This window comes from Choristoneura fumiferana, chromosome 25, assembly GCF_025370935.1.
Source record: "Choristoneura fumiferana chromosome 25, NRCan_CFum_1, whole genome shotgun sequence".
Classification (NCBI taxonomy): Eukaryota; Metazoa; Arthropoda; class Insecta; order Lepidoptera; family Tortricidae; genus Choristoneura; species Choristoneura fumiferana.
In genome coordinates this window covers 10,450,146-10,734,909 of record NC_133496.1, presented here as the reverse complement: position 1 = coordinate 10,734,909, position 284,764 = coordinate 10,450,146, and the positions used below count along the sequence as shown (strand labels likewise).

Here is a 284,764-nt window from a genome sequence, read left to right as displayed (position 1 = left end):
GATCATGTAACTAATGCCATTTGTTAAAAAAAGTCAACTATACTTACTGCACAAGCGACATCCGATTTCAAGGATGTACGTTCTTTGGTCAATCGTCAAACAACAGTTTTTATATGTGTGCTAATAGTGATGTACATATTTTCATTGTCGGTTTCAGCTTACTTTGGTGATACATTTATCCTCGAATTCAATTACCGTTTGAGCAGAACCAGACGAACAGTAAAAAATGCATTTGGAATCATGTCTGCTGTATTTCGCATATTAAGAAAACCTATTCTACTAGTACCAAAAAAAGCCCAAATATAAGTGAAAAACTTAAGCAAATGACCTGTTGTATGTAGTAGTGCACATCATTAATGGAACTTAAGTCATTTTTTGATAGTTTGGCAATTTTTATTTATTTAGTTTACTGCTTGGCTGAATGTACCTATAAGACATTTATATTTGTATTTGTATGCCCATGGGCGCAGCATAGTGATACAAGTTTATGATTAATAATAATAATAATAACAACCTACCAAATAACCAACCAACCACCAAACCACCAACCAACCAACCTATGTTTGATAAAAAAATTATTTGTATATGTAAAAATGAAATTTATTTATTTGCAAAACATCATGTTCATGTTGAGATGTTAAAAGTATATAAGATTGATAGTCTCAATGATGACAATTACCTTATAAGAGTAGGCATGCAAAAAATGTTGAATATAAATAAGACGAAACAAGGATAATAATAATTAAATTCAATGTCAACAACACAATTATTTAAGTATGAATACAATCCAAATTGTCAATTTAAACGAAAACATCATTAATAACGTAAGATACAATTTTATTTAAGTTTAATTATGACGTGTAACGCAATTTGTTACTGAAATACTTACTTAAATTAATTACAGAACTAAAGACAAAATTAAAGGGAATAAGTAATAACTTGATTCACTGTCAAGTTTACAGAAATTTAAATTATCTAATTGAAAGAAACTATAAAATATATGGAGAAAATTAGTAAATTAAATAAATATATAATCAAAGTGAATTTCAATTCTATTCTGGTTACCATAATGATTCGCCTCGCAAACTTTTATCGAAATACTAATTTAAATTATAAAAATTATGCAGAGCAAGCCAATGTAATATGCCCCCTTAAATTTATTTCGCGGCAGTGACAAAAGCGTTAGCGGAAGCTTATTATAATTTTTTATAGCCATGCTGTACACATTGCTGCGGCACAGAGCTAGTCTATCTTTGGGAACAAGCAATTTGTGTTTGCGCGAACTCCTAGCCTCAGGATTGAATTCTGAGACTGAAGTGAAATACTCATTGTGGTTTTCAACAAAGATGCACATTTCCGGCTATGTATATGCAACTTACTGGGAGAACTTTAAGCCGTTTAAACATAGGTCGGCATGATTCTCTAGTCCCAATACCACACAATGCCCTGATGCATTTCTTTTGCGCCTTAAACTCTTTCAATGTCTGTGCAGTTGCCCTAGATATGATGCCGTAGCGCAAGACCGAGGCAACATATCCATGGTACGCATTGAGTGCGGTCTGCAATGACGCAATTCTTCTCAAACGACGAAGAGCAAAAACAAAGCGGTTAACTTTTAGGCAAACCAGATCTGCGTGTTTTTCTAATTGCAGTTTTCATCAAGAGTTATACAATACACATTTGTGATTCGTAACATTTGGAAGATCATTTATGTAAAGAAGGAATAGCAGTGGCCCAAGTATGCTTCCCTGCGGCACGCCACATTTGTTTTCCTTGAAAGATGACCTAGCAGTGATTAGATTGCCTTTATGCAATTTTGTTATTTCAACACACTGTTGACGGTTACTTAAATAGCTAGACAGCCAGTCTTGCGCTAATCCTCTAAATCCATAATCGTGAAGTTTATTTAGAAGCTTTTTATGGTTTACACAGTCAAACGCTTTAGACATATCCAGGAACACCGCCACAATAGGCATATTTTCATTAATGGATTCTGTTACATATTTCATCAACGAAAAACAAGCCAGAGACGTAGATTTCCCCGGTTGAAAACCGAACTGATCACGATGCAAAATATTGTTTTTAGTTATAAAAGTCCGCATTCTCACAGCCATCACCCTTTCATATATCTTTGAGATTATAGAAATTAAAGTGATAGGCCTGTGGTTGCCTACATCAGCCACATCACCACTTTTATGGATCGGTTTGACCACTGAAAATTTAAGTCTGTCGGGAAACACTCCATGTTCCAATGACAAATTTATAAGATGAGCCAGAGGTACAGCTAGAGCACTTGAACACAGTTTTAAAACTCTGGTTGTAATTCCGTCGTATCCGACTGAATTTGTGTTATTTAGCGACATTATAATTCGCTGTACTTCGTTTTCTGACACTGGTTTTAAGAAAATAGAGTTAGATTGTAAAAAAATGTTTGTATTGGATTTGCTTGTATTCATTGTATTTTTTGTCTGGTTTATAAAATAATTATTAAATGTTTCCGCTATGTCATGAATATTATCAATAATATGTCCATTGTAATTAATTTTTTCTATTCGTTTTTTAGATAATCTTGTACCAACATTTCGACCAATGACGTTCCATGTGGCCCTACATTTATTTTTAGCGTTGTTAATAGTAATTTTGTTGCTAATTCTGTGTGCTTTATTTATACATTTTTGTAATGTCTTTGAATATTTAGAATATATATTTTTACTTAAAGACTTATCCGAAGAATTACTTCTCCTTATACCTCTAGTCATCCACGGGGAGATTTTGCCTTTATTACTCATTTTAATGTGAATTATCATGAAATTCATCATGAAACTCATCAAACGCACCATTAGGATCCGAACCATTAAGAACACTTTGAAAAGATAACGAGGAAAGACATTCTCTGAATTTATAGTATGTTCATTAATCGTGATAATTCAGAAATCATTGTTTATTTATAAATTAAAGTATGTAGGGTACCGTTACCATTTTGCAAAATTATTGCTCCCGGACTTAGTGCCGTGCGGCCGACATACATCGCGTTGCGCACCCGACTGTTTTCCTGCAATCTGCGCTTGAGGGGTGGGGTAACTCGAATCGGTGCGGGGCGGAGCGTGGCCATTCTGTACGTTAGTACTATTATATATTCTGTGCTTTGAACAGCAGTGTGGAGGACATGCGATTAAATCGTGGCATGGCACGTCGCTGTAATTCTGTACAGTCTCCGTATTTTGAGCAGCGGTGTGGTCGCCCCATAATTTCATGTCTTGAGTTTCTGATCGACCCATCACAATTATAACGTTGTTTATTAATGTATAGCGTATTTTTAGTTTTGCCCTATTTTCTCCCTCCCACCCTCTTAATAATGTTGTTTATTAATGTACTTAAAGTGCTTCAAGTGCCCTATTTCGTCCCTCGCACCCTCTTAATAATGCTGTTTATTAATGTATAGCGTATTGTTTAGTTTTGACCTAGTTCCTTCCTTTCACCCTCTTAATAACGTTGTTTATTGTATAGCGTATTTTTTAGTTTTGCCCTATTTTCTCCCTCCCACCCTCTAAATAACGTTGTTATTAATGGTTAGGGTATTTTTTAGTTTTGCCCTATTTCCTCCCTCTCACCATTTTAATAATGTTGTTTGTTAATGTGTAGCGTATTTTTTAGTTTTGCCCTATTTCCTTCCTCCCACCCTCTTAATAACTTTGTTTATTAATGTATAGCGTATTTTTTAGTTTTGCCCTATTTCGTCCCTCGCACCCTCTTACCTCTTATTAAATAATCACTGACTTTTTACAGAATTTCTGCAAGTTTTAAACGTTATTTGTTTTTTTGTTATACTTAGTAAAAAATCCCTTAAAAATCTTAACAGCTTTATAAAAAAGTGGTCCAGTTCCGTTAATTATATCTTTGTCGGTGCCCAACTGATTGCTCTTCTCACCCACTCAAAGGTTGACTGGTAGAGATCCCTTAAAGGGATCAGTCCGCCTTTGTACAAGTATCCCATAATTTGTCAATTGTATTGGTTATCAATTCGGTTGTATTTTTTAAATGTTTGTTATCTCAGAACTCCGTCATTTATGAACCAATTTGAAAAATTTTTTTGGTTCATCTAGGAATGCTTTCAATTAGGTCCCATATGCACCAATACAGGATCTGATGATTGGATCCTAAGGAAATCGAGGGAAATTTCAAATATTGTGGGAACGCCTATAGTAATTTCGATATATTTAGGAGTAACACGTGCATTTACTCTTGAAAATCATCATTTGGTGAAGTGGAACTGATGATGAAGACCAAATTTGACCAATGGAGGACTACTCAATAACAAATACTTCACGGGTTGAATTTCAATTACTCTAACGCAGTTGCTAGGCAATTTAAGCTCGTCGTAATTCATATGGTGAAATGGAACGGGTGATGAAGCACCAGGACTCCTCAATAATGAACGTCTCTGCATCGGAAAAAGCATTTTTTCGTAAATGGTGACGAGCAGTTGACATTAAACTATTGTATGTTAGATCTTTTACACTAAAAAGCGTGAAAAAAATTATAACAAAAAATAGAACCGACTACAAAAAAACCATGAAAATAATTTTCTTCGAGTAAAGTCGGTGCCTCAGCACGAGCCAGCAGGAGTGATTGAAGCCCAATATACTCGTATATTTGTAGGTGAGGTAGACGATTATAGGTCCACTCCTGCTGGCTCGTGCTGAGGCACCTACTTTAGACTCGTAGAAAATTATTTTTATGGTTTTTTGTAGTCGGTTATATTTTTTGTTATATATATATTTTTTTCTTTTGTACAATAAAGAGTTTACATACATACATTATCAAGAGAATGAATTCTTTAATGGACCAACATAACCATCAGGTGAACCCTTTGCTCTTGTTTCCCTTTATATTTCTACTAGCGGACCCAGCAGACGTCCTGCCCGGAAAAACAATACATTCAAATTATAATAACACACCAACAAAACGTTCTTTAATTTGAGAGGAGAGTCTACTGTCTCGACGGGATGAACATTCAATATTTGACAGTTACGAAACCCATGAAAATTTTGTATGGGAAAATGTTTTTTCTTTTATTTTATTTTTGTGTCAGTTTCCCAATGTTTTTAAAACTTATTATCTTATTTCTGACGAAGACAAATCCAGACACACAAGAATCATAAAAATTGGTCCAGCCGTTCTTGAGTTATAAATGGTGTAACTAACATGACTTTGCTTTATATATTATACATAGATATAAATAAATCATAAAATGTGTTGCTAAGCGCAAAACTCGGGAACGGCTGGACCGATTTCGCAAATTCTTTTTTGTTTTGTTCGTTATAATCAGGAGAAGGTTTTTATGGAAGAAAAATTACAACGGGGGCGAAACTGCGGGAAACAGCTAGTATCTAAATAAAAAAGACCCACGAATATTCTAGTCAGCTGCAAAAGATATGAACTAATGATTTTGTTACTGACTAATTTGTCTGTCACGCTTAATAATAGGTATATATTCAGCAGTAGAAGTGGATGACGGAAGGACGGTTCAAAATTTAAATTCAAATTCAAAATTCAAATCATTTATTCAGTAAATAGGCCGCAATGGGCACTTTTACACGTCATTTTATAAACTACCAGCGCTTTCGGAAAGACCATCATTGCCAAGAAGAATGCGCCGCAAGAAACTTGGCAGAAAGTCATTTTTTCAAAATAAAATAATTACAAATAAAATACTTAAAAACTACAGTATAAAATTAAAGAACAAATTACCAAAAATAATAATAATACAGGGGTCTATGGGGTCCCTTAGTTACAAAACTAAACACTAACTATATCTACGTTCAGTGGAAGTGTAGAATGCTTCCACCGTCATAAAAATAATAATAATAATAATTTGATCCTGAAATATACATTTCAGGTTAAGTAACCATTCAGCTTTTGGATTCCGAAGGCAAGCTCACGCCTGCCGCACCCAAAGCTCACACGCACTCATGTCATGCTCTGAAAGCAGAGCGGTACCGCAGGCATGGTATTGCTTCCGTTCCCATCAGCCCTATAGGATCGTCTTGGGAACATCGATATCGCGGGCCTGTGACTAGAAATTAAACTAAAAATATACAAGTTTAAAATCCATAAGCTTAACCATCAGCCTTAAATATAGCAAGGGGATGTATAAAGTTCCTGAGTTAATAATAAAATTCCTAATCTAAATAATTCAACGATGTATAACTCTAAATGTCAAAGAAAACTTATTAAATTATACAATCTTCAGAGGCGTTAAAAGCCTCTAAGGTCAAAATTAATAACAAATATTAAAATAAAGAGATTGAGATGTACAAGTGGAGATGGAGGTGCTGCAAATGATCTACACAATTTCTAATTACCTTGGGAGTGGAGTCGTGTGTCGATCATTTTGAGTACAGTAACCGCTCATCCACTTCTGCAGTTGACTGTATAGTGCTACGAATTATCCATCAATTAGTTTCTTTACCGACCTTTTATTACCGTTACATTTTGACCCCTATGTGTACCATCATGTGATCCCCTTGGCTTACCATTAAGTGGCCCCTTTGCCTACCACTATGTGACCTCTTTGTTACCATCATGTGACCCCTTGCCTTACATCATAATGACCGCTTTGCCTACTATCATGTGCCCCTTTGTTTCCATCATGTGACTACTTATCTACCATCATGTGACCCCTTTGCCTGCCATCGTGTGACCCCTCTATTACCTTCATTCGACCCCCATGCTTACCATCATGTGACTCCCTTATCACCATCATGTGATCCCCTTGCCTACCATCATTGTGAACCCTTTGTTACTTGTGTCAACCATTATGTGACCCTTTTGTTACCATCATGTGAACCCCTTGCTTACCATCATGTAACTCCCTTATTACCATCACGTGACACTTTTGTTACTATCATGTGACCCGCTTGCTAATCATCATGTAACCCTCTCATTGCCATTATGTGACCTCTACCATCATTGATTAATTTATTTGAAAATATTTATAATGGCCGTCCCTGTTTGTTTTGTACGAATAAACAGAGGCGACTTCACAAACATAATGTTCTATGTTAACAGTTTTTTGTGTATGAAAAGAATCCAGCAATATCCCAGATATAAAACTGCATTTACACCAGAAATATGCGAGGATGCGTTGCGAGGAATGTGTTACTCATGAACAACAAATAAAAACACTATTAACCAATCTTCGCTCTGCTCAAATGTTTCCACTAGAGCTGTGCTGTGAGAGGATATTTAAATGGAGCGATTCTATTGATCCATTGCAAACAAATTCCTCGCAACACATCCTTGTACATTTCTGATGCAAATGCAGCATAATGCATAGAAGTTTTAAGCCATTAGAATACCTAAATATATACTACGTGATGTTACTTAAAGGAGCCACCACACCACTTCTCAAAAACGCTGATGGTGCGGAGTCGTAGTGACGTGCAGTAAACCTTGCAACTTTACCGCATGCTTTCCACGCAAAGTCATGACGTTTACGGCAAGTCACTGCGTTTCTGCACCGTCAGCGTAATTTAAACAGGGTTGTAGAGGGCATGCGATTAAATCTTGGCGTGGCACGTCACTGCGATTCCGTACCGTGTCCGTATTTTGAGCAGCGTTGCCGTTGCCCAAAAATTTCATATCTTGCGGTTCTGATCGACCCATCACAATTATTGAGTTGTTTATTAATGTATAGCGTATTTTTTAGTTTTTCCCTATTTCCTCCCTCCCACCCTCTTAATAAAGTTGTTTATTAATGTATAGCGTATTGTTTAGTTTGACCAATTCCCTTCCTCCAACCCTCTTAATAACGTTGTTTGTTAATGTATAGCGCATTTTTTAGTTTTTCCCTAATTTTTCCCCACCAAATAACGTTGTTATTAATATATAGTGTAGTTTTGCCATATTTTCTCCTTCCCTCCATCTTAATTATGTTGCTTGTTGTTGTTGTTAATGTCTAGCATATTATTTTATAGTTATGCCCTATTTCCTCCCTTCCACCCAAGCAAACAAGCAAGCAATTCTGCAAGTTCTAATTTGTTCTTTTCTTATGGTAAAAAAATCCTTAATAAATCATATCAATTTTATTATAAGTGGTGCTAATCAGTTATTTATCTACAGAAATAATTCTTTAATGGACCAACTTAACCATCAGGTGAACCTTTTGCTCTGTTTCCCTTCTTATATCTAAATAAAAAAGACCCAGGAATATTCTAGTCAACTGCTAATGATATGAACTAATGATTTTGTTACTGACTAATTTGTCTGTCACGCGCTTAGTAATAGGTATTTATTTCAACAATTTACATAAAGTTATAGGTACAGTGAGCAGTAGAAGTGGATCAGCGGTTACGGTGCTCCAAATGATATACACAATTTCTTATTACCTTGGTAGTGAAGTCGTGTGTCGATCATTTTGAGCACAGTAACCGCTCAATGACTTCTGCAGTTGACTGTACAGTGCTACGAATTATCCATCAATTAGTTTCTTTACCAACCTTTGATTACCATTACATTTTGACCCCTTTTTTAACCATTATGTGATCCCGTTGGCTTACCATTATGTGACCACTTTGCCTACCACTATGCGATCTCTTTGGTACCATCATGTGACCCCTTTCCTACCATCATAATGACCCCTTTGCCTACTATCATGTGAACCCTTTGTTACCATCATGTGACCACTTGTCTACCATCATGTGACCCCTTTGCCTGCCATCGTGTGACCCCTCTTTTACCTTCATTCGAACCCCTTGCTTACCATCATGTGACTCCCTTATCACCATCATGTAGTCCCCTTGCTTACCATCATTGTGAACCCTTTGTTACCATCATTTGTTACCATCATATGACCCCTTTGTCAACCATTATGTGACCCCTTTATCACCATCATGTAGTACCATCATTGTGAACCCTCCATCATATGACTTATCCCATCCCTTTGTTACCACCCCTTTAACCCCTTATTACCATCACGTGACTACTTTGTTACCATCATGTGACCCGCTTGCTAACCATCATGTAACCCTCTCATTGCCATCATGTGACTTCTACCATCCTTGATTACTTTATGTGACCCTTTTGTGACCATCAGGTGACCCACTTTTTACCATCATGTGACCTCTTGCTTACCATCATAGTGACCCTTTTGCTTCGGTGGAGCATTATGGGATAATAATATGTCATTGGACTGGTACGGACCTCGATCGATGCTTTATCAACTTAGAGGACTAAAATGGAATGCCTCTTGTGTCATTAATAGAACCGGTAGTCTAACCCTCCACGTCGGAACGCAACAGTGCAAGTACTGCTGCTTAACGGCGGGATTGGCGGGTAAGATGGTGGTAGCGATCCGGACGGACCTTGCACGGGGTCCTCCCACCCGCAAACTTATATTAAGCTAACTTGTACCTATTTTTTTTGCTGGATTTCATGCTATTTCGTTCTGTTTTGTACTTATTGTCTCCGATTCGGTCTTGACGCTGCAGAAACTGCCAAGCCATAATGGAGCGCACCACAAGCTACAACAGTCATCGTGGGTCTTGCACTGCAATAAACATACAATACAATATAATACAATACTAGACATTATTTACTATACCTAGACTATGCTCTTCATTGTGTTGCTGACACAAGTTTAATGGTTTTACATTTTCTCTCTTTTTTCCGGTCCGCAGATATTAGGTTAGGGTGCCGTTCAATCGTCATACAAACTTTTCGTATAATTTCATTTTCAACCACCGACGAAAAAAGAGCGGTGTTATGCAGGGCTATGTGCAAAAAACCTATGTAAAAAATAATGTCAAATAAATACTTTTTCATTCATTCATTCATAAGTCTGACCGCTATGTGTGTCTGTGTGTGTCTGTGGCACCGTAGTTCTTAAACGGGTGGACGGATTTTAATGCGTTTTTTTTTCAATTGAAAGCAGGTTTTCTATCAATGGTTCTTAGATATGTTTCATCAAAATCGGTTCAGCCGTTTTTGAGATATTAAACTTTGAAGTGACAAAGTCGGGGTTTTCCAACTTTTTGTTAGTTAGGTTATAGTTTCTTAAACCTAACCTATCTGAGTAGCTTCTGCTCCGAACCGACACACACATACACACACACACACACACACACATACTTAGTATGTTTACTCTTTAATTTTAAAAAATGTTTTTTTTTTATATTCTTAACACAGCATAGAAAGAACTATTTTGTACCACGATTTAAATTCCGCACGGTACAATAATGAATTATAATAATCAAACAATAATTATTTGTAATAAAATAATTGCTATAATTATCTAAACTTACCTCGCCAAGCAGTTTTGCATCCCTCCACGGAACTGTGTATACCAGCAACAGTCAGAATCACGACGATTAGGAGCAGTAACTTCGATATCCTGCATTTTGTTTTTTTTTTAGGTTAATTCTGTAACAATAAAATTACGTAATATAAAAATAATCACAATTAAAATATATATAATACGATTAAACAAAAAGACAGAAAAATAACTTATAATACCTTAACTAAATATTTAAGTTACTATAACAATGAAAGTTATAAATAAACACATATACGGTTCACTAATTTTAAGCTGATTTTTTCCCAACTGTTACATAATATGCACGAATATTTTCTTTAACTTTATTTCAGGATTATTATTAAACTAACTCAACATAACTTATAGGGTACTACAAACACCCGTAATATAATCCTGAATAAGTTAACAGTTAAAAAAAAAACGATCGTCGATAGGAAACAGTTGGAGAAACAATAATGTGGAAAAAATATTATCGGCGAAAAGTCAAAATCCTACATTCATATTAGACGTAAACACAAATAAAAATACACAACATTATGAAACATATTATAATTTTGAGAAAAAAAAGAAATTTTGAAAAATAAAACCTATTCAAAAGTATTTAAAAAAAATTGTGAAGTGATCAGTCGATGAAACAATAAGTAGTTAGAACTAATTATATTATAACACGCAAATACAAAAGAAACTTACGTTTTGGTAGACTGGTGTTTCTCGTCGAAGTTGGGACAGGTGTGATATCTGGACATGAAAATTTGCTATTTATACGGTTCGAAATCGTTTTGAATTAATTAATTAATTACTCAACCCATTATAGTAATGAATTTCTTCATTAACTTTACGTACTCACGACATTTTTGTTTAGAGACTCAGACAGTAGTATCATTAACATATCCGCCTCACTTTTAAATTAAAGTGTGACAATTAAGACAAAAAATTTAACAGTGCAATTTTTTTAGCAATGTCAAAGTGACTTACCTACAGCTGAGCAACAATTTTGTATGAGCATTTTTTTAATTTTTAATTTTCTGCTTATTTTATTAAATATGATGCTGGTTAGGGCAAGCTAAATAAAAGATTGTAAACAGTCGTTTCGTCTTTCAATAGGTATACTCGTACTTATTTTTTGTCGGACTGTAGTTGTAATACGGGAAAAATACGGTTATTAATAAATATTTTATATGATGAAATTGGTTGTGATAGTTGTTCTAGGTATTTAAATAGTCATTATACTAACGACGTTCGTGATCACGTGACGTCATGCTTTTGAATGCCAACGCAAAATAATGTTAAGTTTAACATAAGCATTCTTTGCTGCTGTGCTTTTTGTTGACTGTATTTGCACTATCATCTTACTATATTTTCGTACAAAATTTTAAGTTAATTTGACCACTACTAGATTAAGTATGTCAAATTTAATTTGTATGATTTGACCCGCACATACGTATACACATACAGGGTGGAGCGTCTATGTATGGAGAAAAAAAAAGTTGTTTAATCAGTCTCGAATACCTCTAAATTTGCATATGGACTAGTTTCTTACATAGATATTTTTAAATTATTTTTTCGACATATGTTTTAACCCTCTACCTTACTTGTATGAAAACTTCCTGTATTCACATAAAAATAAATAAATAAATATTATTTATGCTGAAAAGTGACGGGACATCAGCTTCAATCAAAAATTGTATCAATACATACAGTTTCGTGTTACAAGTCACATAAACATACTTAAACGAAAATTGGTGGTTTTGGTAGTTTTTGCAGTCTATTTAATTTATAATTTTGCTACATTTAGTGCGTTACAAAGGCATTTTACTTAAACTAAGGTATATTTTGTGTAAGATGACAACATAATTTTAGGTAAAAACACAATATTTAACGAAATGTAACATAACAGTTTTTTCAAATCTTTGAATGACAGTAGAGGGCTCAAAGTTGGTTTGAATATTTATATTTTTATATTTCTCATAAACCTTTGAACAAATCGCAACTTTTTAGCACTATACAGCATTCAAAATCCAAAAAAAAAATTTGTCCACCTTGTTCCAACATAAACAGTCATGTTAAATAAACATTGCGAGTTAAATAAAAGCTTGTACTTAATGAAAAAAATCCAACCGACCGACGGCTCAGGGAGAAGACGGATGCTGGACAGAAGAGGGTGAGAAAGAATAAGAAAATAGACACTAGTTATTTATTTATTTTATTTTATTTGGGGCATCAATATCATCATCTTATATAGTAGATACTAAATAATAATTTTAATAATTTGCGTAGTTTGGGGTTTCTTCCAATGTTTACTGGCTATTTCTTTTATTTGGCAACGGATGTTTACTCTGTTTAAGATAAGATAAGATAAGATTAAGACAATGATTTATTTACCAAAATTAAGATTACACAGTCATAGAGATATACAATACAATATTAAATCGCCATGCTACTTATGGGTCGAGCCTGTATCGTGTGAGCCCAACAAATTACCAGAGGAGTAGTAACAAACAATGTTCGATTTCACAGAGCAGAGCCCAATGTCAAGCACAAAAAATCGCGATATAGCCTATTAACAATAGAAATATATAAAAGTGCTAACTAACTAAAGTTTGATAATCAACTAGTATATAGTTCGAAACAACTCAGTGTTAAAAGAGGTGTTGTGAAGGGTGGGCTCCGCACGTTTTAACATATACGTGTCGCACATACGTAGCTGTCATCATCATCAGCTTACAGCAGTCCACTGATGGATATAGGTCTCTTCCATGGCGCGCCACCACATTGTCTTCAGCCCCTCGCATCCATCCGCCGCCAGCAACCCTCTTAAGCTACAACAACGTAGCTCTGTAGTGCATGGTTTTAGCAGAAGTTTAGTCTAGTCATTAGTTGCAGATGGCCGTTGGAGCCGAAAAGTTTTCGAGTGGAGACCGCGCGGCAAGCGCAGTGTAGTACGTCCACCAAGGAAATGGACGGATGGGGTTCCCTTTATCTTGCATAATATGGATTCTCCAAAATACACTTCGCATAACAGGTATCTCATAATTTTTTTTAGCCGAATGATACTTTTGCATAATTATCAGTTCGAATAATAGTCATTTATCAGAACACTCTTATCGCCGAACATACTTCAGCAGAATATTGAATAGCAGAACACTAGTGTAGGTATCGCCGATTTTTATATGGCATAATGGTATAGATAAATACTAGTTTGGACTATTGTATTTTCACGGAATTTTGATAGCGCTGACTTTAGCATGGCGTAATGACATAATTAAAGGAACTAACAGCTACCAAATTAATGGGTTAAGGTTAAAGTAAGGCCAGAAAATTAAGCGTGCTGTAACAGCAGCAGACAAAGCGCCAGAACAGAACAGCAGCTACATAGTAGGTTGGGTTAGGTTAGAACTGCGACCACAACAGCGCGCGAGTCGAGCGAGCGAAGCGAGCTTGCCGCGGCAGCAGCTGGTGAAGCGCCAGAATCTTACTGCTGCCTAAATAATAACCGTAATTTAATTGCAAGAAATGTTTAGTAAATTTTATTCTGCTTTTTATTATCCTTATGCAAAGTAATATTATGAGATATGTCTTTCTGCGTAGCAACTATTCGAACATGTAAGTATTATTCTCATCGATATTATGTGATGGTAATATTCTGCTTTACAAAATTATGAGAAATGATAGTACGAGAAAAAATATATGCGAAAAGTAATTCGGTGATATGATGATTCTGCTAAAGGTTGTTATGAGAAACGAAGTTAATCATGAGATTCGATTTTATGCAACATATTAGTTAACCGGACGGATGACCTGGTTAAAGTCGCGGGTTCACGGTGGATGCAGGCGCTTCCAACCGAAGCAACTGAAGATCTGTTTTTTTTCCATATTTATTAAGTATGTACGAGAGTATTGCTGTGTTAACGATACTCGTGCTTTCGAATGGTATTCTCATCTCGGTTCTATCTATATACATGGCTTGGTAGCCATGCAACTTTGCTAGTTGATCTTTATCAGTTTAAAAAGATTCAGTACTTACGATTACTTGCAATGTTTGTGAGTAAGCGTTTTCTGCTCTCCGTACTAGTCAAAACTGTATCATGGTGGAACAGGATACATTCACCTTATTATTGGTTCGGCACTTAATTTCAATCAGTGGGGGGACAGTGGCATGCAGTAAGTTATTTCTACGGTAGGCAGGTGCTAAGTAGTTTTCGCCTGCAGCAGCGCGCCAGTCCATCGCAGTAGGATAAACATTACCTAGAGCTGTATACCCTCCATATACATCCCAGTGGGGAGGCCTATGTCCTACGGCTGATCATCATCATTACCCGGAAGACTCCACTGTTGAACAAAGGTCTCCCCTACTAGCTGTTTAGGCTGCAGTGTATGTAGGCGAGTGGACGCCGGTTCGCACTGATTCTAGTGTTAAATTTAAGGGAAAACTTAGAGACAAAAACAGCCATGAGGTGAACAGTAAAGGAAGTATATTGTGAAAAAGAACGACCGGAAAAAGACCGGACTTTATGTACATATCACCAACACGATAGCATTAATCTTGTTGGTAATGCCAACAGTGAGGACCAAAGAAACATACATTGCGGTCAAAAAACAAAACCCTTCTTCGTAGTGTTAGGTTAGTTTGAATATTCTGTAGTTTTGATTGTGATTAAGAAATGACACAGTTATAAAAAATATTCAAAATTTAAGTCTGGGATCAATAAAAGTAAGAAATTTGATATATGTTAATTTTTATTATAATTATAACATTTCACACAAACACGCCTGTATTCCCAAATGGGGTAGGCAGAGCACACGAAACGTTACCGCTTCAGAACCACTTTTAGCAATTTTAGGTTACATATTTTACTTATTAACTATTAAACAGTATGGCATCATTATGAATTAATTAAAATAAAAAATATCTTAAGTACTTGCTATGACAAATTATTATGTTTAATCATTAATATTTATTTGAGCAAAAAACGGTACAATAAAAAAAACTTAAGAATTAAAACTTAAATTAAACATTGACCAGCAAATATGTCACTATTATACAGAGAGTAACAAACAAAAAAAATGAGTAAGTAAACAATAATTATGTTAACAATTAACTGGACTATTAATTTATAAACATTTACAACAAACCACGTTTATATAATTTTTCGACACAATTTGGCTTCTGCATAGGTCGGTTCTCTACCTGAATAATTTTATCTTATTCCCAGAAATAACCTTACTTCAAACTAAAAACATATTTCCGAATTGGCACAGTGTATTGCAGAACATACATTAAACACAATCATAATAAGGGTGAAGCCACACGAGCGTAATTTTTTGAGTTTTGAGTTGCTTATTTTCGGTCGCGCAATTTCTGCTGCATTTGTTTTATACAAAAGTTATCAGCCTATACTACTTCAGTGCTGGACATAGGAATCTCCCAATGAGCTGTTCTCGGCTAGACGCATCCAGCATCTACCAGCAGCCTTTCGCAGATCGTCACTCCACCTGGCCGGAGGGCGACCTACACTCCGTTTGCCAAGACGCAGTCAGTACTCAAGAACTCGTTCACTCCAGCAGCTATCGGTTCTTTGACAGATACGACCAGCCTACTGCCACTAGTCTCGTTGCGGATTCTATCTTTCAAAGAAACTCCGAGCATAGCTCGTCTCATTGCTCGCTGAGCGACCATAAACTGTTGGATTAGTCGTACTATGAGTTTCAGTCCACGTTTCAGCTCTGTACGACAGGTAGAACGTTCTGGTTAAAAGCTTTCATTTTCAGACATTGCGTCCAGTTTGTGCCACATGGCAACGTAACCATTGTATGAAACCGAATACGCGACCGAAAATACGAGAATCACAACTCAAAAAGTTACGCTCATCTGGCTTCACCCTAAAGAATTTTTTTTGAAGCTATTGGACTTTATTACACAACAAACACTTAATTTGAATTTCTAGGGTTCCATAATACTAAAAAGAAGCCGTGGTTTCATGATGTCCGTCAGTCTCTTTGTTTCTGCCATATTGCAACGCCTTATTGCATTTTTAAAAACAAAAAAAGACGAAAGAAACAAACAAGAAGGAATAATGTGAGATGTCGGTATAAGCCGCTCAAAATGTAGGCATCGTTTAAGAATACCAAAATGAACTGCAGGGCTACTACGAAACTCGAAGTTCGTGTCGTGCGGTCTTATACTATTTAATACGAGAGCGAGAGGGACGGTACGACACGAACTTCGAGTTTTGAGTTTCGTAGTAGCCTTGCTGACACATCCACTGATCTTAAAATCTATCGCAGTCCTACTTAATAATGCTGTTATTAGTCTTTGATTTGTAAACTAGACTGACACATTAAGCTTCAGGGATTTGGGGACGTGCATCTGGATTTTCAGCCGGTCAGAGTCCAGCACTGTCTGGGCTCTTCCTTATGGATTTTTCCCGATCGCACGCCGCCATATCCTATAAAGCACCTCATATAAAGTTTAAAAACAAAAGTCAAGTAAATAAAAGCATTGTCTTTGCCCTTTAGGCTTCGAATCCAAAAAAACTAGTGATACCTATTTGACACGGTTATCTAGACGTTAAAGTTTCAAGCCATCAGGATACTTTGGATTGTTTCCCATTTAACTCCTCACAAAACTTCCCACAGAAAAATAATTAACTTTCGCCCCACGAGCGCCGTTCAAAGTACTTTAGAAACACATGGAAGGCCTCGAAACATCTTTGGCGGACGACGGACCGAGCCGGGAGACCGACGGCCCGAAGAATTTATCGTAAAAAATATTTCGCTAAATTGCAAAACAATTTGTTGGTGAACCAAACACTAATTTTGAGTGTTTGGTTCCCAACAAATTGTTATGGAATTTGGTGAAATATTTCTTACGATAAATGTTTAATTATAATAATTAATAATAAAAATAATGACATCCGGCAGCAAGCCGGCATTAACTAGATGAAGGTTTCAGGGGACAGACAGACGTGGAAACGTGAAGAGGAGGCCTACGTTCGAAGTCGGACGCAACAAGGGCTGCTATAGATAGATAGAATAAAAATAATAATAAAAAAACTATTACGGACTAAAGCCCCATGCTGTATCCTCCCTCAGTCCGTTTAGGTAGGGGCTACGGAAACTTTACAGAATACGCGGCATCCTACCGGCGGTTTACCCTTGTGGGCCTGCCTCTGTTGGGTTTTCGCCCCACGAGCGCCGTTCAAGGTACTTTGGAAACACATGGAATGCCTTGAAACATCTTTGGCGGATGACGGACCGAGCCGGAAGACCGACAGCCGACGGATTTATCGTTAGAAATATTTCGTTTAATTGAAACACAATTTGTTGGCGAACCAAAGACTTATTTGAAAAGATTTTGTGTGCAATTATTTCAAATGAGTGTTTGGTTGACTTAAAATTGTTTTGCAATTTGGCGAATTATTTCTTACGGTAAATGTTTAATATAATAAATAATAATTATAATTAAAAAAAACTTACTGACTAAAGCCCCATGCTGTATCCTCAGTCCGTTGAGGTAGGGACTACGGAAACCTTACAAAATACGTGGCATCCTACCGGCGGTTTACCCTTGTGGGCCTGCCTCTGTTGAGCTTTCGCCCCACGAGCGCCGTTCAAGGTACTTCGGAAACACATGGAATGCCTTGGAACATCTTTGGCGGACGACAGACCGAGCCGGAAGACCGACGGCCGACGGACTTATCGTTAGAAATGTTTCGCTAAATTGAAACAATTTGTTGGCGACCCAAAGACTTATTTTAAAAGATTTTGTGTGCAATTATTTCAAATGAGTGTTTGGTTGACTAAAAATTGTTTTGCAATTTGGCGAATTATTTCTTACGGTAAATGTTTAATATAATAAATAATAATTATAATAAAAAAACTTACTGACTAAAGCCCCATGCTGTATCCTCAGTCCGTTTAGGTAGGGACTACGGAAACTTTACAGAATACGCGGCATCCTACCGGCGGTTTACCCTTGTGGGCCTGCCTCTGTTGAGCTTTCGCCCCACGAGCGCCGTTCAAGGTACTTCGGAAACACATGGAATGCCTTGGAACATCTTTGGCGGACGACGGACCGAGCCGGAAGACCGACGGCCGACGGATTTATCGTTAGAAATATTTCGCTAAATTGAAACACAATTTGTTGGCGAACCAAAGACTTATTTTAAAAGATTTTGTGTGCAATTATTTCAAATGAGTGTTTGGTTGACTAAAAATTGTTTTGCAATTTGGCGAATTATTTCTTACGGTAAATGTTTAATATAATAAATAATAATTATAATAAAAAAACTTACTGACTAAAGCCCCATGCTGTATCCTCAGTCCGTTTAGGTAGGGACTACGGAAACTTTACAGAATACGCGGCATCCTACCGGCGGTTTACCCTTGTGGGCCTGCCTCTGTTGAGCTTTCGCCCCACGAGCGCCGTTCAAGGTACTTCGGAAACACATGGAATGCCTTGGAACATCTTTGGCGGACGACAGACCGAGCCGGAAGACCGACGGCCGACGGATTTATCGTTAGAAATATTTCGCTAAATTGAAACAATTTGTTGGCGAACCAAAGACTTATTTTAAAAGATTTTGTGTGCAATTATTTCAAATGAGTGTTTGGTTGACTAAAAATTGTTTTGCAATTTGGCGAATTATTTCTTACGGTAAATGTTTAATATAATAAATAATAATTATAATAAAAAAACTTACTGACTAAAGCCCCATGCTGTATCCTCAGTCCGTTTAGGTAGGGACTACGGAAACTTTACAGAATACGCGGCATCCTACCGGCGGTTTACCCTTGTGGGCCTGCCTCTGTTGAGCTTTCGCCCCACGAGCGCCGTTCAAGGTACTTCGGAAACACATGGAATGCCTTGGAACATCTTTGGCGGACGACGGACCGAGCCGGAAGACCGACGGCCGACGGATTTATCGTTAGAAATATTTCGCTAAATTGAAACAATTTGTTGGCGAACCAAAGACTTATTTTAAAGATTTTGTGTGCAATTATTTCAAATGAGTGTTTGGTTGACTAAAAATTGTTTTGCAATTTGGCGAATTATTTCTTACGGTAAATGTTTAATATAATAAATAATAATTATAATAAAAAAACTTACTGACTAAAGCCCCATGCTGTATCCTCAGTCCGTTTAGGTAGGGACTACGGAAACTTTACAGAATACGCGGCATCCTACCGGCGGTTTACCCTTGTGGGCCTGCCTCTGTTGAGCTTTCGCTCCACGAGCGCCGTTCAAGGTACTTCGGAAACACATGGAATGCCTTGGAACGTCTTTGGCGGACGACAGACCGAGCCGGAAGACCGACGGCCGACGGATTTATCGTTAGAAATATTTCGCTAAATTGAAACAATTTGTTGGCGAACCAAAGACTTATTTTAAAAGATTTTGTGTGCAATTATTTCAAATGAGTGTTTGGTTGACTAAAAATTGTTTCGCAAATTGGCGAATTATTTCTTACGGTAAATGTTTAATATAAAAAATAATAATTATAATAAAAAAACTTACTGACTAAAGCCCCATGCTGTATCCTCAGTCCGTTTAGGTAGGGACTACGGAAACTTTACAGAATACGCGGCATCCTACCCGGCGGTTTACCCTTGTGGGCCTGCCTCTGTTGAGCTTTCGCCCCACGAGCGCCGTTCAAGGTACTTCGGAAACACATGGAATGCCTTGGAACATCTTTGGCGGACGACAGACCGAGCCGGAAGACCGACGGCCGACGGATTTATCGTTAGAAATATTTCGCTAAATTGAAACAATTTGTTGGCGAACCAAAGACTTATTTTAAAAGATTTTGTGTGCAATTATTTCAAATGAGTGTTTGGTTGACTAAAAATTGTTTTGCAATTTGGCGAATTATTTCTTACGGTAAATGTTTAATATAATAAATAATAATTATAATAAAAAAACTTACTGACTAAAGCCCCATGCTGTATCCTCAGTCCGTTTAGGTAGGGACTACGGAAACTTTACAGAATACGCGGCATCCTACCGGCGGTTTACCCTTGTGGGCCTGCCTCTGTTGAGCTTTCGCCCCACGAGCGCCGTTCAAGGTACTTCGGAAACACATGGAATGCCTTGGAACATCTTTGGCCGACGACGGACCGAGCCGGAAGACCGACGGCCGACGGATTTATCGTTAGAAATATTTCGCTAAATTGAAACAATTTGTTGGCGAACCAAAGACTTATTTTAAAAGATTTTGTGTGCAATTATTTCAAATGAGTGTTTGGTTGACTAAAAATTGTTTTGCAATTTGGCGAATTATTTCTTACGGTAAATGTTTAATATAATAAATAATAATTATAATAAAAAAACTTACTGACTAAAGCCCCATGCTGTATCCTCAGTCCGTTTAGGTAGGGACTACGGAAACTTTACAGAATACGCGGCATCCTACCGGCGGTTTACCCTTGTGGGCCTGCCTCTGTTGAGCTTTCGCCCCACGAGCGCCGTTCAAGGTACTTCGGAAACACATGGAATGCCTTGGAACATCTTTGGCGGACGACGGACCGAGCCGGAAGACCGACGGCCGACGGATTTATCGTTAGAAATATTTCGCTAAATTGAAACAATTTGTTGGCGAACCAAAGACTTATTTTAAAAGATTTTGTGTGCAATTATTTCAAATGAGTGTTTGGTTGACTAAAAATTGTTTTGCAATTTGGCGAATTATTTCTTACGGTAAATGTTTAATATAATAAATAATAATTATAATAAAAAAACTTACTGACTAAAGCCCCATGCTGTATCCTCAGTCCGTTTAGGTAGGGACTACGGAAACTTTACAGAATACGCGGCATCCTACCGGCGGTTTACCCTTGTGGGCCTGCCTCTGTTGAGCTTTCGCCCCACGAGCGCCGTTCAAGGTACTTCGGAAACACATGGAATGCCTTGGAACATCTTTGGCGGACGACGGACCGAGCCGGAAGACCGACGGCCGACGGATTTATCGTTAGAAATATTTCGCTAAATTGAAACAATTTGTTGGCGAACCAAAGACTTATTTTAAAAGATTTTGTGTGCAATTATTTCAAATGAGTGTTTGGTTGACTAAAAATTGTTTTGCAATTTGGCGAATTATTTCTTACGGTAAATGTTTAATATAATAAATAATAATTATAATAAAAAAACTTACTGACTAAAGCCCCATGCTGTATCCTCAGTCCGTTTAGGTAGGGACTACGGAAACTTTACAGAATACGCGGCATCCTACCGGCGGTTTACCCTTGTGGGCCTGCCTCTGTTGAGCTTTCGCCCCACGAGCGCCGTTCAAGGTACTTCGGAAACACATGGAATGCCTTGGAACATCTTTGGCCGACGACGGACCGAGCCGGAAGACCGACGGCCGACGGATTTATCGTTAGAAATATTTCGCTAAATTGAAACAATTTGTTGGCGAACCAAAGACTTATTTTAAAAGATTTTGTGTGCAATTATTTCAAATGAGTGTTTGGTTGACTAAAAATTGTTTTGCAATTTGGCGAATTATTTCTTACGGTAAATGTTTAATATAATAAATAATAATTATAATAAAAAAACTTACTGACTAAAGCCCCATGCTGTATCCTCAGTCCGTTTAGGTAGGGACTACGGAAACTTTACAGAATACGCGGCATCCTACCGGCGGTTTACCCTTGTGGGCCTGCCTCTGTTGAGCTTTCGCCCCACGAGCGCCGTTCAAGGTACTTCGGAAACACATGGAATGCCTTGGAACATCTTTGGCGGACGACGGACCGAGCCGGAAGACCGACGGCCGACGGATTTATCGTTAGAAATATTTCGCTAAATTGAAACAATTTGTTGGCGAACCAAAGACTTATTTTAAAAGATTTTGTGTGCAATTATTTCAAATGAGTGTTTGGTTGACTAAAAATTGTTTTGCAATTTGGCGAATTATTTCTTACGGTAAATGTTTAATATAATAAATAATAATTATAATAAAAAACTTACTGACTAAAGCCCCATGCTGTATCCTCAGTCCGTTTAGGTAGGGACTACGGAAACTTTACAGAATACGCGGCATCCTACCGGCGGTTTACCCTTGTGGGCCTGCCTCTGTTGAGCTTTCGCCCCACGAGCGCCGTTCAAGGTACTTCGGAAACACATGGAATGCCTTGGAACATCTTTGGCGGACGACGGACCGAGCCGGAAGACCGACGGCCGACGGATTTATCGTTAGAAATATTTCGCTAAATTGAAACAATTTGTTGGCGAACCAAAGACTTATTTTAAAAGATTTTGTGTGCAATTATTTCAAATGAGTGTTTGGTTGACTAAAAATTGTTTTGCAATTTGGCGAATTATTTCTTACGGTAAATGTTTAATATAATAAATAATAATTATAATAAAAAAACTTACTGACTAAAGCCCCATGCTGTATCCTCAGTCCGTTTAGGTAGGGACTACGGAAACTTTACAGAATACGCGGCATCCTACCGGCGGTTTACCCTTGTGGGCCTGCCTCTGTTGAGCTTTCGCCCCACGAGCGCCGTTCAAGGTACTTCGGAAACACATGGAATGCCTTGGAACATCTTTGGCGGACGACGGACCGAGCCGGAAGACCGACGGCCGACGGATTTATCGTTAGAAATATTTCGCTAAATTGAAACAATTTGTTGGCGAACCAAAGACTTATTTTAAAAGATTTTGTGTGCAATTATTTCAAATGAGTGTTTGGTTGACTAAAAATTGTTTTGCAATTTGGCGAATTATTTCTTACGGTAAATGTTTAATATAATAAATAATAATTATAATAAAAAAACTTACTGACTAAAGCCCCATGCTGTATCCTCAGTCCGTTTAGGTAGGGACTACGGAAACTTTACAGAATACGCGGCATCCTACCGGCGGTTTACCCTTGTGGGCCTGCCTCTGTTGAGCTTTCGCCCCACGAGCGCCGTTCAAGGTACTTCGGAAACACATGGAATGCCTTGGAACATCTTTGGCGGACGACGGACCGAGCCGGAAGACCGACGGCCGACGGATTTATCGTTAGAAATATTTCGCTAAATTGAAACAATTTGTTGGCGAACCAAAGACTTATTTTAAAAGATTTTGTGTGCAATTATTTCAAATGAGTGTTTGGTTGACTAAAAATTGTTTTGCAATTTGGCGAATTATTTCTTACGGTAAATGTTTAATATAATAAATAATAATTATAATAAAAAAACTTACTGACTAAAGCCCCATGCTGTATCCTCAGTCCGTTTAGGTAGGGACTACGGAAACTTTACAGAATACGCGGCATCCTACCGGCGGTTTACCCTTGTGGGCCTGCCTCTGTTGAGCTTTCGCCCCACGAGCGCCGTTCAAGGTACTTCGGAAACACATGGAATGCCTTGGAACATCTTTGGCGGACGACGGACCGAGCCGGAAGACCGACGGCCGACGGATTTATCGTTAGAAATATTTCGCTAAATTGAAACAATTTGTTGGCGAACCAAAGACTTATTTTAAAAGATTTTGTGTGCAATTATTTCAAATGAGTGTTTGGTTGACTAAAAATTGTTTTGCAATTTGGCGAATTATTTCTTACGGTAAATGTTTAATATAATAAATAATAATTATAATAAAAAAACTTACTGACTAAAGCCCCATGCTGTATCCTCAGTCCGTTTAGGTAGGGACTACGGAAACTTTACAGAATACGCGGCATCCTACCGGCGGTTTACCCTTGTGGGCCTGCCTCTGTTGAGCTTTCGCCCCACGAGCGCCGTTCAAGGTACTTCGGAAACACATGGAATGCCTTGGAACATCTTTGGCGGACGACAGACCGAGCCGGAAGACCGACGGCCGACGGATTTATCGTTAGAAATATTTCGCTAAATTGAAACAATTTGTTGGCGAACCAAAGACTTATTTTAAAAGATTTTGTGTGCAATTATTTCAAATGAGTGTTTGGTTGACTAAAAATTGTTTTGCAATTTGGCGAATTATTTCTTACGGTAAATGTTTAATATAATAAATAATAATTATAATAAAAAAACTTACTGACTAAAGCCCCATGCTGTATCCTCAGTCCGTTTAGGTAGGGACTACGGAAACTTTACAGAATACGCGGCATCCTACCGGCGGTTTACCCTTGTGGGCCTGCCTCTGTTGAGCTTTCGCCCCACGAGCGCCGTTCAAGGTACTTCGGAAACACATGGAATGCCTTGGAACATCTTTGGCGGACGACGGACCGAGCCGGAAGACCGACGGCCGACGGATTTATCGTTAGAAATATTTCGCTAAATTGAAACACAATTTGTTGGCGAACCAAAGACTTATTTTAAAAGATTTTGTGTGCAATTATTTCAAATGAGTGTTTGGTTGACTAAAAATTGTTTTGCAATTTGGCGAATTATTTCTTACGGTAAATGTTTAATATAATAAATAATAATTATAATAAAAAAACTTACTGACTAAAGCCCCATGCTGTATCCTCAGTCCGTTTAGGTAGGGACTACGGAAACTTTACAGAATACGCGGCATCCTACCGGCGGTTTACCCTTGTGGGCCTGCCTCTGTTGAGCTTTCGCCCCACGAGCGCCGTTCAAGGTACTTCGGAAACACATGGAATGCCTTGGAACATCTTTGGCGGACGACGGACCGAGCCGGAAGACCGACGGCCGACGGATTTATCGTTAGAAATATTTCGCTAAATTGAAACAATTTGTTGGCGAACCAAAGACTTATTTTAAAAGATTTTGTGTGCAATTATTTCAAATGAGTGTTTGGTTGACTAAAAATTGTTTTGCAATTTGGCGAATTATTTCTTACGGTAAATGTTTAATATAATAAATAATAATTATAATAAAAAAACTTACTGACTAAAGCCCCATGCTGTATCCTCAGTCCGTTTAGGTAGGGACTACGGAAACTTTACAGAATACGCGGCATCCTACCGGCGGTTTACCCTTGTGGGCCTGCCTCTGTTGAGCTTTCGCCCCACGAGCGCCGTTCAAGGTACTTCGGAAACACATGGAATGCCTTGGAACATCTTTGGCGGACGACAGACCGAGCCGGAAGACCGACGGCCGACGGATTTATCGTTAGAAATATTTCGCTAAATTGAAACAATTTGTTGGCGAACCAAAGACTTATTTTAAAAGATTTTGTGTGCAATTATTTCAAATGAGTGTTTGGTTGACTAAAAATTGTTTTGCAATTTGGCGAATTATTTCTTACGGTAAATGTTTAATATAATAAATAATAATTATAATAAAAAAACTTACTGACTAAAGCCCCATGCTGTATCCTCAGTCCGTTTAGGTAGGGACTACGGAAACTTTACAGAATACGCGGCATCCTACCGGCGGTTTACCCTTGTGGGCCTGCCTCTGTTGAGCTTTCGCCCCACGAGCGCCGTTCAAGGTACTTCGGAAACACATGGAATGCCTTGGAACATCTTTGGCGGACGACGGACCGAGCCGGAAGACCGACGGCCGACGGATTTATCGTTAGAAATATTTCGCTAAATTGAAACAATTTGTTGGCGAACCAAAGACTTATTTTAAAAGATTTTGTGTGCAATTATTTCAAATGAGTGTTTGGTTGACTAAAAATTGTTTTGCAATTTGGCGAATTATTTCTTACGGTAAATGTTTAATATAATAAATAATAATTATAATAAAAAAACTTACTGACTAAAGCCCCATGCTGTATCCTCAGTCCGTTTAGGTAGGGACTACGGAAACTTTACAGAATACGCGGCATCCTACCGGCGGTTTACCCTTGTGGGCCTGCCTCTGTTGAGCTTTCGCCCCACGAGCGCCGTTCAAGGTACTTCGGAAACACATGGAATGCCTTGGAACATCTTTGGCGGACGACAGACCGAGCCGGAAGACCGACGGCCGACGGATTTATCGTTAGAAATATTTCGCTAAATTGAAACAATTTGTTGGCGAACCAAAGACTTATTTTAAAAGATTTTGTGTGCAATTATTTCAAATGAGTGTTTGGTTGACTAAAAATTGTTTTGCAATTTGGCGAATTATTTCTTACGGTAAATGTTTAATATAATAAATAATAATTATAATAAAAAAACTTACTGACTAAAGCCCCATGCTGTATCCTCAGTCCGTTTAGGTAGGGACTACGGAAACTTTACAGAATACGCGGCATCCTACCGGCGGTTTACCCTTGTGGGCCTGCCTCTGTTGAGCTTTCGCCCCACGAGCGCCGTTCAAGGTACTTCGGAAACACATGGAATGCCTTGGAACATCTTTGGCCGACGACGGACCGAGCCGGAAGACCGACGGCCGACGGATTTATCGTTAGAAATATTTCGCTAAATTGAAAAACAATTTGTTGGCGAACCAAAGACTTATTTTAAAAGATTTTGTGTGCAATTATTTCAAATGAGTGTTTGGTTGACTAAAAATTGTTTTGCAATTTGGCGAATTATTTCTTACGGTAAATGTTTAATATAATAAATAATAATTATAATAAAAAAACTTACTGACTAAAGCCCCATGCTGTATCCTCAGTCCGTTTAGGTAGGGACTACGGAAACTTTACAGAATACGCGGCATCCTACCCGACGGTTTACCCTTGTGGGCCTGCCTCTGTTGAGCTTTCGCCCCACGAGCGCCGTTCAAGGTACTTCGGAAACACATGGAATGCCTTGGAACATCTTTGGCGGACGACAGACCGAGCCGGAAGACCGACGGCCGACGGATTTATCGTTAGAAATATTTCGCTAAATTGAAACAATTTGTTGGAGAACCAGACTTATTTTAAAAAAAATTGTGTGCAATTATTTCAAATGAGTGTTTGGTTGACTAAAAATTGTTTTGCAATTTGGCGAATTATTTCTTACGGTAAATGTTTAATATAATAAATAATAATTATAATAAAAAAACTTACTGACTAAAGCCCCATGCTGTATCCTCAGTCCGTTTAGGTAGGGACTACGGAAACTTTACAGAATACGCGGCATCCTACCGGCGGTTTACCCTTGTGGGCCTGCCTCTGTTGAGCTTTCGCCCCACGAGTGCCGTTCAAGGTACTTCGGAAACACATGGAATGCCTTGGAACATCTTTGGCGGACGTCAGACCGAGCCGGAAGACCGACGGCCGACGGATTTATCGTTAGAAATATTTCGCTAAATTGAAACAATTTGTTGGCGAACCAGACTTATTTTAAAAAATTTGTGTGCAATTATTTCAAATGAGTGTTTGGTTGACTAAAAATTGTTTTGCAATTTGGCGAATTATTTCTTACGGTAAATGTTTAATATAATAAATAATAATTATAATAAAAAAACTTACTGACTAAAGCCCCATGCTGTATCCTCAGTCCGTTTAGGTAGGGACTACGGAAACTTTACAGAATACGCGGCATCCTACCGGCGGTTTACCCTTGTGGGCCTGCCTCTGTTGAGCTTTCGCCCCACGAGCGCCGTTCAAGGTACTTCGGAAACACATGGAATGCCTTGGAACATCTTTGGCCGACGACGGACCGAGCATGAAGACCGACGCCCGACGGATTTATCGTAAGAAATATTTCACCAAATTGAAAAACAATTTGTTGGCGAACCAAAGACTTATTTTAAAAGATTTTGTGCGCAATTATTTCAAATGAGTGTTTGGTTGACTAAAAATTGTTTTGCAATTTGGCGAATTATTTCTTACGGTAAATGTTTAATATAATAAATAATAATTATAATAAAAAAACTTACTGACTAAAGCCCCATGCTGTATCCTCAGTCCGTTTAGGTAGGGACTACGGAAACTTTACAGAATACGCGGCATCCTACCGGCGGTTTACCCTTGTGGGCCTGCCTCTGTTGAGCTTTCGCCCCACGAGAGCCGTTCAAGGTACTTCGGAAACACATGGAATGCCTTGGAACATCTTTGGCGGACGACAGACCGAGCCGGAAGACCGACGGCTGACGGATTTATCGTTAGAAATATTTCGCTAAATTGAAACAATTTGTTGGCGAACCAAAGACTTATTTTAAAAGATTTTGTGTGCAATTATTTCAAATGAGTGTTTGGTTGACGAAAAATTGTTTTGCAATTTGGCGAATTATTTCTTACGGTAAATGTTTAATATAAAAAATAATAATTATAATAAAAAAACTTACTGACTAAAGCCCCATGCTGTATCCTCAGTCCGTTTAGGTAGGGACTACGGAAACTTTACAGAATACGCGGCATGCCTCCGTTGAGCTTTCGCCCCACGAGCGCCGTTCAAGGTACTTTGGAAACACACGGAATGCCTCAAAACATCTTTGGTGGATGACGGACCCCCGTCACACTGTGGAAAGTGCGGTAAGCTCGCCTCTCTGCGTCCAGGAAAAACCCAAGGATATCAATCCTTGGGCCACCCGGGAAACTCAATCTCCGGGATAATTTTCCTCTAGGAAGCGTGAGAGCAATACCACTGTAACGAGGGGTACCTTGCACCGTCCGCCGCAGCCTGAGCTCAAGGCAAAGGCAATTCAGCGACGGAGTTCAGAGACCTTTCGCTCTCTACACTATGTGCCTGCGCGCTCTTCCTCCTAGGGGTTTGTGTTCGAGAGCGGCTAGCAGTTTTTCTGTTTTTGCACCTCCCCCTTGGAGTACAAATGGGCAGCCACCTTTTTAGAATTAAAATAATGGCTTAAAAATAAAAATTACAGACTAATTAAAATAAATAAAACTTAATGATAAGTAACTTCTAAAATATTTTCTTTGGTATAATTTGATAGCTGGATTTAGTACTCTTTGGTTACCATCACTTTTCTATTGCTTGACTATTCCTCATTTTAAATTTAAAAAAATCCAATGACTTACTTTAAACAGAATTTAGTGAACAATTATATTCAAATTAGGGTTTGTTTGACTCTGTTTGTTTTGTAATGTAAAAAATAATTTCTTACCGTCTCTGTTTAATATAAAAAAATAATAATAATAATAAAACTTACTGACTAAAGCTAGATGCTGTATCAAGCCAGGTAGGGCGGAAACTTCTGATACGCGGCATGGCGGTTTACTCCTGCCACCGAGCTTGGGCCCTGGCCCGTTACCGGTACGGCAAACTGGTTAGGCCTTTAAATCTTTGGTGGTGTATACCCTGTATTTTACTTTTTAGAATTATTATAAACTATTATAAAATGAACCAAGAATGAACAAAGAACATAATAATAATAATAGTAAATTCGATTATGTCGCTTATTCATTTATAATACTACGTTTACACCAGAGATGTGTGAGGATGCGTTGCAAGGAATGTGTTTCTCATGAACTACTAATAAAAACACTTTATTTACCTGTCTTCGCTCTGCTCAACTGTTTCCACTAGAGCTGTGCTGTGCGAGGATATTTAAATGGAGCGATTCTATTGGTCCATTGCAAATAAATTCCTCGCAACACGTCGTCGTACATTTCTAATGGAAACGCAGCATAATGCGCAAAAGTATTAAGCCAGTAGAATACCTATATTATACTACGTGATACTACTTAAAGGAGCAACCACACCGCTTCTCAAAATACGCTGCTGGTGCGGAATCGTTGTGGGGTCAATCAACTATTTTACCAATACTTTGGGTGTCTCCTGCGTTACCAAAATTAACTCTGGCGTTACAAAAAAATCGTACTTCCAACAAAATATTTCACAGGTAAATAGGTTGAACTTACGTAGGATGGCATGTATTCATGTACACCATCTATTAAATTACAGAAAAAACATGTTTACTTACAAACATCTGCAATTGTTTGAAAAATGTCGCGGACAGATTAGTGTCGGTAAAAAAGTTGATTGGCCAAGTGACATGCATTAAACCTTAAAACTGTACCGCATGCTCTCCACGCAAATTCATGACGTTTACGGAAAGTTACTGCGTTTCTGCTTCATTAGCGAACTTTGTTCGGTACGTACGTACTACTGTTCGGTGTGGAGGGCATGCGATTGAATCGTGGCGAGGCACGTCGCTGTGATTCTGTACCGTCTCCGTATTTTGAGCAGCGGTGTGGTCGCCCCATAATTTCACGTTTTGCGTTTTTGATCGAACAATCGCAATTAAAAAGTCGTTAAATAATGAAAAGAGTATTTTTTTAGTTTTGCCCCATTTCCTCCCTCCCACCCTCTTAATAACGTTGCTTATTAATGTATAGCGTGTTTTTCAGTTTTTACCTATTTCCTCCCTCCCACCCTCTTAATAATGCTGCTTATTAATGTATAGCGTATTTTTCAGTTTTTACCAATTTCCTCCCTCCCACCCTCTTAATTACGTTGCTCATTAAGTATAGCGTATTTTTCAGTTTTTACCTATTTCCTCCCTCCCACCCTCTTAATAACGCTGCTTATTAATGTATAGCGTATTTTTCAGTTTTTACCTATTTCCTCCCTCCCACCCTCTTAATAATGCTGCTTATTAATGTATAGCGTATTTTTCAGTTTTTACCAATTTCCTCCCTCCCACCCTCTTAATTACGTTGCTCATTAAGTATAGCGTATTTTTCAGCTTTTACCTATTTCCTCCCTCCCACCCTCTTAATAACGCTGCTTATTAATGTATAGCGTATTTTTCAGTTTTTACCTATTTCCTCCCTCCCACCCTCTTAATAACGTGACTTATTAAGTATAGCGTATTTTTCAGTTTTTACCTATTTCCTCCCTCCCACCCTCTTAATTACGTTGCTCATTAAGTATAGCGTATTTTTCAGTTTTTACCTATTTCCTCCCTCCCACCCTCATAATAATACTGCTTATTAATGTATAGCGTATTTTTCAGCTTTTACCTATTTCCTCCCTCCCACCCTCTTAATAACGTTGCTTATTAAGTATAGCGTATTTTTCAGTTTTTACCTATTTCCTCCCTCCCACCCTCTTAATAACGTTGCTTATTAATGTATAGCGTACTTTTCAGTTTTTACCTATTTCCTCCCTCCCACCCTCTTAATTACGTTGCTCATTAAGTATAGCGTATTTTTCAGTTTTTACCTATTTCCTCCCTCCCACCCTCTTAATAACGTTGCTTATTAATGTATAGCGTACTTTTCAGTTTTTACCTATTTCCTCCCTCCCACCCTCTTAATTACGTTGCTCATTAAGTATAGCGTATTTTTCAGTTTTTACCTCTTTCCTCCCTCCCACCCTCTTAATAACGCTGCTTATTAATGTATAGCGTATTTATCAGTTTTTACCTATTTCCTCCCTCCCACCCTCTTAATAACGTTGCTTATTAATGTAGTACTAGCGTATTTTTCAGATTTTACCTATTTCCTCCCTCCCACCCTCTTCATAACGATGTTATTAATGTATAGCGTATTTTTCATTTTTGCCCTATTTCCTCCATCCCATCCTCTTATCTCTTATTACATGATCACTTACTTATTTTTACAGAGATTCTGCCAGTTCCAATTTGTTTTTCTTCCTCATCCATTAATGCACCAGTTTAACCATCAGGTGAACTCTTTGCTCGTGTTTTCCTTCTTATATCTAAATAAAAGAGACCCAGAAAGATTCTAGTCAACCACAGAAGATAAATGAAATAATGATTTTAATACTGACTTATTTGTCTGTCACGCGCTTAATAATAGGTATCTATTCCAACAATTAACAAAATGCTATAGGTGCAGTGAGCAGTAGAAGTGGATCAGCGGTTACGGTGCTCCAAATGATCTACACAATTTCTTATTACCTTGTTAGTGGAGTCGTGTGTCGATCATTTTGAGCACCGTTACCACTCATCCACTTCTGCAGTTGACTGTACAGTCCTACGAATGATCCATCTATTAGTTTCTTCACTGACCTTTGATTACCATTACAATTGTGACCCCTTTGTTTACCATCATGTGATCCCCTTGGCTTACCATCATGTGATTATTTTGCTTATCATTATGCGCCCTCTTTGTTACCATCCCCTTGGCTTACCATCATGTGATTCCTTTGCTTATCATTATGCGACCTCTTTGTTGACCCCTTGCCGACCATCATAATGACCCTTTTGCCCTCTATGATGTGACCCCTTTGTTGCCATCATGTGACCTCTTGCCCACCATTGTAATGCCCCTTAACCTTTTATCTTGTGACCTCTTTGTTACCATCATGTGACCCCCTTGCTTACCATCATATAACTTCCTTATAGCCATCATGTGAACGCTATGTTAGTATTATGTGACCACTTTTCCAATTGCTATTTGATTCCTTTATGTGACCCTTTTGTGACCATCATGTAACCCCCTTTTTACCCCCTTGCTTACCATCATAGTGACCCTTTCGCTTCGGTAGAACATAACTGGAATATTACAAGTCATTGGACTGGTACGACACTGGTGGTGGTGAAAACTACCTCGTTGAGTACGATCGAAGCTTTATTCACTTAACGGACTTAAACGGAATGCCTCTTGTGCCATTAATAGAACCGGTAGTCTTACCCTCCACGTCGGAACGCAACAGTGCAAGCACTGCTGCTTAGCGGCGGGGTTAGCAGGTAAGATGGTGGTAGCGATCCGGACGGACCTTGCACGGGGTCCTCCCACCAGCGAACTTGTGTTAAAGCTAACTTACACCTATTTCTTGCTAGTGTTCTACCATGACGTTTTTGCGAAGCATAAATGACAATGGAGTAAATGGATCATAGAGCAAAAGAGCGCCGCTGCTCATAGACACCCGAAACTCCAGAGGCATTGCCATCGCGTTGCCAACATAGAAGACTAATAAGAGCTTATAATTAAACCGGCTGTCCTACCCTCCACGTCGGAACGTAACAGTGCAAGCACTGCTGCTTAGCGGCGTGATTAGCAGGTAAGATGGTGGTAGCAATCCGGACGGACCTTGCACGGGGTCCTCCCACCAGCGAACCTATGTTAAAGCTAACTTACACCTATTTCTTGCTAGTGTTCTACCATGACGTTTTTGCGAAGCATAAATGACAATGGAGTAAATGGATCATAGAGCAAAAGAGCGCCGCTGCTCATAGACACCCGAAACTCCAGAGGCATTGCCATCGCGTTGCCAACAGAGAAGACTAGCATGAGCTTATAACTAAACCGGCTGTCCTACCCTCCACGTCGGAACGTAACAGTGCAAGCACTGCTGCTTAGCGGCGTGATTAGCGGGTAAGATGGTGGTAGCAATCCGGACGGACCTTGCACGGGGTCCTCCCACCAGCGAACTTGTGTTAAAGCTAACTTACACCTATTTCTTGCTAGTGTTCTACGATGACGTTTTTGCGAAGCATAAATGACAATGGAGTAAATGGATCATAGAGCAAAAGAGCGCCGCTGCTCATAGACACCCGAAACTCCATAGGCATTGCCATCGCGTTGCCAACATAGAAGACTAATAAGAGCTTATAATTAAACCGGCTGTCTTACCCTCCACGTCGGAACGTAACAGTCCAAGCACTGCTGCTTAGCGGCGTGATTAGCAGGAAGGATGGTGGTAGCGATCCGGACGGACCTTGCACGGGGTCCTCCCACCAGCGAACTTGTGTTAAAGCTAACTTACACCTATTTCTTGCTAGTGTTCTACCATGACGTTTTTGCGAAGCATAAATGACAATGGAGTAAATGGATCATAGAGCAAAAGAGCGCCGCTGCTCATAGACACCCGAAACTCCAGAGGCATTGCCATCGCGTTGCCAACATAGAAGACTAACATGAGCTTATAATTAAACCGGCTGTCCTACCCTCCACGTCGGAACGCGACAGTGCAAGCACTGCTGCTTAGCGGCGTGATTAGCGGGTAAGATGGTGGTAGCGATCCGGACGGACCTTGCACGGGGTCCTCCCACCAGCGAACTTGTGTTAAAGCTAACTTACACCTATTTCTTGCTAGTGTTCTACCATGACGTTTTTGCGAAGCATAAATGACAATGGAGTAAATGGATCATAGAGCAAAAGAGCGCCGCTGCTCATAGACACCCGAAACTCCAGAGGCATTGCCATCGCGTTGCCAACATAGAAGACTAATAAGAGCTTATAATTAAACCGGCTGTCCTACCCTCCACGTCGGAACGTAACAGTGCAAGCACTGCTGCTTAGCGGCGTGATTAGCGGGTAAGATGGTGGTAGCGATCCGGACGGACCTTGCACGGGGTCCTCCCACCAGCGAACTTGTGTTAAAGCTAACTTACACCTATTTCTTGCTAGTGTTCTACCATGACGTTTTTGCGAAGCATAAATGACAATGGAGTAAATGGATCATAGAGCAAAAGAGCGCCGCTGCTCATAGACACCCGAAACTCCAGAGGCATTGCCATCGCGTTGCCAACATAGAAAACTAATAAGAGCTTATAATTAAACCGGCTGTCCTACCCTCCACGTCGGAACGTAACAGTGCAAGCACTGCTGCTTAGCGGCTCGATTAGCGGGTAAGATGGTGGTAGCGATCCGAACGGACCTTGCACGGGGTCCTTCCACCAGCGAACTTGTGTTAAAGCTAACTTACACCTATTTCTTGCTAGTGTTCTACGATGACGTTTTTGCGAAGCATAAATGACAATGGAGTGAATGGATCATAGAGCAAAAGAGCGCCGCTGCTCATAGACACCCGAAACTCCAGAGGCATTGCCATCGCGTTGCCAAAATAGAAGACTAATAAGAGCTTATAATTAAACCGGCTGTCCTACCCTCCACGTCGGCACGAAACAGTGCAAGCACTGCTGCTTAGCGGCGTGATTAGCGGGTAAGATGGTGGTAGCAATCCGGACGGACCTTGCACGGGGTCCTCCCACCAGCGAACTTGTGTTAAAGCTAACTTACACCTATTTCTTGCTAGTGTTCTACCATGACGTTTTTGCGAAGCATAAATGACAATGGAGTAAATGGATCATAGAGCAAAAGAGCGCCGCTGCTCATAGACACCCAAAACTCCAGAGGCATTGCCATCGCGTTGCCAAAATAGAAGACTAATAAGACCTTATAATTAAACCGGCTGTCCTACCCTCCACGTCGGAACGCGACAGTGCAAGCACTGCTGCTTAGCGGCGTGATTAGCAGGTAAGATGGTGGTAGCAATCCGGACGGACCTTGCACGGGGTCCTACCACCCGCGAACTTGTGTTAAAGCTAACTTACACCTATTTCTTGCTAGTGTTCTACGATGACGTTTTTGCGAAGCATAAATGAAAATGGAGTAAATGGATCATAGAGCAAAAGAGCGCCGCTGCTCATAGACACCCAAAACTCCAGAGGCATTGCCATCGCGTTGCCAAAATAGAAGACTAATAAGAGCTTATAATTAAACCGGCTGTCTTACCCTCCACGTCGGAACGTAACAGTGCAAGCACTGCTGCTTAGCGGCGTGATTAGCAGGTAAGATGGTGGTAGCAATCCGGACGGACCTTGCACGGGGTCCTCCCACCAGCGAACTTGTGTTAAAGCTAACTTACACCTATTTCTTGCTAGTGTTCTACGATGACGTTTTTGCGAAGCATAAATGAAAATGGAGTAAATGGATCATAGAGCAAAAGAGCGCCGCTGCTCATAGACACCCAAAACTCCAGAGGCATTGCCATCGCGTTGCCAAAATAGAAGACTAATAAGACTTATAATTAAACCGGCTGTCCTACCCTCCACGTCGGAACGTAACAGTGCAAGCACTGCTGCTTAGCGGCGTGATTAGCGGGTAAGATGGTGGTAGCGATCCGGACGGACCTTGCACGGGGTCCTCCCACCAGCGAACTTGTGTTAAAGCTAACTTACACCTATTTCTTGCTAGTGTTCTACCATGACGTTTTTGCGAAGCATAAATGACAATGGAGTAAATGGATCATAGAGCAAAAGAGCGCCGCTGCTCATAGACACCCAAAACTCCAGAGGCATTGCCATCGCGTTGCCAAAATAGAAGACTAATAAGACCTTATAATTAAACCGGCTGTCCTACCCTCCACGTCGGAACGTAACAGTGCAAGCACTGCTGCGTAGCGGCTCGATTAGCGGGTAAGATGGTGGTAGCGATCCGGACGGACCTTGCACGGGGTCCTCCCACCAGCGAACTTGTGTTAAAGCTAACTTACACCTATTTCTTGCTAGTGTTCTACCATGACGTTTTTGCGAAGCATAAAAGACAATGGAGTAAATGGATCATAGAGCAAAAGAGCGCCGCTGCTCATAGACACCCGAAACTCCAGAGGCATTGCCATCGCGTTGCCAACATAGAAGACTAACATGAACTTATAATTAAACCGGCTGTCCTACCCTCCACGTCGGAACGCGACAGTGCAAGCACTGCTGCTTAGCGGCGGGATTAAAGGGTAAGATGGTGGTAGCGATCCGGACGGACCTTGCACGGGGTCCTACCACCCGCGAACTTATGTCCAAGCTAACTTTTACCTATGTTTTTTGCTGGATTTCATGCTTTCGTTCTGTTTTGTACTTATTGTCTCCGATTCGGTCTTCACGCTGCAGAAACTGCCAAGCCATGATGGAGCGCACCACAAGCTGCAGCAGTCATCGTGGGTCTTGCACTGTAATAAACGTACAATACAATATAATACAATAGATTGCTATATTATGCTCTTCATTGTGTTGCTAATACAAGTGTTATGGTTTCACATTTTCTTTCTTTTTTCGGTCCGCAAATATTAGGTAAAAGTGAACATAAAAATTCTATGTTTACTCATTAATTTTAACATCTGGGCGACCGAGCTCTGCTCGGGCTAAAAGTTGGTACCAAGCGTTTTCCCAGAGATTAGACCAAGCTAAATCGATTTCGCATCCCCGAAAACCCCTACATACCAAAATTCATTGAAATCGTTGGAGCCGTTTCCGAGATCTCCGATATAAATTAATAAATATATGTATATATTATTATTATTAATAACTTTTATATATAAAATAATATGATTAAACAAAAAGACAAAAAAATAGCTTAAGATAACTAAATATTTAAGTTAGGTCCTTAACAATGAAAATTATAAAATAAATAAAATTTAATTCTATTCAACTCTAAAAAAACACAAAAATAAGCACAAACACGGTTAAATAATTTATTTCCCAACTGTTACATTGCACGAATATTTTCTTTAATTGTATTTCAGGATTATTATAAAAGTAACCCAACTTAACTTATAGAGTACCTACTACAAAACCCCGAAATACATCCTGAATAAGTTAAGTTTAAAAAAAAAACTTTCGTCGATATGAAGCAGTTGGGGAATCGATCATGTAGGAAAAATACTATCGGCGAAAAGTCAAAATTCCATTCACATTAGACATAAACACAAATAAAAATACCGAACAATATAAAACATAATTATTTTTTTAAAATAATACCCTGTTCCAAATTATTTAAAAAAAAAATTGTGAAATGATCTTTCGATGAAACAATAAAAGTAACAAATTCTAATACAAAATAATAAAAAAAAAAAAAAACTAATAAAAAATATTCACGCAAATACAAAAGAAACTTACGATTTGGTAGACTGTTTCTCGTCGAAGTTGAGACAGCTGTGATATCTGGACATGAAAATTTGCTATTTATACGGTTCAAAAACGTTTTGAAGTAATTAATTAATTACTTAGCCCATTAAAGTAATGAAATTCATCATTAACTTTACTTACTCACGACATTTTTGCTTAGATACTGAGACAGTAATATCATTAACATATCCGCCTTACTTTTAAATAAAAGTGTGACAATTAAGACAAAAAATTTAACGTTGGATTTTTTTTTGCAACTGTCAAAGTGACGTACAGCTGACCATCAATTTTCTATGAGCATTTTCAGTTAATTTCTGCTTATTTTATTAAATAGGGTTGCAAATGGGTAACCCGATGGCTAGGGGAAGCTAAATAAAAGATTGTAGACAGTCGTTTCGTCTTACAATAGGTATATTTATTTTTTGTCGGACTGTACCTAGTTGTCTTACGGGAAAAATACGGTTATTAATAAATATTATGAAATTGATTGTAATAGTTCTTCTAAGTATTTAAATAGCCATTATACTAACGACAATTCATTTATACTTAATTCATTAACTAATAACGTTCGTGATCACGTGTCATGCTTTCGTGTGACACTATTTACCGGCACGGATAAAGGTCCGTTTATACCTACAGACATTGAGCGTGCCAGACACGTGCCGTGGCAGACAAAATAATATTAATTATTTTAAGTGTCTGTCGGCGTCTGCGTGACCGTGTAACCATAGATATAAATACGTTAATAGACAATGTATAGAAGAGTATTATTTTGTCTGCCACGGCACGTGTCTGGCACGCTCAATGTCTGTAGGTATAAACGTACCTTAATACCGACCCGATATTTCGTGTACACGCCCATACAAACTGGTGTCAAACTGACAAGAGTTTCTATGGGTGTGTCACAAAATATCATGTCGGTATTTCCATGTTGGTATTGTATTGGCCGTGTGGTTTGACCTATGATGGCCTCTCAAGCAGAGGATCGTGGGTTCAAACCCCGGCTCGCACCTCTGAGTTTTTCGAAATTCATGTGCGGAATTACATTTGAAATTTACCACGAGCTTTACGGTGAAGGAAAACATCGTGAGGAAACCTGCACAACAAACCTGCGAAGCAGTTCAACGGTGTGTGTGAAGTTCCCAATCCGCAATGGGCCCGCGTGGGAACTACTGCCCAAGCCCTCTCATTCCGAGAGGAGGCCTGTGCCCTGCAGTGGGACGTATATAGGCTGGGATGATTGTACGTCCGGTAAATAGTGTTACCCATGCTTTCGAATGCCAACTCGAAGTTAAGTTTTTAAGTTAAGTTTTTGTTAAGAATTATATTTTGACATAAGCATTTATTGCTGACTGTATTTGCACTATCATCTATTACTATAATTTCCGTACCAAATTTTAAGTCAATTTGACCACTTTTAGATTAAGTAGGTCAAATCGAATTTGTATGATTTGACCCGCACATACACACACATACGAGTACATTGCAAGTAAATAAAAGCTTGTGTTGTGACTCAGGGAGAAGACGGAAGCTGGACAGAAGAGGGTGAGAAAGAATAAGAAAATAAACACTAGTTATTTATTTATTTTATTTTATTTGGGGCATCAATTATCAATATCATCATGGTATAAATAGTAGATACTAAATAATAATTTAAATAATTTGGGTAGTTTGGGGTTTCTTCCAATGTTTACTGGTTAATAATGGCATTCGTTTTGTTTGGCAACGGATGTTTACTCAGTGATGTTTAACTAACTAAAGTTTGATAATGAACTAGTGTATAGTTCGAAACACGTCAGTGTTAAACGAGGTGTTGTGAAGGGTGGGCTCTGCATGTTTTAACATATAGTACCTAATACAATAGCGATTGGGTGTGGCTCGATTGTCCCGTGTTGTGACTGCACGTCCAACAGTATTATTATTATTATTATTTTTATCAACTATCATTATTATATATATTTTTTCATTTATGCTTTCAACATTAGCACCCATCGATTGACAACGGGGTTGTATTAAAGGGGTGTACTGAAAATCAGCGCTGTGCCAGTCAGGGCTGCCTATGGAACCCTAACTCACAGCGTACGCTGAGTACATCTCCTATGCCACAGCAAATGTTAGTGTTTAAGTCTAGTTTTTTATATTAATTAAGTCTTCGTTGTACTATGTGTTGTGGCAATAAATGATATCTTATCTTATCTTATATACGTGTCGCACAGACGTAGCTGTCATAATCATCATCATCATCATCATCAGCCTACAGCAGTCCACTGCTGGATATAGGTCTCTTCCATGGCGCGCCACAACACTGTCTTCAGCCCCTCGCATCCATCCGCCGCCAGCGACCCTCTTAAGCTACAACAACGTAGCTGTAGTCGCATGGTTTTAGCAGAAAAGCAAGGTAAATTCGTCTAGTCATTAGTTACAGATGGCCGTTGGAGCCAAGTAGTTTTCGCCTGCAGTAGCGCGCTATCCAGTCCATCGCAGCAGAGTAGGCAACATCTAGCGCTGTATACCCTCCATATACGTCCCAGGCCTATGTCCAACAGTGGACGTCCTACGGCTGATCATCATCATTACCCGGAAGACTCCACTGTTGAACAAAGGTCTCCCCGTTAGAATGCCACAATAAACGACAATTCGCGACTTGCATCCACCGATTGCCCGGAACTCTTACAATGTTGTCAGTTCATCGAGTGGGAGGCCTGCCAACGTTTCGTCTTCCGATTCGTGGTCGCCAATCGAGGTCTTTTCTCCGCCAATGTGTAGTGTATGTACATTAGCCCTTATTATAATGCTCAGCTGCTCTAGAGATGTTTTGTCTCGCTCTCTTACAATATGGCGTCAGAAATTTTGGAAAAACAGGCCAGAGCGTCTTCGGGTATAAGACTAGTCAATTTCAGAGTGGGAGAAAAAGTGATGTTGAGAGACTATAGGAATTATTTAAATATCATAAACCCTGGATTCTCGGAACAATTATCGAGGGATTAATTTCTGATACAACATACATAATAGATGTGGAGGGCAGTAAGTGGAAACGACATGTTAACCAAATGATGTCTTGTAGCGATGGTTTGTTAGAATAATAATACATTTTAAAATAGCTCGTAGGCCATCCCTAGGATGTGTATTCTTGTAAATATGATGCCAAGAGTTTTAACTTTAGTTTCTTAATTTTAGGTGTAATTCTAGGAATTACCAATTTGCATGCTCAATTTTGAGAAAGACAATACATCTTCAAAAGGAGCTGCTTATCTTCAGGCGGTGGGGAGTGTAGTGTATGTACATTAACCCTTATTATAATGCTCAGCTGCTCTAGAGATGTTTTGTCTCGCTCTCTTACAATATAGCGTCAGCCTAGTAAAAGCATTGTAATTGTGTCTCTCGTAAATAAAACCAGATTAATTAATTCAGAGTTTAATTTGAGATACAACACAATGGGTATCTGTTCTACGGCTGATGTGATGATGATAATGATGATGATGATGGTCCGTGATGATGGTTATTGCTTTATTTTGATGAATCAACGTCCTGTCAATCAAAATAAAAAACCCGCAGATCCACCGTGGGAAAGAATCAAGTGTTTTAAAAAATATTAAACAGAGCAATATAAGTTACTAGGCGTCCGTTCTCTCCAAATGTATTTTTTTCTAAACACTCAAAATTTAGTGATGTGCCATCATCACTTGGTTTCAAACAGGTTTTAATGTGTAAAATGTGAAACTATTTATTCCGGCTTCAAAAGGGGATCGATAGTAACGAAAAACCACTTAATTTTAAAACTGTTGTGTTTATAATTTAGATTTTTGGTTTATTATAACGTGGCTCCGAGTTTTAGGCCGAGAGATTCTCGGTCGCTCAGCTAAACTTAAATAGCATTGCAAATTACGAAAGGTGGATGTGCGTTGTCTGTCAATCATAACACGTTTAGTAGGTTTTGTAAAGTATCAGGCACTTTAGTTTAATATAACTAACTATGAACTATTGCCCTAGTCCTCCCATTCTGAAAGGACGCCTGTGCCTATCAGTGGGACGAATATAAGCTGGGATGATGATGAACGTCTACACACCGTAACATCTTCAAAAGATTATTTAAATCCAGTTCCACAGTCTAAGCAAGTGACATGTCTACCAAGTGATATGTTCTACCCTTTTTATTTATATCTATAGTTTTGTTATAACCACGAAAAATATAAGCATCCATAAAAATTATCGATAAAAGATCTACTCAGATGAATTCTACAATTAGGTACCATCAGCCAAATAAGTGGTCTATATATTTTTAAACAAGTTCCTATCAAATGAATATGTCGTTAAAGTCGAACTTTCAAGTAGACAGACAACGTCTAATGGCATTATTGTTTTGGTCATGCAAACGATTATCAACTTTAGGGTGGTAGACCACATATTTGGCTGATAGTACCAGAGACCAGAAAATCGGTATCAACCTTGTCCCATCCCTAAATCTCTAGCATGCAGCGTACTTTGGGAGAACAATGGTGTTTTGGTTTGAACAGCTATAAACGGTCTATCATAGTTAATAAAAAGGCTAGTAACTACTTTGTTAACGTCAATCTTGCCACCGAAATGGACCTGCTGTTGTTCTTGGGGTTATTTATACATTTTTCATCAGCGGATTTTACATTGGTATGTACAATTCATAAAATAAGCACCTCCCTATTCTGTTCGCGAAATTTAGTACGTAGCACATATAGCATATAGTAATATCGATGATCCAAACCTCTTTTTTAACCCTCGACGCAAAAAGAGGGGTGTTATAAGTTTGACCGCTGTGTGTATGTGTGTCTGTCTGTGTCACCATAGCTTTTAAACGAGTGAACCGATTTGAATGCCGTTATTTTTAATTTGAAAGCAAGGTTTCTAGCCATGGTTCTTAGACATATTTTTATTAAAATCGGTTCAGCCGTTTTTGAGATATTGAACTTTGAAGTGACAATGTCGGGGATTTTCCAACTTTTTGTTAAAGTTATTGAAGTACCTAATTGTTTGCTTTTCATAACATTATAACTAGTGCCATCCACGAAGACGCGTGTTTATGTCAAAATTAGACATTAATGACATTGTAATAAGAACCACGACACGCATCGTGAATGACTACCTATATAACCTAATTGATTATAAGTAGTAAAAATAAAACTTAAATTATTAACTAAATACAACCTAAGGCTCTTTTAGGCTAGAGTAAATAGGCTGTTTGTTATTGAACCAGTGAGATCCTTTGGCATCATGTGTACTTTTCACCAGGTGAGATAGGGGATGATCAATGCTCAATTTAACGTAAAAAAAAACTAGATAGTGTCTAACTTCTGGTAGCATGGTGAACGCGTGTTACTCTGAAGATGAGCTCAGGTTGAGTTCGAAACGCAGTGGTGGTAGGTGATAGATTGTTTTGTGTGTGTTCTTCCAGTGTGGAGGTGGAGGAACTGCATGAACACATATTTCTTGCACAAACGTAGCTATCAGTAGGTCGCGGGTGAACAAAGTAATTGTTTCAGTTCTAAATAGGTACTTAATTACAAGCTTTTATTAAGTTTCACCTGTCCCGTTGTCTGTCTGTCTTTCTGTCTGTCTGTAATCAAATCTTGCAAGTTAAATTTGACCAACTTCCAGTTCAAATGTACTTGAAATTTGGAATACTTACGTAAATCGCGTGACAATACAATAATCTGGTAGTGACACCCTGGTAGTCCAGCCAGGATCGTCTCCGCAAGACAAAACTCTTCAACGGTTAATAGCATCGACTTGAAATTTGGTACGCAAACGTGGTTTGTGTGACAATGCCAGTACAGTCACCAACAAAAATTAAATTTTTATGGTTAGGTTATTTTATCTAAACCCCCCCCCCCTGGCGTGGTGACCAACAGGCTGGCAGCATTCCCTCGTTCAATAGCGATGGCAATTCGCTGATAGAGATAGTTGCTATAGCAGTCTCGACCAGGCGCTTTTGCACTTCTTTTGACGATCAGATAGCCCAGAAGTTAGAGAACCTGACTACCAAGCTCGAGGTCCCGGGTTCCATCCCCGGTCGGGACAGATATTTGTATGAATAATAAAAATGTTTGTGCTCGAGTCTTGGATGTTTGATTTGTATTTAAGTATTGTATTCTATCTATTTATGTAAGTTTATCAAAGGCAACCCCGGCTCGCACCTCTGAGTTTTCGAAATTCATGTGCGGAATTACATTTGAAATTTACCACGAGCTTTGCGGTGAAGGAAAACATCGTGAGGAAACCTGCACAAACCAGCGAAGCGATTCCATGGTGCGTGCGAAGTTCCCAATCCGCACTAGGCCCGCGTGGGAACTATGGCCCAAGCCCTCTTGTTCTGAGAGGAGGCCTGTGCCCAGCAGTGGGACGTATATAGGCTGGAATTATTATTATTATAATTATATATTATTATTATATATATATTCAATTTAGGCTATAACAAGCACTTATGAATGTCAAAAAAAATCTACCACCGTTCTACCCGTTTCCTAGTTCCCATAATGCAACCTTTGCTTAGTTTGGGACTAGGTAAATTGGTGTCAGGTGTCCCGTGATATTTTATTTTAATATTTTGTGTGCCCCGTGACCCTATGGACCCAGGGTCTCAAAACCAGCAGCAACGAAATTCTATGCTAAAAAATATTGTGTGTGTGTTTGAATTCGTTATTAATACAAGACTTTACCCGTTGCTTCGCACGCGTAAGCCGTTAAATAAACCATTAGTTCTGGCACTGAAATTAAAGTTTTTTTTTAAATCTTTATTTAATTAAAAGGGCTTTTGTCACATAAAACTACAAACTACTATAAATTCGAATGCGAATACCCAAAATTTACATTTAAGTACTTTGTACAAAATTTCTGGCCTAATCCCAACCAGTGGTTGAAATTTAGGGGCTCTTTTAAAGAAACAAACACACTAAACATGAAAACACAAAATTGCATTCAAAATAGTCCAGGCTGTTTTAGTGTGATGAAGTAATGTACCCACACATACTCGTAAATTTTGTGTGTGTGTGTGTGTGTGTGTGTGTGTATTGTGTATAAGTGTGTATCCTACTGATATTACAAATGCAAAAGTTTGTAAGTGTTTGTTTGTTTGTTACCTCTTCTCGTCTAAACCGCCGAACCGATTTTGATGTAATTCGGTATACAGATAGTTTGAGTCCCAGGGAAGGACATAGGATTGTCTATATCACGGAAAATTGAATAGTTATCGTGGATAGCGATAAACAAATTCTACGAGGACAAAGTCGTGGGAAACAGAGGGCTTAATCCGAAATTCGAAAAACGAAGTGCGTATCGTACCGTCTCTCTCACTCTCGTATTAAATAGTATAAGTGTGAGAGGGACGGAACGACACGAACTTCGATTTTAGAATTTCGTAGTAGCCCCGCAGGTTATTTATGAACTGAAAGTAACAAGCGTAGTTACAAAAGACTTCAATCACCTAACTTTACAAATTAGAGCCACTTGCTCGTTTGCCATCCAGTCGAATAAAAAAAAAAAAAAAAATTAAATTTCTGGTTCCTCAGCATCGTGTAGGAACGGTATTTTTGCCATCTTTAGCTAAAAATAGATTGAATCCGCACAAATTGCTTTCATTATTAATGGTAAGCCATTTCGGTGGCACGATGGGGAATTTGTTTTCTCTTTAATTAGTTATCTTGCGGAATTTGCGGCAACCGCTAATTGAATCAAAAGCAAATTTTCTGAAGATATTTATATGGTCGTTTATGGTATTTTAATGATTTTCTCAAACTATAATACTATTTTTATTTAGGAAAGTTTCGAATCATAACCATCAAAAAGTTGGAAAACCCCCAACTTTGTCACTTCAAAGTTCAATATCTCAAAAACGGCTGAACTGATTTTGACGAAACATGTCTAAGAACCATCGCTAGGAAACCAGCTTTCAAATAAAAAAAACCGCATTCAAATCGGTATTTTTGCGTCGGGGGTTAACAAAGAGATCACATCAGAAATGAGGAGATACGTAAAAATAACGAAGGTCACCTGTCATAGCCAAGCGATTTAGCTTCTTGTAACCGACTCAATGTAACTAAATTTATATTTTTTCCCATTTATCATTACGGTTGCCTGAATACAGGAAAGACTACGAAATTCGAAAATCGAAGTTCGTTTCGTACCTGTCTACTACCCACCATCCCCCTCACTATCGTATTAAATAACATTATTATTATATAGACGACCAGATGGCCTAGTGGTTAGAGAACCTGACTACGAAGCTTGAGGTCCCGGGTTCGATTCCCGTGTCGGGGCAGATATTTGTATGAAAAATACGAATGTTTGTTCTCGGGTCTTGGGTGTTTAATATGTATTTAAGTATGTATCTATATCTATATAATTATATTCATCCGTTGCTTAGTACCCATAACACAAGCTTTGCTAAGCTTACTTTGGGACTAGGTAAATTGGTGTGAATTGTCCCGTGATATTTATTTATTTATTTATTAGCGTTAGCGGGATAGCAAGATACGATAAACAAATAAACAAACATACCCACTTTAGGTCTACAGCAGGATAATTTTATTCAATCAGTGACAATAGTCCAAAGTAGTTATGGAATAAATACACACTATCCATTGATTAGTCTTAACTGACGGTTAAATGTGATGCCGGCTCCGTCTATTCGAACACAACAAATAGAGACGGCATCACATTTAAGCACCAGTTAAGACTAATCAATGGATGGTGAAACAGCCCCTAAATCTCATATTATGTGTAGATATGGGTACCTTCTAATGTGCAAAAAATGTTCACGTTTTTGCACTTTATTCTTCACGGTATCGTTCCATCGTTCAGTTCAATGAACTCTATAAGCATTTTTGTATTAAATGACAAGAATCTTCATAATATTACCGTCATAATAATGATACGTGTCATAAATGCAAAGGAGCTCTCAATATTCACACTGGTACGATACGAGTAAGGTTATTTTAGTGGTAAAAGAAAAGCAAGCAAAATTAGAACGGCCAAGATTGCTTGGGAATTATTAGTAGTTTTAAAGTGAATAGCAGCCTAAGGTATAAAATATACCTAAACTTGGAAGATCCCGTACACCATACGAAATCCTAGGAGAAATATTACTTTATTTTTTCGTAATGGCTACGGAACCCTATCTTGGGCGTGTTCGACACGCTCTTGGCCGGTTTTTATGATGATCTAACTGATGATAGGCTAATTATATTATTAGGAAAGTAGGTAGAGTGGCTTTGTAAGCTGTTATACCTTTGTAAGCTATATATAATTATACCTTACGCGTCTGTTATTTTTCGTTTTCAATCTCCATTGCTTCAACGTAAAAAAAATATAATCCACTTACATGCGAATAATAAAGAAATAAAGATCGCAATAATTAATTAATTCATTAGGGAACTACAAGGCAATTTTAATGCGCTTACGGGACCTCTACGTCTTTTTTGAAATATAAATGAGCGTGAAAGCATATAAAGCATAAAATATTAAAAATTCAACTCAATTATTCTCGATGTTCAAGACATGATATTACGAAGATCAAACACTGAGAATTTTATAAAAATCAACGGAACCGAGTCTATACTCTTCAAAAACATCTTGAATTTTATCAATGAACTGAAAGAATTACTTTGCTCACCCGCGACCTTATGATAGCTACGTTAATGTAAGAATGTGTGTTCATGCAGTTCTTCCACCTCCACACCTTAAGAGCACACACAAATCACCCCCATAACCCATCTATCACCACCACCACACTACACTGATGCGTTTTGAACTCAACCAGAGCTCATCTTCAGATTAACACCATCGTTTAAATCTTTTTATTTCTACACCTAGCCGAGTAACCCACTGTTATTTTCATTTCTAAGAATCAAACTGTTGATTTACAGGAAAACTCAAAATATGTCTTCAACCGCGGACGGGGTCTAGTAAAATCAAATGGTAACCAAGTAAGTAAAATCAAATTATAATCTAACAGTGCTCTAAGCTTTGCTTGTGTTTGGAGTAACCGTCGAGTCGAATCTGTTTTTACTCTCTGAGCACACTTAGATAAAACACCCGTTATATGATTAAAACTAGTGACTTTTAGACGTGTGATAGGGACTTATTTATAACGGCAATAATAAGTTATAAGCTGGTATAAAGAAAATAATAAGACTTGAAAGACAAACAAAAGAAGAAAGAAAGAAAGTACCATCAGCCAAATAAGTAGTTGACTATCAATTTTTAACCAAGTTCCTATCAAATTAATATGTCGCTAAAGTCGAACTTTCAATCTCTATTGGCATTATTGTTTTATGACATGCAAGCGATTATCAACTTTAGGGTGGTAGACCACATATTTGGCTGATGGTACGAAGTGCGTCCCCTGCTGGTATAATAAGATCGTCAGCGTATGAAGTATTCAATTTGGTTTTGTATTGTTTGCCCGAATATAAAATTCAATAAAAAAAAATCCAATAATATTCGTTGATCATCACAATTTGTTTCGGAAAAGGATTATTTCAAAATTGTTAAAGTACCATTTCAGAAAATCGTGTAACAGTACGTTTTCCTGTATTTTGTATGAAAAAATGTTGTTATGACAAAATCGAATTATGGGAAATAAAGAAATCATTTTCAAATTATATTATTATTCATAAATAAATAAATTAGTGTATGCAAGTGGCGAGTTGTCGTTTATTGTGGCATTTTAAGGGGGAGGCCTTTGGTCAGCAGTGGCCGTGTGGCTGATGATGATGAAATAAATTAGGATGCTTTTAAACTTCACTAGATTTTGAACGTCGATATCTTACATACAAGACGTAAAACACGTATCGTTTCAATTTCAGATGACCTATTACAACAACACGTACTATGAAAAACCCGAGAACATGATGCGCGTCCCAGTTTCAAATTACAACGAGGAGCTCCAAACAAAAAAGCGTTTCTTAAAGAAATCACCGAAAAGAACAATCCAGAAGATAATCAAGAAGAACAGGAAAAACAAAAAGGTTTTTTTTAGTCAAATCACAAGTAAACCCACACAAGCGTCAGAACATATTGATCTTATTGATGATGGTTTCGTACCTGATGAAGTTGATCCCAGAGAAGAGAGTCAAGCTACCACGCAAGTTAGCCAGAAGAAGAAAGGTAGAAGATGGAATTCGAAAATGCCGCGAAACCCGATGCCTTTCCATAGACTCCAACAAAGACACGACGGAAACTACAAACGAGCCAGGAGAGAAACCGACAGGGACAATACGATGATAATACAAGATTTTGATGAAGCGGAGTTTGTAGGTCACAAAAAAGATTATGATGTAGTTAAGTTACATTCAAAAAAATACTGGTGATGATAAATTTGTAACACGAATGTTAATAGGATCTGTATATTATGTAAGTAGATGTAGAATTATACAAGATGACATTTTAAAAAGTTTTATTTACAAAATAATAAATAACAAACAGTTAAAACTATGACTAAATTGAAAAAGAGTATTTTATAAAAATATTACAATTTAGGCTTAAGCTAAGTCAACAGAAATAAATTATAAGGAGATACAAAGTCAACTACATCGTCTCCTAAAATTAAATGGTTTCATTGATTATGGCCACTCCAACTTGTCAATTTTATGACAAATAAAATAGCACCATTTTCGTAATATTTACTTATTTAAATGCCTACTGTGACAGATTTACTAGAAATACGGCCATAATTGAAAATTGTGTTACAACACACATTAACTGCTGCATAATGTCGCTTATTGTTTATCTTACTGGGGCTCACAGATGCTACGAAAAATCCTAACGATCAGACTGCTACGTTCGATCGGTATCGTTTATCGTATTGTGTGGGCCTGAGAAAACTGTACAGTCCTGTACAATTTTTCAATACTGTACCGTCGAACGGAACAGAAATCGGAACGGATGATACAACCGTTATTGCCATCGGAACTGAAATGAAGATCGCTAAGATAAACTGTAGCGTGTGTGTGGCGTAAAGATGCAATTCCACCAAAGTTTTATGCAGCCCATTTCTTTACGAACATTTTGTGCAGAACACAAAAACAGTGTACGCACTGAGTTGTGCATGCGTTTCCACCAATGAAGCAGATATGTAAAGTTTTGTTAACATACAGTGGAACACATTTGTACGCGACCATGTTCACCTTGAACATGTTAACCCGCGTGGGTCCATCAAATCAAGTGTACCATATAATGTGCAGCACAGTGCTGCCACACTGGTGGAATTGCACCTGAAGAATTCACGATGATAAATTGGACCAGTTGAATTGTGCATTTAATCGTAAGATTGTTCGTAGCGTCTGTGGGCCCTTTTAGATATCTGCGATCCATCATTTTGATGTGACACTTTTACCGAGTGGCTCGGCAGACTTCTTTACTATTACTAAAGCGGCTCGTAGACGGGGCATATTTTCACTGCAATTTGCGGCCGGCAACTATTGGTGTCCCATTCTTACTCACATGTTAGACAGGGACACCAATAGTGGCCGGCCACATATTGCAGTGAAAATATGGCCCGTCTAGGAGCCCCTTAACATCAGTCTTATGCGTCTCCAGCTTTAATGTCTTCTGTCCCCTTCTTGTTCCTGTACTCCCACCCGTTGTAGGCGAGGTTTTGAGCGTTGGACTCGTGGTCTCTGAAGGAGACGCCGCCGTTGCCGTAGCCACCGGAGCCATATTTGTGGCCAGTCTGAAACAAAATATTTATTTATTTATTCATTTACTCGTACGTCATGTTCATTTGCTTAATATGATATGATGCTGAGCCAGCGTCCGATTCACAGCCGCAATGACACATACTATGCTTCGTGTTGTCTATTTGTACTTTTAATACTATTGTTGTGTCTTGTGTTGTGAATAAATGTATTTTCTTTCTTTTAATAATATGTAGTTAGCTGTTGCATAATTAGTTTGTAGGTGCAGGATACCCTGATAGGATATTTAATCTATCTTATAATAATAACAATAATTCATAGCACACTAAATTCATTAAAGTAATTTGATAATGTATGTTTATATAATAGTTAAATAGCATTCATTGTCAATTTTCCAAAATGTTCCAAATTTATTTTAATAATAATAATTTTACATAAGTATATTATGGTTTTACAATAAAATTAGCTGTAGGTCGCGATTTTATCTGCAAAGAATTAATTTATTGCAGAAACTAAAAAAAAATCCCCACAATTCAGAAACTGCGACCCTTTGTTTGAGAGATCACAGGTCAAACCACTAGTCAATTACTGCATGCAAAATCCTTTAATGAATTGACAAAACAAAAATTTTACGGATTATTTAAGTACCCCTTTAGAAGGTTTTCGACGTTTCTGAAAATTATGTTTGTTGTGTTCAGCCGTAGCGAAAAATAAAGGCTTACAATTTTAATTTTTGAGACGGTGGCTTAGAAGGTGAGGACACTATTATTTTCTGCGAAAAACGTCTCCTATCTTCATTTAAAATTTGTCATTTCTTGTAAATATAATAATTTCCAAAAATCAGTTCTTGTTCCTTATTTACATCAAAAGGAAAATCTTAACGAATTTGGGGCGTTTATGAGTGCGTCAGACATTTTTTTAAATATATAATTAATAATAGAAATTCCGCGAAGATGACAAATTAATATTTTTCCTTAGCAGCAGTTAATTATTCATGTTTATTAGTAAGCGATGAAACGATTTAATATTTTACTACTTATACCGTCTTGATGTCACAGAGAAATTTCTTTGAGTGGTCCAGTTAATTAAACGAGGATAAGGAAAATGTGTATTAATAAAATAAAACGTCGCTTTGTTATCTGGATTAACAAAAATTCTGACAAACAATTGCCTAATTGACAAGAAATCTTTAAAGATCGGGGTTAATCTTTGATTACTATAGAGTGTAATGACACTGTTATTAAATAAAAAAACTGGTCAAGTGCGAAAGGTCTAATCTACCGAAAAAAAAACGGTTCTTCTGCTCCTTTCATTTGTTAATTTATTTTTGTTTTGTTATTGTAATATGAGTCATGGTATTAAATTTATATCTTATCTCGGCCTGTATTCTCCTGAGGACCCACATAAAATTTATATTTTCACAATTTGAACCAAACGTCAACCAAGTATGGTTCATATTTTTTTATGTCATGTAATAGCTTTTGCCCGCGGCTTCGCTCACGTGTAATTTGGCTATCGCGCGCTGTTCCCTCGGGAACTGTGCATTTTTCCGAGATAAAAAGTAACCTATGTCACTCTCTAGCCCATTAACTATCTCAATGCAATGCCTTAAATCAAGTCGATCCGTCGCTCCGTTTCAACTAGAAAGACGGACAAACATACAAACATTCAAACACGTCATCATACAAACACACACACACACTTTCGCATTTGTAATATTAAGTATGGATATGGATATATATTACGCCAGGCCCCACGAAGGAGTCGAAGTAACTAAATCGCGTACCAGAGTGGAACCTTTTCACAATCAATTTCGCTATGATTTGTTTGGCAAATATATGAAATGTCAATATGACAGCAGTGGCACAAAGGTTCCAGGGTGGTAGGTAATAACGCTTTTCAGGTTCTGCACATTTTCAGTTTAAATAGCGCTAAAAAAAAAAAAAAATTAGGTAATTTTCGGTTCTCCTTACTCAGAATCACGAGCATTATTGATTTTGAGGAAGAAAAAAAGTTTCCTTATTTTTTTTCAGTTTTTTGACAATACAATACAATAACTCTTTATTGTACACCAACACATAGCAAGCAGTACATAAAATACAGGTATATACACAGGCAGGGACTTTCTGAGGTAGGTAAGTTATTTTTTTAATACAATTTATAAGGATCGTTACAAAATAGACACATAATTTTTTTTTGGAAAATTAGTAAGTTTTTTTCTTCGTCAAAATCAAAAATGCTCGTGATTCTGAGTAAGGAGCACCCCGGATTACCTAATTCTAAAAATCAAATATGTTGCGCCATTAAAAGTGAAAATGTCCTTCTTTGACTGTACGTTCCACATGAGGGGGGCTGGGCTGCAGCTGCAGTTCCCACACGGGACCAGTGCGAAATGGGAACTTACACACCCCGTAATCACTCTTTTCAATGAGGGCTATCGCTTTTTGTCTCACTAGATGGCGCACTGTTGCGTGAGGTTTTTAAGTATGGCTTTCAAAGTCTGTAATTACGGGCGTGAAAACAAAGTTTAGATTAAAATCATATTTAATACACCTTAAAACCGTACCATAAAAATATCGACCGCCACAGTGTTGCATAGTCCCCGTTTTGTTCGGAAAAAAGGAAAGACAAAGGTTTCCGAAAGGCAAAACTGTCTCAAAACACAGACATGCATTGCCCCGGAACGCATATTTGCCATAATTAATTTCAGATATCGCAAAATATTCACAAAATTATTCTAATTATAAATAAACCCGCGTAGCTCACCCAAAAACTATGAGATTTGACATTTCGGAGACCTCACGCTACACTAGCGCCTCTCTCTAGTGGCGAATTCATACGCGATAGCCCTCATTGAGTGACACATTTCGCGCATTACTAGTGAGAACGCTTGACAACCTCCAGCATACTTCTTATTTAATTCAGTATTTTTTTATTCGGTTCATTAAAAGCGAATCAACGACTCTTCAAATACTTGAAACATCTCAAAGTAGAGATCAAATACTTAATTACATTCATATGTGATTGAAACTAGACATTAGAATAGACTAACAAACTTTCGCATTTACAGTATTAGTATTAAAAAAGTTGTTACCATATCATGTCCAAACCGAGCAAGGACATACGTAGGATAGTTTTTATCCCAGAAAATACGGTACTTGACTATTTTGTATATGTTTTATAAATTAAAACTACACAATTTTTAAGCTACCTTTACAAATAACAAAGTTATAAAGCTTTGAAATTCAAGATTAGACAGAGAAAGACATACTGGCATGTGACGTCACACGCCAGTACCGTCATACTTGCTGCATAGAGAAAAGCGTTTGAGAAAGAGACAGGTATATAGATTTTTCAAAAAAATCACTATTAATCCAATTTTCAACCGATTTAAATTTTCTCATCGCTAAACACTATCTGTATATCTATATTTTCATAAAAATATTAAGATATGGCAAAATCAGGAGTTGTCAAATACCGTATTGCAAAGTTCCCGCGGGATAGCGATAAACGAATACTACGCGGACGGAGTCGCGGGCAACAGCTAGCTAAAATATATCTGGGTCGAAATTCTTTTCATTGTCATGCTTTTGTGCCCGAAAAAATGGCACGGAGTTTTTTTTTATGGAACCTAGTGGCATTTTTAATTTTTCTCTAGTTAAATATTAGTTAACCCGAAAAAAACAAACATTGGCTCCACTTTTTTTTATTTTTTAGTTAGAAGACATAAATAATATCGTGACAGAGTGGTCAGAAACAAAGCAAACGAAAATAATTTTGACCCATTTGCCAACGACGCTGAGGCAGACCGAGAAGGAGAGAACGGGAGATCATCAACGAAGGTTCGTGGGTTCAAACCCAGGCTCGCGGTTCCGATTTTTTCGAAAATCATGTACTTATGAAATTACATTTGAAATTCACCACGAGCTTTACGGTGAATGAAAACTTCGTAAGGAAACCTTTCGAAGCAATTCAATGGCGTATGTGAAGTTTGACGTATACAATATTAAGCTGGTATGATGATTGTGATGATGATGATGATGATGATGATGATGATGATGATAAGCTTATTCCTGCATGTGGGATTTCAAATAATACTTACAGGGTATTCGTACTGTTCATAGTGGCTCTCCCTGTATGGTCCACCAAGGCCAATACCAGCAGGCGAGTACTGAGGAGTGTTGTAATGGCTGCTGGAGAAAGGCGAGCTGTTGGGCTTGCAGAACTTAAAGTACCCGATGACACCTGTAAAAAAGTTAATAGTTTAATAATACGAATAAAACAATTTAATGATAAACTTTATGGTTCGACAAACGTGGTGTAGGACGCCCTCCGGCCGGAAAGTGACATTCTGCAAAAGGCTGCTGGTGGAAGCTGGATGCGTTGAGCCGAGGTCAGGAAGCGAAGGCGCTCATTGGGGGAAGCCTATGTCCAACAGTGGACGTCCTACAGCCGACATGATGTTGATAATGATGAATCGAGAGTTACGGCTGCTCACTCTTACCTCAAGTCCCTTTTATGACACCAACGGGAAGAAATGGGTCAGTCATATTCTAAAACCGGCAATGACACGGTACGAACACTTAAAAGGTTTAATAATGATTCGATTTGTAGCATTCGAACATGGCGGATGTAGACAATATCTAATTTTGCTATTTCTGTTTCTTTGGCTAGTTGAAGTATCATTTTGATAGTGTTTTATGCGGCAATTAACCTTAACAGTGAACAGTGATCACAAAATTCTCTATTGCTCTCGTGTCTGACATTTTTTTAATGCGCAAGTGGTCTCCACGTGGTTTCTGGAATTTTACTATCCAGTCGCAAAAACTACAAGTACGAGTTTACTTTGACACTGGCGAAATTGTCCTATTAACTAGGGCAGAAAAGCCATATTTTAAAAGAGAAGAAGAAGAAGGTTTAATAATGTTTCTTACCTGGAATGACGAGAGCCATAAATCCGAGGAATTTCTTGAAGCTGGCGAGACCAAGGATGAGGGGAAGGAAGAGGAGCAGCTTCAACTTGAACAGTTTCAGGATCAGCAGCATGGGAATGATCAGCTTCTTCAACTTATGGCGACCTGGTTGGGAGGAAATTGTGTAAAAATTACGTTTATGGAAAACGGAAAATATTCACTGTTTTATTTAAATAATATTGACTGATTGGATCTTATACATGGGGCTTTGTATGAATCTTTACCGACGACATAACGGAAAAAGGTATCCATTGGTATGCCCATTTTAAGATCTTGCTACATAATGTCACAGTCGATTTCGAATGGGTTATGCATTTTTCTTACATGATAGTCGAGCAGGCGGAAAATAAAATAAATAGAAAATAGAAATAGTAGGTCTAGCTAAACATTGATGATTTATCAGAATCCGCTTAAAATTGGAAGAAATAGGTACAAAGTATTTAATTCTTCTACGTGTTTTACCTTAGTTTTACTGCGGATATTATCATTTCTAATTCTATCCCGCAGGGAAACCCCGAGCATAGCCCTCTCCATAGCCCTCTGAGTGACTTTGAGTTTTCTCATGAGGCCCATCGTTAGCGCCCACTTCTCAGATCCGTATGTCATCACTGGCAACACACACTGCCCATTGCTCGCAGGACTGATGGCCGATGGGGCCAGAAGGTTCTCGAATGGCGTCCGCGGACCGGGAGACGAGCTGTCAGTAGGCCTCCAACAAGATGGAGCGACGACTTGGTTAAGATCGCGGGATCGCGGTGGATGCGGAAAGCACAAGACCGGTCTGAGTGGAGAGCCTTGGGGGAGGCCTATGTCCAGCAGTGGACGTCTTTCGGCTGACATGATGATGATGATGACGTGTTTTATGGAGAATTTTAATCTTAACAAACTGTAAACTCATAATTATCCTGCTTTATATTGTCTTTCTTTAAATAAATATATAATCTTAACAATGTTAAACAATTTATTGAATGAGGCGTTGATTTTGAATTGCTTTGCTTTTCTTTCTTTGTGTGAGCAAAGAAATTCTTTTAGTTCATTCAATGTTAAACACCTAACTATTTAATCATTCAAGGAATCATAGAAGGATAACACTTGGACAAACTTAAAGCTTCTTCAGAATTTTATTAATACGAATTTAGCTTTATCTCGCTTCAAATTAATCTACCTAATTTAAGGTAATCCTTACGGAAAGGTGGTGCCTTCTTATCTTCGATGACGTCCACTTCGTCTGCGATTTCATCCAAAAATCTTGGGGCAATAACTCCGCCGGATGTGACTTCATCGTCTAAGGCCATCTCCAGTGCAGTAGATCTTAAGAATCTGGGAATAAAAGAAGTATTTAAAGATAAAACTAAATAAAAACATAAAGAAAAAGTTTAGGAGATATTATGGTTTTATCGTTAATATCTTCCGTGATAAAGGAATGGTGTTGTAAGCTACTCGAACTCGGAATTACTGTTGACTTAGATAAAATCTACATAACAAAGATTTTTTTTACGGTCTCAAAAGTACCACCACCCCATAGAAGAAAAAACACCTAAAATAATTTACAAGTTTCTGAATCGTAACGGTGGTGGCGCCAATTGTCTCCTAAAAGAGTGTCCACTCAAACCTAGAATGGTTTCTAATTTTTGGATAAAATATATTTTCTAAATTATTAATTTCCCAAAAACAAACAAACGATTATTTTAAAAATGTAAGTACTTCAGGATTGAAAATACAAACTGAGACATGGATGCACAGAAAAACCAGAAAAAGAGACAAGCGCTCAACAAGCAAGCTCAAAAAGCAAGGTCCTCAACAATCCGTGCTGCGTTCTATAACCCCTACACTACCGCTGGACAGGAATCTAGACACTAATTTTTCCTATGTATACATATTTTATCTCAGGTTGCTTTCTTTCTACTACACTACTTAAGCAGTAGCACTAGCGACATCTATGTTTCGCTCTCATCGAGAGACGTCACATTCTTTCGGAACTAACCGCTCACCCAGACAAGAGATGCCGCTACTATGCAATCAAATTATGATTGTTTTTTTTGGAGTCTTTTTGTATTTTTTATTTCAACTCCATGTTACTTTTACGGGTATCCCGTGAAACCATATCGAAAACCAATCATACTTCAGAATTGTTATAAAACTAATCTAACTTAACCTATGGGATTCTACAGGATAGTCCTGAAATATATCCTGAATAATTAATAGCTTCAGAATAAAAAATCGTTTCTCCATATGAACAGTTGGGAAATAAATCAATTGCGAAAAATATTTTATGCGAAAAGCCAGGGTAACTTAAAAATACCTTGTTGAAGAAATGACTTGATGAGATTTTATGACAGTTATAAGCGCGCAAATAAACTTATCCGTTTATTCATCTAGACTTAATCAACGAAATCACTCAAAAATTACTTTAAATTGTTAGGGAAGTTCAAATTGAATCTTGCACTTCGCTGGAGGTGTTAAAACTTGTAATTAATCTTCACCAGGTGGCTTTACGAAGTCATTATAAGTTCACTCCCCCTTCTTCCTTAATTGGAGGGACTGTGCTCAAGGACCTGATCTTGTAACATGATAAATTTATATTAAATAAACAATAACCATTGTGCATAAGGCTTTGTCGAGAATTTGAACGCGGAAATGAAAATAACAGTCATCAAAGTTAGTTGGTAAATTGATTACGGTAGCCTAGCTTAAACATTGTTTTTTTGTTCTATAACATTGGGGTCACAATCCTGCGTGGAAATGCAGAACTCTTTCGCCAGGGACAAGACTTAGGCGAATTGTATATATATTTATTTTTAGGATAGTTTTTACTTCGGAATGATGCGTTTGTTTAGCTTTAATTTGTAAAATAAAAAAAATTAAGTGTTCGGCTAACACCGTATTTAGAGAGCTAAAATATGCTGTAACCAATGGGTGGCCAAGCTTCTGTATAAGTTAATAAATATCTTCTATATTTTTTCTTTCTTTTATTTTAGAAGTGGCATTAAAATTAGAACTAAAAACACGTCAAACCTGAAAAATAAAATTTGCTATTTCAAAAATTTATTGGCTATTTCCAGCAGTCACATTATTGCCCAATTCGATCAGTTAATACGAGTCCAAGTTTAGATAATAAAAATAATACTATCCAACTTTCCATGTGAACCTGAGATGCACTAAAATGTTTATTACGGGATTCTAAATCCTTTAACACGAACTTCAATAAATCTAAAAATCTTGTCAAATATTATTGAACGTAAAAGTACTTTAAACTTAAAGTATATAGGAGAAGTCCTTTTTACACCAACGTGTTTAAAAGAATTGTCTAGTAAAACCGAAGAGTAATATTTTCATACAAACAGTGATAACGGTCCGCAATTCCTAAATTTAAACTGACTTTGACGAATTTTTGATATGTAGGAAATCATAACAAAATCTATGTTAGTAAGTATTACTTAAAAAAAAGAGTAATTAGACTTTATTGATTGATTGATTGATATTATAACATCTAAAAAATTAGGTAGCCCGGTGGGAATCAAGTTGTTGTGGTGTCACGCCACTGCCACATAACTTAATCCTCTTAATCAACACGCGATTTCACTCAAATTATAAGACGGAATTCATCAAAGCGACCAAGAAATTTAAATAAGAGAACATCAATACAACAGTCCAATAGGGTTGTCACTACGACAATAATATTTAGGCACAACTAGTTTTCAGCCGCCGCATCACTCACATAATAGGATAGTGTTCTTTGCTATATTGTTTGAAATATTGGACACGTATTTATTATTTTGTCAATTAATCAAAAAATTACACAGATAAAACGTGTCAAAGTAAGAACACGGGGCACAAAACGTTAAGTCTTAGTAAAAAGTGTATTACGTCGTGATTTCAAATATAACTTTAACGGTCTATAACTTCATAGTTTTTTGTTCATTGACTAAAGAAACAATACGAGCAAGATATTTTTTGACTCTAACTGACATATCTATTTTTATACAGCATGATTTTAATCGGTGATCCGAGTTAAAGAGTATTAAATAAACAGCTAAAATTAAATTCAATTGTTTAATTAACTTAAATTACTTATTTGAACCCATAGGCACTAAATAGAGAATCATCTATACATTTTACATGAATTTTATTTGAAGATATTAACATTTTGTTATTTAAATAAAGTTTTAGTACGATTATTTGAAGTGAAATTATAGTTATTTATTGAAAATTTCCCATTAGTCTTAGATCTTACGTCAATATTCACTACGAATAAGTTTTCTATTTGGCAATGGCTTTATTACGCATAACTTAAATATCAAGCTTTAAAAAGAGGTTGTAAGGTCATAAACTAAACCATTAGTACAAAGAGTAACTAAGAATTTCTATTACATGTATATTCACAAAAGATATCGATGAAAAAGTTTAGGTAAGTGCGACTTAAACGTGACCACTATCAATTACTGAAGTTGTTTTGTTATAAAGGATAAACAAAAATGAATAGATCAGTTTCAAATTCATTCAATTTGACAAATATTTATTCTCAGTCTAAGAGCTAGGCAGTATACATTACTGAATTAGAAAAATCGATACCTGGTCACCAATAAAAAAATATTATTAGATTTGAAATTCAGGTGTCAACCCTAATATCCTTGTTTACTTATCCAGAATCCGGATTTCCGGCCTTACTTAGCATGCAAATTAAATGCTATGTTGGCGGCACTGTGCCCTTGCCTTGCTAAGTTCAGTTGGCAGCTGACACCAATAGCCCTATTCTATTATCTATGTGAGAATGAAGTTGACATTGAGTTGAGCGAGGACAGGGCGTAATAGCACTTATTGGGGAGATCTATTTCCAACAGTGTATCGCTATACGCTGATGATGATGAGAATAAATTAAAGTTATTAATACAGGATGTCATTAAGATCTTCCGAAATACTATTTCAGAAGTTTATAGGATTTGAATGAACGCTCTTGTAAAGATTTTACATTGGATTTTTTTGACTTGTGAGTGCAGTGACGCTTTTGATGTTATTCTTTGAACATCGATCAATGCATGGAAATATTTTTGTTTACCAGTCCCAAAATACCTTTACAGTGTTCGGTCAAACAAACTAAACCACTTGCTGCTTGCTGTATAATACAAATTATAAATATGCCTGGTATTGTTATTGTTACACAAGATGTCTTCGAATCCTTGGCACCAGTGCTGCTTCCAGTGTTTGATTTTTTTTCGAGAGCATTTTTTCGACTGTTGTATAAAATAAACCTAAACTAACCTAGTACACTTCAAGATGAATAAACAATAATCCTGTAAAGTTTATTTCTTGAGTAACAAGAAATGAAGCAATATTTTAAATGTTACAGTTAATTATAGAGGTTGTCTTATCTTTTGAGCCGCAACCAAAACTAAGTACTTTATTTTTCAATCAGTTTCTATAATAGTATCGCAACTTCTTCAATATCGCTTGAAGTTAACTCGAATAGCGGCATATGTTACGGTTAGTATTGCCAAAATGAATTATTGATAGGTACCCGATCTCATCATTGCATGCCGTTTGTCTTTGATTCTGGCAAGTTTTAAAGCGACATTTTGATTACAGATGGATTTTGTATTATGTATGATACGTGCACAAAGCATAGTGGAGAAGGTTGAACGTATGCTTAATAAATAAATAAATATCATGGGACACTTGACACCAATTGACCTAGTCCCAAACTTAGCAAAGCTTGTACTATGGATACCTACTAGGCAACGTATAAACATACTTACATAGATAAATACATATTAAACATCCAAGACAAATATAATATAAATAATGTAATATTCATACAAATATCTGCCCCGGCCGGGAATTGAACCCAGACCGCAAGCTTCGTAGTCAGGTTCTCTAACCACTTGGCCATCCCGACGTCTTACAAATAAATACAGCTAGCATCTCAAGTTAGCTTAGATAGACGCTTACCGTGCTGGGTTTATCGTAATTTGGCAAGAAATTATGCTTTATTCGGCATTTAATTTGTTATAAATATTTTGGTTATTAAAACGAGCATGCACTAAGCTAATGACGAGTTGATGCTAATGAAATGTATTGTTTTTTGTACCTAAAGAGTTAGCGCAGGAAAGGGGTGGCCTTTGCCCAGCCGTGTTCATCAGTTCAGGCAAAATTTTATTCAAAATAAAAACTAAAAACTGCAATAGTATTTTTTTTTATCTAGATCCACAAGTATCACAAATTTTCAAGATTGATTTGCAATAAAAACAAATAAGAGAAGGTAAATAAGTTCGAATTCTGCAACTCAAACATTTAGTGCAGGTGCACGTTTTTCAAAAATCGGAAAATTAAAATATGTTGGTTACTTACATTTGAATTAAAATATTTCGAAATTTGATAAATGACCTGCCCACCTACCTCTCCCCTTTAAGTTTGTTGTGCAACTTACGGGATATCCTAAAGTGCGGAGTCCTAGTCTGCGGCGCAAGTTGACTTAGCGTATGTACAGGAGACATTTAAATCTCAATACAAAACTGTTTAGAAATGACTTGGCAAAAGCACTTATCTTGGAAAATAAAATAGCAGAATAGCGCTATGTAGTTGCGATGCGATAAGCTTGCTGCAAACTAAACAAGTTGCATGCATTTCTGACGGCAAAGCGACTAAGCTTCACATTTAAGTAGCTAAGTATAGCCAACAGGGGTGGGGGGATTCCACTAAATAATGTACTAAACGGCACGAAAGTAAGACCCAAAATCATTGTTGATCTCTTGCTCACATTCGTCTCAAAGGAGCGAGAGAGAAATAATATATAATGATAATATATTTGTATGAATAATACGAATGTTTGATCTCGGGTCTTGGATGTTTAACATGTATTTAAATATGTATTTATCTATATAAGTATGTTTATCCGTTGCCCAGTATCCATAGTACAAGCTTTGCTTAGTTTGGGACTAGGTAATTGGTGTCAAGTGTCCCATGATATTATTTTTTATTTATTTTAATATTATTTTACGTTCTACTTCCATGACATCTACCTACTACGAGTATACTCGTGGTTTCTTCCTGTATAAAAATAATAAAAGGCTGTTGTTTGCTACAAACTAGTTCATTCTAAAATATACCTATCTTAAAACCGTTTTTAGTTTATAAAGCTATTATGTGAGCGTGTAATTCGTTGCCTTAATTTTTTTACCAGGCGTCAAAATTTTTTTTGATTAGAAATCGGAAGCACGGCAGCAAGGTCTCACCTTTCAATCTTCCTCATTCCAAACTTGACGAGGGCATCCCAGTCAGAATCTTCGCTGCGAGGTTGCGAGCTGAGCTGGGGCGGCTCCCTGGCCAACGCCCTGGCTTGAGATTCCACCTTCACCAGAACGGCATTTTCAGATAGTCTGTAATAAAAAAACAGCGCGCCGTTGTAAGAAATTGCTGGACGAGGTGGATTGAAAACCGAGCATCGCGACGCGAGGCTGCAAAGATACGAATCAAACAGTTTATATTTTTTGTCGAGGAATATACAGTGTGTGGCCCAGAACCGGGGATAATATTAAAAACAGAGGTTAAAACTTAAATTTTCGTTTTTTTCTAACAAATTTAATCGTTAATTCAATGTGGCGTACATTCCTAGAACCAAACTGACGTCACCTGACACACTACAAATATCAAACATTTTGCTTTACATTGCTTCTTCGAATAAACTTTAAAGTGTAATAAAAATAAAAAATGAATTATTTTTAAAAATCGCTGAACTCATAAGTTTGACGAGCTCGATCTATGTTTTAATTATTTGCCCGTATTACAGGCCAAACCCGGTATTATCGTCCACAAAAGAACAAGTAAGTCATTTTGTAGAAAAACAATGAAATACGTTGCAGAGCATCACAACCGTTCGCCATCCGTTTCTGACCGTTTCCGATGATAAACATTGACTAAGTTCCAAATGCATCAGCGTGGTGTAGTGGTGATGATAGTTGGGTTTAAATGATTTGTGTGTTTTTACAGCTTAGAGATGGAGCAGCTTCATGAATACACATTTGTTGATTTGTTGTTTGTTGTAAGTCTATACATAGACATAGCTTTAGTAAAGTCGCGGTTGAGGAAATTCTTTATAGTTAACGAGTCTAAATATCTGGTAGTCTGGTGTACGGTTGTGTTGCTCTGAAGATGAGTTCTGGTTGAGTTCTAAACGCGTCAGTGTATTGTGGTTGTGATAGATTGGTTTGTGTGATTTGTGTGTGTTCTTACAGTGTGGAGGTGGAGGAACGGCATGAACACGTATATTTTGCATAAACGTAGCTATCATAAAGTCTATTTGTCCATTAGTTTATACACGTGCAGTTAAATAAAAGTACAACACTCACTGGTAAGCGGGTTTGTCGAAGAAGTCATCAAAGGAGCGCAGCGCCTGCGCCTTGAAGCAGTCCCCGAGGTCCCCGTTCACGCACTGCTGGGTGGCTTGCTGGATGTAAGGGTCCTGGTCTTCGCCGAAGCCGAGCCAGTCCAGGAAACCCCGGCCTTGAGCTTCGGGCTGCAAAAGAACATGGAAATCTATTGAGTTTGTGGCCATTTTCCCCTTACTTGTTTAGCAACATTTTTTTTTGTCTGAAAAACTATGTTGGACGTATGTTACGACAATACCCGAATCACTATTTTGTTTACAACTTTGTATGTTTTTTACCCCCGAAAAAAAGGAAGGGTGTTATAAGTTTGACGTTAATATCTGTGCGTCTGTCTGTCTGTGGCGTCTTAGCTCTCAAATGCACGGGCCGATTTGGATGTAGTTTTTTTATATGAAAATGAGTTTCCTTATGGTGGTTTTTAGGTAAAAAATTTAGATTTAAATCGGTTTAGCTGTTTTTGAGACAACAATCAAATAATGACAATTACGAGGGTTTTTCTACTTTTTTAAATTGATTAGGTTAGGTTAGGCCTGATTCAATAAATTATTTAGGTTAGGTTATTATTTTGTCACTGGCCGTTTTCTCTCAGTTTTGATTTTCTTCTAAAAATAGCAAAGCGCAACTGACAAGTTCAAATTTCAAGTAGAGTCAGAAATCAAATAGAATTACGGACTTAGAAAAACTTATATCGATGGTGGAAGTCTCAATTGGCGTAAGGGACAAAATACCGAAAATGACTTTTTAACATAGAAAATTAGAGTTTTTTTTCCTCTGTCGATTGGTAGTATTCAAGTTACGATACGCCCCTTACTTTTGCTGTTATCAACATTTATTATTTTAAAATAAAATAGCTTAAGGGACATGATATAAAATATTTGAGCTGAAAAATGGCGTAAATGTATTATTTTTTTAATATTTGGGTCGTAAGGGGCTGTGGCAGTCTCATATGTCCTTTACGACTCGGCTCATGTCGTTAAAAAAAAACCCAACAAATATAATAAAAGGGCGTATGGGTCAATTATTGTTTCATTGCCCTTTACACCCCAACATTTTATAACGAATAAGATAAAAAAGCAAGAAGTTGTTGGGCGTAACCTTACCGCCTGTACCTATTTCTTGTACCTAACATCAAAATACTAACGCGTCTACCTACTTTCCACGCGCCGAGCGTTTGCGCATTGCACATTCGGTCAGTCGTGTCAGACACGTCAAACACGGAGGACGTATTTGATTGCCTACGTTTGTTCTTTGTCAACACGCGTATTTTTTATAAGATGCCAAAAGCAAAACAAAAAAAGAAGATTAAGTTGATGGATCCCCTAATGGCTTGACGTCGAGCTAACATTTCCGTAATGGAATTTCAGTCAAGGATGTTGAGGTAAATTTCTCTTAGCTACTTTGTTTATTTTAAGCTGTCCTGACAGATCCTAATAAAGGAAGCCTGTGCCCAGCAGTGGGACGTATATAGGCCAAGATGATGATGCAAACATAATAATAATTGGCCTGTATAATTAATTATGTATGTTGAGGGTTAAAAATTGTATAATCGGAACGTCGTAAGGGACATTAAAAAACAGCATTTTATAAAATAATAAATACTTTTATGGGCGTAAGGGGTATAAAAAGCAAGAGCTAGAGTAAATTGTCGGTCGTAAGGGGCAGTAGCAAACAGACATTTAAAAAAAAGGTGTAATTTGGTACGTCGTAAGGGGCATTAAACAACAGCAACTTATAAAATAAGGAATACTCTTATGGGCGTAAGGGACATCAAAAGCTAAAACTAGAGTAAATTGTTAGTCGTAAGGGACAGTAACAAACAGACATTTTAAAAATTGAGGTTACTTTATGGGTGTAAGGGGCACTTAAAGTAAAATACCTTGCTTGCTTCTTTTAGTTCATTAAAATACCTTGTTAATGTTAGGTCGTAGGAGGCATCAAAACAAATGGTTTTTAGAACTTGTAGTGGTTGAAACAACAACTCAAGCAAGCATACTCCCAAATGTGCAAGAAATAGTGCAAGCAAGCGTGCAAGAAAGCATGCAAGCAAGCATGTAAGCAACCACCTAAGCAAGCTTGCAAGTGAGCATGTAATTTTGTCAATCAAATCAACAAACATTCAATTTTATCGGACTGGGTTAGATGAACATCGCGGGTTACCCCGATCCCGCGATGACCGGTCTATGGTATCTCCTCCAGCGCTCATGAAGCGGGCTGGCGTCCCACTCCCTCACAGCTGCAATCAGTGTGTTAGAGGAAGCATAAATAGTGCAAGCATGCATGCAAACAAGCGTGAAGCCAGAAGGCAAGCATGCATGCAAACAACAAATCAAACAAGAATACTCCCAAATGTGCAAGAAATAGTGCAAGCAAGCATGCAATCAAACATGCAAGCAAGCATGCAAGCAAGCAAGCAAGCATGTAAGCAATAATGCAAGCAAGCAGAGTTAGTACGCCAGTGGTGGTAGTGAAAATCATTTCATCATCATCGTCATCAACAACATCATCAGTTCGTTTATCGCTACCCCCCGGAACTATGCTATTTTCCGGGATAAAAACTTATTTACTTGGCGATTTTTAACAGCTGCAATATCTTCCTTAACCCTCTCAGCTATAAACAAACAAGTCAGCCATAGCCGAGCATTTGTTGGAATCAGGACCAAACCACTGGATTGAGCTTCACAATCCCAAAATTCTGTCCACGGAACGTCATTTCTACTCAAGAATGGTACGTGAAGCAGTTGAAATAAAAAAGCATAAAAATGACAACCGGGACGATGGATATAAGCTTTCATCTTCATGGAATCCTGTTATTAATAAGTGTCGACGTCGGGATGAGTGTTGTGAGTCGGTGTGATGGGGTGACAAATAAAAATCACCAATTGCGAGTAGGTCGTGATACGAGTGCTGGTACTATTAGTGATCAAGTGCGGGTAGTTCGAAGGACTCGCGCTGCTAGGCAGACTTGACACCCCACACTTCAGTTCACTCGTAACCACGGCCACTGCAATGTTGCCGAAACGTCGAGGTAAATATTACTCGTGTGTGTTAGCGTGATAAGTCCCGTTGGTGGTATTTTGACTATGAGTGAGAATCACGAAGGTTTAAAACGTTATAAAATTTATTTGAGTTTTATTTAACTTTTAACTTATAATGTCCATTTAAAGAAAATGTTACAAATTACATATTTTTTAAGGGGTCGTGCAAAATTATGGCTTTTGGGCGTTATTTTAAATAATTAAAGTGGTACTTTGAGTTAATTCACTATTTTTTTTAATTTGTCTACAGGAACTTACGTCCAAATATGTAGCAAATAAAATATAAAATGTCCTTTAAGACCAAAAATCGGTTACTACATTATTTATTTATTTACGGTTTATGGATGTAAGGGGCTATGACACCCGTATGTCACGGGCGTAAGGGACAGCTATTTTTCTTATTAAGCTTTTTACGAAAATGTCTATAGTTTAACGTTGAAAAGCAAGAAAATTCAAGATTTTACGTAATTATAACGTCCTGCTAAGTTAAACATTAACAATGCTGTGAGGGTTTGAAAATTACCAAAAACTTCTTTTCGCTCTCCTGAAAAGTAGCATTTTGTCCCTTACGTCAATTGAGACTTCCACCATCGATATGTTTTTTTTTTATAAAGTTAAGGTATTTGTAAATTGCATTAAACTAACTTAATTGGGTTCAGTTAATTAATTAACACATTTCATTAACTTAATTCAGATAAAATACATTTATTTGACAGAGACAAGGTTGAAATTTGGTTGGGATCAGCTTTTACTTGCGCACCTCTTGTAATTTTAAACGTCAAAGTTATGAATTAACCCGATTTCGAGTTACAAATTGAATAACTTACTAATTACTCAGCCTTAGTTATTATTACAATGTAATGGTACGAGGGTGTAGCTAAATACAGATTGCTTGATATAAAATTCATTGTGTTCAGTAAATGAGATATTCAGACCGTGTTTCTATTAGATCGGAAAGGAATTATATTCAAAACGTGCTATAATAAAAGTAACAGAGCTTCTTCTATTACGTATTGAATTACTCGTATCTAAATTGTGACTCACTGTGTAACGGAATGTAAACTTTTCACTTCGAGATATTGTGAGATTGAATTGCTTGACATAAACAATTGCTTGTACGAAAACTATGTAGGTAACTAAAAACCTTTTACAATGTAACAAGTTTCAAGTCTAAGTAATATAATATGTATGTCGGCAGCCGATCGTAAAATCCGCCAGATCACAAAATTCAAAGGTGTGCCTAAAAGTTGGCCGGGCGTTTGTGCCTGAGAAACAAATTTCATGATCTACCTAAACTAGCTAAATCGTAAAATGGCGGCGTTTCATGATATGCCTAGGAATTTCATGATCTGCCTAAACGTCACTAGGCAAATTGTTAAGCGGTGAGTTTTTAACGATATGTCGGATGTCCCTTAGCTAATTCATCAAATATACTTCCATATATTTAGACCACAGCAACTTTTTTTGAGAAAAATGAAACGCGCATCAAGTGTCACTCGCACCATGCTAGAATGAAACTACTGTAGTTGTCTAGTTGAGTGTACAATCAAAATAACTTACGGATCTTCCTCGGTCCCCGGTAAAGTGCAGTGACCTTCCCTCCTCTCTAGCCTCCTCTTTTGGTGGCTGGTCGGGCAGCCGGAAGCCCCCATCCGCTCGCGTCTGCAGCGCGAGCAGACCCAACATCACCAGGGTCCACCAAGTCGCCATATTAGATCGTGTATCTGGAAAGATAAAGAGTTACTTTAAGGATTTGAACTGACTGATTTTATGTGGAACATTTTCTACAAATCATCGACGGACTTGAGTTTTAATGATTGAATTTTACAAGTATTACCAATTGCTTAACGAAATTTAAGATGATTTAAAAAAACGAAAGTGATAGCCGGGCGGGGTCCGAATTCGCACTTTTTGGCTTTTTGCCGTGAAGCAGCAATGCTTGCACTGTTGTGTTTCGGCGTGGAGAGTAAGACAGCAGGAGAAATTACTGGCACTTGAGGTATCCCATCTTAGGCCTCTAGGTTGGCAACGCATCTGCAATACCCCTGGTGTTGCAGATGTTTATGGGCGGTGATGATCTCTTACCATCAGGAGACCACTTGCTCGTTTGCCATCCAGTCGAATAAAAAAAATATATCCTACCAACTGGATCACCGGAGCTCCCGAAAATATTATAAAACACGCAAACTGTACGGTGGCTAAATAAATAACAGAACACGCGTGCGTACAGGCTAATCATTGGAGTAAAACATTTTAGCACTCAGCACAAATATCACAGCGGTCAGTTGCAAAAAGAGTTTTCGTTATTTCGGTGGAACACGTCTGTTGATGGTTAATCATCAAAGTGAATGAGGCTTCGAGAATAAACAAATCTACGTATTTATTTATTTAGGTTCAGTCGTTGAATTAAAAGAATTGTAAGCCGTGGTGGCCTAGTGGTTTGACCTATCGCCTCTCAAACAGAGGGTCGTGGGTTCAAACCCCGGCTCGCACCTTTGAGTTTTTCGAAATTCATGTGCGGAATTACATTTGAAATTTACTACGAGGTTTGCGGTGAAGGAAAACATCGTAAGGAAACCTGCACAAACCTGCGAAGCAATTCAATGGTGCGTGTGAAGTTCCCAATCCGCACTGGGCCCGCGTGGGAACTATGGCCCAAGCCCTCTTGCTCTGAGAGGAGGCCTGTGCCCAGCAGTGGGACGTATATAGGCTGGGATGATGATGATGAGTCGTTGAATTTAACTTCTATAATTGTATTTTAATATTTGATAATATATAATACTACTTGGGCGACCGAGCTATGCTCGGCCTAAAGACTCGATAATAAGCGTTTTCCCAGAAATAAAACCAAGCTAGATCGATTTGATAGTCCCGAAAACATTCAAATACCAAATTTCATCGAAATCGTTGGAGTTGTTTCCGAGATTCTGATTATATATAAATATATAAGAATTGCCCATTTAAAGGTATTAGATAGATAGATTTTAATAATAATAAGTCAGTTTAAATGTAAATAAAAAAAACACTTGATCGTGAATCTACGCAGCGGCCAGATAACTAAGCCAATTCCGTCTCCCTTCTTTAGTCCTACGCAGGGACCGATATAAAAAAGTAAATTGAGATCAAAGCAACATAGGAAGCATTAAAATAGATCAAAGAGTTATAAATAAGTAGTAACTGCCATGTCCTTTCAGAAAAAGTAAATAGGACACGAATAAGTTGTTGTGATAAAAAAATGGTTAATGCTCGACATTAGTTAATTTTTACATAGTTTACTTAAATAACTTCAAATTTGTTTGAAAACATATGAATTCTATGTATCTTTTTTTTGTAACAAGCCCTTCTTTGATATGCCAAAAGGATTTTGCAAAAGATTTTTCTTTTTAATTTTTTAATTTACCCTACAAAAGTCCTGCCATTTTAAAAAATATTATTCTTTAATTGAGACAATTAATTATTTCCTTGCCTATTTTGTTTGTCTTTTATTCCGGTATTTTTATTTATAGATTAAGTTCTGACGACAATTTCTATAAAAGTAAATGTACATTTCATTCTTAAAATAAAAATGGGTCAGTGTATTTTGATAATACGATTGAAATGGGATTTTTTTCATGACTTATATACATACAAAAGCGTTTCGCGAGTAATAAAAAAAAAATTTTAGGACGGATTTTTAGGTTTTTTTTTTTTTTGAAATGTACGTAATAATTTCTGTCGACGATTTTAATGTAGAAAAAGTATTTAAAATAACAAAACAAAGCATTCGTGAAAAAACAAATACGTCAGGATTTTCAAAATGATATAATCTAAAAAGTACGTTTTGTCTGACAAATGCTATTATGGTGATAGACAAATATAAAATAATATTTAGTTAACGTTACCCTAGTAAGCATACAAGTAAGAGTAGAGGAAGTAAAAGCAGATACAATCAATTTTCCGCTTAAGAATATTATAATTAGCTCATTATTTGTAACTAAAATTTAAGTAAACAATAAACTCACAGCATTTTTCACAGTTCAAATCATTTTATAACTGATAAAATGATAACACTACTGCCCCAACTAAGTATAACTTTCTAAACACTAACATTCTTAAATTCCAACAGAAAGTTGCGAGCACACCAAATCTTCTCTATCCTTAACACTTTAAAGTCCATAACTCTTTACGAAACCATCTCAAAACGACAACTCAAAATGCGTTTAACGTGAACTCAGTTTCCGTATTAAATGAACTTGTAACACACTTTGAATTTTACCGGTAAAACATATACGACAATGGGCCGAATTTTGTAGGCGACAAGATTGTATCATTGCCCAAGCTTTCCTACTGCATACACTGTGCTTGACATGCGTGACAGCTTCAACGACCAATCAGAGTGAAGCAGCCGACATAGCTAACGGGAAAATTTAAACAAAAGTAGAACGCTCTTCGAGCTGGACATAGAATACAAACTAACAAGAACTCAAGCACTACTTTCCGTTGAGTTTGATTTCGGCTGATGATTTGAACTGTGGAAGGCATTGGAGTGTAAACTTAACGGCACGTACACCAAGTTATGGACGCAATTTTATAATTAAATGAAAGTGAACTCTAATTGTTATTAAAAAGGGTTTAATTGAGATGCCTACAGAATATGGGAAACGGAAGCAAATGACTCAATAATTCAGACCAAAAATGGCGCGAAACAGTTGAAATAGGAAAAGAACTTGGACACAATGCATGTTTGCAGATAATAAATACGAAAATAACGTATTGAAATGGTTACCTATTTGTGTAGAGTATAAGATTAATATGATTTTTTTTTCTTATATTAGAAGCTTAAGGACTTGCACGTCACTGTTTTTTTTTTAATTTAATACTTATGCGGCAGGCTACTGCAGCAGCTGCTGATTGAAGTTTAATTAATAAGCCACGTAAATATTTATATTTGGGGAATCACTAGACGGATTGCAACAGATTAAAAAAAACCTAGAAGCCAAAATAATGCGCTTCAAGTAAATTGTAAGTCATAGACCTACCTTTTATGCATTTTACTTACCACATTTCCTAACTAACTATGCATTGATTTTTTTTCAAATATTTTTGTCACATGATGATTAAAGACAGAAATGTATCAACAGTCACCAGCACCAATATCTGACAGTAAAGCGAGCATTATAATATCTGATACGACTCTAAATACTTCTAAGGCCAGTAAGACATGTCAGATATTTTTTCACACTCCGCTGTGGCAGATTCAGGTGACTCTACTATTAATATTTCCTACCTACAATAGGCATCGAATTAATCTTCCTTCACCAAATTGAAGCCATATCAAGGATATAAAACAAATAGACAAGCCATTACGAAGCCTTTTCTGATAATTTATTCTCAAAACCCACAGACCTACATCCCCGCAAATTGTGATTAAGTGCGATTCTGTCGGCATTATCGATTTTCTATTTATCGCGTTTATTGCTCGAACACGCTCTATTGTGTAAGTGTCGATCTAGATAAAATACGGAGACGTGAAGAAATAAGTTGAAAGGACCATCTTTATTATAGGCACGTGTGTCTGTATAATGAGGATAGAATTCTTGGACTTAGAGATCATCATCATTATCATTATATGGGGCGTAGGACGTCAGCTGTTGGACATAGGCCTCCCCCATAAAGAAATAACTAGCATTTAGCCGTATTATTGATTTGACCTTTGACTTCTCAAGTAGAGGATCATGAGTTCGAATTCAGGCTTGAAGTTACGAGTCGGAATTCATGTGTGAGATTTAATTTGAAATTTACTACGAGCTTTCGATAAAGGAAAACATCTTGAGGAACTGCACTCGTTTTCAAAGTAATTCCTTGGCGCGTGTAAAGTTCCCAATCTGCGCTGGGCCCGCGAGGGAATGACAACCCAAGCTCTCCCAATAACATCCCTCTTTATTTCAAGTAAAAACTATGGGTCAGCTAAAAAAAATATGTAACTAGAAATTGTGCGACTGATTTTAGAAGTTCGGGAAACAGATTTCCAATTATAATAATTTATTATCATTCATCTCAGAACCAAAATTAATTATTCCTTTTTCACCGGGATAATGTGAAAGGCCTAAAGTTTCCAATTAATTCTGAACCATCACAAAAGCTTTTGAGTCACGATCGTCCGTAATGGCGGTATAAACAACTTTTTCTAAAATGCTTAAAAAATTAATCACCCGTTCCATTTTATGCGTCAAAGCGCTGCGCGTGATTTGACTGCTCTATTAGTGTCATTCATGTGTGAAGAAAGCCTTGGATTCGGTATTTTGAAATCCCTTTTTTGTATAAAATGAATAAATGAATGGGCCTGCGTGGGAACTATGGCCCAAGCCCTCTTGTTCTGAGAGGAGCATCTATTTATTTATCCGTTGCCTAGTACAGTCAACGTCATAAATAAGTGATCACTTTTGTACCTTGTCACTTTAATGTCATGTTTGAGAAGTCATACGAAATTGTGTAACGACTGAAAGCGAAAAGGTACTGAAGTGATCACTTATTTATGACGTTGACTGTACACATAACACAAGTTTACTTACTTTGGGGCTAGGTCAATTGGTGTCATGTGTCCCTTTATATTCATTTATTCATCATCATCATCATCCCAGCCTATACATGTCCCACTGCTGGGCACAGGCTTCCTCTAACAATGAGAGGGCTTGGGCCGTAGTTCCCACGCGGGCCCAGTGCGGATTGGGAAACAACAAACTGCGGTTTGTTGGGATTACAACAACTTAAACGTAATAAAAGAATATAAATGTGCGGTCATTCATACATCCTATTCATTATAACGCATAACGTCAAATTAGAAGTATAAATACATTGCACTCGTGACGTAAGAATTCAGTTACATAACAATGCCTCATCCATTGCGTAATTAGTACGTGCATGATCTTGACCTAAAAAGTTAGTGCTCTTTATACAAAACAGGGCGATGACTTTCTCTTTAACAGCCATAAAATAATTTGAATAGGTAAATACATTTGCTATTTAGTCAGCTGAACTGAATTAGAATAAATACCTAATATTTGATTTAAACAAAAGGCTTGATGTTATTTTTTAATTTTTTCTAGAATATTTCCTGTTGTGGTATATAGTTATTACCAATAATTGAAATATTTAAATCCTATTAGAAGCTAAATCTTGAATATTCAGATTAATGTAAAATTATGTCACCATTAAATAAACATATTGTTCATCATCATCATCCCAGAATATAAGTCTCATTGCTGGGGACAGGCCTCCTCTGAGAATGAGAGGGCTTTGGCCGTAGTTCCCTGCGGGTCCAGTGTAGATTGGGAATTTCATACACCATTGAATTGCGAGACAAGTTTATGCAGGTTTCCTCGTGATCGATGTTTTCCTTAACCGTAACACACATGACTTTCCAAAAACTTGGAGCAACTTTCAAAAAACTCACTTTGTTAATCACTTAAAAATTATGTTAAAAATCAATTTGTCATAAAATCACTTTCAAGCACTCACCTGGTATACTTATTATAACTTAATTTAGTCCACGTTCAGTGTTCTGAAAGATGCAAGCAAGAGTGAACAGTCCAACCTCAAACAAGCTTATATAATAACAACATAAGAATTGCATAAACTTCTTGGATCCGTATTGTATCAACCCAACCGTAATACAAATATTATTCTATAACCAACTCTCTCAGTACCGCACAGAACACAATTTAGTTTGGAATAATTTGCTTGCACTAAAACAACTTGCGGTTTGGGTTTATTGTGAATTTTAGAGGATTTTGAGCTTTAGGTGGTAGTGGTAAGGTTGCGGTTATTCGTTGAACCTTCACGTTTGAACGAAGTTAGCGCAACATGGTCTGGGATATCCCAGTGAGCATTTTGTGAATTTTGAACGAAACGGTATGGAGGCAGACTCTTTATATATTTTCCATTAAAAACTAACTTATGTTTGTTGTTTTCGGCATTTAGTCATAAATCTCATCACAAGATATTAAAAAGATCTTTCCATTATTAAGACAATTGTTAAGAAATTCACTTCATTTTTTATAATTAAGTAAAATAAATGCAAATGGGCTAAAAAAAACATTTTATTTTAAATGAAAAACATAATCTACTTTTATTAAATAATAATTTTTAAGCAAAAATTTAGTATTTTTTTCAGTTTTATAGTATCTTTTTGTCCTTAGTTATAAATTCTCATAAAATCTTTGCATCGCGGTTTAATTTGCTGTTTAATTTTAAAGTTGTTCTTAAAATGTAAGAGATGTGTGATGTAGTTATTATTTAATTTCGTGTCTATAATATGTCTGTTTATATTATTTTTATAAATTATCCTTTTTGTTGGATAACTCTCCGACGTGCTTTAATTTGTTCCTTTCTTCCTTCACAGTAAGACCACTCAATGCTTACCTTATAAATATTCTCAATGTACTATTTTGTAGCTGATAGAATCACGATGCATCAAGCCAAGGACGGAACGCAATGGCACTCATTGGGGGAACTCTATGTTCAGAAGTGGTGGTGTGGGGGTAATAGGCTCATGATGAAAAATAAAAAAATGAAGATTTTTTTTCTGATTTGTTCATTGTCTTACTTACTTAATTGCAAAGAATATAGTGAATAACAATCAAACGCTTCAATTCATATTTTAATTTGCGTTCGCAACAGAAGCCGTCTCTATGTTACTCGAGCGTCTCCTACTCCCCGGTTGGATCCTGGTTGCATAATCCAGTTCATGGTATCCCTCAAACCTTCATAGTGTCGAAATTATCTTGATCCGCCATTGCCTAAGACTGGCAACACTGGGGAATCCCCGAGACCTCTGTTAATCAGATTAGCTTGTGGTTCTGGTACGGGTGGAGTTCAAAAAGTTGGACATTTTAACGAGAGTAAAAAAAAAAGTATGGAAATTTTCGTGTCACAACGGAACTTTTTCTAGTCCATTGTTTTGTATGGTTAATTGCGATTTAATGAGCCAACTTCTTGTACTCTACCCGTCCGGATTATTTAGGTCGGATGACAATGAAACTACAGTCATTAATAACGATTTTTTTTAAACATAATAATTTTGACTCTTCTGAGTTCAACGAAAAACAGCCGCAATGCCGAATGTTTAAAATCAGTTTTTTTTTTCTATCCAAGTTGATTTTATTTAAAAAAGAGAACGGTTTAAAATTAATATTAATCATTGCGGAAAAAAGTGACTTAAAAAGCTTTTCCACGTCGTGCTCTCAATTCCATTGTGAAGTGCTTCGTTAATTAATAATTTTAATAAATAAAAATTGACTTCAAAGAACTTCCTTATGATATTCTTTTCTTTACATTTGAATAAACTTAAACGGAAAGCAGCCCCTTAATTTTTTTTTCTGATCATAAAATTACGTAAGTACTTTTAAAAATAATAAACATGAAAATACACACTTTGAAAAACCCCTTCCTCTTTTAAAGTCTGTCAAAATGTATTACTGACAACCAAACCTACGAGTACTACTTCACAGTAAAAAAAGTGTAAATTTTTGGGTCAAAGGTGATTCTTTATCACCCGGAGTTCGATGATCTTGATCATCATGGCGTTGATGACTCATATATATTTACAAACCACAACACTGACCGACAAACATAGAAAAATATTATGCAATAAACTAGTGGAATGACCCCAAATATTGTTTTGTAAATGCCACTCTATCTTAAAAGAATAGAGTTCAGTTTAGTCTGAAGTAAGCAATGACTTTCCCCAAAGAAAGAGGGGGTAGCGCTTGTCGGATCCGTTTCGCGTTTTATAGTAGAACTAAAAGGTTTTGATATTTTACTATCCCACTAATATTATAAATTCAAAAGTTTGCAAGTCTTTTTGTTCTTCGCGTTTAAAACGCTGAACCGATTTAGATGAAATTTCGTACCTTCGGTAGTTTGAGTCCCGGGAAAGGACATAGAATAGTTTTATCCCGGAAACTTGCATAGTTCCCACGGGAATAAACGGATTCTACGCGGACGAGTCGGGCAACAGCTAATAAATAATTTGAACTAAACTTAACTTAAACTAAACTAAACTTAAACTTTCAATAGACACACATAATTTTATTATAAAACTACACATAATTAATAAAATTATTAAAAATGATTCCTACTAATATTTAAAGTACATTAAACCGTTTAATTTACACGAATTTTGGTGTGGAGGGAGATGAAAGTTATTTAATGTTTGCTTCATTAATATCCGTAATGTCTTCTTCTTTGTAATGTATTTTGTAATATTTTCTTTTTTGTTATTTAATGTTACATTTTTGATCTCAATTTAATTGTTACTTAATAATATAATATAATTAAGTTATCCCGCGGCTTTATTGTCGTTGCATTATAAACAACAGTAGGTACCAAATTTAATGACTATAGAGTAGCGTATATTTTCAGAACCAGTGAATGAGATTTTGAGATTATACCCCGATCCCGTAGGAATATCAAGATAAAAAGTAGCCTCTGTGTTATTCTAGATGTCCAGCTATCTGCATACCAAATTTCATCTAATTCCGTCCAGCCGTTATAGCGTGAAGGAGTAACAAACAAACACACACACTAACTAGGATTAACTTTAAAAATGTATCAATTATCAATACTCCTCGGTTCCTCTCTTTCCGAACATGTAACAGCTTAACGCGGTAAAGATTAGTCACTGCTGTGTCTTTCGTCTTTGTCAGTTGAATGCATTTGTTATGCCTTTTTTGCAAAGTGGCACACGAGTTGATTACAATCATGGTGAAATGAGGCTCAATCATAGAATTTTGTAAGAAAACCGTATATTTTTTACCCGACTGACCGAAGGAGGGTTTTGTTTTTCGAGCGTATGCAGTACTAGTTGTTGCCCGCGACTCCGTCCGCGTAGAATTCTGTTTTTGAGTATCCCGCGGGAACTATGGAATTTTTTGGGATAAAAACTATCCTATGGCCTTCCCCGGGTTGCTAACTATCTGTTTACCGAATTTCATCCAAATCGGTTCAGCGGTTTATGAGTGATGAAGTAACAAACAAACAGACTTACAAACTTTCGCATTTATTATATTAAGTTGGATGTCTGTATGTCTATTTATAATTATTGCGTTTAATAATTATGAGGTATCATTCAATTTGGTATACATAACTGTGGGCGTGGCATAGGGTATTACGCGCAATATTTCAATAGGGCGTCCGCGAAACAAAATATGGAAATTCAAATTCATTCAAATCCGCCCAGTCGTTTATGCATGAAGGAGTTACAAACAGACATACATACAAACGCACATACCCACAGACTTAAGTATTTATACTAGACCCCGGATTTTTGTGGCAATGACGTCACAATAGGGTAGTTTGGGGAGTAAATGGAACGGTGTTAATTAATACGGCTGTGTAAATGACAATGATGATGATGATGATGATGTGTGTGTATGAGAATGGTCCCAAAGACCATCTCACTGTCCAAAAACATCTACGTGCAAAAAACACCAATAGCAAGCGAGCGGACACAAAAACCAAAACAGGTTTAACTTAAACCTAACGATATTTTTGATTTGTTGTTATTACTTGTACCTAATATATTTTTTATATATGTATTAAATTTTAATTTAAAGAAAGAAAGAAAATCATTTATTCATGACAACATGGGAAGGTCCCAAATCAACAATCTGCCGGTCTTCCCTTGGGACCATCTTCACACGCATCATCATCATCATCATCATTTACACAGCCGTATTAATTAACACCGTTCCATTTACTCCCAAAACTACCCTATTGTGACACCATTGCCACAAAAATCCGGGGTATATTTATAACATTACTTTACCCCGTGCCATTGCTCGTCTAAACTAGCATTTATAATATTGTTAGAATTCTTAACAGTCCCAGGTCTCAAGCGGGCTTATATAAGCGTAACACTTTTAAATGGTTTTCATTGTAATGCAAAGTACTTAAAGTTTTCTCTCTGAAACTTATTTACAGCCTACATTTCTTTAACCCGTCGAGCGCCAGGCTCTGACAAAATATACCTATGTAACCCTCTACATTTTTCTCCAATCAATTTTTTTCTGGGACGCACAGGGCGCTGTGGTCAAAACACCGTTGTGTGCACAGGTGTGGTTTCTACACCATGTTTTTCTTGATGGCCGTTAACTTTGACAGAAGGTTCAGTTCTATGATAGAAACTACCTGCCCCCTATTTAATAAAAAAATATATATATTTTTATTACAAGAAACAACACATACTATAGGGTTACAAATATCTGTTGGTCCCACCGGATTCGGTACTTAATTAATTAAATTACGTGTTTGTGTTGTGTGTGTGTGTGTGTGTGTGTGTGTGTGTGTGTGTGTGTGTGTTTATAAATGTTACAAGTGCTACAATTCTACATAATTGCCACTTTTTACCACCATCTTGCTCGCTAATTCTGCTGTGAAGCAGCAGTGCTTGCACTGTTGTGTTTCCGCGTGGAGAGTAAGACAGCCGGTGAAATTACTGGCACTTGAGGTATCCCATCTTAGGCCTCTAGGTTGGCAACGCATCTGCAATACCAGGGGTATTACTGATTTTTATGGGCGGTGGTGATCTCTTACCATCAGGAGACCCACTTGCTCGTTTGCCAACTAGTCGAATAAAAAAAAACTTTTTTGTAAATGACTTCATTTGAATTTTTGAATGTTTCCTTAAAGTTAGCGGAAATTATAAATAACTTTTTGTGTGATCTGGTGGGAATAAGAAACAATAAATTCTTGAAATTTTTTCATGAGATCACACTTTTTCAAAAGAAAAAAAAACAACAGTGATATTGTTTAAACATTTTATAAAATCTTTATAACATTTAGTCATAATGTACTGTTAAACATAATGAAGTGCATTTTTACATTTTAAGAGTACAAGTGGTAAAATATAAAATTAAATAAAACACATATTAAATTTTAAATTCGATACGAAACATTATTTTCATTTTTAGATAACGATAAACTTAGAAAGTGAAATAAACTTTAAAAAATCAATACCATTTGAAATAAAAAAAGTTTAAGAAGTACCTATTACCTAACATAATATTATACTTAATAAAAATATTTTATCTGTCCATACAATCATTCTTTAAATTACATTCACTCACCCAATAAATAACAAATAAAACTCAAGTACATCCATAACTAAGTACAATGCCATAAATAATAAACTGACTAAATAAATCTTTTTTTTTAAAGTCACCCAACAACTAAAACACAGGCTCTGTAATTAAAATAAACCATCTACAATTTACTTAAGTATATACAATTAATTCTTAACCAATACAAGGCCATTTCTTCACAGATTGAAAACAAAAACAATCCAGAAACATTTTAAATTTTAACTAGAACTTTAAAAAAATGCACTGGCTGGTTAGCATCTGTCAAGCTGTCAGGACCATGAGCTGTCAAATTGACAGCTCAACGCGCGGTTCTCGCGTTCGAATTTTAAATAAGATACGTTCAGTTGATACCATTAGGCTTCAACGAAGTAAGAATTAGTGGATTTAAAATATAACCTAACTGGAAGGCGTGGCCAAAGTTATATGAATAAATTAATGAAGAAATTATAATTCAAGCGTCAATTTTCGGAGGTCTAGAAATATATATATTTTTTAATATATATTTCTCCACTACTTCGCGTAGCGGAGGAACAAGATTAAAAATATTGTATTATATAAATATTTTAGAAGTATTTGACCAGGATTTTACCAGTTAAATATGTAATTGATTTCTTCAGGTATCTTAAGTATAAGCAAAGAGCTAAAGAAAACCATGGAACTTCTCGCAACCCGAAATATAACAATATATAACTGGTGAATAGCGATGAAATTTGTTCCCAAATTAAGTACAAGGCTAGGCAAAAAGAACCTGCGATTAGCTTAATGCTCTAAGGTATAACGCCATGTTCAGACTGTTGCGTATACACCAACGATATCAACCTTGTGAACTGGGTTTTATATATTGGAATCGCATTTGCTGGAGGCAGGCCGCATGAATAATCTATGGTTGCGAAACACATTTGCTCGAAGACAATGTAAAGCTTAAGTGAGGCTCCCTTTTGATGTATATTATAACTGTACAAACAATTTGACGTTCCATATTCGAAAAATGATTTAAACTTTTTCATTGTGTACTACCTACAACTTACAAGAAGCCATATCTTAAGTTTATTACCTAAGTATGTATTAAGTAGCTACATTTACAACACATACGCCGTCATATTTTCTTTTCACGATTTCTCCTTTTTAATTATCATTTAGTCCCAAATAAAATATACAGGGTGTTGTGTCAGAAAAAGGAAGTAGTGTCAGAAAAAGCACCATGATAAGCGTCCGAATGTAATGCGGGCTGAAATTTTGAACGTTAATAAAATTAGCGTTTAAGCTCAGTTTAATGTTGGACAGTTATGCATCAATCCATTTGTTAAAATTGGTCTAATACCGATGGATGGACACGATTCATACTTTGTTGAAATTAAATCACGAACTGGATGTACGGAAACTGCAAAGTTAATCAGAATAATTTTAACAAATTCGATAATTCATTAAAATTTCCAGCAAAAACTGAGCACTAACACAAATTTTGAGTCACGTTCATAATTTTATCCTGTATAAAAAAAGAAAACTTGTATTTTTTTAAAGCATTTTTATAAAGTTCCTTAATAATTAACTTTCTACCTTATTAATAGGGCACATATCGAGGTGATCCGAAAGCACTTTGAGTGTAAGAACTGTTTTAAAATATCGTAAAGTACTTCGCAGGTGAAGGTGACGGCAGATGCCAGAGGTAACCAAAGTTTAACAGGGTGTTCAAAAATAGGCTTCCAATTAAAAGTTTTTCGTTATCATACTCAGACGCAACATCGAATGAAAAGAGTTAGAAAAGTACTAAACCTTCTCGCATATAATTTTCCGCTCGAATAAATTTATACTTTCACAAAAGAGTTGTTTGTGTATCAACTTTTTATATGTTGTTATCGGGTCATATATTATGTATGAAATACAGTATCAGAACGAAAGGCAAAGAAAGAGACCCATTAATATTTAGACCACAAATATGCTTATGGTGCCTGGCTTATGGAAATTTAACATCTTTTTGTGGTAGTGAAAAAAAAAAGCTTTATTTTATAACCTCTTGTATTATTTATTTATAATCTTATCAATGACAACTAATAAAATGACAAATGTTAGCTGATAATGTTATGCCTAAAATGCGTCCTGCACGTCTCTAGAACCCGGTTGGTTGTGAAAATGGTCCAATAACTGCTCTTTCTCTCTCACGTGATGTCGTTGAGGCCCTTCTCGGTTAATCACATTGACGATCACACAGGCGTTTATGAGTTGCCTTCGTGCTGGAAACCTCTCCGCGTACAGACGAAGAGCGGCATTCCCGTTACTCCTACACTCTCCGTAAACGAGGATTTTGTAATTAAATTCTATGTAGATTTTATCTGACACACGAACGTCAAACTTCGACTTGAAGTTTCATTTTAATGTTTCTCTATAGATACTAATACTCTTTGATTTAAAGAAAAAAGTCCAAATAAGTGATTGAACCTTACCTCTTTCAAAATAACAATAACAAGGCTTTAACAAGGTGACAAATCTAAAATGTCAAAGTGAACCACAATGTTATGCGAAATTCATGTAATGAATAATAATGTAAACATACCAGATAATGAAGTGGTTAGTGTTTCGTATTGTAGGCAGTAGTGGGTAGTGCGGTCTTAGTTGAAATTGCAATAATCTGATATGTGGATTGGTTTTGATTAGTTTGTTTACGTTAATAAACTGCGTCCTACTGTTTCTAGAGGATATTACAACTAGAATCTTTAACCGACTGAAAATAAGAGGACCTAAAGTCATGTTGAGATTGAGAAAATAAAAAAGCAACTAAAAGTTAATAAAAAGTATGTTATAACAACATACTACAATTTACCATCAACCACGTATCAGCTTTGCCTTTCGTTCTGTTACATACTGTATGTTGATTTATAGAAAAGTTTACTTGGTTACATTCAACATTATAAAAAGGTTTTATTTTTACAGTTCCAAATTACGAGTGTATAGCTGTCACCACATTTGTACGGATTTAGCCACGTTTTGCGATTAAGTATTTTGTTATTTTATTTTATGATCTTATAAGTATAGTCAAACATTGTTCAGAAGCTTAAAAAACAGTCAAAAATTCAATATTTTATGACAAGTCTACCTAATGACAAAACATTTCTATCTTTACACATAAAAAGTACTAAAAGATTGCACTGACTGACTGACAAACAACGTACTTCTTAAATGACCGGAGCCAGAAACTTAAAATTTGGCAAACATTATACTCTAATAAAATTATTATAACGCTGCAACGTTTGCTGATTTGGGACCATTTCGTGTCATGCTGTGACCTTTTACTTTATTCTTCTTTTATTTTATAAGTTTTGTTCCACGTTGTTACAATTAAATGTTTTTTTTTCTTTATTTCTATAACAAGGGATTTTCAAAAATCATAGTGGTTTGACCTATGGCCTCTCAAGCAGAGGATCGTGGGTTCAAACCCCGGCTCGCACCTCTGAGTTTTTCGGAATTCATGTGCGAAATTACATTTGAAATTTACCACGAGCTTTACGGTGAAGGAAAACATCGTAAGGAAACCTGCACAAACCTGCGAAGCAATTCAATGGTGTGTGTGAAGTTCCCAATCCGCACTGGGCCCGCGTGGGAACTACTGCCCAAGCCCTCTCATTCTGAGAGGAGGCCTGTGCCCAGCAGTGGGACGTATATAGGCTGGGATTATTAGGCAACTGAGTTATTTTTATTCTTCCACGAGGAAGAAGCCGTAGCCCCAAGCTTGTCCCGGTACAAAATAATTATTAATCACCGAATACGCTTCACAAGATATCAAAACACAGTGTCACGTACAAGAAACGTGGTAGAAAATGAAATTATTTCTGGAGAATACAGTTAATTAATGCTACCAGAACATAATTATTACGTATCCAATGAAAGTTATTTGCTATAATTAGTTACAGACGAATCAAACATTTAATTTTCAAGTCTACGGTACAGTCACCTTTATTTTATTACACCATTTCGTGCAACTTAACAAGTGTTAGTCGAAAATATTGGTGGATGTATGTACTTTAAAAAAGGTGTGTAGACGACACATGTACAAAGTTCATTAAAAAGTTTGCATACCAACGCTGCCAGTCCAGCAACTGGCCACCAATAAAATAAGAAAGCAAGCAGCGTGGAAAAAATAAATAAAAAAATAACGTTAGTCCTGTCATCTCGTCCGCGCTGCGTGCTAATTTTACGTATAAATAAAAAACAATTGACACTCTAAAGATCAGATTACAATCTACAACGTTTAAAATCTATATTATATGGAATTACTTTAATTGGATCAGATATGAAACACCCTGTAACTGTTATTTTTATACTGATTAATAAATTCGAATTTATGTGCCAAGTTTATGATTGTGTTGATTCTAAATAATAAATTCTTCTTCTATTGATTATAATATCGTGCTAAGTCGATCGGCTTGCGTTATTGGACCTCCGAACTGCTCGCCTCATCTGTAATAAAAAAAATAATGTAACACCCTTTATTATTACCAGTACCTCTTCAAATCTAGCACTAGGCCGTGCGGTTCATCTTGGTCCAGATCTTCGTTTACCATCAGGCGTGATTGTGATCCAGCGTAAGCCTATTTTGGTAAAAAAAGGACATCGCAAAATTCAGGAGTTGTCAAGTAGTATGGTATCAAAGAGAGTAGCATCACTTGTCAAGGATAGAAGTGAGGAACAGTGGCGAGTCGCCTTACCTAATAACTCGCTTCCCACTGTGTTGCCTACCTTGACTTAACTGACGTCAGTGATTATATTATTATGTCTAGACTAGACTAATCTTTATCCTTACTAATTATTATATTATGCGAAAGTAAATCTGTCTTTCGGTCTATCTGAATGTTATCTCAGGCTTAATACCGCTGAACCGATTTAGAAGAAATTCTTTTTTTTTTGGTAAGGACATGGAATACCTAGTTTATATTCGGGAAAAGTTTATAGTTCATTGCGAAGGCGGTAGATAAATTCTTGATAAACAAAATCATAGGCGAAATTAATTAAACGTTATTCCAAAAATTTTCAAAACGCTCGTTTATTTCAATACTTGCAACTTTAAATAAAATTCGGGCTATTCCTGTTAATTTTCTTTCTCCGCCATTTTGGAACTTCAAAGACAAAAAAGGTTTAATAGCCCTCGCTTTATGTTAGGCGGTTCTGTGATCTCGCAGGAAATAAACCTTTTTTTCTAACCCAGGAACTGCAGGGTTCTGACTACGATTTATATAAGGCTCCCTGGTTATATATACACAAGTCCGTATTACATTACATTTCAGGTAACACTGAAACGATCTCAATTAGTAGGTACCTACGCCAGTATTTATTTCATCATACTTGTTCCTTCTTAAAAGGCGCCATAACAAGCTCGCTAACTTGTATTCAACGCTCTAAAACTTAGAGCCTAAATAAAACATGCGCGCCTTTTCGATCCTATCAATACAGCCCAAGAACTGAAAATATTTTTATTTTATTTGTGACACCGCATAGATCTTAAAATAAAACAAATTTTTAGTTAAAGCAAAGAGGTAGGTATACTTACTTACAGCATAACTAACCAGCTTAATTTGATAAAATGGATACTATTATTATTTTTACATTTCACTGTCCAATATTTTGTCATTTTTTTATTTTAAATGATCAGCCAGATGTTGTCGTAAAGTATTTATGCTCCTGAGCGAACTTTTATAGACTGGTTCTATCCAATACGACTGCGTGTGAAATTAAAAAATCCGTTCTACACTCTGAATAAATTATGTAAATAAATAAGGTTTTAGAAAAAACGGATATCGCGATACTAACACCATATATGATCCCTGTGATTGAAATAAAATAAATGATTTCATTTGATACTAGCATCATCTAATCTGTCACAGAAACACTCTTTGTTGTCCAATCTATGTATCTATGGACACTTTTAGACACCAGACAATTTAAAGACAATTCGATAACTGGAACTGGGCTAAATTCGACTTCAAGATTTGACTCACGTTGAGAAGGGAAGGATAAAATGTCAAGTTGATTACCGCAATTCTGTTCTTGATCAATTATAAAAATTGTTTGCGAAAGTAAGGTCACTATTTCCCAAAGAAAGTCGTCATGAAGTTTCACTACTTATTTTAAACTGACGATCTTGACTACTCCGTCAAGAGTGATCTAGGACAACATTACGAATTTGATTGATTTACAGACTTATTCAAACAGCAGTCGCATTGATTCGAACAGTGTTTTATATTTTTAGAGTCCATACTGAAACCCAGTACATGTGATGTCCATTTATTTCCTATAAACTATTCAGGTCTAAGTTGGATCGTATCCTAGACTATATAATATTATTATTGTTCGACTAGCTGTTGCCCGCGACTCCGTCCGCGTAGTATTCGTTTATCGCTATCACGCGGGAACTATGCAATTTTCCGGGATAAAAACTATCCTATGTCCTTCCTCGGGACTGAAACTATCTGTATACCAAATTTCATTTAAATTAGTTCAGCGGTTTAGACGTGATTGAGTAACAAACATTCAAACATCCTACATCCTCCAACATATTATAATTAAATAAAAAATAAAAAATGCTTACTACTGTTCAATAAAGATTTATTGTATTGTATACCGTATCGAGTAATTTTATAAGAATAACAGTGGTTTATTAGCTGATAAAATAGATACACATATATAAAAAAACTGGCTTAATATATGATTATACATACATGCCTATTCTATCAGCCAAAATGATTGCCACTCAACTACGAGTTCCATTTCCATTTTCGGCCTATATACGTCCCACTGCTGGGCACAGGCCTCCTCTCAGAACAAGAGGGCTTGGGCCATAGTTCCCACGCGGGCCCAGTGCGGATTGGGAACTTCACACGCACCATTGAATTGCTTCGCAGGTTTGTACAGGTTTCCTCACGATGTTTTTCCTTCACCGCAAAGCTCGTGACAAATGTAATTCCGCACATGAATTTCGAAAAACTCAGGGTGCGAGCCGGGGTTTGAACCCACGACCCTCTGCTTGAGAGGCGATAGGTCAAACCACTAGGCCACCACGGCTTCTACGAGCAACTACGAGTATGTGTCACGAAAAGATTTGGATATCATTTTGAAAATGGTTATTTTGAAGTTAATGAATGACGAATTGTACCTAGTTCCGCAGCTTCCTAGCAGTAACCAGCTTATTGATGTCGTGGTACGCAGCTATCATGGTGTGCGCGGGCGCAGCGGCCGCGCAGCCGGGGTGAGCGCGCGCGCAGTCCGCGCCCTCCTGCCCGCGCCGCGCCGCGCGCATGTAGCGGAAGAAGCGCAGGATCTCGGGGTTGTCGGACACTGGACGGCGGAGTTCGTTGAGCTCCCTGGAAACCAGTGAACACTGTTATCAAAGAACTTAAGCCCGGTTTTCCTAGGATTAGCGGTGCCGTCACGCAGCGGCCCCAAGAAAGCGGTAAATGACGTCACCGGAACGTTGTCCATGTAAACAAAATAGCGCGGTTTCCTAGAAAGCGGTAATTGACACCACTCTAGGAAACCGCGCCATTCCGGCCACATTAGACAACGTCCTAGTGACGTCAATCACCGCCCCGTCACGGCCGCTACATCACGGCACCGCTGATCATAGGAAACCAAAGCGTTATGGTTAAATAATACGCGTAGGTACAGTCTTCTTCTCTTTTAAAATAATTATGGCGTTTCTGTCCTAATTAATAGGACTATTTTGCCAGTGTCGAGGTAAACTTTCTTTGAGAGGCACGTTGTACAGTGATTGTAGTTTTTGCAACTTAATAGTCAAATTCCAGAAACCACGTGGAGACCACTTGCGCATTAAAAAAATGTTAGACACGAGAGCAATAAAGAATTTTGGGATCACTGTTCACTGTTTAGGTTAATCGCCGAATATAACACTATGAAAATTATACTTCAACTAGCCAAAGAAACAGAACTAGCAAAATTAGATATTGTCTACATCCGCCATCTTCGAATGCTACAAATCGAACCGTAGGTACAGTCACGAGCGTTAATTTGGTACCCACTTAAGTTCGAATAAGTATCTGTCATTGTGTTCTTTCTCTCTCTCTGTCATATAGTATATTTATGGTTGTTATCAATAAACTAACTTAGGGTTAACTAACTCAGTTCACGTTTTTCATGTTACCTACCATCGTGAATCTACACAACAAAGTATTGTCAAGGAAAAATCAACAGTAGTATAGAAAATAAAAATAAAACCATCGATTATTTGATATTTACTAATAAAAAATGTTTGGAGGATTTTTTATTTTTTTCAGCATGGTGTACGGTTGTATTGCTTGAAGATGAGCTCTGGTTGAGTTCGGAACGCGTCAGTGTAGTCTGTTGGTGGTGACAGATGGGTTTGTGTGATTTGTGTGTGTTTCTTACAGTGTGGAGGTGGAGGAACTGCATGAACACGCATATCTTGAATAATAAGGTTGCGGGTGAGCAAAGAAATTCTTTTAGTTCATTGATATGGACCTCCGCAAAGTAACGCCTGATTCAATAAATTATTTAGTAGCTAGACTCAGACTCAAATGCGTTTCGTCTAACAACATCTTTAATAACTCATATCTTTGTCGCTTGAGATAGTGAAAAGAATTTCCTCTAAGTAACATTATTCGAGATTTTTTTACACTTTCATTTAAATTTACAGAGCAGAGACATAATCTGTCTTCATTTATAACTCTGTTATCTGACTTAAGTAAATGAAACTTAGACGCCGAGTGGAAAGCATGACAAATGAATTATGTTCAAACACTATATCTAGCTTTAGTCGGTATAAAATTTATTCAAAGTGTCGAAAAAATCTGATTACTCGTAATTTCAATGTCTATTTTATTTACGATAGCGTCTAATTTTATTTAAAAGATAGTTTGTATTTTTTTTTAGACGACGGCTGTTTAGTTAGTATTATTGTACATTTTTGATACCGGCGTCATCTCGGGTGGTATTTTAAAAGATATTTTTTTTGTTTGTATTTTTTTAGCTTTAGGTACATTTATAATGTACATTAGTAATATTTTTAATGAATTATTGTAATAATATTGCTGTTTCGTCGTATTATTGTACATTTTTGATACCGGCGTCATCTCGTCCTATAAAATACAGTACATAAGTTTACTTAAATAATAAGCCGTCGCTCTCTTTCGACGTGAAAGACGGAAACATACAAACATACAAACACACACACACACTTTCGCATTTATAATATTAAATAAGTATGGATTTGCATGCCAATGTTTTTGGTTAGTCATGTCACCGCTCATTATAACTAAGTACCTATACTTATTGTCAAAAAAGCCTATATACTATCATCATCATCCCAGCCTATAATATTTAAAAGATGGCATCTGACATGCAAAAAAAAATAGATTGGAACATAGACCTCCTCCTTTTTTGAAGTCGGTTAAAAATAATGAGTCACTGAGCATTAAACTTCCCATTATTTTGTTCGTCAATGTAAGAGTACTAGATCCACGGTATTTCTCCGCTTAATTCCCAAAATCCGTGAACATAATGGTTTTGCTAGATCCCATTTCTTTCCTAAAGAACTTTTGAAAGTTGGAGCGATTGGTTCCCGAATTTGACGAATCGGATGAGTCGGCGGAAAGTGACTGAAACGTCGAAACTAGCGCCGGCAAAATTAATGGGACGACTAAAAATTGTTGGTGCAACGGAAACAAGTCTGTATTTCCGGATAAAAACAATCTAAGGCTCTTCACTGCTAGAATGAATATAATTCTCCCCATCGATTACGATGGCGGCGACCCTAAAAAAACTATTCTATAGACGATGTCTATTATGGGGGCTACTACGAAACTCGAAACTCGAAGTTCGTGTCGTGCGGTCCCTCTCGCTCTCGTATTAAATAGTATAAGTGTCAGAGGGACCGCACGAAACGAATTTCGAGTTTCGAGTTTCGTAGTAGCCCTGCTGATATGGCTGACTAGATTGAATTTACTTTTAAATACTCTCCTACACGCGTTCTAGCGTATGTGTATGCATAGCGTATGCGCGTTCTATGTGTATGAAGGAGGACTAAAGTCATTATTTACGTAATTGGTGTTTAACATCGTTGTGAGACATTCTTACTCAAATAATGCGCTGCCTTAGAGTGAATAAATAAGTGTACCTATGTGGACCATTCTTATTTTTAATTTTTATGTAGGTATTTTCACATATTGGCAAGCGCAGCTTAGGACGTCCGCTAATGAGATGGACGGATGACCTGGTTAAAGCCGCGGGTTTACAGTGGAAGCAGGCTGCCTCCAATCGAAGCAACTGGAGGTCTATGGGGGAGGCCTATGTCCAACAGTGGACGTCCTATGATGATGATGAAGGTGACGAGTAAAACCTCTGTATTTACTCTGTATCCCGGTGATTGAATCCGCCGCGTCACTACGAGAACATTTAAAACCCAGCCGGTGTATTTTTGGAAGTCCTGATTAAAGCCATCTCTCAACCGAGTTTACTTAAGTATTTTCCATTAGGATCAAACAGACCAATATTGGGTGTCTGGCAGGCTTTGTATTTTATTTTACCTACTCTAGTAAAGTGCTATTAATTTTAACTGGAATAGATAGGTGGGATAATTCAAGCATCATCATCAACAGACGGAAGTCGTCCACTGCTAAACAAAGGCCTGCCCTTTTAGAACGCCACAGTGAACGACAACCCGCCACTTGCATCAACTTGCAATATTTGTTTGTATGATTACAAATAGTAGGCACTATTGTTTTGGATTATGTTTATTAATTAAATATAGGTATCATAAAAATAAAAGGTATGCCTGAATAGAGCAATTACAACTAGGCAGGTTCATTCTGTTTTTTTACTGTACCTGTTTAGTTGGTTCAATTTGTTTCTAAAACGAACGCTGAAATTTCTCTTTACACGTCAGCAAAAATAGTTGTTACAATAAATCTAAAAACAAACAAATAAAAATTATGATAACCTGAACACGAAACTTACGTCGACGGAGACAGTGGAATATGAACTCATTCAAACTTTCAGAGTTATTTCTCTACCCGCATGAAATTATTTCCCAACAGTAAAAAGTGTCTTATGACAAGATACCAGAGAACGTTGGTTGCTAGTTTCAAGGCAGTTCAGCAGTGATGGTCGCTCATCTACACGAATCGCCAGTACAAGAAAATAACTTTCAACACCCATTTCCTTTATAGGATAAAAGTTGTTTGTTTCCTCTTATTTTCCTTCCAAGAACTGATTTGTTTTAGATTACACATATCGAGGCGTTTAAAATAAATTAACATATTTTATCCTGAATAGATAAGAAACTTCCACTTTGAATATTAATTGTTTTAAATAGCCACCAAGTTGCAGTCGAGAATCCCCGCAATAACTCTCACCGAGTTGCCTGGTCCTATACTACGATGTGCAAAATTCGAACTTCGTATCTTGCCGTCCCGCTGACGCTTATATTATTTACCATGAGAGTGAGCGGGACGGTACATAGAATAATAATATAAAGACAATACATAGAAACTAGACGCATGTCTTCAGTTCTTGGATAGTATGTCTTTTGAGCCGCCTCTGATAGTCAACTATAGTTAGCTGCCGGGCCAGGACGTTCGGATGGTATTCAAGTCGCGTTTGATATCTCTTAGCTGTCGTGCTTATTTCCTCCTTTATTGTAGGGATGCTTAGATGCTGATGTATCTCTTTGTTTGTTGTGTACCATGGCACATTAGCAATTGATCTCAGGATCGTGTTCTGCAAACGCTGCATTATGTTGGATTCCTCAATGCCATACATCCACACTGGCTTGAGAGTGGCCTTATAGATAAGGAGTTTATTGTCTATAGACAGCTTCGAGTTTCTTCCGAGCATCCAATGTAGGTCTCTGTGTTTGAGAGCTATTTCATCCCTTTTAGCGTTGATGTGTGTCTTCCAGGTCAGTCTTCTGTCCAGATGAATGCTAAGGTATTTCACATGATTGTCATGTGGTAGAGTTGTGTTGCGCAGTTTTAATGGTGGGCAGTTGCCTTGTCTGAGTGAGAATGTCACTTGCACAGGTTTGCTAACGCTTGCTGTTATCCTCCATTTATCAAGCCATTCCTGTATCAACTCTAAGCCCCTCTGGAGCATAGTCGATGCAATGTATGTCATCTGCATAGGTTGCAGTGACAACTCCAGGGACGTCTGGGAGATCCGCTGTGTACAGGTTATATAGAACAGGGCCCAAAACAGATCCTTGAGGCACCCCGGCTTTAATTGGATACAACTTGGATGTAGCATCATTACAAAGGTATTTAGATTTAATGTACAGTCGACTAATTTGATTGCTAGGCTATCACAGAACCTTGTCATTGTGACATTTTACGTCAGCCAATAAGCATTGCTATAGGCAAACCAAAACTATTTACTATGGCAAGGATGTATAATGGCCAAAATCAATTTCGTTGACTGTACATTAGCTGCGTGGTGTTTCTCATGTTTCTCTATTAGCCTTTTCCACATCCGCCACTTACCTTGTCTTTTTATGCTTCCAGTTATCTAACTAATACTTTATCTTTTGCTATGTTGTCGTATATCCCGATTAACATATCAATACATAAGGGAACTTAATCTTTAAACATTCAAAATCCCTCGTTATAAACAGGCTCTATTACTAACCATCTTCACCTTCAGATTACAAATTCAATCCCTGAAAGCATACGATATCAAAGATCTCAATTTATCGGAATTTCTATAGCGACTGTCATTGGCAGCACGTACATATTATAACAATCCAGGCGTCTAGACGGTAAGACTTAGGTCGCCTGGAGGTATATTTAGATGACTCTATTGTACTTCGATGGGTCCTATGTATAATAAGGGCCAAAGTGATTTTTTTCAATTTTGAGTTTTGTGCGTAGGTATCTATAAACTATATAATATTTAGATAGTGGATTAAAAAAACACTGTTATTGAGTTTTCATTGACGTAAAACCGAACTAGATGCAATTTTAACGTAAAAGCGCTAAACGTACGTTTGATACTTTTACGCGGTAAATCCCGGGGAGGCTTTTTTTAATCTGTGGGCATAACTGCCATTTAGGTCCTTGTACGTCAAGCGGAACGCCGCTACCCCGATACTACAACGTAATGTGATTGTATTACTTTTTTTAAATGTCTCCAAGTATCTTGGGTAACGTATTTTTTATCAAAGATTTTAAAGTTTAACGCTTATATGAGCCAAAGTACCACATAGATCTTTTTAGGGGGGGAGGGTTATGTATTTCGAGCGTATGTATGTATGTATGTATGTATGTATGTATGTGGGTATGTATGTCCATTTCTTTTGTCCTCGCTGCAGCCTAAACGGCTGGACGGATTGTAACATATGAGGTATCATTGGATTCGTCATAACTGTTGGAGTGACATAAAGTATATAATATTTCAATATGGCGGCGAAAAAAAATATGGTGAAGGAATAAAAAAAAATTGTATAGTAACAATATGGGATTCAAATGAAAGCTAATAATTAGCCCATTCTAAATATATGGTTTATAATACTTTTAATCTACTATTTTCACAGAAATATCAAAAAAGTATAAAATAAAAACTTAAAAATTCAAATCGTAACCAGCTCATAAAATCTTGGAAATGGGTCCCAACTGTTGAACCTTAAATGAGCTTCTTGACAGAAATCTAGACCACTAGACTTATTTTCTTCCTTTTAGTTTTTAAGGCAGTCGGGTTTTTTGATTTTTAAATTTAATGTTTTTACTGTATTTTTGAACACAAGTTTATTTCCCGGAAATTCACGTATATGGGCGTATGTACAATAACTTTAATTGAAAAAATATTTTATTAAAATTTATTCGTTGTGGTTAAAGGACAGAGTACTATTAGCTAGTGTACCAAATTTTAAAAGTCTTGGATACACAATCTCTGAGTTACGACAGTTTATGACTTTGAAAGCCCGTCCTGTAAAGAAGGGATTTTACACTTAAGCCCTTATACGTAGGACCCATCGACTCGATAATGGGAATGTGTTATGTAAAATCATCTCAAGACTAAACTAAATCGTCAAAATGGCGAACAAATATTAAAAAAGCGAAAGTAGGCAGTTATAGCAATTGAACTGTTTAATTTTACTAAACTAATATTTAAGTTTTTGCGGAACTTTAAAAATGTTATCGTGCCAAGACCTGGCACATGGGTTGCTATGGATTGTGTCGACCTATAAAGAAAACGCACTGCCGATAGGCCACTGTAGCCTTAATAGTAATTAAAAAAAAATGTAACATTAAAATTAATTTAAAGATCGTCCGTAAAAGTATCTTTTAAAGGTCATACCTGCTTAATTGGGCGGAGACGAGGTTGCTGTAAGGAGCATACTTCGCTGGGCTGGCGTACATGAGACAGATCAGCTGTTCCCTGCAAGACTCCAGCTTCACATCGCTGAGGCTCTGTCCACCAATCTGAGTGCCAGCTTCTCCGTTCTCAGTTGGGGCTAAGCCTGGAATACGAGAAAAGGTTAATGACAAACTGATCACAAATCTGATATAGTTAGTGTAAATAAAGTAGTTCTTAAAGTTTTGTTCTTCTTTATCGCTGAAAAGTGCAGGAATTTGTAATTGCCTTCCCTAAAAAAATGCTGTTAACTTTTACAGCTGTGGCCAAAGGTATATTTTTCTCTTTCTCTCTACACCCCATACTATTCTTTATACCTACATATACTTGTAAATTTGACACGTAGTGATGCTATTTTGTTTCGCAGTTTGTGTAAGCACACAATGGGTTGGTACTTCTTATTATAACATGATGATCACTTGTTGAATCAATCTGTATTTCATCATCTTGTTATGCACACATAGACATTATCATTCAGTCATTCAGTTCATTCATGCCAGCACTTATGAATCGACCTGTAACATGATTTGAGAAAATGTATATACTTATTCAAATCGAGATCAGCTAGTAAATTTAGTCCGAAATTACCTCAATTTATTTGAGTATTTCATAGCAATATTTTCTTGTTATTTTCGCCACTCAATATAATTTTCAACACCTGTGTCAGTTATTGATCCAAGCATAACATAGTTACGAGTATATCAAAAGACTTCGTCGTTAGGATGACATGGCGGAAAATTAGGTTGTTTTGGTGTAATTTCTCATCTTCGGCGTAATTTCTCACCGTATTTGTAACTTTGTTAACACGGCCTGATAAACACAGCGTAAATTACGTTTCCCTTTTGTGTGTGATTTTAACGATGTTATTTGACATATTTGATTATTATTTTTACGTTGGGATCATTCACCTGGCTATCCAAATTTTGTATGATTATCTTATACCACGCTGAGTGCTCCGAAGAATTGTTTGATCTGCTACCTGCTACGAAATTCCACCATCGCGTCTCTCGCCGAAAGTCTAAACTTCATCGATACCATCTTGATGAATGATGGCCAGTGAAATTGTGGAATCAACTTCCGTCAGTAGTGTTTCCGGATAAATATAAAAGGCAATTAAATACGCTATTCACAACTCAATTGCGCTTGTTTGGCGTCACTCTAACTGTTGCGTAATATGAGGCCTTTTTACTACTTCTTTCTGTCCAAAGGTGTAGGATGAGGGTAGAAAGAGTCAGTAATGGTATGGAGCAAAAAGTCAATGATGGTACTTACCAAGTCTAGCGAATATTCCGTCAAGACGTGACAGTAAAGGCGAGTAGAACGGGTCGTAGTTACTCAGGATCATAGAGGAAGCTGGAATTTTCTGGAACACCTGCAAGAGAAAACGATGTTAAATAATGGTTTTGCGGTAATTATCTCGCGTGGAAGGTTCTCAAATAACTGTTACGTCGATGACTTTAGTTTTTCAGCGAATTTTCGTATTCTGGGTTCCATTGCGTAAAGAAACTCCAAGCATAGCTCTCTCCATAGCTCGTTGGGGGACTCTGAGGTTTTCCAAGAAGCCACGACACACAACAGTCACAAACCACGTCTCGGAACCACAGGACATCAACAGCAATACACACTGATTAAAGTTCAAAGTATCAAAGGCGTATGTTAAAGTTCCGGTCTGAGTGGAGAGCCTTGGGGGAGGCCTATGTCCACCAGTGGACGACTTTCGGCTGACATAATGATGATGATGATGATGATCTTAAAGTTCCGATTAATAACCTTTACAGAGGTATTCGGTCAACCTAACTTCAACCATCGGCTGGAATATTCTAGATTACTTTAAAACATTATTGTATCCCCGAGGCGTTTATCTTTGATGAGTTTGAAGTTGCTCCCTTACCTAAATCAACAATAGCCATTAATTGTTACAATATGGGTATCAAATGAAAGATTGGTAATCAGCCCATTCTTATACGTTTTAACAATTTTAAGCTACCATTTTCACAGGAGCATCAAAAAGGTATGCAATTAGAAAATAAATTTGAAAAATTCAAAAAGTCCTATTGATTTAAGAAAAATCTTAATAAAGTATTATGCACACACAATTTAATTTTAATAAATTTACGGAATGGAAAGCTTCGAACGTTAATAAAGTATAATCAGAATACTCGAGGGATGGCCAATAACTTCCGCTCGAGATTTTAAATTGTTATATTGGAGCAATATGTTGACAAATATCCTCAAGCGATTAAGGGAACCTTCTTTATTATTAAAAATATTTGATAGCTAATTACAAGATGAACTAACATAATTTCTTGGCTTACCCGCGACCGTAGGTTTTTTTTTTAAATTGTTATATTGGAACAACATCTTGACTAATATCCTCAAGGGATTAAGGGACCCTTCTTTATTATTAAATATATTTTTATACATGATTAGAATGCTCTATTTATTAGCTTTCATAACATTGTAATGAGAAAAAAAATGTAATACAACTCCATATATTATTCGCGGAACCTATTTTGGTATATTATACAGGTACTCTATAACTGTTACTTCGACAGTTTTGTCAACAAATCTAATGATCTAATTAATGATAGCTCATAATAATATTATGTTGAAAACTATTCGGCCTACAGAGGGTACCAAAGAAATAACTAGACATACATATACCTATACACACGTTTGAAAAACGTAACCCTACTTCGGGCAGTCGGGTAATAAAAGCAATGATCGCTTATATTTTAAAAGACATGAATGAAATAGCACTAAAATGTAAACCGCTGGGCATCGGTATAATGTTACTCTTTAAAATAAGTGCGATTCAAATTTACACCCTTATGTTTTACGTTAAATATTCTAACAAATTTATAATGCTTATTAAGTATTTTATCTCCATTCCAACCAACATGGACCCACGCATAAATCCATTTGAAATAATGCTAATCAAACAGAGCCCTTTCTCACGAAACGGAAGACCGAAACGGATTTGTTAAATATACTGAAATATTAACGGAAAGTAAAATATTACCGGAACGTGACATTTCTGTGGTAGCTATTGGGAATGTGTTTTTAATTATATTTTAGTTCACAGAAAGTTATTGTTAGACATACCTAACAAGTTTTTACGCTTAGTACCTGTAAGATTTGGTTCAAAAAGATAAGTTTTGCGAACATTTCTGAAATGGATTCGCTAAATATGGCGATTAAATAGGTTTCGAGTTGTGAAGGGGTCAAAAGTAGCTCAAAATGGTCCGTGTAATGTATACACACACACGCACACCCACACACACCATGTGTGTTACGTAGTGTGTACACGCGGCTACGTCGCCATTTCCTTTTTCTTTGAACTTGGCTGGACACACTCCCGCGTGTCTAGATTACGTTATACTTAAATATGTCAATAATAATTGAAAATACAAACTGAAATATAGATGCACAGAAAAATAAGACCAGCACTGGGAATCGAACCCAGGTCCTCGGTATTCCGTACCGCGTGCTGTACCGCTACACCACTGCTGGTCAAGTAAAAATTTGGAATTAAAATAAAAAATACAAAAAGATTTCAAAAAACCAATCTTAAGTCAATAATAATATTGATATTAGATATGTTATTATATTGACATTATTTACATTTAGATTTGTACCTCATGACATGATAGAGCCACTTTATTTGGAAGCGGCCTGCAACGAGAACCCCCGGCCGCGGCTTTAACCAGGTAGTTGGAACATAATACAGGATATTGATTGCTGAAATTTGTATGTCTGGTGCGGCTTTCATTAATTTTAATTACAACTGTTACCAGTCAAGTTACCTTGTAGGTGTTACCAGAAGCTAATTGGTTCTTGTAGTACCCAGTCTTAGTTGGTAGGTACGTTACTTTCTGGCCGCCAGCGCCAAACCTGCAAACCAAAAGTTAGTTTTTAAAACTTTAACTAGATGAAAGTGTTGTAGATCATAGTTATCTTGAAAATTAAAAACCGGAACTCCACGAATCAAACGTATCCGTAAAGAGCGAGGCCAAACAAACGTAATTTTTTGTGTTGTGAATCGCGTAATTTTGGTTTCATAGAAAAGTCCTATTTGTGTAAAACTTATTTACCTAAAACATTAACTTATTTTGCGTCGCCGTGTGGCACCAAGTGGTCTCTTGTATATTTATTTCTTTTTTTTGAGGCTTAACATAATGGATAACTTTAATTCCTGGCATTCTGGTTTTATTTTTTGAGATATCAATCCACAGTTAAAACCGTCCATAGGTACAATACTTTCCCCTACCACCATTTTAGGCCTCATCTGCACTTAATATCATGTGAGATAGAGATATAGCTGATAAAAATTTTCATAAAAAGAAACATTTTTAAAAAGTTGCTATGCTGAGGTCCATGTGGATGATCTACGGCCTTTTATCTCACTTCTCCGCTACCGCATGTACAAGACGGGTACGACTGTGCGACACATAGTAGGTAATAATGTGCTTACACATAAATCGAAATTAGGTTACACACGCCCCAAAACACTATCACGTTTCAAATTCTACACGAGTTCATTCTCAAAGTAAAACGAGAAAAAAAGCAAAACAAAGACGATTGCTTTAATTTCTTTGTAAGGCGTTGGTGATAGTTGGGTCTGTGGTATGATAATATTAATAATACATGTGTCGCAAAGACGTAGCTGTCTTTGTATGTGTTGCCGCTTAGTCGAAATTGCTGAAAGGACAAAGGGTCTGGGTTCGAATTGTTTCAGCAAACCCCTGCGTGTTCCTAACCACTATTGCCAATATTTAGAACGCTATTACTGCCAGGAAAATGTAATTACTGTCAAATTCACTGTAACAAATTCTTGGGATGGAAATTTTGGGAGACTAAGCTTTGTTTATAATTGGCTACGAATAAAATCAAAGGCGGACAGCCAAAAAGGAATAAGTCAAGATGATAACTTTTTATTTAAAAAAAAATATTTTTTTTAGCGTTAATTGGCAAAATGTTTACTACTATTTGCGGAGTTTCTCTGCGTGATAGAGTCCGGAATACGATTATTCACCGAACAACTAAAGCTACCGACATGGTTCGAAGAATACGCAAGTAGAAGTAGCATGGACCGCGCCCGCCACATCGCTCATAGAACAGACTGACATCTCTCAAAATGACACTGAAAGAAGAAAGAATTTTAACGCATAGTTTAATTTTGCAAGCTGACATATTTTTTACAAGCCTTTTTTTAGAAGCTTTTAATTAGTTTCACCTGTCCCGTTGTCTGTCTGTCTGCAATCAAATCTTGCAAGTTAAATTCTACCAACTTGCAGTAGTTGGATTGACTTGAAATTTGGTATACTTATGTAAATTGCGCGACAATTTAATAATCTGGTAGTGACATTCTGGTCTGGCCAGGATCGTCTCCACAGGACGGAACACTTTAACGGTTAATGGCATCGACTTGAAATTTGGTATGCAAATGTAGTTTTGGGTGACGATACAAGTACAATCAACAAAAAGTACAGTCAGCAAAAAAAAGCTTGTATTAAAATGAAATTTTTATCTAAAACTTATTTTAGTGTCAGTTTCATTCTCAAGGTGCAAGATGTTACTTTGAACCCAATTTAGACATGCTCTTCATTCTCGTAAGACCTCGCAATGTATTAAAACTTCCACGATTTTTCTTGGAGTTCAAACTGGTTGTGTTTCATATAATTTCAACTTGCTACTTCTACGCATTCCTAAGAAAAAGAGCCACGACGGACAAATGTCAGCTAGCAATCATATTAATTGTTCCCGTCAGTCGTTCAAAGGTTAACTGGAAAAGATCCCTTTAAGGGATAAGTTCGCCTTTGTACATATTATATTTTATATTATCCTGTATTCTGTTATTTTCATGTGTTTATGTACAATAAAGAGTTTTACAGTACAATATAATACAATTGTTTTTTATTGAGGAATAAAACTATAAACTAACTGAGAAGATTGACAAGAGTTTGAATTTTATTACGTACTTATTTGTTGTAAACTTGATACTTACAACCTTTTATCTTGTGAACGGTGTGATAGAAGTAAAATTGAGGTTTCGTCTGCCAGATGCGACTGAATTGTAAGGCAGTTTATCAGGTTTATTGTAAGCAAACTGCTTTAATATACGACAAAGAAAATGGAATACGAAATGCCCCATTTCTTATAGGATAAATTACATGTTTAGAATGTGGAGCTAATGTAAACGCCATGTGTTTTTTAACCCCCGACGCAAAAAGAGGGGTGTTATGAGTTTGACCGCTACCTGACTGTCTGTGGCACCGTAGCTCTTAAACGGGTGGACCGATTTGAATGCGGTTTTTTTTTAATTAAAATGTTTCATCAAAATCAGTTCAGCCGTTTTTAAGATATTGAACTTTGAAGTGACTGAATGAACTGATGACTGAATCTCGTTTGAACACCTTTACGCGCGTCACCTATGCGTAGCTATAGTTTGCGCGTAAAAATTACACTGTGTGTAGTGGTTCTCGCGTTCATTTGTACAAGCTCCATCATCATTGTATTTATGTATGTCTGTATGTATGTAGACTCTTTATTGTACAAAAGAAAATAAACAAAACACAATTGACAAACTTTGAGATACTTGTACAAAGGCGGACATATCCTTTTTTTATCATCATCATCATCAAAAATATCAGCCGTAAAACCTCTATTGTTGGACATAGAACATAGAACTTATTGGCCCCAACGGTTACTTTGTTCTCCGTGCTATATGGCCTGCCCACTGTCATTTTAACGAGCTAACCCGCTTGGCTATGTCGGCGACCCTCGTTCTTCTACGTATCTCCTCATTTCTAATTCGATCCCGTAGAGAAACCCCGAGCATAGCTCACTGAGGAACTCAGAGCATATTTACGTGAATATTGCCGATGTGTGTCTTGCCCGTCTTCACATATGGAATGGAAACCACCACCTTAACAGAAAGGTCTGCTGAGAAACTACGTGTCGCACAAAGAGCAATGGAGCGAATAATGCTCGGAATACACCTTCTGGACCGAAAGAAAAACGAGTTGATCAGACAGAAGACTAAAGTGAATGACGTAATAACAGAAATAGAACGCAGAAAGTGGAGATGGGCAGGACATATTGCTAGAATGGACCACAGTCGTTGGGCGAGAAGAGTCCTGGAGTGGAGACCCCGTGCTAACACCCGCGGTAGAGGACGACCACCAAAAAGATGGACAAATGATATCCGGCAGCAAGCTGGCGTAAACTGGATGCGAGTGGCAATGAATAGGCAAGACTGGAAAAGTAGAGAGGAGGCCTATGTCCGAAGACGGGCGCTATAAGGGCTGTTATAGATAGATAGATTGTCGATGTGGGAATGACCGCCAAATTAAAATGGATCTGGGTGGGACGCGTCTGCCGCATGGATCGCTGGGCCAAAGTAATCACCAATTGGGTTCCATGCGACGGGCACCGGAGCAGAGGCAGACCTTCCTAGGTCTCCTCCTGGAGATGGCGGGACGATTTGGACCGTTTCCAGTCAGATTGGCAAGAGTTGGCCAAGAGTAGAGACGAGTGGAATAAGAAAGGTGAGGCTTTTGCCCTGCAGCGGGACACATTATAAGCTAGTTAAAAAAAAGTGAAGCACCATGTCTCGGATCCATATGTCAGCACACTGGTTGAAGACTTTCGTCTTGAGGCACTGAGGATTTTTGGGTGAAAAGACACCATACACCATCTTCATCATCATCATATTCGTAAAACTATAAACGTCTTACCTTGACATAGGGATGGTAATCGATTAATTGATAATCTATTATTTTAACTGCGTCGATTTCAATTAATCGATTAAGGGCGCTCACGGTATCGATTAGTCGATTAATCGAATCGATATCGAACGTTCCTAAGGTGTAGCCAGATGTACCGCTTTTCCGCGTTTTACACCGCCTTTTATAAGGAGGTACGGCACACTAAGTGCGAAATTCAAAACTTTTTACAGTTTAAATGTGTTTGAAGTGTAATAAAATGGGTGACACTATTTCCCAGCCGTAAAATACCGACATGGAAATACCCATCCGATAATTCCTGTACTCGCCCATACAAACTGGAGGCAAACTGACAAGAATGGGCGTGTACACGAAATATCATGTCGGTATTTTATTTTACGGCCGGAAAATAAAGTCACCCATTTTATTTCACTTTAAAAAAAAACGTAAAATATCGATTACCTAATCGGTGTGAAATTATCGATTAGGTCGATTTTTTAAATTTTTCTATTAATCGATTACTTCTCGATAATTTGACATGGATTAATCGAATCGATATCGAACATCCCTACCTTGACATATCGACATTGGATAGATCATTGACGTCACTCGGGTCAGCCATGTTGACGTACATCCCGTCTTGAGGGTACGCGTACGCGCCCGCTGGATCCGTCTCGTACGCCATGAAGTCTTTCTGGTCGTTGCTGTATTGTGTCTGGTCGTCAACTGCTGGTGGGTTGCTGGCCTGGCTGGAGGAAGCTGACAGTTGGGATATTCCTGGAAACAGATGAGTGAAGTGATGTATACTTTCTTAATTCCTGACGTAGTTCATAAAGTACAAATCAATTATACGAATACTCCAAAACACCAATCATGTACTGTGTGAAGTACAAATTTTTCAATGAAATAGGTAAGCACTTTAAATTGAAATCAACAATTTCATAAAACTGGTGGTTGTCGGCTCGGTCTCTAGATTATGTTTAAAAAAGTCAGTAATTACGAGGTTATTATAAATTTGGACCCTGTGACAGCAAAATTATAGATGACAAGAGGAAAAGCGAGAAAGCAACACGGCAGTCGCGTTCTCTGTCTGTCTTAGTGTAATTCACACCTATAAGAGTAAATGACACCGCCCCAGCATAAGCTATTCAAGACAGAGACCTATGTTATGATGGATGTATTCATTGATGACCATAGAGTTGTAGTAAATATACCTCCTTCGGACAGTCGGGTAAAAACTAGTACAAAATGATACAATGTTTTGATTATAGGTAGAGTCATTCACGATGACGCGTGCCGTGGTTCTTATTACAATGTCATTAATGGCTAATTTTGACAAAATCACGCATCTTCGTAGATGGCACTAGGTATAGTTATATTATAAACTTTTTAAAAAATATTCTTCACCCCCAGTAACATTGGAAATTTAACCCTAAACGTGATCCGCCGGGGACTTAGTACCCATAATAATCTAATTTTCTCATTTTATCACCACCGTACAATAATTATATTATAATCAAAGGACGTGAGCGATAACATCAACGAAGCTACCTGGAATTTCAGGGGATTTCAACCTTTGTAATTTGTAGCTATAATGGAGGTAATAATTCGATTTAAAATCTAAGGAGCCTCAGATCCATCCGTAGATTGTAGGTTTAATTACTGTGTTTATTTAATTATTAATCCTATGTGAATTAGGATTCCAAGGGCCTGATTCACCACCCATTGATAATTATTTTTAAGCTTTTATTTAACTTGCCCTGTTCGTTTATTTATTTATTTAAATTTGATCCACTTCCTGTAGTCCAATCGACTTGAAATTTGGTAAACTTATGTAAATCTGGTGACAATACAATGATCTGACAGTGACATCCTGGCAGTCCGGTCAGGATCGACTCCGCAGAACGGAACTCCTCAACGGTTAATCCCATCGGCTTGAAATTTGGTACGGGAGGACAATGCAAGTACAGTCAATAAAAAGTACAGTTAGCAAAAAAGCTTGTATTAAATTTTTAATTTTTAACAAAAAACTTAAATGTGTTAAATGTCCATGTTGTTTTTCTGTTCAATGATCTGAATTGTTAATTATACTTTGCTCACCCGGGACCTTATAATACCAAAGCTCATCTTCAGAGCAACACAACCGTTCATGACGCTGGTTAAGTGTGGTGGTGGTGATAGATGCGTTTGTGTGGTTTGTGTGTGTTCTTACAGTGTGGAGACGGAGGAATTGCCTGAACACACATTTCTTGCATAAACGTAGCTATCAAATAAGGTCGCGGGTGAGCAAAGTAATTGTTTCAATTATTTGATGTGGACCTCCGCAAAGTAGCGCCCGATTCAATAAATTAAATTATTCTGTTTGTTTTGTCCAAATAAACAAAAACAGCCACGACAATTTGAAGTCTGTGGCTTCTCAAGTAGAGGATCGTGGGTTCGAACCCAGGCTCGCACTTCAGAGTTTTCCGAAAATTATGTTGGAATTAGCTTTATGGTGAAGGAAAGCGTCGTGAGGAAACCTGGAGACACCAGCGAAGAAATTCAGTGGTGCCGTGATGCTGCCCAGAAAGGGAAAACGAACCCGAGACCTCTTGCGTGTGTTTCAGGTTCTCTAACTGCTAGGCTATCTAATCTCAATGCCGTTAAATAAATGCCACATAATTTATAGGTATTCATATACGAATGGAACTTGAAAATACTGAACTGCTTGTTCACTTTAAGTTTCTCCGTATTTTCAATATTTTATTATAAGTAGGAAAGTTTTCTCGCGGGCGTCAAAAGATGAATGGTAAGTTGTAAAAGTTACGCACTTCAGTGAAAACAACTTTTCTTGGAAATTCGTTGAAATTTCGCGCTGTTCGAGAGTTTTCACTAGTTTGTGGTTGTACTTATATTAAACGTAAGTATTAATGTTTTTTTTTCTAGCGGTTTCCTTTTACATATTTACTGTTTTTAGGGTTTCGTACCTCTATAGCCAAAAAAAGAACCCTTTCTATTTAAGTATGTTTATCTGTTGCTTAGTTACTATCACCTCGAGATTAGAATACAATTCGAAACCGGTACTATAACTGTACTTATAATAAATATAATCGTAAGTCAATCTATGATATAACAATAACAATCTAGGGCTAACAATTTCAGCTCATTTAGACTCCAAGTGCCTGCCAAGCATCAGCAATGTTCCTGTGCTCCGACTTCTGGCCGGAGGGTGTGGTGTTCCGTCGTTTTAGGGCAGCGACGAAGACGACGTTCAAAAATCCCTAGTTAGTTTTTTTGCATGTTTTTCTTATGTATTCTTTGTGTTAATTTGAATTTAACAGTGCGTTAGTTTTCTAACTGTAATGCTGTACATTTTATTTGATAATAAAATAAATAATTATCTTTATAGTTTGAGTGCAGACACTTATACTCGTAGATAGTAGATTTACAAAGTATGCTTCCTCATTTATGATAATAAGCTACTTAAAGGACAGGGCCTTAAAATATGGTAAAAGGTGAAAAAAAAAAAACTTAGAAAAAGATGCACCCATTGTAAAAGGAAGAAAATTATGTGATGTAATATAATAATTTGCATTAAAACATAATTTATTAACAAGAAGAGAAAGATTTAAGGCTTTCTAGGCTTTCTAGCCTTCGCGTAAAAAATACGCCACGTGAATGCCTTAGCTACGAGTACTTTTAATCTAAACGTTTATGCTTATAAAACAATAAATACGTTCCATTTTTATTAATTCAGTTCCCTAGGGCGTTATGTTACTAAATACGTCATGCGAAAGCAACGAACAGATCATCTTACTTGTTAGAACTTATAATTATTTACATGAAAAAAGTTTTTACCTTTCCCGAGAATTTTCCCGAAACTTCCCAAAATGCTGGGCAGGAACATCGCCAGGAGCATACCCTTGACGAGTTGGGCTCCGAACAGGAGGGGGACGAAAAACTTCTTCAAGCCGAAGGCTGAAAAGATACATCAATTATTAAGGAGCTAGCGACAAAATTTGCCTTTTCGGACTTTAAGATTATAAATACGTAATCACATGAATAGTTTACAATAGATTCAACCGTAAAATTTAGCACTTTTATGTTTTAATGACCAATAACATTGTCTGCTACTACAGTGTTACACAGCTAAATCAGTGCGATATACCTAATGATATATGTAAGCATGCAAGGACCCTTTTACACAGTAACTAAGGTAGGTGGTTTTAAGCTTTTAGATATGCAGAGCTTGTCTAAACTAAAATGACTCGTCCCTCACTCTAATAAATCAGTTCATTGTGACTAGTATGATAGCAAACCTAACGATAATCACCTAAGGATCCTAACAGTGATTTTATTCCCCGTTCATCAAAATAAAGATAATTTAATTTGCTTTGATTTGAAATAGAAACATTAAAAAAAATTAGACAACATCCATATTACGAATATACAATTTAAGAAGAAAAACCGGACAAGTGCGTGTCGGACTCGCGCACGAAGGGTTCCGTACCATTATCTATTCAACATTAGACATTGTCAAAAAAACGGCAAAATAATCAAGTTTGTTGTATGGGAGACCCCTTAAATATTTATTTTATTTTAATTAATTATTTATTTTTAAAGTGAGAATACAACTAAAGATTCTGTGAATATTTCAAGCGTCTTACTGTTGTCGCTATTAATATCAAGCAAAAAACGGCACAACCATCACGTGCCCCCCTTAAATATTTATTTTGTTGTTCTTAGTATTTGTTGTTATAACGGCCACAGTAATACATAATCTGTGATCATTTCAAGTGTCTAACTATTACGACTCAAGAGATAGAGCCCTGTGACAGACGGACGGACAGACAGACAGGCAGCAGGTCTCAGTAATAGGGTTCCGTTGGCACCCTTTGGGTGCGGAAACCTAAAAAAGCAGGTTTTTGCGAAATTGCGAGGTCACAGGTCAGCATAGTGCAGGCCAAAGCTGAGGCCTTATTGTCACACTTGTAATCACTATCGCTTTTACCACTTCTTTCTGTCACACGGTGTAAGACGAGTGTAGAAAGAGAAGGTGAATGCGATCGCTAACGTCAGCATGTTAGCCAATACGGCCGCTGGTCTTCCGCAGTGACCTCTTGGCGACTTCACGGGATAAATACACAATATTTTTAAATTATTAATCAAATTTTGTAGAAGGTATATGAGCTTGCGTTTGTTGTTGACGGTTTTTTTCGTCTTATCGTGGTCTTATCCGTGCTCTATATACACTATTTCTGTGCAAATAAGAAGCTGAAAAGGTCGTTTACACTAGAATAATTAAAAACTGCTTATGTTTATATTCTGCTCTATTCTGCTCATATTAATTTGAAATACCATGCATGGAAAATACTCCAGCACTCATCTATGTAAGTTCGCAGCGACCGAAATTTAATAATTTAATTACATTTCAGTTCACAGAATACTCAAACCCAAAACCCAAGTCAAAGTTTAATAACCGTCAAACGGCTAACAGCGGAGTTTGCATTTATTTTGAACTCGAAGTTTTATATTCAATGAAATTTTACTATCCCGGACTAATTCAGCTGCGGTTCATGATTTAAAAAATATGAAACGCGATGGCTAACGATGACTTTTGAAATCTTAGTTTCAAGTTATTATTCTCTTATCTACTATTAGTTGTTATCCTCTTCTTTGTATAGACTGCACTCTTAAATGAGCAGTCTTTCTTATCTAGTTTTGTGTTGAGGGTTTGTTTTAAATTGGAAATAATGTATTGTTTACATAATTGCTAATTAAATAACAATTGATAGAGAAGCGGTTTTTGTTTAAGAAACGTACAATAAAATGAAATAAGTCGACAATCACTCAATTAGATCCCTCACTCGTCATCGTCAGATAGAAATTGTTACAAATTATCTGCAGTTGTATAACTTCCTTAAAATAATAGATCGAAATACAGAATTTAGAATTATAAAGTTCAGGATATGTTTTTTTTTTACTTCGTTGTCCACAAATGAATATTCCATATAAGAAAGTTAATAATTATGTCGATTTGTAACATTTCTGGTAGGTACGGGGGTACCCCTTTTACAATGCCCACACGAAGAGATCAGTTAGTCTTATTCTAAAACCGGGCAAAGCTCGGCCAATAAATAATTAGTTCGTATACTTACATCGAAATGTGATGAACCTCGCTGCTTTGGGAAGATTGATTGAAATTATATGCGTCTCCACGAAATTTTTGATCTTCTGCAGTAATCTGTATTCATACGTATAAGTACTAAAAAGTGCTCGTGATTCAGCGTCATCATTGTGTCTTAGTGTCCTCGCGTTTCTATCATTTACTGGTTTAATTTCCACTCCATCTATGATTTCATACCTATCTTTGCTAAGTGCTTCATCTAACACTCTTTCTACTTCATTTTCTAGCTGTTTCTCAGTTTTATTGACAAGTAAATACTTCGTTGTAAAAGTATCAACTGTCGATATAACTTCATCAATGAAACTCTCCGCCTCATAATTTGGCACTTCATTATGTTTCTTATCAAATTTACTACTATTGTGACAACTATGGCATTGTTTAGATTCTACATTATTATCTAGACTGTCTAATCTTTTGGTTATGTTTTCTATTTGACTTGTTTCGTTACTAAAAACTGTCTGACAATTGTTTTGTAATATAAGGAGGAATATATATGTTATGACTACTAGGCTCTTTTCTGAGAACCTCCATTCTGATCTGCTAGGCCTTCGATTTTCTGTTCCGTGCAAGAGATCCATTTTTGTGTTGATCTCTATCAATCTTCATTACCGTTGTTATTTATTTCTTGAGACTGATCATTGAAATCTGAAACAATAAAGAAAATATTTTTTAGTTAACTTAAGTATCTTTTTTTTTTATTCGACTGGATGGCAAACGAGCAATTTGGTCTCCTGATGGTAAGAGATCACCATCGCTCATAAACATCTGCAACACCAGGGGTATTGCAGACGCGTTCCCAACCTAGAGGCCTAAGATGGGATATCTCAAGTGCCAGTAATTTCACCGGCTGTCGTACTCTCCACGCCGAAACACAACAGTGCAAGCACTGCTGCTTCACGGCAGGATTAGCGAGCAAGATGGTGGTAGCAATCCGGGCGGACCTTGCACAAGGTCCTACCACCTGCAAATAAATCTGAAGCACTTTGCCTTTTATGACAAAGTTTTAATCAGGTGTGCCCATGGATAGTTAATGGTGGAGCATCAAACCTAATCTGACTGGCAATCTGGAGTAACTTTGGCTTACTCATTATTTGAGAAGTAAAGAAAGGTGTTCTTCCATGTTTTTAAAGTAAGGAAGTCAGTGAAAATCGAGTTAAATGAACACCTCCCAGTACTGACTACGAGACTTTTATGCAGTATAAGAACTGCGTTGCGGGACTGGCATATAAAGTTTTTGATGGGATCTCATTATCAGTACAATATAACTACTAGGTTAATCTATATAAACGAATATGCTTCTCAGAAATGTTATTTGACAGCATTATTCTTGTCCTCCGAAATTTCGCCTACACCGTTTTAACGAGGCTAGATATATATTATACCTTGGGTGAGCAAAAGCCTGGCACGTCAGTCGTTTTGGCAACCATACAGGGAGGTAAAGTTGCCATTTGGGCAATTTGCCCAGAAACTGCGGTCTGATACTAGACTTCAATTGTAGCTACGTTAATTTGAATTTGATTTAGTTTCGTGCTTTCTTCAATCCTCACTAAGCTTACTAATATTACCACTCACTTGGTTCTAGTAACTAGAGCTACCAACTTTGTGCATCTCAGGCCCGTTGTTTGATGGCAAACATACAAAAAGCCATGCCATACCAATATCATTTCAAAGGAAATTTGACTATTAGTATCTTTAACTACTGATCGAACAACGGGCACTTAATTGCTTGTGGTAGCTGTGGCTACATGGATTATGGCATAGCATGGTATGGCAATTTTAGATTTCTAATCTGTAAATGGTGGTAGGTACAGACACTATATGCAAACGTATGTCCGTCTGTTACCTCTTCTTACTTAGAACACTGGACCAATTTTAGTGAAATATGGTATGAAGATACTCTAAGAAAGGACATAGGATAATCCCGGCAAATTGCATAGTTCCCGCGGGATAGCGATACATGAATAATTTGCAGACTGAGTCGTTGGTAAAGGCTAGTTACTTACAAATACAATACGCACACGAGTTTTATGGCTGCTCTATCGAAAGAAAAAAAATGCTGCTAATAAAACATTATTACTTGTTTTTTTCAAACAACTAATTACAGATACAATAACAGTATCACGTAAACTATAATTAATAGAACTCTGTTTTCATACACTTGACACTTGCCATGAGAATTACACAGCTATTATGCAAAATGTGACATGATTTTCCCATCGATTGTTGCGAGCGCGAGAAAACGTAATATATACGCGTTCCAAATAAAAAGAAAACCAATATTCAATAAAATGCCCCACTTCCCCACATTCTGTATATAAACAATCGTTTAATTTTGACATATTCAGATATGCAAAAGTTTTCCATATAGTTTAAATGCGTTTCGATACATTGATGCCGTGCAAATGGGCTCTAACCGGGTGAAATATAAAATCCCTCGCCGGAATCCGCTTTGTATCACCGTATCACTATTATCACTGAACCCCTTAAATTGGGTTTACTACCCGCGACGGGCTGTCCACGTACATTAATGACGTTACACCCTTTTAGGGTTTTGAAAGGTTTTTCAATCATTAGCGGCCCCGTAGGTTATTTGGTTAGTTGTAAAATGGGCGTTGGACCGGCAAATTACATGATTTGAAGCTTAAACATATATACCTACCTAACTTACTATAGGTCTAGGTACCTTTTTCAGAAATTTTTCGAGAGTGAAGAGAATGTTGCCATGAAAATATTTGGTTGGGTTTAAATGTCTTGAAAATACCTACATAATTATAAATTTGAAAAAATCCCACGCGGCCCATCTTGGATTTGGAACTTCTCTCACACCATTGAATTACTTCGCAAGCGTTTGCAGGTTTGGTAACGATCTTTACTTTTACCGTACAGCTCGTGGTAAATTTCAAATGTAATTTGGCACATGAATTTCTAAAATACTCCATCAAGTCCGTCTTTAAACCCACGATTCTTTTCTTGAAAGGCTATAAGTCAAAGCAGTAGGCTAATACGGCTTGTATTCGATAGTTAGTACAGTCAAATCATTATTTCTGTCCCACCGTAGAACTTCCTCAGGTGTCATAATGAATTCCCTTGTCAAGCAATGCGATGTCACTATTACTTTTTCTACGAAAAGGTTCCACAGTGGGTCGCGATTCAGCAGGGCTACTATGAAATCCGAAAATTGAAGTGAGTGAGTGTCGATTTTTGAATTTCGTAGTAGCTCTCGAGTTGGTTCGATAGTACTGTACACGTCGGTGGAAGCTTTAATTGTTTCTTTAAGAAATTTAAACTTACTTTAGTCCTCTCACGTTTAGGACAAGGATCAAACTAGTATTTGCATATCGTTAGACTGCTAACTAGATCTTAGAAAGTTTGCGTCCCACTCGCAAATCTTATTAAGTACATTTGTAGAAGCTTTTAGAACTTGTATGTACAGTTGGGATCTGAAAATTTCAGCGGGCAGCATTTAATAGCTATATAATTATCGCGTAACATGAAATATGTATTATATTGGTGAAGACAATGTTTATTGATATCAGTTGCATATCGTACACAAAACAAGTCTTTTATTTAGTTTCACCTGTCTGTCTGGCTGTCTGTCTGTATCTTGCAAGTTAAATTCGACCAACTTCCAGTGGTCGGATTAACTTGAAATTTGTTATACTTCTGTAAATTGCGTGACAATACAATAATCTGGTAGTGACATCCTGATAGTCCGACCAGAAACGTCTCCACAGGACGGAACTCTTCAATGGTTATTAGCATCGACTTGAAATTTGGTATACAAATGTAGTTTGGGTGACAATTCAAGTACAGTGAACAAAAAGTACAGTCAGAAAAAAAGCTTGTATTAAAAAAATAATTTTCACCAAAAACTTATTGAACGTTAGAGGGCTGTGATTATCTTAAATGAGCTTTTAATATTACGATGCAGTTGTTGCTAAATTATATTATTTATAAGGAAATAACTTTCGGGGTGACTTTAAAAACAAAATTTCGGTATTTCATTTTAAAGTTCATTTTAGTATTAGTCAAAGTTAGTTAGTTTTATTGTGAAAGTTTAAGACGACAAAGAAAAAAAAACAGATTGAGAGTGAAATTTTTAACAAAAAATTATTGAATATAAACCTCAGTAGCCGGGTTGACTTGATATTAAACAAACATGTAAGTTGGATGACTGTGAAAGTACATTCAGCAGACAGGTTATTCGTATTAGATATTTTTATTGCAAAAACTTTTTCATTATTTTGATGAGAGGTAGTACTTACTTAATGTGAAATGGGATTACAGTTACATCAAACTACTTACATATTTAAATAATGCAAATTATTTATTAAATAAATACTCCCATTTCAGGCCCTACTCAGCTCTCATAGCCACCAAAAATCCGAAATTTTCAACTTTGGCCCACTACTTTTAGTCCCAAAATTTAACTGAGTTATATCCCAAATATGTAGCAGGTCACGTACAAAATAATCCTTGAACTTACAAAACCGGGCTTAACTGGATACGTACTTACATAAAAAGTTTTATTATATTCCGGTGGAGTAGGGTTAGATTTGGCTATAATGGAATGGTATTTTTTGTATGAACTTATGTTGACAGCACTGAAGGATTAAGTACTTACCGACCAATATCAGCATTTAAGCAGATTTTGTATTTAATTTTTCCGTAATTTGGTTTTATATCGTTTATGTGCTTTTATTGTCGGCTTCTTTGTGTTCAAAGTCACGCAATGAGCTGTGAGTTTCTTTGCGCGATAGAATCCGGAATATGGAAATTCGCCGCAGCAATAAAGTCATCGACATACCTCGAAGAATATGCAAGTTGAGGTGGCCATGCCTGAGCCACATTGTTCAGAAGAACACATAATCATTGGCTGTGGAGAAAAATCCGCGAGTGGCAACCATGAACCGGAAAGCAAAGCGTTGGCAGACCTCCCACTAGGTGGGATGACAATGTCGCGCAAGAGCGAGCAACGTTGCGGGTAACCGGTGGATACAAGTAGCGAGTTCAACAGTGGACGTCTTCCGGCTGATGACGACGTTTCAAAGAGGCTTTGCTATGTGTACGTCCGTTTATTACAAAATCTCCTTTTTGGGCTGCCTCTGCGCCTCTAGCCGTCACATTGGAACCTTAATAGTCAATAGGTGTTAATTTTTACTCAGCTATCCGAATGTATTTGGAAAAGATGTCCTGACTAGTTCCACTTGTCCTATATTGATGATTTGAGTTTTGGAGTGCTGGACTTTTTAATCTTTAGCCCTCAGAATACTTGAAATACTTCACTCAATGGCTGAAATGGCTGGCAATAGCCAGGCTTAAGTAATACACAAATGCTATACTAAAAATAACCTAGTTAACTTAGAAAAGTTTGGAAATCCGAAATCATTTCAAAACTTCAATATCTCCAAAATGGCTGAACCGATTTGAATGAAACTTAGGTAAGTAATACTGCAAGCCAACTCATATTCAAATCATATTGCAATCAATCCATCCGTTTGAGAGCTACGATGTCACAGACAGTCACGCAGACAGCGAGTACTGCCTTTTCGCAACGTAATTCATTTCGCAACTTTTCATTTTGCAAACTCTAAAACTGTAAATATTTCAGGATTTATTTCAGGGCCGTCGTGTGGAGCCCTTTAGGTTAGGTTAGGATAGTTTTATAAAAATCCTGAAATATTTACAGTTTCAGAAATATTAAACAGTTGGAAAATGAAAAGTTGCGAAATGAAACAGGTTGCCAAACGTTATTCGCCGAAACATTAGTAAACCGGCAGACAGACAAGCAGAAATTCCTCTTTTTGTGCCGAGGTTTTTAAATTAAAAACTAAAGTGAGGCCCGTCAGTGAAAAGACGAAATATTGTTACAAGAAGAAAACGACATTTTACTACGTACCTAAGTTACCATCGCCGCTCATACTCAGCCTATAATATTGTGGAGTTTCGGTGTCGCCTAAATGATGAAATCGATGGCAGCAAAGTAGATACGGACATCTACATTTTTTCAAAAATGCTTTTTTTACAAAAAATAACTTATTTCAACCATATCTATAAGTCTGTTAAAAAATATTTCAAATTTCAAAATAATGAAGAAAATTTGGCACGTAAAAGAAAACATCTACACTAGCTTTTGAAAAATCATCGCAGTAGAAACGGACATTTGAATTTATCCGCTTTTACTTCGGAGCTTTGACAGGATGCTTGTGACGTCAATAAAGTCACATGCCACTTGTCCGTTTATACGTCATACTTTTTGCATATGTCTCAATCTACAAATTTATTATTTCTAATTTCTATGAGGAAATTATTTGTTTTTTCTTAAAATATTTAAACAAATAAATATATTACTTAACATTGGTTTCATACACTTGTTTGTTTTTTTTTTATTTAGACAGCAAATGAATTAAAATGCTTAACCTAAGTAAGTACTTAAGTTTCTATTGCTTGCAGCTTACCGCTTTTTGGAAACGACACGCCTGAACAGATTTTGACTGATGATGACGAGCAATCTGTTTTTTTCCTAATAGGTATAGAAGTAGTAGAATATCGATTATACTCACATTATACTATTCATCATCAGCCAATAGCAGTCCGGACATTGGCCTCCCCCATAGACCGCCATTGCGCCCTGTCTTCGGCTAGACACATCCAGCTTTTACCACCAGCCTTTCGCAGATCGTCCCTCTACCTGAACGGAGGGCGTCTTGGACTACGTTTGCCGAGACGCGGTCTCCACTCAATATCTTCAGCGGTTGTCGGTGCTTCAACAGATATGACCCAGCCCACTGCCACTTCAAGTTGTTAATTCTATTAACTATGTCGATGACCTTAGTTCTGTGTCGGATAGTCTCGTTGCGGATTTTATCCTTCAGAATAACTCCGAGCATAGCTCGTTCCATAGCTGGCAGAGCCGCGTTTCAGCTCCGTATGTCATGACGGGTAGGACGCACTGGTTAAAAACTTTCGCTTTCAGACATTACATATAATTGACGAAAAAACTCGACATAATTTTCCGAATGCTGCCCAGCCCAGCTGAATCCTTCTCTTGGCCTCCTTCTCAAAGTTGTGTTCTACCTAAGACTACTGTTACATTATGCTCGTTACTAGCATGCTAATAAGCATGCTAGTAAGCATGCTAGTACCTGCTGTACCTGTATGACACAGAAAAAGCATGCTTAATAGTAGCAAGCCGTGGTGGGCGAGTGGTTTGACCTATGGCCTCTCAAGCAAAGGATCGTGGGTTCAAACCCCGGCTCGCACCTCTGAGCTTTTCGGAATTCATGTGCGAAATTACATTTGAAATTTACCACGAGCTTTACGGTGAAGGAAAACATCGTGAGGAAACCTGCACAAACCTGCGAAGCGATTCAATGGTGTGTGTGAAGTTCCCAATCCGCACTGGGCCCGCGTGGGAACTACAGCCTAAGCCCTCTCATTCTGTGAGTAGGCCTGTGCCCAGCAGTGGGACGTATATAGGCTGGGATTATTATAATTATAATAGTAGCACGTCCCTCCCTATGCACACATGCTAGTAAGTAGCATTTGCTGAATAGTAGCATGCTTTCGTGCTATTAACTAGCATGTGTTGGTACCTTAACTGCAAAATCAGGCCGAGGTATGTGTACTCCGAAACAACATCAAGAAGATTTCCACTAACGATGACGGGCCTCTGATCCATGTGGCCATTGATGACAATTTTGGTATTATCCACATTCATTATAGCATTATATTGTTTATACTATTATAGTACATACTGTTTTATTTTTACAGTTTATATTGTTTTGTTTTGGGATATATTTTGTACGTAATTTTATTACTTGTACCTACTGTTGATTTATTTAATTTATTAGTGTAAAACTATAAAAAATAACTTAGTTTTTGAGTACGTAAAAACAATTATGAGTAAACAAAAATAAAGGGTGAATACTCGTTGCATGTTGTTTAGATTATCTCTAAACACTCCTCTAAGTTTTACCGGAGATTCTTACCTTAGCTTATTCGTTTTTTATAACGGAAAAGGCGTTTGTTTCATTACAACGCATAAACGGATATCAGGCAGATGTCTTCCTCTACGTTTAAGCTCTTTCAAAGTAAAAAAAGACATCTACAATTTTCATTAAAATAATGTTACAGAAATAAATTTGTTGAACAATCACCAAAGAACATTATTTTAATGCATCATAGAAAATTTCATGGTAATCAGTCCATTAATCTCAAAGTAGTCATTATTTTTTACTAAATACGCTCTCCTGTAAAATAGCTATTTTGTAGATGTCTTCTTTTACTTTGCTGCCATCGAAATGCATGATACATGTAAGATAACAATACCAACCATTTAATCGACAAAACTTCATGATATACCTACATACAAACATATTTAATTACGTGTTGCCTCTGACTGCTAATGACAAACTGGACTGCCTTGCTAAGTTATAGGTAGAACTAACTGCTATCTGTTGAATATGTGCGCGCAGTAGGGACTTGTATACGACTCTAATATTGTCAACGGCGTAGAAGCGTGTTCAGATATTTTTGATAAAATTTTTGCTCAGATGTTTATGAACTCGACTGTACAGTCACCTGCATTAATAATTTATTGTATCAGGCGTTACTTTGCGGATGTCCGTATCAATGAACAGAAACAATTACTTTGCGCACCCGCAACCTTATGATAGCTAGCTTCGTGTTGCTCTGAAGATGAGCTGTTGAGTTCGAAACACGTAAGTGTAGTATGGTGGTGGTGATAGATGGGTTAACGTGATTTTCTCAAACATGACATGAAATATTGACGTTGTGTTACAAATAATAGGCTGAGAAGTATCGTGCTGCAGGCGCTGTGACTCGCCTGCCTGCGTGCGGTCACTCTAGCGGCCTGCAAAGAGATTCAACCTTGCAGGCCGCTGGCCGGCAATGCGACCGTCTTTTGTTTCAACGCGCACTCTGCGGCACGTACGCGGCCCACGCCCACCACCACCGCCCTTGTCCGCCGCGCCAGCAGCTAGCTCGACACGCGCGCACACAACAAGGCGACCAGAGTAGCGTTCCGCCAGCTTCATTTCTTGTTTTTTATTTTTATTTTATTTCATGTAATGTTTGAGAAAAGCAATATACAAGCCACGGCCGGAACCTAGGGTTGCCGGCCTCGCATCCCTATCCAGCCTCGCTACGCTCGGCCGTCTATATCTGCTTGGCCGACAACCCCCTACTTCCCGGCCTCTACAGTAATGTACTATTGTGTTTTTACAGTGTGGAGGTGGAGGAACTGCATGAACACGCATTTCTTGAATAAACGTGGCTATCGTAAGGTCGCTGGTGAGCAATTCTTTCAGTTCATTTACCTGCATTAATATCACCACAGCAGCGCGTACAAAAATATCTGACATGTCCTACAGGTGCTAGAAATAATGTTGTATCAGATATTAACGAACACTTCGTTGTGTCAGATATGGGTGCTGGTACTGCTGGTAATTGTAGACACCTACATAAGCCCGTTTTACAAAAAAAAAACATAATTTACGAAAAAAACCTACAAATAGGCAATATTGATAACAGCGCCATCTAACGGGACATTTATCATGAGCTAACCAGGAGCATGGCCCTTAAGATTGATTTTTTGGAATCTTTTTGTATTTTTTATTTCATTTCCAAATTTTTACTTTTACGGTCATCCCGTAAAACTTAAATTGAAAATACAAACTGAAATATAGATGCACAGAAAAACCAGAAAAATAAGACCAGCACTGGGAATCGAACCCAGGTCCTCGGCATTCCGTGCCATGTGCTATACCGCTACACCACTGCTGGACAACGGTACAGACAAGAAATTCCCCTATGCACCTCATATCTCAGCTTGTTTGTTTCTTATTTAGCCACTTAAGCAGTGACGCTAGCGACATCTATACCGGCTCATCGAGAAACTTTGTCGACTTTTCGACTTTCTTTCTGGGTTCGATTTCCAGTGCTGGTCTTATTTTTCTGGTTTTTCTGTGCATCTATATTTCAGTTTGTATTTAAAAAAAAACACAATTTGAAAGGTTTTTTTTCCTTTTTTTTAATACAATGGCGAAAAAGTACGATGTGTACAGTTGCCATTAGATACATCGTTGCGGGCGAGGTTCACTCAAATGTTTCGGAGCAGCATTCTATTTGAATAAATTCGTTACACTAGGTCAGTTTAACATAGAAGAACATGCGATACGTCATAAATATTAAGCAGCAACTTCGAAATAAATGAACTGAAAAAGTCGCGAAGTAGTTAGGTAACGATTAAAGTATACTTTAATCGTCTGTATCTCACAAAAAATGCCATCCCTTTGAGAGCTACGAGTTAAATGCCACAGACAGATATTAGCGTCAAATTTATAACACCCTTCCTTTTGCGTCGTGGTTTTTGTTTTCAAATTCCGCTCTGTGATAGAGTCACTGCCGTGGCAACATTGATATCGGTGCCACTTTGGTTCGGATTTCCACTTTTAAGAACTTTGCCTACTGTCCAACGTTGCTTCTGTGAGTCCCCACAGGACAGCAGTTACTCTCCGGAATTCAATTTTCGACTTGGCTCCTAGTTCGCTATTCAAGACCACGAATGAAGAGAAATAGGAGTTACTTGATCTAAGTTAAGGTACTCTTGGCCGTGTAGTTTTGATTTAGTTTCTTAGTAAGCAGCTTAGGGTTGTTTATAAGGGGCATTATTTTAGTAAATTGTAGGTATGTAGATGATTGCCTCATTCTTTTAAATATCCACTCACTTGCTTTTGGCAACTAGAGTTACCTGTCAACGCTCTTATTTTGTTATATATGAATAGAATTTAACTCAAAATACAAAACAAGTGAGTGGATATAAGTAATTTGTTTTTTTTTTACATAATTAATAATAATAGTAAAGTTTGATTAAAAGGCGTGCGGTACAGAGAACACCCATAATTAAAAATAAAATTACAAATGAAAAAAAAAACAAATTAAGCCGATAGTTTCAAAATTGTGGAAAGGGGATGCAAGAGAGTCACTTAAAAAACACTGAAATTATTTATGTAAATTATGTATGTATTATTAATATAAAACTTACAGTTATCGGCGCTACGGCAGGCCAAGGTGGAGATGGCAGGTTTTCCAGCGATTAGCTAGACATAAGTGTAGACAGGGCGGTTGGAAATCCAAAAAAGGTTAATAAAAAAGAAAAACTTATAAGTCTATCGGTTTTGTTGCTATGCTTGTTTGTAGTTTAATAACGCATAAACGGTTCTTAAGATATTTGACTGAAAATTTTCATCCACATGAAATTAAATCCCGAGGGATATAAAAAAAATAGTTTCACATAAAAGATAGAAAAAATATATATTGGAAACACTGACTTTACAGATTACATAAATTAAGTTAAGAATTAGATAAACATGCGGGTCGTATTTTATAAAAAAAATTGTTAGTAATTATTATGGCGACCCTTCTGTGAAATTCAGACATGTCTTATTTAATAGTTCATTAGTATGTTAATTGATACTTCTGAGCGCGTGCTAACTTTTCATCATTTCTACGATTCTGCTGAGACGAAATCGTGGGAAAGAACTAGTGCCTAAGTAAAATAATTATTTTCCCAGAGATTCATGAATAAATAATTGCGAATTACTAGCTCCTTTGGTTCAATTACAGTATAAATAATTAACTCCACACTGAGATAAAAATATCATAAATTATTTATAAGTGTATTCTCAAATGTACCTATTAAGCAAATAACAAGATCCTTTGATACGTACGTTTAAAATTAATTAAGTCCATTACGAGTTCCTTTGCATTAAATTCACAAAAAGGCTTTAGTACTACATACATTTTGTACCTCTATGCAATGGTTGAACAATTCGTAAGTGTCTTATGAAGAAAGCAAAATACATTTATTTTATAATGAACTAACCAGTGATGAAACCCATCTTACTTGATAGGAATTGTAGATGAGGCCAAAGGTGCAAACTGGTGAAATATAAATGCAGGTGCAAATTTTTAAGGTCATTGCATACAGGTACAAAAGGACGGTATGTAAGTCCGAAAGCCTTCTGTGAATTTAATGCAAAGGAAGCGGCCTGCATACTGCATACACCTTGAAACTGCGGCTTTAACCATGTCATCCATCCATCTTATTGTTGGACGTCCTATGCTGCGCTTGCCGTGTCGCGGTCTCTATTCCAGGACTTTTCGGCCCCAATGGTCATCTATTCTCCGTATATGGTCTGCCCGTTACCACTTCAACGAGCTGATTCGCTTGGCTAGTCGGTGCCTTTCGTTCTTCTACGTATCTCCTTATTTCTGAATCGATCCCTCTGTCATTAACATTAACATAAATAATCTAACATTGATAGAAGCTGATGAATGGTCTTTTTACTAATATTGGTACAGAATTATAAAGGAGGATAATTCATTATAGTATTAATATTGTATTCATTTCTAAACGAACTGAACACCCTCGTCAAAAGTCAGACAATACCGTATGAATGTCAGCTAAAATACAGCCTCTAAATAGACACCGTGTTTATGTATTTTGTTTTATATTGTATCTTGTTTTTTATTCACGTATGTTTTATTTTATCAATTAAACAATAAGTAGGAGTTCCACGTTGGGTCACGCCGTGGCGTGTGAACAGTTTTAAACTAGCACGACTTCTAAACTTTGACGCGATTCATCTTTGTAATAAATACGTGTCCCATATTTACTGATCAACTGCAGGACTAAATTGAGTTTTTATTTTTATCCTGAAATATACCCAATTGACACTATACTGACTGAGTAACAAAGCTCCAACGGATAATTGGCCTTTGACAAGTTCATCAGCCTTTCGCAGTCCATTTCATTAAATGGTATTAGTATATGGTATACATTCATCATCATCATAATATCAGCCATAGGACGTCCACTGTTGGATATAGGCCTCCCCCATAGACCTCCAGTTGCCTCGGTTGGAAGCGGCTTGCATCCACCGTGAACCCGCGACTTTAACCAGGTCATCCGTCCATCTCGTTGGTGGACGTCCTACGCTGCGCTTGCCGATCCGTGGTCTCCACTCGAGAACCTTTCGGTCCCAACGACCATCTTTTCTCCGTGCTATATCCTCCTGCCCATTGCCACTTCAACGAGCTAATTCACTGGCTATGTCGGTGACCCTTGTTTTAACTATGTATGTTGTTGTATGTATACATTACATGTAAATATTTTTTTAAAGGAAATGATAATTATTTGATCGCATCCAATATTAAATCGCCAGAAGTAATACTCATTAATAGTCATTATACTTCAAGATTAAGCCAGTATGTTTCACAAATAAACAAGACTCGAGCTCTCCAATCGTTACACCGTGTTTATCTCCATTATTTATGTTTTCCTACGCGTCCTCAGAAAATACTATATCCTCACAGTTGTATTAAATATAATGACCCGGATAACTCACGTCTTAAATCGAGTTTAGCTCGACATGTTTCGGTCTAATCCGTAGCCCTTCGTCTCCGGAGCAACGCGACTCAGCGGCTGCTGCAACACGCGCACTGCCACAGTGCGCAGCAGTACAGTGTCGTGTTGCAGCAGCCGCTGAGTCGCGTTGCTCCGGAGACGAAGGGCTACGGATTAGACCGAAACATGTCGAGCTAAACTCGATTAAAGACGTGAGTTATCCGGGTCATTATATTTAATATGAGTGAGTCTCACGGTGGTTTCATGTTCAAAATCCTCACAGGTGTGTTATAAGGGAAAATCCTATTTTTATCCGTCTTCAAAAAACGGAAGAGTTTTCAAAATTCATTTGCGAATTACATTAAAAATTTACCATGAGCTTTACGGTGAAGGAAAATCTTGATTAAATTTGCACAACCTGCGAAGCAATTCAATGGTGTGTATGAAGTTCCCAATCCACACTGGGCTCGCGTGGGAACTATACCCCAAGTTCTTATTCTGAGAGGAGGCCGTGCCCAGCAGTGGGACGTATATAGGCTGGGATGATAATGAGTATTAGTAGGATAGCTGGACGGGCTGGTACAGATCTATTGAATGTTTTTTTTTCCGTAAAACTACGATTGCACAACATTGTTAACTACCTCTTTAATGAATTAAAACCTACTTATAAGGTATTCTCGCACCGTCGGATTAAAGCTTAATTCTATAGCCAGCCCTGCCGGTTTTAATAGTAATGCCTTTGATCGTTTAAACCTCTTAACCTGGGACCTAGACATTTGAGACGCCTTTCCACAAGCTCCATTGAGTCGGCCAGAGAATGTCTTGGAAGTGACTTGGTACGCACTGATAGCAATTTGATTTGATGAGGGTCAAATCGCGGAACTAAATAATATATAATATATATCTTTAAACGAACAGTTCTTGAAAGAACCAGGTACGTCAGGTACCTACCTAAAATCTACCCCAAAACTAAAGCGCACTTGTATTGCAGAAACTACTTTTCCAATATATAGCCAAGTTGCCCTGGAGTAAAAGATAAAGCATTTTATTTAACTAAAGAATCATCATCATCATCCCAGCCTATATACATCCCACTGCTGGGCACAGGCCTCCTCTCAGAACAAGAGGGCTTGGGCCATAGTTCCCACGGGGGCTAAAGAAACAAGAATAAAGAATACCCACTTAAAATAAATAACAATATGACAATTATCACACAGACAATATAGATAGACAGAAATAAGTAGGCATTAATGTGTAATAATTAATTTAAAACAATTTATTAATGATCGTTATTAAATGTTTGTTTAAAAAATAAAGTACTTATTACATCAACTTCAACTAAAAGATTTTTTTTTACTTCTTCGCAGCTGTATGGTGGTTTCCTTATAATGTTTGCTTTCCCGTAAAGCTCAGGGTAAATTTCAAAACGCACGTAATTTCCAAAAAACTCAGAGGTGCGAACCCGGGCTCGAACCTAAGCTCTGCTTGAGAGACCATAGCTCAAACCACTAAGCCACCACGACAAAAATAAACATAAACAGGGTTTAAAAATTGTCGAGCTGTTACCTACCAGATACCCATTCTATTTCCCATAAAACTGTTGGGCCCGTTTAATTTAATTTTCTATCGCCCTTTCTAATAACGGTTAAGGCAATAATAATAAAATAAAAAATAACAATCCGCGGCTAAGCGCTTTTTAGGCGAAATCCTCTATTTTCAGTATTTTAAGCGCGATTAAACCTTATCCCCTTTCATGCGACAGTCTTGCTGAAACATTATTATTTAATAATTGTCTCTCTTTCTTTCTTTATCTAAATAACGACAAGGATAGTGTAATATTCTGAACTTTATTTTTGTTCTTTTAGAAGCAAAATATTTCGAAACTTTTTGGCATGATAAAAAATAAAATAAAAATATATATTCCACCCCTCGTATGCTGACGCGGATTCGTCTCAAATTTAAGGCTGTGTATTTGTACTTTTTTTAAACAAGCAGAATTTGTGCTGATGAGATTAGAATTCAGTACTTTTTTTATTTCCCGCATACAAGGGGTTAAGATTGAAATAAGTTTTTCTGTGTTGTTTTTTTTTTAATCTTCGACGCAAAAAGACCGGTGTCATAACGTTCCACATGACCAGCTCGAAAACAGTTTCACAGAATTCCAGACTACTAGAGTAGTTTTTTATCCCCCAAAGCAAAAAGATTCAAAGGATGTAATACATGGCTCGTAAGTTCATTTTACCGCACTGAAAAATCGCACGATTTTTTTACAGTGTTTTTTAAATTCTCCATTTTAAAAGTTTACAAACAAAGAGTTTATAACAAAAAAAATAAAAAATATCAACTTATACGTAGAAAAATTTATAAATACTACAAAACTAAGTAATGAATTTGCAAAATTGATTGTAATTATTATAAACTGTAATTTAATTACATGAGGTTTTAATGATTTCCACCTTTTATTTATTCCAAAAAATCGGAGTGGCTGAACGCGTCGAACTTTTGGCTGATAATTTAATTAACCCAATTAAAAACAAAACTTACGCATGCGCATAACAGACGCGCCATTTTTGTAAAACTGCGTTGGTTTTGTTTTCTTTTTTCAATTTTGTGTTATTAGTTGCCTATTTCCTCACAAATGTATTGAAAAACGTCGTATGATACATGGTTGGCAAGGTTTTATAAACTCGTGACGATGAAACCCTCGCCTTGCGGCTCGGGTTTATCACTCGTCGATTCATTTGTGATACCTTACTTACCAACCTCGTATCACAAAATAACTATTACAAGGTTATTAGGTAACTTAACTTGTTAAATTTTTAAAGTCAAATTTTATCCACTTTCAGTGGTTACTTTTACTTGAAATTTAACGGAGTATAGCCTAAACACAACACAATCTCTCACTTCGACCGCTTTTTGCCACACAAACCACACAAACCGCATTTACATCTAACACCATCACTGTCCGTTGAAAACTCAGGGGATTTTATGACTCAATTACATTGACATCGAGTTAGGCCTAACCCTTTAAACCCTAATGGGATTTTGGCACCGGATCCCATGTCTGAAGGTTTAAATGGATTTCCATACAGTTTTATCTCAAGCCATTTGGATTAAGAGTGCTTGACACCTTAAAACCCCGAGAGGAGCTAATAAAATTGGGTTGTCTATTTTTTTCACAATGTGTAGTAAATTGAAAATCATTTTGAGATAAATGCTTTTTAAATCATTTCAAGTACTGAATTGATGTAATTTTTCAATAAATTAATGAACTTATTACCTTAAGTATTATATTTACCTACAGTAATAGGGTGTGGGGCCTCAGAGGGCTATGGAGAGGTCTATGCTCGGGATTTCTCTGCGTGATAGAATCAGAAATGATGATATCCGCAGTAGAACTAAGGTTACCGACATAGCCCGAAAAATTGCGAAACTGGAATGGCAGTAGGCGGGGCTCATTGCTCGTAAGACTGATGGCCGATGGGGTCAGAAAGTTCTTGAATGGCGTCCTCGGACCGGGAGACGAGTTGTCAGTAGGTCCCCAACAAGATGGAGCGACGACCTGGTTAAGATCGCGGGATCGCGTTGGATGCGGAAAGCACAAGATCGGTCTGAGTGGAGAGCCTCGGGGGAGGCCTATGTCCAGCAGTGGACGTCTTTTGGCTCACATGACGGTGATGATAAATAGGGTGTACTATTAGATCAAATAGTTGGCAAGTGCTTGCAACTACTGAGCTCCAGTAACATGGAAAGCCTATTTATTGGATTAAATTCACTCAAACGCGTGCAAATACTTACGCTACATTGAGCCTATCTCTATGCGTTATGCATGAAAAAACATTATATTTTATTATATTATTATATTATAACAGACTGATATATGACCTATTTTTAAGTTGTAGATTTCAAATCTTGCAAGTCTCATTTGTTTGTTTATACTCTTTATTGTGCTATAGCACCCCCTGCCCCGCCGTTACCGTGGCCGCTACCGGAGCCAGGAATAGCAGGGCCGCCGGGGACTAGGGGTCTGGGCTTATTTCGTGGGTTCATTTGTATTATTTTATCTTGTACCTTGGGGGGAAAATGCCGGCAGAGGCCCGGCTACCAAAAACGGAGCGACGACCTGGTTAAGATCGCGGGATCGCGGTGGATGCGAAAAGCTCCAGCAGTGCACGTCTTTCGGCTGACATGATGATGACTCTTTATTGTAAAAAAGGAAATACGAAAAGGTTACACAAAAAAATAATTGACCAACTTCAACTTGAAATTTGGACGACTAGGAAGTTTGAATGTCAATGAAGATATTCAACGAAAATTACAGGCAGCAAAAAGAGTGTATTTGAAACGAAGTTTTCAACTTAAATTTATTGCTCACTCCACTTCCATTGTCTTTGTAATAAACAATGAGACGGATTTAAGATTGAGTGAGTAAGCTTTTGAGATTGATTAAATTCAAGATCACGCTTAGCCACAAAAGCGAAGTTTAGTCAACAACGGTCCCCAGTGATAATAATGACACAACAATAATGTTGCTAACATTTTCTTACAAAGCGGGTTTTCATTTCCTCGCAAAAGATAACGGAAGACTGATGGCCCATTAAAACTGCATTAAAACTTTACTGATGCTGTAAAAGGTTGCTTGTGGCTAATTTGCCTGTTCTTACATTCTTCATTAGTGTAATTAATTTCAACACTTGTTGTAAATTGTTCGTAGTAAGTTTACTACGAAATAATTTTAATGATGTAGGCGTAAATAGTTTGTTTTGGGACTGCACTATAATGAAGTATGTACCATGATATTTCAGCCAATTGCAATCCAGCAGCCTGGGTACTGATAGACGGACATGTGGGTATCAAATTTGTTTATCGTATAGTCGTTTAGGCTAGAGGTTCTTGAACTACCCGCACTTAATCAAACTTTTGTTGCGGCACCTTTACAATTACTGAATAAATACTGCCACACAACTTTCTGGTCTTGTTAATGAGCAAAATTAAATACTTCAATCATATTTGTGTGAGAGATAGAAATTGAATCGAATAGTTAATAATGCAGAGTGTGATATTATTATCATGATAATATTAATGGCGTTATAGCGTGACAACTATAAAAACTTAAATCAAAAATTTTAAGACTACCAAGTACGAGTACTTAAGCAATAAAGCATCAAAATTCTTTTAATTTACTCTGTCAACCATCACAATTCAACGACCTCATTGCAAGGATATAAAATCAAACTACATATTACTAGCATATGCATAGCTACAATCGAGATAACATTTCTTACAACATTCTAACATGAAACAAAACATGATCGCCAGCAAATGTTTACCCTCGTTTAACAAATCTCAAACGTTTCATACATTAACGACCTATAAAAACAAAGCAAAACTCTTTTAAAAGTGCACCGCAGTACTTTGTCGCTTTACGAGTCTCGGTCTCAAGAATGAGATTAAAGTCTTCATTACGACATCGTTGGTGTGAAACGGTACAAAGACATTCCTTTATGAGCATTTTCACACGCGTCTGGGACAAAAACAGCGTGCGTGCGGTAATAGTACATTGTGACTTAAGGGCGGTAAATAAGGAATTACGAACGAGAGTCTATTAGAAGCCCGAAGTCGACGACTGAGGGCTTTAATGAGTCGATGTTCGTAATTCTAGTACCGCCCGTGCGACATACAATGTTTTTCATCACATTTGCGACAAAAATTGTATATTTGTAAAAGAAAAACTAATATTTTATCAAAAATTGTCGATACCACTGGTTGCGCTCTTGGCAATCCGCAGCATGTGCATGGCATGCGTGTGCAGCGCGCGCACGGAGCAGCAGCACGCCATTCAGGAACAAACTCATTTCCCGACCTTGGGCTTCATGACAACAAAATTAGTACGGGCAATGACTCATTTACCGACCACGGGTTTCATGACAAGCACATTAAGGTCGAGGGTTTTATTTGGGGGGTTGCAACCAAGGTAGCCTGCATGTTACGACACTGTTTACGAGCAAGTGTGATGAAAAATATTGAAAGGTTTCGTTAACAGCGCGTCAAAAAGTAAATCGTCAAATACATTTAATTTAAATAGAAACCCGCCAAGAGCGTGTCAGACACGCCCAAGATAGGGTTCCGTAGCCATTACGAAAAAATCAAATAATATTTTTCTAAGGATTTCTTGTTGTATACGGAATCTTCCAAGTTTAGGTATATTTTATACCCTAGGCTGCTATTTACTGTTAAATTTCGTTATAAAATTATAACGAAATTTAACAGTAAATAGCAGCCTAGGGTATAAAATCCTTCTAAATTTGATATGTACTTATTACATCCTGATTTTTAATTCTTTTTCCACATAATAGTTTAGATTTTAGTTTTAGTAGCAAATGTAATGCAGGTTTACAAAATTATACCAAAAAAAAAAACAAATTATCAATATCGCTTTTTCTACAAAGCACTAGAAGGTTGGGATGATGATGATGGTTATTAAAATTTGACAGCTTGTATTGTCATGTCGCTGTGTCGCTATGCAAAATAATACATTGTATGGATGAAAGTGCGTATAACATTGTTAAGTGACAACTTAAGTGTATGACTAGAAATGAATAGAGAGTGTTTGTGGACTAAGCATACTGACCTTGGAACTCAATTCAGGATAGTGTTTACATCCGGTTTAAAAACAGTGATTCATTCAAGAAAGGCCTTTGGTAATGCGTAAGTAGCAATTAAGTTTTTCGGAAGCATCTCTTAGTTTTAGGAGGTTTCATTTTCTAAGTAAGCACATCACGAGACGAGAATTAGACGGAATTCTTAAGTACAAAACATTTAAGGGAAGTTTTCTATTCATCCTTAGATGGGGTATTTGCCCTAAAGTGTTAAAGCTGGAGATAAAGGACTTATTGTAAGGCATATTAGGTAGTAAATGAACAGAATAGTAAAATGGGATTGCTACCCAAAAACATTACTCACGATAGTAAATTTGGTCTGAACTTGGCTTGGCATACCTAGTTAACTAGTAGTATTTAGAAAAACCCGCGTTTAATCAGAAGCTCATTTTGAATAAATTTTATGTGTATAATAATATTGTTTAAAAGACTGTATAGTAGCTTCCACAATTTTTTTTTACTCTTAAACTCACTCTTTGTCGGACCGTAACTGATTACTCCACTCATCTACTCAAAGGTTGACTGGTAGAGAGCCCTTAAAGGGATAAGTCCGCCTTTGTACAAGTATCTCAGTTTGTCAATTGTGTTTTTTTTATTTAATTTTTGTACAATAAAGAGTTTACATACATACATATATACATACATAATGTATATCAAAGTAAATTATTAAGACTGATTTATTAATATAAACCTAGTCTACCAACTAAACGACTTCATAAAGCAACCACGATCTCTAGAACATAATATTGCTCGTAAGTATCACAGGCCGCTAACAACACGTGGTTGCGGTGTGAGTGCTTGTGGCGGCACTGGTGACACAGTAATGCTATCTCTAGGAAAACACTATTATTAATATTACCGGTTACATCCGCCTACTGCGCTATTTGCACTTTGTACTCCCAATATCCGCCAAACAGGGGAGCGGTTGGAGGTATAATGCAAGACTAACCTTTATTGTTGTGTTCCTCAAACAAACGTTATATGTTAACGTTAACGTTATTAACTGAATGAGATCCATTTAAGGGATAGCACTGTAATTAGTTATTTTTGTGTGTCTTATACATAGTGTAGAACGTTGCTTAAATAAAATGAAGTTTGTTACAATTTGACCCAACTTATGGATGTCTTGATGATGATAGATGCAGAACGTTGCTTAAATAAAATGAAGCTTATTACAATTTGACCCAACTTATGGATGTCTATGAGCGGTGATGATTGCTTTCCATCATGTGACCTGCAAGTTCGTTTGCCCCCTATTATAATAAAACGAGAGATTTAAAGGTCGTTTATTATGTGTATTCCGTTTTATTACGTTTTGATTACATTACAAGTTCATTGTCATTCTATTGCTCTTTTAGTGGGCTCAAACGGAAACCTTTATGTCTGTTATATAAGGTAGTTTTAATTCGAAGACCAAAAAGATCATTAATAACTACAAAAAAATCTGTAATCATTCTGAATTCAAAATTCTTTTTTATAAACTTTTTTTGTTTCTAAAACTATACTTAACTATGAATGAGAATTGCAAAAATTTAAAACATTGCAGAAAGTTTTTATTGCATTGTAGTCATACTAATTTTACGAAAACTACTAGAACATTTTTGCCACCTACTTAATGGAAAATTTTGTTATAGTCGCCGTTATTCCTCACGGCCCATCCACCAGTGTCGCCAACAATCTCATCAGTAATCTCACTTGTCATTTGTCTTATCTCACTCATCGAGCTCATCTTTAACAAGTTCAACCTTTTCCAGACCATGTCCTTAAAACTTACAACGTAAACCTATAACACTAAGGTCAAACCAGTTAATCTAAAACGTGTCGGTGCCGTACGTGAATCTCACATTCATTGCGCCAACAGGCCGAATTGAGAACAAGAAAAGCCTTGTCATGCGAAAATGACAATTTCCATGTTTATTTTTCACCAAGCGTTTAAATATAGAGACATTTAAATTCATCACTTTCCACCTCTCGTTTAAATTAAACTAGTGAGAGAAGGATGCGAGAGACAAAACCGAGCCCAAAACTATTCATCCTAAGGTAGTCGTAATAGCCATGCCCAATTCTTTTTTCCAGAAATAGCTAACATACCTATCACTAGAATCATTTCAGCAATTTTTTAACGTTCACACATTTCCATACAATTGTGTTTGATGTGTTATCTGATTGTTTTCGAAGGCGCTTTGTGATTTGGGTCAAGTACAGATGAAGATTCGAGTTTACTTCCTACAGAATTTTCTTTTTATTTTTATTTTTGTTTTCCTAAACGCTTGGTTAGCTTCTGGTTTAAATCAAACAGCATATTTAATTTCGTCTTTACCTTTCTCTATGATACTTGTCTTTTCCAGACAAAGACAGATTTTTTTTTAGTATATAAACTCTGTAACAATTTATAAATATGGCAATTAATCGAAACGTAAGTTTGGCGATAAATTTGCGCTTCATTCAAATTATTATAAAATAAAAAGATTATCTAAATTTGAATCGAAATCTGTTAGTTCGAGTAGGTTTGTTTGGTCAAAGGTAATATGGCTGTAATTGTTTAAAACTCAAAACGCTCGGTACAGATAGCCAAAAGAAACTGGTCAAATCCCGTCCGAAATAACCCATTTACTATAATATTATTGTGGCAATGAAATGCTGAATATTTATTAATTTAAATTTATGTCTTTTTTTATTTAATTGTTTTTTTTTTGTAATTTCAATAATTGTGTAAATGCTATGGGTTTTTACCTGAAAATAAACAAATTGATTATTTATTAATATAATTATCTTTTTGTTAAGTTTTTGTTTCAATTCTATCTTGAAACATCTTTATCAAAAGTTGACACGAAAAAATTAACCATAGCCTCAGTGAAATAACCATTTAATTAAGGAGATTATAACAATCTTGGAAACTTACTTGCTTTTAATGATAATTTGAGGGCAAAGATTAAACATATTTTACCAACTAGAAGTTATTTTTAATTTCGATTTTATTTACTTATACAAAGTGTAGGCCGTAAATCAAAACTGACTTGTTGGACTAAATTATTATCACTAAAAAATTCTGCTACGTTATTTTTAGTGTTACCAATAACGTGTATACAGCGACCTTAAGATAAGATAGTATAACTTTTTGTATAACTCTTTGCTGTCGTCAAAGGTCATGTTATTATTAGATCATCATCATCATCATTATATCAGCCATAGGACGTCCACTGTTGGACATAAGTATATAGACCTCCAGTTGCTTCGGCTGGAAGCGGCCTGCATCCACCGCGAACCCGCGGTCTTAACAAAGTCATCCGTCCATCTCGTTGGCGGACGTCCTACGCTGCGCTTGCCGCTTCACGGTCTCTATTCGAGAACTTATCAGCTCCAACGGCCATCCGTTCTCCGTGCTATATGGCCTGCCCAATGCCATTTCAGAGAGCTAATTCGCTTGGCTGAGTAACTCTGAGCCCATTCACAAGGCTATTAGATATGTCGGCGGCCGATCGTAAAATCCGCCAGATCACGAAATTCCTAGGCATATCGTGAAACGCCGCCATTTCATGATATGCCTAAACGTTGGCCAGGCATATCACGATGTGCCTGAGAAATAATACGGCAGATCGATTAGAGCAACGCATTCGTCGATATTCCTAGCTCTATACCCCTTAAATCTTAAAAGGAAGGTTTTTGGCCCTTTCTGAACAAAAGGGCCGAAGCTGACCGGCCGTGTTTGTTTAGCGCGTGAAAAATGTCGGCGTCGCAACAAAATGATCTTTAAACCGAAAATAGTGATTGAATTCAAAATAGAAGTGTAAAAGAAGCTTTTGAACATCAGCTCCGTTCTTTTTATGTGAATCAAACGGATTCTGTGAAAAAATCATGCACGTCTGCCCGTATTTTAGAGGTTAGTATTTTGTTGATGAATACTTTCACTAGTTGTTATTTATTTATATAGAAAAATTTAGGTACGACGAGCGAAGCGAGGAGTGGTTAGTATTAAAAGTGATCACGACGCACGAGCCGAGCGAGCGAAGTGAGCGTGCCGATGTCTAGCGAATGCGAAGCTATCGATACTATCGATACTATCGCCTATCGATAGTTTTGATGATCTGCCTAAACTGGCCAAATCACGAAATGGCGGCGCTTCATGATATGCCTAGGAATTTCATGATCTGCCTAAACGTCACTAGACAAATCGTTAAACGGTGAGTTTTGAACGATATGGCGGATGTCCCTTAGCCAATACATGAAATGGCGGCATTTCACGATATGCCTAGGAATTTCGTTATCTGGCGGATTTTACGATACCGCCGACACAACAGATACATATATTTATATAATCACAGCCAAAATTATTTGAAACGTGCCAACGCATAACCTCCCCAAAAATTGCTTATAAAGATTCAAAGCTCACGAATATTTACTTTACCCCTTAAACCTTTAAAAGGAAGGTTCGTGGCCCTTTCTGAACAAAAAGGTCGAAGACAAGCCCTGATAATATCAAGTAAAACCGCAATTGTCTATTACCCTTGGAATCTTAGTCGTTTTCGTCAGTTCGTTTTGTTTGACAGTGTACGATGATGGTAGAAAGAGACGGTGATTGCGACCCTGAGCCTGGTTTTGATAAATTCGGTTCACCCGGTGAACTTCACCGAGAACTAGTGTTGCCGATCGATAGTCCACTATCGATAGTGTTTCGATCGACTATCGATCGATAGCTTGAGCAAAAGCGATAGTAATCGATAGTTATCGATAGTATCAATACTATCGATAGTATCGATATTTTTGATGTCTAATAATGCGAAGCTATCGATACTATCGATACTATCGACACTATCGATAGTTTTGATGTCTAACATAGGAAGCCTGCCGTGTCCCCAGATCTAAGTAAAGATTTTCTATCCTTAATCATTTCTGATTTATCCATACTGACCCATCTAAATATAATAAATGGCATAGTTTATCAAATTTTACTACTCCATATTTCGTCTTGAAATATGTATATTTTAAAATAGACCATCTTGTCGGTATTTGTTGAGTAAGATGAATTGTGCACGCATATCCCGCGAGAAATTATCAAACATACTTTCACTGCACTGAAACTGTTCGGTATTTACATCGGCGCATGCGATGATAACGTGTCTATCTATATTGCCGCATCAATTGGCACATTTTTAACACGTTGATATTTACTTCACTGCTATTTACAGGAGAGAGGTGTACTTGGGACGTAGGCCGGTTGGTCGTTCTAGGCACCACTGGAGGGATGAGGTCCAAAGACACCTTTTGGATCTCGGGGTCGAAGGCTGGCAAGAGCTGGCACAAGATTTTAAATAGAAAAGAAATAGAAATAGGAATATTTTATTTTATTTTTTGTATGTATGTCGTACATATAGGTTTCTATGTAGTAGATAGCTAGACGTCCAGAATGACACACATAGGTTGCTTTTTACGACTAGAGACACGAAATTTGGCGAGGTTGTTTTTAATGTAATACCAATAAAAAAAACTATGACGTGATTTTTGGGATTTCCCACGGGAATTTAAGAAAATTTCGGAATTCCAATTCGACTCCCGGATCCAATGGATAAGTAATGTAGTAAATTAGGTAAACACTCTAGTGCCTACATAAACATGAAAACCAGCTATAAAACTGGAAAATGGAAGAAAATGTTAATAGAGTTTGATCGATAAATTTGTATCACGATAGAGATTGGCCTCGTTTTGCAGCACGCCTCGGTTTTTGCTGAACATGGAAATGCAAATCTATGGCATGGAGCTGCCGGTGACAGCCTGCAAGGGTGAATTAATAATCCGTCACTGGATCGCTTGAAAACGAATTTTCAATAGTGTAGAGTTGAAAGAAAATAAATAATAACTATGCACATCAGTGGCGTGGCATCAGATATTTTCGTGGTAAAGCCGAAGCCAAGATCGCTTACATCTTTCGTAAATTCTGTATGTGTTGTTGTTCTATTTTGTAAATATTGGGAAACCCGATGGGAATAGAGTTATATGGACGCTTTGCCACTGTGCACATAATTTCAGGTGTAACGTGGTTATTTTTTCGGCTCATTTCGAAATTTTAAATTTGTAAAAAAACGTTTTTTGCCTGGTTTATATACTAGACCAATGTCCATTGCGAATTTATCAATACGTATCCATAGGTGGTTGTTGCCATTAGAGTACTTCTGGACTAAAAAACTATGTTTTCACTAAAGTATTCTTACTTTCTTGGATAAATATTTAGTATTTATTTCAATTGAATTGGTTCAGAAATCCAGGGGCCATACTGTCTAAGACACTAGAAATCATAATCTTTTTCACCACTATATTCTGCCACACGGTAACAAGACGAGGATAGAAAGAGATGCTAGATGTGATTGCAGAATGTCCTAAAACTCCACAGTGTGGCATAACGGCCGCGTTGCTCACCCTGGTACAGTCAATCGCTAAATTGACTAACACGGGTCATTAACCCCGGGTATATAGTTCGCTACGAATTATCGCAGCGCTAAGTTCGCTGACATGGAAACTAAGCAAATGAATAAAAGATTAGATAAACTATAAAAGGTTTGTAAAAGATTGTGTTCTGGGTCAATTAATTTGTATTTGTTTCATAGGAATTTTATTTCTTCGAACTTGTCATTCATCGAAAAATATTTTCAAAGATTTTGTAAGAGTTACCTATAAGATATAAAATCTACGTTTACAGTATATCGTACGGTGTCAAGCAGAGATCCGTATTACTATCGCTACACTGTCCACTTGTATGTCTGTTACATGGCTACATAATATTGTATCTCAATAACCGTAATGTAAACCGTAATGTAATATAAATTGGTACAATATGTCTATGTTAAAATTAGGATGTAAATTAAAGAATTAAGTTAATTATCTCCATAACAAAGCAAATATAAATGTATAATGATGCTTACACGTAGTGTCCATTGAGGGCGTTCAACTACCCTTAAACATAAAGGGTGTTGAAAGACATGCCAAAATCTCTAACACCCCGTGTCATGACGTGTGAACCGGGTCGGCTTATCTTGCCCAACCCGCATTACTTTAGTTGCCTCTTAAATCCCTCAACATATGAAATAGTATTTATTTAAATATTTTGAAACTAATTTCAGCTTGAGTTGAAATAGTTACAATAAAACTCATAAGTACATCTTAGCCTTTTTACGTCTTATCACAGGCCTCCTCTCAGACGGAGAGGGCTTAGGCCGTAGTTCCCACGCGTGCCCAGTTCGGATTGGGAACTTCACAGACACTATAGAGTTGCTTCGCAGCTTTGTATAGATTTACCTTACGATATTTTCCTCTAACGTATTAGCTCGTCGTAAATTTCAAATGTAATTTAGCATATGTATATATTTCGAATACGATCCTTTGCTCGAGAGGACATTGATCAAACCATATGTTGCATTTGAAATTGTGGGTTAGTATTAATTTACCCCCTTATTCATAAACGACAATCAAACCTGTTTTAGTTAAAATTCCGCTAAAATTCGTTTGTCCTTATCTGTCACTCCGACATTTGTATTTGTTAGAAAGGGACAAAGCATTTGTTAGTTAACATAGGCTTGTTAAGTTTTATGAATAAGGGGGTTAGTCTATAACCTAACCAACAAAAAGTTGGAAAACCCCCGACTTAATCACTTCAAAGTTCAATATCTCAAAAACGGCTTAACCGATTTTGATGAAACATGTCTAAGAATCGCTAAAAACCCTGCTTTCAAATAAAAAAAACCGCATTCAAATCGGTCCACCCGTTTAAGAGCTACGGTGCCACAGACAGACAGACTGACACGCATAGCGGTCAAACTTATAACACCCCTCTTTTTGCGTCGTGGATTAAAAAAAAAACAACTGGTCTAAGTAGCAAATCAGACCACTTGCTTCTTAGACCACTTGCTACACAGACCAGTTGTTTCTTAGACTGCTTGTGTACTTAGATCAGCTGCTTTTTAGGCGAAGTGCATAAGTACCTACTATAACGAAATTGTGAGTGCATTCACCGAAGAAACTATGGTGTGTGTAAAGCTTCAAAGGCCTCTCTGAGAGGAGGCCTGTTCCCGGCAATAAAAAGTGTATAAGGTCGAAAATGAAGATGATGAATAAATAAAATAGACAACGAAATCAGATGGGCATTGAGTGAACCAGTTCACGTAGGCGCAAAAAAGGATGTTTAATAATAAAGCAAAATTGGCTGCTTGGCAAAATTTCATGGACATTTCGAAGAGGATTTCATTGTATTCTACGGAAAACATTTCAAAAATACGGACCAAGAAAATCTTTTTCAGTAAATCTCGACTAGCAAAGCAATAGAACGTTCACAAAGAAGCTATATTTACTGCAATGTTTATAGTGCAATGCTTTTGTGGACAACAAAGACCGAGAACCTTCGAAATCGTATATCTACTTAAGTGTTTACGGCAGAGGTACGAGTAATTTACGGTGCCACAGACATACACACAGATAGGCAGACACACATAGCGGTCAAACTTATAACATCCCTCTTTTTGCGTCGGGGGTTAAAAACAGAATAAGCTAGAGGTCTACGAGATGTAACCTGATGGTCAGCCATAGGACGTCCACTGTTGGTTATTATCCAGTTGCTTCCAGTTGCCGAAAAAACAAAATGCCGGGATGTAATAAAGGGATGATAATTGTATTTTTAACCCCCGACGCAAAAAGGTGGGTGTTATAAGTTTGACCGCTATGTGTGTCTGTCTGTGGCACCGTAGCTCTTAAACAGGTGAACCGATTTGAATGCGGATTTATTTATTTGAAAGCCGGTTTTCCAGTGATAGTTCTTAGATGTGGTTTATCAAAATCGGTTTAGCCGTTTTTGAGTTATTGAACTTTGAAGTGACAATGCCGGGGGTTGTCCAACTTTATGTTGGTTAGGTTATTTTCTGTAAGGACTAGCATGATAATAATATGAGCCCTTTCCAAGGCGACTTGTTTGCCTTGACCTAAAAGGTCTAGGTTAAGTAGACAGACAACAGCGAATTGCAATCCTGGATTCCGCATTGAATTGTACTACAAAGAAGAAAGTGAACACAGCACAATACACTTGATCAATACGTGCTGATAGGTGTATGGGGTATGAGACTGTTTACACAGCAGGATATAAACGTTATATTGCAGTAATCTTCGAAAGTAGACAGATAAGGTTCGCGTCCTAAAAAAACTAATTTACCCGACACGTTATCACAAAATATTAGAGGAGATCGATTACACTACGAGTTGGCACTTAGGTATAAGTACTTACCTACTTTAAACTAGGTTACCTACGTTTTTAGGGTTCCGTATCCAAGGGGTGACAACTGAACCCTGTGACTGACGGTTATTGGACATAATCATAGATAGCCACTCACGAACATAATCAACACCAGTGCGTTCCTTATGCCGTAACCCCTGAAGACTAAGTCTACTTAACTAAAGTACTCGTATTACTCCCGAGACCAGCCAAAGTCTTGGCCCGCACGAATTTACATTAAGTGCAGTGTGGCCCTTGAGTCTAAAAGTTTGAAGACCCCTGTTCTAACGCATTAGGTCTAACTAAAATAAATAAAAAAATAAGGAAAGCGTGTTGACTTAAAAACTTGTAAAATAACACCAAATAAATATTTACACAAAAAACGACAGAAAGTCGCCAGCTGTTACACCTGTCATAATTTCGCGTTTATTAAAAATGACTTTCACTTTTTAGTTTAGTCGACTAACACACATTCTCACGCAAGCGTGCCTCTAAGCAATAAATCGTGCTAATTACCAGTTATTATTTGAAGCTGTTTGCTTATATGACTATTATTAGCAGTGCATCTGCTTAATCTTTACTATTGCTGTTAGGTAAATGGATGGTGTACGAGGCCAAGTTTGGAAAAAAGACAATAAGTAGGTATCGGACAAACCATTTTGAGCTACACTCGTGTCTCTTTATTTATGTACTTAATTAATTGAGTAAAATAAAGTTGTGTTAAATACACTAAGATATCATTTAATAATATTTTAAATCTGTTTAAAAAATATACCTAGTTGAGTTTCTTGCTGGAGTCTTTTCAACAGAAGTTTTTCCGAACCGGTGGTAGATTTTTTTTTGACATTCATAACATGCATGTTATAGCCTAAATTGAATAAAGATATTTTGACTTTGACACTGAGTAAGAGACTCAGAAGCGTTTCAAACTCAATTTCTTAGGTAGGTATCAGCTTGAATAGTCGAAAAACTTTTCATAGAATTTCATTTCACCAAAAACGATTTACAGAATATTCAGTTATTATAATTTCTTTAGAAGTAATCTGGTTTCATCGATTATTATTTCCTAAAACATACATTTCATAAACTATTTAAAAGCCAGAACAACTAAATATCCAAGTTCATATCATCGGCGTTTTATTACATATCTCTTTTATTTATGTCAGATAATTGTATCGCCTCTCAAGCAGAGGGTCGTGGGTTCAAACCCCGGCTCGCACCTCTGAGTTTAACGAAATTCATGTGCGGAATTACATTTGAAATTTACCACGAGCTTTGCGGTGAAGGAAACATCGTGAGGAAACCTGCACGAACTGCGAAGCGATTCAATGGTTCGTGCGAAGTTCCAATCCGCACTGGGCCCGCGTGGGAACTATGGCCCAAGCTCTCTTGTTCTGAGAGGAGGCCTGTGCCCAGCAGTGGGACGTATATATGCTGGGATGATGATGAATTGTATCTTTACAATTATTAGTACCAATACATACTTACCTTTGTTTTGGATCAAAATGTAAATTTAAATTAAAATAATGACGAATAGTTTTTATTTCATCCAAAACTAATTTATAAGTCAATACAGTTATTGTTATTTACTTTTTGTTTCTTATAAAAGCCGTGGTGGCCGAGTGGTGACCTATGGCCTCTCAAGCAGAGGATCGTGGGTTCAAGCCCCGGCTCGCACCTCTGAGTTTTACGAAATTCATGTGCGGAATTATATTCGAAATTTACCACGAGCTTTACGGTGAAGGAAAACTACGTGAGGAAACCTGCACAAACTTGCGAAGCAATTCAATGGTGTGTGTGAAGTTCCCAATCCGCATTGGGCCCGCGTGGGAACTTACGGCCCAAGCCCTCTCATTGTGAGAGGAGGCCTGTGCCCAGCAGTAGGACGTATAAAGGCTGGGATGATGATGATCTTTGTTTATTACAAAGTATGATACGGTCACGGAAAAGTAATTTTTAATTGAACTTGCTTACTTAAAAGGTTTTAACATGATTTAAAGAAGAAGAAAATAGAAGAAAAAAATAAGTTTTGTTAATTTTTTTATTGCAAAAAGACTGTTCATTTTGTTGTTTTGTGGTTGTTTTATTTTGTATTGCTCTTAAGCGATAAGGCCGCCTATTGCTCACCTTGTAATTTTTTCTCTGTGTATCTGTTTTCTGTATCGCTTACTATGTCTGGAGTACAATAAAGGGTTTTTGTATTGTATTGTATTGTAATTTCATGCAGTAGTATTACTATTATTATTAGCTTTTTCACGCAATTGTGTTCAGGTCAGAGGTTTGTAGGGAAAATACTACGTTACGTACTATATTTACCTCGCAGATCAGTAGCTAATCAATAAAATTTTAGCTAAGCCGTCTTTGAGATAATGAACTTTGAAATGATAATGTCAGAGATTTTAAAACTTTTCTAAGTTATAATAACGTTTTAATTTCGTGATTTTTACTCTTAGTGAAAATACCACAAACAGAACTTTATCACGCTAAACACAAGTGATATTTACCTCCACTTACCACTTTAATGTGGTCGAAACGTCGAGGTAAACACCTAGTACTCGTGTGTTAAGCGTGATAAGTCAAGTTTGGGTTCTTTTTCTAAGTTAGGTTATTAATAGGTGATTTGTGCAGCCACATTCGAATATCTTGAGCATTCCATTAATCTCTGTGTATTCATGCGTGAACGCATTCCGATGAGTTAATTTAACCCTCTCAAAGGTGGCTTGAGCTTGGCGCTTGAGGCACTTGTCCCACCGCCGACGATGAGCGAGAAGTGAGTAGAGCAAGTAACTAGAAACGAGTGGGCGAGCAGCGAGAAGCGAGTGTAGTTTTGTCGCTCGGCTGTAAGCGAGTGTTCGCGTGCGATGGGCGATTACTCGCTCCACTCGACTCGCTCGTGCGGGGCGGCCGCCAAGCTGACATCCCTGAGCGAGTATCTATAGCTCAGCGAGTTTTATAGCTCTTGTCGCTGCGACAAAAGATGTAAGAGCGAGTTCTCGCCGACAGTGTGAACAGCCAGCGATCAACTATTAATATATGTGTCTCTTTTACTCACACAGGATCTTATATCTTTTGTTCGTTTCTTGAGCGAGAAAATAGTCGATAGCCAATCGTTTCCTCGCTGGCGGTGAGACAAGTGCCTGAGGATGGAATGCACATGGCATGTCGGGATTACAAAGCTGGCAGTAGGTATTCCGTCTAATTATATAATAAAGTATATCTCCACTGCTGTCATTATTATTATCATTATTATTATTGGCATGGCACTTAGTAATACAAAACTCTTTGGCAGTTGTTAATATAATATAGGACAGTGATAGGATTCACATATTTTTTTTGATTTTGAAGCAAACTTTAAATTATAAAGACAGGGTTACCTTTCAAATTATAAGGTATTTTATAATTTTTAGCAGCCGTAAACACCTTAACGCGAACGAAACTACGGGTAAAAGGATTCTACGTTGTAAATACATAATTATACAATAGGAATTAAATAGTTTCGATTTACTTTCGTTTGTTGTTTCCAACCATAATGTACAACAGAATACAGCACGAAAAAAACGTCTCTGTCATTATAATCGCATTTACTGATGTTATCAACTTTCATTCGTGAAATAAAAACAGTTTTTTGCAACAGAAAGGTTTTCAATCGTAAAGCTATCATAGTAGGTACGCTATTTATTATAGTTACAGTACATTAAATTTCTAAATAATAAATGATAAAGACTTTGCAAAAACTAGGACTAATGGTCTTAATAGGTTTAAAAATCTTGTCAAGACATTTGATTTTGGACCGTAAATGTTGGTAATTTGGATTGGCTTTGATTTATCTTTGGAGGTAAATATATTGCCGGTGCCCTTTTAAGGGTTAAGGCGCTTACAGGAGGTCTAGGTTTTAGAATAGGACGGTTCCTCTTCCCGTGGGTGTCGTAAAAGGCGACTGCGGGACCTAAAGTGAGAGTGGACAGCCAGTGCTGCCTGCTTTCTGCTATTATCGTACTAACGTAATAATGATGAAGATCATCATCATCATCATCATGTCAACCGAAAGACGTCCACTGCTGGACATAGGCCTCCCCCAAGGCTCTCCACTCAGACCGGTTTTGTGCTTTCCGCATCCAACGCGATCCCGCGATCTTAACCAGTTTTCGCTCCATGTTGTTAAAGGCCTAACGACAGTTCGTCTCCCGGTCTGCGGACGCCATTCGCGAACGTTCTGACCCCATCTACATTAGTCCTGCAAGCAATGTGCCCCGCCCACTGCCATTTCAGTTTCGCAATTCTTTAGGCTATGTCGGTAACCTTAGTTCTACTGCGGATATCATCATTTCTAATTCTATCCCGCAGAGAAACTCCGAGCATAGCCCTGATGAAGATACTTTGCAAAAAGTCGGACTATCGTCTTTTAAAGCGTTTATGCATAGCTTCCAAGCCCGTCCCGTACCCAGTTTTAGAAGATGGCATCTCTTTCCGTGGGTGTCGTACAACGACTAAATGACCTAATGTGAGAGTGGACAGCCTGCTTTTGATTGCAAACTACGAAATGTGGACTGTGGAAGACATGTTTCTCAAGTTGTAAACGATATTTTTATTAATTGGTGCTCATATTTGAAAAGATTAATTTCAATGAAATGAGACTATTATAAATTATAAATAGAATCTTATCAGCGTTTCATACAATGCGGAAAAACGGATTCTTCTCAACAGAGGTTTTTCCGAACCGGTGGTAGATTTTTTTTTTTGACATTCATAAGTGCTTGTTATAGCCTAAATTGAATAAAGATATTTTGACTTTGAAAGAAAGAAAGAAGACATTTATTCACTAACACAAAAGACACATACATACAGCAAAATTTACACAAACTTTGACTTTGAATGTCTTAGCTATTACCTTAAATTCTAAAATGTGTCCATAGCGACCGCACCTTACTCTCGAGTTCCAGGACAGCCTACAAGCGTCAGAAGCACTTCAAGAATTTGCTGAAAGCGTAAAGACGAGCGTGGTTCAGCAAAACACTTGAGCGAAAGTCTTCTGATAATTTGGCAAATAATCAAGTGTTTGTGTAAGTCTTAGCATCGCTACGGCTTATTGCTTTCATTCTTATTTACTTTGGGTAATTTTTGGTGTAAAAATACTACTTTATTTAGTCCGTCTGTTAGATTATCAGAAAATATTGGGCACGTATTTTTTATTTTTATTTTATTTATTTTTTGTTTCTTTTGTCTGTAAAACAAAAAATGGCAAGAATGAAGCGCTTCAAAGTTCGGGGGTGGGCCCGTGACGCGATGCTAAAAAGTGTGGCGTGGCGTGACGTCGCGCGGAACCTTAAGTGGTTATATCTTAATAATTTTTAGGGTTCCGTACCCAAAGGGTAAAAACGGAACCCTATTAATAAGACTTCGCCGTCCGTCTGTCTGTCCGTCTGTCACCAGGCTGTATCTCGTGAACCGTGATAGCTAGACAGTTGAAATTTTCACAGATTATGTATATATTTTGCCGCTTTAACAACAAATACTAAGAACAGAGTAAAATAAATATATAAGGGGCTCCCATACAACAAACGTATTTTTTTTGCCTTTTTTGCTCGATATTAATAACGGCAACAGGTAGACGCTTGAAATATTCAAAGAATATTTAGTCGTACGAGTATATTCAGTTTAAAAATAAATGATTAAAAATAAAATAAATGTTTATGGGGAGCTAAAATACAACAAACGTGTTTTTTTGCTAATGCCTAATGTTGTATAGATAATGGTATGGAACCCTTCGTGCGCGAGTCTGACTCGCACTTGACCGGTTTTTGTTTAATTGACGAAAAAAAATTAAGTGCAATATTTTTTGATAATGTACCTAATTGAGGAAATAATTCGATTTTTTTTAGGAGACCAGCTTGTTATTGACGCTAAAATCAATATTTCTCACATTTTTTACTATTTTTTTATTTTATTTTATGTATAGGTACATAATAACATGCAAGACAATGTTTTTTTTCTTTTGCTTTTTTTTTAGCCGATTCTGCTTCTCAGAAAGAACATTTTATTGGTCTAGCTTACATTTTATTAAATGTACTCAAGCTGAAAACTGGAGAGAATGAGCGAAGATATAAAATGAAATTCACGACCTCAATATGTCAAGATTTCCTTTCCTTTTGTATTGTAACTTGTTTTATTATTTGGTCGATAAATTTTTATTCGAAGTTGTGAAATATAATGGCATTATCTGGTCGAAGTCCTCTTAACATTAAGCTTTCGGGATAAAAATACAAGTTCTATTGTTTTGTTACAATAATATAGGTATAGGCTAGGTCATTGGTGTAATTTGTCCAATAAAAAAAAAACTATCTCCATACCGAATTTCATCACGAGCGGTTGAGTAAACACTTTATTAGTGTGAAAACATAACAAAATTACTCAGTTTCGCAGTTTAAGAGTATTATGAATACCTATAATATTATTAATAATAGTAAGGATTTCTTATAAAAACAACAAATCATCTGCCTAATAAAATCGCAAACAGACATAATCGAGCAAATGCCGTATATTTATTACCTCTGCTATGAAATAAGCAATGTTCCCCTTTACTATACTCCATTTATTTCCACATTTGAAACTTAACTAGCACACGTTTTTAAATGAAACAACGAATATATTGCAAATTGTGTTAACTTGTATAATAAAAACGTAATAAATACCGCTGATAAAAATGTACATGTGGGTATTTTTAGTCCATTCATGTTCGACATACCGAGAAACATGTGTTACAATTTGACCGTTAATTCAAACCTTAAATCTAACGCAGTATATATTATCAGGTAAGTACACGTACTCTATAAACCACACATAATTTAAACCAATCACTGGCCTGCCGGTCATGGTGTTTGACCAATGAACGGCTATTACGCGTCTTGGTCAATGGTTTGGAAGGGCCTAGATATCTATATAGGATATCGTGTTTGCGTATATAAAATTGTATTTTACATTCTGTTTAAATATAAAGTGATAATTAAAGCACTTTTTTATGGTAGTAAATTAAATAAAACAAGTATCGTGGGACAACTGACACCAGTTAGTTGAAGTAGTTCCCAACTAAGCAAAACTAAAACGGGTATTAGGCAACGGGATAAACATACTTACGTAGATAAATAAATACTTTTAAATGGTATACCTTTACTTGGCCGAATTTCATTTGCCCGAATTTCATGTGCTATAATATTCAACCGCCATAATATTATTGTTTATTATAAATTGATTTGCACTACTTATTGTTTACCATATTAATAAAATGACAGAATCTTTGTTTCCCACAATATTAATTTCAGTAATTTCATTTTTCATAGTCATTGTAAGCCATAAGTATCACATGCCATAATGTAATTTGCCATCCATGTCCATGGCGAGTATCGATACTATACTGATGAATCCCAAACGTCAAATAAGCATTTGAATTAGGTAAGGTTTGCACGCCTGCATGCAGGCTGAATACTATAACATAACATTTTTGTAACTGTTCTAGCAAATAAACATTTCTGATTTCTGTAATTTTTACCCACATAGGTTAGGTTAGGTTACAATTGCGACATTTAATTTTGATTTGTGCGAGCGAGCGAAGCGAGCAAGCAAGATGACTCGGCGCAGAAGCATCTCGGATACAAACTGAAACATAGATGAACAGAAAAACCTGAAAAACAGACCAGCGCTGGGAATCGAACCCAGGTCCTCAGCATTCCGTGCTGCGTGCCATACCCCTACACTAACACTGGACAGGAGTACAAACACGAATTTCTCCTATGCACCACATATCTCAGCTTGTTTGTTTCTTATTTAGTTAACACAATCACACCTAGATCTTGGTTAATGATTCAACACCACACTTGTTACAAATAGCTAGCCTATATTCCATCAAACATAACCGACTATCTGGGGCCCCTCTTATAAGCCGGTTATCAAATCTGACCCTCTTTGCTTTTGAAGTTAAATCTATCTGTATAGGCCGTAATCCATTTTCTGTTATTAGCTTCTTGCTAATATATTACATTTCAGGTCTTTTTTCTTAGTTTTTATACCAATTTAAATTGAAATCCATTTTCTTTCAAATTTTCCGTGACCGCCGTCTATGACATTTGACTTGACAGAAAGTATCCCCTTCAAACTGTTTGTTTTCCTATTGACACAATTCTTACAATCCATTTAAATCAGTTCCGAAAAGGTTGCTTGTGATCAAAAGAAACTTTGAAAAATGTATAACGCGAATGGTGAGGTCAGTACAGTACCATGTTTTTTCTTTATCTTATGACTATATTTAGTTTCTTATCAGTCTTGTGGTCGAAGTAGAGTAGGTAGGTGTTAAATCACTATTATGAAATAAATAACCCAGTCTTCCAGCATAGGCGTCATTATTTCCTGAACTTGCACGGGAAATAGTCTACTCTGCACAGGTAAGTTTGTTTTAATTGAATATTATTTACTTTACTGTTTATTCGTCCGTTGCCCGTATTTCTTAAAGCCTAATTTAGACAATGTTAGAATTTGCATGCAAGTTTCACACATTCCGGTATTTGTTTGATCAACTGAATTTATTGTCGCTTGGCAGTCTGTAATGCGCAACTCGCATGCAATATAACTTCTTGCATCAAATTAAGATTGTTTTTTGGAGTATTTTTGTATTTTTTATTTCAACTCCAAATTTTGTTAATCCTAATTTGATTGCATAATAGTGACATCTCTTGTCCGGGTGAGCGGTTAGTTCCAATGGAATGTTTGAAAGTTTCTCGATGTGGGCTAAAAACATGGATGTCGCTAGTGTCGCTGTTTACAAGTGACTAAATAAGAAACAAACAAGCTATGTGGTGCATAGGAGAAATTCGTGTCTGTGCTCCTGTTCGGTGGTGGCACGCAGCACGTAATGCTGAGGACCTGGGTTCGATTCCCAGCGCTGGTCTCTTTTTCAGTTTGTATTTTCGATACTTCTTGCATCGTCTAAATGAGGCTTAACGCGCTGACGTTGGCGATCGCATTCTCCGTCTCTTTCTACCCTCGCCTTATAACGTGTAACAGAAAGAAATGGTGAAACAATTGTGGTTTCAGGTGTGTAAGACAATAAGGCATCCTGTCTCGCTATCAGGCAGTGGTTTAAATTCTTTAAAGTTTCCAAGTTATGTTTCTGTTCCGCTTAAATTTGACTTACACTTGTTTTTAATAGTCTAGGTTTTTGAAAATAAATAATACTGAGCTATAATTTAACTAAAATTATGTTGTTGCAGAAATAAACCGAGCTGATTTCAATCAGAATGTCGAAGTTAGAGCTCTTATTTGTTGTGATCCTAGCCGTGGTTCTGATGCAATCTGGAGTAGCATATGGATGTGAAGCTTTAATTGGTGAAGTAAGTAACTAATACTTGAATTGAAAAATACAGGAAACAATTACAACAAATTTAACCGACTACAAAAACCATGAATATAATTTTCTACTAGTTTGAAGTCGTTTCCTCAGCACAAGCCAGCAGGAGTTATAAAAGCCCAATATATAGTATGTAGGTGAGGTAGACGACTAAAGGTCCACTCCTGCTGGCTTGTGTGTTGAGGAGCCACTTTAAACTAGTAGCAAATTATTGTCATGGTTTTTTTTTAATTTTCTCCTTCTTTGCAGGTGGTAGGACCTTGTGCAAGGTCCGCCCGGATTGCTACCACCATCTTGCTCGCTAATCCTGCCGTGAAGCAGCAGTGCTCGCACTGTTGTTTTTCGCCGTGGAGAGTAAGACAGCCGGTTTACTGGCACGTGAGGTATCCCATCTTAGGCCTCTAGGTTGGCAACGCGTCTGCAATACCCCTGGTGTTGAAGATTTTTATGGGCGGTGGTGATCTCTTACCATCAAGACACCCACTTGCTCGTTTGCCATCCAGTCGAATAAAAAATAAATAAAAATAAAAATAAATCCTTTTTTGAAGTCTGTTGAAAATTAGTGTAAAGGATGATGTTTTTAAATGCGTCACTCGTAAATATAATTAGGGTTAATATGTGGTGAAAAAGTATGCTGAATCAGAACTACGAATAGAATTAGGCGAAAATTTTATGTGACCTGAAGTTTAAAGATATTATTTTTAAACAAAAATGATTTCTGATGTGCCGGAAGGACTTTGTAGAACGCATCTGCACCATGGGGCTCCCGATAAACCCACGTATACGTTTATAAATATTAAGGGGGCTTCCTTACAACAAACTATTTTTTTTGCCGTTGTATAGTTAAAATGGTACGGAACCCTTCGTGTACGAGTCCGACTCGCCCTTGGCCGGTTTTTTATTAATTTATATTTTTTTGTTTTTGTTGTAGTGCCGGACTCATGAGGACTGTTGCAGTATGTGGTGCGCCCATTCCTGGCTAGGAGATTACTGCAGTATCAAAATTGATTGAAAACGTACCTATATTTGTTTTAATGACATCCAAAAGTTATATACTCGTAGATCATAATACACATGGGACTCAAATTACGACAATCGACGTGACTAGTCGAAATAAGTCTAGCAATAAATCGTCCTGGGAAAAAACGTTTTTTTATTGTAATTTTAATTGCCTTATTTTCTATTTTCCTGATTCTTATATAAATAGCCAAGTTTTTATTAAAAAAACACCTTTTAGAGAGTACTTACACGCTTGACATTAGGGCGCAAGTGGGGTTGCGGGTAAACAATGTCTGACGACTAAAAAGTGGCACTGAGTATCTTTGTGGGGCATGTGTGGGGGGGGGGGATGTTGACACTCGCTTCTGGTTGTAGACAACATTGTGGAGCGCTTCATAATAACACAAACACTAAATTGAATCACTTCACTCGATACTAGACCGTTTGGGGAGGGGAATGAAAGAGGCCTCGTATGATCAGGGTGGCCACTCAGTGTAAATTTTAGGGGTTAGTAAAATCCTGCCTCTAAGGGTGGTCACATTATTTTGAAAGAAAGAAAGAAAATATATTTATTTGGTCACATTAAGACATACCAAAAACAAACAAAGCAAAAGCGGAAAGAGCAAAATGGACGCAAAAAGGGAATCTGGCTCAGCACGATGTCACAAATTGCTTCGCAACGCTGATATTCTGCCAGAACCTTAACCTTAAGGGTTACTTAATCTAAACTCAACCTAATAAATTTATCAACAATGCAGGACAGAAAAGGATCGGAATATAGAATTTAATCATATTTGAAATAAGGAAATAAGTTTAAAACCGGTGACAATCAGTTGACAGAAACAGAACTAAAAATTAACACATACTAACAGCATCATGCATTTACCACAACAGACAAACAGAATAAAGTTTCACCTAATTACATAGCCCACTTTGTTTCGCTACGGCATATTTTGCTGAATAGTCAATAAATGCGCTTTTAACCGTTGTCCAAAGTTGCTGTAATCTTGTTACTCTAGAAGACAGAAATAGTTATTTATGTGGCTGGTGCATAATGCCTAATTATGTATAGCCGCATACATAACTTTATCTACATGCATATCATAAGTTTTCAATAATATGTATTTGACTTTGACTTTGACTTTGATTTTGACTTTGACTTTGACTTTGACTTTGACTTTGACTTGACTTTGACTGACTTTGACTTTGACTTTGACTTTGACTTGACTTTGACTTTGACTTTGACTTTGACTTTGAATAATTTATTATCTACATGCATGTCATAAGTTTTCTACAATATGTACAGATATGCATTGTTAAAAAAAGTATTACCGATACTTTAATGTAAACATTAAGATGCACTGTACTTTAATGTCAACATTAAGATGCACCCGCAGATACCAGTTTCTTAATAAAGGCCATTTGATAGTCGTTTCTGAACATATAATAGGGAACTTATGATATGCATGTAGATAAACATACTAAACGGACAAACAGACATAAATAAAATTTCCCAATAATGTGTTGAGGCAGGCGGTTGAAGGGACATCCCGTTTGGCGACGGGTCCCACAAGCACGAGCGGGGAGGGCCTCTCCTTTTACGGAAATTACCCAACATACCGAAGTGACGCAAATGAAGTTTAAAAGCCAATGAATATATTAATCTTTCCTAAAACGCATTGAGCTAGTCTTGGTTCATTTTATGTGCCATTTCTACATTTCTCTTACCTTAACTATAAAGTTATATTTAGCAAACCTTAGAAAAGAATTTGAGGCCTACTAAAAAGTACACAACGTAAAGTCCGTATTAGACGATCAGTGCCATAAATTATTTGCTTAAATAAAAGTGAATAAAAAATATAATACCTACCCGTGCGGGGTAGTACAGTACCTTTTAGCATATCTAGCAGCTGTATTTAATAAAATAACGATATAATATAAAACCCGTTTAGTCCAGAAAAACATGAAAAAGGACACACTTCAAAAAATGCAAATAAAACATATGAAGCGTTTAGGTGCATTACTCCATTCATTAAATTTATAAAACTAGAAATAGAAATTATAAAAACTGCCCAAGAGCGTGTCGGACACGCCCAAAATAGGGTTCCGTAGCCATTACGAAAAACTTAAGTAATATTTTTCTAAGGATTTCGTATTTTATATACGGTATCTTCCAAGTTTAAGTATATTTTATACCTGCTCTTAATACTACTAATAATTATTAAGCAAACTTAGCCGTAAAGCGCGCTTTACGGTGAAGGAAAACATCGTGAGGAAACCTGCACAACCTGCGAAGCGATTCAATGGTGCGTGCGAAGTTCCCAATCCGCACTGGGCCCGCGTGGGAACTATGGCCCAAGCCATCTTGTTCTGAGAGGAGGGCTGTGCCCAGCAGTGGGACGTATATAGGCTGGGATGATGATGATGATAAAACTTAGCCGTTATAGTTTTCCTTGAAAGTTTGATATACTTACTACTACTACCATCCTGATTTTTTATTTTTTATTAAAACGATTAACTAGGTTTTTACTTAGTTACTAAATTGTCCTTATTATTTTAAGAAAGAAAGAAAGAAAGAAAAGTTTATTTTGGCTCCAAAAAGTACCACCGAAAACTAAGACTAGAACTAGCACTAAAACTATGTTACTTGGTGACACGGCAGGATACCAAAAAGGGTCTCCACTCAGCATGTGTTGCCGCACATTATGTGCAGTAACGCTGGTTTTCTGTGGAGCCCAAATTTTAGTAGAACTTCCTCTTCATCTAAGGACTCTGTCTCTGACATATTACCATCCTCGTCTACTCCTTGCAATACTTGCAAAAGTTCTTCCCTACTCATATAACAATCCATATTATATTCATATAATTTTCAGCCAATCAGTGTGCAATGCAATAAGGAGATAGATAAGAACATTGTTTGTAATACTTGATATCGAACGGTCGCGACACGACGCGATAATATTTAGATATATTATTACATTATTATTATTATATTATTATACCAACAGTAAAAACTGGGATCCGCTACGACTATGGCCAGGTTTTTTTGTGGACTAGGGGGAAATCTCGAAACTTAATACCAGACTCCCTGGAACTCAGCCTCCCCCCGGCGGACTATACCTACATCAGCAGCAATCGACTCCCGCGTAGACCGTGGTTAACTAAGGGAGGGGGCACAACACTAGTGGACTGGAAATCAAGCCATTGGCGTTGGTGGCTGTATTTTTGCCGCAAGTATTATAAAAGGGAAAAAAAAACACAAAAACAGAATTTAAACAGACACCTAATCCTAGTACCTTAGGTATCGCTTTGAGGGAATTAGTATATTAGGGAAAAAATACAGAATAGCAAGTTAAATTGTTTGGTAACACTAAGAAAGTCGAACCACATCGATATCCACCTCCTCTTCATCCACCTGGATCCTAGTTAGCAGCTCGGTACCCAGAGAATACCTATTGAATACCGCCAAACGCGGTCTCCGTGATTATCCGGATGAGAAAAACCACCGGAACGATGCTTAAAACGGGTGCGTCATGACCCTGAGTATAAGTTGGGGGTAACCTCCGGACTGTAAAGAAATTTAAAATTAAACCACAACGACCCTAGGCAACAACGGAATAAAAACTTACCCGATGAAAAATCGGCAATGCTGGTAAAGCGCCTCAAGTTCAGGCGTGCAGGAAAAAGCCACCACAGTCACAAACGGCTATATACTCTCGCAGAACGAGCCAGTAACTTAACAAGATTAGGCCCAAAAAAAAACTGGAATACGAGCACGTATGAAACTGGGCACAAAAAACTTATTAAAGCGGAAAACATAGGAAATCTCGGTACGTTGAACAGGACATCACAATGTGTGATCAATGAATGATTCGAAACAAAAACGCCGAAAGAACTATCAAAACATATAATTTAAATTTCAAATTTCAAATTATGAACCAAATACGAGTCAAAGAGATAACAGCCAGGACAATACTGGCCAGTGAAAACGGCTGGAAAACGACCGGAAAGTATGCAACTCGCTATACTCATGCAGCGTTGTAATGATGCAGTCTATTGACGCAATTAAACTTACACTACTCACGTAGGTAAAGAATGATGGGAAATAAGTTTTTGGTAAAAATTTCATAATAAAAAAAAAATGAAGCGATAAGGCATTTCTTAACTTGTAAAATCTCTATGTATGCATGTATTTTCTGTACTGCTTAGTATGTCTTGGTGTTCAATAAAGAGTTATTGTTATTGTATTATGTATTATTATGACTAATAACATTAACAATCTAGTTGTAGGTACGCATTGAAGACATCTTTTTTTTAAAATAAGAATCAAGAAAATCGAAAATAAGGCAATTAAATATAAAATAAAAAAACGTTTTTTCGTACAACTGTATTTATTTTTTGAGTTTCTTAGACCAATTTAGACAAATTCATCTCATAATACAACAATATCACAGTTTGGATCCCAGGACGATTATTGCTAGAGTTATTTCGACAAGTCACGTCGATTGTCGTAATTTGAATCCCATGTGTATTATGATCTTAATAACTTTTGGAGGTCATTAAAACAAATATAGATACGTTTTCACTTCATGCGGACACTGCAGTAATCTCCTAGCCAGGAATGGGCGCACCACATACTGCAACAGTCCTCGTGGTACCGACACTACAACAAAAAAAATATAGATAAAAAACCGGCCAAGGGCGAGTCGGACTCGCGCACGTAGGGTTCCGTGCCATTATCTATACAACATTAGACATTAGCAAAAAAATGGCAAAAAAAACAAGTTTGTTGTATGGAAGCCCCCTTAAATATTTATTTTATTTTAATTGAAATATTTATTTTGTAATTGATTAGACAGACAGACAGCGGAGACTCAGTAATAGGGTTCCGTTGGCACCAGTTAAAGCAAAGTGTTTTAAAATCGACCCGGAGTACAATTCTGCTTAAATCAAATTACTAACTAACATAGGTGTAGATTTTTAATGGCGTAACCAACAAGTATACAATCATAATAGACATTCGAGTCTAACCTATAAAAATAATGTTAATTTGTGTCCTTTAATTTTATTAATCTATGTTTCAAGAGATGGTTGAGCTACTTAGCTGCTTGATGGGAATTTTTGATTCAAAATGTAGTCAGTCACCTTTGAGGTGGTAATCTTTAAACAAAGTGGATTGCAATTAAAAAGTCCTGTAATACATTTAGAGCCTGTTTCACCATTCACTGTTATGTTAATTGCGGCGTTCTAAGAGGGAGAACTTTTTCAACAGTAGACGTCTTCTGTTTTGTGAATGGTATTGCTTAGCAAAAAACCGGCCAAGAGCGTGTCGAACACGCCCAAAATAGGGTTCCGTTAGCCATTACGAAAGATATAAGTAATATCTTTCTAAGGATTTCGTATTTTATACGGAATCTTCCAAGTTTAGGTATATTTTATACCTTAGGCTGCTATTTACTCATAAACTAATAATAATTCTCAAGCAAACTTGCCTGCTATAATTATCCTTGAAAGTTTGATATACTTAATACCATCCTTTAATTATACCATTTTGTCGGCATAGTTTGCCTATATGTATATCCGTGCAAAATTACAACTTTCTAGCATTTAAAGTCCCTGAGCAAAGCTGCGGACGGACAGACAGACAGACAGACAGACAGACATGGTGAAACTATAAGGGTTCCGTTTTACCCCTAGGAGAACCGCGTTTTACCCCGGGAACCCTAAAAACTAAGTCTTTTTAACAATGAAATAGTTTTTGGTTGCCCTGGATACTTGCAATAGATTGACCCACCCACACACACATTATTAACGTATACGTGGGTTTATCGGGAGCCCCATGGTGCAGATGCGTACCTACTCCAAAGTCCGTACGGCAAATCAGAAATCATTTTTGTTAAAAAAATAATTTAAAAATTAATTTTCGGCTAATTCTATTCATATTGATATTGATAACCGTAATGATATTTACGAGTGATGCATTTAAAAACTTCGTTTTTTTTACACTAATTTTTAACAGACTTTAAAAACGGAGGAAAGTAAAAAAAAAACGTGACCATAATTTGCTACTAGTTTAAAATAGTGCCTCAACACAAACCAGCAGGAGTGTGCCTTTAGTCGTCTACCTCACCTACATACTATATATTGGGCTTTTAGAACTCCTGCTGGCTAGTGCTGAGGCACCGACTTCAAACTAGTAGAAAATGATATTCATGGTTTTTGTAGTTGGTTTAATTCGTTGTAATTGTTTTCTGCATTTTTCAATTCAAGTACTCACCCAGCCGATTAAAGCTTCACATCCAGATGCTACTCCAGATTGCATCACAACCACGGCTAGGATCACAACAAATAAGAGCACCAACTTCGACATTCTGATTGAAATCAGCTCGGTTTATTTCTGCAACCACATAATTTTAGTTAAATTATAGCTCAGTACTATTTTTATTAAAAAAAAACTAGATTATTAAAACAAGTGTAAGTCAAATTTAGGCGAAACAGAAACATAACTTGGAAACTTTAAAGAATTTAAACCACTGCCTGATAGCGAGAGAGGATGCCTTATTGTCTTACACACCTGAAACCACAATTGTTTCACCATTTCTTTCTGTTACACGTTATAAGGCGAGGGTAGAAAGAGACGGAGAATGCGATCGCCAACGTCAGCGCGTTAAGCCTCATTTAGACGATGCAAGAGTATCGAAAATACAAACTGAAACATAGATGCACAGAAAAACCAGAAAAAGAGACCAGCGCTGGGAATCGAACCCAGGTCCTCAGCATTCCGTGCTGCGTGCCATACCCCTACACTACCACCGGACAGGAGCATAGACACGAATTTCTCCTATGCACCACATATCTCAGCTTGTTTGTTTCTTATTTAGTCACTTATAAACAGCGACACTAGCGACATCTATGTTTTTAGCCCTCATCGAGAAACTTTCAAACATTCCATTGGAACTAGCCGCTCACCCGGACAAGAGATGTCACTATTATGCAATCAAATTAAGATAGACTCCAAAAACCAATCGATGCAAGAAGTTATATTGCATGCGAGTTGCGCATTACAGACTGTCAAATTTGCATGCAAATTATAACATTGTCTAAATTAGGCTTTAAGAAATACGGCCAACGGACGAATAAATATGAAAGTAAATAATATTCAATTAAAACAAACTTACCTGTGCAGAGTAGACTATTTCCCGTGCAAGTTCAGGAAATAATGACGCCTATGCTGGAAGACTGGGTTATTTATTTCATAATAGTGATGCAACACCTACCTACTCTACTTCGACCACAAGACTGATAAGAAACTAAATAGGTAGACAAGGAAAAACATGGTACCAAGCAGCTTTATTTAATAAATAAAATAAAAATATAATATAAAACCCGTTTAGTCTAGAAAAACAGGAAACAGGATATTAGTTATTTTCATTCGAAAAATGCAAATAAGACATATGAAGCGCTTAGAGCGAGGGGGACTGAGTCAAATCTCGTCATGAAGACAAGTACACAAGTGAACAATGATATGCACGCATCAGCTTTAAGCTGCCTGTGCATTATAAATAATAATAACAACAATAATAATAATAATCTTGATGAAGAAGGCGGGTGACATGTATCTGACATTACTCACAAAAAAAAGCTATTATAAAATTGCGAGAAACTGGGTTAGACGAAATAATGTCTGCCCTAAAATAAGGGTAAGTTATGCACCATTTATCGTGCCTAATCCAATGCCACACAGAATAGATAGTAGCTCCAAAATATATGAAGTTGTCATATTATGCAACGGGAGAGCGAGTCGAGCAAAATCTAAAAACATCTCAACACAAAAACATACAGCCGACTTGAGAACCTCCTCCTTTTTTTGAAGTCGGGTGAAAAGGGAGGGGTGAACATCGCTAAAATTATGGCCTTATCTAATTAATTAATGGACACCCCTATTGCTAATAATTAACATTAACTAACATAAATTTCGAGGTGCTCCATGAATTTTAAAATAAAACAAACCGCCTAAGGCAACGTCTTGCTGTTAGTCTATTTTTTCTGTTTATTCTTATCATCACAACTTTTTCACTAACTCATGCTCGTAAAGTTCTTGTTTTGCTGGATGTAGGTAGGCTGTCTGAAATTACTTTTTATGTTCTAATGCATAATACTCGTATAAAAGCGTCGTCTAAGACTAAGACAATGTGACGCCAACAGTCATGAATACTAGATATAAAGATTTTTTTGTGAATTACTCCATTCATTAAGTGTATTTATAAATAAAACTAAGATTACTTTTTGGAGTCTTTTTGTATTTTTTTATTTCAACTCCCAATTTTTGTTACTTTTACGGTCATCCCGTGAAATCTATATATTTCACACGAAAACACAAGCTGAAACATGGATGCACAGAAAAACAGAAAAATAGACCAGCGCTCGGAATCGAACCCAGGTCCTCAGCAATCCGTGCTGCGTGCAATTCCCCTACACTAGCACTGGACAGGGGTCTAGACACGAATTTCTCCTATACACCAACATTTCAACTTGCTTTCTTTTCATTAGTTCTCATCGAGATACATCAAACACTTTCCGTGGAACTACTTGGAAAACTAGAAAATAGTTATACTTATAAATAAGCTGTAATAGAAATCAAAATTATAAAAAGCTTGAACTTGAGTGATATTTTTTTTAATGGTGACTCGTTCAACCTCCTGAGATCCCACGTCAAATTTTAATATATTTATAAGAAAATTATGAAAATCATGAAAAGTTGACATTTGGTTGAAAAATAATGTTCAAAAATTTGTACCGAGGTCTGAGGAAGTTAAACCTCTTTTACCTTTGATTGATATTAGGAGGATTGGGGAGGCCTATGGCTAAGAGTGGTCATCTTGCGGCTGACATGATGATGATGATGAAAGTTTATAGTGAATATAATGTTTTTTTTTTCGTAAAACCTTTTGTTTTTAAGGTTCCGTACCTCAAAAGGACAAAATGGAACCCTTATAGGATCACTTTTTGTCCGTCTGTCTGTCAAGACCCTTTTTCTCGGGAACGCGTGGAGGTATCAAGCTGAAATTTATATCAAATACTGAAGTCTACTGTCCCTTGGAGCTGTGAAAAAATCAAACTTCTAAGCCAACGCAATCAAAAGATGCAGCCGTTTATGCTGCAAATTTCCGGAAAAAAATCAAAACCTACAGGGTACTTCCCGTGAACTCAGAATCTTGAAATTTGGTATGAAGGTAGCTATTATAACACAACCAACTAAAAAAGTCTGAAAATCTTGATTTTCTATGTCTGTCTGTAAATATCATTGACCAAAATAATCTGACCCCACACTGCGTACATTTTGCTTAAGAGTAGGGCTCTGCATACACTGGATGCTTTAAATCACTCGGAAAAAGCGAGAAATATCTTCAAGACACGATTCCTGTTTTGTACGGAACCCTCGGTGCGCGAGTCCGACTCGCACTTGCCCGGTTTTTTTAATAAAATAGACAGTACAAACTTACTTTTGCCCTGCATTTATATTTATAATGGGACCCTCGGAGTGCGAGTTCGACTTGAATTTGGCCGGTGTTTTGTTTGCAACACAGTCGCACTTGTGTTCATATTATAACAGCACGGAATGCAGTTTAAGTGAAAGTCGAGGAACCGCCGAACTGCTTCCGAGGATGAAAGCGAGTAAACATTGCAATTACCAATTAGCTACCATAAATTACTTCATTTGACCAATCGCAATCGTTAGTATCTTCATCATCATCATCATCATCAGCCTATGTTCGTCCACTGCTGGACATAGGCCTCTCCCATGGCACGCCACTGAGCACGATCCTCGGCCACTCTCATCCAGCTCTTGCCAGCCGCCCTGCGAAGATCATCGCTCCACCTAGTCTGAGGACACCCCTGTAGTATCTTACTTCTTACTAATAATATAAACGTGAAAGTTTGTATGGATGGTTGTTTGGATGTTTGTTACTCTTTCACGCAAAAACTACGGAACGGATTTGCATGAAATTTGGCACACAGGTAATATATACCCTGGCTTAGCGTATAGGTTACTTTTTATCCCGAAATAATGTATGGTTCCTGTGGTATCTTAAAATGTTTAAGCTTCGCTCGCGCAGAATTGGTACATATAAAAAAACGCGGGAAAAAGCTAGTTAAATAGTAAAAAAGGTTGTTTTTATTCTATTACGATCTTATTGACAGCGGCTCAATAAAGATTCTGCAGATATATCATAGACGGCCGACAAGTTTTATAATACGAGTTTTTTAACAAACTACAAAAAGGAGGTTATCAATTCAAAATATTCGATATGGTTTCATTTCCAAGTCTCGTGTTTATTGTGTCCGCACATATTTCAAAAACTACAAATTGAATCTCAAATATTCTTTTATCTACACCCATATGGTAAATCCTCCATTATGCGTTCAAAAACCATAGATAATGACCAGCATTACGACATTGGATTCTATTATGAACACGGCTGTATCGTAATGAGATTTCATACATCATTACAGCACCGGGGCTTGTGCGCCGCGCGCACGAGCAGCAGCAGGTCGTCGCACGCGCAGCGGGCGCAGCTCGTGGGGCAGACATACCTACCTAGTTCTCGTTAATGCAGGTCATTCTCAATGGTTCTTGAACATATGATAGAGGATTTAATATATGGATGTAGACAAAATATGGTATGCAACTGTAGTGTGTATTAGGCCTTAAAACACTCATGTGACCCCATTATGAAACTCGGCTACGCCTCGGTTCCTCCACAGTCGTGTTTTAAGGACCCCTATTACGATACAGTTGCATAAATAACTATTTCAGTTAGACCTCAATCAAATAATCAGCAAACTAATTTCAAAATTAATTTCTGTCTGTGTGTCTGTCTGTGGCACCGTAGCTCTTAAACGGGTGGACCGATTTGAATACGGTTTTTTTTAATCAGGTTTTCTAGCGATGGTTCTTAGACATGTTTCATCAAAAGCGGTTCAGCCGTTATTGAGATATTGAACTTTGAAGTGTCGAAGTCGGGGGTTTTCCAACTTTTTCTTGGTTAGGTTATTAGTACGGCGTAACATCACGGGCCTGCACTCCTGAACTAAGACGCATTTCATCTTTGTCCTTTTCGTTCGATTGGTAGTAACTGAGAGAAAAAATACGTTCCAACATTTTCTGATAATGTAAATGACAGAGTAAATAGCTTTTTTACTTTTCATGCTCGTAAAGTTCGTATTAATGTTGGATCTAGGCGACATAAAATGTCTTTTTATGCTCTATATAGTAAATAAAGTAAAATCTTTGTCTAAGACCAAGGTAATCAGGTGTTAACAGCCACAAACAAAGAAGTTTCTACATAATAATATATATTTTTTGATAATTTTAATTTATTAAATATAAAACTAAAAATTTATAATTATATTATAGTAATGCATGAACAATAAAAGGTACATAGTAAGTGAACCATTCTTTCCACTGTTGATAATTTTCATTTCCTCGCCATCGTAGTGAAAAGTAAAATACAAAACTTAAGCATTAAACCCATTTTCCGTACCGGCTCGGGTCTATATGAACGGTCGGGTAAAATGGCTCGTTTTATGCTCTTGTACAATCTACTATTTTTATCCAGGAAACTGCACAATTATGGTATAGGGACCCCGCAAGTGAGGCGTTTATTTATCAAGACAACTTGTGAGCTCTTACCGACCTTTAGTACTGATCCTAAGGTTCCGGATATAGTACGAGTGGCCTACATTTTGTTTCAACATGAGTCTATTTGTCCCACATCTAGACACGGAGTAGTGCTTCAAGCCAAGTTCGAAAAAAATTGCTTTGTATTTCAAAGAGTAAAAATTCACATTCCAGTGCCGTTGCCAAAACTATGCATTAGCTTGTGAATAAACAGAAAATGTTAATTTTGGAATCGCGGCCAACTTGTTTACTCGTTCGGTCTCCAGCTTAGACTAAGAGCCGGAATATACTGACGGACGTGAGAAAGTTCATTTGCATCGTTAAAAAATGTGAACAGAGAAAATGAGACGTACGTTTGTCATACAAGTATATTATCTACTAGTCATTAACTAAGTAGCACTTTAGTAGAAGTGTAAGTTTGGTTGATGGAACAAGTTCAATTATCTACGTATTGAGTCCAAATTTTACTGTATCAAGCGATTAGTAACATTTATGGTCTTTAAGTGTTCGTGTATTTCATTAAAACCTGGCCAAGTGCGAGTCACAGTCTGCATCGGGGATTCTACACATCTCTGAAAAGTTGTCATAATGGCAGTTCTGTGCTACGCATTTGACCTCAAAATTAAGATGATTGTAACAGGAAGAATGAGGGAATAACCAGTTTATCAATATTTTGTTATTTGTTGGTAAAATATACGTAATAATAAACATTATTACTAAATTTAAAGTTAAATGAGAAGCTAAAGAATTTTTCGACACAATCATTTATAAAAAACTGATTCCTTTCTCAATCCTGAGTTTTTCAATGTAAAAAAAACTGCAATTTTTGTCTACTGAATGAGTTCTATCTAACTAAGGATATCCTGTATTTAATGGGTAGGCAGTTTTTTTTTTACCTCACTTGAGCTATATGGGAGCCTCAGCCCCCTGAGAAACATTTAAAAATATTATTTGTCTGTCAATTTCCATGGTTTTGTTTCAGCAAGATGCTTTTACTGTGAAGATTTTAATACTGTAGCTCGAACCGTTTGGCTGAGACGTCAGTGACAGCCATTGGGTTCCATAAACAACTAAATGAAATATGTAAATTTACGCCCCATGAGGTTATTGCCTAAACCTGTTCTCTTCTTTAGCACAGTGACCGATTTTCTACCAGCTGCTATGTTTTGTTTATTTTTCTGATGCCTTGGTGAAATTTCGTATGGTATTAGAAAGTCATATTTCCGTATGTTTCCGATTCCGATGGAAAGTCGATGACTAATAACTAACCCGAGTCGAGATTTGTCGATTTACGAGTATCAGTGTGACTAAGTGCATGCAAAACACATATTTTATTTAAATAAAACTTTACCAATTCGGTTTATATTCGTCTGCAACTTGTGGACTTGAGTCATACAGACATTCAGTCGATATCTAAATCGATCAAATATCAACCAGTATTTTTAGTTTCTTGGATTTATTTCCAATATGAGTATTTATGACTTAGAAAGTGAATTCGTCGTTATTTTACTACTTTGAAATACTAGTGTGATCCATTCGCTGATGTTTTAACGATTTATTATTAAGCTGCCTACTAATATAAATTACTGTTTTTATAAATTGGCAGGCTTTCCTTTGCATACAATTATGCAAATCAATCCAACTCAGCTGGGCAGTGTTTGGGAAGCTTCACAGTGTCTTTTCGTCCAAATTGCCGCAGTGTTTGAAGTCAAAAGTGTGTGTTGACAGTGATGACATACGGATCTGAGACGTGGGCGCTAACGATGGGCTTCATGAGGAAGCTTAAAGTCACTCAGAGGGCTATGGAGAGATCTATAATATGCTCGGGTTTCTCTGCGGGATAGAATCAGAAATCATGATATCCGCAGTAGAACTAAGGTTACCCACATAGCCCGAAGAATTGTGAAACTGAAGTGGCAGTGGGCGGGGCATATTAAACGCAGGAGGCCGATGGGGTCAGAAGGTTCTCGAATGGCGTCCGCGGACCGGGAGACGACCTGTCAGTAGGCCTCTAACAAGATGGAGCGACGACCTGGTTATGATCGCGGGATCGCATTGGATGCGGAAAGCACAGGACCGGCCGGGGCTCGCCTTGGAGGAGGCCAATGTCTTTCGGCTGACATGATGATGATGATGATGCAAATCAAGAAAATATGTATAGTATTTAATTTGATGGAAGCTGTTTTTACTTGCCGCGCCTTTTGTTGACTGTACTTGCACTTAATGCAAATTAGATAAATGTTAAGCCAATCTGACCACTGTACGTGTACGTGGCTAAAATAAACTTGCACGATTCTACAAAATATACGTTTTATTAACTAAAAAGCTTGTTACATAAAAATGATCTGCTAACTGACTCATCAACGCCAAGCTCAAATCCTGGACATAGAAAACTGAATTTACTTAGGGATCTGATGTGAGAGTGGATTCCAACACTCTGTATTGCCAATTGCAAACTTTGGATTTAGAACTACAATGTGGAATATAAAGGAAAGCCGCCGCACTTTTCTCAAGGAAGTCGTCATAAAGGTGAAAAATCAGTGAAATTTATTAAGATTTAGTTTAGTTTAGACATTAAGTTTGACTTCTTTCGTTAGATAATTTCTGAGGAAGGAGTGCTAGTTTGGCAGTTCAATTTATATATTTTTTTTACATGTTATGTAATTTTTAGTCAAAAGTTTTATTGTTGGCGACTTTATTGCATTGACGTTCAACTACACACCCGTACCAAATTTCGAGTTTGTGAGATCACTTAATGCGGTTAAGGGTATTGAATAAACAGAAAAACTTTGTTGTTTTTGTAAACCATTTAAATATTATAAATAAAAAATGCAAATGGTTTTAAAAATAATTCTACTCAGCATGGCATGGACGATTTACATACCTACCAGAATACGACCATTGTAAATTAAATGAAAGCTTGTTATAACGAAGCTTGTATTACTTATGTTATGAGACTGAACTCTAAACTAAATAAATACAAAGTCCTGGAAATCCCAATAATTCTAATAACGACTGGAAAAACCTGTCAAAACATGTTGACCGATCAGACACGTGCGCTAAAATATATTTTATTTATTACTCATTCCCAATAGATGAACCTCGTGGTGGTTGAGACTAAACTGAACTCCAATCTAAACAAATACAAAGTCCTCGAAATCACAATAATTATAATAATGACTGGAAAAACCTGTCAATACATGGTGACATTCCCTATAGGAATTCTCTGAAGGATAGAATCCGCAACCATCCGACACAGAACGAAGGTCATCGACATAGCTCAGAGAATTAGCAAGTTGAAGTGGCAATGGGCTGGTCACATCTGTCGCAGAACCGACAACCGCTGGAGTAAACGAGTTCTTGAGTGGAGACCGCGTCTTGGCAAACGTAGTGTAGAACGCCCTCCGGCCAGGTGGAGTGACGATCTGCGAAAGGCTGCTGGTAGGAGCTGGATGCGTCTAGCCGAGGACAGGGCGCAATGGCGCTCTTTGGGGGAGGCCTATGTCCAGCAGTGGACTGCTATAGGCTGATGATGATGATGATGATTATAGATGAACCTCGTAGTAGTAGTACCTATTTGTATAAACGTTGCTTTGCTTGTATGTGTTTTTATGTAATTGTTGCGGTTTTGCGGTATAAGTTAGTTAGTGCGGTAGGTACTATTGTAACAAAAATATTAAGGAACTGATAAGGGTAAATAGGTATTGATGTAATGTGTACACGCAATGCGGTTTGATGTTAAATTTACCCGATGCCAACAATTTCAATGCTAGTGCTTAATGGCTTACTTAATTAAATTAATTGTTGAGTGTTACGAACATCACAATAGCCGTCGTGATCTTCTTCAATATCAATTAATTAATAGTCTGTAGTATGAGTAACTCTACTGACGCAACTGAACTTATCACTACTCACGTAGGTGAAGAATGATGGGAAATAAGTTTTTGGTAAAAAAATCATTTTTAATACAAGCTTTATTTGCCGACTGTACTTGCATTGTCACCCAAATTTGCAGGCCAAATTTCAAGTCGATTGCATTAACTGTTGAAGAGTTCCGTTCTGCGGAGATGATCCTTGCCGGACTACCAGGATATCACTACCAGATTATTACATAAGTATGCCCAAATTTCAAGACAATCCGAGTACTAGAAGTGGTGATTACCTTTTCATCCCTTGAGCTCTGAAAGTAGGTTGCATTTAACTTGAAATCCGTGTTATAAAGTCGATTTACATCTTTAGGGATGTAAGTAAATTTAAAAATCGAATGGTGCTCCTTTGTATTCACGAACTGGTTGGTAAACAAGGAGATTGTTATGCGTAATACTTACCTCCAAACCTCCATGCTGGCTGAATGTGCCAAAGCCAAAGAGCGCGAGCTAACGCGAGGCCATTAAAAAAAAACAAAAGATGGTTTGGCGCGATAAATTTTCTTCCGCTCTGTTACAAATTGCGTGTACATTTATAACGGTTTTTCTTTCTTTCCTCGCATTTGTGATGAAAATTAGAGTGATCAACTCGAGTGTAAATGATCAATTACAACCCTTGCTTATCAATCTAATAAAGGTTACCTAACTTGAGTGACTAATTGATACGTATGGCCTAAATCACAACAGCAAGAGACTTCAAATTTGACAGACATTCCTTGAATTTTGAAACTGTTGTTTTTATCGTCAAACGGCTTTTACAACATATCGGAGACTGGCCGAGCTACCAGATAGGCCAAATTCTCTCAGGATATGACGGCATTATTTTTCCATTGGGGTAAATGCCTCGGCTCTGGCTCTGGGGTCATGACCTCGGGAATGAACTAGGCAAGTCAACAATAAATATTTTTTTTTTATGTTATCTTCAGATTTGTATGTCATCAGCAATTAAAAGATTTAGACTTACCCTACTTGTAAAATTAACTAGTTGAGTTTTAATTTGTTCAAACGCCAATTAATTAAGTTTTATGCTGGTTTCAAGAAAAACAATTAGTTTTAATTTTAAGCCGCGACCCGCTTCTAACAAGCAGAAAACGTGACCTAAAAAAGTCGGGCTTTTTATTTGCAAAATCTGAGCGGAGCGAGCTCTAAAAATGTTTTTTAATTTTAATTTACAAACGGTTTGTGAAGTGTTTTGAAGTTTTATATTTCATTCATACAGTGAAAATTGTTATTAAATAATTGCTACACAACAATTTGAAACACATGAGTCTTTTGGAAGCCACATTGTATAGAAAATATATCCTTTTTATCGCTTTCTAATACATTTTATACCTCCAGTCATTTGCGGCAGAGTAGTTCTTTCTGACGTTGTTTGTTACTTTGATGACATGATTTATTATTTAATAAAGTTACATGGGAATATAAATGAACGACTGATAATTCAATCCTATTTAATACACTCTGCTCTTGAGTATACTGAGAACTAAACTAATCGAAAATCTCATCTGCCACTCTACGATACTTAAAGCTGCAAAAAGTATACATATACTCGTACATCTTAAAAAGATTTTAACTCTAAGATATGCGGAAGTGATTAACCTCTTTTTAATACGACTCAACAACCTTACTGCCTTACTGCCTGACTTACTTCGGCTTTAACAAGTTTGTTTTACATTAATAAACTTTCATCCTGTAATTGCATCTTTATGTATCTCCTGTCTCATTTACGCCTATTACCGTGTCCTTATTCAGCACATCGCTCAGTTAAGTAGATTCCCTAGGACGAGGTTTCTAAACGTACTTACATTGCATTCAAATTAAAAGAGAATCACTTTAACGTTTCTCTGACCCTTACTGCCTTTTTCGATTTCTTCATATATAAATAAACCAACATTTTTTGAAACAAAATAAACACTTACCTAGTAGGAATATCCATGCTGGTAGGTACTCTCTCCAAAAATCCGATAGCAACCGCCAAAAGAGAAATCCGCGAACCCAATTTTTTAGTTCCTTTTGCGCCGGCCAATGCACCCAAACTGGTTACATATCGTGACACTTAGCACACAAAAAGTATCTTTGATATAAACACTATATAGTACACGGACACAAGGGAACACTGGAGTAAGTACACTTGAACCTGTTTACGGTTTAGCCAGTGTCACGGTCATACGCGGAAGAAAGTCGTAAGTGCAGGGTCGAGAATGACCGTGATAACTTTCCTTCGTATAGCGGCGAGCGTTTTCCACTGGATCGCGGCGGTGAATGTGATGGTGAAGCGATAGGTTATGTTTTGTCTTTGTCGTTCGCTGCGCGGGCGCCGCGGTGGTACCATTGGTTCGGTGCTTTTCGCTTGAGTGAAATATTCGTGCGAATAATTCGGTCTGTAAATTAGACTATTATGTTTGTGTCTATTTGCTTAAAGAAACAATTATCTTGGTGAAATAGGATAAAAACTACGAATTTCTGTTGTTACGACACTAGCACCACCTAACCATTAAATAGAAAAACAGCAACGACATGTTCTACATCGCGCTATTTTGAATAATTTTTTATTGAATAAATTTCCATATCTGGTAAGTACAAACACATACTGCAGTGTAACACTACTGCCATAAAACACAAGCGTTGCAAATTCTCTTTAAATACGACGCGATATTTCCACAAAAAAGTTCATTTGTACTGCATTTTTAATCATGGACTAGTACTGAAATACAACGCAAATGGAACCTACGAAGTAAACAGAATTTAACTTTAATTCAATGTCATAAAAACGTTGACGTGTGCCAGCTTTTCGTGGTGTTTCTGCACAGTGCTGTGGGCAGTGTTATACTCGTACGTTACAATGTTTATGAGTTGAAAAAAGCAGTAAGTTAAGATAGTCCACTGATAAGAGCAAAAGTTTAAATTTTTCCCGATGTCTATAATGAAGTAATCGAATCAGTTTCTCGACACTCATTGATGCGTGCCATATAAATACAATATTCCGAACGATTAGTATACACACCGAAAATTTCTATGAAACTTTACAAAATTTAGATTTCCGGTTTTTCATTTAATTTGACGATTTTGGCGATAAAAAATTTGAAAATTAAAATAATAGCTATCTCGAGAACGCATTAAGAAATTTCTGTGGATAATGTATAAGCAAGCAGGCGTCGTGAATTGATGAAAAACCTCTGTCCAATCCTCGGCCTCAGCATTTCTTTTCTGGTTTGTTGAATGTAGAACACATTACGTGTTAGGGTATATTCAAGGTAAGGTAATCAATTTTTAATCTATTAACTTAACTACTCGTAATCTGATCACTAACTGAATTTTTACTGTTGATTTTGATCTGTCTGGTCTTCGCACAATGTCTTTATGACTTAGTGGCCGGTTTGTTTAAAGTTGTGTGAACGACGTAGAAGATTTAGTACACCATATTGCCAGTTATGCTGGATAAGCTTAAATGAGTATAGCCATTTGATATTTTGTGTGGGATAGCTTTGTTTTATGTGAACTGGAGTATATTCGGAAAAGTATGTCATTGAACTTAAACTTAGATACAGTGAAAATTTTACTTTACATGCTTCACTTAACGTGAAAAATGTTTAACTTTGTTACACTCGTATTTACTTGGCAACCATTTTTTATCGCTTCGCATGCTTAGTAATAAACGGGCCTGACTCAAAATTGGCGTAAAATTACTAATTGTACTAAAGCGGCTTATACCTGACAGCACTATCGGCTCTCTTTCTTAAACCAGCCTAAAACATCGGGTATTATAAAGAGATAGCACGACTTGGTACGTTTTACCTTTAACAAAATTGCAAATTGTATTTGAAAGAAAGAAAGAAAGAAAAACATTTATTCGTGATTTGGTGTAAAGCAGCTAACTTCAGTCATGTTCCGACTGACTTCAATTCAATTCAATTCAAGTTTTATTGCATTTCACGTTGTAGGTACATAGTTCTTAAGATTAGGTCAATACAGAGTCAAACGTGAACCCTGTAAGGGCACAGCAATGGCACAGCAATCGTAGTGCATATGTAACTTTATGAATAATTAATTATAGTATTAATAACAATAATAGTACAGTCCTGGCAGTAGAAACAATAATAATATGAAAGAAAAATGGAAATCTCAGTATTAACAATGAAAAATAACAATGAAATAAAAATGGGAAAATGTCAGAATTTAATTTTCATTTAAGAATATAATAACATTTCTCAATTAAAAAATCCTTTAGGCGGCGTTTAAATCTTTTTTTATTGGTCTCCTCTTGTATTTCTTTGGGTATCTTGTTGAATATTCATGAAACATTTTTAACTTAGAAGCAGGGGTGGCTAGTCTATTTTTTTGGCGTAGATTCAACGGGCGAGTGCGAGCAAGACGTTGGCTTTCGTGAGCCATTTGGAAATATATCGTTATTGCAATAAGGAAAACATGAGTATTTTGAATAAGTTTTAAGCAAATAAAGCATATTTGGATTTACTTCTTTTTAGCACAAAATGAACGCAAAATGAAGTGAAATAATCCTTGAATACTTGGTGTTCTACGAGTATTTAAGACATGCATCATTTATTATTTTTATTATTTCGCAACATTTGCTACATTTTTTAATAAAGTGATTTATCAATGCAATGTTTTTTTTAAACCTTAGCAATAATATTAAATATATTAAAATAAATTGGTTTAAAAGAAAAAAATGCAAGTAGACATTATATATAACGTTAGGAATTATAAAAAGACATAGTAAACAAAATTAAATATTCAACGAAAACGAGATTTGCTAATTACTTAAACTTTAAATTCGATTTGCCAAAATTCACGATTTTTGAGTTTAAACCGTTTATTACTAAGCATGCGGCTTATTGATTACCCCCAATAGTAGGTAAATGCCTCCCTTTTTTCCACCACTTATGCTTGTGGTGGTTGAGTCTGAATGACTTTATTATACGAGGTCAGATCAAATAGATCCAGAATCTGAAATACTCTGATGATGAGATGGTTAAGTTAGACTATATAGACACCTCTGTAAAGATTATAAATACATGTCCAGTTTTTAGGAATATGAGTAACACAGACGCAACCGTCTCGTATGTATGGTTACGGTGTAGAAAGGCAAAATGTTAAAACTGGACTAAGTACCTTCAGTGGCCGTTCATGTCAACCCATAATGTCGCTCGAGCCCACCGCTGAATACTTGGAGATCTGTTAGATTATACGAGTATAATACGACGAGACTACGATTAGGAGTAACACGTGAATTGAAGCAAAATACACATAATAGCTTAATTGTATAGCTGAATTACGTTCATATTTCAAAGACCATGTTTTCGAGATAGCTATTTAATTTCATATTTAAATGGGATTAAATCGGCTGACTGATTTATACCTTAAAGCTTTGTATTCAGATGAAAGCTGAACCCTTTTTTGAATGGTCCCTTTAAGTAAATGGAAATTTATATCGTATAATATTAATGGTTGTTTTATTATCAATTCAAATTTAATCTAAAGGGGAAACGGAACAGTATGAGTGAGTAAAGCTTAAAGAATCAATGCTGTGCAAACGGATACCAATTAAATTATTCAACCACGCCAGTTTTAATGATTCGCGGTTAATTATATTTACATATTTTTTCTATCCGGTTCGTGGTCGCCACTCGAGGACTTTTTTCTCCCAACGGTTATCTGTTCTTCGAGCGATGTAGCCTGCCCATTGCCACTTCAATTTGCATATATTTCCAGCTATGTCAGTGACTTTAGTTCTTCGACGAATTTCCGTATTCCGGATTCTATCGCGCAAAGAAACTCCAAGCATAGCTCTCTCCATAGCTCCTTGCGTGACTCTGAGCCTCTCTAAGAGGCCAACAGTCAAGGACCACGTCTCAGCGCCATAAGTCATCACTGGCAATACACACTGGTCGAAGAGTCTTGTCTTCAGGCACTGCGAAATATTGGACGAGAACACATCACGAAGCTTCCCGAACGCTGCCCATCCGGAAGACGAAGCGTTGGCAGGCCTCTCACCAGGTGGACTGACGACATCGTGAGAGTAGCGGGAAACCGGTGGATGAAAGTGGCGAGTTGTCGTTCATTGTGGCGTTCTAAGGAGGAGGCCTTTGTCCAGCAGTAGACGTCTTCCGGCTGATGATGATGATCATGTTTTTTTCTATGGGATTTTTACTTAATCTAGGAGATTAAAAACGCAATCGAGTATTGCATCTTGTAACCAGCAAACCAGATTGATGCTTGGGAAAAAAAGTACTAACCGTCCATCTGGTTGGAATGTCTGGTTTGTCGGTTGGTAATAGACGGAAAGTACATCAAATATTTAATTATATATGGGTTTAAACTAGAACTATATTGAAATGAATTATTTTACATTTCCTTATAATTGGAATAATTTTATATCAACCTTATACTCATATATTTATTTGTTTGTTTCAAATCTTGCAAGTTTACTTAGTTTAGGTGCTAAAATGTACCTTATTATTTTTACTATTATTCCTGTGTATAAAAGTATGATATTTATTTATAAACCGAAATCATATTTAACACCCGACTATATACTTCAACTATCCAAAGTCACCTAAGTAAATATTTTATCTTTTATTGCTTAATACAGGGAAGCCTGTGGCGTTAATGGTGATTTATGATAATAAACATAAAAAAATACTTCTCGAACATAATATACCCAAGGTTTACCTATGAAAAAAGCAGAAAAGAGAAAAAGATAGAAAAACTGTAACGTAAAGATAAGCCTAAGACAAGATTTAGAAAATAAATGCTCTGTGATAAAAATGAACGCGGTATATTTATACGACTACTTATACGCTTGTCAGCTTATGTTTGCCAGCGATCGTACTAGAAATTGAAATTTACCTAACCATAATATAATATTCTGCGGATGACAGGCTTGTGCCCCGCTGCGTTGATATTGGTTGGCTAAATAAAACTTGTTCAAGCAAATCATTCATATGAGTGAATGAGTGAAATAAATATGCTCCAGCAATGGCCAGTTAACTTCTGAAAAACATTTAAAAAAATATTTGAGAAAACGCTTTGAGGTTTTAAATTGCTATCGCAATAAAATCAAAACATGCAAAACAGTTGAGAGCTTAAATGGGTGGGTCGTAATTTTATTTTTTTCCAATATATAACGAAATAATATTTATCCTTTTTATATGAAATGTTCTATGAATCCTACTAATATTATAAATGTGAAAGTTTGTGAGTGAGTGAGTGAGTGAGTAAATGAGTGAGTGAGTGAGTATGTTTGTTACTCTTTCACGCTGAAACGGCTGGACAGATTTGGATGAAATTTGGCGGAAAGTTAGTTTATAACCTGGATTAAAACATAGGATACTTTTTATCCGATATTCCCACGGGATAGGGATAAATCTCGAAATAACAACCGGTAGGCTTAGAGTCATGAAATTTGGTATGTAGGTAGTTGGACGTCTGGAATAAAACATAGGTGACTTTTTGACCCGGTATTCCCACGGGATACCTAGGGATAAAATCTTGAAATAACAACCGCTGGGCTTTGAGCAATGAAATTTAGTATGTAGGTAGCTGGACCTCTGAATAACACATAGGCTACTTTTATTCGATATTCCCACGGGATATTTCGTAACTAAGGGACCGGACATACAATATTATTGTTATTATTATTTTGTAATTTTTCTTTAATTGTATACTTACTGTAGTTTTAAGTATTTTATTTGTACTTATTTTATTTTGAAAAAATGACTTTCTGCCAAGCTTCTTGCGGCGCATTCTTCTTGGCAATGATGGTCTTTCCGAAAGTACTGGTATTTAAAAAATGACGTGAAAAAGTGCCCATTGCGGCCTATTTACTGAATAAATGATATGAATTTGAATTTGGATAGGGAAAAATTTTGAAATTTTAGCACTGGGTTTAGAGTCTTGAATTTTGTACAGTTATTCACAACACAACCTCAATGAAGACCACGATATAAATTTGGAAATTTCAGGGGAATTTTGTAAAATCCCGAAAATTTCAATTGCAACTACCAGACCGAATAGTTTACGCGTGCGAAGCCGCGGGTAAAGCTAGTTTCTCATATGAAACAATATTTTCTGATTTTTTGCTCAATCTGAGCTAAGGTATTGTCTAGAGCATTTTATATACGTAAAACCATTATAAAAATCTTATTTGCTATTTTTGTTATTACGTGTGCTACCATATTTTAGTTGGTTTCATTTGCCAACTGTTTCAGTTCGTAACTCTCAATTAACTCCGAAACAAAAAAAAAAATAAACCTCATTGTATTTTTTTATACTTTTATAGAACACAGTGGGTTAGTAGGTTTATTTTATGAAAGTTCCGAAAAAAACATAGTTTCAGAGAAAATTTTGAGTTGGCAAATGAAACGTTTGGGAAACATGAGTTGGGAAAAAACAGATAACCTTTTTGTTTTTCAATTTTATGTTCACATTCATTACTGTAATGACAGTCATTTTAAGGAAAAATAAGCACTTGATGTTCGTTCAAGTTATAAGCACCTACAGGTTATAAGTTATAACTTAACAAAATATTATTATTATAACAATAATAGTTAATAATATTCAATGAAAAAAAAAACCATAACACTACTTTCACATAGATGGTGGCGCCACGATCACAAACTACATTCTCTCGATACGTAACTCGACTCACTTGATCTTAAAGCGATACGCGATCGAGTTGAATAAGTAACACAGTAGCAGGTGAATGTACTTGTTTAGTCGATGCATTGGAGAGTCACACTGGTACTGGTAACAATCGATTAGTATGTCTATCGGTAGCAATCGATTACGGTGATCGACATTCTTCATTATGAAGCGTGATAAGCGATATTTTGTGGAACAGTAAACCACAACTAAATTTAAGGAAAGGTTACTGCTCGATTTTTTAAGGTATACTATAAGGCATCTTAAGGAGAAGTTGTAATATTAGTACCTACTTATATTAAAGATATTAAATTAAATTGAATAACACGACTACATTAAAAAAAAATATAAAACAAGTCCAGTGGTCTAGAACTTTGTAGGTAAAGTAATTTAAAGCTCAACAGTCGGAAGCCATTTAAATTCGTGACCAGCTCTAAAATTTTCAGTAATGCTTCCCGACTGACGAAGTTTAAGTTTCATATTTAACAGAGTTCTAGACCACTAGACCTGGTTTTTCCCTTTTAGTTATTTATTAGGTACGTAATAGTAGATTATTGTCGTGGCCTGGAAGTAGGCAATTGCTGGCTGAGTATGAGTATTAAACGGACGAGCTTGCGAGTCCGTTTAACTAATACGAAGCCAGCAAGTGCTATTCCAGCCGAGACTAATATAAAGCTTTTCTCAAAAATGGTGAATAATTCTGAAATAGAATAAACTTTTTCTCAAAATATATTATAAAATTTAATTTTATTCCAATATTTTTCTTATGCTTTCCCGCCTTTTTTCATTAAAAATAAACTGCAGGTGTATTTTTCAACCGAAAACACCACAAGCTATTTCAGACCCAATAGAAAAAGTCCGGAGTTCCAACAAAATATCTGATACCGGCCATTAGACTTGGCTGTATACGACTTGTGCCAACATTTCCATGGCCTTTTTAACTTAAAAAAAAATTTTACTGATTGCTGGCGCGCTAATACATTAATGTCGAGCTAGCGCGCCTGCAATCTTTTTAACTTTTTAATTTTTCGCTGACCGTAAACTATGCACTTCACCTTCTGATATGTAAAGAATAATGTCAACTTTTACGGACATTTTTGAGAAAAGTTTTTTTAAGACAGTTGCTTTTTTTAAATTACCTAGGTACTTACAGGCAACCAACAACCTAAACTATTGAAGCCTAACTTGAAATTTAGCAGACATATTCCTTCAGCTCAAGGAAGTGTACTAAGAAAAGAGTTCTCGAATTTCCCATGGGTTAGACGACTAGTTTATTTTTATTCTTTCGCAGAAGTAAAGCCGATACCCCCCTTGTGGGCGCTGGAGGCCTAGAGGGGGGCGGTAAGGGGCCCAGAAAATATTTTCACCTCAGTGCCTTAATTAGGCGGGACTAATAATGTTATTGATGTTTTTTTTATGTAGCCTGTAATATGTCCCACTGCTGGGAAAAGGCCTCCCCTTTCTTTCACCACTCTTCCCTATCCTGAGCATGCACCTGCCAATCGAGCTGAAAAGCACTCAGGTCGTCCCGCCATCTCCTCTTGGGTCTGCCTCTGCTCCTTTGATTTGATTGAGGTTTTTAAGGTGAAGAAAAAAGGGGAGCGCTACAAAATAACTGATTTTCAAAGTAATAAGTTTGGGAACCTCTGATGTAGTGACATTTTCCAGAAACTTTCCTAAAATAAATTATTATTAAATAATATTTTTAATTTATAAAGTCTTAAAAACATGTCTGTAAGAAGCAGTTATTGCTTAAATCGTTTCCAAAATAACAAACATTAAAAAAATAATTTATTACACGAAAAATATACGCAAAGTTAAACGAAAATTGAACAAAAACAAACTATTCCTTAAGTACAGGTGTTTTCCAAAAAGTTAGTGTCCTAATTAATTAATCATGCGACGAAATTCTTTCGCCAAGGGACCTAGAAGGTAGTTTAAACACCTCTGTCAAATTCTCTATTTCCTACGCAATAAGTGTCGTTTTGCTTTGCCCCGAAAGCCATGAGCTAAGTTAAGCTAGTTAGGCACCACCATTTTGTCTTATTTGCAAATACTAATTTGAATGAGCGTCTGAGGACACATTTTTGTGAACTTAAACAACGTAGGAAATTGACAGGAGACGGCATGCCGCGCTTTTCCCCGATGCCAAAAAACAGGCAATGACCATATTGGTATGAGCAGTGTTTAATTTGTATCTTCTGATATGTATCGACTCCTAGCGCCACCTAATCAGATGGAGAAATTGCTACGTGCTGTATTTCACAGATTTCATACGGAAGCCCGTTGAGACCGAAAAGTCGAGAATGGAGACTGAAGGCAAGCGCAGCGTTGGAAGTCCAACAACGAAATGGACGGATGACCTTGTTAATGACACGCGTTTACGGTTGATGCAGGCCGCAACCAACTGAAGCAACTGAAGGTCTATGAGGGAGGTCTACATTATATGTCCAACGGTGGATATTCTATGGTTGGTATGATGATGATGATACGGGATGTAGATCACAATTTTGATGTGAAGACCTTTAGAGAATGACCTTTAGACGTATTTCTATATCAATATCTCCCGATATTTTGATGTAACTACTTGCGTCCTAATAACGGGTAGACTGTTCATATATATTTATTTATTTACTAGATTAATTTAAGAAATAACATTACATGCCAAATTCCAATTCAAATAAAAAAAACAAATACAATACAAAAACAAATGAATAAAACTGTACCAGTACTCAAATAAATGCAAGCTAAAATCACCATTCCGCGCATAATAATAATAAATCCATTTATTTCGGGAACTTGGCCCGTACAATAAATACCTTACAGACTAACATACGTATAATCCATAATATTTAAAACTAGTTAGTTTAAATAATATGTCTGTAGGTATGACTCTAGATGTGTGTTGTGCGACTTTACCTCGTTGAAGTTCACGGATAAGAGTGATAAGCTAACATCAACTCTCGTCATAGGTGATATAAGGCTTATGCGGTTTTTTGTTGGACTTTGCAATCAAGGAAAATGAAAGTTGAAATGAAACGCAAAGTCATTAATGTGAATGATAAGTGTGTCAAAGTTTAACGGGGAATCTTTGGTTTTACTCATTAAATTCAAGACTGGTTTTATCTCTTGGAAATTGTTTTTGCTCTCTCTCTTCTTACTAGAACTCTGCTGTTTATCGGCCTGTTTGTCACAGGTCTTATCCATGTGTAAAGATAAATACTTATTCAGATTTAATAAGTCAAATTGTAGTAAATAAATGAGTAGCTGTTGCCGGTGACTCCGCCTGCGTTGAATTCGTTTATGTATCGTGATCCCGTGATCCCATCCAATCGAGGAACCATCGAATTTTCCGGGATAAATCTACCCATAGTCAAAATACGCACAGGACTTATCACGCTAACACACACGATTAATATTAACCTCGACGTTTCGGTAACATTACAGTGGCCGTGGTCACGAGTAGTGTGTTAGCGTGATAAGTCCTGTGCGTATTTTAACTATGAGTGAAAATCAGGAAAGTTTAAGTCATTATACAACTACCCATGTCTTTCCCAGGTTCTAAAACTATCTCCATACTAAATTACATCTAAATCGGTTCAGACAAACTGACAGAAAATTTATAGTTACTTTTCCATTTAAAATTTTATTCCCCAGAACCTGCAAAACAGAATTTAGCTAACATTATCTTATACGGTTTTACAATCAAACCAACATGTCTTTATTAGAAACGTTGACCAAAAGAAATTTCCTTAAACCGGTTTCAGACTTAGCGTCCAAAAGTTCGAGGCTAGGCAGAACGAAAGTGAAATGTGTATTTGTCTGTCTGCTTAGAAGAAAGTTATTAGCAGCTAAATGCGGGTGTCAATTGATTTGCTGGTGACGGCCGAGAAAGCAATTGTTGTCCAAGTAATTATTCAGTTACCGCTGGACGGTGAACACTAGGTTCTTTAATCCTGCCCAGGTACCTACATTTCGACTAGACATGGGTAATCTCAACTCCGCGAAGTGATCTGACTCACTAGATCCAGCTCCGGTGTCGGTACCGAATCCGCTTATTGAATCCGACTCCTTTATTGACTCCGGTTCTTTCGAGCGATTATTAATTTATCTATGGCCGATCCGGCCCGGCTCGGTTCGGTAGGTACCAAGGTCAAGGTACTGCACTGAAGTAAATGTTGAAAAATTCCAAATTGTGTATTTTTTAAAGAACTATGAGCTACTTTAAGAACCTACTAGTTTTCTGTTTGACTATTTGAAGCTTGAAAACAGTGTTAAATATGCGTCGCCCGCTCCGGTCATATTATATTGTGTTTTAATTCTATCTCATTTCTTTCCAATATAACCGAGCGAGAAGTCCGTCCGAGTACTGACGTAGGTACAGGCTCACTCAGCGCCCGACCAAACGTTATAAGATCCGATCCGATCCGATCCGAGCCGAGAACGAAAGCGAAGCGAGTGAGTGTGACGGCGATCACGAGCCGCTCGATCCGGCCGGACTTGGTCGGAGTTAGTAACTCCGGAGTCGATAAGATTTGAAAGGAGTCATTAAGGGATTCGGATCCGCTTGAGGATCTGACTCTTTTGAATCTTCAGATCCGGATTTACCGATCTCTAATTTCGACCTTTATACGTCCCACTGCAAGGCACTTAAATAGATATCACAGCATAATCTGACCAATTGACCCAGTGCCAAAGAAAGTATAGATTGTGTTACAGATTATATAGTATATTATACTTATATATTATATTAAATAGAAAAAGCTCGAAAGCAAACATTTGTTTTTTTATGCATAATAAGTGTGTAGCCCGATTGGGAATCGAAGTCGGAACCTCCAGCTTTGTAGTCAGGTTTTCTAACCACTGGATCATCCGGTCGTCAGAGATGTGAATTGCCGCAATATTCATTGAAAATAATTAGTACCGCATTCAGCGTTTTCTACTAATACGAAAATGACCCTGAAGTGTGCACACTGGTTTGTATAACCCTGAACTACCGTTATACTATAAAACTTATACACAAAGAAGAAAGTTCACTTGAAAATAAATATTCATGTGCAAAAAAAACAACGCAGCTTGCGTTGATTATTCAAGCCGATCGTACTTTCTGTTGACTGTGCTTGAATTATTAAAATTTTCATTGTATCCGATTTATTAAAGTTTTAAGAGTTCCCGTTCCAAAATACCATGAAAACGATCACCTTAAATTATTTAAGACCTGGTGACTGCCTAGTTCTTGTACTAGTCTCGTCCACATAAGTCTGTAAACTGCACACTTAAATTTATTAAATATGTTTGATAACTTGTTGGTCTACGAATAATAATTTGGTGGTGGAGAAAAAAATTATAATGTGTCCCACTGCAGGGCAAAAGCCTCCCCTTTCTTTTTCCACTCGTCTCTACTCTTGGCCATATAATTATATTATTATTATTATAACAGATTTTTTACATTCATTTACATTTTCTCCATTTCTTCCGTGGATGTTGTAAGAGGCGCTTGAGGATCTAGGTTAAGGTATACCGACGTCAAACTTTAAACCTTAAATAGCTAAAAGTGGCTCCGAAGCGGTAACGTTTCGTGTGCTCTGCCTACCCCATTTAGGAATACAGGCGTGATGTTTGTGTGTGTGTGAGATTTTTTACTGTCAAGCTGTCACCACCAGCCATTGAAAATAAAAGATTCCAGAGATACTTCCTTCCTGATTTTATACTAAGCCCAGGGCTATTCTAACGTACCTATATTGTATCTCTAACCCTCTATGAAATCCTTGTAACCACAGTTATTTCTCAATTGAGAATTTATTATTTATTCTTATTCCCAAAAGCCACGCATTTATTTCGTTCAACCGCCTCCGCTGTTCCTATCTGCGACTTATACGTATGTATGACACCGCCAGACCCGTCCCGTCATCGTTAAAACATTTCTGTAGAGAAAGTCGATGCGAATTAACTGATTCTTTTTAAACCTGCGCAGGAGGTCACTTAGGGTTCCGTACCTCAATCGGCAAAAATGGAACCCTTATATAATCGAAAAGTCGATATGGCAGACCTAGACGGCGATGATGCAGGGCTACTACGAAACTCGAAACTCGAAGTTCGTTTCGTACCGTCCCTCTCGCTCTCGTATTGAATAGTATTAGTGTCAGAGGGACCGCACTACACGAACTTCGAGTTTCAGGCCTTGCTGGCCCTTGTATGCAGGGCACAGAGAGCAGTGGAAGTATTGGGGGGAGGCCTTCGCTCACCAGTGGGACAGAATAGGCTAATAATAATAATAACAGTCAAGCTAATACAAGAAGGAGCGACGACCTGGTTAAGTTCGCGGGATCGCGGTGGATGCGGAATGCACAAGACCCGGTCTGAATAATAATTATAATACTCCGTTTTTTGTCCGTCCGCCCAGTCTGGTTAGTCACCCGTATTTTTAACCCTTTGAACGCTGTCATATTTGAATGAAGTGATCAGTCGCCAAGCACTGTTCACGCATAATGATGAGTAACAAATAAAGCCAATGAAATTATAAAAAATATGATTAGTTTTTATTGAAAAAAAAAACTTCTTCCTGACTACATTCTTGGCAACAATTTTGCTAACCGATGAGACATTAACTCATCTTTAAACGCTTGAAAGGTTGTGCTACAAAAGAGAGAACATTATAAAAAGGTAAAATTAGAAATTATACCGTCAGTATGAATACCGTGTGACAAAACGCCGTGTTTGTCAGTGAAAGTGAGATGTTATTTTTGTTTTGGTCTCAAGGCCGATGGCCGTGAGACGTTAAAAGTAAAAGCAAATAGATTTTTTATTAGCTAAACGCGATATTTAGATTCATAAAGAAGTACTGTGTACACGCGGCTTTGTACGCGTAGAGCATTGAATTGAATAAATACAGGTTTATTTTAAATCGATGGCGGAGTTTTGTTCCATATGCAATACATAAATGTTTAGCGGCTATTTGCACTCGTCTGTGGACCCGTTTAATTACCATTTCAATTATTTTCCTGCAAAAGCGACATGGTAATTAGATAAAGTGTACAGGTCTGGAACAAAAGGATGGCGGCCATTCTCATTGATCTGTGTACTCAAGTCTAATTAATATCTCACAAGTGCGAAAGAAGCGACACGGTAATGAGACTAGTGCACAAATGAGTGAATGAGAATGGACACAAAACGTAAACACAAAGACACAATGTCATAATACGGCCAGCTCCTACAGCCAAATAGGTTGAAATTAAAATGCAATATTTCTTATGTAAAAACAATTAAAATCTGTAATCAGTAATTATTAATTAAACATTGATGTCAATTGTACATTAATTTTAACAAATTATCTTTGCTAAAGTATTATTCAAGCAAATGTTTTTATTTTGAATTAAAGCGTAGGTATGTAGGTCCAGAACCTAGGCGATAAAGAAATAAGAAACTAATAAATACATGTGAGTAAAAGAGAGTGCGAGTAGAACCAGTCAATAAAGGCTTGAAAAAAGTGAGTGCTGTACAATCGTGAACTAGAACCAATCCAAGATATATAAAATTTGATCAAATAATATCTGAACACGACTCTATTGTTAACAGCGTAGAAGCGTGTTCAGATATTTTATAAAAATTTTGCTAACAAGTTTATGAACTTGATTGTACATAAATAACTCAACAAACGAGACTACCATGAACCAAATGTAAACGTGAACATTTAATTCCTTTTCCGAAATGATGTTCCAAAAACTATTTCCTAAGGGAGTCAAGAAAATTACGGCTAACGCTCCGGTTATATTGCTTCATGAATATATCGGAGATGGCTTTTGATAAGGCTTCATTTTTTAGGGTTCCGGAGCCAAAATGGCAAAAACGGAACCCTCATAGTTTCGCCATGTCTGTCTGTGTCTATCTGTCTGTCTGTCTCTGTCTGTCTGTAAGTCTGTCTGCTTGTCTGTCCATCCGCGGCTTTGCTCAAGGACTATCAACGCTAGAAAGCTGTAATTTTGCACGGATATATAAATAAACTATGCCGACAAAACGGTATAATTAAAAATTCAAAAATATTTTTTTATGGTACCTCCTATAGACGTAAAGTGGTAGTGTTTTTTTTTTCTCATCCAACCTATAGTGTGGGGTATCGTTGGATAGGTCTTTTAAAACCATTAGGGGGTTGCTAAGACGATTTAAAAAATTATTTAGAAATTTATTGGAAAAATTTGAAAAAAATCTGGATGGTAGTAAGCATATCAAACTTTCAAGGAAAAATATAACGGCTAAGTTTTCTTGAGAATTATTAGTAGTTTATGAGTAAATAGCAGCCTAAGGTATAAAATATACCTAAACTTGAAAGATTCCGTATAAAAAACGAAATCCTTAGAAAAATATTACTTAATTTTTTTATTATTGTTTCGCCATGCACATTTGCCCGTCCATCTGCGGATGTATACAGAGAGTCAGCATCTATATGCACAGTACTAAATTGCATCTTATTACGTCCAGCCATTATAATGTGAATAAGTAACAAAGTAACAAACACACACACACACACACACACACACACACAAAATAATAATAGTAATTTAATTTGTAACGACCTGTTACGCATAAAAAAAAACATTTTATTTCACACACACAAACACCCACACTTTAGCATTTACCTAAATATTAATAGCAGCTCAACTCAAACCCCTTAGTTAACACGTAGAGTTGTTTTTTCAATCGCCCTAATCTCAAAAACCCAAAACAAATATAGTCCCATTAATATTATAAATGCGAAAGTTTGTAAATCTGTTTGTTTGTTATCTTTTCACGTATAAATTGCTGAACTGATTTATATGAAAATCGGCTTACAGATCATTTGAGTCCCTGAGGACATAGGATAGTTTTTACCCCGGAAAATTGCATAGTTCCCGCGGGATAGCAATAAACGAATTCTACGCGAACAGAGTCGCGGGGAACAGCTAGTATGATTTTGTGGGGTTTGTAGGAAGGGGGTTAGTGGCATCAAGGACATAACTGTCTATAAAGTGCTAATACATATTTATGAGTTTATGAATAATATAATCCGATTTGATTAACAAATCGTCTGGTTATCCCTATTAATAATTTTATAACACGTTAAAAAAGTAATAAAAAAATCTCGAATGGACACCAAGGATCGGCGCAGCGTAGGACGTCCACCAACAAGATGGACAGATGACCTGGTTAAAGCCATGGTTCACGGTGAATGCACGCCACTTCCAACCGAAGCAGCTGGAAGTCTATGGGGGCTTTATGTCCAACAGCCCACGTCCTACGGCTGAGATGATGATGATGATGATGATGACTTTATAAACCTGAGTCGGCTGAAAGATGCCCACAGTTGAACATAGACCTCCCCTTAGAACTCCGCAATGAACGACTACTTGCCACTTGCATCCACCGGTTGCCGACATGTTATCAAGTGTAAGCCTGTATATGAATAAGTTCTTGATAAAATTGACATTTTTAATACAAGCTTTTTTGCTGACTGTACTATTTGTCGGCTTTACTTGCATTGTCACCCGAACTAGGTACACTTGCATACCAAATTTGAAGTCGTAACCATTATTAACCGCTGAAGAGTTTCGTCCTGCGTAGGCGATGTTGGCCGGTCTACCAGGATGTCACCACCAGATTATTGTATTATCACGCAATTTACATAGGTATGCCAAATTTCAAGTCAACCCAACTACTGGACTACAGACAGACAGGAGACAACGGGGCAGGTGAAACTAAATTAAAGCTTTGTAAAATGACTAGAAAAATTATTATTCTTAGCAGTGATGATTTTTACGAACAAGCTGATAAATTATTTAAGAAGATAATTAAAAAAGTCCTTCATCATCGGCCTATCTTAGTCCACTGCTGGACATAGGCCTCTCCAGTTGCACGCCACTGAGCACGATCCTCGGCCACTCTCATCCAGTTCTTGCCAGCTAACCTGCGAAGATCATCGCTCCACCTAGTCTGAAGGCGTCCTACGCCACGATTGCCGATTCGCGGTCTCCACTCAATAACTCGTTTGCCCCAGCGGTTATCGGTTCTTAGGCTGATATGGCCGGCCCACTGCCACTTCAGTTTGCTTATCCGGTGAGCTATGTCGATGACTTTAGTTCTGTGTCGGATCTCCTCGTTCTTAAAGTCCTTTGCGACTTGCTTTCAAAATAAACGTTTGTATTTTTGAAGAAATAAGCCGCACATCAAACAAAAATAAATCTTAACATGTTACGGCCTTATATCATACCAAGTAAACAATTTAAATAAACCGCTGTTAGTTTTCTTGTCTGCTAGACATGTTTATTAAAAGGTACAGCACTGAAAAGGTCCCTCATAAATTATTAAGTCAGGGAAATGAATACTAAGGAAAAACAAATGATTAACTTCCAAACTATCATTCCACACGTGGTATCTTCTCTTGAAAATTGGACTTAAAAGTGTTAGAAAAAAGGTGTTATCTTCAGTCACAAGATTAAGTATGATACGAGCTTGCGAATGTAAACAAGCGTATGTAAATTGTAAATACTCGAGAGAGAAGTCTGTTTTAGTACTCTACCGTTCTTATTATTATATGGGCAAGGAACAGATATGTGGAATAAATAAATGCGACAAAGTACTAAATCCTTTTGGCATGTGCCGCAGCAGAACGTGGTAAGAAAGTTAATTTTTAGGAGTTCTCGGACGCTTTGCTCAACTATAATGCACAAAATATACGGACCTAGTACAATCAGGGTTTCTAGCGATTAAACATGTTTCATCAAATTTGGCTCAGCCGTTTTTGAGATATTGAACTTTGAATTGACAATGTCGGGGTTTTCCAACTTTTTGTTATTGGTTAGGTTATAATTTGAGTTACTTAACTCAACAGACGTTATCATGTCATCACACACATGGTACACTTAAAAGTTGATTGACACAAATATTTAACAGCAACGAAAATGTATAAAGCGGACCATTTAAGGTCCTATATAATGCTCTATTTGATCATGTAATCCACATCGAAATATGTTCTCGTTCTTCCAAGCAACACTCGAGCATAATGAAGCTATAAATATGAGATCCATGGGTAAATACCGTGTAATAATTCTGTCTATGTCGATATGGGCGCGTGATGGGAATCCACCATGAAATGACACAAAATGGCGTACGTGTTTGCTAATATTAATATAAAAATATAGACACAAGTATTCCCATGATGAAAGTTATTATAAAGAGTGCTTTGATTGATTGATTTAGCGATAAGTGAAAAATTTGCGGTTTATACTTGCTTTGCAGCCACACGTACACGTACAAGGCAGTCTGTATGTACAGCCAAGGGCATAAATCTCTATGCAGTCATAGCGTCAATGTATGTACATATTGACCTTATGGTTATTGGCATAAGGTAGGTATAGATATTTTTGACGCCTTGGTAACATACATAATGTTTTATACCGTTTACTGTACGAGATATGCTTTTGGGTCAATCAACTTTTAGTGTATGTAAGACATCACTCATTATACTTTATTAGAAAAATGTTTGCAATGTAAACTACTAGCCATACTTAGGAAATGAGCCATGAAAAAATTGCGTTAAAACTGTCACAACTGCTAACTTTTAGTGGATTTGTACCCCACAAAATCATAGTTTTAATAAGTCACTCTCGGAAGACGTTGTCAAAGCAACAAGATACACCATACACATGTCACGTAGACTTAAGAGCGATTTTACACTATCCGATCCGATATCGGTACCGGACGACGATACAATATCGGGGCAAGTAAAATGTTTGAAATATGTACCTACCTGTCTTTCACATTGTCTGGCCCGATATCGGATATTGGAGCCGATACGTTCACGGCACCATCGGACGCCCGTACTCCAATTTTGTTGTGACTTTCCTGCTGATTATTGGTAGCATTACTGTATAGTCGACCAGGAAGTTCCTTTACCACTTTCAATGTCCTTTGTAGCGCTTAAAACGTCAAAGCCTATTTTCACTCACAAGTCAATATGAACACTCATATTGGTGGAGCACTTTTTTGGTCGACTATACTTACTAGTGGCTTATATAAAAAAAAATGTTCTTATGCGAGTTGGCAGTATTTATTTCTGATTTTATGACCTTAAAGAACAATGTAGGTACTAAAGGTGGCAACTTAACAATAAATACTAATATAAATTATGAGTAGAATAAATAAGATTATGGATGGAAATCTTCTAAATAACCACCCCACTCATGTACGCTTGTTACACTTATGTTAACCTTCTTTTTTAGTCTTTCTGACATTAGGTACTTTTGCAGGAAACAGATAGTTATAACACACAATTTCTTATAATACTTTTAAGATAATTCATGAGCTGGCGTGTCTGGTATAAACATTTCCACCATGATGACATAGATTTTAGAACTTAATGGATAGCTGTTATTGGCCTTTTATGATGTAATCATGTTGTATGTTCCTTGTATTAAATTTATGGCTGTTGTTGTTATCCTGAATATAAATAAATAAAAATAAGTATGTGTGCTATGCATGTATCTAAATTGTCTCTGTGTGCGCAGAGCCCGATGCGTGGCCGCCATTTTGAGCCGACCGTATCGGAACGATTTTGTCGGAAATATGTGAAAGCAGCACATGGTGTCGGCTATCGGATGTCGTCTATCATCGTCCGATACCAATATCGGATCGGATAATGTGAAAACGCTCTTAACTGTGGTAATAGTTACCACAAACACCCCACAAAATGTTTCAAACTCTTTACAATCGTTCCCAAAGCTAAAGCGAGAACAAAAACATTTGCAAACATTTCACAATAAACAATTAATAAACAATTCATTCCTTTGCTTACCCGCGACCAAGGTGAAGTGAGTAAAGAAATAACTCCATAGTTCATTCATATGGATTTTCGAAAGGAACGCCTGATTCAGTAAATTATTCAAAGCTATTTCCTTCTACTGTACTTCTAGTGCTTAACACGATAATGTCTAATATTTAGATGGCACAATGTGTCTATGTTGTCACCTCTATTGGTATACTCCTAAAATGTAATTAAAGATGGCAACTATGTGGGAAATGGGTTCTCTGCCGTTTGGGCAAAATTATGTTTCGCAAATGTTTCGTTTGGCAAATGTTTCATGTCCCAAGTATCAAATTTCTCTGAAACCATTATTTTCGGAACTTTTATAAAACAAACCTTACCTACTATGCTCTATAAAAGCATAAGAAAATAATCTGAGAAAAACTTTTGGCTTCGGAGAAATTTGATACTTGGGAAATGAAACATTTGCCAAATGAAATATTTGGGGAAAAAATTGTGCGAAACGGCAGTACACGGGGAAAATGACGATCACTTGTACGTTTACTTTTAATATTTAGGATAAAAATATATTGATGGGTGAGTTTTCAACCAAGGAAGCAATGATAGTGGCATCCACGAAGACGCGTTTTTGTCAAAGTTAGACATTAATAACATTGTAATAAGAACCACGGCACGCAACATCGTGAATGGCACTATCTATAATATTGTCAACGTCATTTTCTGCTGATTTTCCTTCTGTTCAAAATATATGGCTTGATAATATCATCACTGTTACATGGTGTGAGTGATTTGAAAATTTTATACGCTGCTTATTACTTTTCTTTTAAAGGTTAATAGTTCTTGTAGAGTTCGCGAACTTAGAGCTTGGCTCTACGTCAGAGCTGATAACTTTTGATCGTGCGAGTTGGCCTTGTCTTGGCAACATTTTACAGGAAATGTTTTGGTGGGATCTGTTTTACTTTGATTTTTAACCCCCGACGCAAAAAGAGTGGTGTTTTAAATTTGACCGCTATGTCTGTCTGTGGCACCGTAGCTCTAAACGGGTGTACTGATTTGATGCTTTGTTTTATTTGAAATCAGGGTTTCTAGCGATGTTTCTTAGATATGTTTCATCAAAATCAGTTCAGCTGTTTTTGAGATATTGAACTTTTCCAACTTTTTGTTGGTTAGGTTATTGTCTAATCTTTTGAGGTCTTTTGAGGCATTTTCTTCACCTCTACGAGTAAAATTATGAAGTTTCAATTTTCACACGTTGCCTAATAATAATCACTTTCGTTTGATATATTTATGGTAAAGTTATGAGTGCATACCAGACTGTATATATATGATATAGTATGACATCGATGAGCAGTATTTATACTGGTTCGTGACTTGCCTGCTTTATTCAAAGTATTACTTTCACTATAATACTGGCTCGTCGTAAATGAAAACACATTAAAACTCAAACCTGTAATTTGTATGTCTGGGCTTATTTGTTGGACGTGACATTTAGAACGTACAATAAAAAAATTTGCAAAAAGAAATAATAAAGCGTTTACGTAACTTAGTTTTTATATCATAAATGGGTATTAGTGTCGGTTCGAATGTGATGTCAGTTAAATAAAAAAATATCACATCTGTTTCAGAAATCTATATATATATAAAAGAAGAAACTGACTGACTGACTGACTTATAGATCAACGCACAGCCAAACCCCTGCCCAAACTTGAAATTTGGTACAGGGGTTCTTTTTATGATGCAAGTGAGCACTAAGAAAGGATTTTAAAAATTCATTCCCTAAGGGGGTGAAGTTTATATAGAATTTTCGCATTTCTGGACTTGAAGTATGAAAATAGGTGTATAAGTTCTCGATTACAATTAAAAATTATCTGTGTAAGTGAAATTGATAAAATTCCCACCTAAAGGGGTAAAATGGGGAGTAAACATTGTATGAAAAATTTCTCATTTCTGGACTTAAATGTATGAAAATAGGTACCTATACAAGTTCACGATTAGAATTAAAAATTATCTGTGTAGGTGAAATTGATAAAGTTTTTCATAAACTAGCTACAAAACTGGTAAAAAATGTTGTTTATAGCGAAGTACTTTAGTAAACCGTTACCTATCGTTTACGGCAGTACTTCGCTATGCACACATTTGTATCTACAAATATTTAATGTCACAATTATAACGGGGGTTAATTAAAACATACGCCCTGATAACTAAAGTACTTACACGCGGACGAAGTCGCGGGCAAAAGCTAGTCTAAAATAAAAACTATGGTTAAATAAAGGACGTTTTGTTACAAGCAATTTTAAGTTGTTTTCAGCTAAGTAAACAATTTTACGTAAATCATCTAATATGGACAAATCGCGAATAAATTAAACCATTTAGAGAGACAAACACGAAGTCCACTTTAAAGAAGATTAAATTCAAAAGAAGTTAAACCGCATAAACTATGCTGCCTGAGTACCAGCAAAAGTTAATTAAAGTTTGAACTCGATGAATGGCAAATTAATTAGGTAAGCTTCAAGTTGTGAAGACTTTAATTATAGTTGGTATACGTATTCTAGTCGTATCACAAACAGTAGTTAAAGTGGTTTTGTTTTTCTATCACCCGTGAATAGTTAATTTACTATAATTGAGTAATTTCCGTGTGGTGTTGGGTTAGACTTACACCTCTCCATTTCTTTCGTGGATGTCGTAAGAGGCGACTGAGGATATAGGTTAAGGTATACCGAGGGCGACAGGCTGGCATACTGTCATTATTGTACCGTTTTTGTCAAATTTAAAACCTGAAATTGCTAAAAGTGGCTCCGAAGCGGTAACGTTTCGTGTGCTCTGCCTACCCCATTTGGGAATACAGGCGTGATTTAAGTGTGTGTGTGAGATTTTTTACTGTCAAGCTGTCACCACCAGCCATTGAAGTAAAAGATTCCAGAGATACTTCCTTCCTGATTTTATACTAAGCCCAGGGCTATTCTAACGTACCTATTGTATCTCTACCCCTCTATGAAATCATTGTAACCACAGTTATTTCTCAATTGAGAATTTATTATTTATTCTTATTCCCAAAAGCCACGCGTTTATTTCGTTCAACCGCCTCCGCTGTTCCTATCTGCGACTTATACGTATGTATGACACCGCCAGACCCGTCCCGTCATCGTTAAAACATTGTGTGTGTGTGTATGTGTGTGTGTGCACTTGTGATTGGCAAAGATTCACAAGTCCGTTTTAACAAATCACATGAAGTGTGCTCACTTAACTGCAAAGTGCATGCAATCAGAAACTGCAATGCATTGGATTGGAAAAAAGCCAGCTGCATAAACTCGATTGCGTTTGTTAACTAACTTTATTACGTAAAGTCTTGTTTACGTGGAACATTATTTACCTATTATTATTTAAAATTAAAGCGGGCTTAGTATACTGGTGGCGTAGTGTGATATTATGGTCTCTCAAGCTAGGAACCGTGGGTTCGAACCCGAGACTCACACCTCCGAGTTTTTTTTGGGATTATCATGGGAAATCACAATTTGAAATATTAGCTTTACGACATGTATGAACCCACTCACACACAAATTGCCATTTAATGTCTAATTATGTCCTACATACTTAAAGATGTGCCGTGTGGTGTCGGTCGAGAATTGCACACCCCATCTCTTCCCGTGGGTGTCGTAAGAGGCGACTAAGGGATAAACCGGAGGATAAGCAGCAGTGTCCTCTGCGAACTATCCATATCTATTTATATATATAAAAGAACAAACTGACTGACTGACTGACTGACTGACTTATAGATCAACGCACAGCCCAAACCGCTGGGCCTAGAAACTTGAAATTTGGAGTATTTATTCCTTAGTAGGTGTAGACGCGCACTAAGAAAGGATTTTTCGAAATTCCCTCGGGATAGGAAATAAATGGGATTTATATTTTCACTTCAAAATGGCCCTATTAATATAATATAATATATTAGAAACTTCACATTTGGCATGCAAGTAAGTAATACTAACAGCTAAAAACAGTATTCAGGATTTTTCGAAATTCCCACGGAATAGTGAATAAATGGGATATGTATTTTCACTTCCAAAAAATGACCCTCTTTCCGTCACTATAATTATTAGAGACTTTAAATTTGGCATGCAAGTAAGTAATACTAACAGCTAAAAAGAAATTCAGGTTTTGTCAAAATTCCCACGGGATGGGGAATAAACGGGATTTATATTTTCGCTTAAAAGAGGCCCTAACTCCGTAATTATAAATATTAGACTCCAAATTTGGCATGCAGGTAGATTTTTTTTTATTCGACTGGATGAAAAACGAGCAAGTGGGTCTCCTGATGGTAAGAAGATCACCGTCGCCCATAAGCATCTGCAACACCAGGGGTATTGCAGATGCGTTGCCAACCTAGAGGCCTAAGATGGGATACCTCAAGTGCCAGTAATTTTACTAACATGTAAAAACTGTGTCAAAGATTTTCCGAAAATCACACAGGATAAAACAAATAAAGAGGATTTAATATACCAACTGAAACAAAAAGCGCACAAGCTAAACTAATAAACCTAGTGACTGGAGATTTGGCAAACTGATATAAATCTGGTAACAATACAATAATTTAGCAGTGACATCCTGCTCATCCTGGCCAGGATCGTCTCCGTAGAAGGGAACTCCTCAAAGGGCACAAACAAAAGACTACATGATTGTTAAATTTCAATGACACTGCGTTTATATGAATATACCACCTGATGCTGCAGCCAGGGTCATCTGCTGATGACGGAACTCCTCAAGGGCGGATATTATAGATACGAAATTTTACAATATATAGACTACTTTTTTAATGCAAACTTTCCGCAGAATAAAAATAAGTGAATTCAATTTCGGGCCAGATTTTCAAAATTCATTCAATAATAGAAAGCTACAATGTGTCTCTCATCGACAATAAAAGAATATTAAAATAGATCATAACAATCATTCATCTCCCGCGGGAACTATACAATTTCTAGGGATATAATCCTATATCGTGTATGAAGTCGCGGGCAAAAGAAATGCGAAGTACTTTAACGTTTTCTAAAATTCCACCCCCGAATCAGTATGTAGGTTGATTTTTGAATTCTTAAATTTGCACCCTTTGTCTAGAACTAAAACAACGTCTGTCTGTATTTCATTTTCCGATGAAAATTTTGAAAGTAAGTGTATGACCCCACAGTGAAGCCCAAAAGCTAGTTTTAACGGTATTTAATTTTGGTGGGGTTTTTAATAACCCCTGCTTTTTATATGTTCCCGTTGAACAGGCCACATACGTCTGTTACAGCCTCAAATGTTTACGTTGTTCATTGACACGGGACGTTTTCAAGTTTCTTTCATGTTTTCATTTTCAATGAAGACTTATTTGTGCCTTTGATCCATAAAAAATTCACTGTAATATTGGGGACATCTACCGAAATCTTGTTTAATTCCATATTTTTTCCAAAATAGAAAAAGTTTGATCAAACTTTTTTTTGAAAACGCCCTTAGAGGTGATGTCAATTTGCATGAAGATAATGGGGCATTTGACACCATTTATTTCCTTACATACAAATCTATATTTTAATCCTGTTTTTTTGCTGTGAAATAAGTTAAGATTTAATCAATTATTTGCTGACTGCACTTTGCCGTATATATTCAGCGACACAAAATTTGACCGGCTCTACATACAAAATTACCTTGCGTACAACTGAGGGCCAGATTCTGTACACAGATTTGATATTTAGATCCAATCCATGTAGCTCGTAGAATTTTCAAGTGAAATCCGGCAGTACATTGTATTTCTTACACATTCAGGCCTACGTGGGTGCATCAAGCCAATTTCCATCGATAAAATTATTCACGAGTCGAGTTCAATTCCCAAAGGAGAAAAGTTCAAATGACGTTATTCACGAGTCGAGGTCAATTCATTTTGTGTCGGAATTTCGAGTCTATATTATAAAAAAATATGATTTATTTATACGGCACTTACTAGTTATTTTCTGATGTGCGGTATACCTCATGCCATCCACGAAGACACGTGTATTTGTCAAAATTGGACATTAATGACATTGTAATAAGAACCACGGCACGCTTCATCGTGAATGACTTTACCTATATCTGAGTGCTATTATATACGTAACTAACAACTTTATACACCAATTTGAATGAAACTCAGACTATACAATTTTATCTTTTGGAATTGAAATGTTTGTTAAACAATTTGATGTCTATAAAAAAAAGAACTGAAATAATAATTGACTGGAAATGGTGATAATGATTTCAGTTCCATGTTAAGTCAATTTAAAAATTAAAGTGCAAGCAGACTTGAACGCAAAATTTCTTCGTATGCAGAACCCCTTTTTTATATTTAGGTATTTATTTACTTACGAAATTACACAGTGCGTACACTTAGGTACAAACCAGTAAGGGTGTTGCAATATTTTTCTAGGTACCTACTATATTACACACTCTGTCAATTTTTCAAGTACCTATCTATAACGATTCAAAAGATACAGCCCATGACCCTGTGATAAACGGACAGATAGAGTTATTATTAAGTCCCAATGGCACCAAAACAGTATGGCGCCAAAAAAGACTAAAAGAGGTTTTTAAATAGTATCTGTGTCTATTCACAGCATCTTATTACGACGTCTGACGGTAAATGACGGTCATTAAAGGCATTCCGTGGTGACGTTTTATAATCGTGACCATTTTCCGTCGTAATGTTGATTTCAAGGAGCATTTCACATTTTTACTACCGCTTAATGGGCTAATTTGTCAAAATGAAGATGAATTTGTCTTTTGTTTATGATAACTGTGCTAGGGTTTTTGTAATGTTGGCTTCGCACAGTTAATTTGGTATTTAACTATTCTTTATATGTTTTATATTCAAAGTTTGACAACGCGCTTTATTGAAGGAAAAATCAAACTTTTTTCCAGACCTTAACGTTGCTACAAATTAATCATAGTTTTGTATTGTTTAGCTATAATGGAATATTAATTTAAAAACGAATAATATTTTTGACGATTTCAATTGATTTTGTACTATACTTATTGTAAATTTAGCAAGGTCGAATATTTGTGTACTTATGTGGTCGCTAAGATAATAACTACATACTTAACTATGTCTAGAAAAGGATTAAGCTACCTTCGTCATCATCAAGCCGTGGTGGTTAATGGTTTGACTCAAGCAGAAGATCGTGGGTTCAAACCCAGGCTCGCATTCTAAGTTTTTCGAAATTCATGAGCAAAATTAAATTTCAATTGGGAACTACGGCTCAAGCCCTCGCATTCTAAGAGGAGGCCTGTGCTCTGCAATGGGAAATGGGAAATATATTGGCTGGGATGATGATGGTGTTGATCTTCTTGTCGGTGCATTGTGGAGGGTGCATATTTATTTGTGTAGTTATTATCTTTCATAACAACCATTGTTTACAGTTTCGAGTATTGCAGACGTACCGGCTTTTGCTAAAGCTCTATTGAAAAGTAAGTAAAAAGTAAAAAAAGTAGTTACCTATTCATTTTATTTTAATTCAAAAACTTAAAAAAAAATTGTGGTAGGTGGCAAATATAATTATTATGAAGTTATATAAAAACATGTAAAGAACGAGAAACCTATGTTCCTTCGAGTATTACCTGTTTAAGTAGAGTATCATTATTTGGTACCACCCTGCATATTCTAGGTATATCGCAAACTAGGTACTTAATTATTTTAATGTACAGATATCTAACAATCGGCCCTTTAAATTGAATTAACTTAATTTCCGCCCACCTGAATACTAAAGAGGGTGTTTTTCTTTACCTTTTGTAATTATAATAATATATCTATTGTAACAAAGAAATTATTTCAAGAAATCATTGACATTTTACAAAAAATGGTCTTATAGCAGACAAAGTTGTCTTATAAAGCGTGATTGTTAACTTTGAAAATGTATTTTACTATACAAATGTTAATGAAAGATTTACTTACTTGATTGTTTTACTGCAAAAAAACCATCCACTTGCACTGGTTAGTTCATTTAAGGTCACACTAAATAGATATACACATACACTGTTTATTCAAAATGTTTGGTAAACTTTTGTTGATTTATCTATTTCAGTTCTAGATTTTTAAAATAAAGAAACTAAGCAATACGTTAAGTGATTTTCATAACTAAACACAAACCCGAACACTCCTCGGAATCGAAAATAAAAATATTTTTTAGATTTTTTATTCATTTGATTTTTTGGCTCCGGTTTTTTATTTGCTTCAAATCTTGCAAGAAACTTTTAATACACTTTAAGTGGTATATTGACATGTTTGGTACACCTATAGAGGTTTGATGATTATGTATACATAATTAACAAAGTTATAGCGAGTAAAAACGCTTGTGTTAAACTTACTCAAAAAACTCAGAATCATGAGCACAATCGATTCCGATAGTTTAAAAAAATGTCCCCAAAAAAATTACAGGTTTTGCGACTTTTTTTTTCATATATTTTTTCATATACCTTTTCATATATGGGCGTGACAAAACTGACTCATAAAATTTTGTAAAAAAAATAGAGACATTTTTGAAACGATCGGAATCGATTCTGCTCTTGATTCCGAGTAGTAAAAGCCATATTTTTTCCAAAATTTCAAAAAAAAGGAAAGGACATACTTTTTTCAAAACGCCCGATTACAAAAATTTGGAATTTGAGCTTAGAAAAAAATTATAATGAAATATATGCTCTTCTGAAAAAATACTAATAAAATTAATAAAATAAATCCTTTCGTGTATGAATGATCCTTGCGGTTGTATTTGCGGCCTTACTTTCTGTGAGAGCGATTTGTGGTTATGATTTCACAGTATTATTTTTAAGAATTTAGCAATGAATTTATTATAATGTTTTATTTTATTTAAATAACACATATAACTTGACACACCCATAACACGAATATGACTGAGGCGTAACAAAATATCGGGTGACGATGTGAAGAATGCGCCATGCTCCGATGGGCCTATCGAGGAATTGTATCACTAATCATAAGGTAAGGATGTAGCTAAATAACGAAGTGAAGGAAACATTTTATCGATAATATTTTAACTTTTTTATTTTATAAAAATACTTTCTGTTTGTTACGGCGCATTTTTCTTGGCAATGATAATATTTCCGAAAGCGCTGGTGGTATATAAAAGTGACATGTGATGCTTTTGCCAAAATACACTGTGTTATCAAATTAATCCGGTTTATTTCAGCAGTAAAAGGTTTGACTGAATATCTAGATGTATTTTTTTATTTACTTATTTTTTATTATCGTTAAAATGTTTTTACTCGTACATAGCACTGTTCAAAATCTATCGCGCTAAAGGCACTACATTTTAAATAAACGTTTCCAATGAAAAACTTTCACGGAAGCGTTCAATCAAATAATAACAATCTGTTGAAACATACCATTTTATTATTATAATAGGAAATAAAATTTAAGTGAACTAGTAATTCATGTGACTAACAGAGATTTTCAAAAACGAAGAATTAAATAAATACTTTTTTCGTTGTAACAGAATCGTGTACACGTGTTTCCAGAAACATTGTAAAATATGGCACTCAAAAGCTTTTAAGATACGCTAAGTTTTTGTTCTTTACCCAAGACACAAAGCTTGGCCATTATTTCTGTAAGGGTCTTCAGAAAGTCAAATACTAAATAGGGAACAAGAGAGCGGATAATCGACTTCATTATTAAAATTCGGAGACTGCACGGCGGATTTCCTCTGACTTAGTAACAAACTTTTCTTCCCGTTTCTTTCAAAGTATTTTTTATTATTTATTTCTTGATCCTCTTTGCTAATATATAATCACTATGTTAGTTTACTCACTGATCTGTTTCAAAGAAGAAACCTAATGCTTAGCGTGATAAAATGTCGTCACTCTTTCTTCTTTTTTTTTGTTTTCTTTTCTTTGTCTTGGAAACCATGTATTAATACTAGCTGTTGCCCCCGAATTCGTCTGCGCAGAATTCGTTTATCGCTTTCCCGCGGGAACTATGCAATTTACCTGGATAAAAACTACATGTATATAATATAATTTCATCTAAATTGGTTCAGCAGTGTAAACATGAAAAAACAAACAGACTTACAAACTTTCACATTTACAATTTTTTTTTATTCGACTGGATGGCAAACGAGTAAGTGATTCTCCTGATGGTAAGAGATCACCACCGCCCATAGACACGTGCAACACCAGGGGGATTGCAGATGCGTTGCCAACCTAGAGGCCTAATATGGGATACCTCAAGTGCCAGTCATTTCACCGGCTGTCTTACTCTCCACGCCGAAACACAACAGTGCTAGCACTGCTACTTCACGGCAGGATTAACGAGCAATCCGGACGGAATATTAGTGGGATAAGCTATGATTAATGATTATGCCTATGTTGGGGGAGGCCTATATTCAACAGTGGACGAATCGCTGATATGATGATGATGATGATGATGAATAAAAAATAAAAAAAGGTTTTTTTTTTAATACAAAGCTAATTTAATTAATCACTAACTAAGGTTCTTAACTAAGTTTAATTAAAATCAGTTCAGTTTTTTATGAGTTATAAAATCTTAAAATGACTGGGGGTGTTTCAACTTTTCTAAGTTCTTATTTATTGATTCATTGTTATTTATTTCATTCGTAGTTCTGACGATCAAGACTGCTAAGTTAAAAAAAATCAGAGCATAAAACGAGCCATTTTACCAGCGACGTTCATATAGCCACACGAGCCTGTACGGTGAGGGCTGATATACACGTCGAGGGGAAAATGGGTTTAATGCTCGAGCTTTACACTTCTTTTCACTTCGATTGCGAGGAAATGTAACAGCAACAGTGGATACAATTGTTCACTTACTAGGTACCTTTTATTTTTCATGCATTGCTATATAATTATACATTTTTACGCTATATATGAACGCCTCGGGTAAAATGGCCCGTTTTATGCTCTTGCTGTACAATCTAGTCTTTGTATCTTCTGAAATAGAAATTAATTGAAGGAATGTACCTACAAGCGCGTATCACTTCAGAAGGGCTGCTGCACCTATTTGGTTATTTTTTTTAAGGTGACATGACAATGCAAAATTGTATGTACTAACTCAAAAAAAAAGATTATATTTTTGGTATTTTTTTTTGTTGCTTGTAATTGTTAAGAGAAGATTTGTTTAAAAAGTTCGAAATAAAAAAATATCTTATTATTTATCCCATAATCGTTACGGACGATACAAATTTTATCGATACATTAACCACTTGCTAACGACATTACTACAACTTGTCAACGATAACTAAAATTACTCGTAACATTCGTCTGGAAAGTCATAATAATGGTTCTATATGGTTGACAGCCGAACCCCAATGTGACCAATTTCTCTTCATTATAGTATAATTTGGCGACAGATCAGCAGAGCCTAACCTGATGATTTAATTTAGAACGAATTTCTTTTTTTCTGCAGAACAAGATGATTACAGCCTGCCAGTTTTCATCAGCATATCACAAGTAAAGTAAAGTGATTTTTCCTTTGAAATATAAATTGACTGATCTTACCGTATGTACCATTATCTATGTTGTTATGTGGCTAGTATTTTTTTTTCTCTTTATTAAGGTTTACCAACAATAGTTTACAACAATACATTGCAATTGTATACAAAGTTAATCTATGTGGAACATTGTAACCATTACTTAAAGGTAAACTCAGCATGCAAATCCTAAACTAATTACATAGTGCAAGGGGTAAGTACCTACATAATTTCGTGGAAGTTAACAGTATTCAGTTCTAACTAATAACTAATATTAAGCAAAAAACAAAAAAAAACAATAACAATAAACAGTGTTATTTTAAAGCAATCTATATATTGTGTCTGTAAAAAAGTCGATTTCTTATTTAACTGAACGACAAGCACAACTTATACCTACTTTACCTATTGGATAACCATTATTAATAAAACTGCCAAGTGCGAGTCGGACTCGCGCACCGACGGCTCCGTACAAATTTGTAGGTATGTATTTATGAATATCCAGTCCAAATTTAATAGCTCTAGATTAATGGAAAATAGGTACCCCACATTATTTTAATTCCCTTCAGTGTCGAAATATATGTTTTTTGCGGTGTATCTTACAAATTTGTTTTTTTCACAACTTCAAGGGACTGTAGATTTGTGAATATGCTTTTAATGTCAACTCGATATTTTCACGCGTTCTTGAGGTAAAGGGTCTTGACAGGCCGACGGACGGAGGGACGGACGGACAACCAAGTGATCCTAGAAGGGTTCCGTTTTTTCCTTTTAAGGCACGGAACCCTAAAAACCTAATTAATGTCTAAATATATAATTTTACCCGTTTCATTACTTTCTCACCAAAATCTTAATCAGACTGATGTTAAACAAATTTAATTCCCTGTAATTTCACGTAAAATTTCCCCAACAACGAACATCTTATAGCATTTTCAGGGTCTGTTGGGTTTTATAACTCGTTTATTACTAAGCTTATACCTAATTATTTAGGTATAGCCGACCTTGAAGCGTATAAAGCCAAGGTTGGAGCCACTAATACAGGTAGAGGTCCAGGGTTGATGCTTTCCCAGCTTTAAAACGCTAAAGGGCATTTCTATTTAATTTTCGAAATGTAGTTTTTTTTAAACATGCCATTTTAGTTTATGTTTTTAATCTCAGACGCAAAAAGAGGAGTTTGACGTCAATGTCTTAATTTAGGGGAATTCTGGGAAGAATGAAAAAACAGATTAATCGGTTTGGTGTCGACCGTTGCAGTCGGTGGTGGCGAAAAAAGGGCTTTTGTTTCTACGAGACAATCCTTATAATATACTAGTTTAACAGCGCCCTCTTTGAGCTGTTTAGAGAACTAATTGTTAAAATACAATCATTTGGTAGATCTCGTAGATCTTAAGGGAAAGTAGTACCATCAGGTTGGACTAGATGGCACTGCTTATATAAATCGTTAAATTGATAAATTTAACACAATGTGTATGGCTGCTTGTGGCATCGTACCTCTCAAACAGATGGGTCAAAGTTCGGATGGAAAGTTTTTTTGCAGCGTTTCTCAGATTGGTATGATAAAAAAATAGTTCAGCCGTTTATGAGATATTGAACTTTGAAATGACAATGTCGGGGTTGTTATGTTATCATTTAAATGAAATATGCCTATGTTTTAAAGCAATTGTTGTTTAATTTTTCAAATAATTTATGTTTCGAGACAAAACGACATTACACAAGTAGTATGTGAAAATTGTACTCATGTCATTTATTTTTTCAACATGGCAAGTTTCTCTGAGGAATAAAAAAGAAAATTAGTAATTTTCTGGAAATAAATAAACGTACAATTTTATACATTTCTAGAAATGCCCAAACACTTGCATCATCTTCAGAATGAAGGAAAGCTAAGTCTTTAAATGAATGAATACACTGCAGGTGCACCGTTTGCGTCTTTGTTACACAATGTGGAAAGTAAACTTTTTTTTCATCCATTCATTTGTTAGTTATAAATGATTTACATCCACTCATTCTTTCGTTAGAAATATTTAGTACTTCATTATTATTTTAATTTAATCATGAATTATGCTTCCATGAAATACTTTCTTAACCTGCACAAACCTGCAAAGCAATTCAATGATGTGTGTGAATTAAGTTCCCAATTCGCACTGAGCCCGCGTGGGAACAACAGCCCAAGCCCTCTCATTCTGAGAGGAGGCCTGTGCCCAACAGTAGCACTAATATTTTCTGGGATGATATGATGATGAAATACGTTTAATCTCTGAAAATTGCAGAGCTCCTACGGGATGGAGACTTTAAATGAATCTTTCGAAGTAGTCATGAACAAAAAGCTAGTTAAAAATATATTTTTAAAAACGTTGTTTTGTAGCCACTATTATTTTTATCAGCCCTTTAGTATTTTGTCGCCCTAGAGGACCCTTATCTGATGGTATGCTCGCGTGCCCAGTGATTTCTAGAGGTAAAGTATTAATGTTAAATGGTTTCCCTTTGCTAAAGGTTCAGCTTTATGGTTTGTTATTATATACTGATATTTTCACTGCTCCTATGGTGTACAAAAATTAATATATATTCCCATTTGTTCCTTTTTTTGTTTAAGTGACACAATGGTCAAAGTCAAAGACAAAATAAATTAATTCAATTTAGGCTATAACAAGCACTTATGAATGTTAAAAAAAATCTACCACCGGTTCGTAAAAACCTCTACTGAGAAGAGAATGCGGCAAGAAACTCAACGAGGTATATTTTTTTTTAACAGATTTACAATATTATTAAACGATATGTATACATCACAAGTATTTAACACATTTGCTGTGTTCCGTGTGCTAGTTTGATGTATCTTAGTTAGCATGGTGTACAAGTAGTTTACTATTATTTAATTGGGGTATTAAAATTACTTGGGATAAAATAGATAAATATTTGTACACCTGAAATAGCGACCAAAATGTAAAATACCACCATCCACTTTTGTACCTACCTATGTTCTAGCAAATAAAGTTACTGATTACTGATCACACAACTTTTTAGGTTGTCAAAATGATCTAAATATACGCTTTAAAACTCATACACCTCTGAGGTTTTCGGAATTGTTATACGAAAACCACAAAGTTTTTCGTGAAGGACAGCATTATAAAGAATCCTGCATACACCAGCGAAGCAATCTAAAAGTGTTTTAATAATAAAGAAGAAGTTGGATGTGGGATAATTTGAATGATCTCACTTATTTGCCAATCAGTAATCTAGAACACTGCATATTGCATTATAAAAAAAAGATAAACATTGAGAACAATTTCGGAACGTCTATGTGATTTCAAAAAAATTGTTTACTTTTACTTAGCTACACTATCCATTATCGCAATAGTTCAACATTCCCGTTCAATACGGAAAACGTTACAAGCAACAGTTAAATGCTATGCAATTATAAAAAGTACAGAAAAAAACTGATGATGTTAAAACCGAAAATGACACAAAATCATTTTGCCACTTACGCCACGGTTACCCACACATTTAACTCTCAGGATGTCGTGAATCAACCTAGTGGGAGGCCTGCCAACGCTTCGTCTTCCTTTTTGTGGTCGCCACTCGAATGCGTTTGTCATGAACATACCCCGCAACAGAGGTAGCAAAACCGTAGCATATGACAGTTTTATGTTAGGGTTGGCGATTAAGATGAATGATGTTAAGGTGAGATAGGTATATTTGTATGATTTAAATGACATTGTATTTTTCTTTGCTCGTAGTACTTAGTGACAACCCTGTCATACAACTGCTACAGATTTTGTTGATTTGCCTATGCTCGCTTAGCGCAGCCCAAGTGGAAACAGCTCAGAAGAGCGAGGAAAGATAAATGAAGCGTTTCACCTGAATAAAAGAAATTATTATTATTATTATTATTACTTGTTCATAGCGAACGCATTCCCCGCGACGCATCCTCTCACATCTCTGGAAGAAACGCACCTTCAACAAGACTGATTCTAAAAAATTCGGACGTATCTAACAACCTTAGTCATAAAAAGTTAGAGCCTCCTCGAAGGCTCCTTGAAGGCCCGATGCTAAAAAACATGATTCATAAACGTTTGTTAGCGCTAATCAGTCGATCAAGGCTCTACTAAAGTTAGAGGACCGTAGACTCTCTTTTATCTCCCTGCTAAGTCACAAAATGGCCGCCACAAGTTTGAACAGCTGACTTTGACAAGAGCAAAAAACCATGCCGAAGATATTTTTAGTGAAGGGAGGGTTACGCAAAGATTTAAAAAATCCAGGAAAATTTATTTTCAGGAATTTGTATTTAAAAATCCTCTAAATTAGGTATTTATTACTGCTACTTTACTAACAATAAATATGAAAAAAATAATATTAGGATGATTAACATAATTACGGCTTTTTGCACTTAGGTACAACATAAACATGCAGATCGGAAATGGCGGGAAAACAAACATCTCGCTTTTTATTTTTTTTCCTGCTAATTTGCTGTCACTGCTGTCAATTTTTTTTTAATTATTGATAAGGCCATTTTTTGTCTTTGATTTGTCAAGATGGCCAACATAACGCGTCTAATTCGTCTATCAGCAGCTCAACAGACTAGCAGACTGCTAGCAAGCGTTTATGAATCATACTTCTTGACAACCGTCTAACAAGCTTAATCAGTCTGCTAAGTAACAGACCGATCAAACCTCAATTAAGGATTGTTTATGAATAAGGCTGTAAGTCTCCAAATGCCACCGTCAATATTTTCCTTGATTATTCCGCAGTTCAAGTACATTTGAACAAAATAATCATCTAGTACATTCCACGGTCCGTTCCACCCATCAAACCAAACTCTGTTAGGCTCGGGTGGGCACATGACTGTCATTTGGTGGCGCCGGTCACAATGGGCCAGGTGGGTCGGGCTGCTTTCTATAGGGGAATACTTGTAGGACTAAACATTGAGTAAATGAGCATTAAAACAAACCCTAATCTGTGAAGGATTAATAGGTAATTTGTTGACACCAAATTCCAAATTATTTAATTCAGAAATAACTGAGTGAACAGGTACAAAATTTAAATCGATTCTCAAAATTACATTAATATCTAAAGCATATAATACAGTTAATGATTATATCCTCCTGAGTCCTGACATTTTTTAAAACATAGGCTACTTTTTATCCCGATTTTCCCACGGGATAGGGTTAAAATCTCGAACTAATAACCGCTGGGCTTAGAGCCATGAAATTTGGAATGGATTTTCTAATTTAACGTCAATGAAAACCACGATGTAATTTTAGGGAATTCCCACGAGAATTTAATTAAATCCCGGAATTTCAATTCAAACTGCTGTAGCTAATGATTTACGCGTGCGAAGCCGCGGGTATACGCTAGTACTATCCATACTTTACGTTTCAAATAAAATAACAATTTATGTCTTATGAAGTCGTGCTAATTAATTGAATCAGGCGTTACAAGATGGAAGCCCATATTCATGAATTAAGTGGTCAGTAACCTTAACAAGCAACTGGACTAAACTTTCCCGCATAATATTAGTGAAATAATAATATGTTGTACATAATATTTTATGTCTATTTTAGGTGGCGTAGTGGTTCGACCTCTCAAGCAGAAGACAATGAGTTCAAGCTCGTTTGCAGGTGGTAGGACCTTGTGCAAGGTCCGCCCGGATTGCTACCACCATCTTGCTCGTAATCCTGCCGTGAAGCAGCAGTGCTTGCACTGTTGTGTTTCGGCGTGGAGAGTAAGACAGCCGGTGAAATTACTGGCACTTGAGGTATCCCATCTTAGGCCTCTGGGTTGGCAATGCATCTGCAATACCCCTGGTGTTGCAGATGTTTATGGGCGGTGGTGAGCTCTTACCATCAGGAGACCCTTGCTCGAAAAAAAATAGACTCGCATCTGCAATAAATGTTTATGGGCGGTGGTGAACCATCAGTTGATACAGTCGCGACTCTCTAAGTTTTTTGAAGTTCATGTGCGAAATTAAGTTTTCAATTTACCTCGAGCTTTGCAGTAAAGATATTTACCTAAATATCGTTGGGACTGCACAAACCTGCGAAGTAAATCCAATGGTGTGTTGTATGAAGTTCCCAGTCCCCACTGGAAACGTGTGGGAGGGAACTACGGCTTAAGCCCTCTCTCAGAGGAAGCCATGTCCTGTTGTGGGGTATATAATATAGGCCGAGGTGATGTTGAAAATGATGATGATGATTGCTAATCTTTCATGACAACAAAACATAATCACTATAGTTTTACGACGTAACGTTTAATATCTTGAGCATGTACTCTAAATTCTAGAGTTGAATAACCATGTCCCTAGTCCATGATATGGGTCACGTCATTCAGCGAAAGGAAATGGTCAGCAGCACGCATTATTTTTTTCTTTGAATGGTAAAATGATACAACTCAAATAACAACATTTTCAATTTTTTGCTTGAGGCGACTGAGAATAGATTAAGGTAGATACCGTATAGGCGACAGGTTAGCAACCTGTCACTATTGTACTGTTTCTCTCAAACATAAAACCTACAATTGCTAAAAGTGGCTTCGAAGTTGGGAATACAGGCGTGATGTTTGTGTGTGTGTGTGTGTGCTGCTTTCCACGAGCATTTTTTTGTTTTTCTATTTCGAGGATCCCGAAAATATCCATAATTACGAAATTTTTATCTATTTCTGTTGCCTAGTTTTCAAATGAGACCGGGACTATGTTTGTATGGAAAATGGAACGAAGAGACTTCTCTCAAAGAACATAGGATACTTTATAGTATTAAGGATTATACACACTTATCACACTTTTTACATCTGTACAAATCGTAGATTTAGTATTGCGTGGATCTTTAGAGACTAGACATATTTTATTTATTTTGGTTTTACATTATTTTTAATCCTAACACCACAAAACGTCCCCTCCACGTTTGTTTTGTTTTTCAGTTACACCACTATACCTTTTTGACGTTTTATCGAAGTGTTATCAAGCAAAAGCTTCATTAAATGGACTTATTTAGAATGGTGGAGAGAAATGTTATTTAAGTGGAGGGTGCCACGCCATTGATCAATTATTATACAAGTATAGCGTGCTAGTTATATCAGTAAACTTTTAATTTTGGTCACACAATGGATATTAATCTTGAAATATAACTTATTTAGCAAAGTTAGGTTTGCAGGTGGTAGCACCTTGTGCAAGGTCCGCTCGGATTGCTACCACCATCTTGCTCGCTAATCCTGCCGTGAAGCAACAGTGCTTGCACTGTTGTGTTTCGGCGTGGAGAGTAAGACAGCCGGTGAAATTACTGGCACTTGAGGTATCCCATCTTAGGCCTCTACGTTGGGAACCCCCCCTGGTGTTGCAGATGTTTATGGGCGGTGGTGATCTCTTACCATCAGGAGACCCACTTGCTCGTTTGCCATCCAGCAGAATAAAAAAAAAGAAAAAATTCAGTTGGGTAAATTTTTGGACAGATAAGGGGATATCGGAATAAAAATTTGCCTATGCAGTATTTCAGATGTCCAGCTATCTAAATACTTACCAAATTTCATCCAAATCTGAATCTTTTAGCCTTTTTAGCGTGAACTAGTAACAAGCACATACACATACTCAAAAATTTCGCATTTATAATAATAGTAGGGTTACATTTGGTACTTCTTGCATCTTTTCATTTATTTATGCTGCGCCTTACAATGACAATGAAGCTTTACTAATTTAAGCCCAACACATTGTCATAACTACTCCATTTGCTCGGCTTTCGGGTAAACTGCCATGCTTATCAACTTGCAGATATAAACGACTTCGCTCAACTCCATCAAATAGTCGTAACACTGAATCCTCAGTATATTGACATCAGTTCATACATCTGTCCCTTTCTAACTCCGAAGCGCGAAAGCGATGGATGTGTGTTAAATGGGAAAGTACAAGCTTACAAATGGTGTTTGGAAGCATTTCGTTTTTTATGAGGAAAAAATAGCAAATAGTCAAATGATACATATTAGATACACAGTGGATATTTTTCAACCCTGCCTACTACAAGAAAAGTAGGTACTTACTAATCTAAGTGCTAAAGGAGTCATCCCATTTTTTTAGGATTCCATACCGAAAGGATAAAAACGGGACCCTATTACTAAGACTCAACTGTCCATCTGTCTGTCTGTCATCAGGATGTTTCTCATGAACCGGACAAGTAAAAAACATATCTTAACAATTAAAAATTTAATAAATATAAATTAATACTTCATGTACATTTCGAATCAACTGTGACTCGAAAAATGGCAGTAGACGTTCACAAACATACAGTAAAAGTAATAAAAATTAAAATTATCCTTTGGCAATGGTGGCAGCTTGGCCAACGACCTGGACTGCAGGGCCAGCCTTGATGATGCCATCTCGGATGTGTTGGCCAACACGCTCCTAGAACAAGGAAAAAGCATTAAAGTGTTGTCTTCTCTGTCGTTTCACTCTTTGCAGAGCGGTAGAGAGATAGGAGCACCGTTAGGAATATCTTGAATTTCACATGAGGCAGGTCTTTAGTCTTTCACTATAAGAACGATTCCGTGCTACAGTCCACCATAGCATCCTCAGCTGAAAAAGGTCCGCTGTTAAACAAAGGCCTCCCCCTTACAACGCCACAATGAAGACAACTTGTCACCTGTATCCAAAAGTGTCAAAAACTAGCATTTTGAAACTTTTTAACAAAATTTCGAAAGGGTTAGTAGATGTCACAGGGGACCGAAGAAGAGAACACTGAAAGCAAGGAAACGCTGCCAGCATCTTCGGGATCTTGCCAAAGGGGTACTCTTTAAGTAATTTGTTTTAGGTTTTATTTTATTTTATGTAAGTAGGTATTTTAAGTTTAGGATGGGTAGTTTTATTAATTTAAGGGGCTATCCGAGGTTTCATCGATTTTTGACAAGTTTTAATGAATTTTTAATTTTATATGACTTTTTAAACATTGTCCGAAAAATCACTTATTTCGTATCACTATTGACGTGAAAGATTTAACATATACGAAATCTACATATTTGGGTTTGTCTTTGACGTCTCTAAAAACTGGTCGAGGGTTTTCATTTGAAACTAATTAACACAAAGTTATGACCAGAAAATCAGTTTTTTTGGCCTGAAATTGTTCAACTTTGATGCCAAATATCTCGAAAACAATGAATTTTGAAGTAAATATGGGATACCATATTGCTTAAAGCCGTTGTTGTTAATATAATAAGCTACAAAAATCATTAGAAAACTAAGGAATTCAGATCGAAGGTCATTTTAGGGCATGGGATGCCCTTAATGCTTATTGTTATACATGTTCAAAACTTTCGCGATCTAATATTTGCTTAGTTTGGGGGTCCATCAAATGGTTTGATTTGCCCCAAGATATTATTATGAATATTATTTTCGTATGAAACCCGATATATATTAATTCTGTAAAGAAAACCAATTTAGCCTAAGTAAATATTTTTTGCTGAATTTTAACAAAAAGCAATATTGAACCCAGGAACAAATATCCGCCAAGCTATTGGAATTTGTTACAAGTTTTTTAAGTTTTTTCAATATCGGAACGGTGCATGCGCCTTATTCACTCTTGTTTCTTTCTTGCCCTAGTTTTACGTAAACAGTAACAGACCTAATTTGTTGGAGTATTTTCTAATTGAATTTTTTCGGGTCTTCCCGCTACTAACGTAATTAAATGGTAATGTGTTTCTCATACGCACATTCTACTTGTATTATAAATACGAAAGTTTGTTTGCCATGTGTGCGTGCATGCGTGCTTGCTTGCGTGTGCTCTTACTAGTGTCTGTGTGTTTGATGATTCTTCATGATTTTTTATTTGAATGACAAAAGAAATAAAATACCGGCCAACAGCGTCTCGAACACGCCCAGGATAGGGTTAACCTAATATTTTTCTAAGGATTTCGTGTTGTGTACGGAATCTTTCAAGTTTGGGTATATTTTATACCTTAGGCTTGCTATTTGCTCGTAAACTGCTAATAATTCTCAAGCAACCATAGCCGCTATAATTTTACTTGTAAATTTGATATATTTACTACTATTCTGATTTATTTTTTATTTTTCCAAACAACAGTTTAGACTTTAGAGGGGGTGATGACCGACTTTAATGAAAATTGGCACTTTAAAGTTCAATATTTCGCAAACAGATAACAGAATAGAAAAATTGTCTTAGCAACCCCTTAATGGTTTATTAAGATCTATCCAACGATACTCCATACTATAGGGTTAGTCGGGAAAAAAATCACCCCCACTTTACGTCTACGAAAGGTACCTTCTTACCATAAAATTTCTTTTTTTGTTTTTTTTTTTATTTTACCACTTTGTCGGCGTGATTGATATGTATATTCATGCCAAATTACAGCTTTCTAGTACTAACAGTCTCTGAGATTAGCCGCGGACAGACAGACGGACAGACATAGCGAAACTATAAGGGTCCCTAGTTGACTAGGGAACACTAAAAATACGTGTCTAATATTTTATGATAATATAACAGACTATTTTTTTCTTTATAACTATAACCTATTTCCATGAGATTTTGCAATCAGAAATTTCAACTTGAGTGTCATATAATGATTCAAGCAAATAAAGCCGCGGATTAAGACTAGTGTGTATATAACGCGTATTTGGGTCACTTGTTGTATTATTAATATTGCAAAACCGCGTATCAACGTTCACAATAGTTTAGCCTGTCAAATGTGACAGGTGAAAGATGTCAAATAAAGGCAATAGGTTTTTATAGCTTGTGGTTGACCATTTCAGTACTTTGTCGAGCAGAATCTGATCAAAATAATTGTTGTAAAACTATGGAAAACCAAAAAAAAGAACATTTTCGATTATGCTATGATTTTCCACTAATATTATAAATGCGAAAGTTTGTAAGTCTGTTTGTGTGTTTGTTAATCCATCACGTCAAAACCGCTGTACGGATTAAGATGATATTCGGTATACTTACAGATAGTTTTATCCCGGGAAATTGGATAGTTCCCACGGGATAGCAATACACGAATTCTACGCGGACGAAGTTGTGGGTAACGCTAGTTTGAACATAATTCTCACACTTGACCATCATCGTACAAAATTTAAACCGCTAAAAAAGATTTAAAAACAACATCAGAATAAATACTTATTTGGCAGGTGGGTACTTACAAGTTTCTTAAAAGGTTTCCATCTAGGTTCAGGGGCAGCGTCCACGCAACTTAAAGCCATGAAGACAGCGAAAAAGAAAAAGAACAACTTGGAGAAATCCATTTTCAAATTTTAGTTTGTTTTAAAAAAAGTAACGAATGTCGCTGTCAGCTCGTTCAATGGCAGAATGATTATTTCAGCAATTTCGAATCTTTATATACGTTTTAAATTTTCAAGCTCATTGCAAACACCGATACGTAAAATAAGGAAAAAAATACTTTATTCAGTTGAGATAGAGTTGAGATTGGACGCAAATTAAACCTTTACTCGGGTTAAGAACCGAGACGCAGAGGTTGGTAGTTCCCCGTACACTGAGAAGTAGGTGTTGTATTTGCATTGTGATAAAGAAATTGTGTTTTAATAGTTGAGTGATCTGCACTCTCGGAGATGAGGTCATCGCTAATCAGTGTTCTATTTAATTTACGAGTGGCTTAACCGATAGGGCAGCAAAAAGAGAATTATTATATTTAAAATACTTCATCAATCATTATAGTGTTTTTATTGTAGTTCTACTTTTAAAAAATTAAGAAAGTTGCTTCAAATTTATTATAAACTCAACAAAGGGTATCAAAAATATAAAAAGTACTGTCTAATTTAACTGTAGCATTAAATTGGGTACTTAATTTCCTATCTACTTAGAATTTTATTTGTCATAGGTATTTTCCTCAAAAGCATTATAGTACTACATTTTGTTTTCTTTGTTTTATTTTATTAAGACAAGTGCTTCGGTATTTACCTACACGATAAACAAGAGCGTGTCGGACACGCCCAAGATAGGGTTTCATAGACATTAAAAAAAAATCAAGTAATATTTTTCGAAGCATTTCGTATTGCGTAGTGCGTACGAAATCTTCCAAGTTTAGGTATATTTTATACCTTAGGCTGCTATTTACTCTTAAACTACTACTAATTTTTAAGCAATTTTAGCAGTTATAATTTTCCTTGTAAATTTGATATACTTAGTACCATCCTGATTTTTTTTTAATTTTTCTAACCAACAGTTTAGATTTTAGACGGGGAGGAGGGAGGGGGGATGGGACGCTCGATTTTAATGAAAATTTGCACTTTGAATAATTCGCAAACAGATCACTGAATCGAAAAATCGTCCTGGAAACCCTCTTAATGGTTTTAAAAGAACTATTCAACGATACACCTCACTATATATGTAGGGTTAGCCGAGAAAAAAAAACCCCCACTTGTCTATGGGAGGTACCCTAAAAATTTTATTTAATTTTACCACTTTGTCGGCGTGACTGATATATTAATGCCAAATTACAGCTTTCTAGTACGGTCTCTGAGCTTAGCCGCGGACGGACAGACATACACAGATATGGAAAAACTATGTGTTCCTAGTTGACTACAGAATCCTAAAAATATTTAGTAAATAATATTGCTTTATTCCCCAAGGATTAACCTGTCACAAAAAAACACATTATTCTTATATTATCATGTTTACATGCACCGGAAGGACGACAAAATGGTTTCTTTGTCGATAACTCTTTCGTAATGGATTTGCTTGGTAAAGCAATAGGGCATGCGCCTCCTGAGGCTTCAAAGATTAAATAAAAAGGATATTTCACTTCTAATTTTCGTAAAGTTGGTGTTTATGCTGGATCTAGGTGACATAAAATTACTTTTTATGCTCTAGTGCATAAAGTAAAATCTACGTCAAAGACCAAGGTAATCTCAGGTGTCAACACAACAGCCACAAACAAAAAATTTCCATATATATTTTTTAATAATTTTAATTTTTTGTTAAACTAAAAATCAGTCAAATCAATGAAAATAAATCAATAAAACTAAAAAAATATAATTATATAGCAATGCATGAAAAATAACAGGAAAAATACCCTAGCAAGTAATCAATTGTTTCCACTGTTGCTATTTAATTTCCTCTCAATCGAAGTGAAAAGCAGAGACATTTGCGAGGTTTAAACATTTTCCCCTCGACGTGTCTATTTACCCTCGCCGTACCGGCTCGGGTGGTTATATGAACGCCTCGGGTAAAATGGCTCGTTTTATGCTCTCGTTGTACAATCTACTATTAGAGGCACACGAACGTATAACTAACGTATAACGTGACTTTGACTTTGACTTGGCGCCAACCGGTTTCGAGTCAACGGTACCCAACGGAATATGAACGCTCGCGTAACAGGATAAGCTTTAATTTCGCGTACAAGTCGTAAGAGTAGGCAACGATTTATACCTAAACTTGACTTTTGTTCGAGAGAGTCCCTTCTGTACGGTAGTGCTATTAGTTATTTGTGCTATTGTACCGTTTTTGTCAAATTAAAACCTAAAATTGCTAAAAGTGGCTCCGAAGCGGTAACGTTTCGTGTGCTCTGCCTACCCCATTTGGGGATACAGGCGTGATGTCTGTGTGTAAACAGGAAATTATTTACAATTAAATATTAACTGTATGGAAACTGAAGATTATAAGTTAGGTACACGTAATGAATAGAGCTCTGCTCAGGACCGTCCCGCCGGAAGGAATGGCTCTGCTGCTTGGCCGGCCTTCTGGGCAATTCAAATCATTCCAAAGCCGCAGCGCAGTTCCACGCTCCGGTGTTTATATGTTTCGACACTATTGCCAACACGCGGAACTGATTACCGAGAGGTTAGTATCGGCACAAAAATAGTAGCCTCCCTCCCCTCATCTCGTTCCGTTGGGTATCGTAGAAGGCGACTAAGGCTTCATCCAGAAAACTTGGTGAATCGTCTTCTGCGTGGACTATCAGCGCAATACGGCGATCACCAAGTCGTCCCAGCTAAGCCTGGGGATTATGGCAACTCCCTCCTTATAATGAAAAGTACATGTGGTTTGTACATGCGGGAGTGTGGTTAGTACCACACTCCCGCAGAATACCGGCGCGCGGCGTGAAATAGTAGTTTTGCTACTGTGTTTCGTACGGTGAGTGGGAGATCCGGAGGCCCAACTCTCTTCCCCCTATTACTCCCCTCCCCCTTCCCCTCTCCTCTATCCCCCTCCACTTTAGGCTGGCAACGTACCCGCAGTCTAATAGTAGGGGTCGATGGGTGGCGGTGATCGCTTATCATTAGTTAGAGTCGCTTAGAATATATATCTTTATGTCTGCCTGTCTATGTCAAAAACCAATCTAGTGCGTATATTTTGCTTAGGAGCAGGACTCTGCCAACACTGGACGTGCATAGATACAAAAAAAAACTGTACGGAACCCTAGGTGGGCGATTCCGACTCACATATAGCCGGCTTATTTATCACAACACTGTTTTTTCTATAGTTTCGCCGTTAAAAATAGTAAACAAACAGATAAAATAAATCTCTAGATTATTACTGAAGTGCTAGTTAAATGAGACTGTTTAATTAGTACTCAAAATTTAATCTAGACTTCAGAATTAAGGTGACATTTATTGTTTTATAATGATGTCAAGTTTAATCTTATCTGTTAAGGCATTTCTACATTACTGCAAACTTCTGAACTGAAGTTGAAGTGGAATTTTATTATACACGGCACCTGCATTTGCAATATTTGCATAACATAACCTAATCTTACCAACTTTAACCCCCTGCTTTACCATCCATTGATTATATTTATTTGACGGATAAATGTGACGCCGTATCTGTTTGTTTTGTTCGAATAGACGGAAACGGCATATTTATCCGTCAAAGATGTTTTATTTATTTAAATAAGAAATGCAAATTACATTGTACCAATGAACTAAAATAATTTCCTTGCTCACCGCGACCTTACGATAGCTAAGCTTATGCAAAATATGCGGTTCATGCAGATCCTCCACCTCCACACTGTAAGAACACACACAAATCACACAAACCCATCTATCACCACCACCACACTACACTGACGCGTTTCGAACTCAAACAGAGCTCATCTTCAGAGTGACACAACCGTACACCATGCTACCAGTTGTTAGACCCAACAACTGGTAAACAACAAGTCTAACAAACTGGTAGCATGCAATTTAACCATCAGTTAACACTAATCAAGGGATGGTGAAACAGCCCCTAAGATAACAAAAATTAATACCAATACGGCATACGATAACTAAAAACTTTTTATGTATATTTTGGTTCAATAGAAATTGCAGACAATGTAAACAAACCCATTATACCTTCATTCATTATTTCTACCACTGGACAAGTAATAAAATCAGAAGTTAGGTACATTCTTCATTCAGTAATAGCTGCTTAAATTTAGTCAAAGTCAAAGTCAAAATATCTTTATTCAATTTAGACCATAACAAGCACTTATGAATGTCAAAAAAAATCTACCACCGGTTCGGAAAAACCTCTGCTGAGAAGAATCCGGCAAGAAACTCAACGAGGTATATATTTTTTTTAAAAACAGTTTTACAATATAATTAAATGATATGTATACATCACAAGTATTTAACACAACTTTATTTTTAACACAGTAGGTTCGCTATATTTGAAGGGATCGCTAATGCGGATCGGAATTATGTCCAAATATCCCTGTCCATGATATAATCATTAACTTTATAATACGCCTTAGATATTAATGTCTTCAGGTTGCCTGGAAGAGATCGCTCTGAAGCGATAAGGCCGCCTATTGCTTACCTTAGAAATCTCTATGTATATACTTGTGTTCTCTGTACTGTTTACTGTATTGGTGTGCAATAAAGAGTTATTGTATTGTATTGTATTGTATTGTCTTCTTGACAATAGATCTGAATTTTGTATCTGTTTCATTTATAATATTTTTTGGAATTTTATTATAAACACGTACGCAATTTCCCAGAAGAGTTTTTTGGTTTTAGCCAGTCTGTAAGATGGAACTTTAAGCTTCCCTGTGTTTCTAGTAGCCTTTGGCTTATCGACGTTAGTGGGAAAATCACATATGTTCTTCCTAACATACATGATTATTTCAAAAACATAAAGTATAGTTTTCAGACTACCTATAGCAAGTTTCGGTGTTTCAAGTAAAAGAGGGTATTCATTATAAATTGTAGGAATTAAGTATTGCTTTATTCTTCGTCCATAGTAGTTATTTGCTGTTGGTTGGAACAATTTTCTTATTTTACTAGACATTATATTTATTTTCTTATTCATTATTATATTTTATTTAGATTTTGCAGGTGGTAGGACCTTGTGCAAGGTCCGCCCGGATTGCTACCACCATCTTGCTCGCTAATCCTGCCGTTAAGCAGCAGTGCTTGCACTGTTGTGTTTCGGCGTGGAGTGTAAGACAGCCAGTGAAATTACTGGCACGTGAGGTATCTTAGGCCTCTAGGTTGGCAACGCGTCTGCAATACATTTAGGTACTTATACTACCATACAATGCACAGGGAGAATCTTACAAGAACCATGTTTGTATTTTTTTTTAATGTATTTTCACCGATTACTCAGTCAATTTTTGACCGATTTTCAAAATTCTTTTTTTATTCAAAAGAGTATTTTTCTGAGGTGGTCCCATTGTCACTAAGTCAAGATCTGATGATGGGATCTTAGGGAAATCGAGGGCAAACCTCAAAATTTATAGGCACACCTATGGCGATTTTGGCATTTTTAGCATTAAAACACGCATTTACATTCAGAAAGTACCTACATATCACTTGGTAAACTGGACCTGATGAAGAAGACCGTAGATGGCCAGTGGAACTCGTCAAAGGTAAGTAATGCTCGCGCGTCTATAAACAAACGATCATGATTACTAAACCAAGATAAGCGAAAATGTTTGTTTCTATGTTTGTCTTATGGCGTTAAATAAATGTATTTTCTTTCTTTCTTTAATATCTCAAAAACAGCTATACCGATTTAAATTAAACATTTTACCTAAAATTTTGCTTAAAAGTTACAACCGTCTTATTTTTGTGAACACTTTTCTGTAAAAATGGCCGAAGATTCGGATAAAGTTTTTATCTGGTAGAAACAATAACTGTAAAAAATAATCGAAAACGACATCAAAATTTACAGCCAATTCGTTAAAATGTGACCAGTTAAATGCGGCGGTTGAAACGCTCCAATAAAGACCCCAGAGACACTAGACTTTAGGTTCTTGCTTTTGTTTACTGGCTTTTAATTTTAAAAATTAATACGCCAGATGTAGTTCTAACACTAATTCTTAGACCTGTCTACCCGCTTGTAGACGTCCGTTGTTATCACCGGGCAACAGACCGTTTTGTGTTGTACGGCTTTGTCGCCGGACAAGTGTCCGGTGCATGTACACATTCATTGTAAGACACACAACACAGCAAGTCCGGCAAAAAAAGCGGTCCGTTGTGCGGTGAAAACAACACGTCTACAAGCGGCCTCAGGGGTACTTTACCCGGCCAAATACTTCGAACTGTGTAGTCGTCATTAATATTAGTCATGTACATAAACTAGGGGATGTCTACGTCAAACCCGTTTTAATATAAACTTGGTTTAGCATCTCAAACGCGTTTCGTGCCTTCGCAATATCTGTAGGGCAGATTTCCGCTAAAACTGGCTTGTTAATGAAATAACTCCTACAACTTAGGTACTTACCTCAATATCTCCGAAACTCACTAGTTTCTCGAAACAATTCGAAAGCTTTAAGAAAAAAAGGTCAACGATTTCTCATTGGCCACTTTGTAATTGTAACAGAAAATAAAATAGTTTTGCAAATAATACTTTAGAAGATTAACATTGAACCACTAAGCGACTTTTTTTTAATTTACTTATCTCAAAAACTAAAAAGGAAGTATACAAAATACTTATAACTAAACTGCTCTGTCGATCTGCGTAGCAGTTTGTTGGCAGAAAGTGAAAATCTCTCATTCACTAAATGATGCCACATTCCTACTGACTACATACCGGGTGTGGCCTGTAATACGAGCAAAAAACTAAAACGTAGATCGTCCTCGTCAAACTGAACAACATTAGTTCAGCGACTTTTAAAAATATGTATGGTTGTACATACTCTTTATTGTACAAAATAAGTAAACAAACACAATTGACAAACAATGAGATATATGTACAAAGGCGAACTTATCCCTTTAAGGGACCTCTACCAGTCAACCTTTGAGTGGATGAGAGGAGCATTCAGTCAGGGACAGACATAAAGTGAGTTTAAAAATCAAAATAGTGGAAGCTACAATACATTGCTTTAAATAATATATACTTACACTAATGTATAAAATAATCCTAACATAATAATACACTACTATTTATACAAATATATGCATTTTTTTTTATGTCGCCTGTACTATACCCCACTGCTGGGCAAAGGCCTCCCCTTTTCTCCGCCACTCTTCCCTGTCCTGGGCATGCACCTGCCAATCGAGCTGAAAAGCGCTCAGGTCGTCCCGCCATCTCCTCTTGGGTCTGCCTCTGCTCCTATGCCCATCCCTCGGATCCCATTCGGTTACGAAATATATGCATATGTAAATAAATTTAAATAATACGTACGACAATAAGCAAATAATAATAATACCTAGTTAAATGTTTTCAACATTTAAGGAGAAAATAAGGGAGTCTTTGATTTTCCTTTTTTCATACAAATTAAATACTGCTATCCTAGAACACAACTGACGTCACCTGTCACTCTACAAACATCAAGGATTTTGCTTTACATTGCTTAGTCCTTCCAATAAACTTAAAAGTGTAATGAAAATTAAAAAACTAATTATTTTGAAAAATCGCTGAACTAATGTTGTTCAGTTTGAGAAGTATGATCTATGTTTTAATTATTTGCTCATATTACAGGCCACACCCGGTATAATTATAATTAACACAATTATAATGCTTTATAAGTACCATACTCCATCCATCCCAACATTCGAAACTGAACGATAAAATTTGCACTCGTTTTTAAATGAAACATTTAAGGAAACTATTTAAAATTGCGTTAACTTTTGTACTAAAAAACATAATAAATACCGCTAATAAGTGTACAAGTAGGTATTTTTTTATCCATTTGTGTTCAAAATACCGAGAAACGTGTGTTACAATTTGACCGCTAATCCAGGCCCTAAGTTGAACGGAGCATAACTACTTGACCGGCAGCAGCTGTACAGGCCCCAGCTGCCCAGGCATGTAGGTACATACTGCGACTCGATTCTCTTATTCTAAAATTCGCGTCTCGCCGGCGAGCAGCGTTATCATTCACAGCGGAAAAAGTAAACAGTGACAATGTAACAATAATAACAAATATTAAGTAGGTACCTAAACATGCAAGTCTAACCACACGTATCCTGTTGTATTTACTTACTTGTGAACAGTAATAATATGTAATGAATAATGATTTGCCATTATGATTCAACCCTTATTTAATTGTTTCCCGATAAAAAAGGTCACAAGTTCAAACGCGTGGTTGCTCGGGAGTCCCCTACTTATCACTTGCATGACTCAACACAGTTAGTTTTACCGTTACTAAACTGCGCATGCAGTGTCAATTATATTGTAATTTTATTTCCTCGACTGCGTTAGGTACCATTGTTTTTACATCGTATAAAACGAACGAGCGTCGTTCGTAATTTAAATTTCAAAAGACGACCAGTGTCTTTGGTTGTATTCGATTTGTATTCGGAATTAAAAAATGAATTCGTTCCATGTTATGCTTTTCTTTATCGTCTGCGTTGTGGCTATGGCGTATGTGTCAGCAGCCCATGATTTTGATATGGAAAGATTACTTGTAAGTACTATTAAGAATCTTAAATCGATTAGTTTAAAGTCCTCTTTTGTATCAAATAATACGTTATATCTTGATAAAAGTTATTTTTTTTTAAATAATAATTGTTTTAAATTTGTACTTCTCTTAATATTATTTGTTTTTATTTATAATACGTTTATGTTTCTTTTTCGTAAATAACGTTTTATAGGGCTTATTAAATATATTTAGAGCCCTACTAGTACAGTAAGGTTATTAAGTGAGTTCCTACAACAGTTCCCAGCAAAAATATTAACAAATAATACGAGACTCGTCGAATACTTAAAATGGTCAAAAAAAATATTCAGGATAGGTGAAAAGCTTCGATGTTAAAATTTTCAACAATATACTAATTTTATCTTTCTTTGCAGAGAAACCTAGCCAAGCCGATCCGCAAAGCCGTTCTAGACTCAGATGATGCCATGAAAGTACTAGACGATGTCGACGATCTTGTCAATGACTTTAATGACGATTAAAAAAAAGTTAAAGTAAAACTGTCATTTTTATTTACTGTGACATTTTTATTAGGGTTCCAGAGCCAAAATGGCAAAAACGGAACCCTTATAGTTTCGCCATGTCTGTCTGTCTGTCTGTCCGTCCGCGGCTTCACTCAGGGACTATTAATGCTAGAAAGCTGTAATTTTGCACGAATAGATATGTATGTAAACTATGCCGACAAAATTGTACAATAAAAATTTCAAAAAAGATTTTTTTTTAGTGTACCTCCCATAGACGTAAAGTGGAGGTGATTTTTTTTCTCATCCAATCTTATTAGGGGGTTGTTAAAACGATTTTTCGAAAATATTCAACTTTAAAGTGCAAATTTTCAATAAAATCGAGCGTCCCCCCCCTCCTCCTCTAAAATCTAAACCGGTGGGTGGAAAAATTTGAAAAAATTCAGAATGGTAGTAAGTATATCAAACTTTCAAGGAAAACTATAACGGCTAAGTTTGCTTGAGAATTATTAGTAGTTTAAGAGTAAATAGCAGCCTAAGGTATAAAATATACCTAAACTTGGAAGATTCCGTATAAAATACGAAATCCTTAGAAAAATATTATTTATTTTTTTGGTAATGGCTACGGAACCCTATTTCAAGCGTGTTCGACACGCTCTTGGCCGCTTTTTCATTATCTTCACGTCAGGTAAAGACGTCCATTGCTGGACAGTTTGACAACGATTGGTGATTGGTATTGCCCGCATCCAACTGCTCTGTATATCCATCAGAACCTCACTTCTCACCAACTCCTATCTAGTTTGTAGCTTTACTCGCTTCTCGTTTATCGTCGGTAGTGGAACAAATGCCTTGAGGACTGTCTCAAAACTTTGGTACTCTAGTCTAGTTTCTCAGGCAGAAGGATATTTGCATTATAACCGGTCCTTACCAACAGCGCGGCATGCCAAATAATTATGACAACGTTATTTATTTATACTTTACTACCGCAACTCAGTTCGTATTCCCGCAGGGACATCACATATTAACCAAATATAAAAGAATTCGTTATTTCAGGGTATTATCTGTACAACCATACAAATAAGTCCAGGGTATTAAGTAACTTAGATAGTCAACTTGCGCAAAAATATGTAAGTAATTTTTTTAAGTTATTATAAAATACTAAGGATAGGAGTAAAGATTTTTACGGAAATAAAAAATAAAGTTGCGCAGTAAATTACAAAATGTTAAAAACTTTACAAATAATATAATAAACTTTTTAATATAATAAAGATAGGTTTTTTGGAATCTTTTTGTGTTTTTTATTTCAATTCCAAATTTTTACTTTTACGGTCATCCCGTAAAACCTAAATTGAAAAGCCGGTCGGAGAAATAAAAGGCGTGTGCTTACAAAATAAAAATATAATACAAAAGACAAATATATACAATTATTTCAGTCAGCACTGCTCTTGTAGAGAAATTTTAAAAAAACACTGGCCTTAGACTTGTAGGACAGGTAGGAAAACAGGGCAGGGTGATAAGGTAGCCTCGGAGCGTCCAGTCGCGCCGGCGATCTGCTCCGAGGCAGCAGAACGGAGAGGAAGTGGAGATGATGATTTGAATACAGCAGGAAAAAGGAAGGGCTAGAATTAAACACCCTGCTTTACTGCTCGCTTGCAGCACCCATCCAAGCCTCGTTTTAGTGTCGGACCAGCGAAAGAGAGCTAAACGAGACTTGGATTAGGTTTTACAAAATGTAGACAAGAAATAAATGTTAGAAGTAGATATAATAATATTTACAATACCTGCAATAGTGGCAGCCCTTATATTACAAGTAGTAGTCAGTGAAATAGCTATCACCGAGTAAATAATTAACGCCTTGCCAAATACCATGACAGGAAAAAACAAAAGAGTATCAATAATTTAGAATTTAGTTTTTTTTTCTTCTATAAGCGGCCAGTTGCGCACCGCGGAGGTTTGCCACGGTACAATATAGATGCACAGAAAAATAAGACGAGCAATAGGAATCGCACTCAGGTCCTCGGCATTCCGTGCCGCGTGCTATACCGCTACACCACTGCTGTACAACGGCACAGACACGGAATTTCCCCTATGCACCACATATCTCAGCTTGTTTGTTCCTTACTTAGCCACTTAAGCAGTGACGCTAGCGACATCTATACCGTAGCCCTCATCGAAATCGTCGTCATCGTCATCGTTTTTAATATAACATGAACGCGTTAAATTACAACACAACCAAATTACAGGATGTTGAAAATAGCCTGAATGGCTTCGAGAAAAGTATGGTACGGCCGTGCCTTTGTTTTTGTTTTGCTCGACTTGGCGGGGGCACTGCCGTGCCCCCAGATAGCTGGGATTAGAGACATAAAATTTGCCGCGAGTTTTTTATGAAAACTTTAGTGTAATAATTGCAAAAATTTGTTAAAACTAATAACGACTTTAAAACTATATATAATTTTGGAGAATTCCCACGGAATGTTTACGAACTTCGACTTTACGTTTTTTTTAAAGGAGTAATTTTGCTGTACCTTGTCAATAGACGAGCAGTTGCGGACCTTAAAATGGTCTCTTCTTACCTCAGCAAGTGATTCGTAGGAATGCACTCATAGTTCTTAAGTCGTTAATCACGAAATTTCTGTTTTCTCAGATTTGTCAAAAATGCTTTTATCCGTCTATAATTTATTTGCAAGCTCTAATTTCTGCCGCTCTTGTCATTCCATCAATATTATCTTAAGCCGTAGGATATCTACTGTTGGACATAGGCTTCCCCCATAGACCTACAGTTGCTTCAGTTGGAAGCAGCCTGCATCACCGCGAACCCGCGGTTTTAGCCAGGTCATCTGACGATCCTACCTAGCCGTCATATTTAATGTGCATTGATGATGGTGTTGTTTCCGGACTTATGAAATATAGCAAAGTGATTCCATTGTTTAAAGCTGGGAGCTCATCTCTGATCCTGGCAACTTTCGTCCGATATCTGTGCTGCCTGTGCTGAGTAAAGTGTTTTGAAAATATCATGCTCTTAACCAGCTGCTTCGTCACTTCAATGTACAACAACCTCACACCAGTCAGCAATTCGGTTTCAAAAAGGCCGTTCGACAACAGATGCAGCCGCAAGTCTCATGAAAGTACATTTATGATACATGGGAAAATTCGCAAGATGCAATAGGAATATTTTGCGACCTCTCCAAGCCTTCGATTGCGTGGAGCATGAGACGCTTATCCGCAAACTTCAACACTATGGACTTTCAGCTAAAGCACTTAACCTTGTTAAGTCTTATCTCAGCAAAGAATTCAAAAAGTGGACATAAAATAGAACGCAGTCAGCTGGCTCAGCGGTGAAGCTTGGAGTTCCACAAGGCTCCATTTTGGGTCCATTTCTCTTTCTAGTATATATAAATGACCTGCCCCACTTGCTAGAACAGAAATGTAACATAGTATTGTTTGCAGATGATACTTCTTTGATATTCAAAGTAAACAGGCAACAAGAAGATCCAACCCACATCAATGAGACTTTAGCAGAGGCGCTAAACTGGTTCACCGCTAACAATTTATTACTAAATGCAGCTAAAACTAAGTGTATAAAATTTTCGTTGCCTAATGTGAGACAGTTTGAAACAACTATTTCCTTGAACGGAGAGAATCTGAAACTTGTGCATGAGACTGTTTTTTCTTGGTCTTACGTTGGATCGTAATTTACAATGGAGCCCGCATATTTCTGGTCTTGCTGGTAGATTGAGCTCTGCCGCCTATGCTGTACGAAGAATCAGACAATTTACCAACGTTGAAACTGCCCGGCTAGTTTATTTCAGTTATTTTCACAGCATAATGTCCTATGGTATGCTGATTTGGGGCAAGGCAGCCGACATAGAAACTATCTTCATTCTACAGAAGAGGGCAGTCCGGTTCTATCTACAACCTTGGCTTCCGAGATTCACTAAGAGAACGCTTCAAGGAGATAAACATCCTCACAGTAGCTTCACAGTATATACATGATGTGATATTGTATACACAAAAAAAAAAAAAAAGTGCCAGACGTACATGATATCAATACTCGTAATAAGCACAAGCTTGCCGTTCCAAAATTCCGTTTACGGAAAGTAAGCAAATCTTTTGTGGAAACTGTGTGAGATTTTACAATAAAGTTCCTGTAGAAGCATGGAAATTGCCACACAACTCTTTTAAAAGAATACATAAAGAGTGCACTTCTGAAGAAAGCTTACTATAAAGTTGAGGAGTACTTATGTGATGATGCGACATGGCCTAAACTGAAAGCCGATGAAAATTAGGATGTTTATGTGTGATGTGATGTATTCGTGTTTGTGTATGTGTGTGTGTTTATGTCGGTGTATAAATAAGTGTTGTGAAGTGTGACTTGGCAGTGTCCCGGCGCATTTCGTGTCTAGTTTCTGGTTCTGTTGCCGTTGTCCACGTTGCAGAATTTAATTTAAAAATATTTATTGGTTTGACATTTGGAGACCTTATACATCTCCATTTCTTTATTTAATAATTATTTTAAGTTTTTGACATTGGAGGCTTTTTACACCTCTGTTTTTTGAGAGATTGTATAATTTGGTTAATTAATTAGTTTACTTTGACATTCAGAGACTATATACATCTCTGAATTATTTAGATTAGGAATTTTATTTATTGTTAACTCAGGGACTTTCTACATCCCTTGCTATATAGTAATTTTATTATTAACAGGGACTTTATACATCCCTTGCTATATTTAAGGCTGTATATTGTTAAGCTTATGGATTTTAAACTTGTATATTTTTAGTTTAATTTCTAGTCACAGCCCGCGACGTCGAAGCTCCCAAGACGATCCCATAGAGCTTATGGGAACGGAAGCAATACCATGCCCTCGGTACCGCTCTGCTTTCAGAGCATGACATGAGTTCGTGTGAGCTAACTTTGGGGGGCAGACGTGAGCTTGCCTTCGGAATCCAAAAGTTAATGGTTACTTGACCTGAAATGTAAATTTCAGAATTAATTTATTATTATTATATTTTTTTTTTTTTTTAATTTATGACGGTGGAAGCAGTCTACACTTCCACTGAACGTAGATTATAGTTAGAGTTTAGTTTTGTAACTAAGGGACCCATACATCCCTGTATTATTATTATTATTTTTAGTATTTTCTTTTATTTCATTGTATATCTGTAGTTTTTAAGTATTTTATTTGTAATTATTTTATGTTGAAAAAATGACTTTTCTGCAAGTTTCTTGCGGCGCATTCTTCTGGCAATGATGGTCCTTTCCGAAAGCGCTGGTAGGGTTAAAAAATGACGTGTAAAGTGCCCATTGCGGCCTATTTACTGAATAAATGATTTTGATTTTTGATTTTGATTTTTGATCTCCTTGCTGGACTTCCTACGCTGCGCTTGCCGATCCGCGGTCTCCATTTCTAGCTTCTCGACCCCAACTGCCATCTATTCTCCGTAGTATAATGGCCGCTAGTAGTATCATTAAAAAAAATGTTGACATGTACCATCAGCCAAATAAGTGGTCTATCAATTGTTAAACAAGTTCCTTCAAATGAATATGGCGCTAGAGTCGAAATTTCTTCATCGTCATTATTGGTTTGTAGCTTTATTGCTTCTTGTTTCTGTTAAAAGACACACCTAGTATTTTTGTAATGTTTAACTATGTAAGTAGATGAAATCACTTTGAGTATTTCCTGGGTATTCCCATACGGAGACAAATTATTACCAGTAAGTATAGTCTAAGAGCACCACTGCTGAAGTGAAAATTTACATCTGCTGGTAATTGTATATGTTTCGCGTGTTATTCAGAGCTATAATAAGTGATCACTTTTGTACTTTGTCACTTGAACGTCATTTTTCAAATTGTGAAACGACTGAAAGCGACAAGGTACAGAAATGATCACTTATTTATATCGTCACTGTGACTCGAGTGATAATATAAGATTGTTACTGAACCAGTGCGTTACACCTGTGCTACATCTAGGTACACTTTTCATCATAGGGGTTCATCTTTGGTCAGTTTATAGTAAAAAAAAGTAAAATTCAAAAACCATTAAGGTATTTAATATAATATTTAGAATGATACTATAAATAGTGTATGTATGTAAACTCTTTATTGTACAAAAGAAAAGAAACAAAACACAATTGACAAACTATAGTGTAAATTTTAACGTAACAATAATTAATCTGTTTAAAAAAATATATACCTCGTTGAGTTTCTTGCCGGATTCTTCTCAACAGAGATTTTTCCGAACTGGTAGTACTTAGATTTTTTTGACATTCATAAGTGCTTGTTATAGCCTAAATTGAATTAAGATATTTTGACTTTGACTGACTTAATAATAATGAATATTTTATTAAAGTCAAAGTCAAAGTCAAAATATCTTATTTTTTTTTTAGATCTTTAATTATGATGTGAAATAAGGTAACTTATTGCCTATTTCATTTATTCTCTATTTGTCGTCGTCATCGTCATATTTCCCGTGGTAGATCCGCTGCGCTTTCTGGATCACTTCAATTGCTGGTCCAGCCTTGATGATGCCGTCTCTTACATTCTGGCCGATCTTCTCCTGAGAAATAAAATAAATAAAATATAAGCATGTAACCCAACCAATAGGCATCAATGAGGGCTATCGTTTTTAGTCTTTCTGGATGGCGCCACTGTTGCGTGAGGTTTTTAAGTGTGGCTTTCAAAGTCTGTTATGAAGGGCGTGAAACAAAGTTTAGATTAAAATCAATTTTAATACACCTTAAAACCGTACCATAAAATATCGAGCAACCACAGTGTTGCGTAGTCCCGTTTTGTTCGGAAAAAAAGGAGGAAAAAGTTTCCGAAGACAAAACTGTCTCAAAACACAGTCATCATTACCCCCGTAACGCATAATTGCCATAACTAATTTCAGGTAATGCAAAATATTCACAAAAATATTGTAATTAAAAATAAACCCGCGTAGCACCCAAAAAACTATGAGATTTGACATTTCGGAGACCTCACGCTACACTAGCGCCTCTAGCGGCGAATTCATACGCGATGGCCCTCATTAGGTTATGCTAACTAATAATAATAATTGCCTGACTCCAGTGACTTGAACATGTGAAAAGAGTGGGAAAAAAACGAGCCGTGAAGATAGCGTACTTAGGACAACCGGTTGGTCGTCCGAGGTACCGCGGAAGAGACGAGGTCCAGGAGAGACCTTTCAGAACTTTGGATCGAATGCTGGCTTTGGCTGTGTAGTCTTGTGGTGAAGGCTAAGACCTACTTTGGATGTGAAGTTTCTAATTGGACTCGCGTGGGAATTACAGTAAATCAACATCATAATCATATCAGTCGTAGGGTATCCACTGCTGGATATAGGCCTCCCCCATCTACCTCCAGTTGCTTTGATACGGACCAGGTCATCTCTCAGCAGCCAACGGATGAAATCAAGTCGTTTCTTTTGTTTAGCAGTAATACTAAGGGGCTGTTTCACCATCCACTGACGGTGTGATGCCGTCTCTATTTGTTTTGTTCGAATCGACGGAGACGGCATCACATTTAACCGTCAGTTAACATTAATCAATGGATGGTGAAACATTCCCTAAGAGTAGTTTAACATGATTCTATGAACTTTTAAATATTAAAATGCAAATTTATATCAACGACCATTTTTATGTTTTATGATTTCAACGATAATCGATTTATATGACTCATAAGAACCGTATAACAGGAATACAAATAAAACGGAACTAAGTAAGTATAAGAAAAAAAAAATTAAGTGGCACATCATTTTTACGTCTTTCGAATGAAATTTGGAATGTAGAAGCTATAACATGCGTCAAATACGCATCAAAAATGGCGTCGGCAGACGCCAGAGCATGCGTGTATTTATGGTTGTTACTCTTTCACGCTAAAACGGCTGTATGGATTTGGATGAAATTTGCTATAGCTGGACTTCTGGAATAGCACATAAGCTACTTTTCATCCTGATATTCCCACGGAATCAGAATAAAAGCCAAAAATTCAACCGTTAGGATTAGAGACATGAAATTTGACGTAAGTTTTTTTATATGCATAAACTTAATTATTGGGAACTCCCATTATATTTGAGTAAAATTCCGAACTTTAATTTAACTGCTGGATGTAATGGATTACGCGTGCGAAGCCGCGGGTGAATCTAGTCTTAAAGAAAAAAAGAAAACTACTTACAAGCTCCCTTCCAAGGCCTGGTGCCGCCGAAACATTACTGGCCATTGCCAGTAGGCAACTCAAGAAGAAAAACAAAACGCGGAAAAAATTCATTCTGATTTTCAAATTTGAAAAATTGAACACAAGTGTGGTTGCAAAGTTCTCGTAAGAATAAGCTTCAAATAAAGTTTCCTGCTTTTATATTGGTAGTCTGTAGCAAACGTTGTTAAACATGCGTTTAATATTGCAGTTGAAAATGAGTTTTATGTCTAGTGCGATATGGTTGGGTGTTGTGCCATATGAGGGATACGAGTGCATTAGATAAGGCACGGTCAGGTCAAGTTTCATCTTAGGGGAGTCCCTTCTACAAGTGATATAAATAAATCCCCTTGCAATTAAATAAGAGGTTTTACTGGGTCAAATCTGAGGGATTCTACCGTCTGTGTGTGTGTGATCGTGCAAGCGTGCTTTTGTGTGTATTTATTATGTTTTCACGCTAAAATGACTGACAGCTTTGGATGGAATTCGGTAGGTATATTCAAAATGTTGCAGAGAAATGGCTAAATTACACAGGATGTTAAAATGGCGAATCCATTTTATCAGTTGCCTAGAAAAAACAGTCATTTGATCAAAATTCCTATATCCGTTTAGTGAAATGACGAAATCAACCAAAAAAGTTTTCTAGTTCTTTCATTCGCCAGATTTTTTTAGTGATTTGATGAAATCCCTGAAATACGTCAGTGAGTTGAATAAACGAAGTCGTAAACTCAGCTCGTTGTATCATTTCAACCCCAACCAAGGCAAATGAACATCGTAGTAGTCGTGGCTTTATGATAGTTGTTTTAGAAAGCACCACACGACACTATACCGGGTGTGGCCTGTAATATGAGCAAATAATTAAAACATCCGCCCGGATTGCTACCACCATCTTGCTCGCTAATCCTGCCGTGAAGCAGCAGTGCTTGCACTGTTGTGTTTAGGCGTGGAGAGTAAGACAGCCGGTGAAATTACTGGCACTTGAGGTATCCCATCTCAGGCCTCTAGGTTGGCAACGCATCTGCAATACCCCTGGTGTTGCAGATGTTTATGGGCGGTGGTGATCTCTTACCATCAGGAGACCCACTTACTCGTTTGCCATCCAGTCGAATAAAAAAAAACAGATCATACTCCTCAAACTGAACAACATTTAGTTCAGCGATTTTTTTAAATAATTTTATTCTTATTTTTATTACACTTTTTTATTCGAAGAAGCAATATATAGCAAAATGCTTGATGTTTGTAGCGTGACAGGTGACGTCAGTTGTGTTCTAGGATGGCGTAAATTGATAGCAGTATTAAATTTGTATGAAAAAAGGAAAATTCAAAGACTCCATTATTTTTTAAAGTAGCTGAACTAATGTTGTTCAGTTTGACGAGGACGATCTACGTTTTATTTTTTTGCTCATATTACAGGCCACACCCGGTACCTATTAGCCTATACAAGTATTCATGTTTTGATTTTTTTTAATTGGTTGTGTCAACAGCAATGGAACTAAGTAAGTAAGGGTAATGCGTTTCAGATTTTTTTTTTAAATTAATAACATCTTTTTGTATTTTTTATTTCAATTCCAGTTTTTTACTTTTACGGTCATCCCGTCCTCCCTAAATTGAAAATACAAACTGAAATATGTGACCGGCTAGCCGGCTCGGAGATTTAAAAGGCGTATGCTTACAAAATAAAAATATAATACAAAAGAAAAATATATACAATTATTTCAGTCAGCACTGCTTTGTAGATAATTTTTAAAAAAACACTGGCCTGAGGCTTGTAGGACAGGTAGGAAAACAGGCAGTGTGGAGGTAGCCTCGAAGCGTCCAGTGGCGCCGGCGATCTGCTCCGAGCAGCAGAACGGAGAGGAAGTGGAGATGATGATTTGAATTCAGCAGGAAAAGGAAGGGCTGGAATGAAACACCCTGCTTTACTGCTTGCTTGCAGCACCCATCCAAGCCTCGTTTTAGTGTCGGACCAGCGAAAGAGAGCTAAACGAGACTTGGATTAGGTTTTACAAAATGTACACAAGAAATAAATGTTAGAAGTAGATATAAATAATATTCACAATACCTGCAATAGTGGCAGCCTTATATTACAAGTAGTAGTCAGTGAAATAGCTATCACCGAGTAAATAATTAATATTTTCTTGTAAAGAAAATCAAATTTCGGCTTACGCCTTGCCAAATAGTAGAGCCAATGACAGGAAAAACAAAAGAGTATCAATAATTTAGAATTTAGTTTTTTTCTTCTGTAAGCGGCCAGTTGCGCACCGCGGAGGTTTGCCATGTTACATTCTCACGATGTCGTCCACCTAATGGGAGGCCTGCCAATGCTTCGTCTTCCGGTTTGGTGTCGCCACTCGAGATCTTTCCCCTCCAACGGTTATCTGTTATTCGAGCGATGTGGCTCGCACTTGGCCACTTCAACTTGCGTAAATTTTCACAGCTATGTCGGTGTATTTAGTTCTTCGACGATTTACCAGATTCAAAAAATTACATATTACATAGTGAATTTCGTTAACGTTTAAAATAAAACCGTGTAACATTTCATGTCTCTAATCTAAAGCCGAGAATAAACTTGCAAGAAAAATCGTGCAAGATGCGTTACATTGCGAGGCCGTACAGCCAACGAGTTTGTAGTGGTCAATCGAGGGCCGCAATGTAATGCAACTTGCACGATTTTTCTTGCAAGTCTAAACTCTGCTTTTAGTGGTTGAAATTTTCATTCCGATCGCGTGCGGAAAAGGGATAAAAACCGGCCAAGACCTTGTCGGACACGCCCAAAATAGGGTTACGTAGCCATTACGAAAAATTAAGTAATATTTTTCTGAGGATTTCGTATTTTATACGGAATCTTCCAAGTTTAGGTATATTTTATACCTTAGGCTGCTATTTACTCTTAAACTACTAAAAATTCTCAAGAAAACTTAACCGTTATAGTTTTCCTTGTAAGTTTGATATACTTACTACCATCCTGATTTTTTTCAATTTTTCAAATTTCCGGTGGGTTTAGATTTTAGAGGGGAGGGGGGGGACGCTCGATTTTAATGAAAATTTGTACTTTAAAGTTAAATATTTCGCAAACAAGTCACTGAATCGATTGTTTTAGCAATCCTTTTGTTTTAAAAGACATCCAACGATACCCCACACTATAGGGTTAGATGACAAAAAAAATCACCCCCACTTTACGTCTATGGGAGGTTACCTTAAAAAAAATCTTATTTTATTTTTTTATTGTACCATTTTGTCGGCATAGTTTACATATATTTCCGTGCAAAATTACAGCTTTCTAGCATTGATAGTCCCTGAGCAAAGCCGCGGACGGACAGACAGACAGACATGGCGAAACTATAAGGGTTCCGTTTTTGCCATTTTATCTCCGGAACCCTAATAAGCGGGTAACATGTGTTATTTGAGGCGTCCAGATATCTTGATACATACCAAATTCCATGCAAATCCATCCAGCCGCTTTTGAGTGAAAGGTTAACAAGTAAAAGTCCCGCGGGAATTCCCCAAATTTTATCTCGGTTTTCATCGACGTTGCATTTAAAACAACCGTTCTCAATTTTATGACTCTAAGGGGCTGTTTCACCATCCATTGATTAGTGTTAACTGACGGTTAAATGTGATGCCGTCTCCATCTATTCGAACAAAACAAATAGAGACGGCATCACACCTAACCGCCAGTTAAGACTAATCAATGGATGGTGAAACAGCCCCTAAGTCCAGTATTTGATTTTTCCCAGCCCACAAGGTTGGAGGCAGACGAACTTCATTTTTGAGTTGGACGTAGTTTAACGAAAAGGACAATCTCAACAATTAGTTTTTTTAATTTTGGATTTACTTTCAGTAGTAACAAAAGCCAATTTAAAGAATAAAATGACTGTGCTTTGGATCCTTTTTGCTAAACTATTTACGTCCAGTTGTGAGTCGCGTATTTTCGGTCGCGTAATTTTCGATTGGAGCCGTGGTGGCCGAGTGGTGTGACCTATGGCCTCTCAAGCAGAGGATCGTGGGTTCAAACACCGGCTCGCACCTCTGAGTTTTTCGAAATTCATGTGCGGAATTACATTTGAAATTTACCACGAGCTTTACGGTGGAAGAAAACATCGTGAGGAAACCTGCACAACAAACCTGCGAAGTGAAGTTCCCAATCCGCACTGGGCCCGCGTGGGAACTACTGCCCAAGCCCTCTCATTCCAAGAGGAGGCCTGTGCCCTGCAGTGGGACGTATATAGGCTGGTATGATGAATTTTCGATTCATACAATTCCACCCAACAGTTTAGATTTTAGGAGGGGACGAGAGGGACGCTCGATTTTAATGAAAATTTGCACTTTAAAGTTGAATATTTCGCAAAGAGATCACTGAATAGAAAAACCCGCAATGGCTTTAAAAGACCTATCCAACGATACCCCACACTATATAGGTTTAGTCAAGAAAAAAAAATCACCTTTTTTTTTACTTTTTTTATTGCACTACTGTCGGTGTGACTGATAATTATGTATATTCATGCCAAATTACAGCTTACTAGTACTAACGGGTCTCTGGGCTTATCCGCAGACAGACAGACAGACGGACATTTAGTTATAATATTAAACTGCGTTTTTTTTGTTCAAACTTGCTAAGTGATTTTTTGAAAAAAAAATGAAGGGTTTAATTGTAATATTTACTTTTAAAAAATACTGTTATTTTTGAATTTTCAGAAACAAAATTGTTTGCTGATGTTTAAAAATATGTATTATCAGTTATCACAAAGTAACGTTTACATGGTATCACAATTGAAATCAGGCACTACATATAGTACCTAATTTATTAATTATAATTAGTGTTTTAGTGATAAGGTTAATATTTGAATGGCTTGAACTTTGTGGGATTATTAAAAGAAATACGTGTAGTTCAATCAAGTTTAATTTGCGACTGCCATATGCTAATAACAAAAGTCATCTGACGTGCCTCTGGACACGTATTGTACTAAGTTATAGATAGGTTTACATTTGCTATAACAGATAGCGTTGGCAGGGCTCCGACTAGATGGACTGAAGAGATCTTGAAAGTTGCGGGCAATCGGTGAAAGCAAATGGCGAGTTGTCATCCATTGTGGCGTTCCAAAGGGGAGGCTTTTGTTCAGCTGTGGAGTTCTTCTGGCTGGTGACGATAAGGATGGAATAGATGATAAGGCATTTATAGTTAATCAGATATACTGATAAGTGAACTGATAATGTTTGCTTATTTGTCATCATCATCATCATCGTCGTCCCCATTGTATATTTTTTGAGCGTCTCTGATCACGTCTAGAGCTGGTCTAGCACTGATGATCCCGTCTCTGATCTGCTGGCCTATTCTTTCCTGCAAAAAAAAGCATTTTTGAGCAGTGAGGATCATAGCATTGTAATGTAATGTCGATAGAGTAGAAGTTGTCGATTCTAATGCCACCTCCACATGCTTGGTGTTTGCCACAAATACCAAACACCTTGCCAAACACTGACCACAATCACCCAACACAAACACGGCATCCCCAGGCTTGGCGAACATGCTAGTATTATGCCGGATTGGCAAACATGGCGGACGACGAGCTTGTTGTGGCAGCGATTACTTTAGGGTTACCTATTTTTATTTAAAAATAAAGCAAAGTGAAATTAAACGAAAAAGAAGGAAACCAAGACGTTGGTGGATAATCAAAATTCACAGAAATCTTACAAGGTTTGGATACATCGCAAACACGTTTACTACAGACAAGCGTTTGGATACATCGCAAACACTTTTGTCGAATACCCTTTGATTTGTGCACAAAACCGACATCGACGCCGATCACTGGTAAACACGAACAAAAACAGGCAAACACAGTCGAACATCTATCCACACGTTCGTGTTCGTTGATTGGTGTTCGCTGTTTGCCGTTGTTTGCCAAGCACGTGGAGGCGGCATGCTGTTAGAAGTTTCACGCCAATGTCTGTCTGCGGCATTGTAGATTTCAAATGGATGGAACAATTTTGATGAAGCTTTTTCGAAAGCGGGTTTCTTTGCGGTGGTTCTTAGGTATGTTTAATAAAATTCGGTTCAGCCGTTATTGAGATATTTAACTTTGAAAAGACATTGTTGGGGGTAAATTTAATACTTTTTTAACCTACTCTAACCTATAAAAAAAGGTTCAGCAATTTTGATGACGATGCTCGTAAGATTGGCAGTCCCATTTTCCCCAAAAAATCTTCTCAGACCACGTAACCATAGTCTGCTTGCAGTACCAAAGACTCGTGTCACATCGTAATTCCCCTGTTATTCGGGCACTAACGTGTCCCACAATTCCCCTCTGTCATTCATCAGCACCGGAATCTAACCTTTTTTCGAGTCGATGGGTCGAACTCTGTCGCACAGGTATGTCTGAGATTTTTTGAGGCTATGGATGGAAGTGGAATAAGTGTCTAGTTGCTTACATTAATTGAATTTTACAGTGAATTGGCTTACAGCTGTAATACTGTGTATTTTTTTTGTACTTAATAAATAAATGAAAAAAATTGTACCCGTCTGTTTACTTAGATCATAATAATATAAAAGGTGAAAACAGAATTTAGCGAATAAGTAAAGGGGGTCCTAGGCGGGCTATATTTTCACTCCAATTAGTGGCCGGCAACTATTGGTGTCCCTCTCTTACTCACATGTTAGACAGGGACACCAATAGTTGCCAGCCAATATTGCACTGAAAATATGGCCCGCCTAGGAGCCCCTTAAAAAAATGAGGTCAGGTAAGTACGCCTCGTCTGGGGCACTATACGAGTATGCGTGGATCAGCAAAGCTTGGCAAAGAGTGGTTGTACGAGGCCGCGAACTGAACGCCAGTAGGAAGCGGAGCGGGCATAGTACGATTAACATTTTCTTTATTCATTGCATGTGCTGGCAGGTAATCGCTTTGGGACGAGCGTATATCCCACGCAATGGACGCAGAACACGCTCGCCCATGCGGCCAGTATCAGTTAGTCTGTGTTTGTTTGAAAGAAATAAAGTAATTATTGCCGTTACATGAAGTACCTTGAGTAAGTTGAAATAAGAATGTGTTGTCCTTGAGAGTAATGGGTTTTCTTTATAAGATACCGAGGAAAAGACGCCGAAACGCGACGTTCCAAAGAAAAAAGTTTTGCTAAATTCCCGTAAGCTTATAAGTACGGAGAGTTTTCGACAAAGTTGTAATCTTTACTGAAAATAAAACGGCTGTTAGCCGTTTTGTTACAAAACATTCGAAGATACCAACTGTCTTGTTAGAGATACCTAGTAGACATTGATATTATGTAATATTTTTGATTTAATAATTACTGGCCAGTGCTTATTAAAATAGTGCGTAAAATTAAAAATAAATACTTACAAGTTCCCTTCCAAATCCAGGAGCGGCCGAAACGTTACTGGCCATTGCCATCAGGCAAGTGAAAAATAAAATGAAAACGCGGAAGAATTTCATCTTGATGTGAATTCTAACTTTCAAAATAATGCAAACGAAAACGTACTAACAGACGTTGCTTCAATGAGAGAATGAAGTTTGAATATGGAAGCCCTCGTATAAATATAGAACTTGTCAATATTACTTAAGCAGTTGTAAAAATAAAAGTAATGCAATATTATACATTATATATCCTTGTTCTTAAGGTTTATTACTGGTTTATGTAACTGTGGTTTACGTTGGTAAAGATATCGGGTGCGTTCAGGTCACAAACGTGTTCATCTTTGTCTCGTAAAATAGAGTGTTTTTATATTGATTGGAAACGGTACTTAACGGTTGATAAACCCCCAAAAGTTGTGCTTTGTTTACTTTTAAGCTTTTTATTTGGGTTCGTACCCTGATGAACTGAAGACGCAACATTCTGGAGTAGAAATATATGGAGTAGAAAATTCACAGTGAAAAGGAATTTTTGAATGTGAAGTTTGATCCCAATGGTTTGATAAAGATTCCAACAAATGTTCGGCTATAGCTTATCTACACCGTATATTTCAGTATAGGGATGACACTCGTTCCCGACCCGGATCATACCAACATGGAAATACTGACTCTGTTTTTCATGTACCCATAGGAACTGACATGAGCTTCTATGGGCGTGTACTGATGTTTTTTTTTGTTAGATTTTTTCCTCTTTTAATTACTATTCTTTTTAATATCTTAGTATATTATGGGACTGGGCTGGACACGTCTGTCGCATGCACACACAGAGGTGGGCTCACACAGTCACTTGGTGGGCACCGGAGCACGGCCGTCGACGGCGAGGCAGACCGTAAAGGAGATGGCGGGATGATTTAGACGCGTATGCAAGGAATTGGCCTGACATTGCGCTGAACCGGGAGGTGTGGAGATCAAGAGGAGAGGCCTTTGCCCAGCAGTGGGACACTATTGTAGGCTAGTTAAAAAAAAAGTATTAGTTACGGCCACCCCTGCCAAAGGGTGCGGGCTGAAAACCAGCTCTGGAAACTAAAGCCAGCATTTGCTGAGACCGGCACCCATTGTCAATGTGTAGACCTATTTTGTACCTAATTATAATATGCAGATTTTGTATCCACTTGTTTGTTATATGGCAATAAAGATTTTAATTAGTATTAATATTACATTTTACATTTTGTACGTTTGGCAATTGAGCATCTTGCTTTTGACAAATTTTGCGGATAGTGCATTTTTCGTTGAACAATTCGCAAAATTTGTATTTTTCTTTTGACATATTTAGCGTTATGTACTTTCAGCGTAAGTACATTTTGCTGGACATTTCTACATTTTGATTGTTTGCACATTATGCGTGTAGTGGACATTTTGCGTATTAATTAACTAAAAGAATTTCCTTGCTCACCCGCGACCTTACGATAGCTAAGCTTATGCAAAATATGCGTGTTCATGCAGTTCCTCCACCTCCACACTGTAAGAACACACACAAATCACACAAACCCATCTATCACCACCACCACACTACACTGACGCGTTTCGAACTCAACCAGAGCTCATCTTCAGAGTGACACAACCGTACACCATGCTACCAGTTGTTGTTGTTTTCATTGATATGGACCTCCGCAAAGTAACGCCTGATTCAATAAATTATTTTGCGTATTGTAAATTATCAGCCGAAGCGAAACATGTAAGTACAATAATAATAATCCTTCTAACTGAAAAACTGTTTACCATTCTTATGGAGTTAAACAAGAAAATTGGTAAATTGTATAGAACTTTCTTTGCGATTTTTAAGCATTTAGACGACAGATAACACGGTACTTGAAATTAATACAGTTTATATGAGCAAGAATATCAATGTGAAACACATCTATGTTATAATAACCAAGACAACGGTTGAAGTAAGAGTAACTATTAAGTAGCGTTGTAGAATCTCGTGGACCTTGTCTTTCGACCTAGCCTTTTTATAAGTAGACGCTGCTCAGAAAACTTGGTACTCATTTAACCTAATATATCCTACTTCGAATATGTAGAAAAGATGAATTAACACTTTATACTGCCTTATTACTCAGGGACTTCCTTCTTATCGCGATCGACCTCTGAAAGTTAATAAACTATTCCTGAACCACGTTATCAATACGCTTGACAAACTCAAAACCTTTTCAGTATTAGTGCATTATGCCTTCAGTTAAGGACGACGTGTTGATTTTTGAAATGTAAACGTAATTTCGTTTCAATGTCTTTAAAAGGGCTAAGTTTGTCTGGGAATTGAAAACAGACAAACTGTAATCCAACTACAACGTAACTGAAACTGGCTGTACGTTCCAATTTGATAAATTCCTGGATAAAAAAATATATTCCATTAACGTCGGATAGTGTTTCCATGAGAAAAGGAAAAAAAACGTGTCCGATTTTATTTTTTTAATCTAACTGATGGACTAAATTATTATTTTTATGAATCTGATAGATTCCTAAGTTGCAGCTAGTGCATAGTTTGCGTGCAGTTGTACTGATAAGAAAATAAATATAAATAAATCATGGACACGTCGCCAGTACGAGTATACTTTATTGATCGAGTTAAACCATAGTTCAACCAATTGTCATGTCACACTTCGGTTCAACTGGCCTTACTGTGTGTGTACCATGCACAGGCGCCTATGTACTTATGTCGTCAACCGTTTTTGCATGCTACCCTCTCTTATTCAGATTTAAGCAAAATTATTGTTTTCTCAGTAAGTAATTTATGTAAATCTTATGAGAAATAAATATCTTAAACCATAAACCATAAAATTACGTAAACAGACGAAATGTGTCCTTAATTTTTCATACAATGTTTATAAATGTATTGTTTTTATGACAAGTAAATAAAGGTAGGCTTGTAGGTACACATAAATGAAAAAAATACAAAAATATTGAAAACATAACAACAGTAGTCTTATTCTTTGGTTCTCTCTGTAACCTAACCTATATGGCTAGTCGCTTTTCAACAAAATTTATCATTAGATTTTAAAAAAATATGGGAGTAACATAATAATAACATAAATAGCATAAATTTATTTCAAAATTGTGTCTGCAAAAAATATGGAGGAGAATCGACTTAAATAATAAGTAATACATACTGTGTATACCCGTAGGCAAAGACCTAAAAAAAAAACTCGTATGTTAAAAATAAAACTTTTGAGAACTTTGTGTATTACAAAAAAACTGAAATGAAAATTTAAATAATGAATCCATTATTCCTTTGTTTTCAAAACAAACGTTAAGGGGATTCACTGCAATCGAACAAAGCTCTGGAATAGGTAGTTCCCGTGCTAACTGACCCGCACTGAACTCTTTATCACTCCGTTTTCCTCCGCAAAACCACACGTAATTTCTTATCGTTTCTTAATAAAGTTCATTTCAGTTTGACTCTAACTTGCATAAATGCAATACTAAAATGGGCGAGTTCTTAATATATAAGGAACGATCGACGTTCGAACATCATTCATTCTTCAAGCTTCAAGCTGTCACATTCAAATTTTAAAAGCAATTCTAAATTTAAAATGAATTTCGCTCGCGTTTTGTTCTTCGTGTTTGCCTGCGTGGTGGCTTTGAGTGCGGTGTCAGGAGCGCCCAACCCGCGGTGGAATCCTTTTAAGAAATTGGTACGTCTTAAATGTTTATTTTAACGAATTGCTAAAAAAATCAGTTCATTTGTCAATTATGTTTGTTTTATGTACAATAAAGAGTTTGTGTATGTACAATAAGTTCATTACTATTTTTTTTAAAAGGTAACAGACAAACATTACAGAGATACTTTCACATTTATTACATTACTTTCTGACTATTTTAGTTAATGTCAGAGAATCAAATGCATGATTATATGTTCATCATAATGAAGTATATTATATTATATAGTAGGTAATATTTAATTCAAAATTAGATACTTTTTTATATTTTTGGGTAGAGATTAAAAGTATTAGTCAAAAACCTTACGACTATGTTTGTAATAAAAGACGTGTGGATGTAAAAAAAAATACAAAAAATTAAACAATCTCTTGTACAGGCATTTATTTATCTTACCTACTACGTTTTTGGTCGGTTTAAATCGAATCTTACAAATCAAATTTTACCCATTTTCAGATTACATAGGTATGTAGATTAGGTGACAATGCAAGTAAAAATAACGAAATTTACATAAAATATGTATATCAAAAATAGTCTGTAAAAAAATTATTAGTTTTACAAGAACATTTTACATTTATGGGCATTAGCAGTACTCAACACTCCAAACAATATAGTACCTACTTCCCCATTTTTCCCCTTCTGTTGTTATTCGAAAATGTACTCTGGCCGGAAGGTGAATATACTTAGTAGTAATTAAACACACTCATCGGATTTGTAACTTACTAACCATTAAATAATGGACGGCTTTCAAAAAACCCTTTTTTGTGTTCGTCTTTTTGTTTTTCATTTTTAATAAAATTTTACAGCGCATTATTTTTTTACTGTAATGCCTTAATTCTTATTGATAACAATAAATAAATAAAGAAGTAATCATTCTTATTAGTTACAAATAAACAGTTCTGACTAATCAATTCCTCTTTCTTTGCAGGAACGAGTTGGCCAGAATATTCGCGACGGCATCATCAAAGCTGCTCCAGCGGTCGCAGTCGTCGGCCAAGCAGCAGCCATTGCTAAAGGATAAACGTCCTTTAACTCCTACCTCTCCTGAAGAAATGACAGTTACGCCTTTATTCCTTTCTTCGACAATATACGCACCAAAGGTTGACTACAACGACGAAAAAACTATCAACCAATGAGACACTAGCATTCGCGATTCTCAACTTTAGTTCACTAGTGTGCTGCCATGCTCGTACAGTCAAAGAAACTGAATCACGTACCAGAGTGGAACCTTTGTGCTACTGAAGTCATATTGATATTCCATACATCTGCCAATGAAATCATAGGGACATTGGTTTTGAAAAGGTTCTATCCTGGTACGCGATTCAGTTTCCACGGCTGTACCATCTAGTAGGTACGAGTACTTTGGGCCAGTTTGCAGAGAGTTGATAATGTTCTTAGCTTACAAATGCGGCCGACTGATTAGTTTTACCGATAAAAGCAATAATCTTAAACAATTATTAATCCAAGGCGTCCGCTCGCGCGCTTGACAAGAACTGTATACCTGGTACCACGAAACTCAGCACACGCAGTGATAAGTGTCGCTCGTCTCAAAGTTTACGATGGTTAAACGACTGTTGCTATTCCGAGGCGATATCATAATACATGTCGAAGACTAGTTTACCAAAGGATATACATTTTTCGTATGGTATAAGGTAAACAAGCAGACATAGGCACCTTAAGGCTTCGTTTCCACCAGAGATGGGTGAGGATGTGTAATGTTGCGAGAAATGTGTTTTTCATGAACAAATAGAAACGCCTCATTTACTCGCACAGCACCGCTCTGGTGGAAACAGCTGAGCGGATTGAGGCGAGGTAAATGAAGCGTTCCTATTGGTTTATGAATAACACATTCCTCCCAGCACATCCTCACACATCCCTGGTTGAAACAGCTCCTAAGACGCGATTTAAGGGTACGTTTACACTGGCCCTTTACGTAACGAGTACGCATGCTTTTTTTAACCCACATTTGGCGCTACCATTTAATTCCACAGTTTGTCATTTTTATGTAGCACACAAGAAGATAAGTCGTATTTATATTGGAAAAGTTAATGAGATGTCAACATAAGAACTACCAAGAAACACTAAATATAACGTCGTTGAAAAGGTTGTCGTTTAAAGCTTTCTTCAAGAAAAATAATGCTCATTATAATTTAATACTAGTACTTAGTTATATTATATTTAATAAGACTTTTTTAAGTGCCATTGTATGTAATAGCCCAGAAATAATAGAATTGTATCAATTTTATTAATTTTGAAATAAAATCTTAATTTAAACCTGACTATAGGCTTTTTTTACACACACAGGATTATCATTTTGATTCCTCATTACTAATATTAATTTCAACTCGATATAGGTACATAGGTAAAAAACTTAAGGAGGTGATCTGTTATAATTATGTAGTACCTAGTAACGAGTACTTTCCGTTTAGATTTTTTTTATTCGACTTGATGGAAAACGAGCAAGTGGGTCCCCTGATGGTAAGAGATCACCACCGCCCATAAACATCTGCAGCACCAGGGGTATTGCAGATGCGTTGCCAACCTAGAGGCCTAAGTTGAGATTGGGATACCTCAAGTGCCAGTAATTTCACCGGCTGTCTTACTCTCCACGCCAAAACACAACAGTGCAAGCACTGCTGCTTCTCGGCAGGATTAACGAGCAAGATGGTGGTACCACCTGCAACCTGCAGATAAGTCGACGTTCCATATTCTTAAGTTTATGACCTAACTCCACGATTTTTTTTTAAATAACATATGTATATATGTCGTGGATTACAATAATCAAACCTTATAGCATTGTCAATTGACGATTACAACATCGAAATGGCGGCGAACGCCGTGTGACGTAGCCAACGGTTGCGGTGCACGTGGACGGGCTCGTTGGCCGGAGCGTCATTCTACTTCGGACTGTAGGGAGGACAACACCTGGCTAATGATTCTGTTGGTTTGTCTGTCGATTAGCTCTGTACATACTCTGATTGATTTTGTAATTTAATTACCTATTATCGGCTGGTGAAATAAAACAACTGCTCCAAAAGAAGTTATTGTTGAAACTTTCACTCAAGTAAATACCTACATACTAGTACATCATGAACGCATCGCACGCGTTCCTATAAATAACATAGCCAAGTTAGACAAGTAAATCCCAGACATTGTCATTTCAAATTTCAATATCTGAAAAACGTAAAATTTTAATGAATTAAGGGATATTCTCTTACTTTCTATGTACCGGAGGCCTTACATGAAAATCAATTCTTCGAGACTAAGTAAACTCCGATTAACTCCAAATATAGACATCGTTAAGATTGGTTTTTTGGAATCTTTTTGTATTTTTTATTTCAATTTCAAATTTTTACTTTTACGGTCATCCCGTAAAACCTAAATTGAAAATACAAACTGAAATGATTCCGTACCGCGTGCTATACCGCTACACCACTGATGGTCAACGAAAAAGTTTCTCGATGAGGGCTACGGCATAGATGTCGCTAGCGTCACTGCTTAAGTGGCTAAATAAGAAACAAACAAGCTGAGATATGAGGTGCATAGGGGAAATTCGTGTCGGTACCGTTGACCATCAGTGGTGTAGCGGTATAGCACGAGGTACGGAATACCGAGGACCTGGGTTCGATTCCCAGTGATGGTCTTATTTTTCTGGTTTTTCTGTGCATCTATATTTCAGTTTGTATTTTCAATTTAGACATCGTTATTTTCTTTAACATTTCTATACAATTTATTTTCTCGTAACACTTTTGGAATTCAAATAATATGTGAACAACTTTAATATCAACACTGCGCATTTCAATCACATCGAGTTTATTCGTTAGTTTGAGAAATAACCTTTTTTACTGCTTTCGATGTACTAAAAAAGTTATGTTACCAAACGTATTTTTGCTTCTATTCTGTAAGTGATATTTTTCATTGTATTTTTACTAGACTAACCTTTTGGATATTTGAATGAAAATGAATGAAATGGCATTTTGCAACAGATAATTTTAACCACACCGGATCGTGAAGCGTGGCGTAGTACGTCCACCAACGAGATGGACGGATGACCTGGTTAAAGTCGCGGGTTCACGGTGGATGCTTCCAATCGAGGCAACAAGAGGTCTATGGGGGAGGCCTATGTCCAACAGTGGACGTCCTATGGCTGATATGATGCTGAATTTTAACCAAAAAAAATACGGATAATACGGATTTTGCAAAATAGATAATACGATACCTTAGGGCTCGAATCAATATGCAAGCATTTTTTATTTGTTCTAATTTCTTCATTATTTAACAAATCGAGTTGTATAAGAATTTTTAAATAGGTACAGTCACCTTTATTAATATCTGCCACAGCGGAGCGTGCAAAAAAATCAGTGCCCTTAATGTAAGATTTCGGTTACAAAATACGTCTCGATCGCGTTCGCATTAAAATCTCAATTTGTATGGAAAGACGAATATCGCAAACGTTCCGCTAGAGGCGCTGTTCGTGTTTGCATACAAATTGAGATTTAAACGCGAACGCGATCGAGACGTATTTTGTAACCGAAAACTTACACTAAGGGCACTGACACGTCCTACCCGCCCTAGAAATAGCAGTCGTATCAGATATTTATGCACGCATTGAAAAAATACAAAACACCATTATAGACTTTGACGTCATGTTAGGACGGCCATAGAAATTTCATACTAAAATTCATTTTTGTAGAAAGAGATGATTTCAACATAAATTGGTTAGTAAACGTCATTCGTTTTGTTTTCCGTTTTTCTCCATTCATCCAGCCTATATACGTCCGACTGCTGGGCACAGGCCTCCTCTCAGAACAAGAGGGCTGGGGCCATAGTTCCCACGCGAGCCCAGTGCGGATTGGGAACTTCACACGCACCATTGAATTGCTTCGCGGGTTAGTGCAGGTTTCCTCACGATGTTTTCCTTTACCGCAAAGGTCGTGGTAAATTTCAAATGTAATTCCGCACATGAATTTCGAAAAACTGAGAGGTGCGAGCCGGGGTTTGAACCCACGATCCTCTGCTTGAGAGGCGACTAGGCCACCACGGCTATCCGATTTCCTATTATAAGATAAATTATTTAAGAGAAAATTTGTGACCCATGCAAATTCCTTATTGTCATTGCCACGAGAATTTCCCATAATTACATCGATTTCGTTAAGGATTTCGTTAAAGTTGCAATTAAAACATCTACGTCAGATTTCATGTTTCTAATTCCTGTGGTTGAAATTTTGAGATTTTGTCCAGATTTTGTAGATGTCGTATCGTACTATGACAAATTTGCACACTACACTGTTTTCAAATACTTTCCGATGCTTTTATGGTTCGTGACTGAGTTTTCTTCTTATAATATAACGTGTTGATTTTTCAGTGGCGTCTGCTACCATGGCGTCTGATTACACAAACAGATCCCACCCTCGCCCACAGAGCGTCAGGTACTACCCCAAAAATACGGTGTTCAAGAAAGCCGACCTCATCGACAATGGATGCGTCATCTTTATCAAACATTGCCCTAGAGATTACAAGTTAGTTATTTGCACTATTGTTATAATTATTGTAAGCCTATAAGGTCCTTCTGTAAGCAAAGGCTTCCCCCCACTTCTTCCACTATCTGTCCACTGCGTACGGTTACCATCAAAAGTAGCTCCATCATTTTGTACTTTGTCGTTTTACAGCAACGTGCTTAACACTATACAAATTTGACAAATGTGCTAATACGACAAAGTAAAAAAGTGATCCGCTACTTTTGAAGCTGACTGTACAAGGGCCAGTCCTTTTAGAAGTAGTCGAGCTTCTTGGGACCGCTGATTTGCTCTTCCCTGTACGGTTTAATCGTTCCTTTCTACCTCGCACGTGTAAAATACGTAATGGACTCATTGCTGGGGTTTTTCCATCTATCAAGACCGGCAACGCACCCGCAGTCCTAATAATGCTGGTGATCACATACCATGAGGTGACCCGCCTGCTCGTTTGCTAGCTGTTTGATAAAAAAACCGCATCCCCGGAGCGGCACAAGTTAGGGATTTTTAAAAAACGAGCATCAATCTCAATGGACCGGCAATGCACCTGTGATACCCCTCGAGTTGGGGCGGTGGTGACTGCTTTCCTCCGGTGACCCTCATGCTCGTCTGTCCCCTCTTCTATAAAAAAATGGAAAGAAATTTCGAGATTACGCAATAATACCTACCTGTGGTTTGTTCTGAAAAATTACGTCGATGACTACATACGAGTAAATCACAAAATACCGTTGAAATCTAGAAATTACGGAACCCTCTCTACGTAACTTGACATTTGTCTGGTTTTTAGATACAACAGTGTTTGCGGAAGACACTACGATGGCCAATACAAGACGTTCAACAACTACTGCGAACTGGAATACGAAAATTGCAACAGCTGGAGACGTGTGTATCGCTTAGTATACCGGGTGTGGCCTGTAATATGAGCAATAGTGTGTCTTAAGGGCGGTAAATAAGGAAATACGAACGAGAGTCTATTAGAAGCCCAAAGTCGAAGATATTTGTAAAAGAAAAAATTATATTTTTTCAAAAATTACCGATACCACTGACTACGCTCTTGGCAGCGCCAATTACTTGGCTCACATACAACCTAACGATAACTATATCTATGAGTATTAAACAAATGTTGTTCAGGTTTACTGTTGTTGGGGCAAAATATTATTCCCAAGTACTTCATTTTCCAAACTGTTTCATTTGCACTCACAATTTTGCTCTGAAACCGTTTTTTTTTTAATTTTCATGTAATAAACCTAACCTAATCTAACTTTCTTCTATAAACCATAGGAAAATACTCTGAGAAAAAATTTTGGTTTCGGAGAAAATTGAGGGTTGGGAAATAAAGCAGTTTGGGTAAATGAAACATTTTGGGATTAATATTTCTCAGAAAAGGCAGGATACCTGTAAGAACATACACAAACACAACTATCACCACCACCACACTACGCTGACATGTTTCGAACTCAACCAGAGTCCATTCACAGAGCAAAACACCGTTTTAAAATTTTGGAACACTATAATTTTATTAGCTGTCTTTTATTTTCAGAATGGAGCCTGATCAAGCGAGACAGATGTTAATTAGTTGAATTATCTATCATACAGGCGTTTGTATTTTTTCAATAACAATAAATTTGAATTTGCGGCAGTAATAGGTATTTAATTTTGTCATACCTACTGGTTCTTAAAAAAACATGTACTATATATACTGTAACTCATATAAAAGCTACTGATTACTAAAATATTTATTAATTGATAATTTTTTTTTTCACATTATTACAGCCACAGTAATAGGCTTCAGTTTTATTATAATCATTCATCATCAGCGTCAACTTCATACTTGTCTAAAGAATGCTACAAGCAGGCCTTGATTTGGTCCAAGTTTACAGTCAACAGTCCTCCTTCAAGATCGACTTAGGGCGCTTGTGCACTACAAGATCGGACCGGAAAAAAACGGCCCGGAATGAGGGAAAGTGTACAAAAGTGTCCGATTATTTATTGTCCGGTATATGGCACGCTATTAATTGACATACAAGGTTTGTGCACTCTTCCCCATTCCGAGCCGTTTTTTTCCAGTCCGTTCTTTTAGTGCACAAGTGCCCCACGCTGTATCTCCGTGTATGTAGTAGCCACTCCCGAAGACATTAGCCTCAACAGCTAATAGTTCTGTGATTGAGGGGCACTTTGCTTCATCTAAAGTTCAACTTTGATTTGAAACGAACACGTTCTTTGCAAACATACGAACATTTGCAAATTTATTAAAAATTAAAAGAGCGTAGTACAAATTTCGATAGTTTCTTTAATATCTTTTTGTAAACACCTTGCCACTGCGATTAATATAATTATATAAGTGTATTAGTATGTAGCCTATAGTATAAATAAGCCTATAGGCTTAATCTCCAGTTTTTTTATTCCAGATTCAGTACAATATTTTTTTCAAGACATACAATTATCAAAAGACCTTATTTTTATACCTCAAGAAACTTTAAACTGGTGGGCAAGCCAAATCTTTATAGTAATGCCAATATTCCGTTTCGTTATCTAAAAAAAAATATACGTTTTATTTCTTTTCATGTTTTTTTCCTGGAGAAATACTTATACAGGGTGGAAAACACCACGGCGCTTCCCGTAAATTCGAGATTATGTATCTGTAGTAGTAGTACTAAGTATATTCCTTTAAGAAAGTATGCTTATAATTTTAGCCGTTTTCTGGTTACAGCTCGTTAACCCTTAATAAGGCCCCATTTACTGGAGCATACCTACTACCACAGAATCGCAAATTAAAAGCAGCTATTGGAATACATACCTGGCAAAGGAAATTTTTAAAGCTAGTAGTATTATTAATAAATTCAATGAATATTGTAACTTATTACTAAACTAATAAGGTTGAATTTCCAAATCAATGCTTGTGGTCGCTAAATAAGTACATTAACTATACTGATAGTTAATGTACTTATTTAAGAAACTACTATATGTGGTTGCATCTTGATGTTTATAATTTAAAAAAAATAATCATGTTTGGTTGCGTGCGATAATCGAATTAGTCGATTTGTAATTTCATTCAATAATTAAATTATTGTTCCATACATTTTTTGAATCTCGAATATTACAATCGATTTGAGAATGAAAATCGACTCAAGGCTAATTGTTTATGAATAACAAAAATCATAACTGTCACTGTTAGTCATTTTGTTTAAAATTCGATACTTAGGTTTTATGCCCACAAATTGTAAAAACAGCTAACTCGAAAATACAAGAATCTGTGGTTATGGTAGAAAACAATGATATGTATATAGATAAAATTATGTACAAGTGTACATAATTAGGCATTAAAACACTCGTGATATCTCATTATAAAACTCGCTATCGCTCGTTTTATAAAACCTAACTCGTGTGTTTGCCTCTTATCGAGTATCAGTCACATAACTAATATTTGCATTTCTAACATTCAATATCCCAACAAAAGCAGGAAGTAAAGTGCATTACAAAAAAAGTTAAAATATTTACTTATAGCAAGTACGCAGTTTTCACGTCGCATTTCACACAGGCTCATAAAGGTTTCTAATTTATATGAGTTATGGGCGCATATAGCTGTTGTAAACGAACTGAAAAAAAAAAAATTTAGTAATACGAAACTCATATTGTTATCTGTTAATTTCACTTTTTTTTTGTACAATAAAGAGTATACAATATAATACGAAAAAATGCTATTCATCGTTTTGTGGAAATATTGTAAACAATTTAAAATATGTATTTTTAACCCCCGACACAAAAAGAGGGGTGTTATAAATTTGACCGCTATGTGTGCCTGTACGTGGCACCGTAGCTCTTTAACGGGTGAACCGATTTTAATGCGTTTTTTTTTACTTGAAAGCAGGTTTTCTATCGATGGTTCTTAGTTATGTTTTATCTAAATCGGTTAAGCCGTTTTTGAGATGTTGAACTTTGAAGTGACAATGTCGGGGGTTATCCAACTTTTTGTTGCCAAATCTATTTTTTTTAAATTAGTAAGGAACTATTGTTTTGCCAGCGGTTTCGCACGCGTGTAAACCATTAAAACAAACAGTTCATATAAAATCCATGATTTACTAAATTCCCACGGGAATTTCCAAGAAAATACATCGTGGATTTCATTAACGTTATATAAAATGACTGCATGGTTACCTAACGAAAATTGCATGCGAAGCAATTCAATGGAATTTCATATAAGCCCTCTTGTTTTGGGATATAATGATATAAAATGACTAGCAATTTCGTGATCTGGCGGATTTTACGATCGGCCGCCGACATATTATACACCGTGCAATTTTTTTATTTCCGTTTACTTTAAGGGGACAGTCTACAGGTCAAATTAAGTTGATTTCTCTGAAACTCCAGTTGCCTAACTCTTACTGTTTAAATGAAAATCAACAATTAAGATTCTTAATTATTAGCAGTAAAACTGCGTAAACGTACTTCATTTATGATTTTTTTTCAGTCCGTTTCTAATTCGTTTTTAACTCGCACATATTTGGCAAAAATAAGTTAAACATGTGGATTTTTTGGATGTCTTATCTGTCACGTCAATCTCACTTGTCAAGTTTGTTTATTTTGAAGCCATATTATATGCATAAAAAAAGATATTTTCAAAAAAAAAATGTTTTTTCCAATTTTATGAAAAGTTTGCTATCAGGTACTTTATATCAATGAACTGAGTCGTCTGCTGAAGTTAACAGAAATAAAAAAACACTGTGTATACATAACACAACCGTGCCAAAATTCATGACTATAAAGCCAGTTGAAGTTTTGAGATTTTATGCCTATCCCGTAGGAATAACAGGATAAAAAGTAGCCTATGTGTTATTTAACACGTCCAGCTAATTACGTACCAACTTTCATCCAAATCCGTCCAGCCGTTTTAGCGCGAAGGAGTAACAAACATACACACACACACACACACACTTTCGCATTTATGATATTAGTAGGATTAAGTTCACGTGAAACTAATAATAATATCAGACTGTTATGCAATTAGCTACTTGCTGATATTTTTATTTTATAATATTATTTTTGATCATAAAATAAGTCAAGAGTATTAAAATTAGAAAATCATAAATCAAAATTTGCTTGTTAACGCATTGTAAACTGTGAAACACCAAAATCCTTGTGAGCCGAGGTACGGTACGTCACCGTTTTTGGACAGCGCCCTCTATTTTTGTTTAAATTTAAAATATTATCACACGGGAACGCATTACCGGGATATCAGATGCAGGTATCGGGTGCGGGTTTCGCAGGTAGTAGGACCTTGTGCCACCATCTTGCTCGCTAATCCTGCCCTGAAGCAGCAGTGCTTGCACTGTTGTGTTTCGGCGTGGAGAGTAAGACAGCCGGTGCAATTACTGGCACTTGAGGTATCCCATCTTAGGCCTCTAGGTTGGCAACGCATCTGCAATACCCCTGGGTTGCAATGTTTATTGGCGGTGGTGATCTCTTACCATCAGGAGACCCACTTGCTCGTTTGCCATCCAGTCGAATAAAAAAAAATCAAGTATCTCATGTCTCAATGCAGATCTTTGTCTCTCTGTACGCCAAGTTTCATGTAAATCCGTTCAGCTGTTATTGCGTGATTGAGTAACAAAATATCCAAACTACCATATACGGGACTTACCACGCTATTTTTACACAAGTAAAAGTGAAAGGAGTGAAAGGAGTGACGGACAAAGTTGGAGCCGTTTTAGGAAAGTATTCCATCAAGGTGGTGTACACGCCTTTGTCCAAAGTCGCGAGGCATATTAGGACACCCAAGGATGTCGTTCCCTTCCAAACACCGGGTGTTTATTGGGTTGATTGTAGTTGTGGTAGTTCCTATATCGGGCAGACGAAAAGAACAATAGCTGAGAGGGTCAAGGAACACATTGCAGCTGTTAAAAATCGCCAGGATTGAGCTTCACAATCCCAAAATTCTGTCCACGGAACGTCATTTTTACTCAAGAATGGTACGTGAAGCAGTTGAAATAAAAAAGCATAAGAATTTCAACCGGGACGATGGGTATAAGCTTTCATCTTCGTGGAATCCTGTTATTAATAAGTGTCGGCGTCGGATGAATGTTCGGAGGGACGATCGGACGTTGTTAGTGTTGTGTGTCAGTGTGATAGGATGACTAATAAAAGTGACCAAGTGCGGGTAGTTCGAAGAACTCGCGCTGCTAGGCAGACTTGACACCCCACACTTCAGTCTACTCGTGAAAACGGCTACTGTCACGATGCCGAAACGTCGAGGTAAATATTACTTATGTAAAAATAGCGTGATAAGTCCCGTATATGGTATTTTGACTATGAGTGAGAATCACGAAAGTTTAAAACGTTTAAAATATCCAAACATCCAAACTCCAAACCTCCAAACATGCAAACATCTTCACAAACTTTCACATTTATAATATTAGCTGGATTCTTACGGCTCATTTGAAGCACATTGTAAATATTCCTGCATGCATACTGAAGTCCCAAAGCTGTTGCTGGAGCTGAATATGTCTTTCAAATCAACAGGAACTGGACGGTACGTTACATCCACGTCTTGATATTTTTCCAGCGTTGGTAAAGAGAGCACTTGAAAAATGTAAAGGAAATCTTAAGAAATTGGTCAAGTGCCAGTCGGACTCGTACATGAAGGGTTCCGAAAATAGTTCAGTAAAAGTTTTTCTTAAAATTCTTCTAACATAAGTTTTTTTTGCTGACTGTACTTTATGCCCCTGGTTACCAAAGTACTCGTCAAGACGACAAACGAGTCCAAACTCGATGCGGTCGTGTCGTTCCTATGGTCACCCGCTAGCTTTATCATCAGATCAACTCCATGTTATAATAATATTGCATTGTCATCGGATTTATACATGCGTGTAAAATTTCAGCTCAATCGGTTGAAGACACCCACTTCAAATTTGAGTTGAAAGATTCCACCCGAGCAAACATAGTTAAATTAGGCACATTGCAAATAAATATAATACTTGTAATAAGTTTTTGTTAAAAATTTCATTTTTAATTCAAGTTTTTTTTCCGAATGTACTTTTTGTTGACTGTACTTGCATTGTCGTCTAAACTACATATCTGTACCAAATTTCAAGTCGGTACTATTAACTATTGAGGAGTTCCCTCCTGCCGAGACGATCCTGGCAGAACCACCAAGATGTCACTACTAGATTATTGTAATTTCACCAAATTTACATAAGTATGCAAAATTTCAAGTCGATCAGAATACTGAACACAAACAATAAATAAATAAATAAACAAACAGAGCAAGCTAAAGAAAAGCTCCTAAAAATATCGCCGAAATGTAAGCACTTGTGCAAGTATTTCAAATAAAAAACAATTTGTATTCTCATCCTCTTTGGTTCTGGCTGTTTGCTTCTGAAGCTATTGCCCGCAACGCGAAACGGATCCCCAAAAAAAGCTTGTAAACACTTGAAACTCTGATAAGTGACAATTACCAATTTACCTGGTGCAGATTTTGCACAGTATCTTAAATGCAATTATAAGCGTTTATAGGGGTTAAAATGATACAGTATTATTATATCAACTCATCATCATCATCAGCTGGAAGATGTCCACTGCTGAACAAAGGCCTCCCCCTTAGAACGCCACAATGAACGACAACTCGCCACTTGCATCCACCGGTTTCCCGCAACTCTCACGATGTCATCAGTCCACCTCTGGTGGGAGGCCTGCCAACGCTTCGTTTCCCGGTTCGTGGTCGCCACTCGAGGACTTTTCTCCCCCAACGGTTATCTGTTCTTCAAACGATGTGACCCGCCCATTAACACTTCAACTTGCATATTTTTCCAGCTTTGTCGGTGACTTTAGTTCTGCGACGAATTTACGTATTTTGGATTCTATCGCTCAAAGAAAGTCCAAGCATAGCTTTCTCTATAGCTCGTTGCGTGACTCTGAGCGTCTCTAAAAGGCCAACAGTCAAGGACCACGTCTCAATGCCATAAGTCATCACGGGCAACACACACGGGTCGAAGAGTCTAGTCTTCAGGCACTGCGAAATATTGGATTATATCAACTAATATATAAAAGGCAAAAGTGATTGACTGATGTATCAACGCACAGCCCAAACCGCTGGTTCTAAGGATTTCAAATTTAGCACGTAGGTTCCTTTTAAGGTCTAGGGGTGCACTAAGAAAGGATTTTTCAAAATTCACCCTCTAAGGGGGTGAAATGGGGGTCCAAAGTTAGTATGGGGAAACAAGATTAGTAAGACTATTTTATTCGAAACTTCACAGGAGTATTCTTAACAACAAATAAGTAAACACGTGTTTCAGGTTTTTTGAGAATTCAACCCCTGAAAGGGGGTAATGTGGTGACAAAGTCAATCGAAAATCAATCGTTGATATTTCAACGCACAGCCCAAACCACTGGACCTAGAGACTTGAAATTTTGCACATAGATACCTTATACAATGTAGGCATCCACTAAGGAAGGATTTTTGGAAATTCTAACGGTAACGGGAAAGAACGGGATTTATATATTCGATTCCGAGTAACCCTATCTCAGTAACTGTAATAACAATACTTCAAATTTGATTCACAAGTAGGTATTACATAAATTAAAACATCGATTTCAGGATTTTTGGAAATTCCCAAGGGATAAGGAAAAAACGGGATTTATATATTCAGTTTAACTGAATTCTATGAACTATAATTACTAGACTCTTCAAATTTGGCATAGAAGTAGGTGATTATAATAGTAAAAAACAGTTTTAAGGAATTTGGGAAATTCCCACGGGATAAGGAAAAAACGGGACTTATATTCAGTTTAACGGGATCGATTTTTCATTTTACTGTTCCTTGGGTTCCTTGGGGATGAGTGTAGGGGAGCAATATAAAAGGATTTCCCGAAATTCTGACGTTAACGGAAAAAAACAGGATTTATCGTTAGTATTATTGCAATTTTACATTAAACAGCATTAGTATTATTGTGGAACCATTAAGAGATAATTTGCCGAAATTCTCACGGGAAAGGGAAAAAATGGGACTTTTCGTTTTACTGGTAGAAAGCTGAAATTTGGCAATGTAGAGGAGCACTGAGAGAGGACTGTCCAAAATTCACACGAGAACAGGGAAAAACGGGATTTTTCTTTTTACTGGTCGTAGATAGCTGAGACTTGGAAAGTGTGTTCCTTGGGAGTGTAGGGGAGCATTAACAGAGCATTTCCCGAAATTCTTATGGGAACGGGAACAAAACAGGATTTTACGTTTTACTGGATGTAGAAAGCTAAAATTTCAAAATCCAAAAGTTTATACTGCACTTACGCTGCAAAAAGCTCTTTAACCGACTTCAAAAAAATGAGGAGGTTATGCATCCCGTTATATATATTTATTTATGTTTGTTCACCGATTTCTCGCTCAATTGTGGACCGATTTTTTAAATAATTTTTTATTCGAAATAATATCTACTCCTGAGATAGTCCCATTGTCACCAAATCAGAATCTGATGACGGAATTTCAGGGAAATCGAGGGCAACCCTCAAATTTTGTAGGCACGCATTACGGTTTTTATATAATTATCTCGAGTTATTTAAGTATTTGCGTCTGACAGACATCATCTCATGTTGATGAGCTGATGATGGAAGGTTAAACTCCTTAACGGTTAGGAGTTAGAGGAAGTTTCTTTAAACATCATATGCACGTATAGGTAGACCTTTAGTTGTATTCTTTCTGGTTATTCAGGTGAGCTGATGATGGAAGGTATAACTCCTTAACGGTTAGGAGGACACATTAAGTACCTACGCCAAACCAATCAACTCATTACGTAACAAAATTTATCCATACCTGTAAAACAGTATACTGTGACAGGACAGGCTGACAGACCTGAATTTGGCACACATGTAGATAAAGTATCATAGGAGTGCACTAAGTAAGGATTTTTCGAAATTCCCATGGGAAAAGGAAATATTTAACTTTGTCTGCTTCTTGGTTGTTTGGGGAATCTCTGGAAAAACTGAGCGGATTTAAAAAAAACTATTAGTAAAAGCTTTTTAAAAATCGATACCCGAAATAATAGAAGCCTGTTTCAATTCAATCGCGGACAGTGTGGTTTTCTCTTGAATTCACTTTATCCTGCGGGAACAATCCTATGCCGCGTAGGTACGAAGTCGCGGGCAAAAGAAGCACGTGGGTTTACTCCCTGACCTAAAGATGTGAAACAGGGGTTCAAAGTTTAACGAATTATGATCATCTAGGTTGATTTTTAAATTCAAAAATTTGCAAATATAATCCTCCGAAAAATCAATTATGATACGAAAATAAAGATCATAGAAAGTAAATGATCTGTGTAACCCCAAATTTAACGCGAGCGAAGCCGCGGGCAACAGCTAGTCAATTAATAAGAACCATCGCTAGAAAATCTGATTTAAAATAAAAATAAACCGTATTCAAATCGGCCCACCCGTTTAAGAGCTACGCTGCCACAGACAGATACACATAGCGGTCAAACTTATAACACCCCTCTTTTTGCGTCGGGGTTAATAATATATCAACGCTCTTGCATTCTTTTGAATTGTAGATATGTCCTCATGTCCAAATCAAACAGACCAAAACGCTAATATGCGTTTTAAGAGACTGTTTGGGTAAAATGAATAGTAAAGTTCAATTAATTATTTGAATAGTAAAGTCTTGCGATTACCATTAATATGCTATAATACCTATATATACGCCGATAAATTGATATTCTTTTTATGAGCTGTCATAACGTCAGTTTCAAACAGAACTATGACTTCACAAACTGACGGAATTTATATATTTCAAAGGGACCAAATACCGTTCATCATTAAAGTTAATAGGTAGATAAGTTATCATCCACCGCTTACTAGCGGACTGCCAGATGCCAGCCAACTCATGAGCTGGCAGTGTGCGCACCGTTCTTTGACCCAATTTTGGCCACTAGGTACTCTAAGCCACTGATGAGCAGATGCTGATTGGCTGGTAAACTGTGTTTGAAAAAGGCACAGGACCGGGCAAAGTGATGTGAAAATGAAGAGGTCTTTACGCAGCAGTGGGTGAATAGAGGCTAATTTGATTGATAAGTACATAATCTGGTTTTTAAGTTTAAAATTAAACGTCTTTTTACAACAATTGTATCTTTAAAGTACTATTTATTAGTGGCAAATGCTCTATTGTGTAAATTTAATCGGTTATTTGTGATTTAATTTCTTGCGATGGTGGGAATTTTGGCTCAGAGTAACTTTATCAAGAGTCCTATTTTGTTACACCTCCTTAACTTGTCTTGTCTTCATTGCTGTACGCCACATTATTTTTATTCGTCAACGTGCCTACATTGTCACATTCATACCTCACCAACATTAAATTCAACAAAAAAACTTCTACTAGAACTGGTCTGGTAACTTTACAAATAGCTACCAAGATTATGTTAGTATTATAAATACTTAAACGAAATCTCCGTTTTGCTCCATTCCATATTTAAGCTGCGCGTCTACTGCATTGGAATCTCACCAACATTAAATTCAACAAAAAAACTTCTTCTAGAACTGGTCGTATTAAAAAAAATTTGATCATACAAAGTCAAAAAAGACTTATGGCTTCTAAACGCTTTTAAAGAGAACATCAGGAAGACACAGAGACATACTGTGAAAGAGGTTACGAAGGTGGTAATAGGAACTGTCCGTTGACGATATTGCATTGCGAATGAGTTATGAGGGTTATGAAATAGGACTTTAGATGAAGTGGCACCGAGCCGCAATTATTTTTATTTTATACTTACTTGGAAAATACTGTAAGAAAAATATTGTTATTCTTAGCATCTTGTTAGCTACGAATTGTACTGTAATCAATACTACTATAAACGAAACACCCACAGTCTTACGACTGTAAGGTCATAAATCTACGAATAATTAATTGTGTCTATAATTCCATGCTATGCTTTTGTTTCTTGATTGACTTGTTTTATTCGGTTGTGGATTGGAAATCATTATTACTTATTTATATTTCTTCATGAATACCATCATCATCATTAGGGATCATCATGTCAACCGGAACATGTTTTCTGTTGACAGCCATTTCCAAGGATCAGCATGACGATTATGTTTTTGTAGCTCATCGTCAATTTTTTCTCGTGATCAGTAATTGCTTACAAAATTTGACATCGACAAGTATTTTTATTTTTAAAAAAGTGTAGTTATTTTAGCGATATATAATTTTCTTCATGTTTTAACAACTAATATAAAAAAAACAAGTAGTCTGTAAGAATCACCGTGCCAAAAAGTTTTATCCAAAGTAAGCCAGTTTTCTCTAGGTACTATCTACTCTATGCTGCCTCACTTTTTGGCCATCTTTAGTCTTAATGGAGTAAAACGTGTTTCTTGGTCACTTTATTTTAAGTGTTCTCTCCACTTTCTTTCTCTACAGCATCCTCTTTAGTCTTGGAACTCCTAGCAACTTCAAATAGCAATTTATTTATGTTACTTCTATTCAATGTTAAATTTCCTCAGTCACAATTCACTTGTTTATTGTTCCTCTTCCCTTGATTGCTTGAACAATCATGTAGGCGTTTGAATTTTTTTCAATGACAATAAATTGCGCTTGCGTCGGTAATAAGTATTTGATTTCGTCATGTTTAAACAATAATTATTTTCACACAAACGCGGAAGAAACACATTATTAGAAACGAATTAATGTTTATGACCGGTTTTTAAAGAAAATAAAAGTCTATAACGAATAATTATTGGAGTAGACACATTAAGTTATAAATATATTAAGAAGTGTTCTATCAGACAACATTATTAATTTTCATTCAATTTTTATAGAAAAATCGAGAAAACTAACAAAAATGCTAAGTTGCCAGCTCAGCAGGAATAAACGCTCTTAAGTGTTTTATCTCTTGTCCGGAAGACAAACACTGCTGAACATGGATTTCCTCCTAAAAATGCTACAATTACTGGTCTTGCTTTGCTCTCTCTCTCTCTCTCTCTCTCTCTCTCTCTCTCTCACACACACACACACACACACACACACACACACACACACGTCAACTCAAATAAAATTAGGAGAGTAACTATGGCTAAAACCAGGCCTTTGATATTATTGCGTGGTCGTTGTTGGTATAAATTCAAATAAAATAAAACTAAAACTGCGTAATACGTTAGTGCAGTATTTTCAACGGCATAAGTGGTCAATGTGATGATATTCGATGAAAATATGTTTGTCGGCTAAACAAGGTGTAATCCATGTGCATCCTGATTTCATTCTTGCTGCCATCGTCAAAGACAAGGAATCACCCAGCACAAAAGAAAGAAAGATAGAATGTTTAATATCCTTTTTATTCTTCTTTTTGGTCTAACTTTACAAATAGCTACCAAGATTATGTTAGTATTATAAATACTTAAACGAAATCTCCGTTTTGCTCCATTCCATATTTAAGCTGCGCGTCTACTGCATTGGAATCGAAGCGTACGCACCGTACGGAGCGGACGGATTCATTTGTTGCTTTGTATACAGATCCAGTGCACGCAGTACCATAAAAATCTACATTATAAGAAAATAATCCGTCCGCTCCGTACGGCTCGATTCCGATGCAGTAGACGCGCAACTTTAGTTTTGCGTTTTAATAATGATTAAGATTATTAAAATAACGTATCCTATTTCCTGTAGTATAATTACTCGTACAATGTAATTTTGCGTTATTTCAATTACAAAATATGTAATGATTTTTCACATGTTTGTGATTTATTTGTTTTGTTTTGTATATATGTTGTTTTTTTTCCTAGCTGTGATGTGCGCAATCCGTATCTTGATAGTACTCCCAAACAACCGGCAAATTTCCTAAAAAAAGCAAAAACATTTAATTTTTTATCCTATGTTTAAGCCAGAAGAAATAAGGAAATACGAATACCTATTTATGAGTAGTTTTTGAAGTAAAAAGGCCTTCATTTGCGTTTGTGTTTAGACTATTGCACCAAAGTGCGCCTTACCAAGTTTTAATCATTTATGTACTTATTACAATATACATAATAATGATTTTTTGTGTTCCCGTTCTCGCAAAAGTAGAACAAATAGATACCAACAAAAACTGCTATGATTAGCATGTTACAAGTTAAAATAATTACTTGATTTGAGCATGCAGTTCTCAAACCTCATTTCACAGAGGCCTATAAAAAATTTTTTTTCGTTGTTGTAAAAGGCACATACGCCTATTTGAAATGCTCTGAAAAAAAACGCAGGCTACAATATTATACGTATTTTTTTGTATTCATCATCATCATATCAGCCATAGAACGTCCGCTGTTGGGGTTCTCTATCGTTTGCCCGAATTTCATATGCCCGAATGTATCGTTTTCTAGAATTTTCATTTGCCATAAAGTAAAATTGCTAAAATAGTAATTTCTTCAGAGTTGATTTATTACCTAACTAACTTTACTGCATTCTATATGATGACATTAAAAAAAATCCTGAAAACAGCACGGTTCTATATATTTTAAGGCAAACGTTGGTATGGCAAGTGAAATTCGGGCAAATAAAATTCGAGCAAGTAAAGGTAAACGCCGTTGTTGGACATAGGCCTCCCCTATAGACCTCCAATTGCCTCGGTTGGAAGCGGTTTGCATCAACCGTGAACTCGCGATTTTAACCTTTTTTGTTGTATTCATTCTTGACATATTTTTCGAACATAAGGCTTTGTAAAATCTTGTGCTTGTGAAATCTTGTTTGTACAACTACAATCAAACTGGTTAAGTATGTAGGTAAAAATATTTTTCAATCAAAAGACAAGTCAAGATTTTATGTTTATCTATTCTTATTTCTATTGCTAAAAAAATAAATAAGAAAAGACCACACTGTTGCTCAAAAAATGCTTGACGCGCAGTAAACGCTGTAACGTGTGTTAATTGAGTTAATTTTTTGACACGGGACTTCCAAACTGATTCTCTTGAAATATGCATTAATGTATTATTGTTTGGAAAGAGGCGTGGACGTTACGCTTAAAATAAAAAACCGAATTGATAACCTCCTCCTTTTTTGGAAATCTGTTAAAAATGTAACGCGTGAGTTCTGAATCACGGCCTTTAATTTTTGAGTCATGTGGGTTCGTCTTCTATCAAGCTTCTATTTACTCTGAATGTTAACCTATAAAGTAAATAAGACTACTTATTTTCATATTTCGCGTTACTGTCTCGTTACATCTATTAATGCAGAGAGCGGAATCGGCAAAAATCCATAAAAAAAAGGTTTAGGTCCACGTTACAAGAGCTCAAAAGACGGGAGACGTCTTTTTCGCTCTTATAGCGTACCTAGACATAAAGCTTTTTTCTATCAGCTTATGCAGATTCCGCGTCGGTAGATCCGGAAAGATCCTAGGCTGGGTTTTTATGAGTTTTGCGAGCAATGTGTTTTTCATGAACCAATGGAAACGCTCCGTTTACCTATTCTTGCACACCACAGCTCTACTGGAAACAGCTGAGCGGAGCAAGAATAGGTAATTGTAGCGTGTCTATTGTTTCATATAAAACAAACTCCTCACAACACATCCTCCCACATGTATGGTGGAAACGCATCCTTACGCATTTTATTATCAAAGTGATGAAATTAAATTATTGCAACTTCAATGGTTCACCTATTTTTTATCAAGCTTCATGTAACACCCTGTCATCAATATTGTCTATGATATTTAATTTTACTTACGCGCGATAATACATTTTAGTAAACAATTATAATGACTCTTTAAATCTCACGGGAAATAAGATATACATTGTGAGTAGTCCTGCATGCATATTGCACTTCCATCTTTGTCGTAGGCGCTTCTTATGTCTTTCCAAATCATCGGGTATTGGTCGGTCCGTTACATTCACGTCTTTGATTTCTTTCAGTATCGGTAGAGAGAGCACTTAAAAAATATATAAAATAAAAATAATTGAAGCTCTTGCTGTGGACAAATTTACTTTTCCTCATTCGAATTCTTGCAAGGTGCAGGTGATTTTGCTCAGCGCCTCATACTACTTAGGTAAGTACTCATGATTATGGTCTGCTGTCCTGATTCGTCAACGTTATTAATTATCACCTTCCTAACTTATCCACATTCATCTAAACAAGAAAAAAGCTTCAATTACTGAACTAATAGTAACCAGCAACTCGGGATCATACAGATTTAAACAAAGAAGCTTTGGCTACTTAAAACTGTTTAAGGTAAGCGTCCACTTGTCAGTATCGTACGCATCGGATGCATCGCACATTTCTATACAATGCAACAAATCCGATAGGTACGTCCGAAGCGTACGATGCGGATCAGTGGACGCTTACCTTAAATTGAACATCGACTGATGTCTTACCAGACTTGTCTGAGACATGTTGACGAGTTAAGACTGTGAACGAGTTGACAAAGTTAAGGAATTGTACGTTGACGATATTGTAATGTCATTTTCTCACTGTAAGAGGAGACTTGCGCCCCGAAGTGGGACGGTGCGACGATGACGAGGCGAAGACGATGATGATGATGTTATTGTAACAGGGATGAATAAAGAAGGCGATGAAACAGGACTATGGACAAAGTGACCCTGTGTTGAAATCACGACATCAAGTGTTTTGACTTACTTGGAAAATACTGTAAGACAAACAACGTTATTCTAAGCATCTTGTTAGTTACTGATTGCTTAATCGCTATTAAAACTCAAGCATTCACAGTCGTAAATATTGTCATAAATCGACGATTAATTTGTGCCCATAATACAGAGCAATGGTTTTTTATTTCTTGGTTTACTTGCGTTAATTCGGTTGTTGATTGGAAATCATCATTTTTAATCAATGAATTTTTCTTCATAGCTGTCATCATCATCACCGGAATATGTTTAATGCTGGACAGTTCTTTCAAAAGATGTCCACCACAGTTAATTTTTTGTAAGCAGGAATCAAAATTATCCTCTGGTTTATAGCTATAAATTAATCAAAAAGTATGAGTACCTAATTAATTATATTTCTTACAGAATTTGACTTTAAAATGTAGGTTTTTTCATCAAATCCTATACTTACAATATTCAAGCCGCGAGTTAAAGGTGGACGTAGGCAGGCCGCATCCAACCGAAGCAACTGGAGGTCCATGGGGGAGCTCTATGTCCAACGGTGGACGTCCTGCGGCTGATATGACGAGACCTACAATCTTATTTGGGTTCGTGATCTAATAATCGAAGATAAGATCTAAGCAAAGCTTTAGTATGTAAAATCTTTATTGTACAAGAGAAAAGAAACAAAACTACTTGTAAACTGTATATTGATCTTTGGAGTGTAAGTTAGTAAAATAAAACAATTTTTAATAATAATGCAAAATTAAACACGCAGCGCGGACAAGGACTGTGACAGGACTCTCGTTATTCTTTTGTTTTCTTTCCGCGCTGCTTGCTTTCCAATTTTATTAGTGGCCAAATGCTAGACAGCGTTGGTATACAAACTCTTTATTAAATTTAAACTTTGTACATGCGTCGTCTACACTACTAATTATTTACGATACGTACATTTAAGTTATAGATGTACATAATTGACATCCGAAGCTACGTTATGCAACTCGATTTTAATCTTTATCAACGACTATTTCTAATTTACTTATAGGTTTTCCCCAAGGACCTCCACGACGATCAATTTTGTGCTTAGGTACCGCAGCCGAAGGCTTCTTGTAATCTTTAACGAATCAAACGTCTACCTCTAGAGAGATTAAAATTTGCGTGCAAGTATTAAAAAAATATTTCTTTCTTAGACGTAGCTATCGTTAGGTCGTAGGTGAGCAAAGTAACTGCTAATAAGTAGTCCATTTTTATAAATTATGGACCCCCGCAAAGTTCAAGTCTCATCATTTTAAAAGTTCATTTACGACAGAACCCACCAAGATTTACATCATAGGGGAGATAGGGGAGCATTGGGCACTTTTTTACATAAGTCGTAATAAAAATGCTATTGTTTAACAAAATCAACTTTTTACTTCTTATATTAGTAGTACATATATTTGGCTTCAATTATCACGAAGAACGTAAACAATTATGTAATCAGTTTCAAAATTGCAATAGTTTTTCTAAACACTGTCAAAAGTGCCCAAACCTCCCAATGGTCGGGTGGTTTGGGCACCTCAATGGGAGGTTTGGGCACTGTATTAAATACGCCACTTAATGGTAAATTACTTGAATATTAAACAATGTAACTATAAAAACTTGCAATAAAATCGACAAACAATCAACTGTTTTAAACTATAAGTACTCAAATACTAAAGATTTAGCACTCAATACTCAGTATATCTTACTTCAGTAATAAAATTTATCTAATATTCGGTATAACCCAGATGGGCTTATCAAAAGTATACTTAGAGATGCCACGCTTGACCCATATTGTTGGGTTTGGCAATTTGGTTTTGATGACTTTCAATGGGACACTTACACTTGATATATATTCGATCTCTGGATACATAAATGTATACGTATCTTACTCATACGCATTTTTTTCTTTATTGCACATGCATAGTCATAAGCCAACTGACGCGTTTACACTTTTGACAGTCCATAATTCAATTTAGAAGATGTTGTGATTGTGAGATACTCTGACAGTTTTACTTCTTCATCTTTGGTGGATATTTGGCTAGATATGATTTTAGAAGAAACATCTTTAACAGTGCCTTGTTTTAAATATCTTTGGAGATTTGATCTAGGTATGTCGTATTTATTTAAAGTCGCTTTAATTTTTGCTCCCTTTGAAATTTCTTCTATGGCACGTAAGATTATATCTTTAGGTATTTTGCGTCGCTTATTCTTTTTTTTTTTAAATTAAAACGGCACTTTTTTAGAAAAAATAATATAATAAAAAGTAGCAAACAAACATCAAAAGTAGCTATTTAGTATTCAAATTAAATATTTATACGCAATTAAAACCCGTCCAAATAATTTTATTTTAACAGAACCTACATTTAATACCGATTGCCGAAACAAACAATAGTGGCGGGAGCATTGGGCATGCCCAAACCTCCCTTTAAAATTAGTGCTCAATGCTCCCCACCCCCTCATTTCACAAATAAATTCAAATATGTTTTTTGTAGTTTAATGTTTTACCTTAATTTATACTTTAATATTAGCTTTCGCAAACACATAACTAGATGGCAATACAGAAACTTACGTCTTTTCGCAGATCACGTTGTTATTTCTTTCGAAATCACGTCAAAATATTAACTTTTTCATGCACGAAACGGTCGACGGCATGTGACACTGACAACTAATCAAAATGGCAGATGACATTAGCCTGAGCGGTGTTGCCAGTTACTAAGCTAGCCTACCACAGTATACGAAATTAAGTAGCTTCCATACGACCCGACTTACAAGGTGGTGCCCGAACCTCCCGACTGCCCAATGCTCCCCTACCTCCCCTACATCGAAATTGTTTATCTTGTTAAGTTAAAGGTAAAAGCTGTTAAACGCTAACCTAACCTAATTAAAGCCTAACTCTCGATTAAAAGAGCGTTAATGAAAAACGCCTGCGGCTATATCTCTGCAAATAAATGTTTGTGATACTAGGACTGAAATTAATATTCATGAAACCAATTTCAACAACATGTACGACTTACCATACTATACGTTCAACAATAGAACACAGGCTTTCAGAATGAAAGAGCGTGGGCTCTAGTTCCCAAGGGGGTCAGTGCGAATTGGGAACTTCACATAAATTCTTAAATATCTTCACAGGTGTCTCCAGGTTACCTCGCGATGCTTCACCGTAAAGCTAGTGGTGAATTTAACATAATGTCGCATTATGAATTCAAAAAGAGTCAAAAATGACGCAGAAGAAACGCATGATCCCCAGCTTCAACCACTAGGTTACCATGATTTTGGAAGAACAACACAGAACAACTTGAACAAAGTTGGAGTTATTTCTTCCTCGTGGCCTTTGAAGTTATTTGGTTATCGTATTTGGCACACCGTGTTGTTATTTTAAATCAAACACCCAACTCGATGTAATATTTAATTTCTTTACAAAAAATTACAACTAAGAATATTATAATTCATTAGTACTCCACGTTTTGGGCTCAAAAAAACGTGAAGTACAGCAATACATTTACATATTTACAAATTTATTAAATTAATTAATATTCACATAGATTACAATTAAAACTTAACAGTAGACACGGAACAGAACATTGAAAGGAACTTTTTACACCTTAATAATAGAACAGTCATTTTGAATTGACACCACGGGCATCTCAAATGCTTTGCATTTCAATGCTGCTATGCTCATGCTATTTGCAGCAATTTTTTAGTCAGAAAATCTGAGAGCAATGCGACGTCTTCGTATTGGTCGTGACAGTTTGCTCGAGCTGCGCGAGCGCGGTTAATTCAGTATCCATCTTCCTGGCTTTGTTTCTCTGACCTTTCAACTGTCCCTTCTTTCGACAGCAGCAGAGAATCTCCTCGAACTCTTTTCTAAAGTTATCGTTCAGCCATCCATACAACAAAGGATTGGAGACAGCGCTGGACATTCCAAACATATGACAAATAGCGTACGTTATTATCATACTTTTTTCTTCCAGCATTGGTTCAGGAGCAAAATCAGCTACTAAATTAAATACGTTCAGTGGTAACCAGCTTATAACGTAGGTTACTGCTATTGCTATTAAAATGGCTGGCGTCTTACGCGTCATCCGTCGTCGTCCTCTTAACCTCCTATGAATTTGAATATGCGCTATAACTACGACTAGAACTGGAACTAAGTATTGGAATATTAAACTTAACATGGAGTAGACGGCTCGTCCGTTGTAGATAGGCCAGTCTTCGATGCAAAAACTGAGAGAGTCCATGCCTATAAGGCCGATATTGTGAGTTTTTAGGTTTCTGAAGATGTAGAGAGGAGATGCCAGGGTGAAAGCAGTTGCCCAGATGAAGAACATAGTGATGAGAGCGCCCATGGTCTGGAGGCCGCGTCTCGTGGGATATACGATCAGCTGGGGACAAAGAGAAATAAAGTATTAGTTTAGTTTCAAGTTGGACGAACAACTGAATGGTCATAATAGGTAGGTACCATTTTAATAAACTAAACTTATCCACAAAGCAAGAAAAATGAGTATAGTTGTATGTATTGTATCAATCATTTATTTAATACTAGTCTTATCAAATCTGGTACACGTGAGGCACTGTTTGTGCTTCAATCCATACTTAATATTATAAATATATGCAAAAATGTGTGTGTTTGTTGGATTGTCGTGAGTTTTGGCATACAGGTAGTTTATGGGCTAGAGAGTGATATAGGCTGCTTTTTATAACGGTTTTTTCATGTAAAAGGGGGAAAATGCATGCGGGTCACCTGATGGAAAGCAATCACTGCCGCCCGTGGACACCTGTCAACACAAGGAGTATCACAGGTACGTTGCAGGCCCTTTGCGAGAATGATAGGCACGATAACCAAATTCCATACGGGCGAAACCGCGGGCAAAAGCTAGTAAATCTACGTAAAGTTAAAGTCGAATAAATATGAAAAAGTCTGAAATAAGGAAGGCGTAATGTTGAAATATTCCGCATCATAAAAAAAACAATTAAAAAGAATGATTTTACTATAATAACTTGATTATTCTTCTTCGTTATATAATTGTACCAAACGCTTATGTGATAATTGATAATAGTGTTTTATAATTCACTATTTAAGTATGTAAGATGTATTTGTTACGGGATTAGCTCCCAATATGTAGACTCAAAGTCAAAGTCAAAGTCAAAATATCTTTATTCAATTTAGGCTATAACAAACACTTATGAATGTCAAAAAAATCTACCACCGGTTCGGAAAAACCTCTGTTGAGAAGAATCCGGCAAGAAACTCAACGAGGTATATTTTTTTTAAACAGATTTACAATATTATTAAATGATATCTATACATCACAAGTATTTAACACAACTTTTTTTTTTTTCACAGTAGGTTTGCTATTTGAAGAGATCGCTAATGCAGATCGGAATTATTTCCAAATATCCCTGTCCATGATATAATCATCAACTTTATTATTCGCCTTAGATATTAATGTCTTCTTGACAATAGATCTGAATTTTGTAGGTATCCGTTTAATTTGTAATATTTTTTTGGAATTTTATTATAAAAACGTATGCAATTTCCTAGAAACAACTTTTTGGTTTTAACCAGTCTGTAAGATGGAACTTTAAGCTTCTCTGTGTTTCTAGTAGTCTTTAGCTTATCGACGTTAGTGGGAAAACCACATATGTTCTTCCTAACATACATGATTATTTCAAAAAGAAAGCGACGGCAGGGTTAGGATACCTGTTTCCTTAAAAAAGATCTTAAAGATTCACGCGCCTTCAAATCATAAATTGCTCTAATTGCTCTCTTTTGTAAGATAAAAATTGACTCAAATGTCTGCACAGATCCCCATAAAATAAGGTCGTACGAAATAATGCTGTTAAAGTAACCAAAATACACCAACCGTGCCATCGCCACACGGTTAGCAGAGCTGCCGTATTTTCCAAACTGCAAAAGCAGCAGAGCTTCACTCAATCTACCCGCGATTGCTGTGACGTGAGGTCCCCACTGTAGTATAGAACCGAGCGTTATTCCTAAAAATACTGTTTGTTTTACAAATGAAATAGTTTGACCATTTAACTTTATATTAGAAACTGAACTCAGTTACATGCAATGGGCATCTGCGTCAAAATATAGGGAGCTCGTGAATAAAATTAATTGTTAATGAATGAAAACATACTGACACCATACTAACATCAAATAATAAAAAAAGTTCAATATCTCCAAAACGGCTGAACCGATTTTGATAAAACATGTCTAAGAACCATCGCTAGAAAACCTGCTTTCAATTTAAAAAACTGCATTTTAATTGGTTCACCCGTTTAATAGCTACGGTGCCACAGACAGACAGACACAGACACACAGACACGCATAGCGGTCAAACTTATAACACCCCTTTTGCGTCGGGGGTTAACTAGCTTCATCAAAAAAAAAAGAATCACCCGGAAAACCAGATTAATCCCACTAATATTATAAATGCGAAAGTTTGTAAGTCTGTTTGTTTGTGTGCTTGTTACTTCATCTCGTCTAAACCGCTGAACCGATATAGATGAAATTCGGTAGGTATACAAATAGTTTGGGTCCCGGGGAAAGACATAAGGTAGTTTTTATTTTGAACATGAAACTACCGTGAGACTCATTCATATTAAATATATTGACCCGGATAACTCACGTCTTAAATCGCGTTTAGCTCGACACGTTTCGGACTAATCCGTAGCCCTTCGTCTTCGGAGCAACGCGACTCAGCGGCTGCTGCAACACGCGCACATATCGAGCTAAACTCGATTTAAGACGTGAGTTATCCGGGTCAATATATTTTATATAAGGTAGTTTTTATCCCGGAAAATTGCATAGTTCCCGCGGGATAGCGATAACCGAGTACTACGCGGACGGAGTCGCGGGTAACAGCTAGACAACTATAAAAAAATTGAAGCTTTGAAATAAATGGCCAATTGCGTTGTTTAACAAGATCATAGTTCAGTCGTATGTACATATTAGGTGCTGTCACAAATCTATGAAGTAATTCCGTTTTAATAATTTATTAGAAGCACGCTAATACGTGTGTTATTCTTGTTAAAGCCTGTTTAATTCAATTAAAGACTAAAGTTGTACTATAATCAGTAATAATCTGATATAAACTAATTTTAAATTACATACTTAATCCTCAATTTATCTTTATAAACGTCAATTTCCTTTCGAAACATTCTATTGAAACTCGCAAGATACGAGCTTTTTCTGAATATGATACGGCATCGAATATTCTCGTATATTGATTATGAAATTGATATTAATTTGCATACTCCTTTAACCAGAAACCTATCTCTCGACGTTCACATTAATCTTGTGATGCCAAACTTTGTTCATTTCAGTAGTATTCCACAGAATGTCACGAATATTAGCCATTTAATGTTTTATAGGCGGCAGGCTATCACTTTATTAAGTGGCCGTATCTCTAGTGTGTAGGTATTTGGTTCATTACACTAAACTCTTCAATGATAAACTGATATAGAGTCCATACGAGTACAAAATCAATATGGTGTAACAGTTACTGTTACACATATTGATTTTATTTGTACTGTGTTACTGTAGTGCCTCGATTGAATTTTTGATTTTTTTTGCTCTCTTGGTTGGACTAACGCCGGTCAACCTTGTGAATACTGTGGCCGCATTGTCTAAAACAGCGTTTCCACCAGAGATGTGCGAGGATGTGTTGCGAGGAATATGTTTTTTATCAACCCCCGACACAAAAAGAGGGGTGTTAGAAGTTTGACCGCTGTATGTGTCTGTGTGCCTGTCTGTGGCACCATAGTTCTTAAACGAGTGGACCGATTTGAATGCGTTTTTTTATTTGAAAACTGTTTTTTTAGCAATGGTTCTTAGACATGGTTTATCAAAATCGGTTCATCCGCACCCACCCACTTGCTCGTTTGCCATCCAGTCAAAAAACCGTTTTTCAGATATTGAACTTGGAAGTGACAAAGTCGTGGGTTTTCAAACTTTTTGTTGGTTAGGTTATTAATAATTATCAACGATTTATTTACCTACTTCGCCTCGCTCCGCTCAGTTATTTCCACCAGAGATGTGCTGTGAAAGGATGGTACATAAATGAAGCGTTTCTATTGGTTGATGAAAAACACATCCCTCACAACACATCCTAGCACATAATTAAGGTGGAAAGCCTTTTTCGGTGACAATTAGTGTCACCACCAATACGATGCAGATTCGTGTCTAGTTTCCTGTCCAGCAGTGGTGTAGGGGTTATAGCACGCAGCACGGATTGCTGAGGACCTGGGTTCAATTTCCAGTGCTGGTCTCTTTTTCTGGTTTTTCTGTGCATCCATGTCTCAGTTTGTATTTTCAATATGGTTTCACGGGATACCCGTAAAAGTAACAAATTTGGAGTTGAAATAAAAAATACAAAAATAATCCAAAAAACCAATCATGTATTGGTTGTATTGTTCTTGTTTTCTTCTGTTTGGTTGTGGTAGGTACTTTTGGGACTGTACCTTAGTAAAACGTTTTTCTTTCTTTCTAAAGCCTCGACGCTCGTAACCGTATTCTTCATCCACTTGCAACCCACATCCTATACCGTTGGCGGAAGCAATTAGGTATGATTCAGAGTGCATTACACAATAGTAAGCTATTAACAGAAATATGGACCATATGGACCAATATGAACCAATTAGTACGAGTAGAAGAATCTGAAGCTATCCATACTAATATTATAAATGCGATAGTGTGTGTGTTTGTATGTTTGTCCGTCTTTCACGTTGAAACGGAGCAACGGATCGACGTGATTTTTGTCAAAGAGATAGTTTATGGACCACAGAGTGACACGGGCTACTTTTTATCCCGGAAAAATGCACAGTTCCCGAGGGAATAATAATAACCGAATAACCGAATCCACGCAGGCGAAGCCGCGGGCAAGAGCTAGTTTAAAAATAAATATTACACGGGTATTGTACACGGGTCTTTCGCGTATAATAGACAACGTATGCTCGATCTGTTTCAAACCAATCCGCGGTTTTTTTGTCAAGAAGAGCTCGAACGATAAGCCAACATTGAACCTGCATGTTCGCGTCTAACATGATTGGGCTTATTCGCATACTAAGTAAAACCAACGCCAACGCTTGCGCCAACGTTTGTACCAATGCTAATACCTTCGAGCAGCATTGGGCCAGCGTTGGGCCAACATGTGGAGCCAACTTAAGTGTATTTTTGTATTTTTGTCGTCGTCCTTCAGTGAGCTATCGCAGGATGATGGGGTGACATTCTGTTGTTTCAATGAATTCTTTTGCTTTTGTTATCTTATCTGAGTGGTTTTTGTTTACATATTTGCTGGTCAGTAAATGCAGTAGAGTTCAAAATAGTAAAAGTAGGCTATTGACTAAAATTTATTGATTACTAGCTTTTGCCCGTGGCTTCGTCCGCGTGGAACGGGGAATGGATAATATTTTTAAAAACGCTTGAAACTTTTTTTATCGATAGGAATAACCTTTCTAATTAACAGAAAAATAAAAAACGAAAGAGTTTTCTTTACCACCAAATTACGACAGTCCGGTCGGTTACGGGTTGTTCCATAGTCCAGAATAAAAAACATTAATAAAGAATTTATGTGTCTTTGACTCGATCGTTTTGACAGGTTACACTCTTTACCGGCTCGGACAATACCGACATGGAAATACCGACCCTGTTTTTTTATCTACACACCCATAGAAGCTGCAGAGAGATTTCATACAAATTTCCCGCCCTCGGCCGGCAATGCGACCGTCTTTTGTTTGAACGCGAGCTGCGGCACGGCGCGCGTCCGCCGCCAGCACCACCGTCTGCAGCCGCCGCGCCAGCAGCCACACAACACGGCGACGACACTTGCGTCCCGCCAGCTTCATTTCTTGTTTTTATTTTTTATTTTATTTCATGTCATGTTTGAGAAAAGCACTATACAAGCCTCGATCGGAACGCGGGGTTCCCTACTTCCCTACTACAGTATTGTACTATTATCTTTAGGGGTTCCTTTTAAAGTTTTTGTAAACCTACATGGATCCCTTACAGTTTAGCCATGTCCGTTCGTCCGTCCGCGTCTTAGTTTTGAAACTGTAAGCGCTTAGTTAGAATGCCAAAGTATAAAACAAAAAAATTGTGCAGTTCATTATTTTCGCCAACATTAATCGAATCCTTCTTATCTCCACAACGACGTCTAATTGTTATTTTCTAGTTACAGAAGCGCAGCGTAGGACGTCCACCAACGAGATGGACGGATGACCTGGTTAAAGTCGCGAGTTCAGATGGATGCAGGCCGCTTTCAACCGAGGCAAATGGAAGTCTATGGGGGAGGCCTATGTAAAACAGTGGACGTCCTATGGCTGAAATGATTATGATGATGATGAGTTACAGAACAGCTTTTAATATATCCGAATGTACAATAAATTCCGTTTAAACGTTTATGCAAATATTTGCGTTCAAATGAGAAACATTTTCTTCGGACTTGCGCTACGTATTTGTAGATATTATTCGACTTCAAAAGGTTCACTTTATTTACTCTGATGTGCCAGATGCCTTTTTACCTCACTGCCCTAAGGAGGGTTATGTTTTTGATGTTGGGACTAGCCAATTATTTCGAAGTTGAGATAACTTTTGGCTAATATGTCAGTAAGAATAGCCTTATGTTGTTTTTATATGAGAATTCACATTATATGACAAATAACAGTTGCCTTGTTGATAATATAAGTAAAAGTAAAAGTGTTCTACTATTCATCATAAGCCTGGGTAACTGGGACACTAAGGGACCTGCGAATTTATCTCACTTAAAGAGGTATTCTCTTACCAAGTGTCTCAGATATCCAGGTATAAATAAATATCTGTCTCATTTACGGAGGGTTCCATTAATAGAGGTGTGAATAGGGGTTATTTCAGTTATAGAGGTGCAATTATTAAATAAAATAACGTATTTTGTCAGCATTGTTACATGAGTTATAAACAGTACAAAAATGCATAGAGGATGCGACAATCAAAAAATGTATCATTTTAGCTTGTCTTTTGGAATTATCAGAGGTGTTTTTCAAGGATGTAAATTTTATCAAATTTGTTTTGGTCGTCAATTGTTGACTTTCAACTAATCCCAGATATAAAGGTTTGCTATATCCCACTAACAGAGGTAATTCAGTGATAAAGTGTCGGGACATCAATGATCACCATGAGTTCCAGCTATGGAGGTTTCTCACTTATCCAGGTACCACTTAACCAAGTTTTATCGTATCTTTATTCGATTTCGGTACGTTGGTATAACATTAGGTAATGAACTTCAAAAAATGTGTACCGTGTGTGTTTTATTTTTAACCCCCGACGCAAAAAGAGGGGTGCTATAAGTTTGACCGCTATGAGTGTTTTGCGTCTGTGTGTGTGCACTAGAAATAGTACTTTTTTTCCTTTTTTTCGAAGTATAAGAATAACCTTAAACGTACGTTATTTTATTGGAGGACTAGACCGACATCTTCAACAAAATATGACCTTTGTAGATGCGATGTTTTTTGTACCACAATAATGAAATGAGCATGGAAAAGATCGTTTACTACCCTCCAGTAAAGGCTCAAGGTCGTAAGGTTATATAACGACAAGTAAAGTCTCTTAACCACTCCAAAGTAAAAAATGGATCTGGCTTAAGTCTTCTAGCCAGATTAATAGGTAAATCTCTCCGAGATTTATTTAGTCAAAATTGCTTCGTCGCCGCTCGGGTCGTTTCATAAACCCACACTCGTATTTTAAAGTGTCTTAAGTAACAGTCACATAAACTACTATAATTAAATTCACGTATACGTGATTTTTAACCCCCGACGCAAAAAGAGGGTTATTATAAGTTTGACCGCTATGTGTGTCTGTGTGTGTGTCTGTCTGTGTGTCACAGGAGCTTCGGGTTTCAAATCCACAATCTTTTTGGCTTTTACAAAAATTTGGATTTTGCAACCGCATTACTATTAAAGATATTCTACACAAAAATAATATTTGATTAAGGGTATACCACGGTGGACACCAAGATCTATCTAAATACACGAATAGAAGCCGACTTAAAAGAGTATTTAATCGAACAACGTCACAAACAAAAAAAAAATCTTTATATTTTTTTTAACAATTTTTATTTTATGTGAAACTAAAAATAAATCAATAAAACTTAAAAAATATAATTATAAGGTAATGTATGAAAATGTAAGTGAACAATTGTTTTCACTGTTGCTATTTAATTTCCTTTCAATCGAAGTGAAAAACAGTGTGTATAACTCGAGCTATAATAAACTATATAAACGCCTCGGGTAAAATGGCTCGTTTTATACTCTTGTTGTACAATCTACTACATTGTTATCGATCTATATCTAAATAAGATGTTATTCACGTGAATGGTGATAAAAACTTGGCTACTGAAATTTGGATGCAAGCATCTGGTGGCTATTGGTTACAGATGCGTGCCTAAAAGTTACCGTAACTGTGATAGTCTACTCTTAAGTATACGATTTAACGCAGGCTGGAGGATTTAGTACTCTAACATTGCAAGGCAGTCAAAGTAAAACCTTAATTTGAGAGGGTACATACCATATGGTTGAACCAGAGTGGTCAAAGTCATGTCTAATTATCTAATGACCAATTCATGTATATTTACATATCGCTTTCAAGCTTGTTGAGTTGTGCAATAAAACTAATAAAGACGTGTTTAGTCTTCAACCTAAATTTTACAATATAATTTTATTTTATTGTAATAGATACCTTTATTTTCATCCACTCATCATTATTCTTTATAAATACTTACTGGAATTAAGCGTCATTGATTGTCGTTTGTTTTACGAAGCCGCATTAAAAAGTACTAGTATATACCAGCATTTAAAAATCATCATCATCATCATCATCATCCCAGCCTATATACGTCCCACTGCTGGGCACAGGCCTCCTCTCATTTTGAGAGGAGGCCTGTGCATTTAAAAATACTAGTAATTTACTAACAAATATTGCGCATTTAGTATTAGAATTTTTCGAAAGATTTTATCTACGTACGTACAGGTACCAGCACCTATATCCGACACAAAAAAAGCGTGCATAATTTATAATAATATATCTGATACAACTCTATTTCTAGGTCCGATAGGACGTGTCAGCTATTTCTGCATGCTCCACTGAGGCAGGTATTAAGATGTCTGCACCATAATTTGCTACTAGCAGCTAATGCGAACATTTTAAACATAGCTATATCACGAAACTTCCAACAAAAAGGTTAATCCAAACAATATCTAAAAATAACGCGAGATCAAAATGCTTTGTAACGACCCAGTAAATTCAGAAGAATTATCCATTTAGCAAATCAAGGATGCCGACATAAGGGATTATTCAAAAGGTAAATACCAGATAAAGGTAAAGAGGGATAATAAAATATGTATTATCTACAAATATCTCGAATCTCTAGTCAAATATTATGACGCTGTGTAATGTTTTTCATCCTTATTGGCACAGCGTAAGGTTGATAAAGGTATAATTTGTGTTGGGTTGAAATGTCCTATTGAAATTGAGGCGTTTATTGTAAGGATACCTTTGGGAGATAGTTCGAATTGCAGAGGATCCCTTAAATAGCAAGTCTGAATAACGTTTTAATATTTCCGGTCTCTGTTTTTGGGACAGCGATTAAAATACGTAAAGTTTGAAAACAAAACGCGTGTCATTTGACTGAGTCATATTGTAGTTTTTTGTAAACCTATACTGCTTAAGTAGGTAGTTTTTTGATAGTACATGTAAGTAATCTACCAGATTGCTTTACATATTTAAGTAAGATTAGGGGTTTTTATTTTACAATTATAGTGCAGACGATTTCTACAAAAAAAAAATTGACCGCTTTTATGTATTGTTGTTTCAATAAAATTTCCAGAACTACAAAATCGACTCTAAAAAACCTTTTACTAAAGCTACATTATTCCTGTAGCATGGAATCTGATTGTTTCCTAGTCATCAAGTACTATAGGACAATTAGTAGGCCGTTAGCTATTCCAAAGTTACGTCAATAAAGCCAAGTCTGCCTTAGTTCCATTGGCTGGGTTAATAGACTTAATAGGTATGGCCATCTGTTTTTTTTTCCTCAAAATGAAATCATAGAGTACCCGAACGAGAATGCTAACAACAGTTGACCAGTCTTACATGGCATGAATTACAATGGCATAAATAATAATTGTAGTTGAAGAACTAGTTTCTTGGACAATTGGAATTACTCTATAGGTTTTGATTCCCCAGCAATTTCTATGGAAACACCTAGTTTAATACCATGTAGTTATTATCTGATTGCGTTGACTTACTATTGTGTTTTTCACTGCTCCAAGTTGTTACAGATTCGAGTACTTACATAAAGTATTTTATATTCATTTCAGCTTAATACTTTCACGTGTTTTTTAGAAAAAAGACCTTGACTGGTACAAACTGACGAAGGGAAAGATTGACAAAAAAGTGGTCCGGTAAGGGTAATGTTTTGGCCAAGTAAAGTACGCAACCCTAAAAGGTAATTTTCTTTTTTTACATCTTTAAGCGGCAATAAACATACAAATCGGCCGTTTTCGCAAAAAAAAGACAAACAAAAACAATTTAAAAGTGAACAAACTTTTTACGAACTTCCTAATCGCTTGCGAATATCCGAACTGCCTGGGAATTTGGGTATTTTGTAGAAAGACTGACTTTTGAGCCAGAGCTGGAAACTACAGAAACTCCATTTGTGAAATGTTCAACATTTTTTTTTTGTAAACGTAAACTAGTTTGTCATTCTCATCAGAAATTATTTTTGAATTTTGATTCTAATTTTATTTTTGTACTTCTTGTAATATGAACGTTCAATTGTTTCTTTTTGTCGACCAGATAGCCAGGTGGTAAGAAAAACTGACTACGAAGCTTGAGGTCCCGGGTTCGATTCCCAGTTGGGAGATATTTGTATGAATAATACGAATGTTCGTTCTCGGGTCTTGGATGTTTATTAAGTGTTTATCTATACAAGTATGTTTATCCGTTTGTCTAGTATCTTTAGTACAAGCTTTGCTTAGTTTGGGACTAGGTCAGTTGGTAATTTGGTATCAAGCTGTGTCAAGTGTTCCATGATATAAAAAAAAATGTTTCTTGTCATTTATAATGTTTCTTACCTTGGGCATTGATGGCAAGTTCGTTTAGAAGCTAAGAAAATATTTGTATTATTTCTATCCCACTATTTCCACTACTATTCCAAATAACATAAATACGAAAGCGGATGCGAAAGTTTTTTTTTTTGTTTGTTACCTGATCACGTATAAACCGCTGAACCGATTTAGATGAGATACGGTATACTTTGAGTCCCGGGGAACGACATACATACGATAATTTTTATCCCGGGAAATTACTTACGAACTTTACGCACACTGAGTAGCGGGCAAAGCTAGTAGTTTCTTGTACTTTAGAATATATCCCCTCGGATTTCAACCAGATAATAATATCTCTCTCAACGAATCGCCATCGCCATTAAACGAGAGAAAACTGCCAGCCTTTTGGGCACCATGCCACGGGGGCTATTTTTAGATTTAATTTAGTTGGTATTAAGTTTTTTAAGTAAGGTATTTAGTTTTCATATTATAGTTAAGTTTAACTTATGGTTATTTTTTCCTAAATATGTATATTCTTAGTCTTATTTAATTAAATAAAGAACTTGATGTCTGTTAGAACTAATTATTAACAGTTTATTTCCACGTCCTAGGCTTATGCCTAGAATGTCTCCTGTCAATAAAATGAAACATCGAGTGGACCTTCTTTTTAGGCTTCCGCGAGCCTAAAGCAGTTTGCACGTTGTTAATCTCGATTTAGGATAACGACAGGCACCTAAGCCTTAAGTACGGTGTTTACTGGAGAATTGATTGAAGTGAATCTGTTTAAGGCTTTGTTTAAGTGCGCTAAGAAGTGAATTATTTAGGTACTAGGTCACTGGTGAGGACCTTTTGAGATAAATACAAATAAAGCTTTCTAAATTAACGAAGTTTTTCAGATAAAAGAAACATAAAAAGACAAGGTCTTGGTAGGCCTCCCGCTAGATAGACTGACGACATCGTAAGCGTTGTAGGCAAGGGGGAAGTATTTGTTCAGCAATAGACGTCTTCCGGCTGATGATGATGGTGACGATGAGAAACTATAAAAACGAGTTTCAAAAAACCAGCTATTCAGTTTAAGTATATTTCGATATATTGGAAGCCGTGGTGGCCTAGTGGTTTGACCTATCGCCTCTCAAGCAGAGGGTCGTGGGTTCAAACCCCGGCTCGCACCTCTGAGTTTTTCTAAATTCATGTGCGGAATTACATTTGAAATTTACCACGAGCTTTGCGGTGAAGGAAAACATGGTGCGTGCGAAGTTCCCAATCCGCACTGGGCCCGCGTGGGAACTATGGCCTAAGCCCTCTTGTTCTGAGAGGAGGCCTGTGCCCAGCAGTGTGACGTATATAGGCTGGGATGATGATGATGTTTCGATCGTCACTCAGAAATGCCAGTAAACAAATTTATAATGATTGAAAAAATGTGAGAACACCAAGTTATCCAGTGGTCATTGGTATAGTAGAAGGACTGCATCGACATCTAAGCACGTGGTGCAAAATAGCTCAATCATTATTTACTTTAGCAAATCGACCTGACGTCAAAGTAATAAAGCCGAACGGATCCTATTTACGTTCTCAACTACATCCCGATTTACGAGTAAACATTTGAACCACATTTAGACTGGTTTTGCTAACTGGAGCTACTTACTCTGAATCAAGTTTTAGACCGGTGTTTATCTTTGATTTTAAGTTTCAACGACGCAAAAATGACTATGAATTCAGAAGAGTATTAAAAAATGCAACCTTAAACAGTCGCGATTTTTACTAAAATGAATACTAAACCCCCTTGCAAAAAAACGGGCACCTATGGTTTTTCATATTTTTAGGCATTGAAGCTTAGAAAGTAAACTTTCATGCACATACAATACAAAAACCATAGGTTTTTTCAAGGGGGTTTATTATACTCGGAACTAAATCACGATTTATAGCGGCTGTGGCCATGAGCAGAAGGGATGTAGTATTGTGTTAAAAATATTGACACTTCACAGTCTCTCCGTGAATTTACACAATTACAGTAAAAAAAATACCGATATTGATTTTAATTCTAAATCATTTTGATTGATGTGTAAAAAGAAAAAAGTGGCTAAGTGGAAATCGTACTCTTGTACCGAGCGTTCCGTATATCCCTAAAAAATCTGACTAGATACGTGTTTAGGTTTTTAAAGTATTTACAGCCGTACCTAAACAATATGGTTCTTGAATATGGTTCTTATATTGTTCTCTGTAACGGTTTATCATACAAACCACAAACTCGGAACGATAATAGAGGTACATATACTGCATATCAACAAACAAAAAATTGCTTTCAGGGAAAACATAAACTATGTAAATAAAATTTCAAAAATTAATTTTATTTTATGGTGCTTAATTAGTTTTTAATTCAATTATTTTTTTAATTTGTTGTTAGTAGTTGCTACAGCAACTACATATAAAAATATACATGATGTCTAAATTTCAGTTGTCTATGGTTCTCAAGATACAGCCCTGTGACAGACAGTTAAAGAGTGATGCGACAGTGATAGGGTTTCAGTGATTGGGTCTGTACCCAAAAAAGCAAATACCCGAAACAAAAAAAAAACTGAAAAGATAATATTACATTGAAAAGCTAGTTCTTATATAATACCTAAGTTATTACATTAAAATAAGAGCACACACAAACCCAATTATCACCACCACCACACTACGCTGATGCTTTTTGAACTAAACCAGAGTCTATCGTCAGAGCTCAGATCAAATAAAAAGTACTTTTTATTTGATCTGAGCGTCAGAGCAAGAAAAAAGAAAGAAAGAAATCATTATACTTACGTGACATTACAAAAAACAAAAATAGACAGATAAAAATACGTATCACGGTGAACTCTGGTTGAGTTAAAAACGCGCCAGCGTAGTGTGGCGGCGATGATAGTTGAGTTTGCGTATTTGTTGCATAGCTATCGTAAGGTCGCAGATGAGCAAAGTAATTGTTTATAATTCATTGATACCTCCGCAAAGAAGGTAACGCCTGATTTAATAAAATAAAATGTGGTCTAAAACTAGTTTAGTAAACATACCTGATATCTATCCAAGGCAATAGCGGTAATGGATATCGTGGACACAAATATTGAAATGGCCTGTATGGCCCCGCAAGCTTTGCAGAGGCTCGGCCAGTCTGGCAGAGGCCAGTGTTTGGTGAGGAGTTCCATCAAGGTCAGGGGAGTCCCAACGCAGCAGAGCAGGGCATCAGAGACTGCGAGGTTCACTATGAACATGTTCCGGACCGTACGCATCGCTGGTTTCCTGACTACCTGGAAAAGAAGGTGGATGTTAAGGCTACGTGAAAACAGAGATGTGCGAGGATGAGTGGCGAGGAATGTGTTTTTCATGCATGCATGAAACGCTTCATTTACACATCCTCGCTCAGGGCAGCTCTAGTGGAAACCTGGCAGCGGAATTAGTAAACGCCATTTACTTGTACATAGATATTTCAATTTATTTATCAAGTAGTATTTTAACAAGCTTTTCTTTAACTTGCACGTTCGTAAATAAGTATGTAGGCAAATAGTGGTGTCAAAATTTACTACTATGAAGAAGGAGTAGACCTATAGTCATCTACCTACCTCACCTACGCACTTTATATTGGGTTTCAATCACTCCTGCTAGCTCGTGCTGAGGCACCGACGGACTTTAGACTGGTAGAAAATTATTTTTATGGTTTTTTGTAGTCGGTTCAATTTTGTGTTATAACTTTTTTTTTCACGCTTTTTGTGTAAATAATCTAAGATACAATAGTTAAATATCAACTGCTCGTCACCTTTTACGAAAGATTGCGTTTTCCGATGCAGAGATATTCATTCCTATTCCTAGTGTTTCACTACCCGTTTTACCATATTCATTACGAGGAGCAAAGCTTAGCAACTGTGTTAAAGTAATTAAAATTCATCCCGTTGTTACTACTACTAAAAATATCCAATTTACTATAGGTGTCCCTAAAACATTTGAAGAGTTCCCTCGATTTCCTTAAGATCCAAGCATCAGATCCTGATTTGGTGCGTATGGGACCTAATTGAAGACATTCCTAGACGAACGCAAAAAAAAAACAAATCGGTTTATAAATGACGAAGTTCTGAGGTAACAAATATTTAAAAAAAAATACAAATCTCACTCACCTAACCTCGGTTAAAAATTTACTACTATGTTTTTTGGACAGAAATTTGGTGACAATTTGACAATACAATAATTCTGGTTATTCGGTCATGATTATCTCCGGAAGACAACGATAAATGGTATCGACTTGAACATTAGTACGGATGTAGTTTGGACGACAATGCAAGTACAGTTACTTAACACAAAAACATGTATTTTAAAAGTTTTTTACCAGAACTTATTAAGTACTATTTATATAGTCTTATGCGAGGCAAACTTTTTAAAGACAATTTATCTTAGAAATTTTATTACTACAGGTACCTAAGAGTTCAAGATCCACTTCAGGCCGGAGTCAACGATGAAACTAAATAAAGTAAAACCCTGAAGTATTTTCATTCACAAAACTTGGAGTAAGAATCTAAGGTCTGGTCTGTAGAGATTCCTTGTAAAGAAGTTGGTAATTTAAAAAATTGGATTGAAGCCCTATTTCTACTTGACAATATGCTTCTTACAAAATATAATGTATATTCAGGTTGTTGTTGTTATGTATGCTAACTTTTTTCATTGTGCTCGTACACAACAACTGGCGACGGGATCGGGATTTTTGATTTAATAATCACAATCGGACTTTATTGCATTTGTGGGTCAACCTACTTATAATGCCGCTCGGAAGTGTTGAATGTTTCCGAATCGGGTCCGACTGGGACGCATACGTGCGCCGTGTGAAACAATTTATCGCGTTAAACGGAATCAAGGCGGAGTTACACGTGGCTTCGCTGGTTACGTTAATAGGCGCGGAGTGTTATGAACTTATGTGTGATCTATGTGCACCAGCGAAGCCAGAAGATAAAAACTTCGACGAATTAGTAAAATTAGTGAAGGAGCACTTGGAACCCGAGAGATCGGAGATAGCGGAACGACACATTTATCGCCAGAGAAAGCAGCAGCAGGGAGAAAGCATACGCTCATATCTTCAAACTTTGAAGCATTTGGCGAAAACCTGCAATTTTGGCACGAATCTCGAGGTCAATCTACGTGACCAATTCGTGTCGGGACTGCTCAGTGAAGAGATGCGGTCGCGGCTATTTGCCGAAAGGAACATTGATTATAAGCGCGCCGTGGAACTGGCGCTGGCGTTGGAGGCGGCTGAGCGGCACGCGGCGACGGCGAGCGCTCCGGCTGGCGCGGCGCTGGCGGCCGGCGGCGCGGCGCCCGACGACGGCTTGCACCGCTTCGGTGCGGCGCGGCGGCGCGGCGCGGGCCCGCCGGCCACGCCGCCCGCCGGCAGCGCGCCGCGGCCTCCGTGCGCGAGGTGCGGCAGGACCGGCCATGCGGAGGGCAGATGTCGATACAAACAGTTTACTTGTGACTCGTGTGGTGAAAAAGGACACTTAAAAGCGGTTTGTAAAAAGGATCACAATGCATCTAAGCGGTCATCGAAAGGTCAGTACTTTTTAAACGATTCGGACTCGGAAGACAGTGACTGTCATTTTTATAAAATCGTAAGCAGTGATGGGGACGGTCCCTACTACGTTACGCTAAAAGTTCAGAATGAATTATGTAAATTTGAAGTTGATACCGGCAGTAAGATATCTGCCATCTCTAAAGATTTTTATGATAAACATTTTTCACAGTTGCCTATACACAATAAGATGTTATGTTTAAAATCTTATACCGGTGATGTCATTGAGACTTTAGGTTATGTGAACGTCAAAGTGTCGCACTGTGCAAGTGCGGCCAACCTTAAATTGTATGTGATCGAAAACGGCGGGCCGCCGCTGATGGGGCGGACGTGGATTAAACAATTAAAGTTGGCCGTAGTTGACTGTTTTAATATCGGTGAGGTGATTTCAATGTCTGAAAATCTCCGACGGGAATTTCCCGAAGTGTTTGCCGAAGGCTTAGGCACGTTCAGATCGCGGTTGCAGCTGCACCTCAAGGACGACACGCCAGTGTTTGTGAAGGCGCGCGCGCTGCCGCTGGCGCTGCGCGAGCGCGTGGAGCGGGAGCTGGCGCGGCTGCAGCGAGAGGGCGTCATTTATAAGGTAGAACGGTCTGATTATGGAACTCCGATAGTTCCCGTTATAAAGGCGAGTGGGGCCATACGTATATGTGGCGACTACAAAATTACAATTAACCCCCGCCTTAAAGACTTCCATTACCCACTACCGCGTATTGCAGAGTTATTCGCATCAATAGGAGGGGGCGAACAATATACAAAGCTGGACTTGTCTAATGCCTTCCAACAGTGCGTGCTTGACGAGGCGTCACAGCCGATGACGGCCATCACCACTCACGTCGGAACGTTTGTTTATAGGCGCGTGCCTTTTGGTATCAAATGTATTCCAGAAAATTTTCAGAAGATCATGGAGGAGACGTTGAGTGGTTTGCCGTCCACGGCTGTGTTCGCCGACGATATTTGTGTAACAGGGAAAGACAAAGCGACACACATGAAAAATTTAAGAGCCGTTTTACAAAGGTTAAAAGAAAACGGTCTGCGTATTAATTTTGCCAAATGTAAATTTTTCCAAGATAGCGTAAATTACCTCGGTTATAAAATTGATAAATTTGGGTTACATACTGATGATAATAAAATAGCAGCTATAGTGAAAGCCCCATCACCCAAGAACGTCACGCAATTGAAAAGTTTCATGGGGTTAGTTAACTTCTATGCAAAGTTTTGTAACAACATGAGCGACATTCTAAAACCTTTATACAATCTATTAAAGAAAAATGTAAAATGGTATTGGGACGAAACTTGTGAGGAAGCGTTTAATAAAATTAAAAAAGTGTTAAGTAGCTCTCCGGTGCTAGCTCATTATGACCCGTCACTGCCGCTGATCCTGTCGGTGGATAGTAGCCCGTACGGCGTGGGTGCCGTGCTGACGCAGCGCGGCGCGGACGGCGCGGAGCACACGCTGTGCTGTGCCTCGCGCACGCTCAGCGCCGCCGAGTGCAACTACTCGCAGCTCGACAAGGAGGCGCTGGCGATAGTGTTCGGCGTCTCCAAGCACCATCAGTACGTGTACGGCCGCCGCTTCATATTGCGCACCGACCACAGGGCTCTCAGCTATATATTCGGAAAAAACAAGGGTATACCGGTTACAGCGGCGAGCCGCCTGCAGCGGTACGCGGTTAAGTTGGCCGCGTACGACTTCGACATTGAATTTATAAGGTCGGCGCGCAACTGCCATGCGGACGCTCTTTCTCGTCTTCCGTTGGAGGTACCTAAGGGGAAACTAAAAAATGAAGATGAAGAATGTAGCTACTTAAACTTTGTGGAGGAAAATTTTCCTCTTAGTTTTAAAGAGGTTAAAACAGAGTTAGCAAAAGACGTATTGCTAAATAAAATTTACGGATACGTTATGTTCGGATGGCCTATGACTTCAAAAATTGAAGCTGAAAAGCCGTATCTGAGTCGAAAAGAAAATATCCATATCGACCAAGGTTGTCTGGTTTGGGGTTACAGGATTATAATACCGAAATCGTTGCGTGATACCGTATTGAAGGAGGTACATAGTGGCCATCCTGGCATAGTAAAAATGAAGCAGATTGCGCGTAATTACGTCTGGTGGGAGACACTGGACGGGGACATCGAACGCGTCGCGGAGCAGTGTGCCGCGTGCCGCGCGCAGCGAGCCGCGCCCGCGCCCGCGCCGCTACACTCGTGGCCGTGGCCTACAGAGCCGTGGACGAGATTAAATATGGACTTCTTAGGGCCCTTTAATAATTTTTATTATTTAGTTATAATCGACGCTCATTCTAAATGGATCGAGGTCGAAAAGGTGAAAACTACTTCTGCTCCAGTGATAATAGAACGCCTTCGAGCAATTTTTGCGCGTTTCGGTTTACCAAAACAGATCGTGAGCGACAACGGTCCGCCCTTTGCTTCCGCGGAATTCGGCTTATATCTCAAACGAAACGGAATAAAACAAACATTAGTGGCACCATATCACGCGGCGAGTAATGGGCTGCAGAAAATGCGGTACGTACTATCAAGCGGGTGCTCAAAAAAGCAGTGTTCGAAAACGAAAATGATAGCACGGCCCTCAGTAGATTTTTGTTCACGTACAGAAACACAGAGCACAGCACGACGAAGCGAGAGCCAGCGGTGGCGCTATTGGGCGGCGGCTACGCGGGCGCCTCGACCTGCTGCGGCCCGACGCGGCCGCCGTGGTGCATGCCGCGCAGCGGGCCGCCGAGCGCCGCGCCGAGGGGCCGCTGCGCGAGGCGGCGCACGGCGACAGGGTGCTGGTGCGGGACTACGCGCGCGGCGCCCACAAGTGGCCGAAGGCGAGGTACTCGAGCGCCAAGGTCCGGTGACGTACACGGTCCGGACTGATGACGGCCGCGTACAAAAACGTCATGTAGACCAATTACATATAAAAAAATCACCACGATTGTCTTTGTCCGGCCTTAATCAGGATAATGTCTACGAATCAAAACCTGAGGACGATGCCGTAGTCGATTCTGGCACAATTGATATTGGATCTAGCACCAACCAAAAAGATAAGGAAGGAGAAGGTGAGGACGAATATGGGACTCCTCCGGCCTCACCCGTGCAGCCAGGGAGCGCTTGCGCCGTAGAGCTGCCGTGCGGTGTCTAGAGAAATTAAAGCGTACCTAAGTTTAACCCATTACCATTCTCTTATTGTGACGTACATACTTGTAGTAGGTAACTATTATTAGCATAAGTGCCTACCGCCTAGAAATAACAATCGTATAAAAAAAAATTGTCAAGAAAACCTTTAACTTAAATTATACAATGTGTAACTTTCTTAGTTATGTAATGTGCAACATAAATAAATGCTGTTTGTTTAATATAAAAGGGGACAGTGTTATGTATGCTACTTTTTGGATGGGTAGATTTATAAAAAGTACCGACACGTTTCGTAAATAAACGAACTTCAGTCCAACTCGGTGTTTCATTGTGCTCGTACACAACAGTTGTAGATACGGCAAATTACAAAAATATATTATACACGACTTTCTTGGCTTCTGTTTTTCATTTTTAAACTTATTACAATATAACAAATATAATGTTACGGTGGTGGGTTAGGTGGAAACTTTGATCGTGCTTTTCGACCCATTGGAGGCGTTTTCAGCAGGCTGGAATACTGTTTCAGGCCGTTTCAGAGGACGCTCTATCACATATTAGTTTATCAAAATTTCACCCAAGTTACCGTCGTTTTCAGGCGCCTGAAACATGTTTCAGTCCGTTTCAGGCCACCCTCTATTCTGATCGCCCCATAACCAAAAAACCGTTTTCAGGCGTTTTCAGGAACCCCTTATGGGCCTCTCAAGTACATTTCAGTATATGGCGAAATTTTTTCATAGGAGTGAAAGAGATAGCACGATTAGAAAGAGACAGCTATACTGAGAACATTCGAGAAGGTGTGTGACAAGGATAGCCTATATGTGTGAGAGAAACAGACTGATGATCCTGTTTCCGGAATATTCTAGTAACTGTGTGAGAGAGATAGTACATGAAAGAGACAGACACTCTACTCGTTTCCGAACATTCGAGATGTAGGTATGACGTCCTAGCTGGACTGTTCTCGAACTTTGTGGACCGATTCACCGGGTGTATATAAGCCGGGTGAGGTTGCGGCGGAAGACAGTTTCGAATGCGATACCGTGCGATAAACATCGAAGAGAATCAAAGCGACTTGTAAGTGAGTTTTAGAGTGCGAGATTACTGTGAACTGTTTTTAAGTGTTTTGTAAAGTTAAGTAACAGTGTGAAAATAAATCCTACTCTTATTCATCGGTGTTAAAAGTGCTTTTCAATCAGGAACCCACCGATGAATAAGAGAAGGATTTATTTTCACACTGTTACTTAACTTTACAAAACACTTAAAAACTGTTCACAGTAATCTCGCACTCTAAAACTCACTTACAAGTCGCTTTGATTCTCTTCGATGTTTATCGCTCGGTATCGCATTCGAAACTGTCTTCCGCCGCAACCTCACCCGGCTTATATACACCCGGTGAATCGGTCCACAAAGTTCGAGAACAGTCCAGCTAGGACGTCATACCTACATCTCGAATGTTCCGGAAACGAGTAGAGTGTCTGTCTCTTTCATGTGCTATCTCTCTCACACAGTTACTAGAATATTCCGGAAACAGGATCATCAGTCTGTTTCTCTCACACATATAGGCTATCCTTGTCACACACCTTCTCGAATGTTCTCAGTATAGCTGTCTCTTTCTAATCGTGCTATCTCTTTCACTCCTATGGAAAATTTCGCCATATACTGAAATGTACTTGAGAGGCCCATAAGGGGTCCTGAAAACGCCTGAAAACGGTTTTTAGGTTATGGCGTCATCAGATAGAGGGTGGCCTGAACGGACTGAAAACATGTTTCAGGCGCCTGAAAACGACGGTAACTTGGGTGAAATTTTTAAATAATATGTGATAGAGCGTCCTCTGAAACGGCCTGAAACAGTATTCCAGCCTGCTGAAACGCCTCAATGGGTCGAAAGCACGATCAAAGTTTCCACCTAACCCACCGCCGTAACACAGAAATCATTTAACAAACATTAAGCTCGCGCGGGATTTATGGCACAAGCCCTCTTAACCTGAGATGAGGCCTGTACCCAGCAGTGGGACGTATACAAGCTGGGATGGTGATAAATGATTAATATGATACGTTGACAGCTTCTAAATAGGTATTTTTAAAAGGAAAATAGTACCTAAGTACTTCAAATAGAACATCTAGAAATATTTAAACGAGAAAATCATGAAAGCTAAATAAGTCTTTATTCGCCTCGTTACAACTTTATATCTATCTTTTGGTAAGTTGCCTGTACATTGAAATAAATTAATTGAACGAATGAGCATAAATTTAGACATGTAGAAAAATAAGTGGTGCGCATGATTGCGTTTTATTTGAATAGATCTATCTGCGATGAGAGATGCGAGAGAGAAGCGTTCTGTGACATCTGTCACGTCAACAAGTGCGATAAAACAAAGTAGTATCACGTAGTGATACATTGCGTGCTAATTAGTTTTGTAAGGAAAATAATAAGTCTAAATTATTTACTAAAACATAATAAGATGTGATTATTAGGGCCTTCACTGACTACCCTTAAAATTTGAGGAAGTATCAAAAATACACGCTGTATACCTCGTTGAGTTTCTTGCCGGAAATCAACAGAGGTTTTTCCGAACCGGTGGTAGATTTATTTGACATTCATAAGTGCTTGTTACAGCCTAAATTGAATAAAGATATTTTGACTTTGACTTTGAAGTACTATTAGATACCCCGAACTAAACGTGGCGTGAAATGATAACGCGATATTTAAATGTATCTAGCCTATCATTATGTCAGTCCATAACTTTACTGTGAATTACTCAATTTAAATTTACATACCATTAACATAGCTATCTCAATCCATACTTATGAACCTACATCAGGCCTGTAAAGCTCCTTTTATTACCCAACTGCTCGAAGGAGGTTTGTTTTTCGAGCGTATGTATGTATGTCTGTTTATTAGATTCTTTCGTAACTTATATGGCTGAACGGCTTTCAACAGATAATATATCAAAATTAGGTGCGGATATTTTCAGGGTATGTAATTAATAACCTAAGAATCAATTATACACATAAA

The 284,764-nt window shown here is 37.0% G+C and overlaps 10 protein-coding genes and 2 long non-coding RNA genes across 15 annotated transcripts in view; 5 read left to right on the top strand and 7 right to left on the bottom strand.

The window, feature by feature from the left end:
• Window positions 1–42,206: 42,206 nt before the first annotated feature.
• LOC141442239 (uncharacterized) lies at window positions 42,207–49,091 on the top strand. The gene is made up of 3 exons (XM_074107170.1): window positions 42,207–42,313; window positions 47,563–47,622; window positions 48,505–49,091. The coding sequence occupies exons 1-3, from the start codon at window positions 42,254–42,256 to the stop codon at window positions 49,006–49,008; spliced, it is 624 nt and encodes a 207-aa protein (XP_073963271.1). The 5' UTR covers window positions 42,207–42,253; the 3' UTR covers window positions 49,009–49,091.
• Window positions 49,080–74,303, bottom strand: LOC141442238 (uncharacterized). 2 transcript variants are annotated; one of them, XM_074107168.1, is made up of 8 exons: window positions 74,221–74,303; window positions 68,284–68,447; window positions 63,650–63,816; window positions 62,537–62,680; window positions 56,494–56,627; window positions 55,269–55,412; window positions 54,437–54,579; window positions 49,080–50,369 (listed from the first exon to the last, which is right to left on the bottom strand). In XM_074107168.1, the coding sequence occupies exons 2-8, from the start codon at window positions 68,431–68,433 to the stop codon at window positions 50,223–50,225; spliced, it is 1,029 nt and encodes a 342-aa protein (XP_073963269.1). In that variant the 5' UTR covers window positions 68,434–68,447; window positions 74,221–74,303; the 3' UTR covers window positions 49,080–50,222. The 2 variants fall into 2 exon arrangements, with proteins under 2 accessions (XP_073963269.1, XP_073963270.1); XM_074107169.1 differs by lacking the exon at window positions 74,221–74,303 and adding an exon at window positions 70,725–71,026.
• Window positions 74,304–79,555: 5,252 nt separating this feature from the next.
• Osi24 (Protein) lies at window positions 79,556–165,704 on the bottom strand. The gene is made up of 9 exons (XM_074106994.1): window positions 165,364–165,704; window positions 108,076–108,749; window positions 105,776–105,895; window positions 102,511–102,715; window positions 98,018–98,105; window positions 95,484–95,583; window positions 94,155–94,317; window positions 86,986–87,193; window positions 79,556–84,296 (listed from the first exon to the last, which is right to left on the bottom strand). Exons 2-8 carry the CDS (start codon window positions 108,680–108,682, stop codon window positions 86,986–86,988), a joined length of 1,491 nt encoding a protein of 496 aa, XP_073963095.1. The 5' UTR covers window positions 108,683–108,749; window positions 165,364–165,704; the 3' UTR covers window positions 79,556–84,296.
• A 38,847-nt stretch (window positions 165,705–204,551) lies between these two features.
• LOC141442122 (cecropin-like) lies at window positions 204,552–207,684 on the bottom strand. The gene is made up of 2 exons (XM_074107030.1): window positions 207,510–207,684; window positions 204,552–204,764 (listed from the first exon to the last, which is right to left on the bottom strand). Exons 1-2 carry the CDS (start codon window positions 207,609–207,611, stop codon window positions 204,672–204,674), a joined length of 195 nt encoding a protein of 64 aa, XP_073963131.1. The 5' UTR covers window positions 207,612–207,684; the 3' UTR covers window positions 204,552–204,671.
• Window positions 207,685–216,031: 8,347 nt separating this feature from the next.
• LOC141442408 (uncharacterized) lies at window positions 216,032–216,685 on the top strand. Its single transcript, XR_012452936.1, has 2 exons — window positions 216,032–216,160; window positions 216,547–216,685. It is a non-coding gene; the product is annotated as an uncharacterized lncRNA (long non-coding RNA).
• A 13,017-nt stretch (window positions 216,686–229,702) lies between these two features.
• LOC141442095 (cecropin-D-like peptide) lies at window positions 229,703–232,312 on the bottom strand. The gene is made up of 2 exons (XM_074107007.1): window positions 232,167–232,312; window positions 229,703–230,158 (listed from the first exon to the last, which is right to left on the bottom strand). Exons 1-2 carry the CDS (start codon window positions 232,257–232,259, stop codon window positions 230,039–230,041), a joined length of 213 nt encoding a protein of 70 aa, XP_073963108.1. The 5' UTR covers window positions 232,260–232,312; the 3' UTR covers window positions 229,703–230,038.
• A 3,396-nt stretch (window positions 232,313–235,708) lies between these two features.
• On the top strand, window positions 235,709–238,168 carry LOC141442096 (bactericidin B-4-like). The gene is made up of 2 exons (XM_074107008.1): window positions 235,709–235,867; window positions 236,818–238,168. Exons 1-2 carry the CDS (start codon window positions 235,766–235,768, stop codon window positions 236,908–236,910), a joined length of 195 nt encoding a protein of 64 aa, XP_073963109.1. The 5' UTR covers window positions 235,709–235,765; the 3' UTR covers window positions 236,911–238,168.
• Window positions 238,169–239,339: 1,171 nt separating this feature from the next.
• Window positions 239,340–243,045, top strand: LOC141442093 (uncharacterized). Its single transcript, XM_074107005.1, has 4 exons — window positions 239,340–239,790; window positions 241,255–241,408; window positions 242,190–242,284; window positions 242,943–243,045. Exons 1-4 carry the CDS (start codon window positions 239,760–239,762, stop codon window positions 242,972–242,974), a joined length of 312 nt encoding a protein of 103 aa, XP_073963106.1. The 5' UTR covers window positions 239,340–239,759; the 3' UTR covers window positions 242,975–243,045.
• A 629-nt stretch (window positions 243,046–243,674) lies between these two features.
• LOC141442092 (uncharacterized) lies at window positions 243,675–253,272 on the bottom strand. Its single transcript, XM_074107004.1, has 4 exons — window positions 253,148–253,272; window positions 247,828–247,978; window positions 244,901–244,998; window positions 243,675–243,934 (listed from the first exon to the last, which is right to left on the bottom strand). The coding sequence occupies exons 1-4, from the start codon at window positions 253,185–253,187 to the stop codon at window positions 243,879–243,881; spliced, it is 345 nt and encodes a 114-aa protein (XP_073963105.1). The 5' UTR covers window positions 253,188–253,272; the 3' UTR covers window positions 243,675–243,878.
• Window positions 253,273–254,683: 1,411 nt separating this feature from the next.
• Window positions 254,684–258,050, bottom strand: LOC141442278 (uncharacterized). Of its 2 annotated transcripts, XM_074107232.1 has the most exons (5): window positions 257,965–258,004; window positions 257,703–257,735; window positions 257,125–257,260; window positions 255,489–255,586; window positions 254,684–255,204 (listed from the first exon to the last, which is right to left on the bottom strand). In XM_074107232.1, the coding sequence occupies exons 1-5, from the start codon at window positions 258,002–258,004 to the stop codon at window positions 255,146–255,148; spliced, it is 366 nt and encodes a 121-aa protein (XP_073963333.1). In that variant the 3' UTR covers window positions 254,684–255,145. The 2 variants fall into 2 exon arrangements, with proteins under 2 accessions (XP_073963333.1, XP_073963334.1); XM_074107233.1 differs by lacking the exon at window positions 257,703–257,735 and having other exon boundaries at window positions 257,965–258,050.
• A 126-nt stretch (window positions 258,051–258,176) lies between these two features.
• On the top strand, window positions 258,177–258,635 carry LOC141442279 (uncharacterized). Its single transcript, XR_012452912.1, has 2 exons — window positions 258,177–258,267; window positions 258,354–258,635. It is a non-coding gene; the product is annotated as an uncharacterized lncRNA (long non-coding RNA).
• A 2,773-nt stretch (window positions 258,636–261,408) lies between these two features.
• Window positions 261,409–284,764, bottom strand: part of NPFR (Neuropeptide F receptor) — a 71,987-nt gene continuing 48,631 nt past the window's right edge. For both annotated transcript variants that reach the window (XM_074106996.1, XM_074106997.1), the window contains exons 3-4: window positions 276,080–276,313; window positions 261,409–262,333 (exon numbers count right to left, since the gene is read on the bottom strand). In XM_074106996.1, the coding sequence (XP_073963097.1) occupies window positions 261,653–262,333; window positions 276,080–276,313 (915 nt within the window). In that variant the 3' untranslated portion in view covers window positions 261,409–261,652. The remainder of the gene's footprint in view (window positions 262,334–276,079; window positions 276,314–284,764) is intronic.

Bases quoted from the DNA above. Each gene is read 5' to 3' on its own strand.
- LOC141442092 (XM_074107004.1), bottom strand. From the start codon at position 253,187: ATGCTAAGAATAACAATATTTTTCTTACAGTATTTTCCAA. The intron at 244,999-247,827 runs GTAAGAATCCAG...TTTTTTTTTCAG, and splicing joins CAATGTGCTTCAAATGAGCC to TTCGTTTACAACAGCTATAT. The intron at 243,935-244,900 runs GTAAATATTTTA...ATTTTTTTTTAG, and splicing joins AAACTGCGTACTTGCTATAA to ATAACGAAACGGAATATTGG.
- LOC141442096 (XM_074107008.1), top strand. From the start codon at position 235,766: ATGAATTTCGCTCGCGTTTTGTTCTTCGTGTTTGCCTGCGTGGTGGCT. The intron at 235,868-236,817 runs GTACGTCTTAAA...CTTTCTTTGCAG, and splicing joins GGAATCCTTTTAAGAAATTG to GAACGAGTTGGCCAGAATAT.
- LOC141442095 (XM_074107007.1), bottom strand. From the start codon at position 232,259: ATGAAATTCTTCCGCGTTTTCATTTTATTTTTCACTTGCCTGATGGCA. The intron at 230,159-232,166 runs GTAAGTATTTAT...TTTTTTTTGCAG, and splicing joins CTGGATTTGGAAGGGAACTT to GAAAGAATAGGCCAGCAGAT.
- Osi24 (XM_074106994.1), bottom strand. From the start codon at position 108,682: ATGGATCTCTTGCACGGAACAGAAAATCGAAGGCCTAGCAGATCAGAA. The intron at 98,106-102,510 runs GTAGGGATGTTC...TTTGGTTTGCAG, and splicing joins TCCAATGTCGATATGTCAAG to GTTTGGCGCTGGCGGCCAGA. The intron at 94,318-95,483 runs GTAAGTACCATC...CTCGTATTCCAG, and splicing joins CGGAATATTCGCTAGACTTG to GCTTAGCCCCAACTGAGAAC.
- LOC141442278 (XM_074107232.1), bottom strand. From the start codon at position 258,004: ATGCTTAGAATAACGTTGTTTGTCTTACAGTATTTTCCAA. The intron at 257,736-257,964 runs GTAAGTCAAAAC...ACTCGTTCACAG, and splicing joins TGTCTTACAGTATTTTCCAA to TCTTAACTCGTCAACATGTC. The intron at 255,205-255,488 runs GTAATTATTTTA...TGCTTTTTTTAG, and splicing joins GAACTGCATGCTCAAATCAA to GAAATTTGCCGGTTGTTTGG.
- LOC141442093 (XM_074107005.1), top strand. From the start codon at position 239,760: ATGTTACCAAACGTATTTTTGCTTCTATTCT. The intron at 239,791-241,254 runs GTAAGTGATATT...TTGATTTTTCAG, and splicing joins CGTATTTTTGCTTCTATTCT to TGGCGTCTGCTACCATGGCG. The intron at 241,409-242,189 runs GTTAGTTATTTG...TCTGGTTTTTAG, and splicing joins CATTGCCCTAGAGATTACAA to ATACAACAGTGTTTGCGGAA.
- LOC141442122 (XM_074107030.1), bottom strand. From the start codon at position 207,611: ATGGATTTCTCCAAGTTGTTCTTTTTCTTTTTCGCTGTCTTCATGGCT. The intron at 204,765-207,509 runs GTAAGTACCCAC...TCCTTGTTCTAG, and splicing joins GGAAACCTTTTAAGAAACTT to GAGCGTGTTGGCCAACACAT.
- LOC141442239 (XM_074107170.1), top strand. From the start codon at position 42,254: ATGGACCTGCTGTTGTTCTTGGGGTTATTTATACATTTTTCATCAGCG. The intron at 42,314-47,562 runs GTATGTACAATT...GTTGATTTACAG, and splicing joins CATCAGCGGATTTTACATTG to GAAAACTCAAAATATGTCTT. The intron at 47,623-48,504 runs GTAAGTAAAATC...TTTCAATTTCAG, and splicing joins TAAAATCAAATGGTAACCAA to ATGACCTATTACAACAACAC.
- LOC141442238 (XM_074107168.1), bottom strand. From the start codon at position 68,433: ATGGCGACTTGGTGGACCCTGGTGATGTTGGGTCTGCTCGCGCTGCAG. The intron at 62,681-63,649 runs GTGAGTGTTGTA...TTTTTATTACAG, and splicing joins TTCGACAAACCCGCTTACCA to ACTATCTGAAAATGCCGTTC. The intron at 55,413-56,493 runs GTAAGGATTACC...CCTCCCAACCAG, and splicing joins TAAGAAGGCACCACCTTTCC to GTCGCCATAAGTTGAAGAAG.